Source organism: Sesamum indicum, linkage group LG10, assembly GCF_026168435.1.
Source record: "Sesamum indicum cultivar Baizhima isolate 11 linkage group LG10, ASM2616843v1, whole genome shotgun sequence".
Classification (NCBI taxonomy): domain Eukaryota; kingdom Viridiplantae; phylum Streptophyta; class Magnoliopsida; order Lamiales; family Pedaliaceae; genus Sesamum; species Sesamum indicum.
In genome coordinates this window covers 18,618,861-18,905,418 of record NC_142666.1, presented here as the reverse complement: position 1 = coordinate 18,905,418, position 286,558 = coordinate 18,618,861, and the positions used below count along the sequence as shown (strand labels likewise).

The 286,558-nt window shown below is 32.9% G+C and overlaps 35 protein-coding genes, 1 long non-coding RNA gene, 2 other non-coding genes and 2 pseudogenes across 51 annotated transcripts; 24 read left to right on the top strand and 16 right to left on the bottom strand.

Annotated features, from left to right (window-relative positions):
• Positions 1-394: 394 nt before the first annotated feature.
• LOC148786757 (uncharacterized) lies at positions 395-3,172 on the top strand. The gene is made up of 3 exons (XM_088886261.1): positions 395-883; positions 983-2,782; positions 2,882-3,172. The coding sequence occupies exons 1-3, from the start codon at positions 395-397 to the stop codon at positions 3,170-3,172; spliced, it is 2,580 nt and encodes an 859-aa protein (XP_088742387.1).
• Positions 3,173-7,716: 4,544 nt separating this feature from the next.
• LOC105180035 (quillaic acid 3-O-glycosyltransferase CSL1-like) lies at positions 7,717-12,096 on the bottom strand. Its single transcript, XM_088885692.1, has 8 exons — positions 10,631-12,096; positions 10,256-10,345; positions 9,757-9,885; positions 9,434-9,643; positions 9,247-9,349; positions 8,949-9,130; positions 8,512-8,859; positions 7,717-8,434 (listed from the first exon to the last, which is right to left on the bottom strand). The coding sequence occupies exons 1-8, from the start codon at positions 11,246-11,248 to the stop codon at positions 7,886-7,888; spliced, it is 2,229 nt and encodes a 742-aa protein (XP_088741818.1). The 5' UTR covers positions 11,249-12,096; the 3' UTR covers positions 7,717-7,885.
• Positions 12,097-16,920: 4,824 nt separating this feature from the next.
• LOC105155238 (quillaic acid 3-O-glycosyltransferase CSL1) lies at positions 16,921-21,644 on the bottom strand. Of its 3 annotated transcripts, none has more exons than XM_088885686.1 (10): positions 21,466-21,644; positions 21,286-21,388; positions 19,835-20,225; positions 19,460-19,549; positions 18,961-19,089; positions 18,638-18,847; positions 18,451-18,553; positions 18,153-18,334; positions 17,716-18,063; positions 16,921-17,638 (listed from the first exon to the last, which is right to left on the bottom strand). In XM_088885686.1, exons 3-10 carry the CDS (start codon positions 20,093-20,095, stop codon positions 17,090-17,092), a joined length of 1,872 nt encoding a protein of 623 aa, XP_088741812.1. In that variant the 5' UTR covers positions 20,096-20,225; positions 21,286-21,388; positions 21,466-21,644; the 3' UTR covers positions 16,921-17,089. The 3 variants fall into 3 exon arrangements, with proteins under 3 accessions (XP_088741812.1, XP_088741813.1, XP_088741811.1); XM_088885687.1 differs by having other exon boundaries at positions 19,835-20,221; XM_088885685.1 differs by lacking the exons at positions 21,286-21,388; positions 21,466-21,644 and having other exon boundaries at positions 19,835-21,274.
• Positions 21,645-26,103: 4,459 nt separating this feature from the next.
• On the top strand, positions 26,104-27,520 carry LOC105180032 (serine/threonine-protein kinase BLUS1 pseudogene; annotated as a pseudogene).
• A 4,094-nt stretch (positions 27,521-31,614) lies between these two features.
• Positions 31,615-32,600, top strand: LOC110011446 (transcriptional regulator SUPERMAN-like). Its single transcript, XM_020691527.2, has one exon. It carries the CDS (start codon positions 31,646-31,648, stop codon positions 32,306-32,308), a length of 663 nt encoding a protein of 220 aa, XP_020547186.2. The 5' UTR covers positions 31,615-31,645; the 3' UTR covers positions 32,309-32,600.
• A 6,649-nt stretch (positions 32,601-39,249) lies between these two features.
• On the top strand, positions 39,250-39,876 carry LOC148786756 (serine/threonine-protein kinase BLUS1 pseudogene; annotated as a pseudogene).
• Positions 39,877-49,942: 10,066 nt separating this feature from the next.
• On the top strand, positions 49,943-50,839 carry LOC105171714 (C2H2 and C2HC zinc fingers superfamily protein). The gene has a single exon (XM_011092918.3). It carries the CDS (start codon positions 50,093-50,095, stop codon positions 50,639-50,641), a length of 549 nt encoding a protein of 182 aa, XP_011091220.1. The 5' UTR covers positions 49,943-50,092; the 3' UTR covers positions 50,642-50,839.
• Positions 50,840-66,302: 15,463 nt separating this feature from the next.
• Positions 66,303-70,379, top strand: LOC105171681 (ethylene receptor 2). The gene is made up of 3 exons (XM_011092873.3): positions 66,303-66,980; positions 67,447-69,324; positions 69,669-70,379. The coding sequence occupies exons 2-3, from the start codon at positions 67,588-67,590 to the stop codon at positions 70,212-70,214; spliced, it is 2,283 nt and encodes a 760-aa protein (XP_011091175.1). The 5' UTR covers positions 66,303-66,980; positions 67,447-67,587; the 3' UTR covers positions 70,215-70,379.
• Positions 70,380-79,101: 8,722 nt separating this feature from the next.
• TRNAG-GCC (transfer RNA glycine (anticodon GCC)) lies at positions 79,102-79,172 on the top strand. The gene has a single exon. It is a non-coding gene; the product is annotated as a tRNA-Gly (tRNA).
• A 5,721-nt stretch (positions 79,173-84,893) lies between these two features.
• LOC105171715 (AT-hook motif nuclear-localized protein 20) lies at positions 84,894-86,383 on the bottom strand. The gene has a single exon (XM_011092919.3). It carries the CDS (start codon positions 85,910-85,912, stop codon positions 85,121-85,123), a length of 792 nt encoding a protein of 263 aa, XP_011091221.2. The 5' UTR covers positions 85,913-86,383; the 3' UTR covers positions 84,894-85,120.
• Positions 86,384-90,082: 3,699 nt separating this feature from the next.
• LOC105171682 (uncharacterized) lies at positions 90,083-92,719 on the bottom strand. Its single transcript, XM_011092874.3, has one exon. It carries the CDS (start codon positions 92,175-92,177, stop codon positions 90,333-90,335), a length of 1,845 nt encoding a protein of 614 aa, XP_011091176.1. The 5' UTR covers positions 92,178-92,719; the 3' UTR covers positions 90,083-90,332.
• A 7,019-nt stretch (positions 92,720-99,738) lies between these two features.
• LOC105171684 (uncharacterized protein At4g14450, chloroplastic-like) lies at positions 99,739-100,283 on the bottom strand. Its single transcript, XM_011092875.3, has one exon. It carries the CDS (start codon positions 100,179-100,181, stop codon positions 99,861-99,863), a length of 321 nt encoding a protein of 106 aa, XP_011091177.1. The 5' UTR covers positions 100,182-100,283; the 3' UTR covers positions 99,739-99,860.
• Positions 100,284-103,818: 3,535 nt separating this feature from the next.
• On the bottom strand, positions 103,819-110,884 carry LOC105171685 (Helicase protein with RING/U-box domain-containing protein). The gene is made up of 18 exons (XM_011092876.3): positions 109,689-110,884; positions 109,094-109,227; positions 108,804-108,936; positions 108,646-108,699; positions 108,198-108,344; positions 107,958-108,109; positions 107,729-107,813; positions 107,305-107,520; positions 107,060-107,203; positions 106,729-106,881; positions 106,422-106,489; positions 106,116-106,238; positions 105,917-106,016; positions 105,611-105,723; positions 104,949-105,519; positions 104,789-104,860; positions 104,590-104,688; positions 103,819-104,124 (listed from the first exon to the last, which is right to left on the bottom strand). The coding sequence occupies exons 1-18, from the start codon at positions 110,697-110,699 to the stop codon at positions 104,002-104,004; spliced, it is 3,498 nt and encodes a 1,165-aa protein (XP_011091178.1). The 5' UTR covers positions 110,700-110,884; the 3' UTR covers positions 103,819-104,001.
• Positions 110,885-111,814: 930 nt separating this feature from the next.
• On the bottom strand, positions 111,815-120,084 carry ARP9 (actin-related protein 9). Of its 2 annotated transcripts, none has more exons than XM_088886160.1 (20): positions 119,977-120,084; positions 119,811-119,883; positions 119,581-119,690; positions 119,416-119,475; positions 119,231-119,296; positions 119,002-119,107; positions 118,044-118,249; positions 117,570-117,690; positions 116,799-116,863; positions 116,425-116,514; positions 115,412-115,462; positions 114,878-115,009; positions 114,217-114,306; positions 114,011-114,081; positions 113,729-113,922; positions 113,609-113,652; positions 113,484-113,533; positions 113,204-113,249; positions 112,507-112,557; positions 111,815-112,372 (listed from the first exon to the last, which is right to left on the bottom strand). In XM_088886160.1, the coding sequence occupies exons 1-20, from the start codon at positions 119,977-119,979 to the stop codon at positions 112,229-112,231; spliced, it is 1,773 nt and encodes a 590-aa protein (XP_088742286.1). In that variant the 5' UTR covers positions 119,980-120,084; the 3' UTR covers positions 111,815-112,228. The 2 variants fall into 2 exon arrangements, with proteins under 2 accessions (XP_088742286.1, XP_088742285.1); XM_088886159.1 differs by lacking the exon at positions 119,977-120,084 and having other exon boundaries at positions 111,815-112,022; positions 112,229-112,372; positions 119,811-119,970.
• Positions 120,085-120,837: 753 nt separating this feature from the next.
• LOC105171687 (HR-like lesion-inducing protein-like protein) lies at positions 120,838-123,690 on the bottom strand. The gene is made up of 5 exons (XM_011092879.3): positions 123,467-123,690; positions 121,588-121,702; positions 121,392-121,481; positions 121,191-121,289; positions 120,838-121,094 (listed from the first exon to the last, which is right to left on the bottom strand). Exons 1-5 carry the CDS (start codon positions 123,532-123,534, stop codon positions 120,993-120,995), a joined length of 474 nt encoding a protein of 157 aa, XP_011091181.1. The 5' UTR covers positions 123,535-123,690; the 3' UTR covers positions 120,838-120,992.
• A 6,178-nt stretch (positions 123,691-129,868) lies between these two features.
• LOC105171688 (uncharacterized) lies at positions 129,869-132,422 on the top strand. The gene is made up of 5 exons (XM_011092880.3): positions 129,869-130,081; positions 131,513-131,627; positions 131,724-131,813; positions 131,906-132,004; positions 132,119-132,422. Exons 1-5 carry the CDS (start codon positions 130,014-130,016, stop codon positions 132,215-132,217), a joined length of 471 nt encoding a protein of 156 aa, XP_011091182.1. The 5' UTR covers positions 129,869-130,013; the 3' UTR covers positions 132,218-132,422.
• Positions 132,423-133,262: 840 nt separating this feature from the next.
• LOC105171689 (1-aminocyclopropane-1-carboxylate oxidase homolog 1) lies at positions 133,263-134,839 on the top strand. The gene is made up of 3 exons (XM_011092881.3): positions 133,263-133,810; positions 133,898-134,219; positions 134,433-134,839. The coding sequence occupies exons 1-3, from the start codon at positions 133,263-133,265 to the stop codon at positions 134,682-134,684; spliced, it is 1,122 nt and encodes a 373-aa protein (XP_011091183.2). The 3' UTR covers positions 134,685-134,839.
• Positions 134,840-137,118: 2,279 nt separating this feature from the next.
• LOC105171716 (1-aminocyclopropane-1-carboxylate oxidase homolog 1) lies at positions 137,119-139,124 on the top strand. Its single transcript, XM_011092920.3, has 3 exons — positions 137,119-137,776; positions 138,171-138,492; positions 138,590-139,124. The coding sequence occupies exons 1-3, from the start codon at positions 137,253-137,255 to the stop codon at positions 138,839-138,841; spliced, it is 1,098 nt and encodes a 365-aa protein (XP_011091222.1). The 5' UTR covers positions 137,119-137,252; the 3' UTR covers positions 138,842-139,124.
• A 5,142-nt stretch (positions 139,125-144,266) lies between these two features.
• LOC105171717 (putative methyltransferase TCM_000336) lies at positions 144,267-147,591 on the top strand. Its single transcript, XM_011092921.3, has 4 exons — positions 144,267-144,375; positions 144,678-145,085; positions 145,905-146,177; positions 147,181-147,591. The coding sequence occupies exons 1-4, from the start codon at positions 144,301-144,303 to the stop codon at positions 147,502-147,504; spliced, it is 1,080 nt and encodes a 359-aa protein (XP_011091223.1). The 5' UTR covers positions 144,267-144,300; the 3' UTR covers positions 147,505-147,591.
• LOC105171690 (1-aminocyclopropane-1-carboxylate oxidase homolog 1) lies at positions 147,554-149,780 on the bottom strand. The gene is made up of 3 exons (XM_011092884.3): positions 149,087-149,780; positions 148,021-148,342; positions 147,554-147,942 (listed from the first exon to the last, which is right to left on the bottom strand). Exons 1-3 carry the CDS (start codon positions 149,623-149,625, stop codon positions 147,679-147,681), a joined length of 1,125 nt encoding a protein of 374 aa, XP_011091186.1. The 5' UTR covers positions 149,626-149,780; the 3' UTR covers positions 147,554-147,678.
• A 1,513-nt stretch (positions 149,781-151,293) lies between these two features.
• LOC105171691 (1-aminocyclopropane-1-carboxylate oxidase homolog 3) lies at positions 151,294-153,283 on the top strand. The gene is made up of 3 exons (XM_011092885.3): positions 151,294-151,977; positions 152,417-152,738; positions 152,859-153,283. Exons 1-3 carry the CDS (start codon positions 151,454-151,456, stop codon positions 153,108-153,110), a joined length of 1,098 nt encoding a protein of 365 aa, XP_011091187.1. The 5' UTR covers positions 151,294-151,453; the 3' UTR covers positions 153,111-153,283.
• A 2,735-nt stretch (positions 153,284-156,018) lies between these two features.
• On the top strand, positions 156,019-158,014 carry LOC105171694 (putative F-box protein PP2-B12). Its single transcript, XM_011092887.3, has 3 exons — positions 156,019-156,512; positions 156,791-156,909; positions 157,368-158,014. Exons 1-3 carry the CDS (start codon positions 156,234-156,236, stop codon positions 157,801-157,803), a joined length of 834 nt encoding a protein of 277 aa, XP_011091189.1. The 5' UTR covers positions 156,019-156,233; the 3' UTR covers positions 157,804-158,014.
• A 76-nt stretch (positions 158,015-158,090) lies between these two features.
• On the bottom strand, positions 158,091-160,042 carry LOC105171692 (1-aminocyclopropane-1-carboxylate oxidase homolog 1). Its single transcript, XM_011092886.3, has 3 exons — positions 159,409-160,042; positions 158,804-159,125; positions 158,091-158,657 (listed from the first exon to the last, which is right to left on the bottom strand). The coding sequence occupies exons 1-3, from the start codon at positions 159,927-159,929 to the stop codon at positions 158,394-158,396; spliced, it is 1,107 nt and encodes a 368-aa protein (XP_011091188.1). The 5' UTR covers positions 159,930-160,042; the 3' UTR covers positions 158,091-158,393.
• A 2,128-nt stretch (positions 160,043-162,170) lies between these two features.
• Positions 162,171-165,089, top strand: LOC105171695 (1-aminocyclopropane-1-carboxylate oxidase homolog 1). 2 transcript variants are annotated; one of them, XM_011092888.3, is made up of 4 exons: positions 162,171-162,468; positions 163,110-163,651; positions 164,236-164,557; positions 164,631-165,089. In XM_011092888.3, the coding sequence occupies exons 1-4, from the start codon at positions 162,460-162,462 to the stop codon at positions 164,901-164,903; spliced, it is 1,146 nt and encodes a 381-aa protein (XP_011091190.1). In that variant the 5' UTR covers positions 162,171-162,459; the 3' UTR covers positions 164,904-165,089. The 2 variants fall into 2 exon arrangements, with proteins under 2 accessions (XP_011091190.1, XP_088742114.1); XM_088885988.1 differs by lacking the exon at positions 162,171-162,468 and adding an exon at positions 162,615-162,720.
• An 8,050-nt stretch (positions 165,090-173,139) lies between these two features.
• On the top strand, positions 173,140-174,770 carry LOC105171697 (1-aminocyclopropane-1-carboxylate oxidase homolog 1). Its single transcript, XM_011092891.3, has 3 exons — positions 173,140-173,910; positions 173,984-174,305; positions 174,397-174,770. Exons 1-3 carry the CDS (start codon positions 173,384-173,386, stop codon positions 174,646-174,648), a joined length of 1,101 nt encoding a protein of 366 aa, XP_011091193.1. The 5' UTR covers positions 173,140-173,383; the 3' UTR covers positions 174,649-174,770.
• A 1,250-nt stretch (positions 174,771-176,020) lies between these two features.
• Positions 176,021-180,007, top strand: LOC105171698 (1-aminocyclopropane-1-carboxylate oxidase homolog 1). 2 transcript variants are annotated; one of them, XM_011092892.3, is made up of 4 exons: positions 176,021-176,205; positions 178,457-179,005; positions 179,127-179,448; positions 179,535-180,007. In XM_011092892.3, exons 2-4 carry the CDS (start codon positions 178,485-178,487, stop codon positions 179,784-179,786), a joined length of 1,095 nt encoding a protein of 364 aa, XP_011091194.1. In that variant the 5' UTR covers positions 176,021-176,205; positions 178,457-178,484; the 3' UTR covers positions 179,787-180,007. The 2 variants fall into 2 exon arrangements, with proteins under 2 accessions (XP_011091194.1, XP_088741787.1); XM_088885661.1 differs by having other exon boundaries at positions 178,394-179,005.
• Positions 180,008-182,050: 2,043 nt separating this feature from the next.
• Positions 182,051-183,778, top strand: LOC105171699 (1-aminocyclopropane-1-carboxylate oxidase homolog 1). The gene is made up of 3 exons (XM_011092894.3): positions 182,051-182,816; positions 182,889-183,210; positions 183,298-183,778. The coding sequence occupies exons 1-3, from the start codon at positions 182,116-182,118 to the stop codon at positions 183,547-183,549; spliced, it is 1,275 nt and encodes a 424-aa protein (XP_011091196.2). The 5' UTR covers positions 182,051-182,115; the 3' UTR covers positions 183,550-183,778.
• Positions 183,779-187,230: 3,452 nt separating this feature from the next.
• On the top strand, positions 187,231-189,157 carry LOC105171700 (1-aminocyclopropane-1-carboxylate oxidase homolog 1). The gene is made up of 3 exons (XM_011092895.3): positions 187,231-187,920; positions 188,262-188,586; positions 188,666-189,157. The coding sequence occupies exons 1-3, from the start codon at positions 187,388-187,390 to the stop codon at positions 188,912-188,914; spliced, it is 1,107 nt and encodes a 368-aa protein (XP_011091197.2). The 5' UTR covers positions 187,231-187,387; the 3' UTR covers positions 188,915-189,157.
• Positions 189,158-193,117: 3,960 nt separating this feature from the next.
• On the top strand, positions 193,118-195,607 carry LOC105171701 (1-aminocyclopropane-1-carboxylate oxidase homolog 1). The gene is made up of 3 exons (XM_011092896.3): positions 193,118-193,920; positions 194,680-195,004; positions 195,089-195,607. Exons 1-3 carry the CDS (start codon positions 193,388-193,390, stop codon positions 195,335-195,337), a joined length of 1,107 nt encoding a protein of 368 aa, XP_011091198.2. The 5' UTR covers positions 193,118-193,387; the 3' UTR covers positions 195,338-195,607.
• Positions 195,608-195,780: 173 nt separating this feature from the next.
• Positions 195,781-196,084, bottom strand: LOC148786755 (signal recognition particle RNA). The gene has a single exon (XR_016062140.1).
• Positions 196,085-201,256: 5,172 nt separating this feature from the next.
• LOC105171702 (protein NLP6) lies at positions 201,257-204,431 on the top strand. Its single transcript, XM_011092897.3, has 5 exons — positions 201,257-201,676; positions 201,779-202,284; positions 202,481-202,552; positions 202,822-203,710; positions 203,858-204,431. Exons 1-5 carry the CDS (start codon positions 201,448-201,450, stop codon positions 204,283-204,285), a joined length of 2,124 nt encoding a protein of 707 aa, XP_011091199.2. The 5' UTR covers positions 201,257-201,447; the 3' UTR covers positions 204,286-204,431.
• A 1,564-nt stretch (positions 204,432-205,995) lies between these two features.
• Positions 205,996-208,409, top strand: LOC105171703 (CASP-like protein 5B3). Of its 7 annotated transcripts, none has more exons than XM_011092902.3 (4): positions 205,996-206,398; positions 206,668-206,813; positions 207,818-207,950; positions 208,058-208,409. In XM_011092902.3, exons 2-4 carry the CDS (start codon positions 206,683-206,685, stop codon positions 208,250-208,252), a joined length of 459 nt encoding a protein of 152 aa, XP_011091204.1. In that variant the 5' UTR covers positions 205,996-206,398; positions 206,668-206,682; the 3' UTR covers positions 208,253-208,409. The 7 variants fall into 7 exon arrangements, with proteins under 7 accessions (XP_011091204.1, XP_011091200.1, XP_088742297.1 ...); XM_011092898.3 differs by having other exon boundaries at positions 206,640-206,813; XM_088886171.1 differs by having other exon boundaries at positions 206,582-206,813.
• A 4,188-nt stretch (positions 208,410-212,597) lies between these two features.
• On the bottom strand, positions 212,598-214,389 carry LOC110012704 (uncharacterized). The gene is made up of 2 exons (XR_002287912.2): positions 214,249-214,389; positions 212,598-213,881 (listed from the first exon to the last, which is right to left on the bottom strand). It is a non-coding gene; the product is annotated as an uncharacterized LOC110012704 (long non-coding RNA).
• Positions 213,066-215,216, top strand: LOC105171705 (WAT1-related protein At4g08300). Its single transcript, XM_011092906.3, has 7 exons — positions 213,066-213,265; positions 213,352-213,414; positions 213,491-213,607; positions 213,681-213,915; positions 214,270-214,428; positions 214,507-214,658; positions 214,744-215,216. The coding sequence occupies exons 1-7, from the start codon at positions 213,066-213,068 to the stop codon at positions 214,892-214,894; spliced, it is 1,077 nt and encodes a 358-aa protein (XP_011091208.1). The 3' UTR covers positions 214,895-215,216.
• A 1,425-nt stretch (positions 215,217-216,641) lies between these two features.
• LOC105171706 (transcription factor bHLH104) lies at positions 216,642-220,367 on the bottom strand. Of its 2 annotated transcripts, XM_011092908.3 has the most exons (6): positions 220,151-220,367; positions 219,899-220,041; positions 219,354-219,437; positions 218,536-218,613; positions 218,080-218,242; positions 216,642-217,293 (listed from the first exon to the last, which is right to left on the bottom strand). In XM_011092908.3, exons 2-6 carry the CDS (start codon positions 220,027-220,029, stop codon positions 217,045-217,047), a joined length of 705 nt encoding a protein of 234 aa, XP_011091210.1. In that variant the 5' UTR covers positions 220,030-220,041; positions 220,151-220,367; the 3' UTR covers positions 216,642-217,044. The 2 variants fall into 2 exon arrangements, with proteins under 2 accessions (XP_011091210.1, XP_011091209.1); XM_011092907.3 differs by having other exon boundaries at positions 219,899-220,367.
• Positions 220,368-221,294: 927 nt separating this feature from the next.
• ETFBETA (electron transfer flavoprotein beta) lies at positions 221,295-226,129 on the bottom strand. Of its 2 annotated transcripts, XM_011092909.3 has the most exons (7): positions 225,967-226,129; positions 224,737-224,887; positions 224,478-224,559; positions 224,106-224,390; positions 223,246-223,326; positions 222,643-222,737; positions 221,295-221,703 (listed from the first exon to the last, which is right to left on the bottom strand). In XM_011092909.3, exons 2-7 carry the CDS (start codon positions 224,808-224,810, stop codon positions 221,478-221,480), a joined length of 843 nt encoding a protein of 280 aa, XP_011091211.1. In that variant the 5' UTR covers positions 224,811-224,887; positions 225,967-226,129; the 3' UTR covers positions 221,295-221,477. The 2 variants fall into 2 exon arrangements, with proteins under 2 accessions (XP_011091211.1, XP_011091212.2); XM_011092910.3 differs by lacking the exon at positions 224,737-224,887.
• Positions 226,130-229,325: 3,196 nt separating this feature from the next.
• On the bottom strand, positions 229,326-231,026 carry LOC105171708 (RING-H2 finger protein ATL16). The gene has a single exon (XM_011092911.3). It carries the CDS (start codon positions 230,600-230,602, stop codon positions 229,517-229,519), a length of 1,086 nt encoding a protein of 361 aa, XP_011091213.1. The 5' UTR covers positions 230,603-231,026; the 3' UTR covers positions 229,326-229,516.
• A 14,967-nt stretch (positions 231,027-245,993) lies between these two features.
• LOC105171718 (ethylene-responsive transcription factor ERF096) lies at positions 245,994-246,730 on the top strand. Its single transcript, XM_011092922.3, has one exon. The coding sequence runs from the start codon at positions 246,053-246,055 to the stop codon at positions 246,443-246,445; it is 393 nt and encodes a 130-aa protein (XP_011091224.1). The 5' UTR covers positions 245,994-246,052; the 3' UTR covers positions 246,446-246,730.
• An 8,638-nt stretch (positions 246,731-255,368) lies between these two features.
• Positions 255,369-256,141, bottom strand: TDR1 (Integrase-type DNA-binding superfamily protein). The gene has a single exon (XM_011092923.3). It carries the CDS (start codon positions 256,085-256,087, stop codon positions 255,683-255,685), a length of 405 nt encoding a protein of 134 aa, XP_011091225.1. The 5' UTR covers positions 256,088-256,141; the 3' UTR covers positions 255,369-255,682.
• A 23,619-nt stretch (positions 256,142-279,760) lies between these two features.
• LOC105171710 (ethylene-response factor C3) lies at positions 279,761-280,772 on the top strand. Its single transcript, XM_011092912.3, has one exon. It carries the CDS (start codon positions 279,872-279,874, stop codon positions 280,580-280,582), a length of 711 nt encoding a protein of 236 aa, XP_011091214.1. The 5' UTR covers positions 279,761-279,871; the 3' UTR covers positions 280,583-280,772.
• Positions 280,773-286,558: the final 5,786 nt, after the last annotated feature.

Genomic DNA, 286,558 nt, shown 5'->3' with positions numbered 1-286,558 from the left:
TAGGAAAAACTTTTTTAAGCCTATTATAGGGGGAATGAGTTCTCGAAGCTTGGTGTAGTCTACGTGCTAGTGTCCCCCTCAAGGCGATCCCCTTGCGCTAGTATCGTTGTACAATGTATATGCAATCGTTCAATGCAATGAAATCTACTTTCTGAACCGCGTGCTCAATTTACTGCTTTCGTACTGCACCTTGCTTATTGTTGCTTACTGTTGCCTGCTATTGTTGCTATTGCTGTTGCTATTCCTGTCGGTGTGCTGTGCTAGTGCCCGTCGGGTTTTCGGTGGTGTGTTGCTATTGGCGGAAGTAGTCTGCGGACTGCTAGCCACACGGTGCCCCTTTCCCCGCATTGCGGAAGGCGCCTCGTGAGAAGTGGTATCAGAGCCTCGGTACCTCATGGGGCCGAGGCGGGTTGCTGTGACCCAAGCGAATTCTGCTGCGAGAATGTCGGGGCAAGATGCTGAGAGCCCGCGACGAGCAGCGTCGCCTAGCGAGCGAGCTGCGAACCTAGAGAATGAAAACTCCCGGTTGACTGAAATGGTGATGAATTTGGAAGAGAAGGTCTCTTCCCTCGAAACTGAAGTGTCGGTGCTGAGTGCCGAACTCGACGAGTGTCGGCAGGTTGTCCAAGAGATGGGCAGTGCTTTTGGAGGTGGCGGTATCACCGATATGCGGCGCGACATGGAGCAGATGTCGATTCAGATTGGTCTGCTCCAACGTGCAGTGAGTAACGCCCCTGTTGTTGCTCAGGATCATGGTGCTAGACTTCGGATTCCTGAACCGAAGGCCTATGGCGGTGCTCGGGATGCGAAGGAGGTCGAGAACTTCCTTTTTGATATAGAACAATACTTCTTTGCGGCAAATGTGGAAGATGAGGCAAGGAAGGTGTCAACGGCGACCATGTATCTAACGGGTGATGCCAAGCTGTGGTGGCGCACCAAATATGCGGAGATCCAAGCTAATCAGTTGCGGCTTGATACCTAGGCTCTTCTTCGGGAAGCGATTCGAGAGCAGTTCTTCCCGGAGAACGTCGAGTACAATGCCAGGCGGGCATTGCGGAAGTTGGAGCACACAGGCTTCGTGCGAGATTATGTGAAATCTTTCTCGGCACTGATGCTGGATATTCGAGACATGTCGGAGAAGGACAAGCTCTTCACATTCATGGAGGGCCTGAAACCGTGGGCGCGTCTTGAGCTGCAGCGCCAACGGGTGACTGATTTGGGGTCGGCTATGGCAGCGGCCGAACGCTTGACAGATTTCAACCCAGAGGGCCGGAGGGACAGGCAGACGACGCCTGGTCCTGTACAGAATAAGCCGGGCGGGGCGAGATCATTCAAGAGTAACTCCAATAGAGGTGGGGGAGATCGGAAACCCCACGCTCAGGGTAGTTCAATGGGGAGCTCGGGCAAGAACAAGCCCCAGGAGACAAAGCAGGGGGCGCTGCAGAAGAACAGTGGATGCTTCCTATGCGACGGCCCGCATAGATATCGGGACTGCCCGAAGAAACAACTGTTGAACGCGCTGGCGACCTTTACTGACAAGGCGTCGCCCGCAAAGACTATGGAGCCACAAGCATCTGCGAGTGGCGGGCATGATTCGGAAGAAGAGGAGGACAACTTGGGCGCCATCTCCCAATGGTGCAACACGCTGTCCCATGTGGCGGCAAAGAAATTGGTGCCAACACATGCAAGAAAAACTGCCCCGGCTCTTACTGCGAGCCAGCCGGAAGAGGAAGCACAGCCCCGGAATCCTCGAAAGAAAGGGCTGATGTTTGTGGATGTGAAGATTCATGGCAAGCCCATCCGTGCCATGATCGATACAGGAGCTACGCACAACTACCTTGCGAGCGCCGAAGTAGAGAGACTTGGGCTCGTGCTGGAGAAGGGAGTTGGGCGAGTAAAGGCGATAAACTCGGCCACACAACCCATTGCTGGTGTGGCCAAATCTGTGCTGATTAAGGTTGGTTCTTTTGAGGGCAAGACCAACCTTTCTGTCGTGGTGATGGACGAATTCAAGCTCATCCTCGGGCTTGAATTTTTGCGGGACACACGTACAGCGGTTTTGCCGCATGTTGATTCGTTGATGATGCTGGGGGCCAAACCTTGTATCATCCCCACATTGGCCGGGCGTACAGGAGAGAAAAATCTGTCGGCCATGCAGTTTGAGAAGGGGCGCAAGCGGAACAAACCATCCTACTTGTGCACCCTTCGTTTTGATGAAATTGAGGAGACGTCAGGGCCCATCCCTGGCGAAATAAAGAAGTTGCTGAAAGAGTTCGAGGACGTGATGCCGGACGAGCTGCCTCGGAAGCTTCCGTCGAAGAGGGCAGTGGATCACGAAATCGAGTTGGTGCTTGGCACGAAACCGCCCGCCAGGGCACCATACAGGATGTCGCAGCCTGAGCTGGTGGAGCTTAGGAAACAACTGAAGGACATGTTGGAGAGCGGAATAATCAAACCCGCTAAGTCGCCGTATGGGGCGCCGGTCCTATTTCAGAAAAAGGCCGACGGCTCCCTACGTATGTGTTGTGACTATCGGGCGTTGAACAAGATTACAGTGAAGAACAAGTACCCGATACCGTTGGTGGCGGATTGCTTTGACCGTCTAAGCCGGGCGAAATATTTCACCAAGATAGACTTGAGGTCGGGCTACTGGCAGGTCCGAATCAAGGAGGGCGATGAGGCGAAGACGACAGTAGTCACACGGTATGGAGCTTATGAATTCCTTGTCATGCCTTTCGGCCTGACGAACGCTCCCGCAACCTTCAGCACGCTAATGAACCAGGTACTCCATGGTTTTCTGGATGAATTTGTGGTGGTGTAACTGGACGACATCGTGATTTACAGCAGAACCTTGGCCGAGCATGTAGACCATCTGCGGCAGGTTCTGACGAGACTCCGCGAGCACGAGCTATATGCGAAGGTGTCGAAATGCTCGTTTGCTCAGGAGACAATCAGTTTCTTGGGGCACATTGTGGAGAGAGGATGCATACGAATGGATCCCAAGAAAGTTCAAGCTATTGAGGAGTGGCAGTTGCTGAAGGACGTTCATGACTTGCGCTTATTTCTTGGGCTGGCAAATTATTATCGGCGTTTTGTGAAGGGCTACTCCGAGATAGCTCGGCCCCTGACGGATTTATTGAAGAAGACGGAGACTTGGAATTGGACACCCTAATGCCAAGTCGCCTTCGAAAATTTGAAGAAAGCAATTGTGACAGACCCTTGTGCTGGCCTTACTGGACATGTCGAAGCCGTTCGTGGTGGAGACAAACGCTTCAGACTTTGCGTTAGGAGGGGTCCTAATGCAAGATGGCCACCCAGTTGCCTTTGAGAGCAGGAAGCTTAAAGATGTCGAGCGGCGCTATTCGGTGCATGAGAAGGAACTACTAGCCGTCGTTCATTGCCTAAGACTATGGCGGCATTATTTGTTGGGCTCTCACTTCGTGGTCAGGACGGACAATACTGCGGTAAGTCACTTCATGTCGCAGCCGAAGCTGACCAGTAGACAGGCACGCTGGCAGGAGTTGCTGTCGGAATTTCACTTCGTGCTGGAGTATCGGGCCGGCTCCAGCAATCATGTGGCAGATGCCCTAAGCCGTAGGGCGGATTTGGCGAGTTTGGGGTCGGTAGCAGCGCTCTCCTCTAGCGCAGTTGCCACCTCTATCAGGGATCGGGCGCGGGAGTTATTATCGAAAGATCCAGCAGCGCAGGGCCTGATCCAGCTTGTCGAGCAGGGCAAAGCTCGGCAATTTTGGTTGGAAGATGGATTGTCGATGACCAAGGAAAACCGCCTATATGTGCCGAAAGGTGGGGACCTGCGAAAATCACTTATCTCGGAGTGCCACGACACTCTTTGGGCGGGACACCAGGGAGAGGAGCGTACTTATGCCTTGGTGCAGAGGGCCTACTATTGGCCGCAGATGCGGGACGATGTGGAGACTTACGTCCGCACCTGCCTGATATGCTAGCAGGATAAGGCAGACCATCAGAAGAAGGCGGGTCTGCTGCAACCATTGCCCATCCCAAAGAGACCATGGGAAAGCGTATCCATGGATTATATTTCTGGATTGCCTAAGGTGGGAGACTTAGGCTCTATTATCGTCGTGGTGGACCGTTTATCCAAGTATGCTACTTTCATTGCAGCCCCAAAACACGTTACGGCAGAAGGGACGGCTTATCTCTTCTTCAAGCATATTGTCAAATACTGGGGACTGCCAAAGAACATCGTCAGTGACCGGGACTCTCGTTTCACTGGCGTCTTCTGGACCGAGCTATTCAAAATCCTCGGGTCCAAACTTTCTATGAGCTCGAGCTATCACCCACAATCTGACGGCCAGACGGAACGCTTTAATTCAATGTTGGAGGAATACCTTCGGCACTTTGTGCGAGGTACGCAGAAGGATTGGGTGAAGCTCTTGGATTTCGCTCAGTTGTGCTTCAATGCTCAAAAGAGCTCTTCGACCAACAAGAGCGCTTTTGAAATTGTCACTGGGCAGCAACCGCTCCTCCCTCACACTCTCGACTCCCCACAAAGTGTGAGATCCCCTCTCGCCCGAAGCTTCTCCCAGGAATGGAAGCAGAACGTTGACATCGCCAGAAGTTGCCTGGAGAAAGCTCAGAAGCGGATGAAAAAGTATGCTGATCAAAACCGCCGCTTCATCGAGTTCAATGCGGGAGACCTTGTGATGGTGAAGGTCCCAGACCCAAGATTATCGAAGTCATCAAGGGGGAGAGATCCTCGGTTGATGCAAAAATATGTTGGCCATTTATCTATCATAAAGCGTATTGGAACGGTGGCCTACAAGGTAGAGTTGCCTTCCTGGTGGAAAATCCATAACGTCTTCCATGTGAGTCAGCTAAAGAGATATTCAGCAGACAAGGAGGACGATGCCCGCAATCAGCCCAGCCGCCCGCAACTTGAATTGACGAAGACTAAGGAGAAGGTGGCTGAAACTATCCTAAATCACCGAGTTACGAGTACCGCAAAGCGCAACCATACGGAGTACTTGGTGAAATGGAGGGGATGCAGCAGCGAGGAGAACACTTGGGAGCGGGTGACGAACCTCAAGCTGTTTCTACCTCTTGTCGAAGCGTATCATGCTTCTCATGCGCCGAGGACGTCGCCATCTCAGGTGGGGGAGAATGTCAAGGGCCGCCCGCGCACTCGGCACCCTTGACGCACATTCGGCACATTCGGCCACTCAACCGCTCTACTCGGCCGACCAACAACCTTCGCCGACAGACGCTAGGCTTCCGCAGTCTTAGAGTTTTAGACGTTGGTCTTTTGTCTTGTACTTGATGTACTGTTGTAAATACTTTTGTTTGCTCAGGGGGACGTTAGGCCTCCTGAGGTGCGATGTTCAGCTTTTTCAATATTTACTGCGGTCAATAGGAAAAACTTTTTTAAGCCTATTATAGGGGGGAATGAGTTCTCGAAGCTTGGTGTAGTCTACGTTCTAGTGTCCCCCTCAAGGCGATCCCCTTGCGCTAGCATCGTTGTACAATGTATATGCAATCATTCAATGCAATGAAATCTACTTTCTGAACCGCGTGCTCAATTTACTGCTTTCGTACTGCACCTTGCTTATTGTTGCTTACTGTTGCCTACTGCTGTTGCTATTCCTGTCGGTGTGCTGTGCTAGTGCCCGTCGGGTTTTCGGTGGTGTGTTGCTATTGGCGGAAGTAGTCTGCGGACTGCTAGCCACACGGTGCCCCTTTCCCCGCATTGCGGAAGGCGCCTCGTGAGAGCGGGCACTGCCGACGGGCGCCCGCGCGCGCGCCTGCGCGGGCATTGCCGACGTGCGCCCGCGCGCGCGCCTGCGCGAGCACTGCCGACGTGCGCCCGCGCGCGCCTGCGCGGGCACTGCCGACGTGCGCGCGCGGGCCTTGGGCGACTGCTGCATGAAAAATTTTCACGTCGCCTCAAAATCACACGATTAATTCATTTTTGCTGAAATAATTTATTTTTGAGTTATTAAAATATTTATTTAATTATTAAAAAAATAATAAATAAATGGAAAAAAAGGGAAAAATATGAAGACACATTAGAATAATTTTTTAATTTTTTACGCATCGTATTTGTACCGCGAAATATTTATTTTATTATATTCGGTTATATTGTGCGTCCCAAAAGTTTTAAAAAAAATTGGGAAAAAACTGCCGACGGCGGCAGACCCCGCCTGCCCGACCACTGCCGGCGCGCGCGCGCGCAGGCAGCCACTGCCGACGTGCGCGCGCGCGCCTGTGCGGACGCTGCCGGCGCGCGTGCGGAAACAGCCCCGCCTGCGCGAGCGCGCCAGTGCGGAAACAGCCCCACGTGCGAGCCAGTGCGGAAACAGCCCCGCGTGCGCGCGCGCGCCTTTGCGGACGCTGCCGACGTGCGCGCGCGCGCCTGTGTGGACGCTGCATGAAAATTTGCACGTCACCGCAAAATCACATGACTAATTCATTTTTGTTGAAATAATTTATTTTTGAGTAATGAAAATATTTATTTAATTATTTTAATTATTAAAAAAATAATAAATAAAAGGGAAAAAAGGGAAAAATATGAAGACACATTAGAATAATTTTTTAATTTTTTACGCATCGTATTTGTATCGCGAAACATTTATTTTATTATATTAAGTTATATTATGCGTCCCAAAAGTTTGAAAAAAAATTGGGAAAAAACTGCCGACAGCGGCAGACGGGCACTGCCGACGGGCGCGCGCGCGCACAGGCAGGGTCGACGGGCGCCCGCGCGCGCGCGCCTGCGCGGGCACTGCCGACGTGCGCGCACGCGCCTTGGGTGGCTGCTGCATGAAAAATTTTCACGTCGCCTCAAAATCACACGATTAATTCATTTTTGCTGAAATAATTTATTTTTGAGTTATTAAAATATTTATTTAATTATTAAAAAAAATAATAAATAAATGGAAAAAAAGGAAAAAATATGAAGACACATTAGAATAATTTTTTAATTTTTTACGCATCGTATTTGTATCGCGAAATATTTATTTTATTATATTCAGTTATATTGTGCGTCCCAAAAGTTTGAAAAAAAATTGGGAAAAAACTGCCGACGGCGGCAGACGCCGCCTGCCCGACCACTGCCGACGTGCGCGCGCGCCTGTGCGGATGCTGCCGGCGCGCGTGCGGAAACAGCCCCGTCTGCGCGAGCGCGCCAGTGCGGAAACAGCCCCGCGTGCGCGCGTGCGCGCGTTCCAATAAAAGCTGTAAAGTGTTTATTAGTTGCACATCCTTAGTTTCATTTTTGTCTACCTTTACAATCTTTATAAAAAAATACAATATTAACCACAAAACATTATGCGATAATATTAAAATTAATTGTTACTAAATATATGTGTAAATGACAAAATTATTTATTTTTTACTATATTAATAATTTTTATTGTTTTGATAGTAATATATTTGCATAAATTTTTTTCACTAAAAATAATTAGTGACAAAAAATTATTCATCAAATATTTATTACTAATAATTAGTTACAAGTATTAACGAATTTATAGGTGGACAACAAATGTAGCTATTTCTATAGATAGTAATATCTTCATTAAAAATAATTAGTGACAAAAAATACATTTAGTCCACTATATATAAGCAAAGAGAACATTTTTTTATCTTCTCATAGGATAAAAAAAAAATATAGATATATATATATATTGTGTCATATAAAATAGATGTAAATAAAAGTTTGAGAAGCTTTAATTGAAACACCAAATGGTAACAATACATATCATTTCTTTTTATTTAATGAAAAGCGGTAAACATCATTAATATCTAAAACAAACCAAAGACACAATACAGACCCAGCAGCAATTGTCTGCTAGCCAACTATAAAAGAAGCCACCGACGACTCACACATACATAACCAATACCTGTCATTCCATTTAATAGTAATTGAAAAGCGATGCAAAGGACACGAAAATTATGGAAATTATAGCAGAGAGAAGAGAAATAGAAGGTGAAACTCGGCCCTTATCCTTCCTCACCACCATTCCTTCAAGTAAAGGAAAATGCAAAACCGTGGCGAATAACGGGATAAAAGCTTGTATAAGCATCAGGTTCCACTTCTGAGTCTGCATAATCCTTCCAAATCCAATCATAATTGAAGCAACATTCAATATATAAAGACTGCACAACGGAAGCATGAAGAGAGCTGGTGCTTGAAAATCATACACTCCCATTTGGTAACGCTTCTCTTGTTCGTCATCAACCACCTTATTCGTTGGCAAAAACCTAGCTTTCGTCAGCCCAAGTTTCTCCATTACAGCTTCTAGTGCAGCATATAAGTAGGATGTCAATGATTTCATCATCCACATTCTCTGCTCGTTCGACCACGTTCTCATTGGGTGCCTGGTCGAGAAGACCTCTTGCACGTGTTTGAGCTGGGCGGAGAGGAAAACAAATGAAAACCCAACGAAAAAGGGACTTGAAACCTGTCAACAATCGCAAATCTCTCACTTAACTCCATCTCAAAATCAACTAGTTATAAAGAATTCATTTCAGTGACTACCTCAGGGTACAGACGAACGCCGCTGATTAGGCAGAGTTGAGGAATGAGAGCTAAAATATAAAGGGACAGGAAATAAATTTGGCTATACGCTAAATCTGCATAGCACATGCTTTGAGAAATTGACATTCTCAGCGGCCCGTATATAAGGGGAGAAAACCTCGACAGAGCAACTTGGTAGAAGCCAACGCTCCATCGCGTTTGCTGAACCAAAAGTTCATTGAGACTTATAGGGGTTTCGCCCAAGAAACATGGCCGGGAAGGATTAAGATACACAGAGATCCAGTCCTTGCAGTGTAAATTGAAGCCTGTAAAGTAGTCTTCCACCACACTGATATATCTAAACCCCACCTGCAATTAAAATGTACAAGTAAAAATCACAGATCTTTACCTCTAATTCTACTTCACTTTCATAATATAATAAAATATATACAACTTGCCTCTTTCCCCCATTTTGTGTCATCGTCGTAGCTACATGAAGCTAGCAATTGGAGCTCTTCCTCAACTTTATTTTCACGGAACTTGTGTTCAATTTGATAATTCCGCTTATGATATATACTTATTGATTTGATGAACTCGTTGGATGAACCAAAACACTTCTTCAACTTGATAAAATCAACATCTGTATATATGGAGAAGCAAAGGGTAAATGAATCTCTGCACACACTCATGTGTGATCTTATATATATAGAAGAGTTGTATGGTTTCAGAGCTTGCTAACATGAGAATCAGCATTACCCTCTCGAAATTTCTGAGTTCCACAAAGTGCTTCCCTCTTTATATAAAAGCATGTTCCAGATAAGATTGGTCCCATGATCCCATCTAAGCCTTCCCATTTCGACTGAGGTTTAATCGAATAAAAATCGAATGAGTGAGAGTTAATTGATGAAATAGGACAAATAAAATTACAACTGTTAACATTTACCCAAACAGATCTTTGTTGCCCATCATTGATGTCCGTCTCGTTGATATTGTAAAATTTCTGTGGAAACTGAACAAAACCAAGTTTTGGGGATAATTCATGGTCGAAATGAAAGCACATTGCTTGGCGTGCCGACGATGGATCATTGCAGTACATGTCACAGTCCAGGACCAGAATGTACGGTGAATTGCTTATCATGGCAGACACTCGGAGCTGCAAATCATTTTAGTCGGGTGAAAAAGAATACACATTGTGGTTCAATAAATCTAAGTTCAAAGTGTTGGAGATATGCTAAATGTGAACTTTCAAAGGCCGGAAAAAATTACAAGAACGTTAAGTGCTCCGGCTTTGAAATGGTGTGGATGAGAAGGCCTTTTCTCTCTAGCAACATAAACAAGTAGAGGTATCTCTCTTTGGTTTGAATCGATTCCATCGTCATTTGCATCATCAATCACCTGTAAATCAATATCATTCGTAAAATATGTTAGAAGAAACACCAACACTTTTAATTGTATTATTTATGAGACGTCTATAACATAAAGTTATATTTTTTAAAAATCCCATAGCCTATTAACCTAAATATATAGAGACTTTGGTCCTCGAAATTGAATTTCTAGAACTTCAATGCATTCATAGATGAAGGTTTTGAGAAACAATCTACGCAAATAGATAAAAAGAAGTATATATGTAGCTCCTTTCATACCACAACCTTCTTTTTGTCCATAATCAATGATTCCAGCGTCGTCATACCTCAATAAAAACATTGTTTCGTGTTTAACTATAGCATGCTGCCAAACTCCTTTTTGTACACATTATTTTCAATACCTCAATCATGGGCGGATGATCTTTGCTCACAGAAATACTTGTATCCGCAATGATCTTCGCCACAATTTCCTTGAATTCTGCATACCTTGTCTGCATATATGTGAATGCAACCATTAATTACTTACGATCATGGGGAAATGACACTTTTCGTTCGATAACTTACGGTCTTTTTACTTTTAATTTCATTAATTACATAATTCTCACTTTTGGTCTTATAAGATCTAGTGTCTTATAAATATGAACTTATAAGTAAGATACTTTATATAAGTTCAACCAAAGAGCGCGACTTTTATACATGCACTTTGTGGTGTGAGAGAGACAAAATATATGGATTCTAGAATTATTGTTGATGCATGTTAAATAGAAATTTCAAACCTCAATTTCCTTCTTCTCAACTATGAACTCATTGCTTTGGAACTTGCCATCAGGACCACTTTCATCATCTGTCAAAAAATAGGCCTCCGGGCATGCAATCTTCACCTTATATTTTTTGCAGAATGGAACCCATAACTTGGAGAATTTCCAAGCCTGTTTAATGGCCCGGAAAGTTGCAACAGAACCCCCATCGTCTGAAAGATAAACATGAAGCTTATGAGGAGGATAATCAAGTGCCAAAGCCGATATGACAGTATTCATCACTTTCACACAGGGCTCTTTGTTGGGATCAGCGGTGCATATGAACACATCAATGGAAGGAAGCTTTTCATCTCCTGGCAATCTTTCAGGGTATGTTTTTCGAGCAACAGGCTTCCACTTTGCGGCCTGACTAAGAAGCCAAATGAAAGAGAGTATGAGCTCAGAAATGAGGATTAGAACATGGGGTAGAAGGAGAGTGTTATCCCTATTTCTGATAATATCGGCGAGTGAAGTGATTCTGTAGTAAAACAATGACAGTAAAGCAATTCCATGGAGGAAAGCGTGGAGCCTGTTTATTACTAGCTCCGTTTTCTTGACATGGCAAACGTGGAGTGGAAGTGTAGCACTACTCTCCATTGCCTGCTTCTTTTCCCTTAATGTTGCACCTCACTCCCCCAAGTCTCCCTAATTTATAGCTATAACTTCAATATTAATTGATCCATGGGTTTTGGATCCCATCCTGATAATCTTATTCCTTACTTAATCACCACATAAAATATTATTATTGTCATTATAATTTAAAGTAAAGAGATACCCAATTGCGTATTTAAAATTTGATTATAGACACGTTTCTTTCTTCAATTAAATATTCCATGGGTTTTGATACTGGAAGCAATTCTTAGTACCCAACACATATTATATATATATGCTGCAAGTTTTACCAAACGTGATTGCATGCATGGAATAGCATTTTTGAAAGATCGAAGACCAAAACCTTATCAAATTACAAAAAATATTCTTGTAATTAATTATTTGAAGTGAAGTGATTCTAATACACACGTTTTCAGACAGTCAACTGTACTTTATGCAGTTGGGTTTTGAAAATTAGGAAAATTTGGAGGCCATTGATTGTGATAAAATTACCACAAGGGAGCCTTATTCCTACTCGTCCAGAGCATCCACACAACCACAAAAACACCATGGAACTTGGTCCTTTTCTAATTTGTTCCCAGCTCCTCTCATCCAATCCTCACAAGTATTAATCAAGTGCCAGGGAAGATTCCAGACATCCACTATACTGCATTGTTGATTCCATGGAATGCACTCGAAACGGGTGCTGCTCCAACCCAACTTAATACGCCTATCTATCTATGTCACTGTAAATTTTATAACCTTCACTGAGAATATTAAAAATAAATAAATAAAAAACAAACAATTGATAAAAATAAATAAATTGAAGGAGTACTTACCACTACTGGTTCCGCCCTCTAGCCCTCCAGCTACCATCCACCTCATAAGAGTTATTTATTTTTTTATTAGTAAAAAAAAAATTATATTAATATAATTATTTTTAATACATTAATAATAATATGTCGAGTCGTGATTAGATATTAAAAGTTTTTTTTTCTAATAAATTGATGAAGTCGTGATTCTTAATCACGATTTCTTGTCGTGATTTCTGATCACGACTTCAAAATCACAACTTCATTCATGTTTTATTATTTTTTGAATTAAATTTTATATAAATTAATTATGTATAATTAATTTTTAACAACATATTAAAGTTCAAAAATTATAATATTAAAATTGTATTAATTTAAAAATTTATAATTAAGGGTACAAATATAATAGTATATTTTTTTTGTACAATTATAAAATATCACAACTTCAACCATTTTATTTTTTTTATTTAAATTTTGTATAAATTAATTATACATAATTAATTTTTAACAATATATGAAAGTTCAAAAAATTATAATGTTAAAATTGTATTAATTAAAAAATGTACAATTAATGGTACAAATGTAATAGAGTACCTTTTTTGTACAATTGTAAAAAATCACAACTTCAACCATTTTTTTTGTTTAATTTTCATTTAATTAAATTTTGCATAAATTAATTATATATAATTATTTTTTTACAATATATTAAAGTCCAAAAAATTATAATATTAAAATTGTATTAATTAAAAAATTTAAAATTAAGGGTACAAATATACTACATTATTTTTTTTGTATAATTGTAAAATATCACAACTTCAACCATATATAATTAATTTTTAACAATATATTAAAGTTCAAAAAATTATAATGTTAAAATTATATTAATTAAGAAAATTACAATTAAGGGTACAAATATAATATTCAATCTGCTATCCAACTTTGTAAAAATCCAATTTTTCATGATAGGACTAAACATATTGGTGTTAGATATCATTTTATTAGAGAAATAGTAGGAAAAGAAATCATCAACCTTGAAAAGATTAAATTTGAGCAAAATCTTGCAGATATGTGGACTAAATGTTTCCCAATAGAAAAGTTCAAAACGTGCATAATAATATTGAACTTACGATAATCCCAAAGCATTCATTGTTCATAACCTATATATATACTTGTGTCTTTTTGTTTTGCAGGAAAACCCAGGCATTATGGCAATGATAAATGCCAAATCCGGTCTTGGGCCTGGTTTCATCTTATGGGCCTTAATCTAAGGTGGAGAATGTTGGAATTTGTGGCTCATGACCTGTTACGGTAGGCCCAAGCCCAAACCCATTCTCTGACCTGGATGGCTCGATCCAAATTGCCACAACCCACTTGATGGCCCATTGGTTTTGCTCAGCCCACCCGTTTTTCTTAACCCATCTACCCGGCCCGGTAACCCTTCTACTTAAACCTAAAGGTTGAAACCTAACCTAATTATTCTTTTCCCTTCTACCGTTTCTCCCACATTGATTCCGATGCTCTAGAAATCTCTTCTCACTCGTCTCTCTCTCTCTCTCTTCATCTTTAATAGATTATCTCTATAAAGCCCCAATGGCCTCTGGTTTTCATGGAACTGATTCTGAAGTCTATCTCTTTCTCTCCTTTTTCTGTTTCGATTATAAATAGTTCATTGTGAACTGGTATCTATGATGAACCCTAGTGGTTTCTTGAGTGAGTCTTTGTGGCCGTGGGTATCTGGTTATTAGCTATTTTTCGAGCGACCATGAGAGGGTTGTCGGTCTTTTGTAGTTGTGGCGCTTCTTTCTCACCGAATATGACTCTTTGAGCCAAAATCATTCAATCTGTTATTGTTGTTATAGATCTGTAAAATCTATTTTGAAATATGTGTCATTGATTTATTCTTTTGTATATTCGATTTGTAATTTAAGGGTTTTGTAGCCACCATTATTTTATAATAGTTTGGTTAGGGCTTTTGAAATTCGGGCTCATTGCTGGTGCGATTAACTCCCAATGTCCAAGAACTGAGTTATCTTCTGATGAGGAATCTAATTTCTGGACTAAAGTAAAGCAATCCTCTTCTATGATGAATTTCCTCCATCCTTTAAAGACTGCCAGTTCCATGGTTGTTCGAGCAGCAAGTGCCTCTGCGTGATCTATTGTTGTTACTCCTGGGAAGAAAACCACTTTCCACTAAACTAATCTTCCTTCTTTATCTCGCACCAGCAAGCCTGCTCCAGCTCCTCGTGGGTTTTTCAATAAAGCCCCGTCAAAATTTATCTTGATAAAATTCGATGGAGGGAGATCACTGCATCTCGTGACCTCAGACTTTGGTTGTGGTATCTGAGGTCTCCAATAAGCTGATTGATAAGTCTGTAAGAAGCTTTGAGCTTTCTGGATCACTAGGTATGGATCATCCTTTTCATCCTCCATAAGACCCTTATTCCTACTCATCCAGAGCGTCCACACCACCATAAAAAACCATGGAACTTGGTCTTTTCTAGTTTGCTCCCAACTCCTCTCATCCAATCCTCACAAGTACTGGGCCATGTACTAATCAAGTGCCAGGGAAGATTTCAGACATCCACTATACTGAACTGTTGATTCCATGGAATGCACTCGAAACGGGTGCTGCTCCAGCCCAACTTAATACATCTATCTATTTACGTCACTGTAAATTTTATAATCTTCATTGAGAATATGAAACAAAAAATAGCAAAAAACTAATAAATAAATTTTTAATTAAAAAATAAATTGAAGGAGTATTTACCACTACTATTTCCGCCCTCTGGCCCTCCAGCTACTATCGACCTCTCTTTGTAGCAGTTGGAGAAGACTTTTATCTACATGAGCGGCCTGCTACGTTGGGACTTGGGACACCCGTGGAAAAATTAAAATTCGTTAATCTAAAAAATAATTATACATTATTTATTTGAACATAATTAAAATTTGGCTTCTAGCTTTTTTTTGTGCATCTAAGTGAAATATGACCTCCAACGGTACACAGTCACCACAACTGCTGCGTCGGGTCACCTGATTAATCTCTCTTTTTTTTTTTTTTTTTTCACGGACTCCTTGAAGTCAGGGGAGGCCCAGTACTCAAATAGCTACAACTAGATTACCTCAACTAGGGGTGGACGTCGAGTCAGGTATTTCGGGCTCGGGTTGGTTATCCAAAATTTCGGATAGCTAAAATAGCTACTTGATCTCGAATTGAAGTTTGTGGGTACCTGATAGTTGTATACATTGGATACCTAATTTTATTTTATTTTTATTTTTTGAAATCAAAACTTTTAAAAAATTATTATTAAAAACACAAAAAGTGTGTTACTATGTTCAGTTCATTCGGAGACATGCCTCAATATATATTAGGAGTTCCAACATTTATATATATTACTTTTTATAAATCAAAACGACATCTTACATTAATGTTGGCCGTTTCAAAAGAAATTCCAAATAAAAAATTAGTTTTTAAAAAAATATATAAAAATTAATAAAAATCGTAATGTACAATTTAATGTTGAAGAAAAATATCCATTGTATGCAATAATACAATTAAAGTATATAAAATATTTGAAACTGAAATTGATATATGTTCACAATATGAAATAAATTTGTATATTCATAATTGTTAGTATTACAATGATGTAACTATTATCTTACATTGTTGTACTGCACATGGCTTAATTAATCGGACTGTCAAAATTTAGATCAAACCGTTAGATATGATCAAACCGACAAAAGAATACATGTGATTAAGTTTTGGACTAATTGGGTATACGGATGCCGAGATTATATCCGGAACATAAGAGTAGTCTTTCATTCCAGTGCACCATTGAGTCAACCCATGTGATTTTCAATCATATCGACAGATGTGATCAAATATACACAGTCTTATATGTATTTAAGTTTGACATGTATCCGGTGCGTGAATTTTAAGATATCGTACTTGAAAATATAAGTTTTGAAATTTAAACACATATTGTAACGACTTTTTTCACGGCTTTTGATCTTAACAAATTGGAACGACGGCTTTTGGTGCTAACCTTGGAATGGCCAATTGAAAATTTGATTTCCCCCAATTTTTTTTTAATTTCCGTCAAATAAATATATTGGAACGGTTTCTGGAACGGCTTTATATAAGATCGTTCCAACATTTCAATTTCCCTCCACATTTTGAGCCAGCATCAAAATAGATCTGCCAAATATAGTAAATTTTGGAACCGTCATTTTAACATAATTTTAAAATTTTTGCCTGTTCCAAATATTAATTATTTTTTTAGACAATTGGAATGTCTTGTGGATCGTTCAAATGTAGTACATTGTGCACCGGCTTTATATTCAATTTCTGAAATAAAAATTCTTCTTTTTTTCAATGGCCATTACAGCGCCAACATGGCCATTTCAAAAATCATAGAAAATTTGTAACTATAAAAATTTTGTAATGGTGTTTGTAATGGCTATTGTGAATTAAATATTCGGAACGGCCGTTGGACCAGATTTTTGGAACAGTGAGCTTTCACAAAAAGAGAAATCGTTCCAAATTTTAATAACAATTTCAAAAGTCGTTTCAAATTGCAACAGTCAAATTTTTGTAACAACTTTACGAAAACGACTGATTAGAAATGTACTTTGTAACTATTTTACTGTTTCAAACATACAAAATTTTTTCGGCAAAAACGTGGCGTCAGCAATTATTTTCCATTCCAAAGTTGCTATAACAGTCGTCCAAAAAAGCAGAAAGAACATTTTTTTATCTTCTCATACGATAAAAAGAATATATAGATATATATATTGCGTCATAGAAAATAGATGTAAATAAGATTAAGGAAGAATAAAAGTTTGAGAAGCTTTAATTGAAACACCAAATGGTGACAACACATATCATTTCTTTTTATTTAATGAAAAGCGGTAAACATCATTAATATCTAAAACAAACCAAAGACGCAATACAGACCCAGCAGCAATTGTCTGCTAGCCAACTATAAAAGAAGCCACCGACGACTCACACATACATAACCAATACCTATCATTCCATTTAATAGTAATTGAAAAGCGATGCAAAGGACACGAAAATTATGGAAATTACAGCAGAGAGAAGAGAAATAGAAGGTGAAACTCGGCCCTTATCCTTCCTCACCACCATTCCTTCAAGTAAAGGAAAATGCAAAACCGTGGCGAATAACGGGATAAAAGCTTGTATAAGCATTTGGTTCCACTTCTGAGTCTGCATAATCCTTCCAAATCCAATCATAATTGAAGCAACATTCAATATATAAAGACTGCACAACGGAAGCATGAAGAGAGCTGGTGCTTGAAAATCATACACTCCCATTTGGTAACGCTTCTCTTGTTCGTCATCAACCACCTTATTCGTTGGCAAAAACCTAGCTTTAGTCAGCCCAAGTTTCTCCGTTACAGCTTCTAGTGCAGCATATAAGTAGGATGTCAATGACTTCATCATCCACATTCTCTGCTCGTTCGACCACGTTCTCATTGGGTGCCTAGTCGAGAAGACCTCTTGCACGTGTTTGAGCTGGGCGGAGAGGAAAACAAATGAAAACCCAACGAAAAAGGGACTTGAAACCTGTCAACAATCGCAAATCTGTCACTCAACTCCATCTCAAAATCAACTAGTTATAAAGAATTCATTTCAGTGACTACCTCAGGGTACAGACGAACGCCGCTGATTAGGCAGAGTTGAGGAATGAGAGCTAAAATATAAAGGGACAGGAAATAAATTTGGCTATATGCTAAATCTGCATAGCACATGCTTTGAGAAATTGACATTCTTAGCGGCCCGTATATAAGGGGAGAAAACCTCGACAGAGCAACTTGGTAGAAGCCGACGCTCCATCGCGTTTGCTGAACCAAAAGTTCATTGAGACTTATAGGGGTTTCGCCCAAGAAACATGGCCTGGAAGGATTAAGATACACAGAGATCCAGTCGTTGCAGTGTAAATTGAAGCCTGTAAAGTAGTCTTCCACCACACTGATATATCTAAACCCCACCTGCAATTAAAATGTACAAGTAAAAATCACAGATCTTTACCTCTAATTCTACTTCACTTTCATAATATAATAAAATATATACAACTTGCCTCTTTCCCCCATTTTGTGTCATCGTCGTAGCTACATGAAGCTAGCAATTGGAGCTCTTCCTCAACTTTATTTTCACGGAACTTGTGTTCAATTTGATAATTCCGCTTATGATATATACTTATTGATTTGATGAACTCGTTGGATGAACCAAAACACTTCTTCAACTTGATAAAATCAACATCTGTATATATGGAGAAGCAAAGGGTAAATGAATCTCTGCACACACTCATGTGTGATCTTATATATATAGAAGAGTTGTATGGTTTCAGAGCTTGCTAACATGAGAATCAGCATTACCCTCTCGAAATTTCTGAGTTCCACAAAGTGCTTCCCTCTTTATATAAAAGCATGTTCCAGATAAGATTGGTCCCATGATCCCATCTAAGCCTTCCCATTTCGACTGAGGTTTAATCGAATAAAAATCGAATGAGTGAGAGTTAATTGATGAAATAGGACAAATAAAATTACAACTGTTAACATTTACCCAAACAGATCTTTGTTGCCCATCATTGATGTCCGTCTCGTTGATATTGTAAAATTTCTGTGGAAACTGAACAAAACCAAGTTTTGGGGATAATTCATGGTCGAAATGAAAGCACATTGCTTGGCGTGCCGACGATGGATCATTGCAGTACATGTCACAGTCCAGGACCAGAATGTACGGTGAATTGCTTATCATGGCAGACACTCGGAGCTGCAAATCATTTTAGTCGGGTGAAAAAGAATACACATTGTGGTTCAATAAATCTAAGTTCAAAGTGTTGGAGATATGCTAAATGTGAACTTTCAAAGGCCGGAAAAAATTACAAGAACGTTAAGTGCTCCGGCTTTGAAATGGTGTGGATGAGAAGGCCTTTTCTCTCTAGCAACATAAACAAGTAGAGGTATCTCTCTTTGGTTTGAATCGATTCCATCGTCATTTGCATCATCAATCACCTGTAAATCAATATCATTCGTAAAATATGTTAGAAGAAACACCAACACTTTTAATTGTATTATTTATGAGACGTCTATAACATAAAGTTATATTTTTTAAAAATCCCATAGCCTATTAACCTAAATATATAGAGACTTTGGTCCTCGAAATTGAATTTCTAGAACTTCAATGCATTCATAGATGAAGGTTTTGAGAAACAATCTACGCAAATAGATAAAAAGAAGTATATATGTAGCTCCTTTCATACCACAACCTTCTTTTTGTCCATAATCAATGATTCCAGCGTCGTCATACCTCAATAAAAACATTGTTTCGTGTTTAACTATAGCATGCTGCCAAACTCCTTTTTGTACACATTATTTTCAATACCTCAATCATGGGCGGATGATCTTTGCTCACAGAAATACTTGTATCCGCAATGATCTTCGCCACAATTTCCTTGAATTCTGCATACCTTGTCTGCATATATGTGAATGCAACCATTAATTACTTACGATCATGGGGAAATGACACTTTTCGTTCGATAACTTACGGTCTTTTTACTTTTAATTTCATTAATTACATAATTCTCACTTTTGGTCTTATAAGATCTAGTGTCTTATAAATATGAACTTATAAGTAAGATACTTTATATAAGTTCAACCAAAGAGCGCGACTTTTATACATGCACTTTGTGGTGTGAGAGAGACAAAATATATGGATTCTAGAATTATTGTTGATGCATGTTAAATAGAAATTTCAAACCTCAATTTCCTTCTTCTCAACTATGAACTCATTGCTTTGGAACTTGCCATCAGGACCACTTTCATCATCTGTCAAAAAATAGGCCTCCGGGCATGCAATCTTCACCTTATATTTTTTGCAGAATGGAACCCATAACTTGGAGAATTTCCAAGCCTGTTTAATGGCCCGGAAAGTTGCAACAGAACCCCCATCGTCTGAAAGATAAACATGAAGCTTATGAGGAGGATAATCAAGTGCCAAAGCCGATATGACAGTATTCATCACTTTCACACAGGGCTCTTTGTTGGGATCAGCGGTGCATATGAACACATCAATGGAAGGAAGCTTTTCATCTCCTGGCAATCTTTCAGGGTATGTTTTTCGAGCAACAGGCTTCCACTTTGCGGCCTGACTAAGAAGCCAAATGAAAGAGAGTATGAGCTCAGAAATGAGGATTAGAACATGGGGTAGAAGGAGAGTGTTATCCCTATTTCTGATAATATCGGCGAGTGAAGTGATTCTGTAGTAAAACAATGACAGTAAAGCAATTCCATGGAGGAAAGCGTGGAGCCTGTTTATTACTAGCTCCGTTTTCTTGACATGGCAAACGTGGAGTGGAAGTGTAGCACTACTCTCCATTGCCTGCTTCTTTTCCCTTAATGTTGCACCTCACTCCCCCAAGTCTCCCTAATTTATAGCTATAACTTCAATATTAATTGATCCATGGGTTTTGGATCCCATCCTGATAATCTTATTCCTTACTTAATCACCACATAAAATATTATTATTGTCATTATAATTTAAAGTAAAGAGATACCCAATTGCGTATTTAAAATTTGATTATAGACACGTTTCTTTCTTCAATTAAATATTCCATGGGTTTTGATACTGGAAGCAATTCTTAGTACCCAACACATATTATATATATATGCTGCAAGTTTTACCAAACGTGATTGCATGCATGGAATAGCATTTTTGAAAGATCGAAGACCAAAACCTTATCAAATTACAAAAAATATTCTTGTAATTAATTATTTGAAGTGAAGTGATTCTAATACACACGTTTTCAGACAGTCAACTGTACTTTATGCAGTTGGGTTTTGAAAATTAGGAAAATTTGGAGGCCATTGATTGTGATAAAATTACCACAAGGGAGCCTTATTCCTACTCGTCCAGAGCATCCACACAACCACAAAAACACCATGGAACTTGGTCCTTTTCTAATTTGTTCCCAGCTCCTCTCATCCAATCCTCACAAGTATTAATCAAGTGCCAGGGAAGATTCCAGACATCCACTATACTGCATTGTTGATTCCATGGAATGCACTCGAAACGGGTGCTGCTCCAACCCAACTTAATACGCCTATCTATCTATGTCACTGTAAATTTTATAACCTTCACTGAGAATATTAAAAATAAATAAATAAACAACAAACAATTGATAAAAATAAATAAATTGAAGGAGTATTTACCACTACTGGTTCCACCCTCTTGCCCTGCAGCTACCATCCACCTTTTCTTTTAGCAGTTGGAGAAGACTTTCATCTACTTGAGCGGCCTACTGAGTTGGGACACCTGTGAAAAATAAAAATTTGTTAAACTCGAAAATAATTATACATTATTTATTTTATCATAATTAAAATTTGACTTACAATTTTTTTTTGTGCATCCAAGTGAAAGATGACCTCCAGCAGTACACAGTCGCCACCACTGCTGCGTTAGTCATTGAATTAACCTTTTCTTTTTTTTCACGGACTCCTTGAAGTCAGGGGAGGCCCAGAATCGCTGCAACCAAATCTCCTCAACTAGGGGTGAGCGCGGAGTCAGGTAATTCGAGTTCGGGTCGGGTATCCAAAATTTTGAGTAGCTAAAATAGCTACCTGATCTCGACTCCAAATTTGTGGGTACTCGACCGACAGTTGAGTACATTGGATACTCAATTTTATTTTTTTTATTTTATAAAATCAAAACTTTTAAAAATTAATTAATTAAAAACACAAAAATTGTGTTACTATGTTCATTTCATTTGGAGACATGCCTCAATATAGAGGTTGTTCGAAGCCTCTCAATGCAACGAACTTCATTTCATTCAGAGGCTGTTCAAAGCCTCTCTTCAGTTCATCATTCTTTATTATTTATTAAATTTTAATTTAATATGCTTTAACATATTTTCTTAATCATTTAGTATATTAAAAAGAAGTAAAAAATAAAAATTTTCTTATAAGATAATTGAACACTAATATTTGGGTTTATTTAATTTCTTTCACTTTCTTTTTGTAACATTTTAGAATTTGTAAAAGTATAAATTATAGAAACAAGAGAAAAATAAAATAATATTTGAAAAGGATAATTTGTTAAAGAAGAAAGATTTGAAGGGAGGAGAAAAAAAAATTATTTTTTTTAAATATTGGGTAACCGATCGAGTAATTTGGATAGGAGTACTTCCCTACCTAAAATCCGACTCGATTTTAAAAAAAAAAATCAAAGAAAATTACTTGAAACCGATTGGATCAAATTGGAATCCGAGCTATCTGATTTGAATGCCCACCACGATCCTCAACTAGCTAATACTCACCTAGAATGGTATAAGAGTCTAGGTTTATTAAAAAAATATTTGTTTATATTACATTTAAAACTTTAGGATAGCCCATTAGTCTTTATTATCAAAAGGTTAAAAGAGTCATAAATTAGGCTAAAGTATTAAATCTACACAAAATTGATGAATAAAGAACTAAATCTAATATTGTTAAAGATAAAAATCAAAACAAATTCAGACCAAAGTTAGAAGATGAAAAAGAAAATTTCCCATATTTTAATATTGTAGCAGCTTATATGAAGAAAGTTATTTAGTTTACTTTTAAAGAGAATTTTGTTATGGGGAAATTTAATTGCATTTTACGTCCTATAAATTAATTAGCCTCTAATTTATCATTTTGATCCAGTTATTTTTAAACTCATCACATTGCATTCTATAACTCCAAAAATTTATAATTGAAGTTTCAAATCTTAATTTCCCTCAAGATTTAAAGAAGTTGTGCGCATGTCGTTTCCTTAAAACATTTAATGGAGTCTTTGGACTAAAATTGCAAATTGCTTTGCTTCATACGATGTAATATTGTGAGTTCAAAAATAATGGGATCAAAATATATGTCGCAAATTAATGACTATTTTGCAATACATAAAATGAAATACTTCTCCCTTATGTTTTGCACTACAAAATAAGTGGAATTTGGAGTGGATAAATTGGAACAGTTATTGGAACTTTTGACTAACGAAATCAAGTTGTTGACGTCAAAATCATCTTATATTCCTTTCTTTATTTTTGGAATGGTGTGTTACAGGTTGTGTTCCTATTACATGCCAAAAGCAGAATGATAAAATATTGTAACACAATTTGAAAGTTTTTATAACCATTGGAACGGCCCGCCAATGATAAATAGGTACCGTTCCCAAATGCGGTTCAAACGCCGTTGAAATAGAACTTTTTAAGGGTACAAATTAATGTCTTTTGACAATAGGACCAAGGAGTACTAATGAGATTCACATTTTAATATATATAGTATACGGATTAAATGCAATTCCCATCCTGCATCTTTTGTATTCTTGCATTTTGATGTTTTATATCTTTGTCTTTCTAGTGTAGCAAATTAGATCTAGTAACTTTTAATTTTTCACCATAAAATTGACCAATGAAAAACAAAATCCCAAGTTAATAAAAGCACGTGCTCAAGACATATAGATCTGAATTGAAACCTGGTTCGATAAAATTTGAGAAAACTCACTTGACAAAATAAAAGGTCAGTTTTGTTTTTGATCCCATTATTTTTGAACTCATATATTTTGGTTATAAATACACAATTTGAGCTAATTGAAACCTGGTTCGATAAAATTTGAGAAAACTCACTTGACAAAATATATGCATTGTAATGCACAATTTTCGCTAATTGAAACCTACCAAAAGACTTGAACCTATATATTTAGTAGGGCAAAAGACAATTTTCATCCCACAGCTATAGGCCATTTTCGTTTTAGTCCCGTAAGTATTTAGGGTTTCAATTTGGTCCCGTAAAACTGAAAAATTCGCAATTTCAGTCCAAATTTCGCCGGAAAATTTTGTGGGTCGCCGGAAAAAGTCACATGCGATGCATGTGACTTTTAAAATTGGGGGCTCGATCTTGATTGGCTGGAGAAGCTGATGTGGCGCATACGTGGAATCTTTGCACAGAGGTGACCAAAATCGATGGGACTGGTCTCAAAAGATTCGCCAGAACGAGAGGCGTTCAACGATGGTATTTCGAGCAGGTGGTTCGTTCAAACGAAGGAGAATACGCTGGCGGAAGGTGCAGTCGCGGCGGACGACGACCGAGATCTTCAAAACGATGGATCTTTGCACCTAGTTGATGAAAATGGATGAGACTAGTCCCATTAAAACCGCAGTGAGGAGACGAATCCAATGGTACCAATCCGCGATCGTGGGTCGTTCTGTCGCCGGCGAATTGACAGAAATTGTCCGCGGCGGTCAATTTCAAAGCCCAGTCGCTGTCGTGGTGGGATCTCAAAATTGGTTGAGGGGTTTTGTTCTCCTTGATATGGGGAATCGAATGCTATATGTGGTGGCCAGAAATTCCAAGTAACGACGGCGGAATTGAAGAGAGAAGGTGGCGGCGACTGGCGGGCGATTTTTAATCCACGTTAGTCGTTTTTTTTTTTTTTTAATTTCCACATGTGCGCCACATCAGCTTCTCTAGCCAATCAGGATCGAGCCCCCAATTTTAAAAGTCACATGCATCGCATGTGACTTTTTCCGGCGACCCACAAAATTTTCCGGTGAAATTTGGACTGAAATTGCGAATTTTTCAGTTTTACGGGATCAAATTGAAACCCTAGATACTTACGGGACTAAAACGAAAATTGCCTATAGTTGTGGGACGAAAATTGTCTTTTGCCCTATTTAGTATATGGCTTTGAAAATTTTAAATAAAGTGATAAAGGTATTGATTAACATATATAAATATGTATCAGATAAAATTTAGTTGAACAAATAGGTGTAAAAGTTCGCAAAATCGAGATGAAAAATAACTACAATACAGACTCATAGTTTACTTGGATGGATTTTTAAAATTCGGTCATCCATACAAAAATCTTATAAATTTTATATGTTACTCAAGACTCATTAGTTAATACAGAAAATAATAAATCGTTATAGAACTATTTACAATTATTATATAAAATTTCAAAAAGAGTACGGTTCTGCAGGGAAGGGCACTACCGTATAGCATAATTCAAGGAACTTTATAAATTTACTTAAATTTCCAAAATTCTGAAAATTAATAAGTATTATATATATCATATAATAAAACTTTATAAAAAGTTTCATAACGAAAAAATATCTAGAAATAGGTTAAATACTTGTATAGATTGAAGTTTTTTGGCAAGTTTCAATTAGCAAAAAACTATGCATTGCAATGCATATATTTTGTCAAGTGGGTTTTATCAAAGTTTTGTCAAATCAGGTTTCAATTAGCTCATAACCAATATATTTTGCTTAATGTTTATGCATTTTATCTTTTATTTTGAAATGTGTTGTATTACTTATTTTGTGCCTCACATGACTTTATGGGACAAAAAATGCTTACTTTTAAGTTTAATGGTACCAAAACACTATGAAATGTTGGAATACCAATTTTTCCTCCTTTTTCTCAGATTCACGTGACTTTTCCCGCCAAAATTATGGAGTTGATGGCCATTAAGGCCCACATGGGCTCTGCCGTTAAGTTGGTACCAAAAATGCTTATTTTTTGGTTTAATGGTACCAAAATCCCAATTTATAAAATTTGTGGTACCAAAAACAAAATTGACTTTTTTTAACGGTACCAAAACATGATTTTGCCCTCTGAATTATGTAGTATTTAAAAGGACAAACACTTGTACGTTATCCACCTTATAAGAATTGTGCAATAGATGTGATGTATGATTTTGGGCTTGAGATTCAGCTAAATTAACAAGCTCAACCTTTTTTCAAAATAAGCTTGAGCCTAAAATAATCTTGAGCTGGATTACTTTTTCAAAAACTTAATTTCGACTATTAGGAGCGGGAAACTGAAGAAAGAAGTTGAATTACCGTTGCATATTATAACCGCTAGAGAAATTTCCCTTCAACTGTTTTTATATACCCGCCGCCTTTTCTCTCTAACTGATTCTTCACAACTGCACTCAGAAATCCCATTTTTCTCCGTCATTCTTCTTATCAAGAACTATAAACCCTTATCAAGAAAGTCAGTGAATCCCTCATGGATCAATCAGAGATACAAGATGATAATCCTATACAGGCTAGCAGCATCGCTAGTGGTCACTTCCCTCTCAAGCAAAGCTACTACCAAATTCTTTATCAAATTGGCGGAGGATCCAGTGTCATTGTGTACAAAGCAATCTGCGTTCCTATCTCTTGCCTGGTGGCGATCAAAATCATTAATCTTGAGAAGTTGAGTGGAGATTTTGATCATGTTCGGAACGAAGCCAAGATCAAGCTTCTCAGCTAGCCTATTATCCTGAAGCCCCACTACTGCTTCACCGTGCAAGGCCGTCTTTGGGTGGTGATGCCCTTCATGTCCAGCAGTTCAATACAGTCCATGTTTGCTTCTGCATTCCCTGGAAGCCTACCAGAATCGAGCATTGCCACTATCCTCAGAGGAGTACTCATTGCTTTGTCGTATCTTCACGGTGAAGGGAATTCTCATGGAGATATCAAGGCTGGTAATATCTTTATAGACTCGGATGGCATGGTTAGGTTGGGGGATTTGGGATTTTCGGCATCATCGTATGAGCCTGATTTGTCGTGTGTTTCATGTGGACCTGTTGTTGGGATACCGTACTGGATGGCGCCTAAAGTGATAAACTCATAAAGGGGGAATAGCTTGATGGCTGATATCTGGTCATTTGGGGTTACTGCATTGGAATTAGCGCATGCGAGGCCTCCAGCCGTTGATCTTCCCAAACCAAAACCCTTGATCAAGAGACTTAGCAAGGTTTATCAGTTTTCCAAGTCTTTTAAAAAGATGGTTGGTTTGTGCCTTGATAAAGATCCCTCCAAGAGGCCAACTCCCGAGTAGTTGTTTAATCATCCCTTTTTCAAGAACTGTGAGAGCCCTGATCTTCCAGTCAAGAATGTGTTGCAGGGATTACAGAGTTTTGAAGAAAGGTTCTGGTCAAGATTCTGGTTAGTTAAGATTTTACGGAGTGATAGCTGCTGATCCGACATTGTACCAGAATGTGAATCAGAGAAGGATTACAGGGTGGAGTCTCAATGGGGATACCTATGAATTAGACCCTGTTTTCCAAGAAAAGGAATGTGTTACATCTGATGATGACGCTATTGTCCCGGTCTTACATCTGAATGATGATGCCGTCGTGGACTCAGATAGACCTGAAACAAGTACTTCAACGCAGGCCCAGCGTATGATAGTGCTTATGGCGAGTTTGGGGGCTATGAAACTGATTTTGGATCTGAAAGAGTCACTTCTGAGTGAATCGACGGCATTTACCACGGAAAACGAAAATGCAATGGCGATCAGCGAAGAAGAGCTGCGGCTGCAGATTGATGAGCTCATAGAAGAGCTGAGGACTGAAAGGCAGAGGAGGTATGATTTGGAAGTGGAAGTGGAAAATCTCACCTTGCAGCTCTGGAGTAGTAGAATCCTCTCAGGTTAGCTTTAATCCGTTAGTATCCAGTTAACTCATCAATTTGTATAATACATGCGTCTATGATTCTTAGATCACAATGTCGGTATAAACAAATTCTTACATGGCCGAAATCTATGCGGTGTCGGTTCTGCTCAGAAAACCGAATATCAAATAATAAACTCATCCAAGTGATAATTTTGGTTGAAATTTTAATATAAAAGAACCAGAATTCTCTTCATGTTTCTTTTTCTCTTGTAAGAAAGATTGTCATGAGGCACATGTATGCATGAAATTGTACGTTGAGTATCTTTTACATAGATGTTTCTGTCATTTCATCATGAGGAAATATGGTATTATGTAACTGATGATGCAGTGAATTACAGCAAAGCAAATTTTGTTCGCATTGATCAGGCCAAATTAAATTTCTAGTTTCAAACTCTTCCCTTGAGTAGAAATGGAAATCCCAATAGCCCAATCACAAGATTACTAGAACTTCACTTGTTTAGGGCTTTAAGCCCAATAACGTCGACAATGGTTGTTGGGCTTATTACCTATATCAAACTTGAAATAGTTTATTTCTTGATGCCTTCAATTTTTGGATCTTGTCTTCTTGAAAAATTGGGAGACGTTGCCAAGTTGTGTGCTTCGACCAACTGATGGCTATACTTCATGAGAATATATATATTCCAAATAATGTTCTAATAGGGGTAATTTTCACCACAAAGCGGTTGAAAGATCGAAATAAATTCCTTAGTGTTCAAGATGCACAGTATGTCAGCAACTCAGGATCGAATTGGCTCAATTGTAATTGAGTTAGTCCTAAGTTGATCTTGAGCCAGCTTTAAATATCAATACTTTGGTCCAATGCAGTCCAGCGTCCCAAGATTGTCTAATTCTGGACCGAGCCTATTTTCGGGCTATTGGGTCAGCCCAACTAAGCTATATTTTTTTTTGTTAATAATGAATAACATGTAACTTTTATATGATTTGACTATAATAGGTTTGATAAACTTTTAAAACTCTAAAATTTTATCTTTATTTTTTTAGTCTAGAGTTTTAGTACAGTAATCCGTTAATAATTTTTTCGTAGTTTTTTCAAAATTTATTTTAAGTATCTTTTTGCACTTGTAATTATCTAAATTGATCATTGTAAAATTTTTAGTCAAATTATTATTTAAGATTTAACTATTTTTTTCTAGTTATAATTTTTTTTTGTTTTTAACTTTATTTTGATTTAATTTATTATTTATCTATTTTATAAAATAATTATAAATTTAAGTAATTGTTCAACTAAATACTTCAATTTCGTAAATTTAAAAAAAAAAAGAGAGGGGGGGGAGACCTCAACTAGGTGAGGTCTGAGCATGAGATGGGCCTCAATCGGGCAAATTCTGAGATTAAAAAAAATATCAATTGGAAGGCCCATAGAAAAATTTAGAACTGATCATGAACAATATTAAACCATTCTATACACGCTTTTTGGATTAGTTCGTGCCGGTTTTAGGCCAGCCCAGCCCTTTGTAGACCTCGTCTTTTCATCAATATTAGATAGATTACCCACTGGAAAGTTAATTATAGGGACCTGAAGTTAACATATTGACGAGTTCATGGGCTGTTTATCGTATATCCCACAATTGATGGGGTCAAAGTGTATTTACCCTAAGATATAAAAAAGCATGGATTGATCTGCATCCAGAGCTTGTGATCCCCACCAATCACAAACTAAAACGTGAATGGAGAAACAACTTCTCTTAGTGGATGATTCTTCTGCCACTTCTCAAACAAATTATTACACACATATAAATGACAAACCTTTGATAGTTCCAATGTAGTTTACTGTTTCCTTAACCTCTTCCGTTCAATCTTGACAGGGATGAGAGAAAAAGACTGATGGGATTATGTAATATGCTATGAAACTTAAGTGCTGTGCAGAAAAGACAGCAACCAAAGAGCAAAAGCCAAAGCCAAGACTTTTTCAGTATCTGCTAATTAGAAGGGGAGCAAAGCAAAGCATATCATCATCATCCCTTTAGCAAATAAAACCTTTGAGCAAAGTTATAATTATGCCTTTATATTTGCTTCTTTTTGTCATATACAGAAATAGTAACCTTTTGCATGCTACCACTAGCCAACTTCTTCTAGCCCTAATGCTGGGATGGAATCATTATATACATATATATATAAAGATTAGTGTATATATATGTATAGCTCGAGTGTGTGTGCATTCAGTGTGTGAGAACTGTGGGAAATGTCTGCAATTTCGGCAGTGTAACCAATAAAAAAGTGGAACTAGAAATAGAATAGGGAAGGAATCATCCCATTGGCCACCAGTCATTCACTAAATCTCAGCTAAATAGAGCACAATCTTTTGCATGTTTGTGGGCTCTGATGAAAACTTGCCATCTTATTACAGGGGGAAAAGGGCAAGAAAATCTTGCTTCACTGAGATATCCCTTTCTTTGAAATCTAAGCTCTTTGTACTCTTCTCCAAAATGTCAAAGATTTCTGAATGAATTTTAGCTGTAAGGGAAGTATGTGAATGCACTAGCTACATATCAGTAATCATTGCGGTGCACGGATATAATTGTATTAATTAATAATTCATACTGTTCAGTTCAAGAACTAATTACTCTTATTAATTATTCATAATGTAGAGAATATTAAGGAATTATAGTATATGTTTTCACCATGCTTGTCATTATTATTACAAGAAAGAGCTTATCATTTTTGGAGATAATGCAGTTCTCTCTAGCAAACCAAGAATATATACTTTAACCTGCTAATAATAAGAAAATCTGGCAAAAGATTTTTGAATTTTTCGTGTTAAACACTTTATTAAATATTGTAAGGAATTTTACTGATTTTACCTTAAATTCTTGGTTTCACTGTGATCCGTGATGTATCATCCAGTGCTTTCATTTTCTGTATGCTAAGAGAGAAAACCTAGCTACAAAATTTGGAAATTTAGTTGAAAAATTAAAATTCGACGAACATTATTCATTCAAAGCTTGTAAGTATATACGACACAGTAAGGGGCTTATATCTACTATAAATCAAGTGAAAATCCTGAGAGAAAACGGATCAATTGGAGAACATGGCAATTATATTTCCACCCCGTACGTTGCTATGTGCAAATTTAAACCCCATTTTAGATGTAGTTGGCTTTATTAGTTCTTATCCAGAGAACTTTTTCCGATCTGATTCATTTCAGAAGATAGCATATCTTACCTTAAACATAAAGCTAGCTATTACGCTATATATTAAGTACTTTAAGCCTCAGACGAGGATCGATGTCCATTATCTTTCTCCAGCTTCATGTCGGAAGCAAATAGGTAATAACATATGTACGTGGTCATACATATACACAAGAACTCGGTTGCAGTGGATGTTTAAATTTTTCTCTTCATACATGGAGGTGCTGGTACTATAACTTACACATTAGTATATTCTTTTCAAGAATTATTACAATCTAAGACCAAAATTACTTTCTTGTACTATGCATGTATTTTGAAAAATGACAATCATGATAACACATTTTTTAACAGGCAAACGGAGTCCTGAACTGCTACCTGTGATTATACATAGAAAAGCAAAATATGGGGTTTCAATTGAATCATCATTCAAGTTGGACCGTTCCATTTAATTGGGCTACCCGAAGACCTAGCTAGCAACCTGATGGATGCATATTGTAATAACTCTTGGGTGTTCAAATTAAGACATGGGGTACGCACATTCAACAAAAACCAGACATTAATTTCTCTTTTTCAATGCAAAATGACATAAAGATTGACACGAAAATGTCGAGAGGAATAAAGAACATCCACTACATGTGTTTCCCAGAATGGCAAGTCTTGGCAGGACGAGGTTCTACAATTAGTAAGTAGTGGCCAAACATAGGGAACATGCAAATGCTTAATTCCATCCAATGGGATCCGCTGTTTTTCGGGTTAGAATTTGATGGCATCTGCCAACCCCTCTTCTCATCACCATCACTCCCACTCTCTCTCACACAGTACACACACTGACCCCTGTTCAGTATCCCCCCCCCCCCCCTCTCTCTCTATATCATGATCATCAGCACATACTCCTCGTCAGCCACACATCCTCACCCCCCCCCCCTGTGTATGTATATACCTGTGTACGCTTGAAGCAATGGATCAGAGAAGCAGTATGTCCAGCAAAATGAAGCAAGAAAACATGAGCAACAGTAGTAGAAATATGAAGCAAATGTATGACTTTAAGGTGAAGGGTTCATCATGGGATTTTGGAAATTATGACAGCAATAACAACTGGGGATCAGATCAAGGAGATTTAGTTGCAGCAGGGTTTTCATGGCCTCCAAGATCTTACACATGCAGCTTTTGCAAAAGGGAGTTCAGATCTGCTCAAGCTCTTGGTGGGCACATGAATGTCCACAGGAGGGATAGAGCAAGATTGAGACAGTCCCCACAAAGGGACATTGTTGTTGGTGGTAATAACCACAATCATGGTCAGTTTTCTCTGCTAAACCTAAATCTTGATCCTAACCCTAGTTTTAACTCAAACCCTAGTTTTCCCCCATCCAATTCTCCCCCACCTTTATCATCTCTTCTGACTAAATTTCCTCAGTTCAACTCCACATTGCCTCCACTTTGCCCTATACCTCCAGTCCAGAACAATGATAGACCCATGACTAAAGATCCTGGGGGGGGCGAAAAATTGGATTCAACTGTGCATAAGAAAGCTGAAATTGTTAGATTGGACTTGGAGATTGGGCTGATTACCAGTCAGTCTAAGGAGGAACTGGATTTGGAACTTCGGCTCGGGTACACTTAGGACATACATTCTTTCCTAGTGTCAAAATGGTTCTTGTTTCTTCTGCAACTAGCTAGGAATAGGTTGTGGAAAGCTGAGAATTGGAGAAGGAAAATTCTCAACAATGTTGAGTGGCTATCAAGGTGGCTTTCACGTTAGGATAACTAGTTAGTTTCAGCTTATTGATAATAATATCTTTGTCTATTTCATATCTTATGTGATTCATATGGTTGATCTGATTACTTTCAGATTGATGATCATGTAATATGTGGATATATATTATTAGTACTAATTAAGGTGTTTTTGCCTAGTATATAGGCACTATTATTTATAGTACCTTCCACTCTGTATAATGATGTCAAATATTGATATTAATTGCAGGTTAAAATCTGAATTTTTTGACAGGGTTATTTACTTTCTTTGTTGCATTGATCATCACTGTGTAGATTAAAATTTATGCATTGAACTTGAAGCATGATTGTTATTTCTACTATAGAAGCATTTTTATAAACCTCCATCATATATCTTGGCAGTACCTTCAGAGAAGAAAACAAAGAGAGACTTGAATCACCCTTTTCTTAAACTAATTATCAAAATTTCAACAACGAAAATGAACATGTCCAAACAGTGTGTGAATTGTTTGTAATAAATTAGCGAGCACAATTGTCACAGGTCTTCTAAATAACGTCAATCTGTCAACGTTCTAATTTTAAAATATTAGGAAAATTTTTTATTTGAATCAACTCCGATAACACGCTAAACATAAACAATATATATATATATCATGTAGCAAGTTATATCTGCGCGCAATGCAATTGTTGTATAATTTAGTAATATTTACTAATCAAACGATAAGTGTTTTACTTTTTATGTGATTAGTTGAGCATAGTCAAACTTGATTGGGTTAAATTGGCCGAGCAAATTTAGTTGAGTAGTGAATGATGATTTAAATATATGATTAATTGGATGCAGGAAATGTAATTGTTTGGGTTAAATACAGTTTTGGTTTCGTAACTTAGGTTAGTTGATGTTTTCATTCTTTAATTTTTTAGGATAATTTATTTTTTGGGCAAAATATATTTTTAGTCCCATGAAATAAGGGCAGATTTTTTTCTAATACTACAACAATGGCAGATATAACGTTTTTAATCTCATAAAATTTTAAATCACGTCTTTTTGGTATCAAAATTGCAACGCCCTTTTAGTCTCAAATAATATTTTTTTAGTCACAAAACCACAATACACATGATTTTATGGGAGTAAAAATATGTAACTATGAGTTTTATGGGACTAAAAGCGATACCTTTCATAGTTGTGGTGCCAAAACAAATTCTATCCTCATTTTATGGGACTAAAAAAGTATTTTGCCCCACATCTTTTATTTTTGCAATTTCACCTCCAACAATGATAAGGGTGAACTCCAGCTAATAAAAACACAAAAATTAAAAAAAATACAGAATTAAAATTCTACCTTAAAAATTAAAGGACCAAAATGCTAGTAAAAATGAATGAATAAGAACAATAACTCCAATTTCAAAAAATTATGTCAAATGCAACCTATTTTTTCAACTAGAAGAGCGAATTCCAAATAAAAAAACAAAGACCAAAATCACGAAAATTAAGAAAATAAAGGACCAAATGCTACTCTAGAAAATTAAAGAGCAAAAATATCAAATAATCAAAATTACGGGACTAAAAATACATTTAAATCTAACTATTTTGTATATAATTGTTCTAGAGTATTTACTATAATTTATCATGAATTGGATAATCATAGGATATATTGTTTGATAAAATAAACGGGATGAAAATGTATGTTTTTCACAAATACCCTCAATCCTAAATATGGGAAGCTTTTTATTTGAGGGAGTGATAGAGACATTTTAATTGACATATTCTTTTGTCATGATGTTGGGCATTGGATGTGATTCCGAATAGTGTGAAAAATCAAAGTTGTGCGCAGGCTGGACACACAATGAGCTTTCTTCAAATAATATAAATTTTTTATCAATTTTCATTTAAATGTAAATCTAATCTAAATAGAGCAAGCCAGGTCAGAATACATCATTATAATGATTAGAAACACATATAAATGGAGGTTTAAATGTAAGCTCACCCCTTGTGAAGGTGGAAATAGACATCAAACCCTTTTAAATTGAAAAAAAAAATATGTATATCTAGAAAATACTTAAATATTTTGAAAAAGAAGCATCGACTAGCCCCTTCTCATATATCGTTGTACTCTTTAATTGAGCAATTTACAATTAGTTACAAATATATTTTCATTTCACATAAAAATTTGAATAAAATTAAAAACACATATTTGTCGCACCCGAGTGGGATAACCATAAGGCAGTTTTTCACCAACTCCGCACCAAGAAAATTAGCTGAAATTTGAAAATGAAATTACAAAGAAACAAATTCAATTTTCACATTAGGTTAATTTGAATTTAACCCTTTAAAGGGGTTAGAATATACACATAGTAGTGGTAATTCAAACCCTTAGCTTTGTTGTCTCTATGTACACACACACAAAATACACACTAATACATTTAAAGAAATTTTTTATACGAATCATATTTAGTTAAATTAAATTAATCACAAAATAAATATACCATACTTGTTATGTGATTGATTATTTTCATTAAATTGTACATCAATTACACAATAAATATATTATATTTATCCATATAATTAGTTGAAATTTAATTAAGTTAAATTCAAATTAGAATTTGTCCACACCTAGCTACTAGCATTCATACTATAGTGTCTAATGATTCAAAGTGGGGTTAAATTTGGTGGGCCATTGTTTGGTTTTCCCAAACCTTGATAGTTTGCATGTTCCCGACAATGTCCAGATGTCAAATGGCATGATGACATTTCCCGAAATGGAAAGAGGTGTTTGGGTCAGTTTCAAAAGCATTACATAGAACTGAAAGATGACCCTCTTTTCTTTCCCAAATTAAAGTGGCTACTTCCAAACATGCCCTTACCATCTTCTACTCTATATCAGACTCGTGAGTTCATCATTAAGATGGGCATAACTACGGACATTCTTCATTCACCCATCCATTCCTATATTCATCAATCCATCCAGAAATAAAAGTTCCAGAACATCTGACAATTTTTTATATTCATATATTAAATTTAATTTGCTAATTTCGACTCATATTATTGGGAGCTATTAGAATATCAGAGCATCTAATATATAAATTGAAACATACACATCTATACCATTATTAAAAAAATATTTTATCATACTAATTTTAAAATATTCAAATTTAGCCTTAACACATTCATTCTATTCAAAAAAGTTTGAACATAATAGTAATATTTGTATTTTTAATACGTTTATAATTATAATTTATGTTCTTCTATCATCATTTTACTCCGCGTTTATTTTTTTTCATAAACTTATTTCTTTCTCCTTTCATCACACCACGTTCGCTCTTTTCATAGTCGTTTCTTCTCTTCATCCCATACCACAATTCTCATTTATATGCTCGCAACGATTACGTCAGTAATGACTAGTTATTTTTTCCCTCTCCCCTCCTAGATGTTTTTTATATATGTTAATAAATTATTATATTAGATTGTATCTTATTGGTGTGATTTAATTAAAATTTTAAATTAAATTATATTCTTTTATATTCTCTCATAATCTTTTATTTTGTAACGAGTCAGATTAATATTAATCTCAAAAGTTTATGCACCACCAGCTAGCTATAGATATTGTACTGTCACTACAAAAAAATTAACATTTAATCATAGCTAACTACTATAATTAAAAATAAATAGTTGTAGTAAATAATCATTAACCACTGTCACGCAACGGTTGTTGAGAGTAATTTTTGCAAATGTGGTTATAATATTTATCACAACTAAAAGTCATGGCAAAAATAGTTTTCAGAGTGATATCTAAATTCTCGTATAGGTTTTTATTTAATCATGACTGATAATAATTATTTTTCATGATTTTATTTATAACTAACATATTACACTTTGGCCACTAACAAATTTTCTTCCGGTGTATATTTTACACATGTATAATGTGTATTTTTATTTTTTTGTACAAATAAAATAAAGTTTATACACATTATAGTTAATGTAAAACCAGAATATAAATTGCAAAATTGAATCTTTTGGTGTCAATCATAAATGTCAAATTGAATGACTTAAACATGACATACATGGAAATTTCTTATTAAAATAATAATGATAAATACATATCATTAGCATCTAATTCTAAATTTTGTAAAGACTGGGCCCAAATTAGTATATTAAGTTATTGGGCTTGTGGCAAAAGCCCATAGATTCTGGTCTAAATTTAAATATGCCTGCAGCTTCATATTAAGAAGAACATTCAAGCGGCCCACGGATACATAGAAGGATTTTAAGAGAGGATACAACGGTAATTTTGGTTTCCTTATTTTCATCGACTCCTGGAAATCCAAATCATTAACAAAAAATGAATTATTTTTTATAGGGTAAAATACACTTTGCCATTCTAATTATTCGTCATATAACAAATATTTTCTAAATTAATGAATGTAACACTTACCTCCATAATTATATTTTTAAATAATATCGCCCTTATATATATATATATTATATATATATTTAGTTTAAAGATTTTTTTTAGTAATTTTTTATTTTAAATTTAATTAAAAAATTAATTGAAAAAATATCTTTTATTTCTAATAGTAAAATATAATTAGTGCATTAAATAATTTATATTTTTTACAAACTCAAATTTAACTAATAAATGAGTATAATAAATACACAAAAAATTTCATGAGAAGATTTTATTAATTTGGAGATAAAATCAAGTTATTAACTATTTATTTTTTAGATAAAATAAATAACTAAATATTGGTTTTTTTTACATATTTTCTTTAAAAAAATATGACAAAATATATTTATTTATTTTTTACAAAAATATTTAATTTTTGGTTAAGCATATATATATATATATATATATATATATATTTGTCAATTTCTTTTAAGAAGCATATACGAATTGTTGATTATATTATATTTATTATGTATCTACTATATATATTATTTTATACTCCACTATATATATCACGAAGCCATCTTCCCTTTTTGTTATTTGAAATTTGAATGTTGAAAAAGTGGTTTGGCCTATTCTAAACAAGCACAATTAAGAGAATTGAGAGTTTCTGAAGAAAACCTATGACGATGGTTGTGGATGGAGGTCAAGAAGACAACCTTCTCCGGTGGATTTCAATATTGATGAGTTTTTGAGACTGGCAAATATAGTTGTAGATGGAGATATCTGCTGGAATTTTCCGACGAACATGGTGGACCAAACGCGACAGAGACGAGGGGGAAATGGGCGGAAGATGGTTTTGAAGGTTTTTCGATCATTCTGCCGGCGAACAGAGATGCTGACGTGGCCCTAGTTGGTGAAGAAGGTGATGACGTCACTGATGATGTCACTACTGCTGACATCACTAAAAATGCTGACAATGACAATTACATATGGAACGGAATTGCAATTGCAATTCACAAATTGTATTACTTTTTGTTATAAATTAATTATATTTAATTAATTTTTTAAAATTGTATTAATTTTAAAAACACAATAAAGTATACAAATGTAATAGTGTATATTTTTCTATTTCTAAAAAAGTACAATGAACTATACTGATAAGTTTACGACAGTGTTGGAACCCTTCGATTGAAACCCGAGGCCAAATTCAGAATTTAGAAAAAAAATGCAAGTAATTCTTGTGATACTATAAATGTATAAATTATTATCTTATAAAAAAAATTAGCAATTTACTTTCATTTATTTTTTAAAATACAACAATTCATGAAGCAATTTATTTTATATTTAAAATAAATTATTTTATTTTAAAAGATATAAAGAGATAAGTATTTTTAAAAATAGCAATTTATCTCTTTGTATTTTTTAAAATAAAATAATTTATTTTTAGAGGATAATATGAAAAGCACTAAATGCAATATAAAATTAAAAATGTTAAAAAAATTTGAGATTATTTAATATAATAGAGAAGTTTGTAGATGTAAGTTTTTAGACAAATACAAAAGTTGAGAGAAGTTTAGGAAAATTTTACATACAAGTTTAGAAACTTTTATAATATTTAAAAATATTTTTGAGAGAGTCCTTGAAAACTTCTTAGCATTTCATTAAGATTAATCTTCACCGTCCATTCAAGAAGGCAAATGTATAAATATCATGGTTGTTGTTATTTTTTATAATCAAGTTTCAGTATCTATATTTTCATCAAAATTTTCTTAATAACATATTTTTCTTATTTTCATATTATCTACGGATGAAATAAAAAGAGAAAATTAGATATTAAAAAATAAAAGACATTATAAGTTAGAAATTCTATAATATTTAGCTCCATAAAAAATAAAAATTTAGAAGCATATATTTTCCGACGAACCTGGTGGACCAAACGCGACGGAGACGAGGGGGAAATGTGCGGAAGATGGTTCTGAAGGTTTTTCGATCATTCTGCCGGCGAACAGAGATGCTGACATGGCCCTAGTTGGTGAAGAAGGTGATGACGTCACTGATGATGTCATTACTATGACATCACTGAAAATGCTGATATCACTGCTGACATCACTAAAAATGCTGACATCACTGATGACATCACTGAATATGCTGACATCATTGATGACATCACTGAATATGATGACATCACTGATGATGCCACTGCTCACCCAGATGCTGATTTCATCAATCCGAATTTGCAAAAAAACCCTCTTGCTTCACATGTGAATGTTATTCCTACGGGATTGTTTGTGGGGAAAATCCCACTACATGATTATTCGAACACGACAGATGATCATAAAATTGCTCAAGCGTTTAACAAATCGACCCGTAAGACACTTTCATATGTTGCCCCCACCATGCAAAAAGGGGAAGTGATTTGTGAGGCCAACAATGGATATTATTCGCAATGGGTCAAAAAGATGGAGGACTACCGCATGTACACTCGGATGGCATGGTTAGGTTGGGGGATTTGGGATTTTCGGCATCGTCGTATGAACCTGATTTGTTGTGTGTTTCATGTAGACCTACTGTTGGGATACCGTACTGGATGGCGCCTGAAGTGATAAACTCACAAAGGGAGAATAGTTTGATGGCTGATATCTGGTCATTTGGGGTTACTGCATTGGAATTAGCGCATGCGAGGCCTCCAGCCGTTGATCTTCCCAAACCAAAACCCTTGATCAAGAGACTTAGCAAGGTTTATCAGTTTTCCAAGTCTTTTAAGAAGATGGTTGGTTTGTGCCTTGATAAAGATCCCTCCAAGAGGCCAACTCCCGAGCAGTTGTTTAATCATCCCTTTTTCAAAAACTGTGAGAGCCCTGATCTTCTAGTCAAGAATGTGTTGCAGGGATTACAGAGTCTTGAAGAAAGGTTCTCAATGGGGATACCTATGAATGAGACCCTATTTTCCAAGAAAATGAACGTGTTACATCTGATGATGACGCCATTGTCCCGGTCTTACATCTTAATGATGATGCCGTCGTGGACTCAGATAGACCCGAAACAAGTACTTCAATGCAGGCCCAGCGTATGATAGTGCTTATGGCGAGTTTGGGGGCTATGAAACTGATTTTGGATCTGAAAGAGTCACTTTTGAGTGAATTGACGACATTTATCACGGAAAACGAAACTGCAATGGCGATCAGCGAAGAAGAGCTGCGGCTGCAGATTGATGAGCTCACGGAAGAGCTGAGGACTGAAAGGCAGAGGAGGTATGATCTGGAAGTGGAAGTGGAAAATCTCACCTTGCAGCTCTGGAGTAGTAGAATCCTCTCAGGTTAGCTTTAATCCGTTAGTATCCAGTTAACTCATCAATTTGTATAATACATGCATCTATGATTCTTAGATCACAATGTCGGTATAAACAAATTCTTACATGGCCGAAATCTATGCGGTGTCGGTTCTGCTCAGAAAACTGAATATCAAATAATAAACTCATCCAAGTGATAATTCTGGTTGAAATTTGATATAAAAGAACCAGAATTCTTTTCATGTTTCTTTTTCTCTTGTAAGAAAGATTGTCATGAGGCACATGCATGTATGAAATTGTACGTTGAGTATTTTTTACATAGATGTTTCTGTCATTTCATCATGAGCAAATATGGTATTATGTAACTGATGATGCAGTGAATTACAGCAAAGCAAATTTTGTTCGCATTGATCATGCCAAATTGAATTTCTAGTTTCAAACTCTACCTTTGAGTAGAAATGGAAATCCCAATAGCCCAATCACAAGATTACTAGAACTTCACTTGTTTAGGGCTTTAAGCCCAATAATGTTGACAAGGGTTGTTGGGCCTATTACCTATATCAAACTTGAAATAGTTTATTTCTTGATGCATTCAATTTTTGGATCTTGTCTTCTTGAAGAATTGGGAGACATTGCCAAGTTGTGTTCTTCGACCAACTGAAGGCTATACTTCATGAGAATATATATATTCCAAATAATGTTCTAATAGGGGTAATTTTCACCACAAAGCGGTTGAAAGATCGAAATAAATTCCTTGATGTTCAAGATGCACAGTATGTCGGCAACTCAGGATCGAATTGGCTCAATTGTAATTGAGTTAGTCCTAAGTTGATCTTGAGCCAGCTTCAAATATCAATACTTTGGTCCAATGCTGTCCAGCGTCCCAAGATTGTCTAATTCTGGACCGAGCCTATTTTCAGGCTATTGGGTCAGCCCAACTAAGCTATATTTTTTTTGTTAATAATGCATAACATGTAACTTTTATATGATTTGACTATAATAGGTTTGATAAACTTTTATATGATTTGACTGAATATGCTGACATCATTGATGACATCACTGAATATGCTGACATCACTGATGATGTCACTGCTCACCCAGATGCTGATGTCATCAATCTGAATTTGCAAACAAACCCTCTTGCTTCACATATGAATGCTATTCCTACGGGATTGTTTGTGGGGAAAATCCCACTACATGATTATTCCAACACGACAGATGATGATAAAATTGCTCAAGCGTTTAACAAATCGACTCGTAAGACACTTTCATATGTTGCCCCCACCATGCAAAACGGGGAAGTAATTGTGAGGCCAACAATGGATATTATTCGCAATGGGTTAAAAAGATGGAGGACTACCGCAGTGGGTTACTTCCTTGGGAAAAAATCGTATTTCCATCATGTGAAGGAATTTGAGATGTCAATATGGCCGGATCTTAACGAGGTCACTGCCACTACTCACGAATTTTTCTTTTTCCGATTCAAATCAATTATTGCTATGGAGGATGTTATAGAAGGAGGACCGTAGCTGTTCCAGGGGCAACTGATCGTTCTTCAAAGATGGGAACCGGGTATGACAATGAGAAAACTAAAACACACTCAAGTTCTGGATAAAATTGCTCCACTTACCGATGGAACTATGGACGGAGGAGGGTCTGCGCCCAGTGGCCAGCGGTGTGGGCAAGCCCTTATACCTGGACGCAATCTCGAGAGCATGCACGAGGTTGGACTTTGCTCGTGTATGCGTTATGCTGGACGTGAATTCCAACTGCCAAAGCATATAGTTATTATGACACCAAAGGAGGATGGTGGGGAGAAACCTTACAAAGTTGAGGTCGAGTATGAATGGCTACCCTCAAAATACACCTGTTGTATGATATTGGGGCATTCAGCTAAGGAGTGTGCCATAAATAAAGTTCCTAAGCTGACAAAAACACCGATTGCAGTATACGTACCAAAAGTTGGTGCACCAAGTTATACGGAACCTAACTGAGATATAGAGGCATCTTCGGCCCAGAGGAGAGAGGAGCAGAAAACAGTTTGAGATACCCCTAAGGTAGAAGTGGGACCGAAAAAAGGATTAGAGGGGTAAAGCTCTTGTTATATATAACTCATTTGATGGTTTACAATTAATTGATAATACAGAAGGTTTTTCGCGAGATCCTAAACAATGCAGCCCCACTAAAGGGGATCCATGATGAATATGGCATTATGGAATATTCGTGGTTTGAACAAGAGAGACCACCAGATCACAGTCAAAGATATTGTTGCTGAGTTCAGGCTATACTTTATTGGTCTCCTTGAGACACGTGTACGTTTATCCAACTCTTCTGGTATTCAGTCTTTTTTGCTACCTAACTAGAAATGGTATATGGACTCTGTGTTGATTGATAATCGCATCTGGATTGCATGGGACACTAATGTTATTGATGTGGATATTATTGAGGTGGGACCCCAATTTATTCATTGTCATACTATTACTCGAGCACAACATGAACTTGTTGCTATAACCGTTGTGTATGGTGCTAATGAGATAGCAGACATGAGGGAATTATAGGGATCTCTAGAAAACCTGGCTTTGCAATATGTTGATATACCTTGGCTGGTAGGAGGTGACTTCAACGCAATTAGAGACATGAGTTAGGTCTGTGGCACCTCCGGAGACATAAGGATGGCTATGAATCAATTCATTACATGTATTCAGAATACAACTCTATTACCACTACCCATGCAGGGGGAATAGTGTACTTGGCACAACAGAAGTATCGGAGACCGCAACCTGTGGAAAAGGCTAGATCGAATGCTTACTAATGATACCTGGACAGCTCAATTCCCGATGGCTTACTACTCTTGCCTCACTCCTCGTACATTTCACTAAACAGTTCGGAGGTATGTTCCGCTTTGATAACTACCTTACTCACTTACCGAACTTTATCCCTGCAGTGCAAAACATTTAGTAGCATGCAATTGTTGGTAACTCTATGTTCGCTGTTATTCGGAAACTTAAAGCGCTCAAGCCTATTTTTCGGAAACAACGGAGAAAAAAAGAGGATTTATCACATAATGTTGAATTGGCTAAGGGGTTCCAAGAGAAGGCACAAATGCTGGTTAGTGCCAACAGATAAGATGAGCTCTTCCTATTGGTGGAACATTGGCGCCGAGTGATTCTTGCCAAATTGGCAAAACTTGAACAAATCATGCTACAACAGCAGGCAAAAATCCAATGGATGAAGGGAGGTGACTAGTGCTCCCAAGTATTTTTTCGAAAAATTACACAGAGGCGGCGAATAGAAGAATTTTGCAAGTTAATGATGCCCAGGGATCCCTCACATGGCACCGGAGGAGGTAATACATGAGTTTGTCTCCTACTATCATTCTTTACTTGGAGGAGAAAGGCGACAACAGGTGATGGATCTCTGATATCTTAGACTGTGGGCAAGGCATATTTTGACGGAGGAGGAAGTTGTTTTTATTATTGCCCCTTTCTCGGAAGAGGATACAAAAAATACCACATTTAATATTGCCGAGGATAAAGCACCGGGATCGAATGGGTATTCTTCGGGATTTTATAAAGCCGCTTGACCTGTGATTGGCAAGGAAATTACAAAAGAAGTTCTGGATTTCTTTGCTACGGGGAGAATTCTTAAACAAATCAATAACACAATACTGGTGCTTATCCCCAAGGTACACTCTCCCATGTCTGTAGTTGTCTATCGACCAATTTCTTGCTGCAATGTACATTATAAGATTATTGCAAAACTCATTGTCCAAAGGTTGAGTGCGGTTTTGGACAAGATTATTAACCCATGTCAGGCTGCATTTGTCCCTGGGCGGAGCATAGGGGCACAGGAGCTATTCAGTATATACAAACAATCCCGACATCCACCTAGGTGTGCATTAAAGGTTGATATTCAGAAGGCGTACGACACTGTGGAGTGGGACTTCCTATTATCTGTTCTACAGTTATTTGAATTTTCGGATATATTCAATAGATCGATTGATGAGTGTTTCACAACACCTTTCTCGGTAGGGATGAATGGCAAGCCACATGGATTCTTCTCTGGGCGAGGACTGAGACAAGGTGTTCCCCTCTCCCCTTATCTCTTTGTGCTAGTAATGGAGGTGCTGCATATGGGGCTCCTGCAACTTATAGAGCAGGATATGAAATTCACATTCCATTGGAAATGTGAAGCACTCAGAGTATTCTAGCTAGGGTTTGCTGATAATCTGTTGTTATTTTGTCGGGCTAACATATAATCAGTTAGAGTCCTGAAAGATGAACTAAATCGATTCGCTTTGTGATCCGGACTTAGACTCAATGTAGAGAAGAGCCACCTCATTATATCGAAATTCGCCCAGAATGTGAAAGATCAGCTATTGGCAGTGTTGGGATTCCAGAAGGGTCATCTACCAATAAGGTACATGGGGCTACCTTTGCTTTCATCCAGACTATCTATTGTTGACTGCCAACCATTATTGACTAAAATTGATGCACGCATTAATGGTTGGGAGGGTCTGGCATTACCGTATGTGGGTAGACTACAAATTATCAAATCTGTTCTTATATCTCTGAGTGTTTATTGGGGGTCGGCGTTCTTATTATCGAAAAGGGGTTATTAGAGATATTGAAAAGCGGCTGTGAAATTTCTTATGGAAAGGTACCGGAAATAACAGATACCCGAAGGTAGCACGGAAGGAGATTTGTAAGCCAAAGGAGGAGGGGGTCTCGGAATTCGAGACATTAGCGTTGTGTTTGGATTTGTGTTTTAGTTGTTTTGTTTTGTGTTTTGAAAATAGAGAGAGAAAAATAGAGATAAGTTAGTGTGTGTTGAAAATAGATGATATGTTTGGATTTGTATTTTGGGGTAATTTAAAATATTTTAAAATAAGTGTTGTAGGTTTGATGTTGGGATTTGGGAGACAAAAATCACTGTTCATTGTCAAATTATATATTTTTATATATAAATATGTATATATATAAATATTTTATGTTTAATGTTGTATTTTTGGGAGACAAAAATTACTGTTTATTGTCAAATCATGTCTGTTTTATATTATATATATATAAATATATATATATTATATATGTAAAGTTGAAAACCAGAAAAACACGCAGATAAGGTGTAAAAACATAAAAACAAACATTCGGTGTGTTTTATCTTATCTCGGAAAACGCGAAGAGTGGAATCCAAACAAAGCCTAGTATTCTCAGTCAAGCACTTATGTGCAAAAGACTATGCGAAATCATTCGATGTGACCGGACTTCTATTTGGGTGGAATTGTTATTCCATGGGCGATTACGAGACACATCCATTTGGACTGTCCTGGAACACTAAGGGCCATGGGGGTGGAAAAAGTTATTGCTGTTGCGGACTTGGATAAGATCAGTGGTGGATTACCAAGTTGGAGATAGGACGAGTTTCTACCTATGGAAGGACCCGTGGCACCACCTACGCTCTCTTATCCATAGATTCCCGGGAGAACTTGCTTGCTTGGACCTTCATGAATCTACCATGTTGAGTGCAGTTGTACATGAGGGACAGTGGAACTGGCCTTAGATTACATATAAGGAGTGCTCAGAGATTACAATAGAGCTACCACAGAACTATGGGGGTGACGATCGTATTCGGTGGAAGTGTTCAACTAGAAGCCCCACCACTCACGAGCTTTATCATATTTTTATTCCACCTGGACCGAAAGTAGAATGAAATTCACTACTTTCGGGATCTTTGAAGATTCCTAGACATATGTTCATCTTATGGCTTGCTATTTTGGGCAAACTTGCCACCACGGATAAACCTTGGTTATTTTACCTAGGAAACTACGTACTTTGTAATGATGATATGGTAGAGTCATACGACCACCTTTTCTTCCGGTGCAGATTTAGTAGATGATGCCTTTACTCTGTTCGGCGCATTATTTGATTCCAGTGGCCCAATAGGGATTAGGTAAGAGATATTGAGTGGGCAGCAAGGAAATGGTGAGGGAAGCACATCATCAATATTGCATACCGTGCCTTACTTAGTGCGATAGTGTACCACATATGGAGGGAGCGGAATCTGAGACGATTCCATCATGAGGAGAAGACGCCCAGTACTGTAGCTAACTTAATTGTAAATGATGTTAGACAGCGTATTCTTAGCGTTGAGTTAGCTAGTTCGATTAGTACATATGCATTACTCCACTTTTAATATAAATTCTTTATTATTAAAATAAATAATTAAAAAATAATTTGGTGATGATTTAATGTGCAAAATGTAAAATATATTGCAAATAATATAATTTTTCAAGGCATGAGGGGCATTTTTGTTCAATCAAATGGATAAGTGTTATATTTGTTAGTTTATGGGGTAACTGTTACAGGACGAATATTTCATACTATTATAAATTACTATGACTTAGAAAATCATGATAAATTCATACTATTTACTACAATCAAACATAATTAATACGAAAACTTAAGTTCGAACCATGATTAGTTAGCATACGCTATGGCTTTTATCTATATATAAAATAATTTCCATAAATTTTAGCTTTAATTAATATTTTAATTTTTACTTACAAAACAACGGCTAATACCCGTTGCATAATTATAATTAATTAAAATTTGCCACCATTTTAACTTCTAACCACAATAAAAAATTATTTCTCTTCTGATGAAGGGATACGGCATCCACGAAATTGGAAAAGAAAATTTAAATTTGAAATATATTCAGCTTATTACACCATTTGCTTATTTAAATATTAAATGTTAATTATTACATGAATTAAATCACAAGAAATATATCAGAAGGAAATAAACAAACAAGAAACTATTATTAATGTGCAACGCACATTCATATTCATAATACTTGAAGTCAAAACCTCACAACCTCAGTTACGAGGTTTCAATTTTACTACTTACATAAAATCACAATATCAGGAAAATTCGTGTTGATCGACCACTCAAAACGCTAATATATAACGACTGAGTGTGTAAGAACTTTAGATGTCATGTTACAAAAAAGTAAAAAAGGAAAAAACACGCAACATATTTTTATAATGCCTTCATCCAAAAAACTATATTTATAAATAATTATGAACTTATCCAACCACACCATCGTTTCTAGCACATATACTTTGTTTTCCCATTATGTAATTAATTAAGCCGAATTAGTACCGTAGGAACACCTGCATCGGTACAAACGACATGGTGTAATTATGTCTATCCAACGAAGTTAATAACACTGAACTGGGATGAACTGGCATCGGAAGCAGTAAGACGAAGGCACTTATGTTGTTTTCATTGATGTACATATATGCAATTACAGATTACTTCAGTTTGTCCGAAATGCATCTAAAAAAATCTGAGGAATTAATAATTAATAATAGGCCGTCTTCAAGTAGCTGGGGTTGTTTGATGAGTAGGAGACAGAGTCAAACTCAAGAGTCCAGTGCTCACTTAACTGGCTGTCATTAACGCGTAATTTAGCCGTCTGTTTTTGTTTGTCAGAGAGGGAAAACCAGCTACATCATGCATTTACCACATAATTAATGACACATGTTTCTTTAATGATATATTGGTATGATCACTTATATATATATATATATATATATGAAAAAATATGATAAGTTGGGACCTAATAAATAGCAAATATTGCTATTAGTTAATTGTTGAATGATCACTTTATATAAAAATTAAAATTTCTCGCACGTATTATTCATCATGTGCAAACGATTTATTTTATTTTTTTGCGAGATTCTAACACATGAATCTCTTAATTATAAATGTGTAGGCTGGGAAGTATTTTTCGCACTATAACTTAGGGGATCGATGTACGCTTTTGATCCCATTAATTATATAATTTTTATTTTTGACCCCAGAAATTTAAAAAAAAAAATTCACTTTTGGTACTCTAGTAGATTTGGGTCGGAGTGTAATCACACGTGCATAGCACGTGGCCTTTTCCGATCAAATATCTAATGAATGGCTACCAAATGATTAAAAGTAAGAGTTATAAGTAATAAGACCAAAAGTGTACAGACCCTAATTAGTTACTGCGGGCAAAAAATATTCTTGTGTAGATGTAATATTCGGATTTTCATAACCATTTATTTACCCAAATTCCTAGACCATAATATTAAATAATCACCATATTTAAAAATTACACAATTAAAAAGAATTCATATAACATGTTAGTATATTTAGATAAGAAAAAAAAAAGTATATCTAAATGGAGATTAAATGCGGTAAGTTGGAAATAAGTAGCAAGGAAACAAGAAGGTCAATTCTTGTTTGCAAAGGCATTGTAGTGATGATGAAATGACGAGGTCAAACCTTGGGTGAGGTTAAAGGGGAAAACCTTCGGAGGTAGGAAGAAATGGACCAAGGCCGATTTATTACCATTCTTTGCCAACCTTGTACCTAGAAATAATACTTATTCAATCTCGCCACAAGACTCATTAACGTGTTATAATGGATTTTCTAGCTATTGTAAATTAGTGCAATATTTCGTGTTACACTTTATCTATAATGCTATATATATATATATATATATATATATTAATATTATGTAATTAAATAAATTATATTCAAAAGACTATATTAATATTTAAAAAAAAAAGGTCTTTTTCACTTACAAAAGACGTTTGTGACACCGCGATAACAATTTTTTGATACCATAATATTAATTTTTTCACTCACAAGCATCAGGGCTGTATGTTGGATATGAACACGTTGTAAAGTTCCAACAAATTAAGGTGCCATAAGTGAGCACAAGAAAAGAAAAGGGTACTTATTTCTAGTCATTTCTCAATATTGCTTCCTCGTATGGCTATTGAATTATAAGGATGCTTTCACGTAGTTTTCATTGCATTATTTAATGAGCATATATATGTGGTTTCCTTAACTCATATTTGCTACTTTTTTGTTAATTGAGTGAGGAAAGAATCAGACAGTAGTTAATGATAAATTAAATAGCATGATCTCTTTGTCACAGTTGAAAGAAATTCCCAATTGGAGTTGATAGAAGACTCGCTTTTCGTCCTAGGAACTTGACTTAAAAAGGAATGAATTTAATGATCTCTTCCCTTGTCACAATCATCTTCTTCTAATTAACATATCTTATTACATGATGTCCATACTATGTATATGCTTTTATTTTTTTTAATAAATTAATTATAATAATATCATAATCTTAATTACTGACAGCTATTACACTATTGATTAATATAAGATACTTATAATTAATTAATGTAAATTATTAATATACAACAACAACCCACATATATATGGAGTTTCAAATACTCATAATTTTAAAATTATGGGACGTCAGCTTCGCTAATAACTAAATAATGTCTCACTGGCTATATTACAGTTCACGTGGATTGTAAAATCATGTATTTGATAAAAATATATATACATATATATGAGTATTTATTTTCTGTATGTCATATTCATACTTTCATTCAATGATATTTTACAAAACAGACTAATTAAATATCTGGTCCAAATCTTTTATTAAAAATTCATGTTCATCTCGTATTTATTTACTATACACGCTTCATGTATATAAAATCAGCACCATTAATATATTTAAAAAAAGATTTTATACGCGCGCCGCGCATGTGCACTTCTATGTATTACATTAATTAAGTATCAAAATAAATTCAATAGATAAATCTTGAGTAATATGAAATCATCTAAACCAACTTCTATTAAAGATTTTACATTCTAATTGCATCCTGAAGCAAGAACAGTTCGTGTGGGAGGCCGGCCATATGAATAAAAAATTACAGAAAACAAATTCCTGTCTCAAGATACATACAAAAAAAGAGACCAAGAAAAGGGCCCTGCTGTGATCTGTTTCCTTACATCCCTTTCTCTATCTCAATTCTCAGCCCTAGTAAAACCGTTTCTTTCCCCCTAAACACACACACACACACACATTTCTTTCCCCAACCTTGCTCTCGTAATCTCCAACGTCCTAAGAAGAAACTTTCCTTAATACTTTGTCCGAGATGGAGCCCGGAAAACACTCCAATTCAGACACTAATTCTTCAGATCAAAACGATCATCATCAGCCGGAGAAATCAGCCGACGATGGCACCGGCGTAGGCCGATCCTACGAGTGCACTTTCTGCAAGCGCGGCTTCACTAACGCGCAAGCTTTGGGAGGCCACATGAACATCCACAGGAAAGACAAGGCAAAAGCGAAGCAGAAAAACATAGAGGAGCCCTCCAATTTTCAGAGCATTAAACACAACGAAAACTTCGCGAATTTGAGGTATTTTCCTCAAACAGACCATCAGCAGCAGCGAACAGGCTATTACAGGGACGTAAGATCCGGGCAGGTGAACTATCAAGTCTACTTGCCATCATCAAACCCTAGTTTTCAGACAGGGAACTATTTCCCTTTTTGGAGGGCCGAAGGTTTTGATGAGAGTCGTGGGGATGCAGACCTGAGCCTGAGGATTGGAGCTCCGGAACCCGTTGAAGGCGGGAACGGAGAGGGGAATATGAAGGAAAATGAAGTGGATTTGGAGCTCCGTCTTGGGCATGACCCGTGATGTGATGATCAGGAGAAGCTGTAAGCTGTGCATGTACAGAAAGTGAGTTTATGTATACGGTATATCTTGATTGTTTCTTTGAATTAATTTGGAATTTACACCAAAATGTTGTTAATTTAGACTATAAGAAATTTGATTGTTATTAATTGATTCGTTTAATATTTATTAACGGAGAGGAAAATTATATAGGATAAAGGGAGAATGAAGTAGTAATTATACATTATAATTATTACTCTTGATCATCCCCATTTTCATTAAAGAACTTCAAGCTATTGTCCATGAATTATGGTGTTACTGTTTATTGATTTTTCATTCAAATTTCCTCTTTCTTTGTCTATTATAAGGTTCCTCGGTTCGAACATTTCAAATTAGCTTATATACATCTTGTATTCGATCTGTTTCTTATATATATATATATATATATATATTACGGCCCCGTTTGGTTTGTACGTTTGAGTATTCAGTTATAACCTTAATGATTAGCAATGTTATCCAGTCATATGGATGAATTTCTCACAATAGTAATGTGGACTAGAGGCTAATATAGAAATGTTCAGTAATTTGTTGTTCAATTTATGCATACAATCTTAAACCTTTTTTTGTTCAATGTCCAGTCATATGAATGCTAAGTTATAAAGATCGATTTGCAATAAAAGAATCGAGTCAATATTGAACATGTTGTTTAAGGTAAAGTCTTTCAGAAAGTACTAGACTATGAGTAATCCGTATGCAGTTTGTTCATGTTTTCTTTGCACGTTGCTGTAAACCAATTTAGGGCCTTAAGTTCAACAGCTTTTGTAGGCGAGACTACACTTTTAGTTCCATAAAATAGGAGGTTCAATACATTTTCATAAGTGAAAAAATGGGACCATTTTGATAATTTCATAAAGCAAAGGACTAAAAGTATTGAACTCCCCGTTCTGTGAAACTAAAAATGCAATTTTACTGGCATTTATGTGTGAAATATTATGATCATGCAAATTAGTAATTTCACCTGAATTTGGTTAGCTTCACGCATGCCAATGATTTAAATGCAATTTAATCTTTAAACCAACTGAATTATGAATCTCGATCAATCGGGCCAGGATTAAATTGCAAATATATGTACAATTGCAATATAACCTTGTTTTCTGTTAATTGTCTGATCGATGTAAGAAAAATTCTTGGCTGAAAGACTGATATAAGAACATATTCCATAGAGTTCAGAGTTCATATTATGCAGGATAACATAATGCCAGTTAAGTTGATACTTGTTCGAGCAGATGGTAAATATTTAGATTATTTAGAGTGATATTAACATATTACTTTATGTATTATCATTGTTGAATTAAATAATTCAAAATACATTGGAATGCCTAGTTAAATGTTTGGTATGCAAATTTCTCCCATGTAATAATTTTGGTTGCATCCTATGAAGATATAATTATGATCATCACTGTCTTTATTACATATATATATGTTCAAAACTTTTGTGTTACTGTCATTTCGTCTTCATTAATGCTATTTCTACATATGCACCAACGAATTTCATATCAAAACTTTTACCACTTATCATAGTGATAGATTTTACCGTCATAAGATTTAATTGTATTTTTAGTTCAATAATTATATTTTTTTTAGTATTTTAGTTCTGTAACTTTTTTGGGTCGTAAATTAGTCATTCACATTGTTAATTTCAAGAATTGGGACCAATTATGATTACGTAGCAAGTGGTGGTTGATGTCCAAAAAAAAAAAACAAATAAGAAGAATGCGATGTGACATAAGTTGCCACATCAGCAAAAAGCAACCAATAATACGCTTATGTTTTCCTAAATTTTATCCAGCTTATGACTGACACATACCATTACTTTAAAATTTTCAATTAATTTTTTTTCTAAAATCGTGAAATTAGAAAAGGCAAATGATAATTTTACAACTCAAATATATCACGAACCTAAACCAAAGTGTCATATAACTACAATTACAACATTAAAAATGCAATTAACCCTATTGTATATATACACACATATATATATGTGTGCGTGTATCAGTAATCGACAACTTAAAATTAACACTAGTTTTTGTTGCTATATTAAACCATGTGTTGTTATTGATATATATTGTTAATGATAAATTAAAAAAATTAATTACCACTTGATACATATTATAATTAGTAATAGATAATTTCATTTTGTTACTTATTTTTTTGTTACTATATATAAATGTTTGTCTATTTTAAAAGTACACTCATTGTCAATATATCATACATAATTAAAACCTATTATATCAATAGAGCGCCTTTATGTTACCACTTGGAGAAATTCTTCATAATCCTTAGCTACAGCTAGTATACATATATAAAATCACAACAAATACAAATTAAATTTTGTGCATAGGATGAATGGGTAAATATTATTTTTGGTCCCTCAACTATACCACTTTTCTCAAATTTGATCCCTCGTATTTTCTCCTCATCAGACTTAAGTCCCTCAAGTTTATAAATTCCATCAATTTTGATCCTTCCATTATCTATCTGTATGGAATTTATAAACTTGAGGGACTAAGTCTAGTGAGGGGGGGACATGAGCTGATCAAATCTGAAAAAGTGGCACAATTGAGAGACCAAAAATGATATTTACCCTAGGATGAATATATATTGCAATTAAGTTCTTTTATTTGTGATGACAAAAATTTTAGGGATAATTACACTATTCTTTCCTGATATTTAGTGTAATTACACATAAATTTTTTTTTAAAAAAATTACATCCAGTACCCCGGGCGTTTGTTTTTGCACATAATATATAGATCTCTTCATTAGTCAAATTTTACCGAACTTGCTGATATTAGTAAAAAAAAAGTCTAACAAAAATCATATATATTTACCTTTAGTTAACTTACTATTAATGTATTACAGGTGAAATAAAATATTTATAATATAGTGAACCATTTGTAGTGTATATATGATTTTCTTTGTTTGTAATCCTCAATATATATGTATCGTTCTTTAATATAATATGTAGTGTATATAAAATCTTTAATATTGCTGATATGGATCGTTCTTATACTTGGACAGACCCTACACTCTGATCGGACAAATATGTATCGATATTTAGGGTGTAAGAAAAGAGTGAGCTGAAAATTGAGTCCATTATTTATGTTATATTGAGATTAAACTAAGCTGGCTAAATGAAGCCCAAGATTGAACTTTTATTAATGGACAATCCTCATACTTGCCCACCTAATTAAAGAACAACACTTTAACTTGCATGTAATCCCTCCACAGACCACAATAATAGGTCCATTTACATTCTTGATAATTCATAATTTTCACTAACATCAAAAGTATTGAAAACAAAAAGATATGATACATTAATTTAAATACTTTATTATGATACAAAGTGCTTTTTTTTTGTAATTTGAGTGGGTCCATTGTTTACCCCAACTTTGTTATTAAAAATTTTGTATGTGGAAATTGTGTGCGGTAACAACTATTATAAAGAAAAGAAAAATAATAGTGCCCATTTTCCAGTGGCTACAACAATTGCAATTTTAGGGTTATGAGGTTGTAATAGTTCTATTACAAAGGGGAACTTGCAAGAACATATATTGTCTTTATATATATATATATATATATATGGATGGATAGATTGGAGAACAAAATTAAGGGTAAAAAACACAAAAGAAACACACTCTTTTCGTTTTTGTTTTTGGTACCATAATTGTGGCAATGTTGCTTTTAGTACCATAAAACACAAAAACACACTCTTTTCGTTCCAAGTTAATGGCAGAGGCCATGTTCCTCGCACGTGGTTGTTAACGGCCGTCAACTCCTATTGGCTCATGTAACTTTGACTAATTTTGATTTGAAAGGCCCTATTTAACGGTACCAAAGAAACACGAAAATGTATTTTTTGTTACCATTAGAAAAATATTATTTTGGACCAACTTTAGCCACAAACTATAAGATTTTTTTTTAATTTTTCACAAAAGTGAAAATATTGGAATATTTTTATTTTAATTTATATAATAAATAGTTCTAAAGTTATAATTATTTTTATTTCAGATAATTAATTCTAGGATCTATTTGACTGTCTTTTAAATTAAATTATTCTTTGATCTAAAAATATACTAATATTTGAGCACAAACTATAAAAAATAAAATTTAATTTTTGAATAAAAGTATTAGACAAATTTTACTTTATTAAATAATTTAAATTATAATTATTTACATTTGAGATAAATTATAGAAATAAAATTAAATCTAATTTCTTACTTTTCTCTGTCAAAGTTTATTAAAATATTTTTTTTAAAAGTAACAATTTAATTTTAAAAATAATTAAAATATGCTAGAATTTATCTAAAATAAATATAATTATAAATTATAAATTTAGGATAAATAAAGCATATTTTTATATTTTATGGTATTAAAAGCGGCATTCTCTATAATTGCGCTGCCTAAAATGAAAATAACTTTTTTTAAGGGGACCAAAAAAAAATTTGCCCAAAACTTAATGATACTTACCTAACAATTTATAGGCGGTCCTAATCCATGTAAAATTGTATATCTCGAAAGAGATGTTTGAACCATAACACTTCCAATACACATGCGCATGAATTATTATGTCTTATAACGCCATTCCCATAACTCCAATATAATTATAAAGTGTGCTTATTTAGCTGTACATAAATTTGTATTTACGTCTCATAACTTAATCATTTTACGATTTTGGTTTTATTATTTTTAAACTTACAATATTACGTCCTACAACTTCAAAAAAAATTATAATTCTAATCCCAAATCAAGATGCATAATAGATCGGCTCGATCCTTTATAGTTGGTCCAGGGTGATCTTGAACTTTAAACGGGCTCCAATTGAATCAATGTTAAACCAAGTTCAGCCCATATATCGGCCCTATTGAGGCCCTTATCAAGCCTCAAGTCCTTGTTTTATTTATTTATTTTTAATGAAATTGAAGTGTTTTCTTGATCAATTACTTAAATTTATTGTTGCCTTATAAAATAAATAAATAATAAATTAAATTAAACAAAAAATTATTACTAGAAAAAAATAGTTAAGACTATATATTAAACTTAAATAATATTTTACTAACAAATTTAGATAATAACACGTCCAAAAAAGACTTGAAATAAAATTTTAGATTAATAAATAAAAAGTATTAATGAATTAATATACTATAATTTAAAAGTAGAACAATAAAGATTAAAAAAAAATTATAGTTTTAAAAGTATACAAAACCTATTAGAATAGTCAACTTAAAAGAATAAACTAAAAATTATATATCATGCATGGCTCGATTCAAAATTAGGTGGTCTTGGGTCATTGGGTTAGGTCAGTTCTAGATATCGATTCCAGGGATCGGGCCAGTGCAAAGTAGGCTTGGGCCAGACCAATCCTCTCTTTTATGGGCCAATTCGATCTTGGCTCGAATTGGGGCCCAACTCAGTCCATTTTGCATTTTGCTTCCCAAACATTAATTTCGTTAAGTTTCTTATGGAAACATCAGCTACGCCCCTCAAAACATAACGATGCTCATGCCATGCACGTTATATTCTTGACAAAAATTTAACAAAATTAAGATTTGAGACTATAGTTGCAATTTTTTTAAAATTAGGAGATGCTATACAGTGAATTCAAAGATAATGATATCAAAATCACAAAAATACTAACTCGTAAGACGTAAAATGCAATTTATCCTATATAAATTACCGAAAAACACTTCCTTATTTTCCAAATTAATGTGTATCATGTCTTAGCGTTATTTGAAGTAGTTAGTATCATCCTGTACCTAAATACAATGATAATAACGTTATTAATTATTCAATTATTATCGATGTCTTGAATCTGATAAAAAAAAAAATAATGAAAGAACTTTACTTGCATGATATTTATATTTAAAAAGTTTCTTCATTGCGTCAAAGATTTAAATACCATAACGTGTTGTTAAATGTAAATCATGTTGTGATGTTTTATAATAAAAAAAAAAAAGGTTAATCTAAATAGAATTAATTAGAAATTGGTCCAAATATTTGTTGGTGGTGGGGGCTAATTGTGTGTGGGCGGAACAAATGTAGACCCGAAATCCTAATCTTTACCCTACCACAGCTTTAGGCCTAAATTTGTTTGGTAGTTCAGACCATGGTTTTCTGCAATCCATTTACAGCCCACATAGTTGTATTATCTGCTCACCATTGACTCATGAAATTCCCAATTTGTCCTTGATTTCTTTTTTATTAAAAAAAATAGAGAGTAAATTATAACTAGCTCTTCTGAAATTTGATATAATTATAAATATATTTTATTATTTAAAAAATTAAAAATATTCCCCTCAAATAGAAAATAATGATATCGTCCCTAAATGGTGAAGCGAACAATAATAAAAGTATTTAAAAATATGTAAACAAAAGGAGAATGGGAACGTTAAATAATTTATATAGAATATTGTTTTATAAAAATATTTAAAAAATATAATATATATATATATGATATTTAATTTATAATCCAAAAGAATATTTTGCTATGTTTATCCAAAAAATTGGATGAAAACCTATCGGAGGCTAACATAAAGGTGCTACTAGACTGATATAGGGGGTATTTATAATTTTTTAAATAAAAAAGAAGTATTGTAATTATGTCAAACCTGAAGGAAAGTAGTTATAATTTACTCAGAAAATAAAAAAAGAAGAAATAAAACTACTACGAAAGCATAAAAAATATCTAAGTCTCTCGAGTTTACGTCAATCATTCATTGTTGTGGCCTAATGGTTAAAATTGAAAATTGTTACATATGCATACGCCCTATATGAATTTAAATTCTTACCAAAATATTTAATGGGGTTAAACGATTGTCCTAACATCTGTGTTGAATATTCACTTGATTAGACCTTAATTTTTTGCTCAGTTATAGGAATGTTTGGTGATATATATGGTGCAGGGGCAGTTCTATTTTACATATATGTGGAGGCGACCACCCTACTTTCTCATTTGTGTTACGAGAAAAAGAGAATTAGTGTCATGTGTGAAGAATTTGACTAGTAATTAATCAAACTTGGACGTAAGTGCTAATTCCAGGAAAAAGAAAAGGAATTGAAATACGTATCTATGGAATGGTTCATGAATTCCTCTTTAAGTCGAAGATAAAAATCGACATACAGAAAATCTTTGATTCAAAAAGGTCTGCATATGTCCAACTTCATGTCGTTCGTATGTGGTCAGGATGGATATTTGCTTTTATGAAATTTCCTCGAAATTATGTAATAGTGTCAAGTTGTTAACTAGGATGATTGAAAACTTCTCCTAATCCAAGGATAGTTAATTAGTCAGCATCTCAGACTCAATCAAAGAGATTAAAAATAAAACTAAAATTTTCAAGTATTAGAGAGTGATATGTATATATATATATATATGGAGGTTACTCGAATGAGATTTTGAACTTAATTGCTGTCGGATAATGATAATGCATACTAACCATTAGGGGTTGAGGACGCATACATGTATAATAGCTTCGTTCTTGCTGATGACACGAAATAATGTTACACAAAATATTTTTAAGGGTGTGCATTTGTCTGTTTTATTTTCTTTAAGTTGATCTGCAGTATGAACAAATATTAGAAATGCAGACCCACCGATAATTCTCTTATGCTCAAATTAATTAGTTTAAATTCATTCGAAGCAACGGAATTACAACAGTTACAATTCATTATCATCGATAAATAAGAGAATTTATAAAAAATAAAAGAAAATAATGAAGAATTAATTAGGGAAACACGAGTAGATGATATCATCACATGTGGTAAGGTTGATTGTGTGGGAAGGCCTACAAAAACAATTCTTGTACGTTATTTACAACAATAGGTGTGGTGAATTTAAAGGAAAATTATGCTCCACATAAACTATATATCTTAGTGTTATTGATGATGTGTGATTAAGACAGTGTTTGACAAAAGTCAGAAACCATGAAAGAGTTTTGGTCCCATCAATGTTTATGAAGCCCACAGATCTTGAGACATATTACATATATATACCAGGGAAATTAGCAATAGCAAACCAACAAACTTCTCTACATATGCTTTATGTGAGCCATTTTTTATGCATGAGTAGAAGTCATGAAAAGTACTTTTATTAAGTAGATAAGATGAACATTAATTAACGTGGTATTAAGGTTTGTTTAAAGTGATCTGTTTTGACTCATATTTTTTCGATTGTTTCATATTGAAGTTGTGTTGTTGGGAAAAGTCCGTAATTTTACATGATAGTATTCAGAACCATTTGTAATGTTTGATTCAGTGGATATTGAGCTTAATTTTGTATGTATATGTAAAATTTTAATTGCATTTACTATCCCGTATTTTACGAAATGGCAAAATAAAGACTTTACATAAAAGAGTGGCAAATTGTACCTTAATTTTTTATTTTTTATTTTTTGACGATTATAAGATTCCCACCACTAAATTTTTAAAAATGGCCAAATTTACTAATGTGTATGTAGAAACAAATTCAAGAAACCAATAAAATACAGAGTCTTGATGACTAATTAATAACAAAAGATTTTTATACATGTTTTAAAGCAATAAGAAGTTTCGTAAAATATTGTTAAATGGAAGCCATGTTAATTTTTCTTAGCAAAAAAGATAGTCTAAAACCAATGAATCTGAAATATTCAAATGAAAATATCTACTTTGGGTTTGGGATAATTAAGCATGACTTTAACTTGTAGATATTCCAGACAACATTCAAGAAAGATGTAAACTACATTGTATTTACCTGTCAGCACAGGAATTGAACAAATATTTAATTAATATTCATACAAGAAATACTCCCTTCTAAATAATGAGTTTCAGTTCCGAGAAAGATATATATATATATATGTAGTATTGGTGAACGACAAGAAAATTTAATATTATATGCTACCAATTTTATTCGCTATGAATTAAAATTGTTGTAAATAATTATTATTAATTATGATTAAATAAAAATTAATGGAAAATTTTGAACTATTCATCATGAAAATTATTTTTGCTGTGGTTATAAGCCTTAGCAAATATTTTTGACATGACTAAATGTTTTAATCACACTCGCAGAAACCACGACCAACAATGATTGCTTGATTGTGATTAATAACTATTTACTATGACGATTTATTTTTAACCATGACGGTAATTAATCGTAGTTGAACGCAAAATATCTTCTAGTGGTATATGATATATTGATACTATAAATGATGAAATTATCATACTTAATGCACTGCAAATATACCAATGATTCCTTGCTTCGATGGTGAGATTGAGGTCTCACAACCAAGAGATCGTGAGTTTCAATCCTACGTATGTAGGTGTTAAATCTACTTTTATAGTAGACTAATAGTTAGCATATGTTGTTTCTCTGATCTCCCTGAAGTCATTGACTAATTTAGAAATATTATTGGTACTGCGTATCAGATATCGTAATAGTATAATGTTTGTTTTAGAGATGTCATTGTATTTTTAAAAAAAATGAAATACGCTGTTAATATTAGATTGGTCTTTATTAATATATGTCCGACCAAATTTAAGAAAAAGGAGCAAAATTTATGCTGCCCTCTGTGAAAATTAAAACAAGTAAAAAATTTCTCTAAATAAAAAAAAAAAAAAGACAAAGTAAAATAGAGGTTTCAATTCTCTTTATTCTATATTAAAGAAGAGCATCTTTTTAGTATTTTATTAATCTATTTTTTGATTATTCGATTTTAATCTTTTTATTTGTTCATCTAATTTTCGACTTCCCATCTATCTTTAGGTAGTTTTTTTTTTTTTTTTTTTTGCTAATTTTCATGCATCTCTTTCTGTCATCATTTTTCTTTATAAATTTATATTAACTTATTATTTTGTATATATTTTATTAAATAATAAATATTTTATAAATATTCTGTTTAAAATAATATTATCAAATCTGCACACACACGTAAAATGCGCCACAAATTACTAATTTTACATCAATAATACGGTTTGTCCTTTTTCTCTCCCTAGAAAAATCAAGAATTATTGACGATGACATTTTCGTACAATGTATTTATCTGAAAAATCCTTGATTCCAACATGATCGTACATATTTATCCACAACTATTTCCCTGCAAGAAATTATATCTTTCCCCCAAAAATTAAAGTAGTACTCTTAAGTCCTTCGTGCCCAATTAGAGGTGCCGTATTCATCTTTCTAACAAATATCATGAGGTCTGGATTTATTTCATTAACTCATAATTAAAGATGGCTGCATCCTTAATTAATTACTTTTCACATGTAATATTGACTTTTGTTAATGTTAATATAATAATTTTCTTTGTTATAATTAATTAGGAGTAATATAATGCATATGGCCGAAAGAAGAACCGAAGGGCCCGAGCACCTCCCCCCCCCCCCCCCCGCAAGAACATCTAATAGCCCATGAAGGGGGTGATCACTCAAGACATTCAAGAACCTAGCTCAAGAATGTGGCCCAACCAACGACAATTAGCCCAAGACCCATATTTAAATGCCCCTACGGGGCACAGATGGCATACATTTGGACCGCTAAATATACCTGCTAGCTAATATAGAAGACTATGTCAAGAGAAGTTCCTTCAAAGACTCAAACTCTTAGATAAGAGGGACTCTTGAGGATTGGGAGTCCTCATCGGTGAACGTGAAGACCGATTTGCCTTGACCAAATTTACAAGAGATGGGAATACATTCTGGCTTATCCTAATAACTTCTATCCATTTCACCCTAAAATAGGGAGCACGTGCAAACTCCCACTGAAGGGGAACACCCTCCTACAAATACAGGTTTGATCCCCAGGCGGAGATGCTTTCGAGAGAAACTCTAATTCTTAATTCTTATTTTGCATTCTCTTTGCATTTTGAACACGATTTTCTCCTACGAATTCTTTAATCATACTTCAATTCTTAATTACGATTTATTTTTTTACGCTTATTATCTTCAATCCTATACTAACTTGAGCATCGGAGTGCTAACGTGTTGTTTTACAGGTTTCGTCCCTCAAATTTTTTTATTCATTGGTCCAAATTCAGTACCGAAGTTCAAGTTTATTGGACTCGTGCTATCAAGTCAGACCTTTCCCAACTGATTTTGTAGCAGGGCGGGTCTCAAGTTTGCCCTATTAGCCCTCTAATCAAGATGAATTTTAGCTATCACACATTTTCATTTAAATAGACATTGTTCTGAACTTTCGATACAACAACATTGATGGTGATTATATAGATTAGATTTGAAAAATGAAAACAGAAATAAAGTGAAATGATAAAAAAAGAAGAAGAAGAAGAATCACGACAAACTCATCACCACAGGATTTTGAGTCCTAAATTAACATGCGTGATAATTGGGAGACATGGATTTAGTCTAGAACAGGTCAAAAAGGTGAGGCAACTTCAACTTTCAACTCTTGTTTTTTGCCATTTTCGTATAATAACATTCAAAACTTTAGCCTACAATCTTGGAAGAGTTTGCTAATATGCTTCACATTTGAACTTATCAACCAGTCAAATTTGTGATTCAAAATTTTAGGTTTTTCAAAAATACTAAATTAATTTTCAGGGGTATCATAAACTTAATTTTAGGTTTTTAAAAAATATTAAATTAATTTTCTTTAATTTTACTTGTCAAAAATTACTTCGGGAGGGCGGAGGGTTTTTGGCTACCTGGCCGCCTCAAATTCGCCATAATCCAACTTCTAAATACATCCAAAACTTCTATAAATACATGTACTTGTTAATACTTTTACAATGATAATATAAAGAAAATAATAATAATATTACAAGTCCAAAAATATTATGAGGAGTTTTTTCTTCAAAAAAAAAAAAAAAGAAAATTAGTAAAAATATGTAACCTTGGAACCAAAGCGATGGGTGTCTCTAAAAAAGATAGTTGAATTGGTGGAGATGGGCATGGGATGAAGAATATTATTTGAGAGTAGAATATAGAGATCCCATCCAGAATAGGGAATTCAGAGCTGCCAAACAGAGCCATACTCGATATATGTATAAGCATGTGTGGTGGGAGTTATTGAGGTCGGTGGCCATGTGCATCACATTCTACAATCCCCTCCCTTCTACTTGTCCCCTACAAACTTTATTTCTCCATTCTATCAATTCTTTTGTTATATCTATATATATTAATCCTTATGGCAAGTGGATTGCGTATTTTCATAATAAATAATTTTTTATTTTTTAAAAGTATATTATAAGTACGATTTATAACATATTTAATTAGACAATAAATTAACGAAAAATTTGAAAAATTAAATAAATTAGTCATTTTATCAATTGAAATTTGAAAGGCGTTTTTAAAATCATAAGAAATGAGTGCAATTGGGACAAAAACACCACTTTGTATCTTATCACATTTTTCTTTATTATAGTACAGATAAATAAACATTATTCATTTTTTATCTTATAATTTATTTTCTTTTGGGATATCATAAAATGGATTTATTTGTTCAAATAGATACGGTGTTAGTTAAGACAAAAACACACGTCGCTATCCCCTGATTGCTATTTTTTCGACTGTACTAAAATATAAATTTACATAACGAGATATTTGTAACATCTACTTTACACTGGAAATAAGTTACGGAGAAAATTGTAACTTAAAGAATAGGGAAGGTAGAGGGTATTTAAAAATAAAAGTGAAAAAAGTGAAAAAAAGAAAAAATGAAGTTCGAGCGTTTAAGAAAATAATTTAATATTTACAATTTTACTAAATGACCTGCATGAGTCAGTACAAAATTGTATATAATTTTTTACTTAAATTAGCTTAATTTAAATAATTTAAAAACAGAAGTAGTGCATCAAAAACACTCTTTTCAATATATTTTTAAATAAGCATTCATTTTAAACGATTCAAACACTCCTAATGTTTCACATTATAACATTTATTGTAAATTTGTTTCTTCGATAAAATAGAATATGATGGGATTTGGAATTTATAACTTGAAATAATTAAATAAAATGTTTATTTATAGGGCGTCATGAAAAGTGAAGATAAGTTAGTACATGAACAAACCCTAATTTGAATAATTATTATATACTCCGCCCACACCCATTTTCTTGATTTCTTCATATATACATGAACCAAATGATGAATGCATGTACCAAATTATAAAATGAAATCTAAGTTTTGAAAATAACAAAATGATATATTTGTACGTTGATTTGTAGTTTTCTTTCATTCCAAACCTCAAAATTTGGACAATGTTGCTTCGGTTGCTATCGCCCCATTTCCTTTTAGGATCAAATGATTGTTCTTGCCCCCACTCCCTCATCACCATCCACGCCTGCCCCATTCTTCCTTCGCCTTTTCCGCCTCCCTTTTTTTTTTTTTTTTTTAATTTCTTAGAAATAAATAAATATTTAAATTATAAGGATTTACGTATAATTATACTAAATTATATAGAAGAACAATGTAATTATTCCTAAAAACAACAGTTATATCATTATATCCGTGTTTCACAAAACAGCCCATAAATTAATACATCATACAATCACAAAAAAACTATTAAAAATAATCAAATAATAAATTACAATAAAGTCAAAATAAATACCCAAACCAGGACGTCTTGTTCACCAATTAATACATCATAGTTCATACTTTTCAAACACCAAAGATCTCAGCACCTCCAATTGAACAGCTAGCCACCGACATATTGCAGATTTATGAATCTGAACAAACACCTGTGATCTTCTATTCTCTGCTATAATAGAACAGTAAGTACATTTAATTATGCGACAAATATTAGTTTGGGGTTCGAAAATGAGAAATCATACTTTTTCCAAACGAAGTTTTAAAAAAAAAAATTTGTTTACACTTGATCCTCTTTCACAGGAGTTTGGACGAAAAATGCTGATATTAGCAAAAATATTACATAAATTTTTTATTTTGCCCCTCATTAACATTCTATGTCAAAATTATAAAATGATAAATGTAATATATATCCATATATAGAGTGGAGTTAACATCATTATATTTTTTTCTTATAAGTGCAAAATTATTATGTGAAAATGTTAAATGAGGGCTAAAATTAAAAATTTATGTAATTCTTTTGCTAAGTCAATATTTTTTAGCCAAACCCTAATGAAAGGCGGTTAATAAATTTTCAATGGGGGTGCAAGTGTAATGGAAGGAGGTTAAGTGTAATTTCACATTTTTAGAATGGTATAACGGTAATTAACCCTTCTTTTTATTTATTGAATAAATCAATTACGATCATTAATATTAAATTATATATACTATTAAAATAGAACAATACCCATACACGTTGATGAGTTTAAATTCATAATCTCAACTTTATCGATTAAAGTAAATCTAAATAACTAAAATTTAACTTCATCAACGTTGGCTTCTTACAACAAATTAATTCGTGTGAATTGGAGTTGATCAAGTGGAAGGCCAGGTGTTTTGGCACTTGGTGTATATTGTCTGGCTTTTACTAAGATTAGTAAGTGACATTTTGAGAAATTAAAGTTAATTCTATGAAGTGATGACAACTACTTAAATATTTAAATTAGGGCAGTAATTTGAAAAACACGACTAATGATGTCACCGATGATGCATGAACGTATAACCTTTTCAGGGGAAAAAACAACAAGAAAATTGTCATTTATGATGCACGAGATCTCTTAAAATATTATGAATTCGAATTTTATGAATATGTAATTTTTTTTGGTTTTTTTTAATTTTTTTTATAAGTAATCATTTTGGATTTATTAATAATTACTTCATTTGTTAAACAGGATTCGAAATATAAAATCAACACAATTGATTTACTTAAATAGAATCTTGTTGATATAAAACTGTTATTTTCCCCACCATCGTAATTAAATTGTGATTAATAATCTATTTACATAAATCTCTCGTGTCTTTTAAAAAATTAAATAATATACACACATTAAAAATGTCAATATTATTTATACAAACTATTCTTATTTTTAAAAAAAATAAAAATACTACCTCAAAACGTCAACAACATTAGACAAACTACATCTGCTTATGGTTGTTAAAAGGTGGTTTCTTGCAAATATTTCCTTAATGATAAACTATAAAACTTGTGCCCTATTTAAATTGGTACCACTGTAACCAAAAAAATTATTATTCCCTACATTATAAATCCATCGCGCCTTAATAATTATAGTCAATCGGTACTATCCACTACATTTAGGTAAAACCAATATGAAAGTTTTGTGCATCGTTAATTGACGTTTGCTATGATTTTACTTATGGTCAAATATTGTTCGTACTTTTTAACTTAATAAATGTTTTCGCATCATTGGCAGAAACAACTATTTTTAGTCGTTGTGGTTAACTAGTCTCCGCCACGATTTTTTACTTTTAATCATGATAATATCCATAATAAAAAATTATATTTTTATAAATATAAATAAAAAATTATATTTTTATAAATATAAATAAAAAATTAAATTAGAAAATATTAATGTTTTAATAAACTAAAATTACTGCATGTATCTCAAATTTGGAGGTAAAATATGGTTAATACATAGGACATATAATATTTAAAAAAAGAAAACAATATAAATAAATCTTGATAAAAGCGAAAGAGTTATTTCGACTTTATTGGGGCAGACGTTTTTTCTTTAATTAATTCGAACAAAAGTGCGTCCAAGTTCTCTTCATGTAAACCCCCCCACCCCCTATAGATTTTCTCCACTCTCTTTCTCTCTCTAGAATACACTACGATTTATTCTCTCTTTCTTCGGTTCCAATTTCTTCCACCTGTTTTCTTTTCTCCCTTGGCATTGCAAACAACGGCGCTCACAACTCACTTTACGAGTTCCGAAATAGTCAAGTCTTTCTCTAGACCTTCGTATCTTCGGTCTGAGAAACTTTTCTTTTGAAATCTGAACATGGAGATATACAAGACAGGAAAAGAGAGCAGCAGACATGGCTAAAATTTTTTTGGTAGGATCTTGATGAATTATTTGCTGTGAAGACTGCGGAGAGATGCAAATGCACTTGTAGGAGCTTGCGCGTGGAATTTGTAGTTTCATGTGGTGGAGTGTGATAGATAGCTCGGATATTTATGCTATGAAGTGGCTTTTGGTTGGGGGAACAACGAGAGTTGGGGGTTAAGATTTTGAATTTTCTTGGCTTATTTATTTTGCAAGATAGTTTGTTTGGGGTTCCTCTTTTATGGATTTATTACTGGGTTTTGGCTTTCTCCCGCAGTGGTTTAGATTTTTGCATTGGTCGATGATATCAATGCAGTTCTGGGTACGCAGATGATTGGACCGGATTTTCCTGCATGAAATGCAGTGATACGATCTGAAGATTAGTGTATCTGCATTTTGCCAGGTACAGATTCTTCCTCTTTCTCTGTTAATTTTTATTGTTTTTGGTTTTTCCTGATTTTCGTTGGTTATTACTCGTTTTTGGATTTCCTGGTTAATGGGCTTCTATTATTTTAATTATTTCTTTTTTAATCTGGGTAGGATTTATCAGCGTCGTAGTTTCTAAGCCTCTGTACTGGAAATTGTTTATGTGATTAGTTCAATTACAGACGTAAATGCGAGAACTTGAATATTGTAATCGAATGCTTTTGAAGTTATTGGCTAGTTGGTTGGTCAGATCTTTTTGGGTCTGTGATTGATTATTTATTCATAAATTCTTAGTGTGATTCATGGGTGTTTAGCCAAATATTATATATGATCTTGATTTATGATAATTTTGACATTCGTGTGTCTGTATATATGGAATAGAGAAGCAGATTCTGCATTTTTTGCTATTATGGGTTTTGATTTGATCAAAAATCTCCAAGCAGGAAATGAATTCCAGCAGCCCCCTTGTGAGTTTGTGATGCGAGTGGTCAATTTTACATCTCTATGTAGAGCTGCATCGGGAAGCTAAATAAGATAAATTGTCAACCAAAACAAATGGATTGAAGATTAATGCATTGGATGCAATGTTAAAGGCATTGGCATCAGGGTTGTTGTTTTTATCACTCTTTCTTTCGGTTTCAGCTGCTGATAATGGGTTTCGCTGTAATTGTGATGAGGAGGGGTTTTGGAGCATTGAGAGTATACTAGAGTGCCAAAAAGTTAGTGACTTCTTGATTGCTGTGGCGTACTTCTCCATCCCCATTGAGCTACTTTACTTTGTTAGCTGTTCCAATGTTCCATTTAAATGGGTGCTTTTCGAGTTCATTGCGTTCATTGTCCTCTGTGGAATGACTCATTTGCTAAATGGCTGGACTTATGGACCTCACCCTTTTCAGCTCATGCTTGCTCTCACCATTTTCAAATTCCTCACGGCACTAGTTTCTTTTGCTACGGCCATAACACTTATTACCCTCATCCCATTGTTGCTTAAAGTCAAGGTGAGAGAATTTTTGCTGAAGAAAAAGACTTGGGATCTTGATCGGGAGGTTGGAATGATAAAGAAGCAGAAAGAGGCTGGCTTGCATGTTCGGATGCTAACACAAGAGATCCGCAAATCCCTTGATCGGCATACTATTTTGTACACAACTCTGGTTGAGCTATCAAAGACATTGGATTTGAAAAATTGTGCAGTTTGGATGCCAAATGCTAGTAGAACAGAAGTGAACTTAACTCATGAATTGAAAGAAAGGAACTTCCCAAACACTTACAATTCAAGCATTCCAACTAGTGACCCTGATGTGAGAGATATTAAGGGAAATGATGGAGTGAAGATACTTGATTCCGAGTCAGCCCTTGCTGTTGCAAGCAGTGGGGGAATTGGCGAGCCAGGATCTGTAGCTGCAATTAGGATGCCGATGTTGAAGGTTTCTAATTTCAAAGGAGGTACCCCTGAGATGGTTCCAGCATGCTATGCTATTCTTGTTTTGGTTCTTCCAGACGGACAGGGTAGAACTTGGAGCGATGACGAACTTGAGATAGTAGAGGTGGTTGCTGACCAAGTTGCTGTGGCACTTTCCCATGCTTCTGTGCTTGAAGAATCTCAACTTATGAGAGAGAAACTTGTGGAACAAAATCGAGCACTGCAACAAGCAAAACAGGATGCACTAATGGCGAGTGAAGCCCGGAATGCATTTCAAATGGTAATGAGTAATGGTTTAAGAAGGCCCATGCACTCTATTCTCGGTTTACTATCTCTCTTGCAGGATGAAAAGTTAAGTAATGAACAGCGGCTTGTTGTTGACACTATGGTCAAGACTAGTAATGTTCTTTCAACTTTAGTAACTGATGTAATGGATACTTCGGCAAAGGATAATGGAAGGTTCCCTTTGGAGATGAGTTCTTTTCAATTGCATTCTTTGATAAAAGAAGCCGCTTGCCTCTCCAAGTGCCTCTGTGCTTATAGGGGTTATGATTTTGTAATTGAAGCTGATAAGTCCTTGCCGAATCACGTAATGGGTGATGAAAGAAGAGTATTTCAGGTTATTTTACATATGGTTGGTAATTTGCTAAATGGAAGCAAAGGGGGAGGGTTTCTAATGTTACGAGTATATTCAGCCACCGGAAGTCAGAATGAGCAAAGATGGGGCAACTGGAGATCCAACTCGTCTGACGGGTATGCTTATATTAGGGTTGAAGTTGGCATTTGCCATACTGGTTCTCAGACGGAGGACATATTTCCCGTATTCCCATATGGTGGGCAGAGATGCTATGCTGGAGCTGAGGAATGCAGAAGCTTTAGTGCATGCAAAAAACTAGTTCAGGTTTGATTGCTACCATTATGATTGAACTTGTTACTGCTTATTGACATCATGAAGCTGGTCACTTGATGAATATGGTTGCATTACATAATTTACGATCCACCAGCCGCTTTATTTTGTTAAACAAAAAATGTTTCAACTGCTGCATGATTCTTACACCATCTGTTTGATAACCATTTTAATACTATGAATGCTGCCGCCAATGGATCTTTTCATCTTGGTTTAAGTTTCCCTAAGTTAAAATGTCACATGGCTCTTGCTTATGTTGTTTATCTGGGTGACTGCAACCATTTTAGAGTAATACCGCATCCTCACTGGAATTGTTGTCTTTCATAATCTATGGGCAGTTAATGCAAGGAGACATCTGGGAGATACCAAATCCAGAGGGTTTTGATCAAAGCATGGCTCTCGTTTTGCGGTTTCAAGTCCGGCCATCCATTGTATCGGGCATATCTGAACATGGGGAATCTTCAGATCATGTGCATTCATACTCACTTTTCAGAGGCCTGAAAGTTCTCTTAGTTGATGCTGATGATGTGAATAGAGCTGTAACACGGAAGCTGCTCGAGAAGCTGGGATGCATTGTGTATGTCGTCTCATCCGGCTACGAATGCCTTAGTGCTCTTGGCCCTTCTGTCTCTTCATGTCAAATTGTGCTTCTGGATCTTCAGTTGCCTGATCTAGATGGCTTTGAAGTTACCATGAGAATTCGCAAGTTTCGAAGCCGTAACTGGCCGTTGATCATTGCCTTGACCGCAAGCGATGATGGAGATACGAGGGACAAATGTATGCAAATCGGAATGAATGGCGTTATTCAAAAACCAGGTTCGTTTCAAGAAATCGCCTACGAGCTGAAGGGAATCCTGCTGCAGGCTAACAGGCTACTGTCATGATGGGGGCAAGTGAACTGAAAGGATCAAAGCTCTACCTTGTTAGTCACAATAAAGAAAAGGGAAATTTATTGCTATAAATAGCTCGTGGGACCATTTATTCAGCATAGAGATGTTACATACACAAGAATGATAGTGAAAATGGTATAGAAAATTCATTCTCGTTCATATTTGATTTTCTTCAGTGATGCTTCCTTCCTGTCAGGAGCTCTTTCATATTTTTTTTTCTCAAAGATCACTAGACATGCTAACAGGTGTGTTTGTTCAGATCAACTACGAAATACATCTTGCAAGAACAAATCATTGCTCATGCTGCTCGAAAACTTACATTATTTTCCTAAATCAATGCTGTTTTCATCACTGAACGCATTCATCGTTTTCTTGATGGATCGACTATTCTGCTATATACACTTACTATGAGCATATGAATTACCAATTCAGTCACATAATACTTAAAATTTGATTTGGATAAGAAATATTTGGTATTCTTTAAGGCAGAAGAAACATGTCAGTGTGCGGAATTTACTAATTTAGGTGAAGGAATAATAGTCAAAACAAGTAGTACGTAGTGGGAAGAGAAAGAAAAATATAGTGTTCCTGCAGGTATATATTATCAAGAGAGTTAAAAAGGTTGTATCCTTGTCTGAAGTTCAATTGCTTCCAATTTATCACTTTCACATTAGATGTTTCTCCCTCTCTCTCTCTCTTCCCTTCTCTATCTCTCTCTCTCTCTCGCTCTCTCTCTCTCTCTCTCTCTCTCTCTATATATATATATATATATATATATATACACACACACACACATTAATCATGCTTTCACACACACACACACATATCTGAGTGTTATATATGTATGTGATCAGGAGCATGTGGGTTGGGGGGGAGGTCGAAAAGAGTGGAAGCATGTGTTCTATATATTATGAATTGCGATTCCACTGCATGAAGTGAAGTACGTATTTGGACACTTTTGCTCCCTCTTTCCTGTGTTTCTTGGCTGTAGCCCACTTGACCACCCCCACCCCCACCCCCTTGCTGCTTATCTCCTCAAACCCCACTCCTCCACACTTTTTCTTCATAATTTAACACCCAATGTTTCAGATCAACAATTCTTTATTCACACGTACTCTGTGTGCACGGTTGTCAACAGGTAGGATTGGTATGGAATTGTGTTGATCGATCAGATCCAAATCCAATTCACATCACTTGATCCAATCACATCCCTATAATATTTTTAATTATCTAGCTAGTTTGTCCGAGAATTTAGGATGCAAATCCATAAACTATATTAAAAGAAAGATTATTCAATTTTATATAAAGAAAAACAAATGTCATTATAATAGCGAGGGAAAAATTACAGCAATTCTCCTATGAGATTTGACATAATTATAAATACTCTCTAATTATTTTAGAAATTACAATTACTCTAATGGGATAAATTACAATTATATCTCCTTATGTTTAATGCGATTACAAATACATACGACGAAAAAGTTTTTCATTACTATAGTCAACAGTAGTTTACTAACAGTTCTTTTTAAATACGTGTACAATTGTTTTATAGTAATTCATTAAAAAAAATTAAGATAATTAAATTTTCCTTATAAGTAGTTGGAAAAAATAATTTTGGGTTTGAAAATTCAATTGTAGTGGTAAATTAAATAGGTATTCAAAGTTGATATAATTAGCATTCCACGATGAAGATCGAGCTTAGATCTTGTTGGGATATTGGGCATTCTTCTTCTACTTCTTAGGTTCTTCCTCTTCCTTCAATTTTCCACCAATCACCTGCACCCAATTAATCCCCACTCTTGTCTGAAATCTGAGCTGCTGGCTGCATGGGATTGGTCGGTGGCTTGTCTTCTTGTCTCAAAATTAGGTTAAATTAATCAAACAGCTTCCCTAAAATTTATTATGATTATAAATATTCTTTTATTATTTAAAAAGTTACAAATTCCTTCTAAAATTAATAATTATTTAATAAATACCTCATCATAACAGCCCATTTGAATATTTATTAGATGATCATCAAATTTATTCCCCAACATAAAGTAAATGTGATGAATTTTCTTTTAAGTTACATGAACATGTTTTACTAATTAAATGGTTTTTTTTTTTAAAAAAAAAAAGAAGTATAATTCTCATTGAGAATTAAGGACATAAGAGTTTTGCATCATTTTTGTCATTATTAAAATGTCGAAAGCTTTTAATTATGTCAAAAAAAAAAAAAAAATAGTCCACCATCATGGTAATGATCCCATAATTAAATTACCACATTTTTATCTGAATATCATAAATTTAAATTTCATTGAAAACGTAAAACTAATTACTTAACGCAATCTGACTTATGATATTGAGTAAGGGCTGGACTTACAGTGCATGTTTGACGGGACTGCAACCGTAAAACTGGATAGTGTCATAACCATTTTAGCAATACATATATTTTATTATGATTGGATTGTTTTATGAGGATAGTTGCACTGCATTTAATTCGACTTAGCTTTTCATTATTAAAAAAGAAAAAAGAAAAAAAGGGGTTTCAAATTTCAATGTTATTTTTCTTCTTGTAGTGCTTGTACTTGTTTACAATATTATATATAAGGTGATGACGAGCATCAAGTTGCTGTTGGTTTTGTTCCAAGGGAGCTGTATCCTGTAAATAAAACTACAATTTGCAGTCTTTTCATGGAATATATATATATATATATATAACATTAACTTCTCAAAGTTTTACACTTTAAATTAATCCAACATGAGAGGGATAGGGACAGGGACAGGGACAGGGCCATCTCCACCATACATTGAATCTGACCCAAAATTCATGTAATTTACTTTTTACTTTTGCTTCCTTGCTGGAGATATGTGAGAATTATTGTTTCCCACACCTCTGAATTTGACTTTATAATTCAATTATGAGTAAATTAGATTGATAATTCTCTGTCTTTTATAAAATTATAACTATACGTACTCGTGAAAAGTTTAGTGTAATGTTTTTCAATAATATTTGTGTAAGCTTTGCCTGTGAAGGAGTGTAATTTTAATTACAACTATATATTTATATTTTTTAAAAATAGAAGATGTTTGTGTATTTTTTGTCTAATCTTAAAGCGTGTCAATATAATTTAACCTTAGATTTATATACCAATTAGAAAGGAAAAGGGAAGATGCTATGTGAAAATCGGGAAGATTTGTATGCAAGTTGGTACAAAAGTATTGGTAATTTGCACTGTAAAATTGAAGTGTGGCTTAATGATGCAAGAGGATAACCTGGCGCCTAAAGTTATGCTATATAATCTTTTATGAGGCTAAATTGTAAATATCATCTATTTTTTTTTATCAGCAATTATATTAATATTTTAATAAATTAATAAATATATCAATTTGATTGATACAATAATATGTGAATAATATATCAATATAATTTAGAATAATAAAATAAATAACAATAAGTTCACATAAATGCATGTTTTGTAATTTATAATTATTCCATTCAGCCCTTCTACTAGGAGTGTCAATGGGTAAGACCATATCCAAATTCATATTCATAAAAGACTCATTATATCAAATAATACTCAGACCTTACCAACCCCCTCAAGACCCCCGCACAGGGCGACATTTTGTCATCACGGCGGCCGTTGCCCTCTTTTTTGTTGCTGGGCGACGTGGCTAGATTGGAGACGGTAGGGGCAGGGCGTGGGAATGGGGGGGTAGGCAGCGGGAGTTGGGGGTGGGGGTGGGAGTAGAGTTTTCTTTTATTTAAAAAAAAATATTATATATATAATAATAATTTATTTTTTTTATAATTTTGAATTATTTATATATAATTAAAAATTATGTAGGGGCATAACGATCAGACGATGTAAAAATTTAACGCCGTTACACTTTAGAATAAAAAAGGGAGCATGTATTGAATTAAAAAAACACAGAAAGATATTTTACTTATTTTTAATTAGTGGAGAATTTTTTGCTAATTTTTGAAAACACGGGAGCTTGTTGGTAATTTAGCCCAACATATACCCGCATAAATCCAAGGGTGGTCTACACCCTTAGTTGGTGATAGTTGGAGTGTGGTGTCATTATAGTATTTTACGAAAATAATTGTATTAAGTGGTACATATTAGGTGACACATCGCGCATATAATCAAGTTCAAAGCATAAAGTCGTGCACAAATCAATCCAAACCATTACTAACGAAGAACAAACACCACTTTCCTCTTACTTTACTACAATTCATCTCTTTGCTTTGCATCATCACCTACACCTACCTCCTATTATTTTTCATTAAAATATGGGTAAATTACATGACAGCCACCGAAATTATTAAAATACATAAATATTTTCTATATTTCACAAAATTATAATTACACCTTCTGATATTATAATTGTAACTATATATATACTTTTTATTTAAAGGCAAAATTACACAAACACTCTCCAAAAAAATATTACAGTAACACCCCTTAAGGGGAATAACTGTTATTTTATAAAAAATATGAAGTAAAAAGTATTACACTAACACTACTCAGAATGTGCAGCTGTAATTTTATAAAATATATGTAGGGTATTTGTGTAATTTAACCTAATGTCGGAAAATGTCGTTATAATTTATTATTAAAATGAATAAAAGTAGGTCAATTAAATCAGAGGGAATTTTCTTTTTTAGTTAATTAATAATGTAGATATACACACAATAACACACACTCCGTGGTGGTTATTACAATGTAAGTCCAGTATTAGTTTATTGGTCCTGGAAAGTAATGTTGTTGTTTTTTTGGTTTAAGTAATAAGAGGTGGTGTGGTCCAAAGAAAGAACTTCCAAAGTGAGCACAATCCTAACTTTCATTTTAATACATTGGATTTGTAAAGTTTGTGGGAGAATAGATTCTTGAATTTGGACACAGTTTCAACCATTTACACTTTCTACTTTCATAATTATACTTATCTTAATTATGTCCCATATGATTTAATTAGTCCTTTGATTTGTACTACACGAAAATTACTTTTGTTGTGACTAACAGTCATATCAAATGTTTTAGCCACACTCGCAAAAATCATGACCAACAACCGTTGAATTGTCGTAGTCAACGACTATTTACTTGATTATTTATTATTTTACCATGAAAATTAAATATAGTTAAATACTAAATTTCTTCCAGTGTGTGTTTGTAATTATTAACTTAAACGCACCGAGGGTAAAATATGCGTATCTAGAGAGCGTTTGGCTAAATGAATTTAAGAAAAAATTATAAATTCATATGTCTCATATTATGTTTCTAAAGCTCGTATTTAAGATGTCAAATTTTATTTTTAAAATAAGTGACTGAATCGCTCAAATAGAATAAAATAATAGAACTTATAAGATATTAATAATTACGAATTTGTAATTAATTCGTAGGACTTCTAAAATTTAAAAATAAATTGAAAATTCTTTATATTTTTTTAAAACAAAAAACTTATAAATTCTTGATATTTTATTTTAATATTTATAAAATATTTTTATTCAAAATTATATATATCATAAATAATTTATAACATCTTATAAGATGTTCAAATATTGGGATGACCAATTTATTGAGATCTAAATTTAGAACCTATCCCAAGAAAATTATTTTCACAGTTTTAAAAACTAGATCCAGCCCAATGGTCTAGCCCTTGACTGCAAGGGAACCCGGATCCGGGGATCCCAATTATTACTTGCTTCTGCAAGCGGATTTTCATGCACACTGGATCCACAGGATTATCCATTAGTGACTTTGACCCAAACCCGATTATCCATGCATGGATCCATAATACTCTATATTGGGCCATTTGCGGACTAGGGTACTTACAAATTCATTATTTTATTCTTAATTTCGAACCCTTAATAATATGTCTTTTCTACATTTTGAATATAAATAAATAAAAATAAACAATTGAAAAAGGATGGAATAATTAGGAAACTATAAGATGTTTTCCCTTCAGTGGGCCAGCCTGTCTTCTTAATTATTTCATTTGTGGGCCGGCCCACTAATCATACTACTTGCAAGGTAATGATCTTGGATCCACATACACAACGTGACGTGTATATATTTAATCGGATATCAGATTGAATTTTTTATTGCAGATTCTGTTACATTTTCTATTCTGTTTTACATATACACATTTCGTCCATAATGATTGCATTTACTTTTATGTGAGGAAGATTGTATACACATACGACGTGTGTATGTGAAACGAAATAGTAGATACAACGGGAATTACAGTAAAAAAATTTAATCTGCACGTACACACGTGTAATGTACAGAAAAATTTTACAGGACTATTAAGTCAACTCTTCCTCCAAGCCAGCCTTCAATATAGTGAAATTGCAGCCGAGTACGATTTAAGGGTACGTCTAGACAGAAGAATTTGGATTTGGAATAAAGATTTAGAGAAAGATTTCAAACATTAGAAAAATTTAAAATTTATCAATATTCCACATATATATATATATATGGTTATTGTGTATGTATTCCTGTTTTTTAATTTAAAATTTTTTGCCCCTGGTTTTGTTTTGTTTTTGGAAAAAATCCAAATATAAGGGTAGGGGAAAAGGACAGAAATAGACAATGCAACATAATAATTGAAAGCTGGTCCATAACATTTGGTGGTATTCATGATGTTCATCTCCATTTCTGCCTTACTCTTTTCTCCACAAATTGATTTTGTCTTCTCAGTATTAAAATTACCATCAATTTAATTTCTTTTATGCCACCAGACAGCAAAAGCAATAGTTGACAAGCTTCGATTTTGAGCATGTTCAATGTACAAATGTTGTTGTGTTCTTGTCTATTTTTGGTAATTAAAATATGGTGGGGGAGTTTTCTTTGAGCATGATCTTCAATTATTTGCTTAAAATCGGGCTATAGTTTATGAAATTAAGACGTGATTTTTTTTTTCAAGCGGTGATTATGTGATTACAACAAATATCTTAATTAATTGAGCAATATATTAATATAACTAAGATAATGAAATAAATCACAGCAAACTCATATAAAGTGAGACAAATACTCTCATAAAATAAGACAGGAGCCCTTACACGTTCGATTGGACTCGAATTCATAACCTTGAATTTGTTCATGAACCTCAGTTCTGACCACGAATAAAATCATAATTATGGAAAGACGATTTAAGAATGACAAATAATTAATCTCCTAAATGTTCTATTATAATTACACGATATGACATCTATTTATTTATTTATTTTTTGTGAGTTACATCAATATTATTTTTTTCTATTTTTTGTATATTTATCTGCTTTATAATTGAGAAATATTATATATATATATATATAGCTAAGAATTATTTTTTAAAATCTTTAATCAATTGACGTAAATATTTGAGTGTTCTGAGTAATACTAATCTCTAAATAACTAAAAAGCCTTGAAGAAAGACAAGATTTGAGTCTCAATCGCACTACCAAAACTAACTAAATGCAATGTACTTTAAATTTCTTAATAAGAAAATGAAGTGAATTAAAATAAAATTTATATCTTCTTTAATAAAATGACAACGTCAACATCCAAAACATAGTTTAATCGTCTTCAATTAAATTAAAATTTAAAAGAAAAAAAACATGAATTTGGAGTCAAGGGAAGAAAATTACAACAATAAAACATCTTTCAACAACTCTCAATAATTTAACGAGTGAATTACACAAAGACCCCTCTAAAGGTATAAAATTATATTTTTTTCTATAAAAAATTTAAAATTATATTTACACTTCTTTCATTAAGGTTTGGATAAAAAATGCTACCGAACAAAAAAAATTACATGAGTTTTCAATTTGCCAATTATTTAATATTTTCATATATATTCTTGTACTTATAAAGGGGTAAATATAATATATGTATATATACATAGAGTAAAGTTAACATCATTATATTTGTTCCCTTATAAGTAGAAAATTATTACATTAGAAGGTTAAAAGCGGTGTAAAATTGAATTTCTTTTTCACGAACGTTGGCATTTTTTGTCAAAACTCTAATGAGATGGGAGTCAGGTATGAATAATGAAATTTCTAAGGGGATATAAGTATAATTTTAGAATTTCTTTAGAGCGAAGTATAATTTTATAATTTTAGGGGGTCTAAGTATAATTAATTTTAGTTTAAATTATTAATCCAGCTTGATCCAAGTGAGTAAATTAAAAATGAGTGATTATGCGCTTTATCTTCAAACTTGCAATCAATCGTTAAAAGTGGTTGTGAAGATGAAGTAATTGATGGTGAATATGTGCCGAAATCCGACGTATGAGAGTTGTTGTGACAATGGTCAAACTTATGAAATGTGTGGTTTATGACATTCTTAACAAAAATTCCAGCTCCCCAGCCACAAGTTGGCAAGTAGCTGCAGCCGACTCTTTGACCCGACTCATTCATGCCTTTTAAACTACCCAAAATCAAAGCCAGCACACAATTCATATATCTATACTTACAAATATATTTCAATTATTTTTTAAAATAAATTACGACGAGTTCTCCTTATTTTTTTATAAATATTTTTTTATTATTTGAGAAATTATCAAGATTTCTGAATTTTAATATTCGTTAGTTTCTATTAGGTTTTTATTTAATTTCTGTAGTAAATTGAACAAAATTTATGGACTATGAATTATATTTTTTCGAAATTTTTTACAGACTAAGTGAATAATCTTTTTATAAATTTTAAAATTTTTTCATCCATCTCATTTGATTTTTTAATTTTTCTTCAACAGATAATTTCAAACCCCCATCCAATTATTATATACTTTCATCAGATATTATGTAATATTTATAATTTTTCAAGTAACAAGAGGGGGTTTATGATTATGCTAAACTTTAGTGTAGCTTGTCGCATTAAATGTTCTTAGTTATGCATCTAAGAAAATGCAAGAAGCACCAGTGGTCTAGTGGTAGAATAGTACCCTGCCACGGTACAGACCCGGGTTCGATTCCCGGCTGGTGCAATGCATGTTGTTTTTTATATTTTTTTCGAATTCAGAATCATGTTTTGACTTCCAGGGTACAACCATGTAAAGCGCAGCATTCAAAGTACAATGACCTTTTGGCCACATGCCACAGTGTGATTCAGACGTATCTCTTTGGAAATTGATCCCCAATCCTCCACTTCACTTTGCTCCTTTCCCATTTTATTGGGTTTTCATTACCAATGAATTATTAATCAAATTATGGCTATTTGTTTTTAGTTAAGGAATAAAAAAAGAAACAAAGTGTTATATATATATATATTATTAGGCATATTTCAGTTTAAATTCTAAGTCACATATAATTGGAGTGAGAGTGGGAATCAAGAATGGGACTCTCATGTCATTTAGAGTATATATAAAAATTAATTAATTAATTACTACTATAGTATCTCTTAAACAAATACAAATTAAAATGATCAAATATTTTTCTTGCAGTAGTCTTCCAAATTGTTCAATAGAATGATTGTTTTTCTAGTTATCGTTAAATTCTTTTAATTTTTTTTTTTAGGACTAAATATGTTGACTTTTTTAAACAGTAAATTAAAAATATTGATCCCTCATCCTATAAGACTAAAACTATAATTTCACCAAAAAAATCTTAATAGTCACGTGATTTAAAAATTTTAATGAAAAAGGGGCTCTATTAATTTTAATAACTAAGCATCTACCTATAAACTATATATTATATTGTAGAACTACTGTATAGTTTGATTAAGCTATGTATATAAATGCTATACTTCAATAACTCCTAGCATTAAATTCTATACAACCTATACGAAATTCGCCATGCTACATTCATGAATGGTTGTCAATAATGTTAATTTGACTTATATACCTATATTTATTTATTTTTTATATATTTTTTTTATAAATGAAAAATTACAGTCATTTTAATCATATCCTTTCTGCAATTGTCAAATTAACCCTACTTGACTTTGGTTCGAACTTCTAGGGTTAAACTGATGACTGATCATTTTAATCATATCCATTCACTCACTCTTTATTCTACGTCAACGCTTCTATTTAATTTGTTAACGGCGTGGATGACCAAGCATCCCATCAAAAATTCAATTTGTCAAGGGTTTTTAGATCTTTGATCATTAATTATCGACACTTTATATATAAAAATTAAGTGTGAAAATATCAAATAATGTAAATTGTACAGTACTGAAATTTACATTGTGTTGATGCTAATATGATCGATACGCACGATTTGATATTGTCTTGAATTTCAGTCTACATATGTGTCTTTTTATGGTGAAATTATACTTTTAGTCGTATAGGATATGGAGTTCAATGCTTTTATTCCTATGTTTTACTAGATTTCTCAAAATTAAGAAAATTCGACACATTTAGTCCTCTACTTTACACGAAATTTTAAAAATAGTCCAAAAAATTAAGAGAACTCAACATATTAAGTCCCATAAATGCCCTAAAGTACAAGACTAAACCTGTCAATTTTTCTCAATTTTGAGATCATTTTGAAAATCTCACAAGGCAGAGGATTAAAGTCTAAATGTGTTGAGTGTAATATTACGGTCTTGGTTATCCTCATAAGGGGTTTACGGACATTGGTTGTGGTCGAGAGAGAAACAAAGGATAGAAATTGATTAGGTTAAGGTTGTAACATTGATTGGATTAAGCAAAATGAGATGTACTCCACGATAAAGACATGGTACCGTTCCATCATCAGCGTCAACATGGACTTGAAAGAAAAAGCCGAAATATTTGTGGGTTATTATTTCTAAACTAGTCCACACAAGTATGTATTATTATAAATTCTAAAGTAGTCCCCACATTATTAAAATATTATAATCCATGGCCCCATAATTATTTGTTTCGGCGTGAATGGGTGGTCTACATTTCATTAATTATACGTCTAGTGGATTCTCTTTCAAGGTGATGTACACTTTTAGTTGGCTATTTATTGCCCCTATTAACTTCGTATAATATTTTAACTAATCTTTTTTGAGTAATCAAATCTAATTAATTTAATTTATTTTTAAGTCAAAGATTTTTTATAACTACGATGTGTAATTTGATTTATCAATATAATTATTTGGGTCCGACCGAGATTTAGGCTAATATTTGTTGTATTAAATATTAAAATAAGGTGCTTATATAATTATAATATATATATATATATATTTATTGTTCATTACATTATTCAATACCTCCAAATTAAAGTAGGATTGCTATAATACATAATCAAAAATTCAAACCAACAAATACGTTCAATCGAGATAAAGAAACAAGAAACTATTGTAGAAGCAAATTTATATACCTACATTCGTAGAATTAAACGTCGTAACTTTTTTATTGTGAGGTCCCGATCTCGCCAATGGAGTAGGACCTGATCATTAACATAAACAATGTGTATATTAATTAAAGGTAAGGTAATGATGGAATATGAAATTGTGCAAGTGGTGGTGTGGCAACACTTGGAAAGGCAAATGGGAACAAAAGTTAGAATCATTTTTTTTTAATTAATGGGTTAATTTAATAGGGAAAACATGAAATAATTGAGGGTTAAGGGCCCATCTCAGTGGAATTTAGCGTTGGAATTTTGTGCCCAAGTTGATTACAATTTTATTTTTATTTTATTAAGATAAATAATTAACCATTACACGTGAATTCATGTGAAGAGGGCCCTCCATGTCCTCTTTAATACGAATCCTTTTTCATTTCTTTACATATATTTTATATCTATATATATATATATATATATGTAGATTATATAAAGTTTTATTTGATCTTTTACTTAAAGAAAACATAAAATAAATGTTCGAGGACTTTTCCAAACACACCAATCTTTTTTAAGACAAAATTCAAAATTTTAAATCCAATTTGAGTATACGCCATGATATAATAACATATTAAAAATTATTAACTAAAATTATATTATCAAGTAATAATAATTCTCAGTTGTTTTTCATGTAGAATATAATATTTAGAGACTTATTTATGACATAAATTTTATATAAGCTAGCTATTAATATTGGTTATTAGTGATACATATACGACAACAATGACATTATTATCACTACATATATATGTGTTATAATTATTTATAGTGATAAGCTAGTGACAATTCTGGCATAATTAAATAGTTATTGCTATCAAAACTATAAAGAAATACATATATATCATGGGCAGAACATTTTTTTTTCCGCTTAATACATACAATAAATGACAATATTACTAATGTCGACATTTGAGGAAATTAATATAATTTTCTAAGTTTAATGATATCTCCTTGTTACACTAATTAATTATCACACGTGGGGATTATTATAGAATAAGTTGTGTCTGTATGATGGAAGTACTGAAATGATTATTAGGTCGATGAACCATAAATATATAAATATATATTTATATATAAGTCGATAATAGTAGTTAATAAGCTATATGCATATTATTGTGTGCAATCTGTGAAACATTAATTTATATAAATATATGAGAGCGGAATTTGGAACTCATTTTTGTTTCTAATCCTGTCAAGGATTGCACAAGCAATTAATTCTTTTTTGTCTTTATTTATTTAGTTTTTTGAGTAAATTTCATGATCTCAATCACTAATAATTATAATAATAAATATACTTTAATTAATATTTTAAATATTTAATAACTAAGTAACAATTAGAAAGATGACTATTAAAGTAGAATACATTGATATTATTATATTAATCATATAAAGCATCAATTTAATTCACTAATTAAATTACGTATACAGGGCAACAAATATATATGTTCTGATATTCCATTATTTTAAAATTCTTAATTAAAAATTATGAAAATTTGAATATTTTGTGTTTAATGGGAAAATAAAATACTATACATATATAGACTTTGTATATGTTGAGATAAGTCATGGATGATGATTGTGTCAATATTTTGTATTCTACTCATTGATCTATATGTTAAATTATAATTAATTAGATTAAATATTTCTTTTTAATTAAAATATAAGTGTTGGTATACGATTATAGAAAACCAACAAAAAGCATTTTGTAATCATAATTCAAAATTGATAGTTAATATTACAAAATTAAGTGTGGACGGCCTGGTCTAGAATTATTTCAATTATATTATTGTATATATACTCCAAATAAATTCCTTAATTCTTGTATAGCTCTACCTCATTATGTTATATGTATATTAACATGAATGAATTTTCTATTTTTCACATCAAAATTAACAACATATATTTAATTAATTGCGAGATGTTAAAAATAGAATAAAGTAAAACTATAATCACAAATAAGGTAAAAATTATACTTTTAGTTCCATAAGATAGGGGTCCAACACTTTTAGTCATCTACTTTACAGAAATTTCGAGACATCTAATTCTCTATTTTAATTTATGGGATTTCCAAAATGGTTCGAAAATTGCAAAAACTCGACATATTTAGTCAAATATCTTATATTTTACATAAACTTGGACATAGGACAAAATATGTCGAATTTTCTCAATTTTGAGATCATTTAAATATTTTATAAAATAGAGAATTAAATGTATCAAAAATTTCAATTTTAGATTATTTTAAAGATCTCGTAAAACTAATAACATAAAATGTGAAGCCCTTTTGTATGAAACTAAAATTGTAATTTTGGGTCAGAAAAAAATATTACTTGAATTGAGGTTGGTTCCTGTAACAAGTTAATTTTAGAACAAATAATTAGAAGTAGTGATCAGATCAACTCCAAGGTCAAAGTGCCTCATTATTATGATCAATGAACACCCAAACAAAATATAAAATAAAGACACGCCCGGTGTTTTATTATAATTATATTAGCTATATTTTAATGATTCCTATGACAACCAGAAACAATCCTTTCTTTTCTTTATTTGATTTAATTACTCCATTTGTTCATTACTTATTAATTAATTGATATTGATAAAAGAATTAGCAAAGTTTATGAATAACAATTTTGCATGTAATGAATATTATAACAATATTGGACAAAATTGATTTTTTCTGGCCTTGAACCCTTAGCTTTCACTTGGTCTCCAATCACTATATACCAAAGTAATTTTGGATCATACACACACACACACACATATATGCATTTTCAAATGAATCAATTTTTATAAATTTAGCCCTGTAATCTTGACGATTTTAATCATTTTTTGCTCAAAAATTACATGTGCCGGGCATATAAGCTTCATAATAGGAGTTTTCTGTAAAATGGGACTAAAAATGCCAAATATTGAAAGTTAATTATAAGATTAAATTACGAAAATTAATCCGTATAGAACAAAAATTATCACATTTAGGTTAGGTGGGCCTGTAAAATCTGAGTTTGAAATCATCAGAACCGCTCTCTCTGTGGTCAAAATACTATACATGTTAAACAAACAGAGAGTGTGCAAATTGATGAGAAGCTGACTTATGAGCCATGTTAATTGCTATAACTCATCACACAGAATTAATCATCAAGAAATTAATTATTATAAGAGATATTGATTCGATCGTTCTGAAATAACAAAGTGGAAATACAACTATGGCAGCACTACTGCAAATAACATTCTACTTCTGCAGCTACCATATATATATTAATCTATATATATGTGTCAGAACTAATACAAAATTTCATATTACATGCTATAAAACAATTGATATAAAACACACACACACACACAGAAATTAAAACTCTTGTATGTATTTGTTGCAAAGACAGTAGAATTAACAAGGAGAATTCCAAGCAAACCATTTCTATTATTGCAAATTGAACTGCTGCAGGAAGGAAAAGCATACAAGTTAAATATATATATATATATATATATACATATACATAAAACTCTCTCTGTCTCTCTCTCTCTCTCTATATATATATATATATGGCTACACATAATCCTATGTCTAAATTAATACAACATAGAAACTGATAATTTTTTCTTCTGGAAATTTTACCTTATCTCTGAGTCAGTATGGCGGGCGAGGTGGATGTCCCCAACCGTATGCATCATGATTCATCTGCCCTCCATTTGGCATTAAATTTGGTGTCAAATTGTAAATTGGCAAAGATGAGGGGTCACCCATCCCATGCTGATGCTGCTGTTGTCCTCCCATTCCCGGTGGAGAACCGGCTGCACCACCACTCCCCCCTCCCCCCTGCTGGCCTGAGCTCCCACCCTCCTCCTCCTCTTCAAGAGGCAATCTCTCGTAGGTTGCATTAGCAAAAGTTGCCGCAATCACCATTACGGGCCCTGCTGCCACCAGTGGCCCCACCACACTTCCCCCCACCACCTGCCCCTGTCCACCGGCCAAGTAAACCGTTAAACCGGTGGCTCCTGGCGGCGCTGGACCTGGCAGAAAAGCCCCGGTTAAAGAAAGTATCTCGAACCGGCCATGGAGAGCAACCGCCGCACCCGGCGCAGCAGGCTGCCGTATAGTGACGTTGGCGACTGAACCGTTGCCGCTGAGCACACAGACGCCGCGCTGGCGGCGGCGGGCGAACTGGGCTATGCTCTCTGCCACGTCGGTTCCGCCGGCAATTTCCATGACGTGGCTGCGTAAGGCGTTGGGGCTGTCCCGGGTTACGAAAATCGGAGGTTTCGGTTTGTTCTTCGAACCAGGAGGTCGGCCGCGGGGGCGGCGGTTGCCCACTTCCACGGCACCTTCTCTCGGCTCGTCCCCGCCTCCATCTTTGTCGTCATCGTCCTCGCCACGGCTACTGCTTCCGCCGCCGCTCTTTTCATTGATGGAGAGCTCCATTTCTCGCTTGCTACTCACCAGGGATGCCGGTTCAATCCCCGGCAAGCCCACCTGAACTCCAGTCCACCACCGATTTGCCAGGCTTGCAAATTTTGATCGATCGATCGGATTATGAGCTGGAAACGAAGAAGAAAGATCTATAATTACTTTGTGGGTTGATCTTCGTTTTTCGTTCAACTCTTTTGACAATTGACTATGACCCCAAACAGAAAATTCAAAACCCTAGTACCACTTGTTCTTAATATATATGATCTAATACAAAGTAAAAATTACAAGAATTGGAGCTTGGAATATTGCTCATATTATAGTCTATGAACTGAAAAGAAATCAAATGAGTGATCTAAGTGGAGAAAAGAAACCCTAATCGGATTGCAGTATCAAGAACAAAGGAGAAGAGAGAATAAAGAAGGCAGAAATATATATAATTTATTGGAAGGCTAATGCTATAGTACTATATACTATGCTCTATCTTTTCCTATGTTTTCATATGCCCGTTTAGTGATTTGGAGACCTAAAGTTATTCTTTATTATAATATATAGGATTTAAAAAAGTATATATTTTTAGTCTAATTACTTATTCGATAATTTAATTATTTCTTTTTTGATAAATTTATTTTTATATGTGAATTCTCACACGTTAATGTATGTGATAAGATATATATTTATTTTTCTAAAGATAAATTGGTCAAAAAAAAATATTTAACTTGAAATAAATAGATTATAAATCAATATAGGATAAATAAAAATTTTTGTTTAACTTTTCTGCTAATATCAACTACTTTCATAAATTTTGACTAATGGAGAAATATATTTATTATAATAATCAAGAATACTACTAAATATAATTTTTCAAATTACATATGATTATATGTAATTGTACGAAACCTCAAAGGAGGCGGTGTATTTATCCCTTGTATGTTTTTTTAATTAATAGTTCCATAAATACCTTTTAACTAATGCACTTTTAAGATTCATTCATTTTATCAATTTTGATTATTTAATTAGTCGTTGTTGCACGCAATCCCCGTATGAATTATGAAAAAGATATAAAAAAATTATGAGATTAAGATATAAAAAAATTCAAAGTATGAGATTAAGACAAAAAATTATGAAAAGATATAAACGCAGTTTAAGATGAGAAAGAAAAAAATATGTGATAAGAAATAAATGTACGGTATGATGAGAGACAAAAAAAAATAATTTGAACTTATAAATTTATTAAAAATGAGGAAATTTGTGAGTGAAAAGAAAAATATGAAAAAGGTGAGAAAAAATATGGGGTAGTGGGTTGAGAGATATGGAATAGTGGTCGAAAGGGAAGAAAAGTTTAATTATAAAATAGTTAAAAAAATATTTAAATTAATATTTATGGATCATTTTTTTTAAAAAAAATAGAATGAATTAAAATATAAATTAGGACAATAAAAAATTGATAAGATCAGATTTTATTTTATATAATATAGATGATAAAAAAAATCAAATTATACATATGCATCTAATGGATTATGCTCACTCCCCGGTGGAGCTATTGATTTGTGTGTAAAATTTAGGGGTGAGCTTGCACATAAATTAGGGTTTAAGAATGGGTGGGGTCCTGTTAGAGTGGGCAGGTGGAGAGCACGTCGCTGTCTCGTGCCCCGACATATCAGACGGAGGCCGGACCTCCATTGCGCAGACGCACGAACATGTAATACACACCCACACACTAGTAGTATTAATTTTTTTTTAAAAAAAAATAAAGACACATTTTGAGGATTAAAATTAGTTATTTTAAAACCCTCACACTTAATTTTTTTTTCTTTTTGTATAGAAATAATAGCGTTTGAATGAAAAAATGAAAATTTTGTATATCAATAACAGAAACAACAATAGCCATAATAATAAAAAATGAAAATTTTGTTGGAGAGATTTTGATCAGATAAAGAATAACCTATAAAATAAATATTAGCACCTCGATATATATTTAAATTAGTAGTAATTTCATGAGATGAATATATAAACCAAAGAAATAAGAGAAACTCTTAAGTGAAAATATCGGGCAACATTCTTATTTCGTAAAAAAAGTTACGGTCCCAAAATAAATTCTTGATGGTGCTAAATTAATAGTTCGAATTCGCCAATAAAAGCCTTACTTGAATGGTGATATTTTGAGTTCGAATCCCATATATTAACGTATGTTTGTTAATTTAAAAATATTAATGTATTAAATAAAATATTTAAATTTAAATGTATTAAATAATTGTGTAATGAATCTAATGTTTATCGAAAAAATTAACAATTATAATCGAAGATGAAATGAGTTGGAATAAGGGCGACAGAACAGAAGGCGCATTCCGACATCATTGAGAATCACAATCACTCAAAAATTCGAGTTCCACTATACTAAACAAAACCAAACCACAATTAATTAATTAATTACCTTTTGCTTTCTTCGATGTCTACTCTTTCTCCAATGTTGTCACAAAAATAATGAAAAATACTTAGCTAAATAAATTTTTGGTCTAATTAAATTAATTATGAGGTAATTGTGATGTAATTGATATTTTTTTTTTGTTATATACAAATTATACTGTAAATATATTGTATTTTCTCTATATTTTAGGAAAATAGCTTGAAATCTCCCTGTATTATATTTATAGGCAAAAAACTCTCCATGTTATTCTAAAAATATAGTAAGATACTCCCTCTCCATCAAAAACTAACAGAGAGTGAGCCACACGCATAGTTTGTACGAGTTATTTTTATTTTTTATTACCTTTTTCTCCATTGGTGATGGACGATGAAGATCACGACCTTCATCGCCCAAAACCTAAGCATTAGGGGCGACATCACCCTGAATTTGGGTGACAGCCATCACCTAGATCCATGGTGATGTCGTCCCCCATGGTCGCGTCACTCTCTTTGTGCGTGGGAGACGTTGCCGTCGTCTAGTCTGGGTGGCAATGGCTTTGCCGCCCATGTAATGGTGGTCGTCGCCGCTACGGATACATATTATGTTATAATATATATATATAGTGTTATATAAATATATAAATAAAAAATATATTTAAATTACTTAAGATCTGGATTATTTATTTTTTATATTCAAAAATTAATAGTTGTTATAAGAAAGATATAATGGTCAATTCAAAAAAACTTTAATGTCGTGAGGACTTACCTAACGGAAGGGGAGAGAGTATGCAACACTTTGTAAAGCTCAAAGTTTTTTGTCTATTTTTTTAATACAGAAAATTTTTAACTAAATTTTAAAAATACATGAAAGTATTATATAATTTATCCTATAATTTATTTAAATTTGACCAATACAATTTGAATTAAATTTTTCCCAAAAAAAACCCACTGATCTCCACATCTCCCGAGTTACGCGCACGCCTTTTATAAGCGTTGGACGAAAAAAAGTACACAGATTCACAACTTCACTAGTACCCCAGCTCATGAATACGTACCGTATATGATGTACACGGTTGAAGATGTATAATTCCCGTAATAGCCTTAATGACTGATAACAAGACATGTATAATTGATATATGTGTTGGGCAAATTGCCATTGTACAAGCTAATCGGGGTATCCAAATTTTTTTCCAGATAACGGATCAGGCCCCAGAGCGGTGGTCCATAATCAAGTTGGTATCGGCCTATCGGGCCATTTGCAGATAACAGGTCATGCAATATCGGTGACCAACCCAACACGCATTTTACCTAATTCCACATCAGTTCATGCAATATCGGGCCGATCAAACGCAGATTGAGCCATTCATGGGAAATTCCTTAATACTAAGTTTAGAGGTGAAAGATGAGCCGAATTATTGAAGATTTAATTGAAATGGATGGGGAAAAGGCCAATTATTTGAGCTAGATTCATTAAACTAGAACAAGATGTTTCATATGATAATTTTAAAGTTTGGTTTGATTGGATTTATAAGAATAATAACAAAGATCAAAACTATTGAGCGCAGCTTGTTTAAATCCGGACTTGGATTAATATCATTTTGACAATTCCAGTTCGGATGTCGCAAGCAAGACAACTGAATTCTGACAGAGAGATGGAAACTGTTGTATCTCATTCTCAGACAAAAGAAAAAGAACTGAAACTCAGCACAAAGAAGCCAGCATTTCAAACAGTAAAAAACTATCTAAGAATTTTACATAGTTATACAAAGGCAATGAGCATTTGAAGAAAGGGATTCAATATCATAACTTGCAAGTATTTACTCTCAGAGCCAAACATATCAATGTCTTACAATCAAATACAGAAATCAAGTCTATTTTACAATAGACATCTTTGATATACAAAGCTCTGATATTCACAACGTGTAGAAGAACTATCATCGATCTACGTTATCATACAGCACGAGCGTGGAAAGTTAAGAAAATGACGACCAATGACTAAAAGCAGTGTAATCAAAACCTGAGCAAAGAATCAAGGATGAAATGAAGCACCGACTTGCAATTGCCACTCCATGCAGTCTTCTAAATCGAAACTACTAGCACAATCCAACAATGCATTTTGTTGTTGCTCGTATCGACATATGTAATTTAAACCAACAAGTAACTCGCATATGGATGCCTCCGTCTTTTCTCGATCAGCGAAATATATTGTCTGAAGCAAAAGAACGTTCGTCCTCGTGACAATTTGCTGTTGCTCGAAGTTACGCTCGCTTTGCCACCTGATCATGTTGTGTGCTAATGGGGCGAGCCACTTAAGCATTACATCGAGCCGTTCCCTCCAGTCATGGGCTAGAGGAGCATCATAAATAGCCAAATCTTTTATGTAAGACTTCAAACTAGTCTTCAATGTCTTTCTCAGGCTCGTTGGGAGCATCTGATAGAGATCATCTCTAGCCTCATCACCAACCAGATGTGGGTAGCGGAGCAGTTTCTCTAAGACAATGATTACGTTGGCATAGTGCAAGGCTAAAGCAGAGCCTCCTACAGTAGTAGGAGGCGCGTAAACCAGCAGACTACTCTTCGGACTGAACTTTGAGCCATCTATCAGACTGCCATTCGACTGCCTCTGGCCTCCATTGAAAGGATTGGAATTGATGGCATGAATAAAACAACCGGATAGATTCGGATGCTCTCTCTTAGCAACACTTGGCACACTAAAATGGCCCGAAACTTGACTACTTTGATCATCATAACTCACATGATCGTCGTCATCATCCACCTTGGAAGCAGAACTACTGAGACTTAAACATTCCATAAACATCCTCCCCGGTCCTGTACCACAAGCAAAATTGAAATCTTCTGGACGAAACAAGCGTCCATCATTCTTCTGGATTCCCACTTTGGGTCTTAAGCTTAGGGTTCTCTTCTCCAATCCTTCTTTTACAATTGGCCCTGAATGACAATAATCATCATGCTTGGACGAAATGGACTTTGTCAAACTACCATCCTTTTGGATCACTCTCCCTACATCCAACTGACCTGATTTCTGCCCAGGGTTCTGCTTCACACGCCTCAAACTCCCGCTAAGACCAACTTGTGATCCCAAAATTGAAGCACTAGAAACATCCCCTCTTGAATAGGCATCTCCAAACACAACATACATACGTGCACAAATTGTACACACAGTTCTTGCCAACAGCTCAACAATCTTATCATACGTCTGGTTCCAGAGCGAAACATCCTTTAAATGACTCACATCTTGCTTCTGCCATGTCAACTTCTGCTCAAAAGCTTTCCTACTCTCCTCATGCTGGTTCTGCTGAAACTTTTTGGTGGCAACCTCAAGTTCATTCATGACCTCCATTTCGGTGTACAAACTGGCTGTGGAACTCACATATCGCTCCATTTTCCTAACCATACTCTCCATATCCTTCACCAGAAACCCCAGCTCCTTAATATCAATCATCCCAGAAACAATATCCCCATAAACATGCTCAAACCCCTGCAGTGCTGGGATTGTACATTTCTTCCCTAACCTAGACACCACGCCAGCAACCCTATTCAAATCATCAAATTTCTCCACAAGGGCCAGCTCTAAGAGCTGCTTTTCATCACTAGATACAAGGGTTCTTATCCCCTCGGATTTTAAGATCTCATTCTTGAGCTTAAGGATCTCACTATCAGTCAAAGATTTGTGCAAATGAATAATCTTGGACATTACATTAGCTACTTCAAAAGACAGTATCCCAATAGTTTGTCTCTCTTGAACTCCCTGTTTTTTGTTTGAGGATTTTGTCGAATTCTCAAGATATAAAGCATGCTTTAAATTGCTACTCACCTGATTACCCATTTTCAATATCCAAAGCTCCGCAACCATCTCTGCCTCCTTCCGCCAACAGGATCTGAAATACAGGTTGCCCACTTCAGATCTGGCCAGCACTTCTCCACTAGTATTCGACCATCAAATGCTGCTAGCTAAGTCTCACACGCGTACTCGAAATTTTTTGCCAAGATTGTATCTTTAGCTTGAAAAAGCAAAAGGGCATTGAAGGGTCATGAATTTATGTCAAGAAAAGTGCAAACAAGAAGCCCAGAAGAAGAAAATGCGCGTGAGTGTGTGAAATCGGAGGTTTCAGCAGGCGTGGGAGAAAAGAATGAGAGTTGTGTGAAGGAGTGTAGTGTAATTGATTGATGAACAGAGGAGTGGAAAGAAAGAAGATTGGAGGGAAAAGAAAAGGAGGAGGAGATTTGATTGAGATTAAGGGCAACTTTTCCAATGCACTGTGTTGTGTGTGTGTGTGTGTGTGTGTGTGTTTGGGAGAGATTTGTAATGATTTATTTCAAAAAGGTAAGGAGGGCAGTTTGAAGAAGATGGCCCTCATCACTGTCTGAGAAATTCAAGTCTGCAACTTTCAGTTTGTTTTCTTGGTTTTTCCCTTTTTCCTCTTGTGTTTTTTGGCCATGCTTAATTTTTTACTATTTTCATTTTTATTTATAAAAATCAGTATGTGAATCTTTTAAATTTGTAGCCAAAATTGAAGTCCATGACTATAACGTCATGGGTTCAAATTCAAAATTCACCAACACGTTTGGATATTATTTTAATTTCATAACAGGTGTAAATTTTATATAAAAATAGTAATTTGATAGTAATGACTAATTTATCATTATTATAGTTATCGATTTTGTTAGATATAAATATTTGATATTAATAAATTTAATTTTATTTACTCAAAATAAAATAATAATCCATCCCCCCGGAAGAATCTTTTAAAATTGTTTGTGGAGATATCCTTTTGACCTTTTTTTTTTTTTTTTTCTACTTTTATTTTCAAGATTTAGCCACATAAGGAAATTTGAAAATAATGGTCAAAATCTTACAAGAAAATGTGTAAGAATTAAGATGAGACACTTTTACAGGTTTGCATTTATGAAGATGATTCAAATGGAATGGGCAGAGAGCTGGTAATCTTCAACTCCAAATCAATATACATTTTCAATTTATGTCTTCCATTAAAAATAGGGGTTGGATATTTACCTACCTACAGTAAAATGGTTGGACTGTCTTTAGTAAGCCATATGCATATATGTGTGCGAGTTAGATACTCAAAATTAAATTCATCCAACATGTTTGAGGCCTCTCCTAACCCAAAATTCTAATCATGTTTGGTAAAAAAAAAAAATTCAAAAAATTTTGAAAAAAATAAGTAAAATTATATTTCACAATTTAAAAGAGTATTTTGGTCAGTTCACCATAAAAATAAATGAAAACTTAATGTAGACTAATGATTGGGCTAACAGTTAGACGACTGTTAAAAGTTAGGAGTATTGATAATTTTTCAAACAATAAAAAATATTTAAAATTATGACAAATTTTAAAGAAGCTCGTTATAATTTACTCATTATATGATAAGTGTAATAATTGAAAATGGGTCAAAATTTATTACAGCATTTTACTTGTTGATGTAAATTGAAAACAAGTTCTTTATATCTTTAATTTTTTTCAAGTTGCAATATAAAAAAAAAAAAAAAAACACACAAAGTTACCTCCATACAAGAAAAGACAAAAATTAGGTTGAATCACATCTGCCCCAATTCTTGTGAAGAATTACGTTGAGCCCCACAGCTTGTCTGAAATAACATCCAAAGTGCATGTACTTGGGGGCTGCCTGCAAATAATACTTTTATCTGGTCAGAAAAGTGAAAACACCATTTTAGGGGAACAAAGTCTGAACAAATTCTAGCAAACAAAATCGGAAAGTGAATGGCAGTTAAAAGTGCTGCACCACATAAAATCCATCATGAAGCTGTTGAGGTCAATGGCATAAAGAGAAACTATTAATTTTATATTTTTCAACTTTTTATTAATATTAATCTTAGGTAATATTTTCAATTTAACTTGTAACTACTACCACTATCTATTTCTTTTTTCTTTATATTTCAAGAAAGACGTTAAAGTACCGGTATAACATTTTGTAACGATCAGATTCTTTTAATTGAGTCTATAAATTTAACTCAATTTAATTTTTTATTTATTTAAAAAAAATAGAGGGAGAGAGATTAAGTATGAAACGTAACACGGGATCTTAGAATATCATATTCGGACTGGATTTTTGACAAACCTACGAATACTAAAATTGAAAAAATAAAGAAAAAAAAAAAGGAATATGGGAAAGGGGAAAGAAATTAAAATTTTTCTTTGGGTTGTGAACTAAAATGGAATGTGAAAGGAGGAAAAGATTATGGAATCTTGAATTCTAACATCCCTTTTCACAATTCTGACTAACTTGGAAGGGTGAGTGGATGAGATTGGGAGTGAATGGGTTTATTACAAGAAAAGGCCAAATTAGCAGATGGAAACTTGTCTAAGTTATGGGGTTGTAATGTCAAAAAGTAAGTAATAGTTGGAGTTGGTGACTTTGCTCTCACAAAAGACAAACCCTACTTACAACACTTGATAGGGATATATATATATATATATCCCATGACAACAACAAATGACAAAGGTAAGAAACCTGTAACACCTATTTATACTAGTTTTGATATTTAATACAATTGTGGATTTGGCAAAACTAATGCCATTATACTTGAGCATCTTATCATGTGAAAATATAATTATTTGGTGATTCAAATATCATGTGATGTGCACTCTCTGTGCTTGGGGGTAAATTATAGCTGCTTCATGTAAGGTTTGTATAAATTTCTTTTTTTTTTAGATAAAAGGGATGAACTATTATTAATTGAAATAAGTAGATTATAAGTACCATTATTTCTGACGACATTAATATCTAACAAAGACTATTACAATAGTCATATCATGTTCAATATCACCTACCGTTATAGTAGATAACAACTGTTGTTATACAGCAGACAACATCCCATGCACCTGGTGAGATTTGAACTTATAACCTCTAAAATCATGAGACATCAATTTCTCCAACTGAGTTAAGCCTCATTGGCTTAAAGTTTGCATAGTATTGTTGTTCGAAAAATTACAAATACTTTCCACAAATGAAAAAATAATTCATTGGCCCCTAACGTTGAGGGGGAAACTGCTTTACCCTTGTTGATTTTCTTTTTTTTTTTATTATTATTATTAAAAAAAAGAGAATGTTTGAAAAACTGTAAAAAAAAAATATATATTAGGGTGTATAAAGTAAATATCCATAGAGCATATTGATTCATAAATTTTTTGTAAAAAAATTTAAAATATATATAAAAATTATAATTTATAATTCAAAAAAAAATATTTTGGTCAGTTCATCATAAAAATTAGTTAGAAACCTAATAGAGACTAACGGAGTGGACTTTGCTAAAACAAATGTTAAAATCCAAAAGTATTTGTAATTTCTCAAATAACGAGAAGTTATTTATAATTATGTCAAATATCATAAGAAGTGGTTGTAATTTAGCCTTGTTTACAAAATAAGATGTAATATAATATATTGATTATGTCCGAATTAATGAAGTATAACATTATCCGAATACTTGTGCTGTTGAGTAATAAATATACATGGAATAGTTAGTAATAGGGTGAATTTTACGCAATAATTCAGATGTATAAATATTAAGACTGTGTGTTTAATATTTAAATTTTAGCTAAATTTCGAATTATTTTTGGGTATCAGGTCTCCAAGATCAGTTAAATGGAGTTGGGCGACATTAAAATAAAACGTAATTATTCTCTTTAATTAGGTTAATTACAGGACTAGTCATCAGCTCCATATATAAATTAATTGACTGGAGTCAACATGGGCGTCAATCATGTGTTGGTGTTGAGAAAGTTGGATAAATAACCCTCCCAAAAGTCTTCAATTTGTTAACAACTACTATATACTGCCAAACATGAATTTAAATAGCTACCATCCACAAATATCCAAACTAAATTGTACATTTATGTCTTCTTTTTGTACTTTGAGGAATAATATGAATATTTGACAAGTCCATGTGCCCACGGAATTATTAATACTACAAAATAATAAGTTATAATATGAAAATTGTCACTAATATAGTTATCATGATAATAAATCTGTTACAATTGTCGATAGCGATAATTTATATAAATTCTTTTTACTAATAAGTAATGAGTTATATATTGGTAAATAATATATGTAGATATATATCTTTATTTTTTTAATAAATGATAATTAAATTATAATCTCAATATATATATCAATCAGTATTTCAATGTATCCATCAATAACATTCAAACTACAAAACTAACAATAAGATAATAAACTCACGTAAGATAAAAAAAACACTCACATGTTAAATGAAACTTGAATCACAACGGCGTACGTGTTCGTCGTGTCTCAATTTTAATCATCATGTCATGACCTCATCTGTAGTATATCTTTAGTGCCAATTTTAAAAGGGTAAATTACAACGGTCTATCTTAAAATTTATCAGAATTATAAATGTCCTAACAAATACCTCCTTGTGACAGATCATTGTAGAGGGTATTTATAATTTCAAATGGATATTTACAATTTTTCAAACAACGAGAAGATATTTATAATTATAACGAACTTACGAGAGCCCATTATAATTTACGTGCCCATTTTAAAATTAATAATTGATATTTTTGTCACTAATATTAAACTTTTGTTGGTTGTATGATTCAAATGATAAAGATCCTTATGATAATTGAATGTACACATATAAATATATATATTACAATTTTTATATATAACTATTTTCTTCAACAATTATTAAAAAAAAAAAACCGTGATCCTATAGATAGAAGAAGATATAAAGCAACATGTTTGTATTATTTTTTTGGTTTTGGATTTAGCCCTCTTTGTGTTGTAGATGGCAAGAGGAAAAGTAAAAGTCGTCCTACTGAAAATGAAATAAAGCAATTACAACAAATAAAATTGTATAACACGCTATATACATAAAAACGTTATAGACGCTTTTCAAATTGGACCATTTGACACTTTCTCAAGAATAAACTTAAGATAAAAATAAATAACTACTTAAAATACTTTTTTCTATGGGCAGCTGAACAAATAATTGTTGTTTCTCTTTGATGTTGGTCTCCATGAAGAATATGGTGAGCTTTGGAAAGTTGCAACTCTTTTAGTAGTTGTGGGAGTTGCCTATTAAAACAAGTGCAATTACATATTTCATTTTCACTTGCCAAATTTCAATAGTCACAATCTTGAATTTTTTTTTTTACACGGTTGTCTGAAGATTAGTTCTTGGTTGACCTACTCATCGAGGTATAATCAAATACATGTGTAATAACTATTTGATTGATTGGTAAAGTGTGAGCCGATTTTGAATTTTTAGTATTTCGGTTGTGTTTGTGTTTTTAATCGATAATTTGCATTTATAATTTTATAGATAGGAATGTACTGTAATTGGTTTTGAAGAAAATCATGTGATGTTCAGGTTTGTGAATTTGTAACTACGAAAAATATACGATAAACAACAATAAAATTTTATATATATAGGGATTTAATGTTAATTGAAACTACTGTATCGATCCATTCGAAAAAATCTAGAACCCCTTTGCCCTACTAGGGTATTTTGTGGTGGACCCCACATCAGTAGAAATCGACAATGAATATGTATATACTTGTCAGAATATCATTTTATAATAATATAATATTTTAGAAGAAAAATCGTCTAAAAAATTAAATTTGTGGCAATTGGACTTTGTTGAGTGATGTTTATATATATAACAAAAAATTATATATACTAAGTTGATGATTGCAATTATTAGCTCTTTCTACATAATCTTTTGGCCCCAAATCATTAGCTCAACTTTTAACATCTTTCATCTGAAGGAATGTTGAACTTTTCCTTATTAAAGTAAGAAAAGAAGAAGGCTATGATTTTTCTTTTAAATAATCAAAAGGATTTACCATTATCTATAACACATAGCACATTCTTTTAGGAAACAACCCACACACACACACACACAAAATGATAATGAGGGAAAGGAAAAGGTAAAAGGGCAAAAGAGAGGAGAAGGGGATAAGGGGTGGAGAACAGGAAAAACCAAGGAAATGAAGGGGAAAAAGGCAAACAAGGCATGTTTGGATCCATGCATATTCAACTTCCAATCCTCCAAGTTTTTTGTTTTTCGTCGATGCAGCCTAACTTAGTTGGCTAAAACAAGACTCTATGACTGTAACGTAATTTGTTTGAATCCTATTATTATATGGGTTGGTATTTTACTTTAATAATTAGTGAATCGATTATTATAATTATCAGTAATTGACGTCACGATATGATTGTAATAAACGAAATTTGAACACGTGAAAAAGCATCCTTGTTGGATTTGCATTAAAACAACCCTATTATGTGGGCTTTCTGTGGCCCCCAAATTGGGACAAAATCTGAAATGTCATGCAAACCTCCGGACAAGCCCATTGCTCCAATTTATGTATGATAACCTTAACTAAGCCCACGGAGTAGAATTCCCTTTTCCATTTTTCTTTTCTTTTTTGGTAATAAAAAGTATACACGGGACTCAAAAATTTTAATTGGATAAAGAAAAATCATCAATTAATGACAAGGTCCACAACCTTAGTACTCCACATCAATTATTTGAACTAGTCGTCAGTGCACACTCAATACGTTTGCAAAGACTGATGGAGACAGTCAATACATGAGCATACACATATTTGCAAATTCAAATTCCAACCTAATTGGACGATGATGGAAATAAAATAAACTTTACACATCACACAACCAATTCATTGAACTGCTTCTCACTTCCAATTCTAATTTCTTCCGTTTCCCAATGTTGTATATGCAGATTTTTTTTTTTCTTTTTTTATTAATATAAATAAAAAAATTATAATAAAGCAATTTGTCAATTCAATTAGTATATCAATATGACTAATAATACTGTAATAACTCACATAAAATGAGACAAATTATCATACAAAAGTATGACAAATATTCACATGTTTAATGAGGCTGATACTCATAATATTGAATTTGTGCGTAGGTCCTCAATCTTAATTTTAACTAGTAACTTGAGTCATTATTTGTATTGTATACGTAGATTCAAAAAGTAACATTGGTTATTATGGTGAAGAAAAATGTCATTAAAAATTTTCTCCATGGCTAAACAAGTCATTTTGTCCCTTTTCTCGTCCTATCTCAACAAATATGGAAATGTTTAATGGTTGAGTCAGTTGTTCAATTTTCTATTATAAATCCTGTTCCACATACTACTTTATTTAATATTCACACGTTATTTTTTTTTTTATATAAATATGACATTGTGTGTTTTATTTTAGAAAAAAATTATATATTTACAGGGTCTATATTGAATAAAATAAAAGATAAAATAAATAAAAAATTCGATCATTGAGATGAGATTTTATGTTGGGAGTGGTTGAATATTTTGTGTCATTTTATGTGAATTTATTATAAGTTATTGTTAGAAGGTAAAGAAATAGAGATGAGAAGAAGGATTAGGGTTAAAAAAATTAAAAGTCTATTAAATCCTGAATTCATGTGGAGTAGTACAGTAAAAAATAGTTACCCCGAGCAAAAAAGATAAAGAGTTAAAACGAGTAACGGAAAAAAGCAACTGTCATCTCTCTAAACTTCCTGTGCAAACAAAAGGCACAAACGGCGCCGGCTCGTAATAGAACGGCGCCGCCGGGTGCTGCCACTCCTTCGTAACCACCACCGCTTTGTCGGCCACGGCAGCCGATTCCTTATTACTATTGCCACAAGATTTGATCTCGGCCAAGGGATGATCGGATGTGGGCGACTGAACCAACGGCGACAAAAGCGGTATCGCCACGTTCCATTCCGTCACCGGACTGATCTGTATCGACGCCGGCGCCCTCCTCTGCAACCTTGTCGACTGGCGCCGGGACCCCGGCCTCCGATTGCCAACATCCGCCATATATATATCAGCAACCAAAAGTCTTGAAAATTTGTTGTGGAGCAGTATAGAGATAGGGAGAGAGTAGAAGGAATTGGTGATGGGAGAGAGGGAAGATGGGGGTGAGGGGTATATAAATGAGGGGCACGTGGGGTGCACGCTTCGGAGGAGGAATTGAAAATGAGGAAGATTTTTCAGTCAAAGGTTGTTAAGAAGTAAAATCAAATAAAAATGTTTGATTTTGATGGAATCGGCTTCGGCTCAAAATGAATGTTGTTGAGCTGCTCATTTTCACCACTTTTTATTTCTTGATTTATTCATAAATAAGTTAATTGGTACCTTAGTTGCATCCTTAACATCATTTTGATATCTAACTAATATTTTTAATTTATTTATATTATTTTTTAAATAATAACTATTTTATGTTTAAATTTTCATATAAAAAGTATATAGATACTTAAAAAATTTGCATAAATATCAATCAATATATTTCATCATTTATTTTTTAGTCATTCTACTTTTATATTCGTATTTGATTATTAAGATTATTATATTTTTCCTACTTTGGTATTTTTTACTATGTTGATTTTTAATACATATAAAAATATATTGTTAAATAATTTATATAATAGTCAAGTAAGTCCAGTCAAGGACTATATTTTGTTCTAATAAATATAATAAAGATATGGGACATAAGTACTTTCATTCATCGTCAAAGGTATTTATTTGCATTCATATTGGAGATATTAAAATTTATCACCGCAAAAATTTAAATTTAGATTCAAGAGTTTAAATTTTATATTATAAATTTTCAAAAGTTAAACAATCTTGGATTTAAGTTTAATATAATTAAATACTAAATAATAAGTTACTTACAAATATTTATGATAAAATTAGTAAAAAGTAATATAATTATCAAGTATAATAATCAAATATAAAATTGAAAGTATGGTTCAAATAAAGGGATAATATATTGATCAATTGAAGTTTATGCAATTTTTTCTTTGGTATTTGCCCCCTCCCCCCTCCCCCTCCCAAACAAATTTATTTTCTAAAACCCAAGATAAAGAAGTGGATTCCCATTCTGAATGAACAACATATAGTAAGAGGCTCAACGCTTTTTCCTTATTTAAGACTAATACAACGGGATCTAAAAATAAGATCAATCAACAAGTCTAAACGCCAGATAGCAGGGTGGCCATATCATCTAGATTCTCTATGGACGAGACACATGTCCTAAAGAATCTCCAAATGATGCTCTCTATATTAACAAAATCAACTGGATAAAATTCTCTACTTTTAGGTTGATTAGACAAGACTCGTTCAGACAATTATAATTACCAAAAGATAACTTCAGATCAGGTATGGATGTTTGTTACCTTTATAAAGCTAACATTCAAGGGTTTTCGTTGATACGCCAAATTGCTTATATCCAACTCTCTCTATAAATAGAGGTCTTATTGCAGTCAAAAAATAAGTCACTTTCACGTTATCTTATCACACTTTCACTCTCGGACAACAAGGCTACACTTTCCCTGCTTATTTTTTGCACTCCCCTAGCTTATTTTAACTTCCATTTCTATATCTAAGCACTCCTCATTATTATTTCAGTATTATCTCGAGTTATTTTGAGTTTTATTTTATTTTAGCAATTTAGTTACTAACTTAAATATCAAAGTGTTAATCTCTATTTTGCATATTAGTCCTCAAATGATTTTAAAATTTCACAATAGCCTTTCGACCCATATGGTGCTACTGGACCCCTGTGCACATCAGGTATATTAATTATTTTATTTTAGTATCTAAGGTAAAATGGTCATTGACAATAGAAAAAATAAGTAAAAGATATGAATTTTATGTATCAAAGTGATATTAATGACAAAACTTGAATACATAACGAGTCGTTCTTAATTACTCAATTACCCGTATGGTGTTAATACAAAAATCAAGTATCAAAATAAATTTTACTCATTAAGAAATTTAAGATTGAATTACTTTAATATAACAATAGTAAGTAAACATGTATTTATTATTTTGAACTCCTAGTACTATAATTGTCGTTTTCTTTTTATTATATTTCTTGAACAAGTGTATAATGAAATAAATAAATATTTTTTACTATGTAACAATTATTAGATGGAACGCCTATATATCACAGTGGAGTGCGATTGGGTTGTCTCACCCCCACAGGTATGCTAAATTATTCAACTCAAATCCTTCATTAACGTCAATTCCCAAATTATTATATTTTTTTATATAAAATAAGAGGTTAGATCAAATAAACTCACAAAATCACTCTAATCCCAACAAGTAAATTAGGAAGTTCAAGAAAATAGAATTGTCTTTTCTTTTATAGGGACAAATTAGGAAGTTCAAGAAAATAGAATTGATAGAATTTATCCAAAATAAAAAAAAATTAGAAATAAGAATAATTATGTGGTGGTGGAGCTGAGAAAGCCGCTGAGCCATACTGAAAGGCGTCAGCACGGCGCCAACGAATCCAGCTAAGCGCAACTACTTTCCAACCTAACGGCTAAAATTGGTTTGACCAGAACAAATCTGTAATCCTTTATTGTAACGGAATCTCGGGCGGGGGCACTCACGGGCGTCAAGTTTTGCCGTTAACTAACTGGGCATCCGTGATTCATATAATCCTCTGTTGCAGTGCATGAGATGAGAACGGTTCAGATGGTGCTACGTGGCTATTTGTGGTCCTTCAACTAACAAAGGGCGCATGTTAAGTGCACGTGAGGTGGAGATTTGGTGGGTTATCATCATTGTCTGCTTATGACACACCTTTTTATCTCTCCTTTTCTCTTTTTTATTTTTTCAGTAACCATTATTTTAATATCTCAATGAATTAAGAAATGTACCCACTTGATTCATACATTAATTTACATAAATAAAGTAGATTTATACGAATTCAATCACATAATTTTAAATTTCTTTATATTTTAATTTTAAGCACTAATTTAAGATATCATTGGCATATCATCTGTAATGTATTGGTTGCATCATTTCATGATATTGAAATTGACAATAATATAATTATTATAAAATAATTATAGTGATATTGCTTTATATAATTTTATAATTTATATTCAAATTGGATTGCTACTCATGTGAGCTGCATCCAACTTCTATTATTAGTTGTATGATTTCTTTATTTTAAATTTTCAATCCAACGATGGAAAAAGAAATAAAATGATAAATTTTGGACAGATAGATGATTGCTGCAAAGAAATTGGAATACTTTCTGACCTTTCTGGCCCAGATTTTTGTTGTTATTGATCATTGATCAATTCAACAAGTTAAAATTTTGATTGAAATTAATGGATTTTATTCAAACGTACCATAACCCGTCAATGATGTCTTAAATAATAGCTAAGCCTGAAAATCCATAAACATATTCAAAATTAAGTGTCCTAATTCCAACACACATGCAGATATTCATACTTTGTCAAAATTATTATAATTTATTTTTATTATTCTTAATTATACTGATATTTTAAATAAAAAATAAAATATTAATATAATCATATACCGCTGAAAAATACCATCACTCAATCTATAATAGTAAGATTTCGTGACATATCATTTTATTATAATCAGGAACATTCCTCATCAGTCTAAAACTAAGCTGTTTGTACCAAGAAAATTTTGGACAAAATCAATGAAATGAGGCACATAAAGAAAGAGACGAGTTTGCCTGTACAGATCATTAGCGCTATATAAACAAAGTAGTTAAATTTATACAAAAATTGCCCTCCACCCTTAACCATGATTTTTCAACCCAATGATAAATTAACAAAACTAAATAATTGTGATCAAGGGAATATATTTAACGGAAAAGCATTTTAAGTTCCTCAATTCTCGCCGACCGGACTTCCTCATCGGTTAGGGCTCCGGCTATCATCCTTTGCTTCCTCGCTTGGACTTGTTGCATACGCTCTTCTACTGTATCCTATAACATTTTAGAATTTACATAAAAATCGAGGCAATAACTCAGTAGTAACTTGATAATATATACACATCACATATACAAAATTAAAATTACTTATAAATTTCAAGAGATATTTTATACATACGACCTGTATATATTAAATGAAATGCATAACAAAATAGAAGATTCAGATTGACATATCCATCTCATTTTCTTTCTTTCCTTTTTTTTGGCGTGTGCATTTGTGTGACCTACTATGCATAGGTCCAAAGCGCACAAGTTTCTTTCCAAGAATGCTATTTTGCACAAACTAATAAAATTTAAAGAAGAAAATCTAATCAGAATTAAGTATAGAGGACGTAGATACAATCAATCAATGTGCTGGACTTGAAAGTGTACAGTTCTTGATTCTTTTTTGGTCCACTAGGAGACTAGTCACTGTAGATGTTGAATCCAAGAAAGTAACATGTGAAGGGAAACTGTTACCTTGACGATGAATCTCCGGACACGAACAATCCGCTTTTGGCCAATCCGATGAATTCTCATGATGGCTTGCTCCTCTACTGCAGGATTCCACCATGGATCCTGCATGCATACAATGTATCAAATTTAGCCATCAAAACATGAGAAAAAGAAGGAAAAAAGTGGGGTGTAAATTTGACCGAGAAAATGAAGCTGTAGATACCATTAGAAAGACATTGGAAGCAGCAGTCAAGTTCAAGCCCACACCACCTGCTTTAAGTGACATCAATAGTATCTAAAAATGTGAAAAAGAAAATGTTATTTGTCATGGATGAGTGAATAGGAAGCATTGGTTCTGTTACACAGGAATTTGTAGTGTTTACCCTTTTGTGTTTAGTCTCAGCAAACTCATGCAAGACCTTCTCCCTTTGTTTCTGCGCCAACTTCCCATCAAACCTCAAGAATCCAAAATTTCTCCTCTTGAGTGGAATTTCTAAAAGATCCAAGAATGAAGTCCACTGGCTAAAAATGATGCTCTTTTCACCAGAACCCGAGTTGCGCATGTGTTCCAAGCAATCCAAGAGCTTGGATATCTTGGATGACTCCTTCCAGTTCTTTTCAACATCAATTCTAAACCTGCTTGCAGTGGGACATGTGATGAGTTCGGTTTTGCTGAGCACCTGCCGACAGATGGGACAGAGCCCAACAACTGTACTTCGCCAGCTTGATAGAAGGCACTCTCTGCACATCCTATGTGCGCATGGTGTCAAAACAGGGTCATCAGCAGACTCGAGGCAAATGGGGCATTCTGCATTTTCACCATTCCGAAGACCCTCCACGACTTCTTCAACATATGCTCGAGACGGGCCAGTCTGGCTCGTTGAATCAGGGTGGGATTGAAGGAACCTTCTTGCTAGCTTGTTCAGGTCTGCATATTCTTGTGTATCACCTCGGCTGCAGACAAGTCAGGGATGATTCTTATTAGGAGAGAGAGTAAGCAGGGCATTTTCATTCATTCAAGGAGAATGTTGACTTATGTTCTTACCTCATAACAAGGAATGGATGGTTGCAACATTGCCTCAGTCGTAGTAACAGCTCAAGAATATTTGCATAGTTATGGAGAACTTTGCCTTGAGCAACAAATTGGTCGAATTGAACCTGTTTGTTTCACAAAAAAATTTCAACATCATTCTCTATGCATAAGAATTGCTATGGATTGCCAAAGAGTTGCATACAATCTGATCACCCAAATAGTCCACTATACTCAGGATCGCATTCAGGATAGATAACCATAATCTGATATTTGCTCTGCATATTGCCAAGAATCACGAGTTTCCAGCAAGGAACTTACTTTTGATCTCTTAAAGAGAGCACCATAAAAGTCATGCTCGGCTTCTGATTGCTCACATTCGACAACTTGGATATCAGTCGGTGGGAGAACAAGAATGGGCCTGTGTACAGGCAAAGAGTATCAGTATGCTAGCAATCAGCAGCCTTTCTCAAAGTCGATAAAACAAAGAAAAGAAACTGTCAAGAAAATGTGATCTCACCTTCCTTCTTTATCCTTGGACTCCTTTGTTCTCCTCAGCATTAGTGGCCTCAGAATCGCCTTAACCAATTTCAGACCTCTCTTATCACCATTCTCATAAGGCCTCTGAATCAACTTGTTCCACCTAACAGTGTAAAAATTAAAGAAATGGAACAGTGCAGTAAATCCATCTTGGCCTTAAAACGCTGAATAATTTGCAGAAATTTTGGCATATTCACTATTTTTAAGGATTAGAAGTACATTCTGGTGTCAGCTAATTTATATAAAGAAAAATGCAAATTAAACTCCAGTAATATTGATTTCATACCATGCCCAGTTGCACCATGGTTCGACATGCAAGAAGCACAAGAGGCTGTACAGGTCTTCCAAATTATTCTGCATCAATAATGATAAATCCATAAATGTCATAGAAAATAAAAGGATGTAGTGTTAGCAAAAAGAAAATAGATCACCAGAGAATCATACAAAGCTACATGTAATACAATCAGAATTCATCAAAATGAAAATTAATAGTATCAAACAAATGTTAAAATGAGATTCGCTCATCTAATCAAAAGGCAATCATGAAGCATGTAAACAGTGAAATACATAAAGCTGTATAGAAAAGAGCATACCTGAAGAGGAGTGCCAGTAAGACACCAGCGGCAATATGAGGACAGTCCAAATGCAGCCTGAGCACCTTGAGTCTTTGATGATTTAATTGTGTGGGCTTCGTCTAACACCACACGATACCATTCAACTTGGTGGAATATGCTGTTAATGGAATCCTGTATCACATGCATCAATCAAAATCACTCATCAAAGGATGGAAATAAGCGTCAAAAGCAGTATTGAGTGACATAAGTTTGTTATAAAGCCTTAATAGATAATAAAGTCTGCTTTCGTAAAAGTTTGTTCTTGGCCCTTTTTTTTACCCTGTTCATTGGCCTCTTTCAGAATGCTTACATTTTTATATGCTGAGGTCAGCACACCATATGTGGTCAAGACCACATCAGGTTCTGCTATCACCTTAGGGTCGTTGGCTCTTTCCCCACCATAATGAACAAAAACAGAAATGCTGTCTGGCTTTGAATGGGTTTCAAGCTCATCCTGGGGAACAATAAAGAGGGACATCAAAATTGCTTTAGGGGCTTATATGATACAACACCCATCCAAAGGAACTCTCTTTAGGGCTCGTTTTGATGGTTCACCTTCCATTGGCCGAGTAAAGCCATTGGACAAACAATGAGGGTGCCACCATTTGCTTTCTTTGAAGCTTCAGTGGTCTGGCTAATCTTAATATGTTCAATCTTGGTTTCCCCTTCAGTGATTACTTGTTGATCTACTCGGGTACCACGACCTCTTCTTGCCAGTATCAAAGCAATTGTCATCACGGTTTTCCCAAGACCCATTGCATCTGCCAGAATCTGCATATACCCTCATCCAGTTAGAAAATAAGAGATAGAATCCTCTCATGTGCAAGAAATTAATTGGAAAACTAAGATTAGCAGAAAATGATGGATAATAAACGACCAGTCCAGAAATAGACCGCACACATCTTTATTGAGTATATAGGCAACAAGTTTGGAACTACTGCACTCTTTGATTTTTCAAGAATGAAAATGCCAAACTTACCCCTCCTCTTGCCATCTGTGTGGCAGAAGGAAATTGTGTGGTTGCTTCCCCAGAAAACATATTCACGTAAATTGCTGGAGCTCTCCTGTCAAGAAGAAAGATCAATCTACATGGAAATAGACGTGGTTCTAATCTAACTTGAAAGAAAATGTGTTTAACTCTAAATTGGAATAGGCTAATTCTGCTTTATGTCACTTAGTGCTTTAAAGAGAAGTGGTGAAGTTCATACTCATCGCACACACGATAAGCTGCCCAGCATGGATGAAGAGTCTTCTCTGTTTCTTCTGCACTTGCACCTGTCTCCAATTCAGACATCCAGTAAAGTGCCTGCTTCTGGTATGGCCTTAAATCACAAGTAAGAGTTTCTGGAGGCTCCATTTCCTATGGTGTTCAGGAAACATGAGGAGAGATGAATGCAAGATTAAATAGTATGAAATCCAAAAGGCATGGGACTAGTTATTTATTATACCTCTAAGTTATACATATCTACAGCACCAACAAGCTTATTCAAGGATGTTTCAGTAATAGCTTGCTCATCTTTGTTCTGATCTTGAAGTTGACAACCCTTTCTCTTCTTCACCAAGGGCAAAACTGCTGCAGTGTCATCTGAATCATCCTGAAGAATTTATACAAAATCAACAAAATTGCTTTGCTTTGAGATGCTGTACGACTATAACATTTCATTTCCACATAGCCTATAAAGTAGTGCCACATCTGAATTAGCCAGGATTTGGCAATCAATTCTGAAGAACAACATGATGCAGATTAATTACAGGTTATAAAATCCATAAAGCACTTTTAGAGAACCTTTTGATATAGTCAAAAGGCAGACAAGACAAGCCCAATGCAGTATATATACCATCTGCTGCTAAAAGAGAAAAGGTCCAAGAAATAGAATAATAACTTAGTATACATACATCTAATTTTAGTGAGCGCTTCCGAGAATCAAGGTCATCTGGTGTGAATTCTGCCTGTTGAAAATGGGCACACAATAATGATAAATTCCAAAACAGGGAGAGGAAATTGGTCGATACTGATACTTTTGAGTCATTAACTATTTAGAGGCAGCTGGTACCTTTTGAGATGGCTTGACTTTCAGCAGTTTAAACAATGTTAAGAGAGGATATGTGGTGGCATCAATATTTGTAGGCTCCAACTTCCAAGATGATTTATCTCCTTCCAGAAAGACAGAATGATGAATGTAGAAGCTGCAAGGCCAAATCACAAGACCAGATGTAAACATTACTGAATATCTAGTTAGACTTTGGTGGTCAAGTAGACCTGAGATAGGCACTAATGAGAAAGGTAAGAAGCCACATGCATGCATGAAGGACCAGTGCTAAAGTAATTTCCAGAAACTTTTACCTGACATATAACATAATCTCTTGCATAAGATGAAGATCAACTGGAGCAGCTATACAACGACCAAGAACTTTCACCTTTGATGAATTTACAAGTGGAACAAGGCATTTTGCCCATTCCATCGGTAAACGGCCAATCTGACAATACAAGCTCAAAGAAGAATGTCAGAGCTCTATTAGATAAAACCTCAAACATCATACACTAGATTAGATAAACTAAGCACTGACATGTAAAAAATCCAAATCAACCAGCAGGCTAGCCCCAGTTGATGAGCAAGATAATATTGAATCAAATCACCAGGTAACTTATCTGAACAGGAATTAAAAGCCCTTCAAATTCCTTAGCAAAGACCACATAGTCATATAGCATGCAAAGATTTTGTCAAAAATAATAATAATAATAATAATAAAAGAAAGAACAAAAACTAGTGGTAGTATATAAGAAATTATGTAAAACAATGTCACAAAGAAAGTTTATGAAGGCATAAAAGCCATGAATTAATTTCATCACATAGAGTGATACCTCTATCAAGAGTTCAAACTTCAAATAATAACTGAAACTTAAAGTCAAATGATCAGACATAATGTTCAGAGAGTACCTCTCCGAATCTTTTTGTTGAGAAACGAACAATAGCAGAGGCAGCATTAGAAGCCTTTGCACTCATAAAATGAGAACTACTCTTACTCCTCACATCAGCATTTGGAAAAGCAAAATGTACGATCTCATTGTTCTCCAATTTTCTCCCTTTTGTGGTTGAGAGCCCTGTAATCACCGTCCTCCCCACCAACAACCAATCAGGCTCCTCCGGAAAATCCCCGTCCTCAATCACCAGAGAACTTAAACTCATTTCTTCTACCCTCGCCCTTTTAGGCTTAGTGTTAATATGCCCAGATTGGATCCTTCTATACTCATCATCAGATAATTTTCTTGCACTCAATGGCTGTACACTGATCACCTCCTTCGCTTCTTCCTTTACTAGAATCAAAGTTTTACTCTCTGTATCTACATTAGGCTCCTCTTTAACTCTAACCTCAGCATTGGCACCACCAGTTATACCCTGTTTTTCCTCTTGTTTCTTTCCAGGATGATGCAAACTTAACCACTCCTCAAAACTCAGCCTACGACTTCCCACCGTTGCAGATGATTTTTCACCACTTAAAACCTGGTTTTCTTCTCCATAAACCTCACCTTTCACAAAACCCACATCACATTCTTCATTCACACGCGCACTCCCCTTCAACCCAACACCCGTTCCGCACTTCTTCATAACACCCTTCTCTCTTTCGCCTTCTGAACCATTTTCCACACTCAACGGCTCTTGCTTTACTGTACTCAACTCATCACACGGTTTCTTTTCGGACTCCTCAACGTCCTTCGATAAATTCATCTGGACAGTTGAGATCCTCACACCCACAGAAGTGAGAGTTTTCTGCGCAGTGAAATGGGGCGTTAGCGAAAGCGTTGAAGGTGAATGCACAATGAGATCGGTGGCTGCACGATGGTTGTTGCCGCATTGAGACAGAACGCTCCGGATGTCGGTTTCTGAGGTTCCAGAACCAACGATCGCTTTCACCTCACTTTCTTTTTCCTCCGCTGATTCCGCTTCCATGGCTTCTCTCCAACCGAAAAAAAACTAGAGAAGAAAGAAGTAAAAAGCGTAAAATTCTGATAGAGTAGAATAGGAAAAGGTGAGCAGCAACCCAGAGAAATTCTGGAAATGGAAGAATGAGAGGGAAGGAGAGAGGTGGGGGGATTAGAGTGGGGATGTCGATGAACATTGGCGCCAAGGATTTTGAGATGGTAAATTTTCGCAGTTAACTCTTTTTCTTTTGGCGCGAAGGGACAGTAAAAAGTTTTGGTAATTTGGCGGGGAAATGATCATTTTACCGTATACAAATTAATTAACTTGTTGGAGTTGACGAGGTTTTGGAAATTGGATTGGGCCCAGTGTCCTTGTTGTACAAGGCCATCAAATTGGGCTGAGTTCTTCGTAGGCCCAACTCATGCTGGGTCTTTGAAGGGGGATATCTCTGATCCAACCCAAACCTAACTGGGCTTAATGATTTCATATTTGGATCCCTAGTCGCCAATGAAGCCTTACATCATACAAGAGATCCTAAATTTGCATTAATTTAATGAATGCCAGTGTATATATGTTTGAATATAATTTTGGGTTTATTGCATTTAGACTTCACTAAAAAAGATAAAATTATTTTTTTCTAAAAAAAACTTTAAATTACACTTACACATCATATGAAAATTAATCATTTACATCTAACCCTGCTTTTATTAGAATTTAGATGAAAATTGTTAACGGCAACAAAAAAATTACATAAATTTCTAATTTATCCATCATTTAACATTCCTATTTAATAATTTTGTACTTATAAGAAAAAAAAATAATAATATTAACCTCACTCTCTTTCTATATATGTATATCATATTTATTCTTTTAATAAGTACAAAAATATACATAAAAATATTAAATGAATTGACAAGATTAAAAATCCATGTGTATATATATATATATAATTTTTTTTGACGTCAATATTTTTATTTCAAATCCTAATAAAAGAGGGTCAAGTGCGGATACTTTTCAAATAGAGTATAAACATAATTTTTATAAAAGTTTTGGGTTAAAGTATAATTTTGAGGTGGGTAACCCTATAAGTTTTAATTTGAAATTATAATATATTCATTCACCTAAAATCCTGATACGGCGAATAATGTAATAAATCATATCTATGTAAAGCAAAAAAGATTGTTACATCGAACTCGAAGAAAAATTATTGTTAGCATGTACAAGACATAAAGGTCCAAAGGGTATTTTCATGAGCAAGGATGTAAGAGGGACAAGTTCAGAAACGTTAATCCAAATTGTGAAAGCCGCTGAAAGCTCCTTAAGAGGGTCAGGTATGTTGGTCAGTTCAACCTGCGAGGACAGTAGGAAAGACAAGCAGCAAAGTAAATTAACCACTTATTAAATGGGAAATATACAAATGCAACCATCTGCAGCAGCCGGCTCTGATTTCCGATATAACGTTGACACATCAATTTCATCATTCGATGTCTGAAGCGCCTATAGGATACCTCAAACACATCATGTCACCCAAATAGCGAAGTATGACAACGTTGTACCTAGTTATTTAGGTAACACATGGTTTGGGCTTGAAGAAAATACGAATCCTTGTACTTTCTACCACTACCGATGTGAATCCCGTTCCTGATCCAGTCCTCACGATGTATCCATGCATCACGTGTAAAATCGAGGATACCAAGTATCTGCACCAAACATTTTGTGGAAATTGAATAGTGTTCTATTCTCTACAGGTCAGATGATTATATATAGTATAGAACAGTTTGTACACGCTCAATGCCACAAAACCAACCAAAGTCAGTTCATAGAAGATACTTACAGCTCCACCTTTCCATGAAACAGAGGCGGGATTTGTTCTAGATTGCAAAACCTGTCAATGTTACATATATCAAATTACGACGGTGTAGAACTGCCATTAGAGAGCAAAGGGAAGTGCAACATCAAAGGATAATAACCAGAGTGGAGGAAAAATTATTAAAACGAAATTCAGCAAAAGGACTATATTGCATCTCCTCTTCGGCTGATTTACACACAAATTCTCAAGACACTTTGCATGTTCAAGGGAACCAGCGAAATACATTGACTATTAACAAAAAAACATCATCCAGCAAAATTACAGAGAAAGTATAGGATTAACCATAAACTAATTTTGGATAAGCAAGCAAAGAACAATATAGCATTGAGAAAAATAATGTGATTGAAGATAGAAGCCTTTCAGTTTATCTTGGCTTTCAAGAGGAAATTTTTGAGTTCCTTTGGGGCACCATATATCATGTATCATTGACTTGGAAGAGAACATATATGAAATACATGATAAGCATATAGCATCAAAGATATATCTTTTAAGGATAAATCAACCATCAGGATGGAAATTATCGAGGGCCATCCTGAATTGAGTTGATAATGTCTTTGCTGACACAAAGAACTTCGGCTGATACCTTAAGCAAGCAAAAACAATCTCGTTTGACATAAATAGAGAAGTCACTGTAAGATAATATGAAGCATAAAAATCTGACCTCAACTGTATCAATGGCTTCATGAGAAGGAATTGCATGCAATACTCTGCAAGAGGAAACATGGGTAAGGTCATGTAATTAACACGATATATATGACAATATCCCTTATGCTGCTTAAACAAGCACTTATTTTAGCTTTGGAAAGATGAGTGGGGAAATGACGGTGCAGGGAAAACTGAAAGCGTATGGATGATGGCTGCAACATTTTTCTTCCATGTGCATTCCTACAACTAATGCATTTCAAGTGAAACTACCATTTTCAAACTAGAATATAGCAAACCTCTCTTCAACTGCAGAAATGAGACCCTCGGTTAAAGCCACTCCACCTATCTGAAAAACTGAACCGTGTCATACATTCCAACTTAATCATAACTCTGAAAAGCTTACGTGGATGGTAGAACTCACCAGCTGCATGCTACAGAACAACTTTCTTTGCAGGTCTATACGACCTGACATTTTTAAAGTCAAAGAAAGTCAGCAGAAGAAAACCTGTGTACTCTTGGCAGAAATGAAAGTAAAATATACCTGTTGAAAGAATACTTTTTGTAATAGCATCAGCAAGACCAATACTATCCTGTTTTTTTGGCTTAGCTTGAAATATAGGGTAGTTTTCCCACATGGGGAAAAATCCACTAGTACCAGGATAGTAACCATCAGACATGTCGGATCTTCTGGGAAAATCCCAAGTTTCTTCCAGCATATCCTCATTATCACTGAACCTGGGAATGCACACTGGATCTATCAAGAGATGGACAAGGGAATTAGGAAATCGATCCCATAAAATAAAACCGGTAACTTATAACTCACCATGTCCGTGGTGGTGGAGGGTAAACATCTGGAACCAAAAGCATTGGGTAGAACAAACCCATAGGAGGAACCTGTTTCCACATTAAGGAATTTGATAGATAAAAAGAAAAAACTCAATATGCTCAAAGGCATAAACAAAATTTCCAATTAAAGCAAGATTTTCTTTACATTTAATGTCATTGCAACAGCAAGTTTGAGTCACGTACATTAAGTGCAGTCAGTCTTGTCTTGTGAGATCCAGGTGGCACACTGTCTTCATATGAATGAACTACAGCAACAGCTTCAACTTCTCCTTCCTGAATATAGAGTAGAAAATTAAAACACATCTTTCACTGAACTATTAGAGAAACTCCAATGCTTCAAACCCCGAACTCATAGTTAGAGAAGGCCTCAACTATTTCTGTGGAGGGCATCCATGTTCAACCTCTTTCAGGTTATTTAAGTTCCCAGATGCAGCCTCAATGACAGAGGATAGTCGTCTATCCATGTCTATTAATGTCAAACAAACACCTTTAGATCAACGACTTAACAGTTTAAATATGTGCCTACAAATTTATATTTCTTAGATATCAACTAGATACCTTTCTTTCAAAAAATTATAGGATCTTAGAAATTGATATAGAGAAGATAATTCAATCCATTAAAACTTCTCAAAATCAAAACTGTTCAATGACATATGTTGAAGCAAAAGGATCATTCACACCATCAAATTCAGCAAAAGATATCTGTAGAAATTAAGAGTGCCTTTCCAAAAGTTTACGGAAACCAGAAAATACAAATCCATGTAGCATAACAAAATGTGTTTGAAATATGTGCTTATCAATATCATATAAATGATATTTGCAAGTAGAAGTGTGGTTGACTCACTCTGATCTGGCAATGAGATTCTTTAAGTCTATTCAGCATCAACAAGTCTATGGGCTTTGTCAGAGCATCCGTACGAATTGGTGGCCATGTCTGGTGATGCCGCTGAGTCCAGAGGAGACATCTTGATATATCCTGAAATAGCACAATTATTTGTTTCTTATGGATAGAGCATTGCACTATGATATGATTTACTCGAAACCATGAAGCTAAGCAAGGAGTAAACCCAAGAGCTCAGATCAAATTAGTAGGCTACAGGTATATCTCATGTAATTGTTCATCTGAACATCGAATTACCAAGAACTTTTGAGATTGACCAACAGAGACCAAGGAAAAGATTGTGGAAAAAAGGAACCAAGTAAGCTACATCCTCATGAAAGTAAGTTTTTCCTCTATTTGGAGAGAAAAATCATGCACATCAATAAAACAACAAAATCACTTATGGATCACGCACAGAAATATGTTCAAGCTTTTTGTATTTACAGTACTCTAGTGGAATAAACTAATCAAGTTGAAATTCGGGAGCCTTATCCTCACCTCTCCACCATATCGTAGAGTAATCTGAGTAGTAGGGAGAGCCACTCCATCCTAAACATCGACAGAAGATAATCAGGACCAAGTATGGAGTATCTGTTGTATCAGGTAATTTTGTCCAAGACAAGCATGCGTGATTGTCTTTGCATTTGGCATGTGCCAGAAGCAAACCTGTATATCAGAAACTATACACAAACCTTACAGGCAAAGAGGAAAAGAGAAGCACAAAGCTTATTCTCTGTCCTCGAAGCGTTATCAAAAGTAATGGAGGTGACAAAAGACTAACAGCATAATCCAACAGGAAGAATAATAACATGATGAAGGAGAAAAAGGAGGGACCAACTTGAAGTTACAACGATTGCCCCAAAAAACGAGAAGGGAAAAGACATGCACTTTTACACTGCTGGTCATGAAAAGGTAACTCTCTGCCCAATCCTTTATGAGGTGAAGGTGGAAATAAATCAACAATCCTTGCATAGTGATGATAGTCTGAGTTCGACAATGATGATGGCGATATGATATAGTGATGACAGCCGAGTTTGAACTTTGATGATGGCGATGACAGAAAATATGGTGACTAAGATGTCGAGCAAATTCAATAACTTGATTTTCTCGATTGATTTTTTAGGAGCATGGAACTGCGAATATAACATATACGGTAAATTACATTGAAACCCCCTCAGGATAGGTATAATTACACAAACATCCCTGGCTCGTTGTAAGATTACAAGTACATCCCCTAAGGGGGTGATTGTGTAAACTTTCGCCTTTGAATAGGGGGGTGTACTTGTAATTTTGTAAATGGCATGAGGTGTTTTTGTAATTACATCTAACCTTAAAACATGTTAACGTAATTTACCCTTATATATATAAAACATATAAATGAATACATATACTGATACATATATACAAACACAGTAATGCAATTAGCCTCAAGTACTCTAGCATCTATATGAGGATCAAAGTTCTCAGAATAGATAGAGAAGAACTGCACAACTGATGTAATAAGAAGATACCTCGATGCAGATAACTGATGTCACTTGAGCACCGATATTCACAACACATGCCGTCGATAAGCCATTGCCAAAAACAGCAGCAAGCCCTTCCTGCATTATATGTCAAAGAAATAGCTAGATGAATGTAAGGTAGAATATTAACTAAGGAAGGAAAGGGAAGAAAAAGCAAAGTAACTCAGCAGAATGACCATAAAGAGCTTGTGTGATATGTACTATGCATGAAAAAGATATGAAGAATCCAAGTCAAGAGTCAATCCTGAACATTTTCAAGTGTCCCTGACAAGATCTAGCAGCTTATTGCTGAAATCAGTTAAGTGCAGCAAAATTGTAAAATATTATAGAGGAGTGATGGAAGATTTGATGGAACGTATTACCTGATGGACTACTGCTGTGCTGAAACACAAGTCTCGAAGTACAATTGATAGGAGTTCCTTTATTTCTGCGAAGAAAAGAACAATATGCAGAAAACATGTCAAGTTCACATTAAAACTGGATAAGAGGTTAGAGATCAGCAACTACATGAAAAATGGACTACAATATTGAATATTAATAGCAAGGTCAACCATAGTACCCCCTGCTTTTACTTCAACGTCTTTATTCAGATTTGATATACAAAATGTTGTTTCTACACCGTCAGTATATCCATAATCATTTGAAAATGTAAAAAGATAATGATATGATGATTATAACATGACTATGGAGTTACTTATTGAAAATTGATACATAGTTAATTCTTTCCAGACACCCTTTCACCCCATAGCTATATTCCATTCCTTGAAAAATGGATCTTCTTCTTATAACTTATCTCCCCACCATAAGATAAATGAAGGAAGATCTTAAGAAACACCTTGCAGTAAAATCAGCCTGGTATTTATGATGTAAATCATAATAGACAGAAGTTGCCCACTTCTTAGCCTAATCAAGAGTGTGCCAACTTGGGCCAAAATAAGCCATAACTAAAGAGGAGGGTGAATTATGTCTGTGTATCCACATAAGCATGTGAGGACGTCCCATGCTAACCAATCCACCTAAGGCCTCGCATCATATGATTTGCAAAATTTAGGACAAATAAAACAACAAACATAGAGTGATTTGGCCAATGGTGATCAACTTGAGTAAACATGAGAGCAATATATTACAATTACCGCGGTTATCAAAAGTCTCCGGAACAACAAGAATGGCAGAATACATATGCCTTTCACTATGAGGGATGTGTAGTTTTTCAACCAAAATCCAATCCCAGATAGCATGCATGTCTTCAATTACCTGAAAAGCAAATAAATTGCATTGGGGATGCTCAGAGCTTAATACCAAATTATAAAGCAACTATCATAAATTGTTGTAATGATTTAAAACAGTTACAGCTAATCTTTAGCAGGGATTTGGCAACTCATTTCAAGAACAAATGCATGAATGAGTTGAAATTGTTCAAAATTGCAGGATAAATGTAAGTGAGCCTGGTGATCTGGAAGCCTTCCAGGAAAGTAGACAAGCTAATCATTCCTCAATAAATCAATCACTTGGAGAAATGACATTTTTAATAAGAAGTTCAGACGCACAGAGTAGCAAAAGGATCTTAGTATCATCCAAAAGCAGGGGAGGGAATTGGTAAACAGCACCTGCTGCATAGGATAATGCAGAGAAATGTTGAGGTGCCCTCTGCGAATAGGCCGACGCAAGCAATATGGTTGAATCGGTGATATTCTGAGAGCTTCCTCACCACAAATATACTCCTTGTATTTAGGTCCAGTTGAATCGGGATCCTCTTCCTCATTGACATTACCTTCCTTCTGGACTAAAGACTCTCCAGAGCTCAGTGAACTTCCTGTAACAACACTGTTATTGACACCACAAAAAATAACAAACAAATTTACAAATCAAAGAAGTTGATATCTGGGATAAGTATCAAATTGCACCCCTTATTATTCCTGAGCAATGCCAAAGGCGATCAAAGTGTTCCCAAACAAGCAGATCATATTTAGTGCACAACTTCCTCAGAGAAACAAACATATTAATTGGAGTTCTAGTGTCACAACTATTTCTGAGCAAAAACAGTAAGAAAGAATTATCGAACAACAAAAATGTACTGGCTTAACTATTGCATCCTAGGACAAGTATTAAGTTTATTTTAGCAAAGAAGATAAGTAGAACAAAGAATTAGATAACAGTTTTCTAAAACATTGGACGAATTATGTTTCTTTTTAAGCAATGAAGATTACAGAAAAAAGAATGACACTGTCATGTCAAATGTGAAAATAATAATGGAAACTGAGAAAAATTTTACCCTCAGAGAGCAACAACTGATTATTGCTTTAATTTCCTTGAGATGTGTAGAAACAAATTGAAACATATTTAAAATCTTCAATAAAACCTAGGAAGATGAAGTAAATAACCAAAAACAACTAGTGAAAGTACCCTATGCTCATACTAACACTACGCGTGCCGCTATACTGAAGAACTTCACAGCCTATATAATCAGATATATTTGTTACTAGTATTTGCCATGACTAGAAGTTTTAACTACTAGGAGTCATATATCTTGTTATGCAAGTGAAACAACCTTAAAATCCTACAAACCTTCAGCTGAGGATGAGGATGTGCGTTTCTCAAACACATCAGTCCATGGAATAACTGTCTCTTTTTTGTTATTACTTTGAGGAGGCAATGAATCCACACGGCCCATCTACAAAAAGGGACCCCAATGATTACCAGGAACAACTATTTGAAGAATCTCAAAATATATGTTAAACTAAAGACAATATCCCAGTGCATTACAGTCATCTCCACTCATAATCCAAAACATTACCTTTTGTGGGTATTGACTGTTAGTCACCTCCTCATCTAAAAACCGAATTTTCAACAGCGATGCAATCTGATGATTGAACACATAAACAAAACAAACACTTAATGGTTACATGAACAATTTGAAAGCACCATAGACATACAGTCAATTCACTCTATGAATTCATGTAATCAAGTTTTTTAACTAACAATGTCATAAGCCCTTTCTCGCTCCATGTGCTGCGCTGTGGTAACCTGAGAATTAAGCAACTGCACAAACAAATTTTAGAAAAACTTAAAAAATAATGAGTTATACATAAAGAAAAGCAAAAGTTTACAAGTGAAAGTTGTGGGAAATCTGGAAAACGCAGTCACCTGGTCCTGAACATTCTTTTTGGGGACTTGAGATGTGCGTCTAGCAATGCAATGTGGGACACTAATCGGAGCATCCTGCTGTGCTAGTCCTATTCTCACATTCGCTGAACCTACAATAACCCACAAAAACAAAACCAAATACGGAAATTTAAAACAACTCCATAACTTTATTAGACTCGAAATTTCAAAATTAAGAACATGTAAATTATTTGAAGGTGTATTCCAGAAACCTGGGTTGATGACGACAAGGTTGGAGCCGCGTTCGGCTAGGAGTTGAGAGGGGACGACTGTTTTAAGGTAATCCTGAGTGCATCCAAGCATAACCCAGAAAACGAATCGTTAGATGATTTCTTTAGAGAATTTCTAGTGTGTGGAGTGAGTGTGATTTTTGCTCACCATGGCAGAGAGAGTTTGGAAGCATAGAGCAGCTGTGTTTACAGTGCAGCACCCGGCAGTTTTGTTGCTTCTAATATTTTTATTTTTATTTATTTATTTATTTATTTTGCTTCTAATATTTGACTCGTGCTCGTTGATCTATATCTCGTGTTCGTCCCTGCAGCGACTTTATTTCATTTTGTTTTATTTTTTGTGTTTATTAGAACGACGAAACGTCACTTGAATTTTAGAGAAATGAAACAGTACTTGGATGAAATTACACAGATGTTCGTGACGGCAAACTCCAATATATTTAGAAAAAAAAATCCATAAACAGATTATAGTATCTAATTTTAGTTATTTCTTATATTTAAAGAATTTATAACAAGAAATTGTATTTTCATTTTTTTCATTTTTAGCGGATCGCAGCAATATGCGTACAAGATACTTTCACTTTTAAATTTTGAATGACTTTCATGTGAAACGAAAATATAATCTTTTAAATTTTGAATGACTTTCATGTGAAACGAAAATATATTTGGATTAGTTATCAAGAATACGAGTGTGTATTTTATATCAAATCAATATTTCTTCAATGACAAATGAGTATAAACAAACCTGCTTTTATTTTAATTATTGTTTTAAATATTAAAAATTGAAAATGAAAACATAAACATTCCAAACATCCCCTACAATGCAAGGCTTACAAGTTACAGCCTTAACACAGCGATTGAAGAAGAGCTTGAGGAGCAGGTTCTGCAAGAGGGATAAACTCTGGATAACCAAGAAATATTTGAATTTAAGAAACCAAGTGCTCAACGACATCAAAACATCCGATCACTTCCAAACAAGGTCTTAATCAATAGCTTTGTTGGGCGAAAATTTGAATAGAAGGGGACAGAATACACCACCAACAAATGGAAGCTGATATAGAATAGTACAGTTCTAAATAACCGACTGCGTCTAATTCAAATCCTAAGTTTCTGATCAAACTTCATTCACTAAACAATCTACCGGAGCCTCATGCTTTCATGCATTTAAGCTGCCTTAGCTTTTTGGGTCTTTTTCTTGGGTTGCCTCCTTGTAATAGAGCTCTTCATGCCGAGGAAAAATAGCAGTGCTCCAACGAATGCCACACACTGCCAAGAAATTTGTAACGAGTTCATGAAGAAGAATTTGACGTGCAACTCACAAGAAATATTGGGGTGCTACAAGTTTTTATGCATAGGTTGTACCTGGAGGAACTCCTGTAAGAGTCCAAAGAATTTTGGCTGTCCAACTTTATAGTTGTAGAAGTCATACAACAATGGAGTGGTCAATATCAAGTAATATATCTGCAGAATTGAGCCAATATGCGTGTGAGTGTTCTGTAAATTTCCTTCAAAGATTGAGTAAAAGGCAAATATTGCATAGTGAGGCAGGATAAGAGTTCTAACCAGAAGATAAGCACCAAAGCTGCTGCCTAGCACAAACAAAAGACCTCCCAATCCCTTCAGAAAAATACAGGCAGCAACAAAAGTCCTAACCTGTAAAACACATATCAAAGTCAATAACATTAGTTCAAACACTAGTTTCTTAATCCTATTATTAGAGGAAGAAAAGGAATATGAATCAAGTTCATTGAAGCTTTACATCAATGTGCAAATTATTCTTTCCAATTAGTCCATCGATGTGCTTCTTGACTAGATCCAATTTGGGAGCCCACTCTTTTGCTGCAGGTCCACCATCCTCTCCGAATTCATTGAACCTAAGAGGAGCAAGCCATATCACTACAAGGAAACAGTACTAGTTCTTGGATTGGGTGTCCAAACGATTCATGATAGTCGAGCTTTTACATCAAACTAGTATTTTTAATATAACTTCGACCAACAATTTTGAACTTAACAAATACATCAAGTAAACAAGTGCTATTTCATCAGTTTCATATCAATTTCAAGATGCATAATGTTACAATGAGATTAGTAACGTTGGCAGTGCTGAAGATGCTATACTGAAGAGCCGGCTAGTCTATGAAATTTCACCACCAAAACTACTATTTTGGGGTGATAGATCAATGAAACGAAGAACCCATTTAGTTTTAAAACTGAAGAATGTTTTCATTTGATATATGACTATTATAATATGTCCCTGCAAGGAGAATCTATATAAGGGAACTCAGTACGCTTTGTAACTCATTCATCTATCATTTTTCTCCTCAATATAGTAATGGCAAAAATTTACGGACTAAATCAAATCCTGCATATAGCATCCAACAAAAAAACCAGAGAAAAAATCTCATAGTGTAATTTTGTATCTAAACATAGTATAAACAGAATGTATTGAACATTAATTTACTTCATGCACTTGTTTAAGCTAGAGATTCTTGATTGTAATAATATCATAACTACTGTTTGTATGTCATGACTAGTGATTCAGCACTATCACGATCATCTCATCCTCAATTTATATTGGGGTAGAGTCGCTGGGCTGCACACAGCCATTGTGGTGGGTAGTTAAAGGTTTAGTTTTTAGTTCCTTTTTTATTGATTATAAGATGTTTGAATTCAATTTCAATAACTGTGAAATGAAGCAATCCCTGCCAAGTGTTTCCTTACAAGTTGTCTTGACAACCGTGAGCTACTTGATAACTATTGCTGTCAAATTAGCTATTTACATTCTTACTATTTGAACACCAATTCACCTAAGAACAACTCAAAGATTACATACTTCCACTGTGTTTTAGAAAAGTCGATCCAACATCCAAAATGTTACATTGATCCACTCATCCAGAGCTCACATTGATGATTCACTGAAGCTACGACAAAAAGGAAAAAATAACTATTGCTGAATCGTTTCATTTCAGCAAAGTTGGGAATTAGTCACCAATTCATACGACTACAGATCAAGCCCTTCCTAAAACATACCTCTCTACGCTTCTCAAAAAGAAAAAACCACAAGAATACTCATTGCATGGAGATAAAAGAAACAGAAGCTGCATTCAGCAGAGACTCAAGCTCAGACAAACAAGAGGATACCTTTACAAAACAAACCAGTGGGAAACTACAAATTTAACGTATTCGCATTCTTCCTACTAAAATTTGGAAAAAAGCAATTCCTTCACAAGATAATCCCAGATTTTCATATGGGCAACAAAAAACCGAATTCCAGAAACAGAGTGCCAATCAAGAAGCGTGAAAACAAACCAATGAAAAAATCCCAAGAACAAATTGCATATTGCTGTGACCCAAAACCCCAAACACACTGAACACCATGTCCTCGTAGGAACAACAGTTCCCCACTACTGCAACATCCCGATACCAAATAATCAACCACACACAGAAATAATACCAAATAACATGTAATTCAAAAAAGAGAAAATCAAAAGCCTCCGCCTCGCAGAAAAAGCTAGATCTGAAACACGCAACAGCCCTCCACGAAAAACGTTGACCCACCAACACTTTCACAAACAGATCTAATTACAAAGAAAACGAAAAAAATGGATCAAAACAACAAAGAGCGTTCGCGAGTTTACATCTGCCATGCAGAGAGGATGAAGATAGACGCGAAGAGCACCCTTCCAAGAAAAGAAAAGAAACCCATTGTTATTTCGGGCTTTGCCTTTCACTGCGTGATGTGCGTGCGTTGGGCAGAGGAATGGGTGTGCGAAGAAGAAGAGGTGGAGAAGGGATGAAGGAAGGAAGGAAATTGAATTTGGGTAGGATTGAGATGTGTGTACTGTTCGTAGTAGTAGGTGTGGTGTATCTCTGTTGGTTTGTTGGTTGGTTGCTGTTATTTATTTACTTACTGGCTTTCTAATTATGTTTTAATTAATTAATTATAATTACGTTGGGATAATTTGGTTTGATTAATGTTAATGAGTTTGAATAGGAATAGGATTATTTGAGTCCGGTGCTTCTTCCTACAATTACGTGCAGTTGGTATTGTTCAGATCCTGCAATCTATGTCTAACTTTGTTAGTATCTATGCTAATTTTTTGGAGAATTATGTATTTATAAATAAAACATTTAAATCATTCAAATTTTATAACACAAAAATGAGTAATTAATAAATCATTGAAATAATACACCTACTATTAAATAAAAATAATACTCATCGCATAAGGCGGGATTCGAACTCTAATAAAAAATGAGAGTTATATATTTATCTAAATTTAAACTTAAAAAAAAATACATGAATCCTTATGTAGCAAATAGAACACAAAGAAGTACTGATCATGACACTTGCTTAGATGATTTCAATGTATTTCTGTTTTATTATATACGTAGATCGTATCATTGTATATGATTAGAATATTTTTTTTACTATAATTAGATTAGTTTGACTCAGTACTAATTCTTAGTATTGAATCATTATATTTTAAATAAATAGATAATTTATCCTTTGATAATGGTTGTAGTTTTATTTATTGACTTTTAACACAACTAAAAGATTGTGAGTCCGATCCTATGTATGTAGGTGTTAATCTACTTTTATATTAATATGTGTATGTTGTTTTTTGTTCAACCTAAATTCATTGTCTGATTTAAAAATATTATTATATTGTGTATCAAATATTATAATTGAAATATTACATTTGCAACTATTCCTTGCTTTTCAATAGAAACGGTCAATTAGACAATCTAGTATAGCCATAATTTCGTATGGAAACATCAGACCTACATCAGAACACACATTTTGTTTTTTATTTTTTAAGAAAAAGCAATCAACTATTATTTCTTTAATAATTCGATTACAATCATCAATATCAAATATATATGTTTAGTAACCGATAATTATAATTTTTATATGCAAATGATCAATATTAGATGGAGGTTGACAAACGGTCTTGAGGCAGTGAGCAAGCGATGGTGAGTCGCGTTGACGGCGGTTGTGTATGGTGGTGAGTTGCAGGGAAAATCTGGATGAGGGTTTTAGTAGTGTAATCAGGTTGAATTTTAAGGGAATTAGATATAAATTTCTTAGTCTAGTCGTAGTAATCAAATTGGTGACCCTGAGGTTTCATAACTTTAAGGTCATGTGTTTGAATCCCACCAACGTGTGAGGTGGATATTGAGATGACATTCTGCTTTAATAATAGTTTGTAATTAGATATAGATATATGACATTGATGATTAATATATGACTATAATTGCCAGGTGATGCTAAATATAGATCAAACAACTGATATAGTTAAACCTAGATCAAACAGTTGATATAGTTACAAAAAGCATATAATTAATTTGTTTGCTACTCGCACCAATCATTCATGACAATTACAGGTCATTGAGTTCATGAATAGTAATAGAAAAATGAACATTGAATCGAATTGTCAGATCTATCAATAATAACTATTCCATACAATAAATCAAGATAAAAAATACTTGGCAAAATCAGATAAATTCAAGACCTCAAAACATAACAATTGGATTCAACGTTTTTTTTTAATCGAAAAGGGGAATTATGTAGACATATTGTGTACGAGAAAACCTAAAATCCTATAGAGAAACATAAAACTAAAGAGAAAAGGAAAAGGTGGAAGATGATCCATTCTAATGACATATATATTTGGATCCATGATTCTCAATCTTAAGACCATTAAATAACGTCATCTCTCTTATCTTCCAACTTGCAGTTTGAAAAAAAATAAAAAGCTCAATAAAAAATCTTTCCAAATAGCTAACTTTTGTGCAGACGGACTCAAGTACTCAATAAAGCGTGTGGGTGATCAAGTTTGTTTTTATCATCCCTTCTCTTGATCACTCTTCAAATTATCCATTTTTATTCCATTTTCACCAAAAAAAATATCATAACTTCTACCTTTAAAAGATGGTCATTCAAAGATCTATGCAATAAAATCCTTCCAAAATACTCAAAATAACCATGCAAATGGAACGTTAAAGTATTTCTTATCAAGGGTAGACAGTTGTTACTGGCCTAATAAGGAGAAAATATGATAAAAAGAATGAGACAGAAATAATAGAAAGAAAAAGAACGTGAGTAACCAATCGGTACATGCAACAAGCGGGAGAAAATAAGAAATATATCAGTAAAAGCAAATAAGAAATCGAAGAACATTTGAGTTACCCATGGAAAGCTAGTTTCAATTAGTACTCGATGTCAACAAAATGACTACGTATGAGATCAAATTAGAAAGATACAACGTTGTTTTATCAAAAATTTCATTGATAAAAAATAAATAAATAAATAAAACAATGACTTGTTAAAAGTACACTGTAGATGAAAAGTATTGTTATAATTAGCAATAACCAAATGCCATGGAATAGTAAAAATGACAATGACACGGTATCATTTTATATCTAGACCTTTCCAAAAAAAAAAATTTAAATTCATTAGGAGAAAAACGTGCTGCCTCTTATTAGATTGAAGTAACACCTAAGGAGTTTGACTTTGTGTGAAGTGAGTTAACTTGAAAGAATTTGAGGGGAAAGCATCGGAGAAGTGATATGGTTCCCAGTTGACTCACGCACATCCATTAGATTCAAAATTAGCCGCTGACTTTGGTCAATTTACTCAAACGACCGGATGCGGGTTCAAACAGTAAGAATAGATCATTTTTCATAAAACAAATTATGTATTTATTTCTTTTTTTATTTTTATTTTTTGAGAAAAAATCAAACTATCATTAAGTAGCTAAATCACTAAAGCTAACATTGTCCAACCTTCGGGGGAGGAAGAATCCCCTTCCAGGTTAATTATTGCTACCTTGGCAGCCCATGGCCAACGACGTGTTATTCGAATGGTAAGATTGAAATCTTATAATTAATAAAGTTATGGTCTTGAATCCCATAAATATAGACATGTAGTATCTTCTATGGTGATTCTTTTTTCTTTATTTTTAATATACTTTTAACTTAAAAATATTAATATATTAATTTAATTGATAAATTTAAATATATTAAATGATACAACGATTGGAATATATTGAATGCAAATGTATGGGCTACTTTAGAAAGAAGGCAACCTATAATTTAAAATAATAGGGTTTGCACAAAGATGATGCTTTGAACCATTATTGAATTTGAATCATGATGTGAATAAACATATGTAGATTTTAAGGGAAAGGGAAGCCAATGAGAAGGTGCCCTCAGAGAACATAAAAACCTCATCATAGCACAATTAATATTCCTATCACCTAAATAAATGTTGTACCCCAAGATCTGTGATCTGTGATCTGTTTCATAGCTTCAAACGTGCCCTCACATGCTAATTTTTTTATATTCTTTTTGCTTTTAGCCATTTAATGAATTACATCTTATTTAATATTTCAATATTTTTTTTTACACGTAAAATTATTTTATATAAATTAGTGACAATTAAATCCGAGTTCAAAATTTCATACTATACTTTTTCTAGTTAAAATATTTTACTATAAGTTGATATTTCACTTTATATCACACCTTAAGATCTTATATATATATATGTATATATATGTCATATCTACAAAATAATTTTCAAATATACAGATATAATATATATATATATATATGAATATTTGGACTTATATATATTTTTGGTAAAAGACTTGTCTATGATTAGCTTTTCTAAGATGCAGAAATTACATAGAAATTTCCTGTCGGCCAACTTGGAATTTCATCTTTCTTTTTCTTTTTTCCTTTTTTTTTTTAAATTATGTGTTGACTTAATATTCTTTCCAACTACTCAACCATATTTTCTTAGTTTATTATTATTATTATTATTTATATTTTTTGTTTGGTATTGTGATATAAAGTGATGAAGACCCTTCTTAACTTACATAGTATAAAGTATATTATTATCAAAAAAATTAATTTTAAATTCATGGGTTTGATCAAATTCACTGAACGTGGGGTATTTGTCTGATCATGATTTCATATGAATTATTATAATTTTTTTTATCACTGTTAGTTATATTGATATATTGATTGAATCGAGATATTGTTTAACATATGGAGATGAATTTTTGTAGTTTATTTACTATTATTAGTTAAAAAAATATATATACAAAATTTGAATCAAATGAAAAATATTCGCAACAAAAACATATAATTGGTAAGAACTTGTATTAAAATATATTTTTTTCCCCTTAATACAAAAATAAGGTTAAATTCATATTATATTTAAGGGATAATTACACTCTCCTTCCTTAAAGTTGATGTAAATATACGTAAACCCTCTATAGTTTGAGAAATTATATCTAGCACCCTTGAGGTTTGCTTCGTCTAACAAATAAGTCTGTTCGTTAGTCAAAATTCACTGAATTTGCTGATATTAACAGAAAAATGGAATGAAAATTGATAGTTATCCTCGGTTGTTTTATTATTACTGACTTATGAGGATAATGTAATTATAAAAAAATATATTTGGCATGCAATAAGTCATTAATAAGTTAATTTGGGATAAATATATATTTCTTTGAAAAAAATATATTAATATTAGTAAATTCGGTGAATTTTGATTAAGGAGTAACTTATTTATTAGGTATAAACAAATTTTAAGAATGTTAAATATAATTTTTTAAATTATAAAAAATTTATATATAATTACACTAAATCTTATGACAAAAAAGTGTAATTACACTTATATTCAATGCATATGAATTAGTATCCCGCATCCCTTATTTTTTAAAAATTTAATATATAGTTGGTTAGTATATTCATAAACATTTAAAACGTACCAGTTACAAAGACAACGAGCTGGAGTGCTATATGCCACGTGGCAAAAATTACATGGTGGGCAAATTGTGATTGGTTCGTTAGACGTGTCCCCTGTGCCTCTAGAAGGACACTCCCTTCAAAGCAGCATATATTTCAAATTTCTGTACTCGCGCTACTCACGTGGATACATCACCCCGTATTAACCCAAGGGGATATTACACGCCCATTCTATTAGGTTTAATATAGGGATAATTACATTATTTGCGCTTTTTTTTTTAAATTTAGTATAATTATATTTAAATTTTCTATAGTTTGGTATCTTTAAAATTTACTTTTATTTAATAATTAAGTTTTTTTATTAATTAAAATTTATTAAATTTATTAATATTAACAAAAATATTGAATGAAAATATATATTCATTCTCAATTGACTTATTACTGACTTACTGTAGGTGAAACAATTTTTTTTCATCTAAACTATAGTTATAACGGTGAAAATGTACTTTATCATATGTATTAATACATGAAGACATATGAAGATAATTTGACCATAAAAAAATTTATCTAACCTACAATAAATAAATAATAAATTAATTAGGATAAATATAAAATTCATCAAAAATAAATTATTTTGTTTGTATTACAATACTTTGGAAATGAAGAAATGATTTCAGATTGATTTTCACGTGCGCCAAATATTTTGTAACGAAAAGTTCTGCATGCATATAATATAAATAATACATTATGTAGATTTTATGAATATAATTTTATATATTGGACCCAAATTACTCTTATAAAAGTTAAAATTTATAAAAATAATCTGATTAAAAAAAATTTATTTGATCTATAATAAAATGGTAATAAGTTAATTAAAATGAGGAGAGGGTGACTACGAATCTATAAAAAGAACGGTGTGATGACCCCCTTAATTTATTTTTCAACTTGTTTTTAAACATTAGCTTCGTTCAGATAAATAATTAGTTATTATTCTTACAAAGCAGTGAATTCGGGTCATATGAATGTTTATGTAGTCTAATTTATTATTAATATTTATCTATTTTAAATTTATTAATTAATTTAAAAATATTAATCTATTGCGTATTGAATTTTATAATAATATATTGGTTGAGTTTGAAATATTGATGTATTTAAAAAAAAAAAAAAAACAAATCCCTTTTTTTCTGTATTCTGAGTGTTCTTTTTTAAGGTGAAAAAAAAAGGAAAAAAGAAAAGGAAGTGCAGAGCAGCAGTTTTGAAGGACTGAAAAGAAGTACAAGGGCCCTTGATTATCTCTTCCGACCCACTTTTTTGAATCTCTGTCTTTTCATTACCCCCAATTCTAGATAGAGAAACCATACTCAACTTTGAGAGAGAGAGAGAGAGAGAGAGAGCAGAGATTCTCACTTTTGAGTTTTCCGTACTGCAATGGCGTTCCTCTCTTTCCTTGGTAGACTGCTCTTCGTCTCTGTCTTCATTCTCTCCGCCTATCAAGAGTAAGGACCTGCTCCTTCTTTCTCTCGCTCAGATCAGATCAGATCTGCGATTTCCTTTTCGTGCTCCTTCTGTTGCCATTGTTTCTTCTTTGAGTTTTTAGTAGCTTATGTGGGTTCTTTGTGAAGTACGGAGAACAAGGAATGATGGTTTTTGCTGGTTTTTACCTTTTAGGTTGCAATTTTTAGTGGTTTTGTTTGATTGGATCTGCTGGCTTCTTGAAACTTGAAATTTAAATACCTCTGCTGCTTGATTTTGTTTGATTGACTGGAGTGAATACTAACCATTCAATTCAAATTAAGCTCGTAACATTGATATTTTTTACTATGCGGCTGCTTGTTCTGACTTCATCTCTGGGTTTTACTAATTTCATTCCTTTTTGTTTTTTCTTGTATGTGAGGGATCTAATTGCTGACTAGTTTATAATGTCAGAATTATGTCAGATATATGGAGATTTTATAATTGATACTCACTTAAATTCTGGAGCTTTTGCTTCAGCAATGCAATCTTGCTTTGCAGGATAAGAGTTTCTCTTGTTTGTGATGATACGTTAGGTGTTTTGAATCTTATGTTGTAATAATCTTTTGAGCTAACTTCCTGTAGACTTTATTGATTTACCTGAATACATCCAGTCTTAGGACTGTAAGAATGGATAAAATATTTTCTGGAAACTTGTATGGATGTTTTTGTTTATCTTTTTGGTCTCCTTAATATTACATCTTTCCTTGTTTGGAATGATGTTTTCCATCTCTATTTTCAGTTATTCTATGTCTGTGAAAGAGGATAGGTTTGATAAGACTCATGTCCAACTATGTTTGTCGGTAATTTGCTACTCTAGTTGTTACTTTTTGTAGATCTTGATCAGCATTTTGCTGCAATAGATTCTGGATTTGGAATCGTTAGAACTCAACTTTTCGTTCTACTTGGTTTTGTTTATAGTAAATTGTGTACCAGTAAAAGAATTGTGCTGCTCTTTATCTTCATGTTTTTGCTTACAATTGTTCTTCAGATTGAGTTTCCTATCCCTAAACAAGGGAACTGAGAGTTCAAAAAAATGTTGGCTGTTGTCACTGAACTGCAGGCTATGATGAAAGAAATCTTTAACTGTTAATATGATCTGCTAATATTTTTCACGTATTAACATGGTGATGGTTAGACTTTATCATGCAAAATATTCATATATTCCTAATACACAGTCGTATTAAGTTGATTAATGTCAAGTCAACTCTCTTTCTACATAATAGAAGCTTTGGTGAGTCGCTAAATCTGGTGATTGCACCATATCAATTCACTTTATTTATATTTGAGAATTGTACCAATAAGAGGGTCGACATCTGACCTTGTACCCTCTCTTTGCCCCATTGATGGATAATAGCTATTTATGTGTGAAGAACTTTCTTATGCACCCTAAAGTTCAATGTTTCTGTTTGCAGGTTCAATGAATTCGGAGTTGATGGTGGGCCAGCGGCAAAGAATTTAAAGCCAAAATTTGATGTTTTCTCCAAGCATATTACAACCCAGACTGGATTTCAAGTGCCACATGTAGATGTAAGGAGCTATCTGTATTTTGCTTAATCTAATATAGCAAATCTCACACAATTTTCATTATATCACTTTGAATAACTCGACAAATTATGGTTTTAGGTGAAACATTTGATATTAGGCGCCATCATTATGAAAGCTCTCGGAAGCCTCCTGTTTGTGTTTGGCAGCTCATTTGGAGCTTTAATCCTGGTATGTATATTAATCCAATCATTGTTTATTTACCAATCTTGTGAATTTTATTGTGTTACTAATTCATTCTCTTCCTTCCACCCTCAAAACAGCTTTTGCATCAAGCAATTTCAGCAGCCATCTTGTATGACTTCTACAACTACGATGCTGACAAGAAAGAGTTCAGTGAGCTCTTTCTCAAGTTCACTCAGGTGGTTAGCGACTCTGAAAACTGTTTCCCAATAAGTTGGTAGAAATAAGTTTGACTATGTCATTGGTTACTTCTCCCTATGAGTTGATCACGCTCGTTTAAATCTTTTGACTAGGGCTTGGCCTTGCTTGGGGCGCTGCTCTTCTTCATCGGCATGAAGAACTCAATGCCAAGGAGATCAAAGAGGGCGGCTCCTAAAGCGAAAACAAATTAAGAATACATCCAAGATCGGTTTTAGTTTGGTTTGTTACAATGGATAAGTTTCTGTAAGGTTATATCCCAACGAGCATTCCAAGATTTTTCTTTCCATGCCTTCTTTTCCACTATGTTAGATTGGGCATGGGACAACATTTTGATATTTGTATAACTTACACTTCCAACTCACAAATTAATTTTAAGCAACAATTGCAGAGCAGTAATCATGGCTCATCTGTTTCATTATTGAATCAGTACATTATTTTGCTTTTAATGTATTGATTTAATCTTAGGTCCATTCTGGATGGTATTTCTTCTGACTATCTGTTCTGCAGGTGAAGACCAAACTGTAAAGGTAATTATGGGAATTGTTATTTTTTTTGTTTTCATTTTTCCACTGTACGAAAGACAACAAAAAGAAAATTTCCAAAATGTTTATCTATGATTTTGAAGAACACAGGTTCAGTGAGTTTTGATTTATCTTTATGTATCGTATATCTATACAGAATATAAATTAATTAAATCAAAATACGTAAAGATATGTATATATATATATTTATATATTTATTTCTCTCCCTCTCCCTCTTTTGGAAAAGTCTAATTTAGACCTTGTTTGTTGGATATACTTATAATGCAATCGGTATATGATTTAAAAAAAGTGATCATATAAATACATTACATTTACTTGTGGTTGATTTCATTCAACTAAATTTGTTTTGAATAAAAATTTTAGCTCTCTCTCTCTCTATCTTCCAATAAAAGAAATAATTTTAAGAGTAGATCCAGAAAAAGTCAATATATATATTTTTTCGAAATAATTCTTTTTCTTTTAAAATAATTAAATATCAAAACATGGAGGTTGCCGGTGTAATTATTGTCCTATATATCAAATCAATGAAGGGACCACAAATTGCAAAGTGAATGGTTTGTCTTTACTATCTTGATCATCATCCCAACAGTCCAAGAGTTGCCTAATTTGAATGCAGCTTGAAATATCTACTTCCACATCAGTATTAATTACATTAACTATAAACTTCAACAACAGCAAACAGAGCAGCAAGAAAATGAAAATCATGGAGGCCATGACAGGAGCCGTGGATTCTGCTGCATCCAAGCTTGATCGCGCCAGGGAACTACGAGCTTTCGACGATACCAAAGCCGGAGTCAAGGGATTGGTGGATGCAGGCGTCGAGAACGTCCCTCAAATTTTCCTTCTTCCCCGCAACAACACGAAGAGCGGAACAGGCGATACAGCCAAGGTGAATTTCACCATTCCTGTGATCGACCTTCAAGGTGTTGAAATCGATTCAACACTTCGCCAGGAGATCGTCCATAGAATTAGGCATGCATCGGAGACATGGGGCTTCTTTCAGGTGGTGAACCATGGGATTCCTGTTGGTGTACTGGAGGAAATGCTTCGTGGTGTACGTAGATTTAACGAACAAGACGTAGGGGTGAAGAAGCAATTCTACACGCGCGATGTTTCAAGAAAATTCGTGTTCAACAGCAACTTTGATCTGTACGCTTCACCAGCTGCTAATTGGAGGGACACTTTCTTCTGCTTCATGGCTCCTACTCCACCCCAGCCCCAAGAATTGCCAGCTTCATGCAGGTATACACGATGAAGTTCAGCTGGAAAGTTCATTTTTCAAAGAAATTTAGGCTGATATAGATTACATGGTCACCATTTTCGTTGCAGAGACATACAAATTGAGTATTCAAGACATGTAATGACCTTGGGGGTTCGGCTATTTGGCTTGCTGTCCGAGGCTCTTGGTCTTGAAACTAGTCGCCTGACAAACATGGATTGTGCCAATGGGCTCGCTTTCGTGGGACATTACTATCCATCGTGCCCTCAGCCGGAACTGACTTTAGGAGCAAGCAAGCATACGGATGACGGCTTCCTTACCGTGGTCCTACAAGACCACATTGGAGGCCTGCAAATTTTTGCAGAGAATCAGTGGATTGACGTTCCTCCAGTGCCTGGCGCTCTAGTAATTAACATTGGAGATCTACTACAGGCATGTACATCCAATTCTCTCTTTTACATTAGAAGGGGTGATGACTCATGATATCAAAGATATGCCAGTACTATGTTCCCCGTAAAAAGATACAGATTCTTTGTCATGTTTGGACATTTTTGTTAGATAACGACTGTGCTTTGGTCTTTTTGGTTTTACCCATATCAATTTCTGTGATTATGATTATAGTATCATGTGTGATATTCCGTTCAGCTTATATCAAATGACAAGTTCAAAAGTGTGGAGCACAGAGTTCTGGCAAATCGGGAAGGTCCAAGAGTATCAGTGGCGTGCTTCTTCAGCACTGCACTCATGCCATCCTCCAAGCTGTATGGGCCAATCCAGGACTTGCTGTCGGAAGATAACCCAGCAAAGTACCGGGAAACAACTGTAGAGGAGTTTTTTTCCTACTCCTACGCTAAAGGTCTTGATGGGGTTTCCCCCTTGCTGCATTTCAAGATCTAAATATATATCATGGCCTGTAATGGGATAGGTGAAAAATTGCTTTTCTACCGCTTCAAAATGTGTAATTTTTAATTTCTGATTATCCTATATATATGATGGAGCTGGAGCAATTGAAACTAAATAATAACGACAACACATCTCCGATGCTCTAGCAACTTGCGCTGGAAAGTAAAAATAGTAGAGGAAAAGAATCATAATCCTAGTACAGGAGAAACAGGACTCTTGGAATTGGCAAAAGTTTGGACTGTTCAAAACCCTAGCATAATGTTTGGATTCATTTTCTGAGTGTTTTGTTGTGTTTTGTGGAAATAGAGAGAGAAAAACAAAGATAAACAAGTGTGTATTAGAGATAGTATGTATGTTTGGATTTGTTTTTGGAGATAATTTAAAATACATATTATATATTTAATGTTGTGTTTTGGGAGACAAAAATTACTATTCATTGTCAAATCATGTCTTTGGAGATAATTTAAAATAAGTATTATATGTTTAATATTGTATTTTGGGAGACAAAAATTACTATTCATTGTCAAATCATGCCTTTTTTATATATATTTATGTATATATGTGCGTATATAGATGTATGTTTTTATGCTAAAACAGTTAAAAACACCTAAATAAGGTGTTTTTGAATGATGGCGAACATTGAGTATGTTTTGACTTGTTTCGGAAATAAGTTGGAAATGAAAACAAACATAGTGTAGGAGACTTGGTCCAAAAATATCTTTACCAAAGTAGTAATGCTCCATTAAAATATTAGGTCCAAATGATAATTAGAAAAAATAAAAAAAATATACAAAGTTCACTAGAAAATAGTAAAATATAAAGGAATGTTCGAATGATGGTCGAAATAATGAAATTTCACAATAATCAACGACCCCTCATGAAGAAAGTGGTTAGGGGTTGGATTTTTCTTTCAAAGATGATCGAAATAGCCTATAAATCTTTTTAACATATTTTAATGATACGAAAATCACGTAGAATTACTTCATTCTTTTTAAGAAATTTTATTGTTTGATCTAATCTAAAATTTGAAATTATTTTATTTTTTCAAATTTAATATGAAAAAAATAACTAAAAATTTAATGGATAAAACTCAACTCGAATCCAATTATTTTATGCGTAAAATCCAAAAAGTATGTGCATTCTATAGTAGAATCCGAGTAGGATATAAATAAAACAATTATTTTTTTGAGAAAAAAAAGAATTATTATGGATATTTATTAGATGGAAATTAGAATAAAGGGATAATTACACTTTCTTTGGTGTAATTATATGTAAATTTTTTGTGGTTTGAGAAATTACATCTAGCACTCATGAGGTTTGCTTCCGTCTAAAAAATAAGTCCATCCGTTAGTCAAAATTCATTGAATTTGTTGATATTAAAAAAAATTATATTTACATCTGATTGACTTATTGCATGTCAAATAATTTTTTTATTATCAAATTACCCGATACATCTTCACGTGTTAATGCATGTGAGGAGGTATATCTTCACTGTTATCAGGGTAGTTTAGTTCAAAAAAAATTATTTTTAACCTGTAATAAGTCAATCGAGGATAAATATCAATTTTCATTCAGTTTTTTTTTTGTTAATATTAACAAATTCAATGAATTTTGACCAACGAGAGGATTTATTTGTTATATGAAAGCAAAAATCAGGAGTGTTAGATGTAATTTCTTAAACTTAAATATATTACGTGTAATTATATCAAATCTCAAGAAGAAATAATGTAATCATCCCTAAAATAAAATAACATCCTTCCATTTAACAAACCTAGTTCATAATTACAAAACTAAAATACATGTATGTTAGTTTGTTTGATTTGTGGTGTAGTTATTTTATGCTGTTCTTACACCGAATATACAGACACCACTACTCGCCGATTATAGTTGCGACAAGACATCATTTTTTATAGAATATCCTTTCCATATATGTTCACTTTGGTTGATGAACTAAAGTCCAAAAACGATCGAGATCGTCTAATGCACCCCAAATCAGGTAATTATGTACTAGTCTTGAAGAATATTTTTGTCAATTCACAAAAAAAAATTAGTATAAATCTAATAGATATTAACGGGTTGGATTAGTTGTTAGATGACTGTTATTTTTTTTTTCTTTTTGAAGAGGGTGTTAGATGACTGTCAAAATTAGGAATATTGGTAATCTACCTTAAAATTTATAAGGTGTTAGATCTTATTTTAAATTTTAGGAGAAATTCAACAGACTCCCATGAGGTTTGCCATAATTACAAATACTCCTTGTTGTTTGAAAAAATACAATTCTTTAAAGAGAGTCCTTATAATTGATCCTAAATTTTATGAAACTTATAAGATGATAGTAGTATTAATTTTGTATTAGTAGGATTAAAATTAAATAAGTTTGTTAAAATATTAAAACTAATTAGTTCAAAGCTCCTTAAAAGGAACACCCTATTAGCTGCAATTCGTTGGAAAAGTTTTTCTTGATTCCACAGCATAACTTAAAAAAGCCAACGAATATTGCATTTGCAAGAACTGAAGTCTTCCTCATCTCTATCCATCTCCTCTTCACTTAATCCAAGAAAAATGGGAACTGGAGAACCGGCTGCGACGAAAGAGCAAGATTTTGACAGATTGAGTGAGCTGAAAGCCTTCGATGAAATGAAAGCTGGTGTCAAGGGGCTGGTCGACGCTGGGATCACTAAGGTCCCTCGTATATTCTATTCGCAGACAGATGGGTTCGACAGGGCCCCTGCCGATGATTTTGCTATCCCGCTGATAGACATTGATGCTGTCGAGAAAAACCCGAGCCTGCGCACAAGTGTGGTCGACAGGGTGAGGGATGCGTCGGGGAAATGGGGGTTCTTCCAGGTGGTTAATCATGGGATTCCAGGCAGCGTTTTGGAGGAAATGCTGGAAGGTGTCAGGAGATTCTACGAGCAAGATGCTGAGGTCAAGAAACAATGGTACACCAGGGATGGCTTGAAAACGGTGGTCTACAACAGTAATTATAATCTTTACGCGGCCGAATCAGTTGACTGGAGAGACACCACTTACATCTGCATGGCTCCTACGCCTCCTGATCCGGAGGATTTGCCCCTGGAATGCAGGTAATTTGCTGTGGCTGAATATGTTTTTACTTCATGCGTTATGATATATTCTTGGAGATTTAATTTGTTTACCCAAAGTTTTTATATGTATAAATGGTGAGAATTAAGTCCGCAACAATACTTACACTGTGCTGTTGTCGGGGGGGGGGGGGGAATGCAATTTTCGTAGTGTAAATATGTGTTGAGTGGTATTTTTGGTCAATTGGAAATTTATTTTGACAATGATGAAGAACAATAATAGCACATTAAGGACATTTTTGGTCAGAAATTAGTACATGTAGTTGTAGGATGAAAATTGTAATTTTCCACTTATGTAGAGCTGTGTTGGTGTTTTTATACACAGTAGTACAAATGAGTACTGACATGTAGTTGGCTATGGCTTCGCCCCTTGCAGAGACATCATTGTTGAATACTCCAAGCAAGTAACAAAATTAGGTCGATATTTATTCGAGTTACTATCTGAGGCTCTTAATCTCAACCCAAACCATCTGAAAAACATTGGCTGTGCTGATGGGCTCGGCGTTTTGTACCACTACTATCCACCGTGCCCGGAGCCAGAACTCACCTTAGGTGCAAGCGCTCATACCGACATCGACTTCCTGACCGTTCTACTCCAAGACCACATTGGAGGGCTCCAAGTTCTTTACAACAACCAATGGTTTGACATTCCTCCTGTGCCTGGAGCGCTGGTGGTCAACATTGGAGACCTTTTACAGGCTAGTGAAACTACTGTTGCTCAAATAAATAGATGCAAGAAAATTGTTTCACTTATTGTACTGAAATTACTTCTTTTTTTTTTTTTTAAATATTCAGCTGGTATCAAACGACAATTTCAAGAGCGGACTACATAGAGTGCTGGCAAGCCCGGCTGGTCCAAGGTTATCGGTCGCGTGTTTCTTTACTACCGGTTTGATCCCATCACCAAAAGTGTATGGACCTATTAAAGAGTTGTTGTCCGATGATAATCCTCCCAAGTACAGGGAAACCACAGTCAGAGAATACTCGCTGCACTACAACACGAAAAAGGATCACGAAGCTTCAGCTTTGTTAGACTTTTTAGTCTAAGAAATTGGAATATTCCTAGAAATGACAGCCCGACCCTACGGACTAAGCAATCACAAGCATTCATGTGATGAGAATCTAACCAAATGTGGTTCAACAAATACATGGATGATTATAATTGTGTCTGGTTGAGGTTGTAATAATTCCTATGTTTACTGATGCTTTTTCATAGTTATTATGCTTTGCTGTGAATTAATAAAGGGATGAAACCAGGCTTTGCAGTGTATTTGTACAGTCCAACTCCCAGAGTTACTATGATCGACAACTATTTCTTGGCATCCCACAATGCTGCATATCAAGAAATCTGCTTGCGACATTTATCATTTTCTCCAAATTAATCTCTCTTAAGTGTGCCATGATTAACTGCTGAAGAAAATTGAGCATACCGGCGGTTTGATCTAAATATAGTATATACGGGACGTCATCTTTCGCAACATCTTTCTCTCTTTTATTTATGGTTACATTACAGCTGGCCTTTTATAAAGTTTGATATAATTATAAATATTTCGTTCATTAATTTAGGACAATTACAAATATTCATGATTTTAATGTTTGTTTAGTTACAAGCTAATTCTGTTAGTTTATATATTAGATTTCCTTTCAATTTTTATAAATGCCCCTTTTACATTATGCATCATAATTATATGTATTAGAATTTCCGAAAGTATTTCTATGAACTAATAGCCTCTATGGATTATTTACTTTTTACTGATCTTTAAATTTTTATTTTTATATTTTTCCCAAAACAAGAAAGGTCTGTAAGGGTAAATTTGAAATTCTCTCCTCATCATCTAAGGGCTACATACTCTTTTTTTTCTATTTGATGCGTGTATGTATAATTTCTCAAATAATTAAAATATTTTTATAATTATATCAAAACTTAGAAAAAGATACTGTAATCTACCCTTTATATATTTATTTCTCTTCCAAATAAAAAATAAAGTAACAATGATGTCTTTTTTTTTATTCTAATGGGACAATGATGTCCTGATCATGAAACTAATCAGATACACCATATTTTTGTGATTTGTAACGCCAGGCCAGTAGTACTGTAGCTACGTACAACCATTATTTCTATGTAGTTGAAACGTACGATATGTCATTTTCTTATTCTGCATTTTATTAATTAGTCACAGTGCCAATAATTTTTTGGGAAGATTTAAGAAAAAATAATGTTACAACTTACCTAACTAGCAAGATTCCAGGTACCAAATCTTGTTAAAAAATAGTGTTTGTCTCATTATGCAATCTTTATATAGAGAATCTCCTTCGTTTATGCCGTCAAAGTAGCCCTACAACCATGTTAGATCTCGTTCTATATGTACTAGTTAAAGTGGCACATCGTATATGTGTGTATAATTTTTAAAATAAATTAATATAAAGTATTTATATAAATTGTAGTATTAGTTTTTATAGTTTTATAAAGTACCAAAAAATATGTATTAAGATAATAAATTAATATAAATACTTTGATTTATAAAAAATCGACAAATTAAAAATAATAAATAATGTAAAAAATTGCATGAAAGAAAATAACCATCAAAAGGTAGTTTTTAGAAGTCATTATAAATGGAGAAGTTAGAAAATTATTAATTAATTAATTTAAAATTTTAAAAATAAATGATATATTGAAATTAAATGAGATACCAAAAGGGTGCTCTCAATTTATATAGTTAGACTAGCAATTGAATCGGATCGAATTTTATACTGGAATGTCTATTTCATCTTCTACTCCATTCAATGTACACACTCTACGTATTTTCTAACTAAATACATGATGTCATAATTATACACGTGATGTCTATATATTAAATGAAATAAAATATATAATTTACAACAGAAAATTCAATCCGCAATTGAACACAGTCCATTGATGAAAAGTGGTCATTGTCCCATATAAAAGGGAAAAACAATATTTTTGTCTTTTTGCTCTTGTTTTTAGTGTTCATTTGATCTTGCAATTGAGGTAGTAAAAATTTGCATTTTGAGTGCAAAAGTAATTGTTTGTCCCCTTTTTCCACACTTTTGGGATTAAATTTTTATTTTCATAACTACATTTAATACGATCTTAACTAATATAACTACAGTTTTATTTTCGTACCAAGAATTTAGTTAATTGATTTTTAGTATTTCTCCAACTCATAGTTTTAATTTATTACTTCGTGGATTAGTTCTTGAAATAGAAATATGATTAGTTTCGAAATTTAATTAAAATTTGTATTTTTATAATTAATTATTATATTATAAATTCAATTGCCATAATTATTTTTTATAATTAATTGTTCTGAAATTTAATTATTTTATAATTAATTATGATATTACCGAACTAAACTGGATCGTAAGCTGAAATAATAAAATAATGATAGCGGATTCACAATTTAACTATCAACTACTTTAATTTTTATGGAACCAAATAGAACGGGAAAAAAAGAAAAAAAAACTGAAATTTTCTAAACATGACACATATATATAAAGGAAAATAATATTTTTGGTCTAATAAGTTAGACCAGTTTCACTCTTAATCTTATAAGTTAGGGGTTAGTATTTTTAGTCCTGTAACTTATAAATATACGCTTTTGATCCCCATCCATTTTTTTTTATCTATAATTTAACAGTGTCGCACACGTGCCTAATATGTGATCCTTAAATATTTTTGACTGGAGTGTAAATTGGTTCATTTTCCAGCTTGGGATCATTTTTGGAGAAAAAATATAACTACATTTGGGGGGGGGGGGGAATCTTGAAAGAAATTAGAGCAAAAAACATAGCGATTTCTATATTCTCTCACAAAAATTGAATCATAATATCCTTAACATATTTCTATAAGTTGAATCCAAGTAGAAGCAACAAAAAGAATCGTGAGGACCACAAGTGAATCAAATAGGCCAAATGAAGCACTCATATGCTACTATTAAAAGAAGGGGCTAATTTTTTCTCAAATCAAAAATACTTCGTTAAATTATAGATGAAAAAGTGCATAAGGATAAAAAATACTAATCTTTATAAGTTGTGGGACTAAAAGTGCTAATCTCATAACAAATGAGACTAAAATTGATGTGAGCCTAACTAATGGGACTAAAAATAAAATTTTTTCTATATAAAACAATATCGTTCTCAATTCAATATTAATTTTTTTAATATTTAAAAATTAGTGCAATATACAGGGAAAAAAATAAATTCTTTTATAATTAAGAGAATAGCATCAAAGTATAATATTGGCATTGTTTGACTGATGCATTCCATCTCATAAACAAATGTGGTAAATCGCATAAAATTCTTCTATATTTTCAAAATTTAGCTAAAAAATTTGTGTTTAAGAAAATAGGTAAATAATTCACTATATTTTTCAAAATATTGCATCTTCCCCCTTTCATTAGGTAAGCGCTAACAGCGTTAAATTTTTTCTGAATTGCCCGTTGTACCTTTCTTATATCAACCATTAACCTTCAATTGTAAACAATCAATGGTTCAAATCTTAAATAATATAAATAAATTTATTTATTTATATATATATTTATATATACTATACATACACTATATAATATATATTCAAAAAAATAATATAACTATATAATATATATAAAATATAATATATATATATATATATATATCTCTAGATAGTGACGGCCGCCACCTACGTGAGTAGCAAAGCCATCACCTACTCTCAAAGGGGCGACCTAGCCAATGAGGTCGCCCTTTAAAAACCGCCCCCTTCTGGAAGGGCGGCGACCAGATCACCCTCGTCCAGAGAAGAAGGGCGACCTCTATTGCCCAGGCTCAATCACCGGCCCCTATAATGGCCAGCGACGGAGAAGAAGGTAATTTCTTTTAAAATAAAGTAAAAATAATTTGACTTTTTCAAATTTTAAATATTAAAAATAATTAAAATATTTAATTTAACCATTATTTATAATAAATAATATAACTTAAAATAATTAATATTTATTTTTGAATATTTTGATATTCAATTAGTATTTTGAAATAAATAAAATATATTTAATTTAATAATAATTTAATTAAGTTATAATATATAATTATTATAAGTGACTTTTATATTGCATACAAACTTTTAATTTGAAATGTGAATTTTAGTATATTAACTTTGTATATTTTGTTTTTTAAATTCAAAGTTTATATACTTTTTAGGTGTTTTTATATTAAATTAATATATTTTATAAATAAATATAATTTATTATAATATATTTGGACTGAATAAATAATATAAGTTAATTAAATATATTTAAATAAAATAATAGTATTAATAAATTAATTTATAATATATTTAAATGTAAAAGAGAGGGACAAAATGAACATTATATACTTAAAGTAATAAAAAAAAAGGTCAAAAAATGAGGACCATAATAGGTGAGTGTCGCACACTCTCCATTAGTTTCTAATGTAGAGGGGTTTTTTGCTGTATTTTATAAAATACATGAGGTTATTTGTCTAATTTTTTTTAATACAGGGAGTTTTTAGTTAAATTTTAAAAATATAGGGATGTTATGCAATTTATCCAAAAAACTGAAACTAAATTGATTATGATGTTGGTTGACAGCTACAATGTAACAAACAAATTAATGCATAGTAAGCAAATTGTTGTATGTTAACATAAAATTAAGAAAGAGGATTGTTTGACTAAATTATCACTACTTGACTAATAATTGATTATGTCTGTTGTTAGACTTAATTATTTAAACCATCTTATAGATTTATTAAACATTTCTCGCTTACGACATTAATTGCAGAGCAGTTAATCGTGTTCTGAAAGTCAACTCTCAGAGATAATTTGTGATTAAGTTAAGGGATAATTTTTTAATCAAAATTTAATGTAATTACATATAAATTTTATATGATTTGAGAAATTCTATTTAATTAGTATCCAAGACATTTATTTTTATGTAACAAATAGACCCCTCAAAGATTCAAATTTCACTCGATATTAGTAAAAAGATTGGATGAAAATCTATATTTTTTCTCAATTGATTTGTTACTAACTTATTGCAGGTCAAATAATTTTTTTTCTAAACAAATTACCTTTGTATATATTCACATGATAATGAATATGAGGAGGTATATCTTCATACTTACAAAGGTATTTTGATCAGAAAAGATCTGTTTGACTTGTACTAAGTGAATAATAAGTCAATTAAGCATAAATATGAAATTTTATTTTATTTTATTTTTTTTTATTAATATTAGCAAATTATATGAATTTTGATTAAAAGACTAGAGGGACTTTTTTTTTATAATAAAAACAAATATTAGAGTACTAGACGTAATTTTTCAAATCATAAACAATTTACATGTGATTACACTAAATATCAAAAGAGGACAATGTAATATATTTATAATAGATGTTTTCATTTTTTATCTTTTTATGAATATTAAATATTAGATATGTTGAACCCTTATACAATACTATATCTAAGCCTGTCTCCAAAACTTGCATTCCGCCAGGCGCCATGGATGTAGAGAAAGTCTTCCACATGAAGGGTGGGACTGGAGAGACTAGCTATTTCAACAATTCTTCACTTCAGGTTTGCTCATTTTTTTCCGACGTGTGGGTATTGATTTACTTTTAGAGTAGCTGTTGATCTATTGTAATAGTAATTATTAGTTAGAAGTTAAATATATTTGACATTTATAATCAACGTATATTGAACGTTGATGACTGAAATTCATGATGTAGTTATGATCGATTCCTCAAATCTATTCCCAGATGTAGGAGAAAGTTATAACAAGGAGAGTTAACCTTAATTTTTTGGACTAGTGACAATGATTTTAGGAGAAATTATGTAGGAAAAATCATTAGAGTTGTTGTTTTGTCCGTCGTGGACAGAAAAGTGTGGCGGAAAAGATGAAGGACATAACCCTGGAAGCCATAAAACAAATGTACGTTACTCTAAGGCCAAAAAGCTTAGGCATAGCCGACCTCGGCTGTTCATCTGGATCGAACGCTCTGCTGTACATTAAACGACTCGTGGGTGCCGTCGAGAAGGCCACTCAGAGTGTTGAGCAAGCTGCACCGGAGTTCCGTGTGTGCCTGAACGATCTTCCAACCAATGATTTCAGCACAGTTTTCCAGGCATTGCCGGATTTGTACCAGGAGTTGAAGAAAGGAAGGAACATTGATGAGGCTCCGTCAGTTTATGTAGCTGCTTATCCAGGCAGTTTTTACGGCAGACTTTTCCCGGAGAATAGCCTTCACTTCGTGTATTCCTTCAGCAGTCTGCATTGGCTGTCCAGGGTCAGCTTTCTTTCTTCTCTCTGCCCTCTTCTTCTTCTTTTTTTTTTGTGGTTAAATTACAACCCCAACTCAATGATTTTTAGATAATTATTAATAACATCTTATTATTTAAAAAATTATCAATTACAGATTATAGTCGTCCAACTATTAGCTCAATCTATTAGTTTTTATTAAATTTTTATTCAAGTTTTTGAAAATCTTTTACGGACTAAATGTACAATTATATTTTTAATTTTTTTTTCATACAATACGTCCCATTTTTTTTCCTTATAATTTTTTATTATTTTTAAAAAAGAGAATAAAATTGACAATTTTAGATCTCTACTAAAAGATTACATAATTTCATCGTACCTCAAGAGAATATTGGTAATTTTTAAATAACAAAAAATATATTTATAATTATGTCAAACTTTAAAAAGATTTGGTTGTATATGCAGAATTAGAGATAACTGAAAATCAAGTTGGTCGAAATTAATGCAGAATTCAATTTTCTTTAATTAAAAAATCAATCTGTCTTTGCGTTCTATTAATTAAATATATCAGTTCTATTTTTGGATTAATTATATTTGCAGCCTGTGAAAATACTAAACCACATTATAACTATATGACAAAGAACAACAATTTGTTTTTCTATATTATATAAGTTAATGTTTTCTGAACACCTTACAACATTTTATAACATCCTTGGAAGAATTCATAACTCATTCAAAACCCCACATAGCAAACAACAAAGGAGTTGAAGCTTGCGTGGTCTGGCACATGCTTTTTTCCACACGTGATACACATGTTACAAAATACAATCATGTAGTTTAAATGCAGGTTCCTCCAGGAATTTACGACAAGCAAGGCGTGTCGTTAAACAGAAAAAGCATTTACATAACGAAAAACAGCCCGGCACAGGTATGCGAAGCGTACGCCCAACAGTTCCGACAGGACTTCTCACTGTTCCTCAACTGTCGGTCCCAAGAAGTTGTGAGGGGAGGAGGAATGGTGCTGTTGTTGACGGGAAGAAGCAGTCCAGACTTTTACTGCAAGGACAACATATTTCCTTGGGAACTTCTTTATCAATCTTTCAGCATCCTCGTTGCTCAGGTAATTAACTCACCTCCAACTCCAACCATATATTTTTAAATAACTATAATTACATTTATATTCTGACAGGCCCATTAAGAAGGGGCTTATTCTCCATCTCCCTTTGGTGGTAGAATGGGCCGTTTCTTAATAGGCCTATCATATTATTTGATTTATAGTCCGTTTACATAAACTATTCCGTATTTTGGATAATTACATATACATTATCAGAAATGTCAAGATCATTTATACAACTCACTGATCTTATTTTTTGAAAAATTACACATACATTCCTCCAATATCCTTACACAAAATCACAAACTATCCATATTTTTTGACTGTTAATGATGATTTTTGTAATTATGCAAAACTACATATACATCCAATTAAAAAAATTAACATTATTTACACAAATCACATACACAAATTATCTATATTTTTTAATAAATATAATTATACAAATGATGGATAATTTATGTAAACAAATAGTATGTTAGAAGTTGTAAATATAATTATCTCTAAATATATTGCATATAGATTAGGATACAATAGCTAGTTTAACAATGTAATATATAAATATGAATTTCAACAAATCTTAATCCTCTCGATCTGTCCAAGATTTTTACACTTGGATGGTAGTGATTGAGGGGTGGGTCTGGATAAAGAATAATACAGGAATGACAGTAAAAAATAGTAAAAAGCAAAAGAAAGACAAAAGAAAGAGAATAGAAAATAGTTGCAAAAATGATAGCAAATCACATATAATTTTCTGGCTAAATTGATTGAAAATAGATTAGAATTATCAAAATTTTTAAAATTATAGGATTAAATTTCAAAAATCTATTCGGGCAATGTCAAAGTTATCACTCCCTAAATTACATGGCTAAAATTATATTTTTCCAGCTTTACAAAAAGTTTGAAAACATTGAATTAAAATCATTCTTGCCTTAGGACAATGATCTTACATATATTTAAAGAAATTCATCATATGAACATAGGTAGGTAACTGTGTTTGTGGTTGCAGGGTAAAGTTGAGGAGGAAAAGGTGGATTCTTACGATGTTCACTATTACGGTCCATCCAGAGAAGAAATAGAAGATGAAGTAAGAAAGGAGGGTTCTTTCAAATTGGACCGTGGGGAGGTGCTCAAAAAGGAGACGGATTGTACCAGCTCCGGTGTGGCCGTCGCCAAAACAGTGAGAGCAGTCCAAGAATCCATGCTCTCCAACCACTTTGGAGAGGCAATATTGGACGAGTTGTTTGACGAATACGGGAGATTGCTGGATCAAGAGATGGCCAAAGAAGCTGTCACGTTCATTGACATTGCTCTTATTCTTACCAAATTATGATAATGTAGTAAGAAATCAGATGGCAGGAAAACATCCCTTCAGTATCATGTTTTAGTTCCAAAAAACTTAATAAAGGTATATCATATATATCATTGCCCATAATTATTGAAAAGATTGATAAAGGGGTCTTGATACAGTTGGAACTTCCAATAATCTCATGTATTTCTTCAGAATTCACACTTGAAGCTGTAAACTCTGCAACGCGGAAGTCCTGCCGTCAACCCCCCTAGCACGAACGTAACTAGTATATCCTTTGATTGTGGTAGGACGGTACTTTGGGGGATTTTTATCCGATAGCAGCTCTTTAATAGGGCCATATTCCCTTGAATTCACCCCACAAGTATCTCTGCCGAAGAAGGCTGCCACCGATATTCTTGGACCCGAACGGCTAACCAAGACTCTGTGTTCCACGCTTTTCAGTTTGTCATTTGATATCAGCTGAAAGTAAAAAATCAGACATGTTTCTGTCATTACACTTCTGCCTAAATGTGCAAAAATACTTTAGAAAAGACTTGCCTGCAGAAGATCTGCAATATTGACCACTAAAGCTCCTGGGAGGGGAGGAACATCAACCCACTGATTCTGATGCAGCACTTGCAAGCCTCCCAGATTGTCTTGCAGAAGAACTGTCAAGAAACCGTAGTCCGAATGTTTTGGCGTGCCTAAGGTGAGTTGGGGCTCCGGACATGGCGGGTAGTAATGCCCGAACACTGCAAGTGTTTGTGCACAGTCTATGTCAATCAGGTGGTCTGGATGGAGCCCCAGAGCCTCCGACAGTAACTTGAACAAAGTGATCCCCAGCTCCATTACTTGGTCTGAGTATTTCATCAAGATTTCCCTGCATCATTATACTATTGTCATATCAGGACACATTCATGCTATATATGGTAGATTTGATTATTTAACGGTTCTTCAAAAGTCATATTTCTACATAACAGTTCAAGAATAAAATAATCTTACTCGTAAAAATATAAAAGAAGGCAAATTTTCTTGATTATTATATCACAGAATTTGAGCTGAATTCTTTTATCTATCATTTTTGCAATTTTTCCCAACGACATCTCCACATCAACAACCTAAATATGTCAACACAAAAAGATTGTTTAATTAATACTAAATTACTATACGTTAATACAACATATCGTACCAAACAAATATGATCTTAATATAATATTCTATAAACGCTTCTGTTCTTCAATTATCCCAAAGTTTTGATGCAAGTTTTTCCCTACGAACACAGTAAAGGTTAGGTGTAATACTGAACAAGCAAGAAAAGCTTTTATGTTATTTCAGTCAAGTACTAACCCCTGCCATTACAAGAAAATAACCCAATAATTAGGGAAATAAATTAATACTAAAATTAGCGTCGAATTAATTAACAAATAAATTTTTTATTAAATTCATATTAGCAACAAAATATATGCCGTTGTTAGGTTATTTCTTGTTCAAAGTAAACCACTAATTAACACCTCATTCATTGTAAATTCCCTCCCAACATTCTAAATTTTGAGATTACAAATGAGAGGGGCAGACAACCCGGTCCAACCCCTAGCTACTCTGTCGGCCTCAGGACAAAACTTACCTGCAAGAAGAAGGCAGTTCGTCTGGCTGTGGTGGATCGGGAGCCATAATACAGTTAAATGAGTCCCTCCAGCTAGCTGCTGGTGAACTGAACAAATCGAAGTTGCTATTATAAATCATCTTTTTCGTGAAGTCCCGTGAATGATACTGCTTCTTTGTCTCTGTGTCCTCGTGGAACCGCCGAACTCCATCCACCATTTCCTCCAAAGTACTTACGTCTATCCCATGATTAATCACTTGAAAGAAGCCCCACGTCTCCGATGCATCTAGGATCCTGTCGATGATCTCTTTACGTTTCAGACAATCATGGTTAACGCCATCAAGGTCTATTACAGGAAACCTGAACTCGCTCTTCTTCGTGATGTTTTCTAAGTTTTGAGGTGGATGATGGAATATTCTCGGAACCCTGGTGATACCGGCGTCTACGAGCCCTTTGACGCCGGCCTTTGTGTCGTCGAAGGCCTTCAACTCACTTTGCCGATCGTAGTTTGGCTCAGTTGCTGCCTGGTTTCCTCCATTGATATTGTTGGGAAGCACCATTTCTGTTTTTCTTGGCTAGAAACTGAAGAAGCTTTCTGGAAGTGTCTATGGACTAGTTTGATTCATATAATTCATATGAATATCTTGTTTGCTATTCTTTTTTTCTGCCACCAATTATTGTGACCTATTAATTAAGGTTGGACGTTATTATATTTACTATGTGTGTTCAAATTTTTGTCAAGATATTTCAAAAGACTAAATATACATCATGATCTATGCTCCTAGGTTATTAAACGTTTTTTAGGACCACTTTAAATGTTGTTCAAATAGAGTCTCATATTAAATGAATGAGTAAATTAATGTCTTATGCTTGGGAGAATTAATAATAATATATAGGGGTAGGGGCCTTAACTGAAATTTGTTGAATCAGTCTCATACTGTGGATGTGAAGGTTATTAATTGCTAAGGATTAGTAGAGGAAGGTTCTGGGTCTTGGAGACGGGAATTCGTTAGCAGCCACAAGTTTGGAAATCACACACTATGTCTGGATCATGTTTTTGTATTTTTTGAAATAAGATAAAATATATCTAATATTTGTTTTTGTATTTTTTTATTTTATCTGTGTATTTTTTTTATTTTTCAACTTTCTATATAATATATATACACTTATATATAATATAAAAATAACATGATTTGATAATAAATAGTGATTTTTGTCTCCAAAAAATACAACAATAAACATATAATATATTATATATACATATTTAATATAAAAACATATATAAAACAGATATGATTTGACAATGGATAATGATTTTTGTCTCCCAAATCTCATACCACTTATTTTAAAATATTTTAAGTTACCTCAAAACACAAATTCAAACATATCATCTATTTTCAACACACACTTACTTATCTTTATTTTTCTCTCCCTATCTCCAAAACACAAGACAAAACACTCAAAATAAAAATCCAAACACTATAAAAAGGTTTTCGCGTGGAGAAAAGAGGACCATATATTGTAAGACATGGGATAGATCACGACTTCGCATTCAAGAAAAATTTAGATATTTAACTTAGCTTTTTTTTCTATTTAAAAGTTTCTTTTATTATTCTTTATTTTGTTATTCCTACAAAAATATAATATTCTTAGTTGCTCTATGTTGTGCAACTGACAAAATGACATATTTGAAAAAACTCATTTGAAATTCTCTTATATTTAAAAATAGACTAAAAACTCTCTCTAATTTTTAAATATAACTCAATATTCCATCTTCGTTAATATAATTAACAGTATTAACTTTTTTCAAAGCAACATATTATTTATTATTTTAACGACAATTGAATTTTTAAAAAATAAAAAACTTAAACTGAACAAATTTATATTCTATACATATTATTAATTATAAAAAATTAAATTTTTATTCTATTCAATAAAAAATAAAATTAATCCCTAACAACCCCCACCACCACTCCCAAAACCCCACCAAACCCTGCCCCTTTCCTTTGCCGCTTAACAATATAGGGGTATTTTAATCAATTAACAATAAAAAAAATAGTTAAAATTTGCAAAAGAATCATGTCCATCCGCACTACCCGCGAGGGCACTCCATCTTTCGTTAAAATCTAATAGAAGGGAGGTTTTGCGCAATGTTTTAGAAATTTCAAGAGTTTTCTTATTTATTTTTAAAATACCGGCAAGTTTTTAGCTATTTTTAAAAAATAATTAGCCTTTAGTATTCCACCTAGTAAATTTTGACCCATTTTGCACGAGCTCGCTTGCATTTTTGTTTAAATTCGGACAGTTTGATCGCAACCCCTCTTTCGTTTAAGTTCTAAAGCATTCTCCCTTGCCTAATCAGTTAGGTCGTGAATAGTGGCAAGACAAATGGCCTGGAGATCTCAGACAGAAGCAAACTACGACAGAGCAAGCGAACTAAAAGCTTTTGATGACACCAAAACTGGTGTCAAAGGCTTAGTTGACAGTGGTATAACCCAAGTCCCGAGAATCTTCATCACCCCACGAAATGATTCAGACAAGAACCTTAAACCTTCCGATTCACAACTCAAATTCCCAATAATTGACCTCGAAAACATCGATGAAGATCCAATCAGGCATAAGAAGGTCGTGGACGAGGTTCGAGATGCTTCAGGGACATGGGGTTTCTTCCAGGTGATCAATCATGGGATTCCGGGTTCTGTTTTGGAGGAGATGCTAGATGGGGTCCGGAAATTCTATGAACAAGATCCTGAGGAGAGGAAAAAGTGGTACACAAGGGATAGAAAAAGAAGTGTTGTTTACAATAGCAACTTTGATTTGTATAGTGCACCAGCAGCTAATTGGAGGGACACTTTCTTCTGTAAAATGGCTCCTCATCCTCCAAGCCCTGAGGAGTTGCCCGCTGTGTGCAGGTAATTTCATTTTCGGGTCGGAGTGAAAGTTACTGTAATTGTTTTCAATTTTATGGTTCTGACTAATCTAATCATGCTGTCCTGTTTCTGAAAAATGAGTGTGGGTATGTGTTGAGGATTTTTTGAACAACTTGTGACTGAATACCATGATTCCTGTAATTCATAGGAGTTCATAAACAAGTTCACAAGACAAGTTGGCTTTGCACATAAAGTATGTGTATATGGTTCATAATTTATGTGCAAGTTTGTCCTAACAAAAAAATTATCAAGCTTAAGGGGCGGAGTCCACTTTTTTTCACTTAGGCGTTCTTTTGCCTATTTTTCATTTTAAAATGCTATTAGGCCATCCATTTACGATTCAGATTCACAAGCAATGCTGATTGTGTAGAGCTTCTGTGAATCTTCATTGTGCTACATATTTATTTTTGGATGTCTGCAGAGATATAATGTTTGAGTACACAAAGCAAGTTTTGAAACTGGGAACAAGTTTGTTTAAATTGTTGTCCGAGGCCCTTGGTCTGGATGCCAACCACCTTGGGGACATGAAATGTGCTGACGGGCTTGCTCTCCTGTGCCATTACTACCCCTTCTGCCCTCAGCCGGAGTTAACTATGGGCGCCAGCCAGCACGCGGACAGTGACTTCCTGACGGTGCTCCTAAATGACAATGTAACCGGCCTGCAAGTTCTTTACCAAAACCAGTGGTTTGATGTTCCCTCAGTGCCCGGATCTCTGGTGGTAAATGTTGGAGATCTTCTACAGGCGAGCTTTTTCCTTCAGTTTACCTAGAAATAACAATGTTCAAAACATTTCATATGATTTTGTCGAGGAGTTGAAAACAAGAGGCATAAATTCATGGTCTTTGATTGTTTTTCCTCGCAGCTTATATCAAATGATAGGTTGATTAGTTCGGAGCATAGAGTACTAGCAAACAACGTTCGTTCAAGGGTATCAGTCGCATGTTTCTTTAGAAGCGACATAGATAAGTCGGACGAGCTCTACGGACCAATCCAGGAACTCTTGTCTGAAGATAATCCACCAAAATACAGGGCAACCACCATGAAAGAGTATGTGAACTACTACAACGCCAAGGGGTTGGACGGAACTTCTGCTTTGTTACATTTCCGCGTTTGAATTGAAATGATATGATGGGAAGATGTTACTTTCCATATTAATATAATCCGGGAAAACGGAACATTCGAAATGTAGTATGAAAGAAAAATGTGCGGTCTATTTCTATTTTATTAGTAAAACCATAACGAATGTTGATTAACTATGATTAAAATTAAGCTTTCACTTTGATTTTATCTGTTCGTAGTAGATAATATTAATTTATAATTTTAGTGATTTATATGGTATACGAAATAATTGATTTATTTGTAATGATAGCACTTGTGTGCATACCTACTTACTTTAATTAGTGTAGATCATGTCTAATAACAAATCCAAAAGCATTGAGCAGAGATTGCATCTGTAAACAGAGCTAGTCTAAAGATATTCATAGCAAGCTACTTCTCCACTGGAACTCGGCCATCCTCAAAGCTATACAACAAGCTATTATCGGAAGAGAATCCTTCCATGTTTCATATCGTTTTGCTATTTGATATATTCATTATGTGATTATTGTACAGTTTAAAAAAAAACTAATTACATGACAAGTATATCAAACTTTTTATATGATTAATTTGATTTGACTAAACCTAATTTGGATAAGAATTTTCGGTTGATAACTACAGTCGGATAGCCCTTTTTTCACCTTTAATTTTTCAGTTGTCTTTATTTATTTCTTATTTTTTCTGTCTCTAAGCATTATTTATGATCACCATTCTTCCACAAATATTTATTTTCTTTAAGTTTCTCTACTATTAATTTTAAATAACTTATTATTCATGTATTAATTTTTTTTATTTATTAAAAAATATATTTTATGCACACACATCGAGTATGTTACACAACCCAAGTTAGTAACTAAAATAGCTTATCTGTTCCGCAGACGTATATATATATATAATTGTTGTTATTATATTTGGTATTAATTTATGGATGTAACCAAACTTGAAAGATAATGGTATCAAAATCTCAAAAAACCTAAACTGTAGCGCGGAAAATACAATTTTTGCATGCAGCTTACATCTATGGACAAGATCATGCTTCCTCCATCGATCAATGGCCCTGGACACTTACCAATTTCTTGCGACTCTAATCCATGCTTTTTGTTTCTTGAAGAAATGTAACTTTCATGTCTCTATGGCATTGTTCTTGTTTGAGGGTAGACAGTGATTATCCTCGGATTTCTCAAATTCGTGGTCGTCATAATTCCAAATGTTTGCCCTTTTCATTATCACACAACACTGTGCCGTGCCGTAGCGACCTATCTCTTTAATTTCCTCTATTTAATGGGCTGCAAAGTTCAATAAAATAAAAGAATCAAACCATACCATATATACCTCAAGAATCAGTCAAGATTATGAAGAGAGCAGTATCCGTTATTACTGTCATACTGATAGTAATATGGAGGGTTTTGTGCAGATTTGTTGGGCCGTTGAGGAGGTGTTTGGGTCGTGTCCAACTGCAATTTATGATATGGGAAATGGAAGGCCTTGAAATTAATTATGTTCTCCCGGATAAATTGTACGACTTGTACAAATATTACTGACTTCTCAAAGTTTGGAGGTTGCTTTTTGATTTGCCTCATTATCTCATGTAATATGTATGAATTGTACAAGGTTTTATGAATAGAAATGTACGTTTATTACACGCAGAGAATTGTGTCTTTTATTTTGTTAATAAATTAATATTAAATTAGATAATCGTTTATTATAGTATCTAAGTCAGACCAAGTTAACACGCGATTTTATGCTCGAGTCTCTTTACCAATCATTTATTTGAGGGCATGTAAAATATCAACATTAAACAATTCTCATATGTATCAATTTAAACTTTTAAACTATAAAATGGTCGTTTAGCAGTTTTGTTTAAATAAAAAAAGGGCGGGAGGGGGTTATAGGTAAGAATTTATTTAATTTAAAGGGTTAAATTCAATTTATCTTTATCTTCAAGTAAATTGCTAGTGTTTAATTAAGTTTCTATGTGAATAAAGTCTAAGGTCAAATTAAATTGGTGTGTTTCCCTTCATCAATTTCCTTTCCCAGATGTTTTGTAATTAAATTTTCATATTTTAAAATATTATTCATTCACGAGTATTTCTAATAGAAATACTATATTTGTGTTAGTTTAACAGTATAAAACTAATATTTTACTTATTTTTTTAAAATTCATTGTGAATACTGATGAATCATATATAGTTATTTGTAAATTGTAAAGTATCAACCTCCAAAAGCGATCCAAGCCCAGACAATAAAATTAGGCCTATCAACTATTACAAAATTTTAAAAGAGTTCGAAAACCCCTTATACAAACATTTTATAAAATAAAAATTACATATCTATACGAGTACAAAGCAAAAAGTACAGCAAGTATTAAAACAAAAAAGAAAGGACTAGAGATCACAACATGTTTATATGAATAAAGCTCAGAGGGCCAGACAAAATCAATGTAAACCCAAAAGCCATAGAGCCTTCAAACCATACTTACGGTTACCTGAAACTACAAAGCCACAAAGACTATTATATTAAGCTAGGGTCACAAAGGCGAAGATCCACACAAGATCGGTCAACTACAAATGTTTGTTCACGAAAAACTTTAAGGAAAAAAGAAGGAGATTAAAGAGGAGAAGGATTTTAGGTTCTAATCTAAAACCAAAATGAAGCCAACAATATATATAAGGATAACCCATTTAACATCATATATGAAGATCGATGATAAATGACGATAAAGAAAGAAACAAAAAACAGTGGAGGGAAACCCAACACCAGATAAATGAAGAGAGAGAAGACAAAGAGAATCGAGGTTTCGAAAAGGGATTAAGATTTTTTACTAAAAGAGGAAGAGACGAACCATTTAAAAGGGGGGAAATGGGTTGACCTAGCGGATCGAATCAGAAAGTGGGCGAGGGCAAGAAGAAAATAGGCCAAGCAGCAAGTGGCGGTCCAATTCTAGCCATCTAGTCAGATGGATTGGGCTAAAATAAATTTGTTTAACAACTTTATTTTTGTATAGACCATTATATTTGCTATAGCTAAAATTCATAGTATCGGGAAATTCAGAAGAGCCTTTGTGAATTACCCGGCTCAACGCAAAACTCATTGTTCCTGTGAACCGAAGTAAAAAGCGGGGAGCACTTTTACTTGGGCAGCCATGGCTGATGAGAATCGGGAAATATCACCCTTTTGTTTATTGCCAGAGGACTGCATAGAGAAGATCGTTTCTTTTACGTCCCCGAGAGATGCATGCAAGGCGGTGGCCGTCTCGCCGGTATTCAAATCCGTCGTTGAATCTGACACCGTCTGGGAGCGGTTTCTGCCGCCTGATTACAAAGAAATCCTTTCAAGGTCTTGTTCTTCGGTGAAATTTTCCACCATGAAAGAGCTCTACGTTTTGCTTTCTGAGTCTCTGCTTCTTGACGAGGGCAAAATGGTATCTGCTTCTCTTCTATAACCCTTGATTTCCTTGTGTTTCTTTTTCTCGGGGCTTTCGTTCTATTCTGAAATTACGGGCCGATCCTCTTTATTGTTTGATTTATTGCAGATGAAAGTAAGATCTTTTCACGATTGCTGTTTGTTTCTGGAGCAAAATCATTTTTTCTCCGCTGCTTGTTGATGTCATTGATCTTGAATCGAATTTTTATGCTATAATAGATATCAGATTACAGAGTATATGCTTGTGTTAAAGCCAAATGTTGAATTTTTGAACAGAGTTTTAGATTGAGCAGATCAACTGGAAAGAAGTGTTATATGTTGTCCGCAAGAGAACTTGATATAGCATGGAAAGACAGTCTGACGTACAGGAAATGGAACTCTTTACCAGAGTCAAGGTACATCACTTTCTTACTCATCTTTCCCTCGAGATTCAGCAATATGCACCTGTTTATAGATGTGGTATCCTCAAACAAGGATTCAGAGAAGGAGAAATTAACTAAGCAATAAAATAAGCTACTGCTAGAGTTCATGCGCATATGCAATTTCAAATGATTGTGCATTAGTGTTTATAAAACGTAGAGATTGATCAACGTTACACTCGGCCCACCAACTAACGTTGATCTGATTTTGGTATGCATTTTAGTTTTCGGGAGCAAAACTGTATTCTGTAATGTTTCACTATAGCTGCAACTGTGCACTATAGAATTTTGTTTGTGTTGTATTTGGTCTTGCACACATGTTTTGCACCTGTCTAGAAAATGTCTAACATATGAGAGGTTCCAAAAGAACTGAACTTTGTTTGTTTGTAGAAGTGCTATAGAATGATATCCACTGCATCTACGCTGCAATGCAGATTTGGTGAGGTTGCCAACCTATACAAGGTCTACTGGCTTGAGATCTCAGGAAGATTTCAAGTGAAAATGCTATCACCTAACACCAATTATGCAGCATATTTTGTGTTTAAATTCTCTAAGCTGCATCACGAGCTTGATTGTTCCTCAAAGGCATCCGTTAAATTTCTAGATGATTGTACCAATGAGATTGGAGGAGACGTGGGCCACACTGTTTACATAGACCCACTAGCAGATGAGCTTGAAATGGAAAGAAATATCAATGCCCGGGTTCCATGCAGCAGAATAGATGGTTGGCTTGAGCTGGAGTTGGGAGAATTTTTGGTTGCTGAAGGAGATAATCGGGAAGTTGAAGCTAAACTTTCTGAAACTGAAATTCTCTATCGGAAAGGTGGCCTTATAGTCGAAGGGATTGAGGTAAGGCCCAAGGAAAGTTAAGAGCATGATGATCAGTACAGTGAAAGACACTACGTTTTCTTAAATTCAAAGGGAATCAATCAGTGCAAAATTTATTATTTCTTTCTATGTTTGCAGGAGATTTTATGTATTGCTTGAAGTTAACTCAATATGGTGTATGGTTTTGCTATAGAACTGTGATTCTATGTATCTTTTTGAATATATCTCGGACCTAGGAACTCTGTTTTCATTCTCTTGGATGTTGAGTTTGATTAGTAAACCTCATGCAATCAACTTTTTGTAAATTTTTATTGAAATTAAACTTAATGTAACTGAAATAGAGATCATGCATTTATTATTCGAAAAAATATAACCTTATGTATATGAAGATTATTCCATAGTTCATCAATATTATCTTCCATCTTCCTCCACTTAAACCATCCAAACAGACTCCTAACATTTATTCTTCTGTCTGTCTGTATTTATCACACATGCCACAAGGACAGTATAATGCATAGTTTTGTAGTAAAAACTTTTAAATTGGTAGACTTTCAGATGCACTTGGAGAGTGGTGAAGAAGGTCAGTTCACAACTATCCAGTACTTGACAAGCTGCCACTGCAGGACCATTGATCAGGTGCCCAGCCTGAAATACGGCAGCTTGGTGGTTCCGTCATCACAATTGGCGAAGTAGAATCTTTCATAGTCTTTATAAGTTGTTTCCCTGTAGATAGCCGGCTCTTCTTCAGTTAACAGCTCCTTGATAGGTCCGTACACCCGCAAATTATCTCCATCAGCGTAGTAGGGTTTAATGAAAACACCAACTGAAATTCTTGGCCCTACCCTTTTTGATAGTGCTCTGTGTTTCACGCTTTTGAATTTGTCGTTACTGATCAGCTGCAGCAACGGATATTCATTCAATAACGCATTCTTCGTAGGCTACAATGTTTAACAGCTAGAATATATATATATATATATATATATATATAGAGAGAGAGAGAGAGAGAGAGAGCAGAATGAGCTGCAATGCTGCAAAAACCTGCCTGTATAAAGTCCCCAACATTTATTATTAGACTTCCAGGCAAGGGAGAAACGTCGACCCACTGATTCTGGTGAAGCACCTGGAGACCGCCAATCTGGTCCTGCAAGAGTATTGTGAGCAAGCCGAAGTCGACGTGGCTTCTGATGCCAAAGGTCAGTTCTGGTTCTGGGCAAGCCGGAGAATAATGGCCCACGATGAAATTCGACTCAATACAGCCAATGTCTCTCAGGTAGCTGGGATTGAGGCCCAAAGCCTCCGACAGCAATTCATACACGGTATGCCCCACTCTCATGACATGCTTAGAGTATTCAAACATGATGTCTCTGTAGGATAAAGCAAACCATTTTATAGCAGTAAGTTGTTAGGAAATTGCAAGACAGATCGTAAAACGTGTTTAAAAGCAAAAACCAAAATCAAACGTAAAACGTTACGTGATTACCCTTCAACTATTAATTCTGGATTAAAAATTTATCCTAAATAAAGTTGGATCAACAATAACTGATCAAGAAAACAAAAAACAGACATACAGATCATACTTCTTTGTTTGTATGTCTATATGCAAATATTTCGTCCAAGTTTAATCAACTAAATGATCTTTACTCGTACCTGCATACATCTGGCAATTCCTGCGGGTCAGGTGGATGAGGGGCCATTACACAAGTGATAGTATCCCTCCACATGGCCGCCCGTGTTTTGTAAAGATCGAAATTGCTATTGTACTGAAACTTTTTCGTGACATCACGACCGTAGTATTTCTTCTTAACCTCAGCATCTTGCTCGTGAAATCTTCGAACCCCTGCAATCATTTCATCCATCACTCGCAGCGGCATCTCATGATTGATTATCTGAAAGAATCCCCACTTCTCACATGCCTCTTTCACTCTGCTGACAATTCCAGCACGGTTTGCAGCATGGTGCATGCCTGATAAATCTATGACTGGAAAGATGGCTTCTGAGTTGAAGTTGCACGGTTCGGATCCAGGCATATCATTATCATTAATGAAGAAGCGTGGGATCTTCGTAACACCAGCATCAACAAGTCCCTTCACGCCTGATTTTGAATCATCGAATGCTTTTAGTTCACTTAGTCGATCGTATGCATGAACTTTCATTGTCTGAACTTCCATCTTGCTGTCCTGTAATGAGTTGCAGACAGGAAGATGACTCGGGTAAGCTCATGTTCAGATAATTTGGATGTTTTTATAGTGTTCTGGACGTGATGATGCTTTGATCTGTAAAGTTAGTTTGCTGATTTTTGAATTATTTGTTTATCTCTTTTTCTGGAAATTGAGTTGGTGAATGATGATTCACAAAGTCGCTGCACACTGGTTGATTTTTAACAAAGTTATCCGAATTCAGGAAAAGGACACCTACATTTACCATAAAAGAATTGAGGAAAATGACATGATTTTCATAATTGATTTTGACGTCTTTCCAAGGAAGAACAAGCCCAGTGGACGCAATCACAGCTTCACACCAACAAAAGGTGTTTTTGTAAGAATTATTGAAAAAAGAAAAATGAAATCAATATATAATATAAAGTGTTTTGCAATAAATACTGAAAAAATATTTTAAGTTAAAATGTTTGGTTAAAAAGTGTATATTAATTTTGAATCTCATAAGCATAAGTCTGGAAAAATGTGAATTTTAATTGTGTAAGTACGGGGTAATAATTTTAATTTTGTATGAATTTATTTTGATAATTTAAATGATAAAATTATTAAAATAAATTTATACAAAATTAAAATTAATATTTTTATACTTACAAAATTAAAATTACGATTTTCATACAGAAATCGATAATGCAAATGCTCATTGTTAACATTTTTGTAGTAAATGTTAAGAAAAAAAATGAATAAAGAGTAAAAACACTTGATTAATTATCTAGAAGAGTTTATATTTTTCTTTATATGTTTTAATTCTAGAAGCACTTAATTCATAAAGTGAAATTCCAACTTATTGATTGGTCAAGAGTAAAATGGAGTCCTTTAATTTGAAACTTTACTAGAAATAATTCTTGCTGAAAAAATAAAAAAATAAGAAGAAATGGAAAAATGAGTAGCTCAGCCAATCAAAATGCTTTTCCTGGGGTATTAATCTTGATGACAGGTCAAATTCAAGTTCACGTTATCTTGTATTTTAGACAAATTCTAGTTGGATTTTGTGCAACCTTTGACAAAGCTACTTGAGTTATTTCATTCAGTGTCAAGATTTTCTAGTGGTTGGTAGTAATGTTGAAATCCGGTCCAATTTGAATTGGCTGCCCATCCGAACCATCGATCAGTCTTTAAAGTGGACCAAGTAAAAGAAAAAACATCGAAAAGTCCAAAAATTATTTTTTATTTTTTTAAAAAATTGGTCGACCCAGTGATTGAACCGGTGTTCCGATGACAAGAACTAGTGTTGGATCAATAAAATCGGACAGTCTACAAGGATAAACTAGTAATATTTATCTCACCGTCTAAGAGTTATATATTATTTTTCATTTGATGGGAGTATTGATATTTTCTCAAACAAGAATGGAATATTCGTAATTATATGCATATTTCATAGGATGTAGCTATAATCTACTTTATTTAAAATATACAATCCTATGCATGTGCATATTTTGTAAATGAATAATATAAATATCGAATTACTTATTCTCTATAATAAAACTTTGATACTTTACTGTTTTATCTTAATTATCATAAGAGATATAAGAAAAAAGACATTGCATCGAAAAGAAGACAACATAAATAAATAAAAATAAAAAAGTGGAAATAATAGAATACAGATACTTTTGTCTATTACGGTGGAGGGTGGTTAATTGGCGGACCAAATTATGAGTCCATGTCAATTAATCAATTTTTAATTATAAAAGAAAGTATAGATTTGTATATGCATCCATAAATTAGGATTTAATTCATAATAATAAATTAGTTGAATTTATTCGAAAATTTCATATCAAGACCTGTTTCAAATTCTCAAATTAATTTATTATATCATGATAAACTTTTAATATTTTTTTAAATTAAGTTTTTTTTAGCCAAATCAGGTTTTATCATACCAAACTCACATTTTCTGGACTATACGCTAATCATAAAACAATCGTATTGCACTTACTATATAGTTATATCAGACCAAACTCAATCTGAATTAAATTTCTCATCGAATTATTATCGAGAAAATGCTAACAATTCCATTGTAATATTACAAAATGAGCAAATGAGCTCAACATGGAGGAAAAAAATTAGCAATTTACCTTAAAATAGTAATTTGATTTTTTGTAGTTTTTGAAATAAAATATCTTAGATAGGGAACTAAATTACTTTATTTTAAAAAATATAAAGATAAATTACCACTATTTTTTGATAGAGTACAAGGAGTATGCATTCAACCCCAATTATTATCCCCACCGTGTTACGGATAATATTATATTCTTCAATCAGCTTCTCACCGGAACTTGCTCCTCCCCATTACACCTGCGACGGTGGCCCCCCGCAGCAGTGTCCATCTCCCATCTGCGCTTTAGTAAGATTAGATTATTCAGGGTGTCCTATAAGCTCCGCGTAGCGCGAGTCCTGTCGACGGACGCCGGTTTGGGGGGCCTGCGGAGGGGAATTCCCACCTCTGGGCCGCGGCCGCGGTGGGCGTTTAAGTTTTGTCGCGGCCAATATGAATCAGGTAAGGTGCTATCATTCTGTTCTTGACCTATTTTATTGCCGTTAGTTGATCCAAGAACAGCAGTGGACCTCTTCTCCTAAAATTCTGTGATTAGTATATCAATAGAGGTGCTCTGCTTTATTGATAACTCTGAACATCTTTGTATTTAACAGTTTGTCCACAAATTCGTGTTAAATTTATATGAATTGCTGGGGTAGTACTAAATAGATGAAGGTTAACGAGGCATTGCTTTTAAGGCTTCACAGCCACGAGGTTGGTTTGTGTTTTATAAGTATGAATTTGTGCCTACTGGATAGTAATTTATGAATTCCTTTCAACATACTATTGATTTGAAATTTGATGTAAATTTATTATATATTTAAACAAATTTTGTATTTGAATAAGGGATGTAATTTGAACTTCGTAAATAGTAAAATGATAATAAATAATGTACTTTTTGGAATGCCGAAACTAGCCTGAAAACATAATGAAAACAATTTTTCAATATCCTCATAATTTTCTTTTATTTTTTGACAATTTTTTTTATCATATAAATATATATTTTAATTAATTTTATGCATGCGCAAGCGTGCCACGTATACTTAGAAATGAAATTAAAGCATAACATTACTAATACTCCTCACCTTCTTGTCGTACTGTAGAGCAAGAAAATGGATATGTCTAGCCTGAAAGAGTCCTTACCAGAAGACTATGATCGCCTGAAAGCGCTGAAGGCGTTTGAGGAGACGAAAGCCGGCGTCAAAGGCATAGTCGATTCCGGGATCCAGAAAGTTCCCAGAATATTCATCAGGCCGCCTGATGAGCTCGTTGAGGAATTGAATTATCAGCAGTCCAGTCTCCAGGTCCCTGTGATAGATCTTAGTGGAATTGGAGCCGATGATCAGCGCAAGAAGATCATCAGTGAAGTGAAAAAAGCATCCAAGGAGTGGGGATTTTTCCTGGTGACGAATCATGGAATCCCCATGAATGTTTTGGATGGCATGCTGGATGGAATAAGGAAATTCCACGAACAGGACGCCCAGGTGAAGAAAGAGTTCCATTCTCATGATAGGATGCAGAAGGTGAAATATGGTAGCAACGTTGATCTGTATCGTTCTCGTGCTGCTAATTGGAGGGACTCGTTGACCATTTCTCTGATGACATCTGATCGTATTGAACCTGATGAGTTGCCGGAGATTTGCAGGTAAGCGTTCGTCTTTTCCATCTTGTGATTGTAATCTTGCTTTATGGGCTTCCCTGTTTTATCCAAACTTGAGAAGAATAGAATTCAGGAGATTTGTGAAGCGTCCTAAAGCAGTCAGAATATAGGTTTGAGAGATTGATTATGAAACGTGTGCAAAACTAAGAAAGAAAATGAGAAAAAACATATGATCCTTTTGTGGTTTGCAGATGAATTGTTTGTACATAAATTTAAGGGAGCTCAAGTTTTTTTTGTTAGGACATAAATTTCCGAATAACTATAATAGACGATCATCTATCAACTTTACGAAATTGGGGCAATTCTAAAATACTATAAGACTATTATAAATTTGTCTCGAGAAGTAAAATGTATTCCTAGTTGTTTTGGAAGCAAAGGAAAATATACCTCTGGCAATGAAGTTGGATCAGCAAACGTTGGGCGAAAGTGTAGCTTCTACACTCCAATATATTAAGCTGAATAGGTGAAATTAATTAAGAGTTGTTGCTCTATGTTGTTCAAAACTTGTGAATGTTTGTGCTTGTCGGATAGTTGAACAGACAGATTCACGTATACTTGTTACTTGGCAGAGATTCAACAATTGAGTATCTGAATCAAGTCACGAAGCTGGCAGAAACTCTGTATGAGCTGTTATCGGAAGCTCTAGGCCTCAAACCGGACCACCTGGGAGCCATGGAATGTGGCAGGTCACGCACTTTCATCGGCCAGTACTACCCGCCCTGCCCGGAGCCAGAGCTGACACTGGGCACGAGCAAGCACACTGATCCTTCTTTCTTAACAATTCTCCTACAGGACCTAGTTGGTGGCCTCCAGGTCCTGCATGAAAATCAGTACATAAATGTAGCACCCCTGCCTGGAAGTTTGGTAGTCAACATTGGAGACATGTTGCAGGTTTATGTCAACAGAAATCTTCCAATTTAACTTAACTTACATACTACTCTAAGTGATTTTTGGTTTTACACAGATCATTTCAAACGACGAGTTTATAAGCGCAGATCATAGAGTTCTTGCCAACCGAGCAGGACCAAGAACTTCAGTTGCAGGCTTCTTCTCTGGTCCTGTTCTGCCCGGAAAGGTGTATGGCCCAATCAAAGAGCTGATATCAGAAAAACATCCCCCTCGTTACAAGGAGTTTACAGCAGGGGAGTATATTTCCAAGTTTTTCGCGCGGCCAATTGATAAATCCGGACTTGATGAGTTCAGGTTGCGAGAGTCCGGACTAGTGACAACCGAATGATAATTATAAATTCATATGTATTTTGTATCACCCTGTTGTAATATTCTGTCATGCCCCAGCATGGATCGGCCAATACGTATTTGGATCGGCCAGTGCCGATTTGATATGATTGTCCGATTCTATACATTACCCGAAATTGTTTGGTATATTCAATAATATGATGTTATTAAATATTATCGTTTGAAATCGATTATATCGCCGATAATATGAGATTTTCATGACTGTTATGTGATGGTTGAGAGATTATGTAAAATAATACATAAGTTTTCATATTGTTTCACACAATTAATTGAGTAATTTCAAACCTCTTGTAGATAGAATAACTGAGCAAATTATAGCTGAAGTTGGAATAGTTCTAGTGCCTATCGCGACAATAATTAATTGCTTAGCCTATTACAGAAGTCATTGAATGGTTTAACCATTAGTTTGTGGCTTAATTCTACCTAATCGGGTGCCATCAATATTAATGTCATATGAAATAATCTCGCTGTAGCATTTTTGTGTATATATTTATTCTTGTGTATTAATTGTTGAGGTTTTTCAAAAGTTGTTTTGAAATTCAAAGATTTGAATGAGTTTCATTTCATTACTGATGCAGCTGTTTCAAATTTTTTTTTAATTAGGTTTGATTGCAATTCTGCCGTTAGTGGAGGTTTAATATGTTGTAACCTTCAAAATTGATTTGAAGGTCATTAAGGCCATGAATTTCAGCATTCATTTTTGGAGGAATCAGCCTCTATATAAAGCTGAATTTTCTGCATTTGAAAATACAACAAACAATCCTCAATTTCCCCTCTATTCACTCTCGTGTGCCCTCTTTTTGCTTAGGCATTCATATACTCAAATTTTGGTATTTGAGTCTCTTGTTTCGATAAGTTTCTGAGTGTTGTTCGAGGTGTTCTTCGGTATAGTGCTAAAACCGAACAACTGTAACCATCTTATCCTGGGAGAAATTACGTTGCACCCGGTGCACTGCTGATACGGGGCGTATATTTTCTTCAAGGCAAGCAGCTATTCTGCGATTTGGTTAAGTTAATGACTTTAATTGGATTGAGAATTGTTACGATACAATTCTCGTTGTAAGTTTTCTATTTAAATTTCTTGTCGTAAATAGCGTTTCTGATTGCTTTATATTATCTGTTCCAACGTGGCTTTACTGCTTTTGATTTCTTAAATCCGATTGTACTATTTCAAAACGTCGTTTCGATTACTTGAAACCAAATAATTTTCCAACAATCTTGAAGAAAATATACAGGTTTTGAAAAATCGGATTTTGTCGTTGGAACTATTTTTGGAAAACGCTATTTTGAAAATCTTTTATTTGAAACATCACTTTTAGTTTCCTAAAATACTAAAAGATGGCCGAGCCGATTTCTGTTGCAATTCCGATCACACAAAAGGTCGACTTGACCGGTTTACCGGACAAGTTTTCGGGCCAATTTTTCAAACGCTGGCAACAGCGAATGAAAATTTGGTTGACGATGAAAGGACTTTTGTCAGTGATTCAGGTGATCAGACCTGAACCTACTGATACCGATCCCAAAACTGTTGAGATAGCGCAGTGGACAGAAAGGGATCAAATAGGCAGAGGAGCGATTTTGTCAGCCCTGTCAAATACGCTCTTCGATGTCTATTGTTCTGATTCTTACACTGCTAAGTCTCTGTGGGATGAGTTGGACCGGAAATATAATACTGAAGAGCAAGGGCTCGAAAAGTATTCTGTTTCTAAGTTCATGAGGTATCAAATGGTTGAGGACCGGTCTGTGGCTGAACAGACTCATGAGATTATCAACCTTGAGCATGCTCTGGCTGATGCTGAGATGAAGCTTCCCGAGAAGTTTCTGGTCATGTCTATAGTGGACAAATTTCCCAAATCTTGGGAAAATTTTGGCATGACACTCAAGCATCAAAAAGGGAGATTGTCTCTGGATGATCTTATGATTGCTATCAGCATTGAGGAAGAACATAGAAATCAAACGCACAAGATGCCTGTTGAACATCAACCAAGGGCCAATTTCATAGTGGGGAAACCAAAAGTGAATAAGATTAACACGAACTCGAAAGCCATCACTAAAAGCAAGGCCTCCAAAAATAAGAAACCAAAAGCAAACAAACCATGCTGGAACTGTGGGCAGGTTGGACACTGGGCTAAGCTTTGTCCTAATAAAAAGGCCAAGACTGGGCAGGCAGTTGTCAACATGGTTGTGGGAGGTCCTAGCGGAGCTAGCACCTCAGGAGCAACTGATGGGTATGTATCTATACAACCTGAACTCTTGACTATTTACGAACCATATGATTGGTTGATTGACACTGGAGCGAATGTGCACGTTTGTGCTGATAAATCTCTCTTTGTGTCTTATCAGGCCATCAGTGGAAGGACAGTAAGCATGGGGAACTCCAGTACAGCTGAAGTACTTGGGATAGGAAGCGTGGACTTGAAGTTTCCTTCAGGGCGCATTCTGTCGCTGAAAAGAGTTCATCATGTACCCACTGTCAGAAGAAACATTATTAGTGGTTCTGTAATAGTTAGGGAAGGGTATGAATTGGTTTTCAAGTTTAATAAAGTTGTTATTCAGCAATTTGGTATTTTTGTTGGTAAAGGCTACTTAGATGATGGCTTGTTCAAAGTTCGAGTTGATAATAATAAAATTGATGTTTCTGATTCTATTATATTGAATGTTGAATCTTCTACTCTGTGGCATAGTAGGTTAGGTCATTTAAATTTCAATTCGATCAAACGAATGATGAATTTGAATTTAATTCCTAGTCAAAATATTGAACGAAATCACAAATGCCAAGTTTGTGTAGAAGCTAAACAAGTTAGGAAACCCTATCAGTCAATTGAAAGGGATTCGGAAATACTTGATTTAGTTCACACTGATATTTGTGAGTTCAATGGAGTTTTGACCAGGGACCACAAACGATATTTTATCACTTTTATAGATGATTGCAGTAGATACTGTTATGTGTTTCTCATGAAAAATAAGGATGAAGCCTTAGACAAATTTATTTTGTTTAAAAATGAAGCAGAAACCCAAACTGGTAAGAAACTTAAAAGACTAAGGTCCGATAGAGGAGGAGAATATGAGTCGAGTAAGTTCAATGAATATTGTCAAACATTTGGCATTATTCATGAAGAGACTCCTCCTTATTCCCCTTCGTCTAATGGGATGGCTGAACGAAAGAATAGAACATTCAAAGACATGATTAACAGTCTCCTACTAACCTCTGGGTTACCAAAGTATTTGTGGGGAGAGGCTTTGAATACGGCTTGTCATATTCTGAATAGAGTCCCTCTGAAACACAATACGAGTACTCCTTTCGAGTTGTGGAAAGGTAGGAAACCAAGCCTGAAATACTTTCGAGTGTGGGGGTGCCTAGCAAAAGTGCTAGTCCCAGAACACAAACGAAAGAAATTGGGTCCTAAGACTGTCGATGCTGTGTTCTTGGGCTATGTGGAGACAAGTTATGCCTTAAGATTTCTGGTTATTAAATCAGAAATTCCAGGCATTGAGGTCAACACAATAGTCGAATTTCGTGATGCTGTATTCCTAGAAGATGTATTTCCTTTAAAAACAGGAATACCTTCTAATGTTTCGCTTGATGATTCACTTACCTCCACATCTATTCCTGAACATGTGGAAAAGATGTCAAATGTGGGGGTTGGTCCTAGTAGTTCTAATCAGACTCATGAGGAGTCAGATGAACCTAGACGGAGTAAGAGAGCTAGGATCGTCAAGGATTTTGGAAGTGACTTTGTCACTTACAACATCGAGGATGATCCGATAACTTTCAAAGATGCTATGGCCTCTTCAGAAGCCAAGCAGTGGAAAGAAGCTGTCAAAAGTGAGATGGACTCCATTGTTTCCAATGGAACATGGGTACTAGTCGATCTCCCTCCGGGGTGTACTACTATTGGATGTAAGTGGATTTTTAAAAGGAAACTGAAACCTGATGGGACCATAGATAAGTTTAAAGCCAGATTGGTGGCCAAAGGGTTTAAACAAAAGGAGGGAATAGACTATTTCGATACCTATTCCCCGGTAGCTCGATTGACTACAATCCGGGTGCTTATAGCACTTGCTTCGGTGTATAATCTCCCGATTCACCAGATGGATGTGAAAACAGCCTTCTTGTATGGTGAACTCGAGGAAGAAATTTACATGGATCAGCCTGAGGGGTTTGTAGCTCATGGTAACGAGCATAAAGTCTGTAAACTTGTTAAGTCTCTATATGGACTTAAACAAGCACCCAAACAGTGGCATGAAAAGTTTGATAAAACTATTCTTGCATTTGGCTTCACTGTAAATGAGAATGATAAATGTATATACTGCAAGGTTGAAGGAGATAAAATGATAATTTTATGCCTGTATGTGGATGATATTCTGTTAATAGGATCATGTCTAGATATTATTACCGAAACCAAGTCATTTTTGAAACACAAGTTTGAAATGAAGGATATGGGTGAGGCAAATGTGATTCTTGGTATCAAGTTGACTCGGTCAACTGATGGGATAACCATTTCTCAATCTCATTATGTTGAGAAGATAATTGAGAAATTTGGTTATCAAAACAGTAGAATTGCTAAAACACCATATGATCCTTCTGTAGCTTTATTCAAAAATGAAAGTGGTGTTCCGGTTGCACAGCTAAGGTATTCCCAAATTATTGGGAGCTTACAGTATCTGGCAAATGGCACGAGACCAGATATATCATTTTCTGTCTCTAAGTTGGCTAGATACACTAGTTGTCCTGACAAAACTCATTGGGGTGCTTTGGATAGAGTACTAAGGTACTTAAAGGGCTCGGTATCACTGGCCATACATTATGGCAGATTCCCTGCTGTTCTTGAGGGATATAGTGATGCTAGCTGGATAGCCAAAAACTCCGGGAGTAATGGGTGCTCAGGATATGTTTTTACCTTAGGTGGGGGAGCAGTCTCCTGGAAGTCTGCAAAACAGACTTTGATAACCCGGTCTACGTTTGAAGCCGAGTTATGTGCGTTAGATACGACTGGTACCGAGGCAGAATGGCTATTTGGGTTGTTATCACAACTTCCCATTGTAAGTCAGCCTCTTTCACCGATTGCTGTACATTGTGATAGTCAAACCACAATAGCAAAGGTGAGGAGTCGTAAATACAATCAAAAGACTAAACGACACATCCAAGTTAGACTGAAGTCTATAAGGGCATTAGTGTCAGACAGAGTAATAGGCATTGACTTTGTGGGAACAAAGGACAATGTGGCTGATCCTTTGACGAAAGGATTGAATCTGTCACAAGTTCATAAGTCCAGATTGGGGATGGGACTGAAAACCCATGAGTGACATATCTACGACGGCAACCCAACCTTTTGAGTGGAGATCCCACAAAGAAGGTTCAATGTGGTATCAACAAGTCGTAAGGGTATGTCGGAGCACCAAATAGACTGATACTTTGTATCTGGAGTCTGTCCCCTGAAATTCTGGAAGGTGCTGCTACTGCTAGTATAGTAAGAGTCTAACTCTGAATGGGGTCAAGTCTTATGAGACGAGATGCTAGCAGTGCATCCCTGGAGACGCCCAACTAAATGAATGTCGTTGTTTGGCCGCAACTAAGGAATTGGGTTATTCCTGAAAGCATTCATGAACAGGATCAGGACACATGGCCTAAGTGTCAACCCTAAAGATCAACACAAAGCTGGTGGCTTGTTGTTACTGACATACGTTGTCACACTTACAGGCTTAAATTCAAGGCTTAGTTCCATTTGACCTGGTGATAACTGATGTCAGATAACTTAGACAGTGGTTCAAACCGGAAGGTACCATTGTTGAAAGCAAGTCATGGAAACTTGAGATCAAATCCATGAATTTGTGGGGGATTGTTGAGGTTTTTCAAAAGTTGTTTTGAAATTCAAAGATTTGAATGAGTTTCATTTCATTACTGATGCAGCTGTTTCAAATTTTTTTTTAATTAGGTTTGATTGCAATTCTGCCGTTAGTGGAGGTTTAATATGTTGTAACCTTCAAAATTGATTTGAAGGTCATTAAGGCCATGAATTTCAGCATTCATTTTTGGAGGAATCAGCCTCTATATAAAGCTGAATTTTCTGCATTTGAAAATACAACAAACAATCCTCAATTTCCCCTCTATTCACTCTCGTGTGCCCTCTTTTTGCTTAGGCATTCATATACTCAAATTTTGGTATTTGAGTCTCTTGTTTCGATAAGTTTCTGAGTGTTGTTCGAGGTGTTCTTCGGTATAGTGCTAAAACCGAACAACTGTAACCATCTTATCCTGGGAGAAATTACGTTGCACCCGGTGCACTGCTGATACGGGGCGTATATTTTCTTCAAGGCAAGCAGCTATTCTGCGATTTGGTTAAGTTAATGACTTTAATTGGATTGAGAATTGTTACGATACAATTCTCGTTGTAAGTTTTCTATTTAAATTTCTTGTCGTAAATAGCGTTTCTGATTGCTTTATATTATCTGTTCCAACGTGGCTTTACTGCTTTTGATTTCTTAAATCCGATTGTACTATTTCAAAACGTCGTTTCGATTACTTGAAACCAAATAATTTTCCAACATTAATTTCTTAAGCACTTCTATAATTAAATTTATGGATGCTTGATGTGATATAATTTTTGGTTTGTAATATTATACAGTAATTTGTGATACTTATACATTTTTCTTTTTTATAATTTTACTATTTTCTGTAAATTTAAGCATTGTATAATATTTTGTTTCGTATCGTCCAATAATATTTCGATACACCGTAATTGATGTGGAGCAATAACCAGTGATATTTGTCGCAGATACTGCGACTTTGAACCTAGCATCACAAATAATTGCTTGGGTAAGAATGTTGTAAGAGAAGTTTGGATGAGAAGATGATGATGCTATGTGATGACGTTTTCCTGAAATCATTGTGCTTAAGCAAAATATCGTGAACCCCAACCCCAAGAACCTTGCTGCCTCAAACTGTACATAGACATATACAAGAAGGAGACGTGAAAAAATCACATCTCTGTCAATCTTTTCATTCTACAGAAACTGCTCAATCCGTAGTTTTAGAGTAGTGTTAAAACCTGAAAATATCATGTCCAAATTCCAATTATAGATAGAAAACAGAAGTGCCTGTTTCCCCCTGTTTCTTCAGTTTTTCCTGTTTTCCAGGATAAAAGAGGCCTGCCCATTTCCTGCTGTGTTTGCGGGCTTTTGCTGTAGGACGCAGATCAGAATAATAGGTCAAATTCGTGGTATCGATGATAATATCGATGGGTATTTTCTACATCGATTATGATATATCGGAATATTATTGGACGATATAAAATAAAATATTATACAATGCTAATAAAATTCTCAAAAAATAGTAAAATTATAAAAAAAAAGTATAAATATCACAAATTACTACATAATATTATAAACCAAAATTTATAGCATATCAAGCATCGATAAAATTAATTATAGAAGCACTTAAAAATTTAATATATTAGAATAAAATAGATGCACAAAAATGCTACTATGTAATTGTTTATAGTTTAAACAAGCTTATTTGGTATGATATTAATATTGAGGCAACATGACACTAAACTAGCTAGAATTAGGACACAAACTAATGGTTAAACCATTTAGTGGCTTTTGCAACAGGCTGAGCCATTAATTATTATCGCGATGCGTACTACAACTATTCCAACTTCAGCTATAAGTTGCTAAATTAAATTCTCAATTATTCCAACTACAAGAGGTTGGAAGTTGCTCAATTAATTGTGTAAACCAATATGAAAAATGAACTATTGTTTTATGTAATCGTCTAAACCATCACATCATGGTCACTGATAAAATCCGATATAATCGGATTTAGACGATAATATCATTGTATTGGCGATAATATCAAATAACATCGGATATTATCGGCGATACCAAATAATTTTTGATAATATATAGGATTCGATGATTATATAACGACCGACACGAATACATATCAACCAATATTTTGATCCATGATCGGAAATTTGCGTTTTCTTTTGTGATTTGGATTGTCTCTACAAAATAGATATAGATTTAGATAGGAAAATTGCAATTTGCCCTCTTGTATTAGTTAAAAATAGCAAAACGCCCCATATAGATATATTTTTTACATGAGGTGTTTTGTTATTTTTTCTAACACAGGAAGATCAATTTGCCCGATATAGATATGGACATCGATAAGTTTCGTTGGATCTGATAAATTTTCACTTGATAAAATGCTGCTGATAGAAGAAATATTTTGACAGCACGACCAATAGATCTCCACAGTTGATAATAACAACCAGAGACAATGAATGGTAGAGATTTGCTCCCAGGAATGACTTCATCTCTTGTCTTCAGTTTATAAGTACAAGCCACCTACAAGCAATATATATCTGCCCACAATATCCAGTTTCAAGATCAAAATCTTCTTAGTGGAGCTACCTCTCAACTCACAGCATTCTACGTGTTCTACCACATCTTCATCTGATGGCTGGAGCAATCGATGTTTCAGCAGGTGATCAACAATACGACAGAATGGAAATGCTCAAGGCTTTTGATCAAACAGAAGCCGGTGTTAAAGGCCTGATAGATTCAGGACTGACCAAAATTCCCAAGATTTTCGTGAGACCATCTGAAGATCTGGCTCAAGAGTTAACTTACGAGAACATACAAGTTCAAGTTCCTGTGATTGATCTCAGCGGCATCCTGGACGCTAACGGGCGGAAAAAGATGGTTGAACAAGTGAGAATCGCCTCAGAAAGCTGGGGGTTTTTCCAGGTGGTGAATCATGGGATTCCTCCAACTGTTCTTGATGGAATGATTGATGGGATAAGGAAGTTCAACGAGATGGATGTTGAGGAGAAAAGGAGGTATTATTCACGGGATCCCACAAGAAGGGTAAGCTATAGCAGCAATTTTGATTTGTTCGCTTCAAAAACTGCTAACTGGAGGGATACTTTGGCCATTTCATATTCAGACCTAATTAATAGCGAAGAATTGCCAACTTCTTGCAGGTATCTATTTTGAACATATTACATACAAAACAATTCTCAAGTAGCTATTTTCACTTCTTGTCCTCAATTACAGAAACAGCACAGTGGAATACTCAGACCATGTCAAAATTCTGGGGAAAACTTTGTTCGAGCTACTCTCTGAGGCTCTTGGACTCAGCCCTGATCACCTAAACAACATGGAATGCTCAAAGGGGCATCGATTCAGCTGCCACTATTATCCAGCCTGCCCTGAGCCACAACTGACCCTGGGAGCCACCAAGCACTCTGATCCTGGATTCCTCACTGTTCTTCTACAAAGCCAAATCAGTGGCCTCCAGGTATTGTATCAAGATCAATGGGTTAACATCGAACCCATTCCAGGAGGTTTAGTTGTAAACATCGGGGATCTTCTCCAGGTACTCGTTTTTCAGTCTCTCTTGGACCTTCTCGTCATGTTTTTGCTCATGATTGATCGTGGTTCTGATTTCCGTGTTGATTTTGGTTTAGTTGGTGTCAAATGGGAGGTTCATCAGCAACAAGCATAGAGTGACAGCTAACTCCATTGGACCACGGATTTCTGTGGCCTGCTTTTTCTCTGGACCTTTCGGCGAGGTTAAGACCTATGGCCCGATTAAAGAGCTGATATCAGAAGAGGATGCAGCCAAATACAGAGATCTTCTCTTGACTGAGTATCTGGGGAAGTTTCTAAAGACTGGACTTGATGATGAGAATTGGGGTATTGATTACTACAAGGTTTGAAGATGCATGGTTGTGGCTGGAAAATCATGTTATCGAGATTTGTCATAATTAAGGATATTTCTTTGTTGTTTCGAAAATTAAAAATACCTATTCAAATAAAAAATAATTATGTAACCTCTAAATGTTGAAGTGGACATTACAATTTTACCCTTTACTGAATTTTTTTAAAAGATAAAAATAATATTTGAAAAGAAATGACCCCTAAGGAATATTAGTTCATAAAAGTATCTTAAAAAATTCTAAAAAATAAATAAAATTATAATTTATAATTCAAAATGATATTTTGATTAGTTTACTATAAAAATTGGATGAAAACATAATGTATTGAATTCGTTGTTAAACTAATATTAATATTTTAAATAATAAGGAAGTATTTAATCGCCCCTTCTGAGAAATATAATTTGTGCATCAACATTTTGTGAGAGTTATTTTTGAAAAAAAAAAACAAAACACATTACAAAATGTTTTTTGGTAACATGATTAGTGCTAGCTAAATAAAATATTTTTCTATTTTATTAAGTTAAAGGTAATCTTGCAAAAACATGCTAGAAAAAAAAAATTAACATGTTAAAAAATAGAATTATTTTTGTAAATAAATATGTTACAAAAACTAAATATGTATTTTAATTAAAAAAAAACTATCAGGTTCTTTTGTCAACAATGATAATATCTTTTGTCAAAATTACTTTTCCCTGCAAAGATATATTGTTTTCATGGCCTGGGAAAAATATATGGGCAAAAATGTTAAGTTTTTGGTATGCAAATTTATGAGAAAAGGGACTAAATTGCTTTTGAAAATTAAATGTGAGGGACCAAATAATTTATGTCAATAAAGGAAAATTCTTAGAAGGGGTAAATTAGCAAAATCACATATTCGTTCAGAAAAAATATGACGTAAATTCATCAAAAGAACTAATTAAAGAGTTAATTAAAAAGATAGATAATTTCAGAGTTGATAAAAACAATTACAATAATTATAGTCTGATCAATAATATCATATAAATTAAATCTAAAACAACACCTAATATACAGTAAAACAACATCCAACATATATGAGAGGTTTCGAATCCATGAACTTTAAATCTCAACTTACCCACAATAAATAGGTATGCTTATGGAATGAGATTGGGAGTAGAGGTGTTTAAAGTTCGATTAAAGCGACAAAATCGAATTTTCGGTTCGAACAGAAAATCGAACCAAAAAATTCTCGGTTTTCTTCTTTTAATTTGATTCTCGATTCGATTTTTGTGGTCATCGTTCGATGACCGAACCAAATAAAAAATTAATTTTTTTTAATGAATTATATTATATTAAAATATATTATTCAATATTATATATTATATTATATTTATATATTAATATTATAATGTAAAATAAGGACTAAAAGGAGAAAGAAAAGAATGAAAAGTGAAAATAGCAAGCTAGAGTAGTTAAGTTCAGAGTTCTCTTCTCTTCTCCTTCTCCACTTCTCCACTCTCCAGCGGCAGCCACACCCACCTGCGACTCTCACTCCCGCGAGGCTGCAACTTCGTTCTTCTTCTTTTTCTTCATTCTCAGGTAGTTTTCTTTCTTCGTAAGTAGAAGAAATTCAATAAATTTGACTTACAAGTCTTGCTTTGAAGGTGTTTGATGAAATGCCTGATAGAAAAATTTTGTTTTGATTTGAAATTTTGAATTGTATTCATAAATATTCTTTTCATGATACATTTTATTTTTAGATTTTGATATTTTGATACATGTATTTTTGAATAAAATTAAAAAATACCAAAATTATTTATATATATATATTTAAAAAATGATTTTTTTTTTATTTTTTAGGACAAAATGCATAAAACCCCCCTGTGTTTTAAAAAGTCTGCAAAAAGCACCTTCCTGTTTTCAGAATAGGCTAAAAGCTCCCATGTGTTTTGTAAACTCAGCTCAATCGCTCCCTCTCCGTTAAATCCAACTAACGGTGTTAATTTTTTAGAAAATGACCGTTATACCCTTACTTAATATATATTATTTCTTATTCTAATGACCGTTGGATTTTTTTGATCAAATATTGATCGTTAGATCTAATCAATTAATCTCAACCGTTAGATTTTAAAAAATAAAAGGTCTAGATTCAACATATTATTTAATTTATATTATAAATAATTTAAAATTTTAAAAATATATTATTATTATGTATTAAAAAAAATAACTAACTACCCCACCCACCCCCTTCCCCCCTGCCCCCCCACCCCCACCCCTACCCCTACCCCCTTTACCCCGGCTTCCCCCCACCGCATCTCGTCGCCGGCGACGAGATTTCGATTTTTAAAATCGATTAATCGAAAAATCGATTAATCGAAAATTCGATTAATCGAACTAAACATCCCTAATTAGGAGCACCATATTCTTCTTCAAATTTATACTAAATCTTTTCTTTCACCATAATTTATTAACTTATTTTTGTAACACAAAGTAGCACGTTTTTTGTGTCATGATATTCAAAGGTCTAAACAATTACTAATTCTTGTCCAAGTTATAAATGACTAAAACAATATTTCAAGTACAAATCATATCAATTGAGAACTACGTTTCAACAACCATGTGAAATATATAGCACCAACTTGTCGGGCAGATTTTAGGAGTTTCCTTTCTGTCTCCATCAAAACTTGAACTTTGCCCCCCAACAGGGCCGGAGAATATGTTGTCTGTCAATGGCTCTAGAGGGACGAGGATTTGGGATGAATTTCATATTACTCTTATGTGATATTCAAAATTTTTGAATAAGTCACTATCGCGAAAAAAAATTGTTTTTTTTAATCAACGACTTATATTTAATTTGATATAAATTTATGATTCAAATTTAATCATACTTGTAGAAAATTAAAAATATATTATTCAATATAAGAGAATTATATATTTTTTTAATATATAGATATCTATATATTTATTTGTATCTATATGTATATATCTAAATCTAATTTTCTTCTCCCTCCTTATTTTCAGTGTCCTACCAACTCTTAACACGAGTTTACCACTGTTGGAAAGCCCGTCCAACTTCGATCATTTTGACATCCCACCCACAGCCAATCCCCCATCCATTGGCAAATTATCTACATTTTTCCCTTCTGAAAACCTAACTAGCGCCCCCGTCTTCAACCGCTTTTTTCTCCGCCATCCAACCACCTGTTGGCACTAGTCTACTACCGTTGAGAAGCCCATCACCAATCTTCCAATGAGTTATCTCCATTTCTTTGTTTTACATTTTTCTGAATTTGTTTATATATATATATGCATATAACTTGGATTATTTTTTTATATTATATTTAAAAACTATGTATGATTTAAAAATGGGTAGTTTGGTCATTGAGGACGAAAAATACTTACCCAGCCGCATTTTCCGCGCGAGTTACAATTTTGGAGGAGAAGGGGTAATTTTTTCACTTTTTTAAAACATACAGGGAGTTATGTGACTTTTCTTTTTTTTTGGTTTCGTAAGTACTTATTTTGAATATTTTTAATATTATAGAAGGTAATATGAAATATACCTCGAGAGTTTGAGCTATTTTAACAATTTGTTGGTCGTTGTGGCAGAGTCGGAACCGTGATAAATCCAAATAGATATTGTTGGATAATTTGATTTAATTTTACGTAGAATCAAAATATATAAAATAAAACCACTTGTCCTAAATTGAGACATGTGAGAAATGTTAGTACTTAATCTCGAGTTTAAAAACATATTGTGAAGTTTCCCTATCTATCTTCTTTTCAGTTTGTAAATATCGAGTTTAAAGATCTAGAGTTTCTTAGTAGAGCTACCACTTTGTGTTCACAGCACTCTTCGTGTTCTACCACATCATCTGATGGCTGGAGCAGTCGATGGTGACCAACAATATGACAGAATGAAAATGCTCAAAGCTTTTGATCAAACAGAAGCTGGTGTTAAAGGCCTGATAGATTCAGGACTCACCAAAATTCCTAAGATTTTCGTGAGACCATCTGAAGAACTGGCTCAAGATCAGTTAACTTACACGAACATTCAAGTTCAAGTTCCTGTGATTGATCTCAGCGGCATCCTGGGCGCTAACGGGCGGAAAAAGATCGTTGACCAAGTGAGAATCGCCTCAGAAACCTGGGGTTTTTTCCAGGTGGTGAATCATGGGATTCCTCCAACTGTTCTTGATGGAATGATTGATGGGATAAGGAAGTTCAATGAGATGGATGTTGAGGAGAAAAGGAGATATTATACACGGGATAACACAAAAAGGGTAAGATATAGCAGCAATTATGATTTGTTCACTTCAAAGACCGCTAACTGGAGGGATACCATCAACTTTTCATTTCCAGACCAAATTGATAGTGAAGAATTGCCAGCTTCTTGTAGGTATCTTCCTATTTTGTCCAGTATTTTTTTATGAGAATATACTTTAATTTATTCTAGAAGTGGTTATTTCCGTGCATAAATATTCTCAAGTAGCTATTTGAAATACATGTGCTCAATACAGGGATAGCACAATGGAATACTCAAACCATGTAAAAATTCTGGGAAAAACACTGCTCGAGCTACTCTCTGAGGCTCTTGAACTCAGTCCTGATCACCTATACAACATGGAATGCTCCAAGGGGCATCGAATCACCTGCCACTATTATCCAGCCTGCCCTGAGCCACAACTAACCCTGGGAATCACCAAGCACTCTGATCTTGGATTCCTCACTATTCTTCTACAAAATCAAATCAGTGGCCTCCAGGTTTTGTATCAAAATCAATGGGTTAACATCGAACCCATTCCAGGAGGTTTAGTTGTAAACATCGGGGATCTTCTCCAGGTACGCGTTTTTCAGTTTCTCTTGGATCTTCTTGTCATGTTTTTGCTCATGATCGTGGTTCTGAATTGGTGTTGATTTTGGCTTAGTTGGTGTCAAATGGGAGGTTCATCAGCAACAAACATAGAGTAATAGCTAACTCTATTGGACCACGGATTTCTGTGGCCTGCTTTTTCAATGGACCTGGCGGCAAGGATAAGACCTATGGCCCGATTAAAGAGCTGATATCAGAAGAGAATCCAGCCAAATACAGAGATGTCCCCTTGATTGAGTATCTGATGGGGTTCCTGAAGACTGGACTTGATGACGAGAATCGGCGTATTGATTTCTACAAGTTGTGAAGATGGTTGTGACCAAGAAATCATTTTCTTGAGATGAATTTATGAACACTCGTTGCTACATGATTTTTGGTCACATATAGTAATGCTAATAAAGTCCGGTGTCTGTATATTGGATTTCTTATCTTGTAGTATGGCAATGTAAGTCATTGTGGGTGTGTTTTATTTTGGTTCATTGGGTTGTATATACTCTGTCCAATCTAATGCAATAAGACCTTTGAGCATTTGAAGTTCATTATTTTCTATTTTTTGTAGTGTGAGTTGAGTACTTAATATATCTTATTTATATCTATAATATATAGGTTTAGTTGTGATGATGTCCCTCAAATATCTTTTTCCAGAGCTAAAATATAAGGTGGTGACCTCCACCAAACAAGGCAACAGGTCACGTCTTGCTAGTTTATAAGCAAGGTATTAAGTTCATAATTTAATTCATTGATCTTATTAATTTGACAGGCCTAAAAAATGAGTTCAATCCAACAAGATGAGTAAGTATATATACATGATAGGCTCTATAATTACATTGAAGTTGAGAAAAGAAGTGTAAACACAAATATAACAAAAATTAGGGGATGAAAGTTTAGCAGAGATAAAGAGATTGGGTTAATTGTTAGATCATTCTTAAAATTAATGGGGGTATTATAGATTTTTTAAATAATAAAAAATATTTATAATTATGTCAAAATCTTATGAGAATTTCTAGTAATTTATTCTATTATATTTATATAAAATATCGTATGTACTGAAAATACAAAATAAATATTATTTGCACTTCCCTTGTTATTGACATTAAGGCCATAATTGATATGTAGGAATGAGTTTGGGGGAATAGAATAAACTTAAGAATAGATAGGAATAAAATTAGGAATTGAATGATTTTGGTATAGGGAAATTATTTTTTTCGTCTATTAATTTTACCTTGTATTACTTTTAGTCCTGTAAATGTGTCATTTATTTAATTAGTCCTGTAAATTTAAAAATGATAAAATTAAGTTCGATTTAAGATTTTGTATTGAAGTTTTCGGCACCATTTTGAATTTAAGTTGGAAATTGCACATGTGGCAAATACTTGCTAAGATGTCAGGCAAGTCGTCAACCTGTACGTCAACGTGTTATGCCACATGTATTTACAAAATATATTTTAATAAATCATACTATTTACTATAAATAATAATAAATAGTTTTTAATATTATTTTTTAAAAAATTAATTATTTTAATTACTTTCAATTAAATTAATTAAAATACAATTATTTTTTTATTTTTTTAAATGGGGTGAAGGCGACGGTACCACTATGGTTAAGTGTTGTTGCAGAGGAGGCGACGGTGCCGAGCCTTCCTCACCCAATGCGATGGCAACTGAGGGCGACCACTTCTGGGCAATATTGGGGGCGACGGTTTGTCCGGGACACCAAAGAGGTGGGAAGGAGGGTTGGCGACAGCGGGTTGGGGGGGGGGGTGGGAAGTGAAGTGGGCAAAAGGGTCGGCGGCGCCGACAACAAGCTGGGAGGGGGTGGAAGCGAAGACGCTCTGGGGATGGGAATGAGGGTCGGCCGTGGTGGCGGCAGCAGACTCGGTAGGGGGCTAAATTCTCTTCTTCTTCTTTTTTTTTTTTTTTAATTTATAATTGTACATTATTTAGTTCCAAATTTACTAAATTTTTATTCCGTTCAAAACAAGTTCAACATATCTTTCAACTCATGTCCATAGCCACTTAGGATTGAAAACTCCTAAAAAATTGTCCAATTCGGTTGCTATGTCATTTTTCTAGCCAAAAACTAAAATTCCGACAATCCAAGGACTATTTATCATCATTTTTTGTAACTTACAGAACTAAATAAATGAATGACATACTTATAGAATTAAAACTAATAGGTAAAGGACACAAAAAATAATTTTTCCTTTAGATATATCATTCCTGTTTTTGGTATACCAATAAAATAAAAAATGGAATTGAATCAAAACTTTTCAAATTACTCATTTATATATTTTGTAAATAATAAAACTTAAAAATTAAAAACCAAGCAACGGCTTGTTACTTCAAAAATATTTTTGAAATCTTAAATTCATAAATTTATAATATATCTTTTAAATATTTTCATATATTTAAATTATTTTAATAAATACTTATTATTTACATACTTTAGCATACATTAGCCTAATCAACCAACTTGATCTTTTTATATATACTTTAATATGCATGTTTTCCAAATGGCCGATTAGCCTGAGATATTCCAACCAAGAAATATTTATATTGTTGGATAACTTAATTTAATTTTACTAATCAAAATATAAAAAATAAAACCAATCGACCTAAATTGAGACACGAGAAAAATGGTATCTATCCCGAATACAAAAACATATTGTGAATTTCCCTATCTATCTTCTCTTCAGTTTATTAGTACAAGAATACACAATATCGAGTTTCAAGATCAAGAGTTTCTTGTAGAGCTACCTCTTTGTATTCACAGCAATCTTCGTGTTCTACCACATCTTCATCTGATGGCTGGAGGAATCGATGCCTCAGCAGCAGGTGACCAACAATACGACAGAATGGAAATGCTCAAAGCTTTTGATCAAACAGAAGCCGGTGTTAAAGGTCTGATAGATTCAGGACTAACCAAAATTCCAAAAATTTTCGTGAGACCATCTGAAGATCTGGCTCAAGATCAGTTAACTTACAAGAATATTCAAGTTCAAGTTCCTGTGATTGATCTCAGCGGCATCCTGGACGCTGACAGGCGGAAACAGATCGTTGAACAAGTGAGGATGGCCTCGGAAACTTGGGGCTTTTTCCAGGTGGTGAATCATGGGATTCCTCCAACTGTTCTTGATGGAATGATTGATGGGATAATGAAGTTCAACGAAATGGATGTTGAAGAGAAAAGGAGGTATTATTCACGGGATTTAACAAGAAGGGTAAGGTTTATCAGCAATTTTGATTTGTTCGCTTCAAAGACAGCTAACTGGAGGGATACCATGAACATTTCATTTCCAAACCAAATTGATAGCGAAAAATTGCCAGCTTCTTGCAGGTATCTATTTGAACATATTATATACAAAACATTTCTCAAGTAGCTGTTTTAAATTCATGTCCTCAATTGCAGGGACAACACAGTGGAATACATAAACCACGTGAAAATTCTAGGAAAAACTCTGCTTGAGCTACTCGCGGAGGCTCTTGGACTCTGCCCTGATCACCTAAACAACATGGAATGCTCAAAGGGGCACCAAGTCAGTTGCCACTATTATCCAGCCTGCCCTGAGCCAGAACTGACTCTAGGAGCCACCAAGCACTCTGATCCTGGATTCCTCACTATTCTTCTACAAAACCAAATCAGTGGCCTCCAGGTTTTATATCAAGATCAATGGGTAAACGTTGAACCCACTCCAGGAGGGTTAGTTGTAAACATCGGGGATCTTCTCCAGGTACTCATTTTTCAGTCTGTCTTGCATCTTCTCATCATGTTTTTGCTCATGATCATGATTCTAATTTCCATGTTGAATTTGGTTTAGTTGGTGTCAAATGGGAGGTTCATCAGTAATAAGCATAGAGTGATAGCTAACTCCACCGGACCACGAATTTCTGTGGCCTACTTTTTCTCTGGACCTATCAGCGAGGTTAAGACTTATGGCCCGATTAAAGAGCTGATATCAGAAGAGAATCCAGCCAAATACAGAGATCTCCTCCTGACTGAGTATATGGGTAGGTTTATGAAGACTGGACTTGATGACGAGAATTGGGGTATTGATTACTACAAGTTGTGAGGATGTATTGTTGTGGCCAAGAAATCATTTCTTGAGATGAATTTATGAACACTCGTCGCCACATGATTTTCTGTCGCATATAGTAATGAAAATAAAGTCGTGGCGGTGTCTGTATACTGGATTTCTTATCTTGTAGTATGGCAATGTGGGTGTGTTGTATTTTAGTTCATTGGGCTGTATATATACTCTTTCCAATTTAACGCAATCTGAACTTTGAGCATTTGAAGTCCATGATTTTCTATTGCAGTATTTGTTATAGTCTCAGTTGAGCACTTAATATATCTTATCCATGTCTTAACTAGAAAAATGAAATGAAAATCGATATTTATCATCAATTAACTTATTACTAACTTATTGTAAGTTGAAAAAAATTTTCTCTGACTAAAACTACGGTAAAGATATACTTCCTGATATTTATTAATGCGTGAAGATGTATATGGGTAATTTGATCATAAAAAAAAATTATTTGACATGCAATAAATTAGTAATAAATCAATCAGAAAAAATATTTTATTTTTCTAATTTTTTTGTTAATATCAGCAAATTCGATGTTTTTTTTACTAATAAGGAATTTATTTGTTAGGTAGAAACAAATCTCAGGGTGTTAGATGTAATTTTTCAAATTAAAGGGAGTCTATATGTAATTATATCGAATTTCAAAGGAGTAGAGTGTAATTATCCCTTAATTATATTATAGCATATTTAGAATCCTAATATTGTAGAATCTTAAATATTCTAAACCAGCTTCACATAAAATAATTAAGTAGCTTGAACGTGAATGAGAATCCTATCACACAAGAAATATTATTTTATAATACTAAATTAATTATAAATTCAACAATATGTAAGTTTTTGCATGATTTTATATATTTAGATATCTAATAAATATTTATTAATTATGAAAAATATAATCGAACTATATTATTAAGAGAGAGCACTTCTTTGGTGTCTCTTTTTTTTATTTGCTATTTTTTTTAATTATTATTTCAGCAATTTTTTCTTCTTTTTTCTCAATCTCAATTTTTTTCTCTCTCTCAACTTTCATGTTTTTCTTCTCCCAATTTCTTCTAAATAACTACTCACAACTTTTATTTTTTTAATAATATTTTGTTTATTTAACTAAAGTATATAATTTGAAAATATAATAATTATATCTTAATATTTTAAATTAATTGCACACACACTTATACATATTGAAAATACAAAACAAATAGGGATAATTACACTCCCCAACCATGAGGCTTGGAGTAATTAGTCATAAAAATCTTTATGATTTAAAAAACTATATCTAGTATTCATATTAAAAAAAAAAAACTTAATAAAAATTAATATTTACCTACAATTAACTTATTACAGACCTATTGCAGGTCAACACATTTTTCTAACCAAACTTCCTTTATAACAGTGAAAATATACATCCCCACATGCACTAATGAAGATGTATAAGTAATTTGGTCATAAAATATTTATTTTACCTGTAATAAATTAGTAAATAAGTCAAATGGGGGTTAAATATAAGTTTTTTTTTTGTTAATACCAGTAAAATGGATAAATTTTGGCTGATGAAAAAACTTATTTGTCAAATAAAAATAAATTTTAAAAATACTAAATAATTTTTTTAATTATAAAATATATATATTTAAGTATATCAAATCTGAAAGTATGATTATCCCAAATAAATATTATTTGCACGATATTGACATTAATAACAATAATTATCAAATTTTTTTAGTCTCCATCACCTGGGAAAGGTGGTGGCGGCATCGTTTTCTTGGCAATGTATTTTTAAGAGTGGGGACAGGGCTGGAAACATTTAAATCTTGGTCTATAAAACGTGGGAGAATATTGAACGGGAAACATTTTCTTTTGCGTCATGACGTAAGAGCACAGGTCACTGTGTTTGCCCTACTTTCTGTATTCTTGCAGGCCCCACATGATCCTTATCTCCATCTGTGCATTCGACGTCATACTGTTTGGACTTTTGACTTGATAAATTTCAGGTCACAAAAATCAACATCACCATAGATATATATATATAAAGATGCGGATGATTATATTCTAAAAAAAGAATAATACAGCATTTATATAAAGCTTGATCAGGATTATTTCTTGAAGTCAGCTTTAAATAGGGGGCACCTTTCTTTCTTAATTTTCTTGCTCTATCTCTCCACCCTTTTTGTGCCGAGTTGTTGTTTTGTCCGTAGCGGAAAAATATAAAGCATGCTTATCATGTGTGATAAAATTAATATATGTGTGGATATGATATGATTATCAATTGCTTATGTAGCATGACAAAATTAAATATTAGTTTTTGATTAAATTAATTCGATGTTTATTTTGTTGGATAAAAATTCTGATAAGATTATATTTGTACCATATTGCCTACAAGAAGTAAGATAAAATTGCAAGAACATGGATTGAACAAGTGGGATAACAACCAGATTGAATAGGATATCCAATTCAATCCAATTGTGTAAACACGACTTAGTGTGATTTGAAACTCAACGCCTTATTAAGGAGAGGAGGTTTTGGGGCTTATAAGCGACGCAAACTCTTCGTTTATAATTAATATGGGACGTTTTGTCTATATCACGCCCTAAGTGGTAAGTTACAGCTAGCTTTTCCAAATTATACTAAATCTTTTCTAGTATCATAATTTATAATCTTTTTCTGTACAAATTTCTGATTCCCAACTTTCCCCACTCTGTGTTTTCTGGCATCAGTCCCCTCGACCATGACTTAATTTAGAAATTCATAACATTCATGAATATGGTGAAAATCGTGTAACACAAAGCAGCATGTTTTTTGTGTCATGAATTCCAAAGTCTAAACAATTACGTCAATGTCCAAATTTGAAATGACTAAAACAATACTCCAAATACAAATCATATCAATTGAGAACTATGTTTCAACAACCAAGTGAAATCTTGATTATGTATATGTGTTTTGAACAAAAATTTGATTGACACTGCATTACCTGCAATCTTAATTAATTGATTGACAACTTGCTGGGCAGATTTTAGCAGTTTCCCATTTTTCTCCTTAAGCAAGATTAAAGAAACAAAATTTGTCCCCACGAAAGCTCTCTAGTGGTGCCCACCATAACAAACTTGAACTTATGCCCGAAGATGATGCTGTCTGTCTGACAACGGCTGATAATCCTGCTACTTTGTTGGATTATATTGTTTTCTTGTTCGAAAAATCTGCAAATTAATTTCTAGGTGAGTCAGAGAATTCCTAATTGCTCCATTCATTTGGAGTAACTTATGTGAATCTCGAAAATTGATTGGTCAAGTAGAATATATTTGTATTTATCTATTGGATTTTATTGATTTGTTAAAAAATATTATATTTTTTGCGTGATTTAACTGTTAGAAAATCTAATTCTAATAGAATTAAATACTAGCCAAATTAAGTAACTTGACCTTTTTTACATATATTTTGATATGTTTTACTAAAGGATTAGTTTGAGCTGAGCTCGAATCAAGAAATATATATTTATCAATCTTTTTGAGTTGTATAATGAATATGGCTTTAATTTAAATTAAATATTGGATAATTTAATGTCTAAGACATGTGATAAATATTACCTAATTTCGAGTACCAAATCCTATTGCTGAAGTAGATTAGAAAAGTCAATAGTTGGGAGTCATGGCCACGCAAAGTCAAGAAGCGCCCACTGACTCTGTTTTTTAAATTGACAGGGCCCTCTGACAGGAATTACTGAACTCTATTCAGACAGGTCCAAATCGCATCTGCTGCTTAATTCCAGTTTCAAGATAGTTTCGATCAAAAACACAAGATTAGCACAAATCTTCTGGCATCCCTACACCTACAGATGGCTGGAGGAATTGATGTTTCATCAAACGACCAAGGCTATGACAGAATGGAAATGCTAAGGGCGTTCGATGAAACAAAAGCTGGTGTAAAGGGCCTGACTGATTCAGGATTGCTGAAAATTCCTAGGATTTTCGTGAGGCCATCTGAGGAGCTGGCTCAAGAGTTGACATGCAAAAAGACTCAGGTTCAAGTTCCTCTGATTGATCTGAGTGGAATCCTGGACGCTGACAGGCGGAAGCGGATTGTTGAAGAAGTAAGGATTGCCTCAGAAACCTGGGGGTTTTTCCAGGTGGTGAATCATGGGATTCCTCTAACTGTGCTTGATGGGATGATTGATGGTGTCCGGAAATTCAACGAGCAGGACGTTGAGGAGAAAAAGAAGTATTATTCAAGGGATCGGATGAGAAGAGCAAGATTTACCAGCAGTCATGATCTGTTCCATTCAAGAACTGCTAGCTGGAGGGATACCTTGAGCATTTCGTTTTCGGACCCTGATGAAATCGATCATGACGAATTGCCTGTTTGTTGCAGGTATAATCACTTTCTTATGGAACATATTCCCTGTTCTCTACTCTATCTGAATTCTGAAAGCTCATGCTGATGGCCAGTTCGCTGCATCTTTTGGGATATAAATATTTTTCATTTTGTGCATGTCCGCCTTCAAACTAAACTATGAGAAACCACCTAGCAAATACAGATGAAAAATGAAACGCATAATTTAATTACTTCCTGATGAGCTACTGACAAATTCTGATTACTCGCAACAATCTGTTTATGCCTGTGAAATTGCGACCACTTTGACTAGATTAGCTCACAAGAAATTGCATACTTGAATATCATCCTGTTCATACTCCGCGTAACTTGGTTAACAGGGATTCAGCTCTGGAATACTCAAAACATGTCGAAATCCTGGGAAATATACTGTTCGGGCTATTGTCGGAGGCTCTTGGTCTCAAAACTGATCACCTGAAAAACATGGAATGCTCTCAGGGGCACCGCCTCCACGGCCACTATTATCCAGCGTGTCCTGAGCCTGAACTGGCTATCGGGATAACCAAGCATTCTGATGCTGGATTCCTCACAATTCTTCTGCAAAGCCAAGTTGTCAGTGCCCTCCAGGTTTTGTATCAGGACCAGTGGGTTGACATTGAACCCATTCCAGGAGGTTTAGTGATAAACATCGGCGATCTTCTCCAGGTATATATACATTCTTGATTTCTGTTTTATCTTCAATTCTACTCATTTTTGTTGCTGATTTCTCTATTAAATTGGGCAGTTGGTATCAAACGGGAAATTCAAGAGCAATGAGCACAGAGCCAGAGCAACCAGCATCGGACCACGAATCTCCGTGGCATGTTTTTTTTCTGGCCCTGTGAATGGAGATAAGGTTTATGGCCCAATTGAGGAGCTGATATCAGAACAAAATCCGGCCATGTACAAAAAGGTTGCAATAAGTGATTATGTAGCAAAGTTCTTCAAGACTGGACTGGATAGTTTTCGCGCTCTTGATCATTTCAAGGTGTGAAGATGGAATGGATCAAGTCATCGTTGCCTCTGCTGAATTTATGGAGTCTAAAGTGATTTTCCTGTCGCATGATACATGTAAGATTGGGTATATGCAAAATTTGTATGTGAACGTGGGTGTATTTAAACTTTAAGCTGCCAGCGTTTTTCTTTACTAATAATTGTGATGTCAAGGTGGTCTTGCAATTATGGGAGTCAGTACATCTTTTTTATGAATTATCATAAGTTATATTTTTGGATGTAATTTTTACAAGTCCATCAAGAATTCTAAGTATCTTCATCATAGAAAATTAGCAATACAAGAATTACATATAAGTTCTTATAATTGATAATTAATGACAAATGTCGTAACAATAAAATTACTTTAATGCTGTGGCTATACTTTATATAACACTATAGCAGTCACATACACGCAATACATGATCAAATAAAAACAATTACGATAAAAATGATATGGTAAATAATATAAACACTCTTCGATATTACGCCAAAGTACAAAGAAAATACTCTCTTTTTTTTTTTTTACAAAAGTACAGCTATGCCAGCAGAGATTATAGTTGTAATTACAATTATACTTCCTATTTAAATGCAAAACTTACACAAATACCCCCTGAAAAATATTACACTAACATACTAATTAACGCCCCCAAGGGGTGTAGCTGTAATTTTGCAAAAGCTAGGGGTGTTTGTTTAAACTAGCCTAACATTAATTAAGGGGTGTCAATGTAATTTACTCAAAATATTAATACATATTAATCAATATATTTAAATTATATATGTATTTTGATAAATTTTAATACATATACAGCATTAAGTGAAACGACAAAATTGTAGTGTGAGTTGAGAAAAAAGAAAGAAGTTGGTGCAAAAGAAAAAATAGAGGTAAGGTGAGAGAAAAAATAATCGTAATTGTGGCTTTATTAAATATATGAGAGTTTGTGTGGAAAAAAAATATGGAGAATGGATGAGAAAATTACGGAGCAGTGAGTTGAAAGAAAAATATGAATTAAGAAGTAATTTACTATTCTAACCCAAGTTTATTTTTAAAAAAAAAATAAGAGGTAAATTTAAATATTAAAAAATTGATAAGACAATAAAATTTTCATGACTATTAGTTAACTTTGATAATATAAAATTCTTATCCTTATTAAGTTTGTGTACAATCTTGTTACGGCTGATAAAAATTAGTAGTCTTCTAATACATATATATTTTTTATTTAATTAAATGCTTTACAAAATAATAAGTTTTAATAATTAAATTTATAAAAAAGTGGTGATGAAAAAGATAATAATATAATATTATATATATATATATGAAATTAAAAAATAAGAAGAAGAAAAAAATAATTTTTTTCGTCCTTTTAACCTTATTTATTATTTATTTTAGTTCTTTAAGTATGACCTTTATTAAATAAGTTCTTCAATTTACGGATTTAGAGTTTTTAATCAATTTATTGCCCAGGGATTTGAAAACTAGTCACCTACGACTACAAATGCTACTTGAGCTTTAACCACTGTATGTCTTTTGTGCTCAACCATCTTCTATGATCTATATATCTACAAGTATTTTACTATAAAATTGATATTAATATTACTAAAAATTATAGAAAAAGTAAACCTGAAAATATTGAGATTTAATAATATATTTTTCTTTTACTATTAAGAAGAATATTATTAATATTGATATTTATCTTAATAATAAAATCCTAACAGAAAAAATATATATTTTGAAAAATTATATATGCTAAATTTTATGTATTTACATAATGATTTTTTATTTTTTTAAATTTATTATTGTATATTATATCTCTATCTATCAAATTAATTAACATGTTATAATTTTATACACTTAAAACAACTTATATATATTGATTTTTATCATACTAATATATTAAATATTTCATAGTTTATACACAATTATTTATTTAGAACTTTTAATATAAATTAATTTAGATACTTATTATATATATATATATTAACTCTTTTATGATGTTTGGATACAGTAAATCCATAAATACTTGGTAGATATAAGAATTTATATTTTATATTTTAAATTCTATAGTATATGTAACGATTAATAGCAATTTGTATTGATAGTTCAATTGGTAGTAGTTGGTAAGTTTTTGTAGGGTGGACTAAGGTACAAATGCTTTCTATAACAAATATTTGAATTAAACTTAATCTAATTGGCCATATGTCATCTTCTCACCTCACAAAAACACCCAATATATTTGGCTGTCAAGTCATCTTTTGTCTGAAAATTGCAATTTTCATCCTCTAACATAAGGGACAATAATTTTGGTCCTACACGAATTAATTTTTATAATTTAATTTTGTAACTTTAATAATTTGACAATTTTGATCTCCCATGATTGGAAAGCCTCAATTTTAAAGATCACGTTCCAGACACATGTATTTTTTACAGCAAAAATTGACCAAAATGATCAATTTTTAAAATTGCAGAACGAAATTATAAAAATTCATCCGTTCAAGATAAAAATTGCCACCTCCTGAGTTACAGAATGAAAATTAATTTTTCCATTTCTTTTAGTTTATTTGGTCAGGATTGCCCTCAGCACAGGAAGAATTCGGAAGAACTTCTAGAGGATAAGCAGACGATTTACAGTTTAGAAATTCTTTTTACTGCTATAGAAGTTGGTTGGACTTTTTACTGCATGCACATGAGCGCCATGTGATGATTTCTCCTTTAAAAGTTCACTAGTTAACGGTCTCACGACAATCACTTGGGTTGGGACATTAGTTTAATGCCGGAGCAAGAAAAGACTTACTACAAGAAAATATAATATTAGTAATAAAATATCAAGTGATAATTTTTAAGTTATCACAAATATATAGTAAGCGACAATAACTTTTATCTTGTCACTTTATAATTATTAGTGAAAAATATTTTGTATAAAATTGTCACTAAATATATAGTGACAATTTGGTGACAACATAATATAGTGACAACTATTATTTATTGTCACTAGGTCATCACAATACATCACTAATTGTCTTTAGTGACAACTTTGAATACATTTTTTGTCACTAATTTTGCTACCAACACTTTGTGCAAAACAATAGTAATAATAAAATCATGAAATTTATTATTGTGACAAAATGAATATTTTTGCCACTAAATATATATAATTGATGACAATATTAAAATTGTCACCTAGTCTTTTTGCCACTTATCTTTTTTTTTTTTTTTTTTTTGGTAGTGACTACATTTGCTATAATTTTTGGACTAATATTTCCAAATTAATTATACTAATATTTTTCTTTCACCATAATTTATGAAGGTCCTTGTACAAATTCCTCATTCCCTTCCCCACTCTTTGTTTTCTGGCAACAATACCCCTCGACCATGACACCGATTACAAATTAATTCACAACATCCATGACATTGTTGTGCAACACAAAGCACCACGTTTTTTGTGTTACCATATTCAAAAGTCTAAACAATCACATCACTTTCCAACATTCCAACCACAAATCACATCAATTCTCAAACCATGCATGATTCATCAACCATATCAAATATTGACAACATAATATATATATATTTATATGTGGGTGTCTTTGAACAACAATTTGATTGAGACTGCATGCATTACCTTAATTAATTCATAACTTGTGGAATATTTTAGCACCAACTTCAGGGGCAGGTCTTAGCAATTTCCCGTTTTTCTCGTCAAGAAATAATAACGAAACAAATTTTGTCTCCATGAAAGCTCTTTAGTGGTCTGCTACTTTCAACTTTGTTGGATTACATTGTTTCCATGTTCGAAAAATCTGCAAATTAATTTTTAGGTGAGTCAGTGAATTTCTAATTGGTCCATTCATTTGGAGTAACTTATTATGTGAATCTTGAAAATATATCAAGTCGAATATATAGAATATATTATAATTTTTAATTATTGGATTTTATTGATTTGTTAAAAAATATTTATTTTTCATCTCATTTAACTGTTAGAAATCGAATTTTAATAGAATTAAACACTGGCCGAATCAAGTCACTTGATCTTTTTACATGTATTTTAAAGTGTACCAAGAAATATGTTTATTGATCTTCCAAACGAGTGTCTATCGATCTTCATGAATATTTCTTTAATTCAAATTGAACATTGGATAATTTAATCTAGTTTTGGAATAAATCAAAATATAAAAAAATCAAAATCACTTGACCTAAATTGAGACATGTGATAAATATGACCTAATTTCAAGTACAAAATAATACTGTGATTCTGTGAAGTAGATTAAACGCACAAAAAGTCAATAGTTTGGAATCATGGCCGAGTAAAGTCAAGAAGTGCCCACTGATTCTCTGTTTTTTAATACACGCAACAGGGCCCTCTGACAGGTGCTACTCTATTCATACAGATCCAAATCGCCTTCAGATGCTTAAGTCCAGTTTCAATATAGTGAGAGTGATCAGATTAGCACAAAATTTCTGGTATCACTACACCTACAGATGGCTGGAAGAATTGATGTTCCATCAGAGGAACAAGGCTATGACAGAATGCAAATGCTAAGGTCGTTTGATGAAACAAAAGCTGGTGTAAAAGGCCTGACAGATTCCGGATTGCTGAAAATTCCCAGGATCTTCGTGAGGCCATCTGAGGAGCTGGCTCAAGAGTTGACAGGCAAAAAGACTCAGGTTCAAGTTCCTGTGATTGATCTGAGTGGAATCCAGGACACTGATAGGCGGAAGCGGGTTCTTGAAGAAGTAAGGATTGCCTCAGAAAGCTGGGGGTTTTTCCAGGTGGTGAATCATGGGATTCCTCTAACTGTGCTTGATGGGATGATTGATGGCATCCGGAAATTCAATGAGCAGGATGTTGAGGAGAAAAAGAAATATTATTCCAGGGATCAGACAAGAGGAGCAAGATTTTACAGCAGTTATGATCTGTTTATGTCAAGAACTGCTAGCTGGAGGGATACCTTGACCATCTCGTTTTCGGACCCTGATCAGATTAATCACGACGAATTGCCTGCTTGTTGCAGGTATAATCACTTTCCTATGGAACTTATTCCTATTCTATACCCTCTCTCTCTTTTTTCCTTTCTTCGTTTTGCTTGAGCTGAGTAAGTTAACATTAAACTTTAATTTACACGATCTTATTATATTTCAATCTAGTTTGAATACTAAACAAGCCAAGATGGAATAATAGGCTTACCTACCGTGCACTAGTTCAGTTGAAGTAACTCAATATGTTTACGCACGGTTCATCATTTTTAATTATGTGACTCAAACTCGTGTCGAATTCTAAATTGTATCAGATAAAAAGAAATTTAAACTTGATGTGACCAAGATCGAATAAGTTTTTTTAACCAAAGGTCTCAAATTTAGCATGGACTAGCTCCCTACCTCCAACTATATGTTCATCCTTGGTGCGCCGTCTCAATTATTCTGATTGTAAAGCTAGTTCTTATCTGAAAGCTTATATACATCCCAAAGGCTGATGGGACTTATTAGGATAGTTAAGAATTTGGTTTGCAAACTAAACAAGGAGGGTGTGGTTGAGAACACTTATTTTAAGTTTTTTGTCAATTTATTGAGGAAAATAGGTGAAAAGAAGGTTTTTGTTTTATAGTTTTTACTTAAATAGCTTAAATTAAGTTAATTTTAACTAAAAGTTATAAGCTATTTTCTACCAACTTTTACATTTTATTAGTAAATATTAAGTTAATTTTTCAAGCGGTTCACACAAAATCCCATAGTTGAACGTTATCATGTTCATACTCCGGTAACTTGATCCTCAGGGACTCAGCTCTTGAATACTCAAAACATGTCGCAATCCTGGGAAATATACTGCTCGGGCTACTGTCGGAGGTTCTTGGTCTCGGAACTGATCACCTGAAAAATATGGAATGCTCTCGGGGACACCGCCTCCACTGCCACTATTATCCGGCGTGCCCTGAGCCAGAACTGACCATGGGGACAAGCAAGCATTCTGATGCTGGATTCCTCACAATTCTTCTGCAAAAACAAATAGTCAGTGGCCTCCAGGTTTTGTATCAGGACCAGTGGCTTGACATTCAACCCGTTCCAGGAGGTTTAGTGATAAACATCGGCGATCTTCTCCAGGTATGTACATATACATTCTTGATTTCTGTTTTGGCTTCAATTCTTCTCAGTTTTGTTGCTGATTTCTCTACTAAATTGGCGCAGTTGGTATCAAACGGGAAATTCAGGAGCAATGAGCACAGAGCCATAGCCACCAGCATCGGACCACGAATCTCTGTGGCGTGTTTTTTCTCAGGACCTGTGAATGGTGATAAGGTTTATGGCCCAATTGAGGAGCTGATATCAGAAGAAAATCCGGCCATGTACAAAAAGGTTGCAATTAGTGATTATGTAGCGAAGTTCTTCACCAGTAGTCTGGAGGATTATAGGGCTCTTGATTATTACAAGGTGTGAGATGGGAATGGATATCAAGTCACCGTCACCTGAGCTGAATTCATGGAGTCCGCTAAATTAAGTTATTTCCCTGTCACATTGTACGCGTAAGAATGGGAAACGTGCAAATTTGTATGTGAATGTGGGTGTCATTTAAAGTGTGAGTGTTTCTGGACTAATAATTGTGATGGGAAGGGGTTTTGCAATAATGGGAGTCTCTATTCTTGTAAAGACAAGGATGTAAGAATCGACGAAAATTAGATTGTCTAATCTCAAGTTAACATGTGGTTATGCAGACAGAGAAAAAGAATCACCTTTTGTTTATAAAAGTAGTCCAATCAAATTATTAAGCCTTATAAAATGATCAACATGTTTATGGCATATACATGCAATTGATGAATTTATAAGAATACATAAACCTCATCTGTTTTATTAACAAAATCATCATTAAAATAAAAACAAAAAAAGGTGATTGTTCAATTAGGGCCAGCCCAACTAGTTTATGTGGACCAAGGGAGCACCAACCTGTTATCCTTCCACTGCAAAGAGCGGAAGGTTTCGCTGCTCTGTGAAGCCAACCTGACGCATTACCCTCCACTTTAAGAGTCATGAAATCCAAATCTTCACTTGAACCACATAGCCTAACTCACTGCTTGGAACGGGCAAGCCAGTAATTAGCCACCTATGACCCAACTAATTAGACTACCTCAATGTCCAACCACCTTGTTGCCCCCACTTGGGTTACAAGCCCAAGCAACTGAGCTCAGCGAACAACATTTGCAGTCTGCTTGCTTATCAATACATCTGATACTTGATTATCGGGTTAAATCCATTTTGCCCCCCTGTGATATAACAAAATATCAAAAACCCCCTTATGAAATTTTTAATATCAAAAATCACCCCTAGATTACCAATAAATAATCACACAGCCCGCTGGTCAATTTGAATCTATTTTTTTAGAAACAATGACTAAAATACCCTTCTAGTCAAACTGGTCAACTAGGCTTATTAATATATAATTATTTTAATTTATAATTTTTAACATATATTTATAATACATATAATTATAATTTATAAAAAAAATTAAAAAATAACAATTATACCCCATATCCCCCCACCCCCACCCCCACCTCCATCTTCTTCCCCCCTCCCCCACCCCTTCCACCTCCAAACCCCCCCTTCCCTCCCCCCTCCCCTATCCTCCCCCTCCCCTTCCCTCCCCCGGCGCCCATTTGGGCGACGCCGGCCGCCCAGATCTGGGCGGCCGGCGTCGCCCAGAAATGGAGACGCGGTCGCCCTCGCTGGATGGGCGACCGCGTCGCCCAGATGATGGGCGACGGCCGTTGCCCTTGCTGCATTGGGCGACGGCCGTCGCCCATGGTGAGGAGGGCGCCGGCCCTCCTCTTCAGCAGCGGCGGCGACGACGCCGCCGCTGCTTTTTTTTTTTTAAAAAAAATTATATATAAAATTAATTTTAATTTAATTAAAATAATATTTTATTATATAAATAATTATGTAATTATTATATGAAAAAATATTTTATTATTAATCGAAATATATCATATTTTAATTAAATAATTATTATATAAAATAATATTTAATTCTTAAATACATATATATAATATAATATGTTAAATGTGAGAGAAGGGCAAAAATGTCAAAAAAAAATGTATTTTTATAGAAAAATCGTAGTCAAAGCGCGTGTGGCCCAATTTTTGTACGGAGGGGGTTTTTTGAACTTTATTTTATATCATAGGGGGTGTATTTGATACTTTAATTTTCATAGGGGGGTTTTTGAACATTCCTATTATCACAGGGGGGGTCTCTGGATTTTTCCCCTTGATTATCTAACAATGTGGGATGGATTATTATATATTCCCTAAAGTTAGTTATCTAATTATAAGAAATGGTTTTGATCTACATTACATCTCGACCGGACTGTGGATTCATCGTTTGGGTAATGACTATAACTCATCAAAAGGGATATTCCTTCTGTGATCAATGTCAACGAGAATCATTGTGCTGGTCGCTCGTTTTGCTTTCTTTTACCCATTAAAAAGAAAAGTAGAAACAGATAACCTCGACCCATATGGCCCCAATCCTGGCAAGTGAACTGTGTGTATTAATGACTACTGGATTTGAGGTTTGCAAAAGCAGCCATAATTAGTATCTAGGCTGAAACAGCATTGATGGTCAGAGGATATGCCTTAAAGCTCTATCGTTCCATATTAAAATCCAGTAGCTGAGTTCAATTCTTGGGCATTTGCTGCTGCATGAGCAGATTCAAGGTGCTCCCTTAAACATATAGCCTTTGTTTCTTGTTCGTTGTTTCCTTTTTTCGGTAAGTACAAGTGAATTCTTTCTCTTGATACATTGTGATGGGGATAATTCCCTGAAATGTATCTTTCAATGGTAAAATAGTCACTTCATATTATTGTTTTTTATTGACTGATTCAATTATATTTTTACTTTTAGGTTATTTGTTTCCTTAATAAAAAGTTGAAAACTAATATATTTTAATAATAAGGAGTAAAATTTTATAATGATTCTAAATATATATTATGTGAAACGTTAGTATAACACAAAATTGATGCAGTTATGTGATCACTAATATATATATGATGGAAGTATCAAAATCCAAAGGAATACCCCATTAAAGGTACGATAATTTTCTCACAATAAGAATAATCGCCCAAGAGATTCTTACTATTATATATTTAACGATAATTTTTACACTTATTAGTATTGTTTTACCTCTAGTATATTATGATAAAAATCAAAAGTACGTAAATTAAAGCACATATTACCCTCCAATATTTTCAAAAGTCAGCTAAAAACCCCCCTGTATTTTAGAAAAAGGTAAAGAAAAAACCCTTTTGCTTTCTTAAGTATAGTGCACTTGCCCCTCACTGTTAATTAAAACTAATGTTCGTTAATTTTTTTATCAAAGAACGTTATGCCCTTAACAATTATATATTATTTCTTATTTTCATGATCGTTATATTTTTTTGATTGTATAACAACCATTGGATTTAACTAATACATCTCAACCGTTATATCTAAATTCTTAAGGGTTAAAATTTAACTAATTTTGATATATATTATATATAATTATAAAATATAAATTATAATTTATAAAAATAAAATAATAAAATTAATCCCCTCCCCACACCCCGCCGTCCAACGCAGACACCCAACCTGGGCTATTGTCGCATCACGGTCGCCCAGGGGATTCTGGGCGATGGCTGGCTAACTGTCGCCATGGCCCAACTTTTCTTTTCATTTTTTTTATAAATTTAAAAATATATTTAGAAAAAAAGAAAAAATGATTTTAAATTTAAATTTCACACACTAATAATTTAAATTTTAATTATTTATAGTAAATAATTTATTAAAATATATTTAAATTAATTATTAATTTAAATTTTCTAGTTTTAGTTTAACTTTTAATTCAAATTATAAATTTATAAAATAAATATATCTAAAAATAAAATTATTTACTTTTTAGGAGGGATGAAATTGTCAAAAGAATCAATTTAAAAATACAGTTAAAATAAATACATTTAATTATGGTAATTTTAAACACAATAGACGCCCTAAATGTCAAAATTTGCAAAAAAAATTATGCCCATTCATACCACCTGTGAGTGCACCTCACCTTCCGTGGACTTAGCTTGTTCTTTTTCGGCTACCAAGGGAGTCGCTCCCAGAAATTCTTAATGGAATGTGATCAATGTCAAATAAATAACCCATTTTATGAACAGGGGCATCTATTTGTTTGTCCCAAGATTTTGTCACTAGCCCTAGTTTTCACTTTAAAATTCTTATGTCTGAAATTTGGAGTTCTCTGAAAGAGGACAAATTTGCTTCATTTGCTTTGTGGTAACGGTGAATCCTCTCAAGATACAAAGAGGAGAGAGTATCTTCAATTTCAATTGTCCAAATGCAGTTTTTACAGATTGCTCATTGTTCATAGTTTTGTTTATATATTTGGTTGCAATATAGTCTTTTATATATTTTTTGGTTTTCTTTTTTATAGGAATGGGAGACGAGGTGTATGATATGCAGATACATTTTAGAGGCAAAAAAATAACGAGCTAGAACAAGAATGATGATATAGAACAAAAGTATGAAGTATTGTGTTTTCTATCTTAACTTTTGTAACAAACAATGTATTTTGGACAGTTTAGGAAAAGTTATGATGATGCTTTTGAAACTAACGAATTAATCTACTGTAATGTTCAAATAAAATCAATAGATTTCATACAATTTACAATCACCATTCATTTCATCTTAATAAGAAAATATTACAATTTCACCCAATTATAGTCAATATCAAACCAACAATGAACTCTAACTAATAATTACAATAATTACATTAAGGCTCGTAGGGCATTTAAGTAAAAAAAAAAAAATTGGGAAATTTTAAAAATAAAATAAAAAAATAATTTAGTTTGCATAAGGGCACTTTGGTTATTTTACCTATAAAAATGGATGGAAATGAATTATTTGTTAGATGATTACAAATTTAAGGGGGATATTTGTTTTTTTTTTTTTTAAAAAAAAAAAGAGAATGTTCATAATTATATCAAACTTTAGACAAAGTCAAAATGTAATTCACCCTATATATTAATATAATAGCATCACACGTCTATGGTGTTTATTTGCACAGCAAATTGGGCACCAACTGATAAGCATAGTTTAGAGTTGTGGTGTTATACACACACGAAACGAAAGACGTTTCGTCGAATATTTTTAAATTGGCCCTTTCCATATATATGATATTAACCAATAATTTGAACTATGTTGATAAACTGGAAAATTAATGTTCGTTAGAAAAAGATAAAAGACGTGGAATGTATATATGAATTAGACAACACGGATAAATATAATTTTAGATCTTAAATATAGTTATTTATGTAGTTTTGGTCCTTAAATAAATTGAGGATGCAATATTGGTCCTTAAACTGTTTTTCTTTTTGGTATTTTTAGACTTACCGTTAATAAAATATGGGAAGTTAACAGAAGTTTTATTTAAAGGGAGAAAAATAGTCATCTTCAACCCATTTTGTATTTTTCAAGCTATACTCCAATGCCCCAATTTTTTTAATTTTTCTTCAAGCTTCCAGAGAGGAAATAATTAAACAATAAATTTTATATATAATCTTAACAAATATTGTCAATAACATGTTTTATGTATAATGCAATACCTAAATGATATATATAACACAAGATATCGGCTTTATCATATATATATTATTGTTTTTATAATATTGGCTTTATCATATTTATTCTATCCATAAATTAGAATTTTTTTTTAAAAAAAAAGACAAAATAAATAAAGAAAAGTTAAAGTTAAGATTATATAGAACATTTGTTGTTTACATTCAATTTTTTGATTTTTTTTGTCTCTCTTGAAACTTGAAGAAACTTAGGGAAAATGGACTCATTGTATCAAAACTTAAAAAATACAACAAAATAAAAGAAAATGACTATTTTTTCTCCTTCATGCGAATCTTTCAATAACTTAAACGGTTTGACGGAAGAACTAAAAATATTAAAAAATTATAGTTTGTCAAAACTATAATCTCGAATGCTTTGAAAATCAAAACTGCAGAAGGAGCTTTATTCGAGGATAAAAATCACAATTATCCAATGAAACATTAGTTGAACTTTTGAAGTGTCAATTTGAAATAGACGATTGAAGAATCAAACTTTACATTCTTACATCAAGCCCTGGCTGGAAATTCTGCAATACAAATCAAACCACAGCTCTTCAGTGGCAGAAAATTGTTAGTGACAGTACACACTTTTAAGGGCAGTTAATTGACTTCAGCATGCACTTACCGACAAAACTGCCCTGATGCACTCCAATACAATGAACTCAGACGGCGATAATTGTTGCCACAATTTGAATATAACGACAGTACATAAGAGGTCACTCTCAGTTACTGTGTGTTGATCACCACTCAAGAAATATATGAAAAGCTACCTCATAGTCACCAATGCATAATAATGAAGAACAGCTCTTGGAGTCCTTGAGCTCTAAGATCCGCCAGGATCTCTGTTTTCTTTTTGCAATCAGGAAATTTCAGGTTTGTTGCTGATTAAAAAAACTCCGGAGGCAGTTGATGATCACAGAGTTTCTTTCAGCAATGATGGCAGCTGAAGAGATTTACTCTATAGTTCCAGGGGAATTGGAGAACTGTCAGGAAAAATATTCAATTTCTGCTTTTGCTGAACACCTGGAGACTAAGCTATGTTGGTCAATGTGGGGACGGAAGCATCATATGTTTCGATGGATCTTTTGGAGCCCGGAGCAGGAAGAATTGGAAGGCCCTCAAACGATTTCATCCACTTGTAAGCCATCTGTGTTGTCTTCATCTCCCAGCTTGTTTTTCTGACTCATACAACATATAAACATAGGCTCATCGGTTTGTATTTCATGATTGATCAATCAAGGTTATCCAAAGAGTATCCCTTCTACTCTGACTAATCATGGGACATTTATCAAAGAGAAGATCAAATGTTCGCTTCAACGAATAATTGAATGCTACATCGACTATTGTCTCGTGCAATTTTGGGCGCCTAAAACTGCTGGTGGCCGATGTTTCCTAACAACTTCAGGCCAACCTTTTGCTGTTGATTGGCTTTGTAAAGGGTTCTGTTGGTATAGGAAGCATTGCTCGAGCCATGATTATTTAGTGGACGGTGAAGCTAATGAAGCAGAGCTTGGTCCCCCTGGACGAGTCTTCCAAAGTGGGCTGCCTGAATCTAGCCCTGATTTGAGGTTGTACTCTACGAAAGAGTATCCGTTGAGGAATCAAGCTTTGAGCTGTGGCATCAAGGGATACATGGCTTTGCCCGTGTTTGACCTGCTCGGACAGGACTGTGTTGGGGTCCTGGAATTTGTGGTTTTTTCTGCGGAATACATCAACATTGTCAATGAAGTTGAGGAAGGGCTAAAGGTTTTTCTTACCAACTCCGTACAGCTTTGTTTTTTAACCTTCTTATGAGTTTCTCCCCATTCAGACTCCTTAGAGGCTTCTTTTACCATTTCTCATTCGCATATTTTACTTTTGTTGTCTATATGTATATGAAAGTTGATGTTTCCTCGTGCTAACCCTGCTGTTTTTGCTATCAAATTCTTTTGTTTTCTTGCAGACTGCAGATATAAGATGGACTCTTAACATCAACCAGCCATGTTTGGAGGCCAGTCTCCTGCAGAATGAAAAGGTATGCACAATGGCATCCGTCGAACAATCTCAAGAAGACATTAAGTAGCTTTCCGATATTTTTCACTTGCTTGTGAATAATAATCCATCTCATCTGAGCTAAATGTCACTGAAACAACTTTATCACCTACCAGGAATTAGGTTGTATGAACCAGGAAAAAAATGTCTCCTCCGTATTGTGTTTCTGAATCATTCGAGTCCGATAGTTAGTTTTCTGCTTAAAGTTGCACGAAATTGCTTAAGCTCTTCTATATTGTTTCCAACTTACAGGATCGCGGAGGTCAGCAACTCGTACTGAATGAAATCAAGCAAATGTTTGAAGTGTTGAAAAGATCAGCACAACTACATCTGGCACAAGCCTGGATCACTAGCATGAATTCTCTTGAAGTCGACAATACTCCCAACTCGGGAACAATCTTGATGGAACGAGCTATATTCAAAGTGTTTGTGGACTATGAAGACGACTATAATTCCCCCACGACACACTTCTTGAAGGCCTGTAAGCTCCATAGCCTAATTGTAGGAAAGGGAATTGTTGGGAGAATTTTAGCAACCTGTGAATCATTCTTTTGCCCGAGTGTTTCCAATTTCAGCATAACTGAGTATCCCCTGGTTCATTATGCTCGATCAGCAAGGTTAACAGTTTCTTTCGCAATATGTCTGCAAAGTAGTTTAACTGGAGATGATATTTATGTACTTGAGTTCTTTCTCCTTCCTGGAAGTAGTGATGGAGGGTATTCTTGGTCTTTTCTACCCTTCCTTCTGACAATAATGGAGCGGCAACTTAACAGTTTTAAGGTTGCAACAGGACAATTACTTGGCGAGGAATTATCTGTTAAGGCCATAGAATTTTGTAAAGATAATGGATTTGACTCTTTTAAACTAGGCCACTCCGTTCCATATCCGCTGAAATTTGAAACCTTGCATTATGGAGAGGATATGTCGAAGTTACGTTCAGTATTTGATCATCTCAACTTCGGATGTGATGTTATGGATTGCAGTGTGGAGCAGAACAGTATGGCTGCAGAAAAATCGAAAAGAGCTACTACATTAAGGCCATCCAAGAGAGAACGGGAAAGAACAAATTTTTGTATCTGTTATGAGGATCTGCGACCGTATTTTGGGAAATCTCTCAAAGATGCTGAAAAAGGACTTGGTGGTCAGTAGTGAGATTTCTTGCAATGTGTAAATTTCCAAGAAAATGCTTATAACTTGCATGGTTTCATCACATTAAACGTTTTGATCTCTTGATGGTTGTTTGTCGTTCTTATTGACGAGAATATGTTGTTTATGTTGTTTACTGCAGTCAGCAGATCGACGTTGAAGCGTGCATGCAGAGACCATAATATTACAAGGTGGCCATCTAATGAGAAAAACAAGGTTAATCCCTCACTCTTTCTGACAAGGGTGGCAAACAAAAGTTCCCCTGGTCGTAAAGGACAGTTTTCCATGTCCGATTCTCATCCACCTTCAGACTCCGGTTTTGTTATCGTAGAGGCAGATTTTGAAGGCGATACCATGAAGTTTAAGTTGCCATTTTCATCAGGGATGGAAAAGCTTGAGGAAGAAGTGGCTAGGAGGTTGAAGTTGAATGTGACAAGTTTCAGAATGAAGTATTTGGATGGAGAAGGGAAGTGGATTTTATTAGCATGCGACGATGATTTGCAGTTCTGTATGGAGACATTGGCGTCGTCAGGCAGTAATGCAGTCAAGATGTTGGTTCAATCAATATAGTTCCTAGTTGTTTATCACTTGTATTACAATCTTGGCTGTTCTAAGGTTGAGTCATGTGTTTCTTTAACACAGTTGTTGTTCAATGCTATACTGTGTTTGTGCACATGAATTCTGCTTTGATAAATACATGGTGCATTGAATTGGTAGTCGTGGTGGTTGGATGGGTGGGTTGGTAGCATTCTTGATTTCTATTTTAAATATTATTGTATTTTTTTATTACATTGAATATATACATGTTGTCAATAAAATTTAATTTAATTAATGAAAATAATGCTCCATAACTTTAAAGTTATAGATTCGAACCCTACGAACGTGTGGGAGATTATTCTACTTTAATGGTAGGTATTGTTTTACTTTAATAATAGTTGTTAATTAGATATAGTTATCTTATACTGATTATTAGTTTATAATTGTCATAGTTGGTGGCTGTTGTTAGATATAAATATCTGATATTAATAATTGTAGTCGATCTATTTAAAAAATAATAGTTCATTGCTTTTATTATATATATATATACATATATACATATTATGCATACAAAAATGATGTCAATATTAATAGAAATTGAAACAGAAAATTTAATTGGAACTCGGCATTCAACTGCAGAGAAGAAGTTGAAAAGGGAAAAAAGAAAGAAAGTGGTAAGAAAAAGAAAATACAAAAGAAAAAAACAAAAAGAAAATTAGAAGTTTTATAAATGGAGTGTTTGCAAAAACTTCTACATATAAAAGAGTGATTCTAATAGAGAAAATTAAAAATTATAACATAATTAAAAGTGAATAGTATTTGCAAAAAAAAAATAGATAAAAGTTAAATTAGCTATTATTTGCAAAAAAATCACTTCTAAAATAAATTTAATTAGTTAAAGACCATTTTGTCCATATGCATTAAAAAAAACAACTATATTTGTTTAATATTTACACTTGTCTTTTGATAATTAATAATAATATTCTTTCCCAAAAAATAATACATTTTATTGTAATTAGTATATCTCATATTTAAATTTTTTAAATATTTGTGATTTATATTATTAAATATTGAATACTAATGCAAAATTAAATGTTTCATTCAATGATGTTTTCATTGTATAATATAGTTGTTCATTAATTTATGCACAATAAATAACCTTGCATGATTGCCAAAAAATATACTTTTTAATTAATCATAGCAATTTAATTATATTTTTCTATGATATAGGAACATTATCCATTAATATAAAAAATAATATATAAAATTTTAAATTATTAAATATGTGAACTTATAAATTCTGTTAGTAACAATTTATTCAAATTATTTGAAAATTTTGATATCAATTTTAGATGAACAATTTTAAAAATAAATTAAAAGGATAAAATCATAATTAGACTTTTATATTAAGGGTATAGTAAAGAAAGTTGAATTTAATTACAAAAAAAAATCAAAATAATTTTTGATTTAAAAATGCTTTTTATAGTAATTTAGAAAGTAAAAACTGACATTTTAAACACTTCAAACATATTTTTCAAAAACTCAAAAATTGAAAAGCGCTTTTAAAAAAGTCCCACAAACACTTCCAAAATGCATAAAGAGAAGAGGTAATATGGTCTTTTTATTATTATTAATCATACGACTAACTGAAATTTCATGTTTCTTTTTAATCTGTCTCTTATTTAATGAATTTCTTTTCCATATTTGTCAGAAGTAAATTCAATTACTAACAATTTTTCTTAGCGATGATCCCCAAACAAAAAAAAAGAGTTCCACTGAGAGAAATTTCTTCACAAAAAGTGGCGGACAGCGCCACGGCGATCCCGGCAATGCTTGTATACTAAATTCTTGACGTTTCAGCTTCTGCCATTCTGCTGAGGCTGTTTGTTTGACAATTAATGTTAGGTTGAAGGAAGTAATAATTGTAAAATCAGGTTGCTGGGCTGGTGTCATCTTCAACAACATTAAACAATAAAAATCAAGAATTATGTACCAGTTAATTGTTTAGACATTCTTAATCTTCTACACGTGTCCTTCGCTGCCCTACCCTTCATCATTTTCTTGCAACTTGGAAGCAATCTTTCATCAATGCTTCGGCTATCAACTTCTGGGCTTTTCTCTTCTTCAGAAAAATGGCTTCTACTATGTAAGGAAAAGGTTGCATTTTGATGATAAAGTTGTGGACTTTTTTCGTTTTTCTTGATTTTTGATGCGTGGTAACCTATCAAAACCATCACGAATCTGAATGTAGCTGCTTTTTCCTTCTTTTTTTCCGGTCAAGAATTTTCTTGTTCTGTTTTATGCTAAATGTTTCTTTTTCTGGTTCAAGAATGATGGAATGCAATGTGTGTGTGAGTGAAACTGAGGAAATGTTTGACTGATGACAGACAGATGGATGATTCTGAATTTTTCCAGTTTTAAAGAGATATAATGAAGAATTTTGCTGGGGCTCCTGGTACTTGGACTGGACTGGTTCTAAGGATGGCTCAGTGCTTGTTTGCAGCTGGTTCAATTGCTTCAATGGCCACTACCAAAACCTTCTTCAGTTATACAGCTTTCTGGTATTTCATACAATTATTGGTATTTCAAAATCTTTTAGAGAATTGGTTGCTACTGTGTGTGTGAAAGAATTGGTCAGTAGAGTAGTCTGGGTAAAATGTGATTAAGTCAGCCTTACAGATCTTTAACTTGTTGACTCTGTAGATTCACATTAATACTTTGAGGGGAACCCTCTACACTGAGTGACCGCAACTCACCTAAATGCACCGATCACCGGTGGATTACATGGGGTGGGGTTCAGGCGCCCAGTCCATCAAAAGATTTCGGTTCCTGTCAGTAATCTCCTAAAATTTAGCTTGTGAAAGTTTAAAGATGCTAATGGTATATGGATGTACACATCCCCCCTTGGTTCTACTCTCAGATATCTGTGTCTTCTGTAGAGCTTTCTTACATTGTGAAATTGAATAGAGGGTTTGAGGTACATTGATGTAATGAATTCAAGAAACATTTTTGTAAAAACTCTGACATATGTATGAGAAAGTTTAGTAGTTAAGATAACGGGAAGCCCAGTAAGCATTTTGTTAGTGAGCAAAAAAATCTGAAAATGTAACCAAGAATTGAAAGCTAGAAATCATCAATCTTATACCTGGTCTTATTGCTCGTGATTCTTTTATGCATATTTGCCATGGATGCCATTGTAAAAAGTGCTACTAAAAACATGTTGAATTGTATGCACATTGGAAATGGAGCGACTTTCAAAATGATATTCTTTCTAACGCTGCAGTTCTAGAGTAGAAAGTTGGTCGCTTTTGGTTGCAATGCCAGCTTGGAAATCTTTACTTCATTAGACAGCTCTTTGAGTCTTGCACATTCGAACTGTATCTTAGAATTTCTTCTGCATTCGTGGTAACTGTTCGTCTTCCATTTGTATAAGAAATCAACAGGGATATCGCTTAAAACCTTGCCTTATTCTTATGCTGGTCTCGTATCAAATGCAATCCATGTCATGTACCGTTCAACCTACCATGAAACATCATATTAACCTCACACCAAGTCATTTTCTCAGCTTCTTGATTGCTTCAATGGGTTTGCAAGTCATCTGGAGTTTCGGGCTGGCTTTCATGGATGCCTACGCATTATTGACAAAGAAGGTTTTGCACAATCCTGTGCTAGTCAGCCTCTTTGTGGTAGGAGATTGGGTTAGTACATAGATCTGCTTAAAATTCCAGGCTCTTAATACTCAAAAGAAAGCTATCAGAACAAATCTCTTTACTGCATTTCCTTTCTCAATCGACCACCTTGGCAGGTCACAGCAACATTATCCCTTGCAGCGGCTGCTTCTTCAGCTGGCATAACGGTGCTCTACTTTGGAGACTTGGGAGGCTGCAGTCTGGGAGAAGAATGCATAAAATACGAGATGGCCATTGCACTGGCTTTCTTAAGTTGGATAACTATAGCTATTTCGTCCCTGATCATGTTTTGGCTTCTTGCAGCAGGTTAGATTTTTCAATGATTGCTCGATTATGTATACCAAAGTTGTATTTTCTTACAATGTTTGTAACTTCTAAAATACTGAATCGAAAATTGTATAGAAAGAAGAGATAAGGAAACAAATGACACCAACAGTTGAATCACCAGAAATCTTGTTTTTGCACTAACGCGTAGTAACAATCGAACAGAAACTTATGTTTCCTATGTTTCCTACGCGACCCTTCAAAATCTTTAGGAATAGATTAAATATGAAAGTTTTCGTATCAGCATGTAAGAAGCAGTTACACCTTATTTGGATTGATCGAAAGATTTGAAGAAAAGATTTCAGATTACTGTCGCTACAAACTTAGTTGCGCTGCACCAAACTTAGCTGCGGTACACCGGTAGGCATAAAACAAGAAGGTTCCCTTGGAAAAGCATGATCATATTCGTAATTCTTAGTATTTTCTTGTCACAAAGTTTGGTTGTCTTGCACCAGTAGGCATAAACAGAAGAATGTTCCATTGGGAAAAGCTTAATTGTAGTTGTTCTTCTGGCATTTCATTGGCTGTGTTAAAACCTTCACTCCAAACTCCAAAGCAAGAATGTCTCATAGAAATCATCACTTCCTCCACTCCTTTAATAAGATCAATGCTGCATATACAAGTCAACATTTTTAACCATTATGATGAAGGAAAGTAAAACACAAGCAGAAAGGATAATAAAGAAGCCTGCAATCATTCCAACAACGCATTTTCAAGTCAATTCCACCAGGTAATGGAGGCAATGCTAGAAACCATTTTCGATACTTGTATTTTTTAATTAGTTTTTATCATATTATATTGCGGATATAATGTAAAAAGTAATTAATAAGAGTGAATAAATGTATTCAATTAATTTAGTGATTAATACTAAGGTTCTATGAACAAGTTCGATATCATGGTTTTTTAGTTCCTCCAAATATGTGGGTATTTATTTCACTTTATGTGAGTTTCAGTTACAACTTCAATTGGTGTGATTTATAGGCATGTAAATGGGTAAATAAAATCCTACCCATACCTAAAATGAAATATTTTGTACCCATAACCGCACGCTATTCAACGGGTATAAGATCATACTCTACCCCGTACCCTATTCAAATGGTCGGGTAAGGGCATGGTACAAAAATAAAAGATAATGGATTTTTTTGGGTATGAATCTGAATAGGATAATACTCGTTTATTAATAAATTTAGATGTAATCATGTAATTATAATCTTAAATATATATTTATATATACAAAAAGGAAAAATGAGGTGTGGGACTAAATTACAAAAAGTGAGGCTGTAATGGCCACTAGTTCCACTGTTATATCATTTTTGTCAATAAATCTCATTATATATGCTATAATGGAATTCTATGTAGTGGTTCTCGGAATCGGCCGAATATGGACAGCCACGATATACTTTAGTTCATATCTGAATTCCACAAAACATATAATATAAATTTAGGTTATTTTATTAGATCCTTTGAGAATATGAAATCATATTCTTTTTCCGCAAAGTCCTGAATTTGCACATCAATAAAATAAATATATGAATTTCTATTTTTATGCATCGCACTACATTTTGTTTAAGTTATTGACAAAATGACTAGTTTTTTTTTGTATATATATTGCATTTATCTCATTATAAGTACAAAAAAAGTACTAGGGTGTTTTTGTCAATATATCATATGGAATGTAAAATGGGGGACAACATTGTAAGGTTATGTAATTTTCTTGCTGAAGTCAATATTTTTCGTCCAAGTCTTAACGAAATGGATAAAATTAGAAACAGAGAGTTCTCGAATGAGATAAAACTATAATTTTAATTTTTTCTTAAAAAAAAGTATAATATCATATTTTTTTAAAAGGGGGCTTTGATGTAATTAACCCTATAATTTTTGGAACTGACTTATCAATAGAACCACACTAAGAATATGCCTTTTGTTGTGGGAAAGAAATTAAATATCTTTAAAATCAAGAAAAGAGATAGGTTCTTTTAAATCATTAAATTAAAAAAAAAAAGGTTAGGATTTATAATATTGCAAGAAATGAAAAGGGTCACCAGGAAGAACAAATTCTTAAGGGTATATAGATTACCATAACATCGTTGCTTTAGCATCTTATTCTTCACCTCATGAACATTGTGAGCTACACAATTTAACATATATTTAAAATTTGTATGAAGGGAGTACTTGCATGAGTTTCAGAAAAGTAATTTTCAGCTTCTGGTTTTAAAAAAATATTTTTGAAATGTTTGAAATGCCAACTTATGCTTTTAAATCTGTTAAAAAAAACGTTTTTAGGTGAAAAGCTAAAAGCACCTCGGGGGTGCTTCTAGCTGCTTTAGCTTTTTCTGTAATTAAATTCAACTTTAATTTTTACTACTTTACCCTTATTATAATAATCCTAATTCAATTTTACGGGTTTTTATTTATTTTAAAATTTTCATATTTAAAATTGATATTAAAATTTTTAAATAATTCAAATGATTTAACAGTAATCAAAATTACGCTTTCACATATTAAATATTTTATAATTTTTATATTTTATTCGCTATTTTGTCTAATTTATATTATTCACTTATCATAAAAATATAAATTAAATGGCTATAATTAATTAATAGAGTAATATTTTTTCATTCTTGCAAGTTTAATTATTGTGTATGAATCAACAATTATATTACTTAGTGAAAGTATTGTTAAATTAGTTATTTTAGAAGTGATTTTTCCCCAAACACTATCCAATTTAGCTTTTGTCTGTTTTTTATTTTCTTACAAACACTACCACTTTTGATTCTGTTACAACTTTCAACTTTTTCTACAAAAAATACTTTTTTAAAAGTAGAAGTTTTTGCCGGCTCTCCCAAAAAGTGGATGTATAAAAAAAATGAAAGTAAAAACAAATATACAAGAAAAAGTTTAGTGTTTAGTTATGGAGAATAATTGGGAGAAAGTAAAACTGGATGTATATGGAACTGCTCGAGTGTCCAATTTCGTTGTCATTCAAAATTTAGCGAAAAAGTGAAAATCTAAAGTTCAAAAAGACGAAAAAGTACATATTTTATTTTTATTTATTTCATATATATTATTTTTCTCTAATTCTTTTTTTCTTACCACTGATAATATCGAACATAATTTTTTAGAAAAGATAATAAAATCGTCGAGAAAACTATTACATCGCCAATCATTGATAGTAATTTTTATTTTATTTAAACTAAGTAATTTAAAATAAATGCTTGTTACTTATATAGATCAATATTTTTATCAATGAAAAATATTTTTGTTCTTGTTTGATGTATATTTTTACTAATGTGATTTTTAAGTTCTTTTATATACTAAAATTATCTTAATATAACTTGTTTCTTTTTTAATATAAAACAAAGAGAAGTAGTTATTTAGTAAAATTAAAAAAAAAAATCATCTCAATCTATTTTTTTATATCAAACAAAAGAAAGTATTTACCAAATATCTTAAATTCTTTCCCTGCCTCTGTCTTTTTCACTTTCTCTTTTTTTTTTTTTAATTTTCATTTCTTCTTACTTGAACCAAACGGACTGTAATTTCATAACCATCTCATGTATATAAATATCTCAGGAATCAATTTTCAGAAAGGGACTATTGATTGGCAAGAAAAGACGTTAAGTAATTGGAATATTCTTCCTCTAAAACACTTAAATTTATGGTTTCATTTATTTTATAGGGTTAAAAAAAAAAAAAAAACTTTGCTAAAGTAAATATTATTCTATAATTATCTTTTTATTTGAAATTATTATGATGTCAAAGCATGAATTCTTGTCGCTACTTTCAAGGGAAAATTTAATTGTATGATTTAACTTTTTATTATTTTTTTAAATTATCATCTGAAATTATTAATCCACTGTTATCCTTTTTCATTATTCTATTATCCACTATCACATGACACTAATGCTAACAAGTTGGACCCCGAATCTTATATGTCTAATAAAATAATATATATTATTTAGTTTTTCTTTTTCTTTTTCATTTTTTAGTAATTAAACCAATTTTCTCAACTATTAGTCCAAAGCGTAGAAATGTAGATATGACTACAAGAGAAAATGACAAGAAAGGAATAGCTATGAATGCTTCTATTAAAGAAAGAGAAAATTGATTATACAAATGAGAATTAAAATAATGCGCATACCATCTTTATACAGTATTGGAATTTTTCAAATACGTTCTTCGCGCACTATACCGCTTCGGACAGTCCCCAACAACCACGTTACATTTCATGCTTTTTTGCAGGAAGGTTCAGCTGACAATTTCTCGTGCAATTCTCAGATTTCCGAAAGCACAATCCTTCTGATCGAGACACAACAGTCAAACCAGAAAACATGGTAACAAACATGAAATGAAATTACCATGAATTGAAAAATTACAGAAACCCGTCTTTAAATAAATCAATTGCACCATATGTATATTCCCTACAGATATATCTGAATGGAAGAATTTGCATGTCGCGTAGTGATTTACAGAAAGATTTCAAACTGATTCCATATCAAAAAAATTTGAAATCTATCAATATCCGGTCTAAACACGTCATATTATGTCATTTACATATTTCGACTCACAAAAGTGCAAAAAGCATATCTGCTTTTTCTCCCATTCACCAATTTGGTTCTGATCTCATGCTGGGGTACTGTTATGTCTTCTGCTACTAAATGGAACTATGATGAAGAACATGATACCAATAATGTGCACCAAGAATCAAATCCTGCCACTTTTCTCCTCCTATATTATGGTGATGGGCCAGCAAGAGTACAAGTGTAGAACCTGAAGTAAGACGAGAGTTTTTCAGCAGCAATGAAGGGAGGCTCATTTACAGTCTTTTACCTGGGTTTCAAACCTCATATTCTTATGGTTCTGACTCAAATCGGCTATACTTTCATGTATATCATAACAGAGGCTTCCTTCAACCACGGGATGAATCCTTCCGTCTATGTCACCTATCGACATATTGTGGCTGGTATAACAATGCTACCTTTTGCATATTTTATGGAAAGGTAAACTAATTCAACATCTTCTTAATCATTTCTGCCAATAGTATCTCCTGCAAATATATTAAATATATCTTTCTGACAAAACGCAGAAGAATTCGTCCAAAGCTAACATGGGCACTGTTCCTGGAGATTTTTGTTCTTTCTCTTCTTGGGTAAGCTCAAAATCGTCAGTCGTATGTTTATGAGAAATAGATTGACGATGCAACTAATAACACTCAATGGTTCCAGGGTGAGTTTAACAATAAATATGTACTTCACAAGCTTGAAATTCACCTCATCAACACTAGTAGCATGCATGGTGAATACAATAGCTTCCTTGACATTTATTCTGGCTGTCATACTCAGGTAATACATGTTTTAGAGGCTAAATGCTTTATAGAGATAGTGCCAAAATGAGACAACATTCACTTACGTGCAGAATGGAGATTGTAAATGTCCGAAGCCCTCGTGGGATTGCAAAAATCCTAGGAACTGCAATCTCGTTGGCTGGTGTTATGACGATGACATTGTACAAGGGACCCGCTTTACAAAACATAGGACATGGAATCATTCATATAAAAGGAAGCACAACAGCTGTCCACAAGAACTGGTTGCAAGGCTCCATTCTTGCGGTTGCAAGCTGCATCACATGGTCAGCATGGTACATTATGCAGGTATTATCACGAAATCCTACCTACTTTGAGTACCATCTACTTCATATATATATATATAAATTGGCATAGTGGAGCATAAAAGAGTGTGTAAATATGAAGCGTGGGTTTGATTAACAATAATATAAGAGGAAACAAAATATAGAGGTCCCTAGGTTGGATTGGAGTTTATAGCTGATGGATGAATCAACTAGAACTTTAACATGATTAAATTTTCTTTTCCTGATCAAATAATGTAACGGTATACTAACGGCATAGTAGTGAATTAAAGAAATATATAATGCAAGGATTTTCATTGGAACAATTGTAAGCTTGTAGAAATGATAGTAAACTTACCAAATCAAGAAAATATTGCAGGCGTACACTTTGAAACGATATCCAGCACAGCTTTCACTGACTACATGGATGAATCTTGTTGGAGCAGCACAATCAGCTGTATACACAGTTATTGCACAACATAAAAAAGCAGCATGGACCATTGGCTTTGATATTGATCTCTGGTCCACTTTATATGGTGTAAGATTCAAGAATACACGAATATTGGCAATCAAAAATCAATAAATTTGAACTGATCTCGTCATTGTAATGAAACAGGGAGTAGTTGTCTCGGGCATAATAATCTTTGTTCAACTATGGTGCACAGAAGCAAAGGGACCAGTATTTGTGACGATGTTTAATCCCCTCTCAACAATATTAGTGGCACTTTTAGCATATTTTGTCCTTGGTGAAAAGCTATATGTTGGAAGGTAGACATTTTATACACCTCTATGTGAGTGTCTGATGGGCACTGAATTTGCATTCATACTTCTAATGACCTGTCCTCATTTGCAGCATACTAGGTGGTGTTATTGTAATAATGGGACTCTACTTGCTCTTATGGGGAAAAGAGCATGATGAACCAGAAACAAAGCTGAAAGAGCAGGAAGATCCAAAGACCATGATACTTCCCCCAGATGAAAATGCTTTGAAAGAAGAACCTTAGATGTCCCTGATGTAGCTTAGTGCACAAAATCAGCAAATCTATAGAGGATGAGCTCAAACATGCTCAGTTGAAAAGAGAAACAAGAAAAACAAAGTAATCATGCCTGGAGAAAGAAAATGACCATGAAGCTCTATCAAACAGTTGAATTCAAAGTGACGGATGTGGTTCAAAATCTGGCCAATGGTTTTTAAATCATGTATATACTTGTTTGGTTTCATGTTCAGTTTTTGAAACAGTGATGAAAGTAAAAACATGTTTTTTCATACGTGTTTTTACTGGAAATAGAAAGAGGTTAAATACACTTTACCACCCCCTTCAATTATATCACATGTGTCATTTAGGCTCATGAACTAATAATTGTATCACTTAACCTCCGTGGACTAAATATTTGGATAAAATTGCCCTTACACATATATATATAAAGAGCACAAATATGTTCTAAAATTTCATCTTAAATTCAACATAAAATATTGCTTAACTAAGCAAATATATTTTTATTTTAATAAAAAAGTAATTAACAGCTTAGGTAATTGAAACTTCAAAGACAAAAAATTAACTAATTACTCAACTAGAAAACAAGAATCTCGATTGTAAAAAGCTATTATTAATTTTTGAAATTTAAATTAGATAAAGATGAATAATTACATTTCCATTTTAAAATACATGTCTTTTACAAAAATTAGAACAAAAATGTATTTATTCATTATTTCGCAAATGTTCAACATTCTTCAATTTTTCATTTTTCTTATCTAAGTTAATCAAATACATTTATCCATTTGCCACGAAACCCAAGTCCCATTTGATTATTAAGTTAATACCTTATTTTTTAATTCAAATGAATAAAACATATTCTTCATGATTAGTATTTGTTTTGTATATTTCATACTAATTTATTGCTTTAATTTGATCTATAACGCTCAAGTTATTCATCACTCTTACTGCATTTCAATTAAGGGTAACTTTTGTTCGAAGTAAAAAATAATTTGATATTAATCAAAATATTTAAAATATATTAGGAACAAATAAATATATGTGGCATGCATAAGGGGTATTTTAGTCCCAATAATTTAATCAAGGAGAGCAAATGTTACATATACTAGTTTAGAGGGGTGCATCGACTTGGAGTTTAGTTGAGGGGTAAAGTGTATTTAACCCAATAAAAGTGTATCTAATTTGACACCACTAATACTAAAATATAAAAATATCATTTTCATTGAAGCTAAAAATATATTAATTTTAACACCCCTAACAACATAAAAGACAATCGTGTCAACTAATCCAAATATATTCTTATTTTCAAATGAAACCTATACAAAGTTAAAGACACATTTCCCACTGCAAACTGAAAATTTGTAAATGAAAAACAAAACAAAAGGGTGAATACATACCTATACAATGTTTTCCTGTATCATAACAAGGTAAAAAGAAATATAACAAGAAAGAGTTCATTGTAACTACACTATCATGTCTTAGTAAAGGGCGAATACATACCTCATCTGAAAGATACAATCTTCGAACTGTATGCATAAAAGGCACCGGTTCCTCAAAGCCTCTGAGTATCCCAGTTGAAATTCCTTAGCACTTCTGCCAGTAATCCTTGCAATGGTTTATGATGACAAAGTTGTTTTCAACATACAAAATGTTACATATGAAGTCTAGATTTTAATTTGATGTAAATGGCAGCACTAGCCCCTTTTGCACGCTGTCAATGTTTCTTAACATATAATGAAACTTCTGAAATAATTCCTTCGCAGTGCCAATATAGAAACATTTATTGGAACTTCTGACATAAAAATCTTTCAATACCAACAAATTATTAGCTCTTTTGCAGTGACATCAACAAAAGAAAACTAACAGGTGGCCCCACCATCAACACCATTAGAGTAGGAAGGAAAAAAGACGACTACAAACTTGTCATGGAATGATAAGACTGGACACAGGACAGCTAAAATGTAATCCATTGTCTTTAAAATCAAGATCATTCCATTTGTCTAAAATACTGAACTTATGCAAAGATGGCAGACAACAACGGAACAACCTGATTCAAAAATCGATCAACTGACATCTACTTGTTATTTACAAACATGTGTGGTGAAACATTTCTCAATTGCAAGATAGATCTTCTCCAAAAGCAGCAACTGGTGCACATATCAAGCAGCAGGAGGCCTGAGCTCATGATCTTGAGAAGTATCACGGGCAGACGGTGGTAAATACTGCCACATTGGAACAAATCCATAGCTGGGAAACATTGGCACCTTGTTTACCTCAGCCTGATATACTGGAGGATGTGTTGGTATGAACCCAGTAGGAGGAACACTTATGATTTTCAACTGCTGCTCCATCCTTTCCTTATCTGCCCTAAGCATCAATTTTTCTTGACGAAGTTCATTCTTCTCAGCCTGTTTTAGAATTAAAAAGGATTGGAGGAGAGACTAACTAGTTTATGTAAAATTAACATAAAGCTGAATTCATATTCCAAGTTTTTTTCTTTACACATGGATTCCGGAGTGAAATTGAGCAGGATATCAAAGTGTCAAAAAAAAAAACACTATTTCAGAGAATTCCATATTAGAACATGTTCCACAATGACCACAAAAAAAATGCAGCACATCAAAATATGTAGCATGGGTATTTTCTTTCTCTAGAGGATCACTACAGTCATGATTGAGTACTCCATATTAAAACCTGAGGCATTGGTTCTCTGTTTCACCATTCTCATGGGGGTGAAAGGTATCACAGATAAAAGTTTGAAGGCATTAAGTAAACAAACTCAGCAAGTCCCACAAGGAGTGTTCGTACTAATCACTGTGGCCTACATTCTGCCTTAATGCTGGAAAGGCAACCATTCATTTTCGCCAGATTTGTAAAGAAAATTAAAGGAAAGAAAAGTGTCCCCAAAAAAGTTGTCTCACAAAATATCAATATCTGGCCGCATCACCATAACTTCATTTGGAGAAAACTGTAAGCAATTCATAGAAAAACTCATAACAATTGTGCATGCAAAGCAAGCCTGATAAGGTCCTTCAGCAAGAATAAGGAATTTTAAACCAATAATAGAATGGTCATTTTAAACCAAAACAGGACAGTCTGGAAACCAGTCTGTTTAATATGCATTGTGTTGCCTGAGGAAATAAGTTAAGAAGGGATACAGAGTTCTGCAATGCTTCATAAATGTCCAGTCTAACCTTCAAATTTTTTATCTCTTCCAAAAGCCTTTCGTTCATTTCTGTGTACTCCTGTGATTCAGTTTTTAGCTGATTTAGAATTCTGATGGCATCACTGAGTATGGCCAATTTATCAGTTTTCACAGGTCTACCAGGTTCCAAAACAGCAGACAGTTCTGAGAATCTGCATGAAGGACGAAATATTATATCAACGAAAATATTGTTGTATGTATACTGCATCTCAGTTTATAATTGTAGTCCCTAGCATGTTTTGAATATTCATAGCACATTAGATTTCCCACTTTGTTGCAATGAAATATAATTAAGTGAAAAAGAAAACGTTAAAGAAGAACTATCTCAGAAGAGCACTGACAGGGATTACTACAATTCTTCACCGAACAAAGATGTAAGTATTTTGTACCCACACATAAAATGACAAAAGTGGAAAGTGATTAAAAGAATCAAAGAGAGACCCACTTGTCATTCAGTTTTTCTCTCCTGATTCTCTCACGGCATGCTTTCGTTCCTATTCCACCACATGGATCACTGCGACCCCTGTTGAACACAACAGACAAAGAAAAAGGAAATAATAAATTTTTGTTTTGTTGTTGAGCTTCAGATACTTAAGCACTAAAAGCTATATTTTCATCTTAATTACTCAAATTCAATGACCTCATGTTGATCTATCCTGGGAAATGGAACTCAAGTATATACATGATTTTACGCCTGAAGTATATATTACATTCTTCAGTTCAGGTAGGCTTCTGAATTTGGAATGCTACTGATAATCATTTTAACATAACAAATATGAATGCTACTGAGTTTAACATATAAAAAATACTGCAAGTATGAAGCAGGGATGTCTGCATGTAGACCCTAGTACCCAAACATTGTAGCATTTTCTGTACAAGCGGCCTGGAATTTATTATCATGATCATTTTTTTATCATGTAAAAGAAATTATTTCCACAATTATTGGTCCAAAGGAAAGTGGATGCTTCTAGCCATATTACTTGAATAGTTCAACTAATTCGATATCCTGCAGAGAGTAGAAAGTACAGAGTGGAAAATAGTGTGTAATTCGAAGTGGTGTCATATTTGCTTTTCTCTTTCTTCTCTACGACATGTCTGAGGTTTAAGACCTATTCAAGGCATTCATTCATACTAAAGGCTGCATGTTGAGATTTTCAATATCTTCAAAATGTTTTTCCCGTTCAGCTTTCAAAGGATAACCTCAGCCTTCTTAACAAATAAAACACCAAAAGATCCCATCCTCAAGAATATTTCAGTAATTACCTCTTTCTTGGACATTCCCTTTCTCCGCTTTCACTGACTTGTGACGTAGTTCCGCTATGTGAGACATCCACTGCCGCACCAATACTACAATAGCATGATCAAACATTTCAACAACATTCTTTTTAAAAGTTTTGGAAGTAATCCACATTTTTTGTCAAATTGCACCATAATTTTTTCTAAGAAAAAGTCAAACGAGATAGAAATAAAAAGTTTCCTGCGTCGTTGTAATTTGTGTTGCAGACTCACAGATCAACCTTTATCAAAATAAATGGACAAAAACAAACTCCTTCAAACTTGGAAAAATGTCGCCTTTTATAGCTGTATATGTTCAAAATTCAAGCTTTTCAGCTACAATACAAGGTGAAAACGGAGCATACCAAAGAGGAAAAAACATACTAAATTCTATTCTATTTTCCTCCTAATTTTGAAATCCAAAACAGATTAAGTAGTTGAAATCCCACCTCCTGTATAAAACAACCGCGACCAAACATGAGTAACTAGAAAAAGAACTAATTAAATCAAATAACATCATTTCCGTCACTCACTTTTGTGACGGCGGCTGAGGGTTCCAGTAAAGCTCCGCCACAGGCGCAACGTCGTCCAGTAGGCCGCTGTAATCAATTAAATCCGACCAGCAGCAGCTCTCGTCGAACGAATCCATGTGATGGTTATCCATCCTCCAATCGAACTTCAAAACCAAACAAGGAAGCAAGAAAAAGAATGAGAACGAAAACTGGTAGACTTATTTCAGATTCAAATGACGATGGACAAGACAGCGATTTGAAGGTGAAAATTACGGGGAGGGTCAGTGAGAATTGGAAACGTAGAGGAGAGAGGGTCAATTATTGGCTATCAAAAACCGCAAGTTGCAACATCACTCGCCGCATATAATATTTGTTGAAAAGATGTTAGAGAGATTGGATGCCTCCTCACTCACTCACTCACTCACTCGCTCCCCTCCTCCCTTTTGATGTGATGAGATGTTTTCGCCTCTTTGTTTATTCGCGTGTTCTACTCATTCTTGTCCTATTGAAAAATTCCCATACATGGTAATGAGTTATTAAATAACAAATTTCAAGATAATTATGCATCATAATCGGGTCGAGTACGAGATCGAGGCCATTCTAAAAATAATTAAAATTAAAATTTGAGATTGAAAAAGAACGTTAAAAGAGCATAAACCCTCCTATTCTAAAATTAATTTGAGGTCAGAATAAAATATTAAATATTAATGTGAAAATAATAAATGACATATCAATAAATAAAATAATTGGGTGTACTAATAAAACTAAATATTTCAACAATCAAGTTAAAAATTGTATAGACGTAAATCAGTTGTTCAGAGAGTAATTAATTTTGTATATCATGACTATCTATGTGTAATAAGAGAATAACCCAAGTATTTTTCTGTGGAATTATATATATATCAGTATGGTATAAGGAAAAAATTATCTTTTCATGAAACACGTCAATAATATATAAATATATATACTATATACTTCAATCAACAATAGAAAATAAGTTTGATAAGAAAATTAATTTAACTTTTTGCCCCCCAGAACTGGTCAACTTTACAATAGAAACTATCAGTACAAATCTTTTCACCATTTTCATGATTAAATTTATGCTGCACTCCGTATTTTATACAGTCAAATATCTCTTATTTTAAATAAATAAGATATATATATATATATATTATCTAATTACTCGATATATTCCACCAAGGAAGAATGTATCAGCTACAAGAACTCATTTTCACATATTTGGTTTTCTATTTGTTAGATGCCCAGAAAGTCAATTCAGCATTTAAAACAGTTAAAAGTAGTGAACGTCAGTTGTCAGACAAACTTGAGAAGGAATCTTTGATGGTCGTCTATCTGTTTTCAGGACACTAACCTTTCCAAGAACCAAGGGACGTGTTAAGGAAAGAAAGGAGAAATCTACAAGCAATGGAAATCTTGCATCATGCTCAAAATGTTACTTGTACAAACATGGCCTTCACCCCGCCCACAGGTTAATCTTCAACTGGACACTTTGATAATTACTGACAAGAAATCCATGTTATTCTTGTACATCAATTGCTGAACAATTGTTAAGGCACTGATACTTGGTGAGTTTACATAGTCAAAGAACTCGGGCTTCATTCTTTAACTTGTCGATCAGTTCGTCTACTGAAGAGAGTATCACACCTGCTTTTCTCTTTGGGGGATCTGTTACTTGAACAACCTCCAAGTCAGATCTGATTTCGATGTTCAAATCCTGGGGAGTGAGTTTCTTTATCACCTTCGATTTTGCTTTCATGATGTTTGGAAGACTCGCATATCGGGGCTGGTTCAGTCTCAAATCGGTGCTGCAAAGACGACGGAATGAACCAGGAGTTGTCAGCATAAGACATGAACATACTATGGTAGAAACGGGATGGAACCCAACAACTTCCTCAACTACATGTTTAGACACTATATTTTAAGACCAACTGTCGAGCAAAGAACCGGTTGACAATGGTTTGTCTCCAGCAGCTATTTTATAGCATATATCAGAACACACATGCATTCCTAAGCCTGTAAGTAATGGATATACCGTCAACATGTGTGAGTAAGTAATGAGTCTAAACCATAGGCATGCTTGATAATGTTGTGATCACCTAATTATTTTAGTTATTCGTCAACATCTTTATTACCTATAGCACCTACTTCAAGAATATTAGAAAATCAAGAAACCAAAGTAATTCTTTCCACTTTAAGTTTTGGCTCTTCCCATTAAATCAATTGCAGTGGAAGCCATATAAGCAATGCTATCTAAATCTTGAACTTCCTGCTCCAGTAAACCAATTTGAGCATTCATGACATATAAGGATGTCTTCTTGCCGTCCATCTTAATAAGATTCTTGTTGGGTAATGTAGTTTTCACTGGAACACAGTGATTCCATGAATATCAATCTTTGATTTTAAATTCAGCAGGTTTTCAAGTATCTGGAATGCCAAGAGTTGTGGATAACTGAGGACTGTGAAGTTGCCAACTTACGACATGTTCCAGAGTCCAACAAGGACTCCTTGCCTTAGCAAAGCAACTGCGCTTTTCTCGACACATGTTGGTAAAGCATTAACAACTAGTTTCAGAGCCTAAAGAGGGCCTAGAACAGTGGATTCTAATTAAACTCGAAACAACGAGCCCCTTCCCCGTAAAATTGAAAAAGCGAGAAATCATGAAAGTTAGACCAATCTATGGTCATGGATCATATGTCAGGTGAGAAGAAAACCATATAAAAGAAAAGAAGAATCAGAGGCTTTACGTGATTACGGCAGGCAAGTCCAAACACAATGTCTCGAGGCCACCGTCAACCTCTCTGTCCACTGTTGCTACTTTATTTTCTTCGTCAAGTACAACCTAACAGAAGCACTTATCAGAACATTCAGAAGTAAGACAATCACAGAAATATATAAAGGTCTGTGGTATTAACTCAACAGAAAGAGGGAGATACTTTCAGGAAAATTATAAAGGAGTATTCTTCAGCACATGTGATAAACACCATAAACATATGCTAGAAGTCTGATAAATGCTTCAATCAACTCTTAGAATTTAAAATTATGACATTATTGCTAAGGTAATATGTAAGATATGAATGAGCTGGAAACAATCAGACAAATAACATCTCGAGATTTCAGGAGAAAAGGAATAGTGCTACAAGACGACAATGAAAATAAAGGACAAAACAACATGCAGCATCACATCTTGTAGTTCTCTTCACTAATGAAAAAAGGGGTTGAAAAATCACAAATACCAAATTTGAATTGGTCATGTCAAATATTAAAAATGTCGCAACTACAGCTTAGCATCATTCGATCATTTTCAAGATGATCTGCCTCATTACAAACTTGTGAGGTACGAAGCTAACCTTGGAGGCAAAGGTTCCTTGCGGCCATTTAAGAAGCCCTGCAATCATTTGGCCTGTCTGGTTGCAGTCATCATCAATAGCCTGCCCAAATCCGAACATCAAATGGCATTCTGAGGCAGAAATCTTTGAGAAGCGAGGAACACTTCATAAGTACAACATATATTTGCTATCCATTTGAGTTCTCCATCATAAATATATCCAAACTACTAGACTGAAATCAAAGATATTCTCAAAGGAAAGGGTACCATGAAAATCATGCATTATCTCAAAATTCTGCGGTCTTCCGTGAAAACGAGTGTTATGGCATTGTGCAAGACATATACTAATGTATAACAAACATTCAAGCTTCAAGTCATGAATTTGGGTCAGTAGTCCATTGATTTATGCAAAATTCACCCAACAAATCAGGTAACTTCGTTTCTCTTATATATCAGACCTTCAACTGTCTCATAATCAGCCAAAATGATCAAAGTTACATTCTTTCGCAACTTTATAACATCAAATCACCTCATTAAATTCTCCTACCTTTAATTGCTAGTACAAATTTTAGCTTTCTCATCATCTCCAAAGGAACATGAAGCTAGAAAAAGAACACCATGAAGCCTCAAGTCATAGAACTACTAATCATCAATCCCAAATCTCACTGACCACAAAAGTTCCAATCTTCAATATCTTCCATAAACACAAGATAAAAACAAGAGTCATCGGAATTCAACTGAGCCCAGTTCATTAAGTCAAATAAGAATCAAACCCCAAGTGATATATCATATTTCCCACAAGACACCACATATCAATTAGAAAAGGATATATTATTCACATATAATCTATATACAAAAAGACCATCAAAAGAAAAACTTTACCTGTTTCCCAAGAAGAAGAAGGCCGGGCTTCTCAGCATCAACAAGAGCTTTAAGAATCTTGGCAATGGAAAGAGGGTAAAGGGTGCCCGGGAACTCCACGTGAATTGCCCGATCAGCACCCATAGCGAGCCCAGTTCGGAGAGTATCAACACATTGAGCAGGGCCCACACTGACAGCCACCACCTCAGAGGCCCGGCCCGACTCCTTAATCCGGAGTGCCTCTTCTAATGCTATCTCGCAAAAGGGGTTCATCGACATCTTTACATTCGAGGTCTCCACACCACTCTGAAGCAAATCAAAACCATTTTAAACTGGCATTCTTTCTTCTGAAAATAAAATCCCTTTTCTTGCGTTTCAGGCCTTGTTACCTACCTTGTCGGGCTTGACCCGGATTTTGACGGCGTAATCGATGACCCGTTTGATAGCTACCATGATCCTCATGCTTGCTGTCTCTCTGAAAGATGATTACAATAAAACTTCTATAAATTAATACCCTATAAATTTATAGAGGTTTTACTTTATATGGTTTCAGGTCAAAATGACAATTAAACAGTGATTTGTTATGACGAGAACCCGTTTGAGTGTCTGGTTAAAAAATGTTTGCAAGAATCAAGTGGAGTAGGAAGCTTACGTGCATAAACGAGAAGCCTTGTTTGGGGGTCGGATTAGGACGCACCATAAATCGGTCCAGCCCAAATGTCCCATGTAGTCATAATTCCAGTTTATTGATTATCGGTATGGGCCATATCTTCAAATCATGGGTTCAAGGCTGTTTGACAACTCTAGCAATGTTTGTATATGCGAAATTTCATTTATCAAATTAGTTGTCGCCGCGGGTGGTCTCCAAGAGTGTATAGAAAAAAAAAGAAAAATATATATATATATATGGAGAAATTCTTGCTCGAACTCGGTTCAGTCAAATTTGAATCAATCACATGATAAGTATAATACACTTGTCATATAATTAGTGTATAATTTAAAAAAAGTGTTGTGATTCGATTGGTTCAACCGAACCAGATCCAAATAAAAAAAATTCTATATATCTGTAAGAAAAATAATCATAGTGTGAACGAATAAGAAAGAAAGAAGTTCGTGAAAGAAAAAATTTGGAGTGAGATGAGATATAAAAATAAATATAATTATAAATTTATTAAAAATATGAAAATTTGTAAGGCAAGAAATATGGAGCAGTGATTTCAGAGGGGAAAAATTATAGGTGAAATTACTTAAAAAATATGAAAAAAAAAAAGAAAACTTAGAGATTTGAAGTGGATATGGAAGTGTTAAAAAAATAAGTGGCACCGCGGTTCATAATTTTTGGGAAAAAAAAATTACATTTCACTGCTGTCACTGATCCCGGTGAAATGTAAAATAATTTTTTTTTTTATGAAAATTGTGGCACCGCGTTTTTAAACTGCAGTGCCACTTATTTTTTTAACACTTCCATATTTATTTTAAATCTCTAATTTTTCTTTTTTTCATATTTTTTAAATAATTTCACCAAAATTATAATCGTGTAATTATGTATAGAACTCTATAACTTGAGAAATTATATTTGACATTCCTAAGTAGGCTTGGCAACGAGTCGAACTCGAGCTCGACACTGCATTCTTGAGCTTCGAGCTCGATTTCTCGAGCTCGAGCTCGAACTGAACAGGTACAGGAACAGAACTCATTCCATTTATTTGACACAAAGCTCGAAAAATCTATGAATTAACAAGCACTAATTGAAGAACAGAGACATATAATATATTTCCACTGTAGTACTTGCCAAAACAATTGAAAACAATATCCACCAACAGGCACAAATATGTCATCTGATGCAACTACGATGCGAGCAATTGATCAACAGAAGGATTACCTGGAAGCCGCACTCGTCGTTGTCCTCGTTGCCGACTTGCCTTTCTTGTTGCCGTGAATTTGGGGGCTAGGGTTCTAAGAGATGGGTTTGGGGAAGAAATAAGAGAGGGGAAAGAATGGAGATACAAAGAGAGAGAGAGAGAGAGAGAGAGAGAGAAAGAAAAAGAAAGAAGAAACGAGGAAAAGAAAGAGAAAGAGTTTTTGACTTTTGGTATTATTATTATTATTATTATTATTATTATTATTATATTATTATTATTATTATTATTATTATTATATTATTATTATTATTATCATTATTATTATTATTATTATTATTATTATTAAATCATGAGATCGAATCATAAAATTTTTATATATATATAATTGAAATTAATATATGTTCACAATCTACAAAATTTATGTATTTATAAATATTAGTATAACATTGATATAACTATCATCTTATATTGTTAAACAACATGGGTTAACCCCGGCCATCAAAATTCAAATTAGACCGTTTGATGTGATAAAACTTACAAATCTATATTTGGTAAAGTTTTAGACTTATTGGATATACGGATGTCAACATATCCTACTCGAAACATAAAAGGTAATCATTCAAGACGGTGTATCGTTGAATCAGACCATGTGATTTTAAATCATACCCTCTAATATGATCTAATGGAGACAGTCTTGTATATATTTAAATTTCGTATGAATCAGGTCCCCGAATTTTAAGATATCGTAATTATTGATTAAACTTTTTAATCTCATTATATATATAATAAAATAATAATTAGAATTGTTCACCATCATCACCATCATCATCATCATCATCATCATCATCATCATTATTATTATTATTATTATTATTATTATTATTATTATGATTTTTAGATTAATTCATAGAAAAATTACTAAATTTTGACATAAATTTATAAATAATAAAAAATTATAAGTGAATTACTTGTCAATTTAAAAAATATTAACGTAATACAAATATATATTAAAATATAACATAAAGTTATATATATCATATTAAATAATAATTTTAATTATAAAAATATTATAATTTACTAAGTTGTTGATTAAATTTATTTTTGTATAAAGATTAAATGTATAAATAAAAGTACCATAATTTATTATTATCCAAAATAAAATGTATGATAGTGATTAATAATTATAATATATAGTCAATTTTGATTATAAAACTGATGAAATATTAAATATAAAATTAAATATATAAAAAATTCAAAAATAAAAATATATATATAAAAAGAAAAAATCACCAGCTCGCGAGCTGGACAGCTAACACTGAGCTCGAGCTCGAATTTTTTTAATCGAGCTGGCTCAACTCGAGCCGGTTAAAGTTTGCTTTCATCTATCAAATAAGTCCTTCTATTAGTTAAAATTCATTAAATTTGCTAATATTAACAAAAGAATTGATGAAAATTGATATTTACCCTCCATTGACTGATTACTGACGTATTGTAGGTCAAACAAATTTTTTTCGGACTAAACTACCTTTATAACGATTAATTATACCTCCTCACATGCATTAATGGGTGAATACATATGAGGATAATTTGGTCGTAAAAAAATTTATTTAACTTGCAATAAGTCGGTAATAAGTCAATCAGAGGTTAATATAGATTTTTTTTTTAATTTTTCATTAATATCAACAAATTCGGTAAATTTTGACTAATAGAGGGACTTATTTGTTAGACGAAAGCAAACATCAGAGGTGTTAGATGTAATTTTTCAAACTATAGGAGGTTTATATGTAAGTACACTAAACCTCGGAGGAGGGAAGTGTAATTATCCCTATATAAAATAATATTTTTATTGTCTAGAAATCATGTCCAGATACAAAGAGGCATGTGTAATGCACCATTAGCTAAAAGGGTAGTTTGCTCCATTTTCAAAAATATAAGAAAATATTTTGCTGATTTTTTCTTTTTTACAAGGAGTTTTTGCACATTTTTCTTATCGCTGGAAAAAAATATCATCTTTTTTCCTATATAAATATATTACGTATCAACAATGAGTGACTCATAATGGTTCATCCAATTGAAACTATAATTTAATTTTTAATATATTGATGGAGCTGCAGTGATCAAAACGAGCTTTAACAAAATTAACATTTTGTTATTGTTGTTAATACGTAATTAATTTATTCCACTTTTTATTGAGACAAATGAAGGCCAAAATCAGATGTAGCGCACAAGGGCAACGTTGTAGATTTGGCCTTTTGCTTGATCAAGTAAAAGGAAGAACTACCAAAAATGAGTCAAACAGACGCATATGTTGAATAGGTAGGAGGTCAAAGTCTTTTCTCAATTATTGATGAAGACTTTTGGAAGCCTTAGCCCTTTCCTAGATAGGGCCGTGTGGTGAAGATAGAACTGGGTTTGGGGCATCCCTTGTAGGAACTTGTGTCAGAAAAACACAAAAGAAAGGAGTTTAAGGAAGTCAATGCAATAAGCTGAGCATTGAGGGTGTGGAGAAATTGACCCAAACATGAAAAGGGTGTAAAGCAATTATATAGATTACTTGGATTATTGGAGTTTGGTAGATGATCATAATGGGTTCATCATCAGTAGTTTAGGGAAGAATCATTCTCCAGGCTGGAAAACCTTGACAAAACTTCTTTCATTATTAGCACTTTCCTCAAGTTTGGTGGTTTGTCATTGTGCTAATTGGAATATAGGGTAAGAGGGAACCCCCTTTATATATCTCAAACCTACGAGTCTCAAGAGAATGAGACCTTACCACTCCTCCAGTTGTATTTTGTGGGTTTTTAGAATCTATCAATTTTGATAAATTTACACTGTACACTACATAGAGTTTGTTATAGGTCCCACTTGATGACTGACAAATCCAAATATTTCGTTGGACAAATCCCCACTGTATATTAAGTAGAACTTGATGTATATACGGCTTTATAAATGATGAAAAGTGTGGATCATAATATCCCATTTGAAAATCCCCATTATATATGAGGTGGAGTTATATACAAACTATACTAGATAATGATAAAAAAATACTATTGAAAATTCAAATATTTCGCTCGATAAATTGTTGCCATATATTATATGAAGCTCGTTGTAAATCCCACATGATGAATGATAAAAACTCCCTTACATAAGCAAGTCCATGTATTTCAACCCTTTTAAGATTCTTGGTAATGGCTCTCCCTGTATTATTAGCAGGAAAAAAGATAGAAATACTCTAAAGGAGAACATTAAAGTTGTTATAAGTTGATTCAATTGAGAATTCAACTTAAAAAAACAAAAAAAGAAAGGGGAAAAGGAAAAGGAAAGTTGCAAAAGCAATGATGGTTGCAATAATAGCTTCAAGTCAAAATTAGATATAGAGTGGTCCATCAAGCCTTCCAATTTGTCATGTAATGAATGATCCAAAATCCCAATACAACTAAATGCCACCAAACTGCAAATTCACTACTAGTATATGACAACCATTCTGTACCCTCCTCTAAACAAATCTAACACCTATACTTCTCTACCTACTAAATTAAACATCATTAAAAAAAGAAAAAATATATGAGCTCAAGGTTCTAACTCAACTGGTTGAACTGCACTTCTTGAACCCTTTCCTTGCCCAAAAGAAAAGAATGATCTTTTAACTCTGTTGTTGTTGCTGCTGCTGCTGCTGCAATCTTCATTTGGGCTAATCACTTCACTGTTTATCTCTCTGTGCCTTTGCATTATTTCTTGAACAGCTAAGTAAAGCTGAGAATCAGCAGCTGAGTCCATGGAAAAAGACCTCCTTATGGGCTGAACTACAAACTGCTCATCTTTCTGCCTACTGTCAATACATTCATCTCCCATGCTTGAAACATGGCTCAATTTTTTCGCTTTCTTTCGTGAAATTTTCGACCCTAACTTCCTCGGTGAAGGACTGATTGGTAAAAGCTCGTCTGTATTCAAATTTTCCGGGATTCTTGATAAGGGTGGATACACACTCTGCCGCTGATCTGATCCTATTTCAATAACCACATAGTCTTCATCCCTGCCTGTGAAGTTATCACTGTTGGGATTTGGATCTTGAGGAGAATGGCCTGGAGCAAGAATTTGATCCAGACAGAACCTTACATCAGGCCTGGAGGCTGAAACGCTTGTCCTGCAAAGAGGGCAATTGGCATTGTTCTGAAGCCAAACATCAATGCAATCTATGTGAAACACATGGCCGCAGTTGGGGATAACTCTGAGCTTCTCTTCTTCTAGGAATTCATTCAAACAGACGGCGCATTCGCACGGTTTTACATCGGCAGCCTCGTCGTTTGCATTGCCTTTCTTGAACTTGAACACTGGTATTGATCTAATGGCAGCCTCGTTGAGCCCCCGGCTTTCTGCCACCGGAGAGTGAACCATCAAAGGGTCCTCCGCCGGCCGCCGCCTGGAGAACGAAAACCGCCGCAAGAGATCGATTCTGTGCCAGTTCAAGCAGCACTTGATCACAAATATGTAGTAGCTAACCAGCAAGAACGCCGTCGCTAGTATGCCAATAAGGGCGACCGCTATAATCGGGAAACCCGTGTGTGAAGAATGCAAGGAAACTGAGCTCGGCGGGCTCGTCATCGGAGACAAAGCTTCTGATACATGGGAGTAGAATTTCCGGGTCACCAGATCCATTAAGAATTATGCAAGTTGACAACAATGCACGGTTTTTCTCTGAGATCTTCGATCAAGAAACACGAACATGATAATTACTTCTTAAATCAAAAAACGAGGTCGTCCCATTCCAAGATTTCAAGAATTACGACAGCCCAGATGGAGATTGAAGAGGATTACAGTGGAGAAAAGATTTGGAGAGTACAGAGAAATCCAGAGAGAGAGAGAGAGAGAGAGAAGCTTGGAGAAGAGGGAGGGACCGAAGTGAGAAAAACTTAGGCTGGGATTAAATGCTTGTACTATTGGAGAAGACAGCGGAGAGATTGGATGTGAATGTAATATTAATATAATGCTTTGTGGACCTTTTTTATGGTGAGAAAACAGATTAAAACAACTAAAAAAAAAGAAAAGAAAAGAAAAACAGAGTAAAACCTAAAGCAAGTTTGTGTGTCAGCAGTTGGTGAATGTCACGGCGTCCAATGAGGAAATATATATATATATATTTGGTTGGCAAGAACTTGAAATAATACTATTCATCGAAAGCTATTTCTTTTGCATCAGAATAAATATATTTTTTTATTATAATGACAAATTAAAAATTATGAAGAATATTAATTGATTATAATTTTGTGCAGTTATTAATAATTTTTTTATAAATAAGGGCCAAAGTATTAAACACAACTAAAAATTAAGGTGAGCGTTTTAGCCATAAACTATACTATGACGAATATTGAACAATCATGGCAAAAAACTTATATTTTCATATTAATTTTATATGATCGAGATGGATAGTATTGATTTTTTATAATAATTTTTAAGTGGGAGTGATTTATAATGTAGGGAGCAATTCATATTTTTTAATGACGATTGTGTTACTAAAATAACTTTTCATGTTTTAGTAGAAAAATAATTCTTTTTATCACGAGTTCGTTTCTTCTATTATGAACTAATATTATGATAATACAGATATATATGTCATAAGTACAAAATACGCACTTAAAAATAAATAAATAAACATGACCCGTATACATGAAAATGTAATAAGAGATACAATACTAATATTTATAACAAATTTAAATTATTTTTAATACAATCAATAGAAATATTTTAGTTACATGGATCTTAGGTTATATGGGTAACCACACACACAAATATATTGTACAAGTTTATATGTTATTTTTTTTTTAATTTCAAGCAATTTATTAAATAATAATTTGACCATCCATGTTTATTATTTATTACAAGAGGAGATAGTAATAGCATAGAGTGGACAAAGAAGTCCACAGTTGTCCACCGTCCACAGTATGGCTGATGTCAACACATATGGGCACATATGAATGTGACTTGTGTTGGTTGCAATGTCATCATAGAGTGGTCCTATATATGAAATAGGTATTAATTAATTTGTAGATCATAGTCTTCATCCACCCTAATTTTAAATATTTGCAACTCCTATTTTTACATAAATAGTATCAGAAGTTAAAGTTTAAAGATAATTGATCTAATCTATTACTATTAGTAGAAAATATTATTTATATGTTTGAATTTGTTACCCCTAACCTAGAGTTGGGGTGGGGGGGGGGGGGGTTTGGGTTTAGTAGTAGGATATAGATGTAAGTTCACACTAATTAATTGAATTAAAATTGGGTTGAATAATGTAGACAAAAATCTAGCATTCATATTGAATATTTGGTACGTCAGTAATTTGTCGCGAAATCAATACTAGTTTTAGAGATGACAATTGTTTCGAATTAGATTTAGATTTGGACTTTAAATCGGACCCCGGCTCCTATTTGGAGTAGGTTTCCAAGTTACGACTGAGTTTTAGGGTGAATTTTGATTTTTTATGTTTTTAATTTGAATTTGATCCAAACTAAATTATTTTAATATTTTTTTATGTAATTTAATTGTATGTATGATTTATGGTACATATTTACACATATACAAAAGATATATTTTATTTTATTTACACTTATATATAATATAGAAAAAGTAAGTACTTTTATCTATAAAATAATGACATAAATAGAATATATTTTGGAAATTTGAATATTTTAAAGTCCAATGTATGAACATATAAATTTATTAAACAAGTATTTATGTTTTATCGTCTTGTATTATAAAATTACGATAGCATTATTTTTGAAAATTATATATATATTTTTAATATTTTAAAATTTTTAAATCAGATCTAAAGATGTAGCTAAAGCTAACACAAGTAAAAAAAAGCATGCAGATGGGTTGTGTCGTCTATTTCGACTTCGTTACAAAACTTTAAAGTCGTTGAGAAAATTGAACTCCCTTCACGATGAGCATGTAAGCGTGCAAGAAAATGGCTTAAAAACGCCAGAAATAAATCAAAAACGTTATTATAGTACCATCATTATAACGAGACCTCACTTTCGCAACAAGGACACATAACTATTTTACCTTACTGAATTCTTTTAAAAAATTAAAAAGATATTTGAGAAAAGGTAAAAAAATAAGAAAATTTGTATTTTACAATCTAAAAAGACATTTTGGTTAGTACAGTACAAAAATTGGAAGAAAACCCAACGGATGCTGGCAGAATTGGGCTCTTTGTTAAACAGACGTTAAAATCAGTGGGATATTTGTAATTTTTCAAACAATAAAAAAGTAATTATAATTATGCTCAGTCTCAAGAGAGGTGGTTGTAATGTACCTTTATCTTGTCAAAAGAATAATATAATAAATTTAACTTTCGTCTGATGTGTGATATTTAATTTTTTATTCAGTTGTGATATATCATATACCTGAACAACCAACACAAATGCTATTTCTAGAAACGTGATAGTATACGAAACAACAAATATTTGAATTATAGAAAATATGAGTACGTGCAATATTTTAAATAAACACGCTCATTGTAAAATACATATATACAGAATATGTGGATGCGTGAACAATGGTTATATAGCACATAATTATCCAATAATTATTGGATAAATTTAGGATATGATATACCTATAAAGGGAGTAGAAAATTAGGTAGGGGGACAATTTTTGTTTAGACAATAAAGCCATGAGTGATTGCTTCCAAAATGATTTATCTTTTGATGGACTAATTCCACCTTAATCATTGGCGATGAAGGAAAATTTTTCATTGCACATGTAACCCATTATTCATTTTTTCTAGTTTATGGGACCACGGCAGACAAATATTACATTCTTATTTTAAGAAATGATACGTACGGAGTGTTTGTGAAAATTTTTGTTTTTTAAAAAATAACTTTCATAAAGATAATTAAAAGTTGTATCAAAATCAAAAATAGGTAATATTTGTAAAAAGAGTAAAAAGCAGTTAAATTGGATAGTGTTTGGAGAAAAATTACCTCTAAAATAAACTTAATTAATTAAAGATTTTTTTTGTCCTTATATGTTATAAAGTATTTTTTATTATATTTGCATTTGTTATTTCTAAATAGTAATAACTTTTTTTTTAGGCTGAACCTAAAAAGTGTTTTCCTGAGGAAAGTACTTTTCTGAAGCTCGTACAAACACTCCTGTAATATATTTGATAAGCACTTTAATTGAAGAATGTAGGAGTTTGAATGTTATTCGGCTCGATTCAGTCTCGACTTGATTCGAATTAGGTATGTAAGAATTCATGATAATCATTTAATCATCTTTGGATCAATAAGTTATATAAAATTGTATAGCTCCAAGTACTTCTAAAATACTATCGCTCCATGGCTCAAGTAAAATTTTTGTAAGTGTTCTTATGACATTTACTTTATGTCTCTTATGATTTTTATTGATTTAAGTATTAAAAAATTCTAATCAGGGCTTTCTCCGTATCATTCTCTCGTGTTCATGTTATTTGATTCGCAACTTATCTAAATATATTTTAGAGTATTTTACATTTGGTTTAGACCTTAAGTCAACTTTTTTAATTTAAACACACGTCGAATATAATTTATTATGTACTGTAAAGACACAATGTTTTTAGATCTATAATACGGATTTGGGTTCACGACCATGGATCATCTATCCTATATACATATTTTGCCCTTCTAGTGAATATTATTCCCAAATCTTCCACAAGATTTACACATTTTCAGCCCGTTCGGAATCTAAAAAATTCATCAAAAAAACTTGATTTTCAATAGATTTAGCGTGCATTTGTATGAGCAAGTGTAAAACTAGTATAAATGTACTAATACTTCACATTTACAGGAATGTGATTGTGGCATTTATTGTATCATTCACTAAAAAATAAGGGGATAATTGCATTAACATCCCTTGATTTATAGTTTGTTTACGTAAATTACTCATATATTTTAGATAATTACACATACCCACCAAAATATCATATTATCACTTATGCAAACTATTCCTTATTTTTTGAAAAATTACACGAACACCCCCTAAAAATGTTAGCATTATTACCCAAATTACCTTTATTTTTTTTACTGTCAAGGGTAATTTCTATAATTATGTAAAATACAATAGCGGTTTGTATAAATAGACTATAAGTTAGGGGTGCAAATGTAATTATCCTAAAAAATTACTATTTACTACAATATTAATGGCTATGACTAAAATCCACGGTAAAACTTATCATTAACTACACTTAAATAAACTAATGTACAAAACTAATATTTTTATCATGAAAAAATTATTTACCACAACTAAGAGACATGACTTTTTAGCCACCCTCGCAATCACCGCGTGACCGCGGTCAATAATTATTTGTTACAATTATTTATTATTAACTATGGGAACTAACCATGATTAAATATTATATTTGTTTTAGTGATTTTTACAAGTTTTTTCAATGATATAAAACACTATTAATCTTAATTATTGGAGGGTTTAAAGATGCATAAGTCTATCTTTAATTATATAAGACATTGAAAAATGATCTCAAATACTATTTTTGATTAATAGTGTTCTTCTCCTTTTCCACCGCAGGATCTGATTAAGATATGATGAAATGGAAAAAGTGGGATGACGAATTTGCCAAGAAACTGTGCACACGTTCCAATTGGGGCCAGAAAAAAGTGGACGTCATTTCAAATCCAACAGAGAAAGTCAAATTATTATGTGTAGAAAGAATCCTAAAAAGTGCACATCACATCACACACAGCTGAAATCAAAAGGACCGACAGACCCCTTCCATTCTCCACACCCTATTCACTCATTAAAGAAACAAAGAATAGCCCAATTACACCTTACTTCATCGGTAAGGTCCAAGCTTTATGATTTCAAGTTTTTATTTTTATAATACTATTTTTTTTCTTTTTATGTTTGGATAGAACGTATATTTTGATTTGAATTATTAATATATTTTTAAAATAATATTTAAATTTAAATTTAGAAAATATAATGAATCGAATATTACACCTCAAAAAAAATAAAAGAATGAATAATTATATTGTCCTTACCTAAAGCTGGTGTGATTACACATAACTCCATATGTTTACGGAATTATATTTAGTATCCCTAACATTATTTTCGTCAATAAATAGATCCATTCATTAGTCAAAATTCACCAAATCTATTGATTATTAGTAAAAAAAATTGAATAAAAATTCATACTTACCTCCAATTTACTTAGTATTGACTTATTGCAAACCAAACAAATAATTTTTTGATCAACTACTCTACAATGATCAAGATTACCTCCCGACATGCATTTGCATATGAAGATGTATAAAGGCATTTTGGTTAGAAGAATATGTGTTCGACCTACAATGAATGAGTAATAAATCAATTGGGGTAGATTTGTATTTTATTAAATTTTGTTGCTAATATTATTAAATTTGTTGAATTTTGACTAACAAAAAATTTATTTATTATACGAAAATAGTATTAGAGGTACTCAATGTAATTTTTTAAATCATAAATAATTTACGTGTGATAATACCAAACCTTATATACAATGCGTAATTTTCTTTAAAAAGAAAGAATAGAGTTTCAGGCGGGAAATTTGGTCCCATTTTATTCATAAAAGTGTTCCAACATAGTCAAAGTTGCCAAAATTAATATATAACATTTTCAAATAAATGATTATTTGATCCACAAATACGGGTGTTTAAGATCAATTAAAGTTTAAAAAATGAGAAGTGAACGAATTAATTAAAATAAGCATTGAATTCTCAAGGAAGATTGATGCTTCCAAGATATTATATTAATAAAGACCACATTGTTTGACAAGATCATCTTACTTCTCTCTTTTTTTTTTTATTTGTTTGAAGGAATCTTTTACTACTCAAGAAAAATTTCAAAGACCCCATATCTTGGTCTACAAGTTGATTGACTTTCCATAAATGATGTATTTATCTATGTATTCTCTCTCTCTCTCACTCTCTCTCTCTCTCTCTCTCTCTCTCTCTCCACATATATATATATATATTTCTATATTATTGAGAAAAATACATGGAACGTACTCTGATGATATATAGTATATGCAAAAATATCTTTTTATAAAAAAATAGTAAATTTTCTTTCTATATATTTTAAAATAAATCAATTTATCTCTTAGACAGAAAGATAAAAATTTATTCTATTTTAAAGAAGACAGGAAATGAAATTATTTCTCCCCCCCTCATTGTGCTATTTGTTTCTTGTTTTACGCTCTCTAGTTCACCTCTTAAGATTCCAATTCCAACCTTTTAAAAAAAAAATAGAGAAAGCGTTGTAAGTAAAAATTTACTATATTTGTAAGCAAAATACTAATTTGTCATGATTTCGGATTTAGCAAAAATATAAAACTCATCATTTTATCTAATGTGCATCATAAGCTAATCACGACTACCTTATAATGTTTCATTCAGTAGATATTAAAATTAATTTATAATAATATTGATAGAGGTGCGATGATAAATTGAACGACGTGTGACAATTAAACTCCGTTGTTTAATTAATTTACTATTGATTTTAACTAGGTTTATTATTTTTTATTTTTTTAATAAAATAATAATTTGTGGAAGAAATGGATGAGAAAGTGCACATGGGAGAGGTGTGGAGCAGAACAGGTACAAATATGAGGAGGGAGAAGGCTGGGAAAGGAAACATCTCCAGACTCCAGATGTGAACTATCCTTATTTTTCTCACTAGATCGTACTATTCTGTCAGTTTTATAACATTAGCTTTGCAGTTTGCACAGGAACACACACATATCTATATATACATATGTATGTATACATTTATACGTTATTTATTTCTGTAGTAGTTATAAATGATTAGCATATTTGCATGGATGTTTTATGTGTGTGTGCATGAATCTTGCAACTGTTTCTCTGACCTCCAAGTGTGTCCTGTCACCCTGTTACCCATTTGGGCACGTGATTTTCCGCATGTATTAGGGGTAGAGTCACGTGATTGTTTGCATCAAATATTGATCATTTTCACAAAAAGGGAAAAAAGGAGAAAAGAATCACAATTCCAATCATGGGTTCGTTTTTTCACCTACATTAATTAGCTTTAATAAGGAATCAAGACAATTTAATCAAGAAGAGCATCAATGTCTCGAGTCTGACTAAATTCAATCAATTATATTATAAATACTGTTATGATAGAATCGCATTTTGTGCTTATTTTATTTAATATTTTGACTTATTTTGTGATCAAAATACTCCTAATTAAATATTATTTTGCAGCATTAGGACAAATGAAATGGAAAATGAAGAAAAGCACCAAGATGGAAATTTGGTTAATACTCAAACTCAATTTTTGACAAGAATTTGGAGCTGCTTGGACTACCTTTTGATGAATGAGGAGTTTAACTATGATTATAATTTTATTTCCATGAGTCTTTTAGTTCAATTAGAATATACTTTTAATCATAGTAGAATTAGGTATCTAATTATTATGTATAAGGATGTAATTTACTTTAAGATTCAACTTTTGAACTCTTGAGATCTCTACGTTTTTATGATAATTTCTTATTTTGCTTTTCATGCGTTCTTCCATGAGCATGTCTAGCTAATTCTCTCATTCCAGTTTAAGACTTGGTGAATACTTAAATCCAACGAGTTGTGAGATCTAATTTATGCTTTCTACTTTTACTCATATTGGTATTTGTGTTATTCTTTGTGCTTTTATTACAAATAATCTGATTTATTGTCAAGAATATTTGCCTAGCCAATGAACTTGCAAATCCGTAATTATTTGTTTAGTTCAATAACTAGTGGTAACCAAACATAATTGATTATGTAGAAGTTTTCGATTATGTTGTGGGGAATGCACAATCTAACTTAAATAAATCCTCGTAGTAATTTATTGGTTAGAATTGGGCCTTTTTAGTTCTTAATGCTGTCGGTAAATTAAATTTTGAAAACGTTCCCAAGCTTGTTTACCGGTTAGAGATTCAGTCAACGGACGTTCCTTGACTATCCACATAGTAAGGAAATGTGAGGTCGTTAGGTCGTACCAATGGCCATAATCAATTTATCTATCATGAATAATTATTATCTTTGCATCTATAATCAACCGTGGAATTAAGTACGATCCTATCTTTAACTGGAAAACTCTTCTCTTATATTTATCTCTTTTAATTTTATTAGATTTTTAGTTTAATTTAATTTTAATTTTTATTCTTCTTCACAATCATAAACCCCCTCCCCCCAATTATTTTTATTTTTACTTTTTTTTATGGAATTAATTTAAAACCAATCCCTGTGTATTCGATCCTACTCACACTTTTTAAAAAGTGTTCGTAGGAATTATTTTTGGTGAATTCGACACCCATCATGTTGTATTTGTATTAATTAACTACTCGAATTATAAATTATTTGACCATGCAATTAACTTTGAATTAGTTGAGCCCAATTTCAGTTTAATTCTTTTGTTATAAGTTAATATTATATCTCATGTTGTATTACATTTTATTTAACACGTATAAAATAATTCATGTAACGTTTATAAAAATATATTATATAATGAAATGTAGTAGAAAATACAATATATGGTTACTATGTTTGGATCGAATATCTTACTCATGCTCCACATATTATAGTCACGGAATATTGGGTGGACTCCAGTTATAACCTATTACACTCAAATTAGTGAAGCTATTTCGAGTTGGAAGTACAGAGTGGGGTATTAAAGCGTAATCGCATTTTGGCTGCTTGAGTTATGCGATCAAGATCACCAGTAAGGCTGGAGGGGATTGGATATCTTATTGCTTGCGTAGGCCAATTAATAGCTCTCACATTGGTGAACAACAGACGTTAAAGAAATGTGTTGTTGGGGTCTCAATTTAATCAAATGATACGTTAAGGTATCCGTTTGATTCAGCCTTTTGTATCTTTAGTCGAGAAAATCTTAGTTTGACCAATCCTATTTGAGTTGATCTGGCAACAGGTGAAAACTTTGCACTTGAAGTATCTCAAGAAATTGAGGCCTCTCATCATTATAAATAGGCCTCGGTTTGCTTCATTTAAAAAACATTTGAGTTTTCTCTTCTATCTTTTTGTTCTCGTATTTATTTCTTCGAGTGGTACTAGTCAACTAACGTATTTATTACGAGTGCCCGTGTTAAAAACTAACTGTATTAATCCCCTCATAGTTAAATACTAGCCTTATAGAAGGTTCGGCCCGATAACTCGTGGGCTGTTGTTGGATTTAATTAAATTGGAAACGGGTCACTTCAACAAAATGGAGCGAGTATTATACTATGCAATTAATATTTCTCTTATTTTGTATGATTTTAATTTGTTGTGATATATTATTAAATTGTATCTTGATAATTATAAAAAAAAATGTATCAGATTTTCTGTAAGTCTCGGTACTATTATATAATTGTATAAAATTGACTGCGCGTGAACCAAGAGAAATAAGGGTCAATATTTTGGCTTGTTCTAATTTAATATTCTTGGTAAAAATAAAACAATAACATTTTGTGTACGGACAAAAGATCGAGACTGCAGGAGTTATATTTTTTAACTTTGAGATAATATAAATACTAAATTATTAAGGTTCCCCATAATTATATCTCATCAAAACAAAAATGACACAACTAGAAAAACAAATATATGTTTAGGAACCTCAGAGAATAATGCAAGAATGGCTAAAAATAGAGTAGAATGCTTGGGAAAATTCTAACTCGGATTTAGTTTAGTCGAATTTGAACTAATTATACGATAAATGTAATATATTTGTCGTGTGATTTGGTGTACATACAATTCAGAGAAAGTGATCAATCACATGACAAGTATATTATACTTGTTTTATAATTAGTTTAATCCTGTCAAACTTGATGTTAATAAGAATTTTTCGATACTTGAATATGCTTTTGTGTGTATATGTAATGAAATGAGGAGGAATAGGTGAGGGCAAATTGTGAAAAAAGTAAAACCCCGCTGCAACTCACTCTCTAATACATGCAATGTACAATACTCTGCCATCACGTCTATGGCAATTACCCTTGTAAGAAAAACATGAATTTCTCCGGATTCCACGACAACAAAACCCTTTTACTTCTCCTATAAATTGTTCGACAATAAATTCCACATTTGTAAAGTGAAAATAAATAAACAAATTACCAATGCATCCCAAGAACACCATTTTGCTCATCCTGCTCTACTGTTTATTTGTGACAGCACAAGGAAAGCCCACAAATTCCACCACCACCTACTCCCCATGGCTGACTGGAAGAATCAAGAACCACCGTTTCATCGGCTGCCGTCTACGGCCGTGGGTTTGCGACCAGGATGATGATTCCCCAAGAATCCGGCGGCGCTGCTGCCGGAACCGCTGTGTAGACGTGAACTCCGATGTCAACAACTGCGGTTTGTGTGGGATCAGGTGCCGCTTCAGCTGGCAATGCTGCCGGGGAATATGTATAAATACAAACAGAAACCCTTTTCATTGTGGGAGGTGTGAGAACAGATGCCGATTTCCACGGCTTTGTATCTATGGATTGTGTGGGTATGATCAGCCTTTCCCTCCTTTTCCTTTCCCTCCGCGGCCACGGCCATGGCCGAGGCCGTGTCCTCCGAAACCCTTCCGTCCACCGTGGGGTGGCCGGCCGCGTCCGCCTCCTGCAGGCTGAAGATTTTGCTTGCATGTATGCCAATGGAAGATGATTTTAATTAGTTTCAGCTTCGATTAAACTTTGGTCCGTTTCAGATATGTGTAATGCATGTGTTTGCTCAAAACTTGTACTGCTTTATCTAATTTGTGTCACTAATTTTGCGAATGTTATTTTTGTGGCTTTTTGTAATAAAATTGAAAACGTGAAATACTCCGAATTCTGTTCTATTTGGACATACCAAATAGTATGTTGAAATTATTACTGTAATGTCTAATTTACAATTGCAATTTTTTTAATTTAAATGGGATTTGATGGTACCTAAACTAGTTATATAATAATTAACAAGTACAATATACTTGTCTATAATTAAAAGAAAAAAACTTTTGTTACTGATTTGATTAGACCACATCTGATTTAAATAAAAACATATATTACAAAATTGATATCACATTTGGTGTAGTTTTACATTATATATATGCTAATGTCATGTGTATATATATATATATAATTCTTCCTTAAATATATAAAAAAAAAATATTTTTTTACAATTAATGTCTATATGTGAAGTACAACATTAATTTATAATTATGCGGGATGAGCTACAGAAATTTTGAGAATTCAACAGAAACTAGAATTATTTGAGAATATTTATATATCTTTAATTTTTTTTTAATTTTTGGAAAGTGGAATTAGGTCACCATTAGAAAGATAAATTAGCCATCAAGAGTGGTCTGATACAGCCCAACTTTCTCTGCTTACAATATGCAGCCCACTCAATGTCCGCATAACATTTGCTTTGCAAAGGATAATAAATACCATTTTTGAGAGTGATTGCTTATACCAGATTGGATCTTTTAATCGAAATTATAATATTGAATTAACTATTCTAATTAACACATATATATATTATGTGTATAAAAATTATATTATTTATTTTATTAAAATAATTATACAGGTCACGTGTGTATATATATATAATCAAATGGAACAAAATATGCAAAAAGATTTAAAAAAAAAATTCAATTCGCTATAGACGTAATAAATAGTCGTAATAAACAGTTATTGATTACGATCACTCCATCATTGGTTGGCCATGATGTTTATGAGTGAGGCTAAAATGATTTAGCCATGACTAATACATCCGTTATGGCCCATAATCATGGCAAAAATAATTTTCATGATAGATAATTTAAGTTTTTTGCATCGATTTTATTTAATTATTATTAATGATGACTACATAATTTTAGTTCATAGCCAATAGTAAATTATCTTTTAGTGCCGGTAGGATATAGTACTTTCTAATAATGAATTAAGCTTGAAAACTAGAAATATACACAAAAATTAGTTCATGTGAAATAAAAAAATAGGAAGAAAAATACAAACAATCAAATTTGGTTTTATTTTCGGGGATCAATCTCCAGGATTGTTCTAAATACACTCAATATTTACTTGTGTTTTTTTTACACCTTATTTGTATGAATTTTTTTATTTTGGATTTCCCATGTATAATATATATAAAACACACACACATATATAAATATAATATAAAAAAAAGATATAATTTAACAATAAACAGTAATTTTTGTCTTAAAAAATACAACATTAAATATATAACACACATATATATAAATATATATAAAAGAGACATGAATTGATAATGATTTAACAACGAACAATAATTTTTATCTCCCAAAACACACATTAAATATACAACACCTATTTTAAATCATCTCTAAATAAAAACAAATTCAAACGTAAATAATATTTCCAATAAATATTTATTTATTTGTATTTTTCTCTCTTATTTCACAAAATAAAATAAGACAAAAAAAAAAAATCAAAACAGTGTGAAGTAGTTTGGTTATGTGATAAGTTATATGGCATTATAATATTCTTGGTTACGTGCATTTCAATCTTGTTCCCGTTGAACGTTGAATTCCATGAAATAGTCAAAGTATAATTAATTAGTCTTCGGACAGGACACTCCCACTTGGGGTCCCTTTCTTTTCAGTGTCAGAAGGTAGACCAAGGGCGTTTTGGCTACGCTCTCGCGAATTATGTGTTCTATCTCACAAGTAGTTGCAAAAAACCCCCTGTTTTGTCAGTCAAATTGTCTGCATTCGATAATGCTATCACCAACCTAGGCTTAGATGGACAAGAATTGAGGACAAACAGGTGATGAAAAAACCAACAGTTGCGCCCCTATAATTCTGTGACCAGCAACGGCAACTGTATTTTGTTCTCATTTTTATTTCTAGTTTTCAACATTATTAATGGGGTGAAAATGTTTTAATTGATTTTTGTGTGAAAAGTGAAAATATATTTGGGTTATATGTTTGCAAATTTAGATTTATGAGTGAGAATTTATTTGGATTTAATTGTCATATAGGTATTTTGTAGATATTTATTTGTTAATAAAATTGTAGCCCATAATCCATTGGTAGAACCAGCCTACAGTACCCAAAAACTACTCACTTAGATGGCTGCCCAATCTATTGCCTTGCTCATTCTTGGATTGACCCACTTGACACGACCCATTTCTCGGTATTTATTTCTCCCTCTCGTACAGTTACACCACCGCCTTCTCTCTCTTCTTGCTTTCATCCTCCGCTGTTTTTTCCGCTCACCATCATTAATGGTCTCACTCTGTATAAATCTCCTCTGCTGTTTCTGGTGACTAGAACAATACGTATAGAAATTACCTTCCTCCTTCTCTTCTCTTGCTCCCTATAAAAAGTTCTCTATGAATTTAGTTCCTTAGTGGAAACCTAAGTGCGTTTGTGTGACTAACCCTTTGTGGCAAATTTTGGACACTTGCAATTGGTACAGTGGTTGCCGGCCTCAGTGGCTATGGACTTCCCTCTGCCGAATGACCCTTTGAGCCAATTGTTTCTCTTGATCTTTTTATATCAATCACTGCTTCTGTAGACTTGTAAATATTATGATATATATATATATATTATGTTATTTCTATAATATTGGATTGTAATATAAGAGTGTTCACAAACTTACTATTATCTGTAATAGTTGATTAAGACTTTTGTATTTGGGGCTCGCTACTGTGGATTTATCCAACAATATTGTATTTTGAATTTATAGTATAATATCACTTTTATTTTTAAAAAAGCCAGGATGACGTGAACAATATATTTTGTACATTATGTCCTCCTCATAGCTAGAATAAAGAAATGATGAGGCCTAAAAGCAAATACCGGAAAGTGAACCCAAATTTCACATTTTCATTAAAATTGAGCTAAATAAACAAATTTTCAAAACACTGAAATAGGGTAAATTTGAAATGGGATTGTGAAAATATATAGAACCAAGCGCAAAGACTTTAATTTTATGACACTGCTCACATCTCAAGCAGATTTGAATGTCTATTTTAAATTTTGTTACACTTTTTATTTTAATTTAATATATACATACGACGTGTTTACTTTTTTTTCTTTAAATAAATTAAATAACATAATTCTTATACATATGACAAGTATATATTAATTAAATAGAAAATAGAACAAAATTTGAAATAAAAAAAACCAATTCGCATCTCAAGTGATGTTTTTAAGGAAATTCTAACTCAATGTAATGCGACTGATTATATATGGTCAAATTAATTCATTTGGTTAAATTCAATTTTAATTTTATGTGAAGGGAATCAATTTTACAATATTATCGACGTACAATTCAAGTAGAAAAAGCACGCAATAATAAAATAAATTAATGATTACCCATAATGTGATTAAGTTGATGGATATGATTATTTATAATGTGGACAGAAATTTAGATTAAATTATGTATAGTGCATGTAACTGTAACGAATAACCTTTTAATTTTGTGGAGAATCCAACATTAATATTTGAGAAGAAATCAACCTCTCCACATAATGTAATCAAGTGCTTTTTCATGAGAATATTTGAACAAATCTCGAAACCGACACCGATTCACTTAGATAGGACGTATTGCAAAGATAGCTAGGCTTCACGAATATATACCTAAAAAATAAATTAATTATAACAAAGATTCGCTAATGTAAGAACACCATTTTGATTATGTCATACGGGAGGTCAGCAGCAAGCTGACATCTGACCAATTCAGACCATTTTCTCAAACCCAATTTCTGCACGTGTGTGTCTGAAGTTTCTCGAAACAAACACCTTTCTTTTTCTGTTCATATTTGCTTGATGGCAAAGCGTATTGCATGACCAGAATTATATCCACCAACATGCAAAAGTAGTAGCAAAAGAGTTCCAAAGCCACCACATTGACCAGCCCAGATTCAATGCATACTAGATTTTGGTCTACATGGAAGTTTCTATGCCCGTGGTGTTATTTCTCCACCACAGGATCATCCACGTGTAAATTGAAGGACCCTTCTTTGGCCAACCCCACATGCCTTTTGAACTTTCCTAATTCATATAAGTGCCACCTCACTTGAGAGCTTAGCCCACAACCTCAAAAATCTAAAAAATGGACAATAGAGGCAAGAATGCGGACAAGGATGCCGGAGAAATCAAGTATAGAGGTGTTCGGAAGCGGCCATGGGGGAAGTACGCAGCGGAGATACGCGACTCGGCCCGGCAAGGCGCCCGAGTGTGGCTTGGGACGTTCAACACAGCAGAGGAGGCAGCCCGAGCCTACGACAAGGCGGCGTATGCCATGAGAGGCCATTTGGCAATCCTCAACTTCCCCGAAGAGTACAATCTGCCAAGCAGCTCGTCGCATTTTGCTTCACCTTCGGGTTCGGGTTCGAGTTCGGGTTCCATGCAACCAAGGGAAGTAATTGAGTTCGAGTACTTGGATGATAAGTTGCTGGAAGAGCTTCTCGATGATAATGACCATAAAGGGAAGAAGAAGGATTAAAGTTTGAAGAGACAATTCAGTAACGACAAAAACCCTGGGATCCGAGTTTTTCATACTATAATCCTGAAAAATGCATTAATATATATTTAGTTTTCTGATTATTTTCCCTGTTTTTAGGTATCATAATTTTAGCAGTTTTTGGCAAATGCAAATGGTTCCACTAGAATTTTCCTAGGGATCATTTTCTACTGTCATGCTGATAACTGTGTGCATTGAAGGGTGTCAAACTCTCTCTTTCTCTCTATATATATAGAATTTTTTTAAATATTTAAAAATTTAGATATATATACACATGGTGAGTGTGCGTTTATATATATAAAAGGAAAAGGGTGTAGGCAGGTAGTGTAGTTAAATTTGTGAATGGCATTGGTGGAGCACATGGATCTAGGAAAGTCTCTGTCATTTTTCCATGTCGTCGTGTGCGCAAGTTGGCTGAAAACAACTTGCGTACGAGAAACCAATCCTGTGGCTCATAATTTTTCCAGATAGTTGACGTTGTACTGCTGATTCACACATATGGACCTTAACTTTGACATTGGTCATTCCCCAATCCACTTACACCTGAATCCAACCTTAAATATTCAATTAATTTTTATTGTGTTTGTTATTCCATTCCATTAAGTGTATATATATATTGAAAAAGTCAGAAACTTAACTTTGTCCTCTCAAAATTTGGCAAAATTTTAAAATTAGTTTGACAATTTAAGATTATTTCAACCTAGACTATGTTTACGAAATTCTAAATTTAATGGCATGTTTTCTTAAAACCTGCAAAAAGAGGGCAACACGTAGCAAAATAATCCCCCTCCAATTAAGAGATGTTAAAATTAATGTCTGATCATTCTTTTTACGCACACACACGTCAGTGGGTCCTCCCCTATTATTAGTTTTAATAATGCCCGTTAGTGTTGGGGCTTTTATGGCAAAATTTTGATCCTTTTTGTCAATTTTAGCAAAACATGGGATTAAATTTAAAATTACGTAAAACATCCAGTCAGGTTTGAAATGACTGCCAAACTGCAATTTTGCCTCAAAATTTAATAATAAATGTAAATTCATTAATTTATCCATTCCTTGAAAATTAAAATCTATATTTATAAAATCATAATTTCACAATTAACTTTTATATCTAAGATTGTTTATTTGTTCTTAAAGATGTAAATTTAATTATATGACGAAATTAAAATTTATTTTATTTAATAAATAAGAAAGAATTACAAAAAATAAAAGAACAAGTTGGTCGAAAATCAAAACACATAGATTTAAAATTAGTAACATAAAACATAAATGCAATAGAAATTTAAAAAAAAAATATAACCTGATGGAGGAAAGTTTTCTTCTTAATTAAGTGAAAATTATTTTCTTTTAAATAAAGTTGTTGCCTCCTTCATCTGCATTCCTTTGCTGGTTTTTTTCTCCTCAAATATCAAGTTGTTAGTCAATTAAATGTACACGTACTTATAATTAAAAAAACATGGGCATTTAAGCCCTGTCAATTTTCGATTAATGCCCAAGTTTCTAACAATTATATATACATATATATATATATTGACCATGGACTAATAATTCTTGGTCTTGAGTCAAACCCTATGGGCCGCATAAATTGAACATGACTTGAGTCTTGACATTAATACGATAAACGATGCAACATGAATTATAATAGAAAAGAAATCCAGAGTTTCTTTCCCCGTCGAACCATCACCATAAAGCAACAGTGCTTTCACTCAACCTCAAACCCTTAAACCTCATCCGCTGTTTCTTCTTACACAACGATACTTTTTCATGTTCTTTTCTGACTAGGGATATTTATAGGACTTCGCATCCGCTTTTGCAATGGAGCAAGCTCGGAGTGAAATTACGGCTTTGTCCACCCTCCTTTAATGCTCTTTTTATGTACGCTATTCTTTCCTTGTGGGTGAGTAAGTAAATCATCGCTTATCATTCGATCTCGCGGATGTCGTGAAATTCCTTTAATATACATCCTTGGGATCATTTGATTTTTTGGAATTATTTTGAAATTTAGGATTGACTCAAGTGTTAGAGAATTATCATTAACAAATTGAGTTCTATGCAATTTACCTCCATAATATTACAAAGGAGTAAATTATCTCATATAAAAAATATATAGTAATTTATCTCTTTGTTTTTTAAAATGAAACAAATTGCTTCTCTGTCTAAGGAGATAAATCGTTTTATTTTGAAAAACACATGGGGTAAATTGTTGTATTTATAAAAATACAAAAAGATAAATTAATAGTTACTTTTATTTTTATAAAAGAATAATTTGCTCATTTATAATATCACAAGAATTGCTTGCATTTTTTTCCTTGAAAAGTTTCCAAAATCATGTAAAGATAATGGTTTTGTGATACAGATTGAGCCAAAGTAGATGCCTTGTTTGGTTTCATAATAAAAATAAAAACATATCTGTTTATGTGTATATTTTTCACAAAACATATTTTACTACTGTTCTCATCTAATCATTATTTACTTTGTATATTTATATACATGTTTTTTTTTCAGTTACTAAATATAGAAACTAATAATATATATTTTTTTCATAATGCTTTGACTGACATTTACTAGCAATTTTAAATGAATAAAAAGTATACTATTAATTGATTTTATTTAAATAAAAATATACTTGATTTGATATTACTAACAATAAAAAATTAAGTTCTATATCATTTTCATCAAATAAAAAAATAAATTAATTTGACACCACTAACACACAAAACATAATTTAACCAACTAGTCCGAATATATTCACATTGTCACATGTTTCCGACCGAAAGCCTATTTTTTTGGTCCCGTCGCTAATTCAAAGTAAATATAACTTATTTATTCTTCTTTACAATATTTTGGAGTATTACTATGTTTGGACATTGATTTCTATTTATAAATATATGAAAAAGGAAAAAGACCTAAAAAAATAAAATACAAAGTACTCTTGCATCAAATATATCGTCAAATTAAGACATATATTACAAATGTTTAGTAATATGATGTCTTTATGTTTAGTGAAATATTTTCTAAAATTTTTAAAATTATAAAAAGAATTTAATGGGTCCAACACATCAGATTCCCGAGTACAGAACGGGTTGAATCATTCATCTGCCAATAAAAATCTGAATAAAATCCGATTTCAAATTTCAGGAGTTTCACTTTAAACTCAGGAAATTTTAATCGGGTTTCGTTGAACTTGAACCCAATTATATGATAGGTATAATATATTTATCATGTATTCATATACAATTCAGAAAAAATAATCAGCTACATGCATGACAAGCGTATTGCACTTATTTTATAATTAATTTTATTTAACCAAACTTAATTCAGATAAGTTTTTTTTTCCTAAACTCGAACTGTTTTCATCCCTACAAAATGCAGAAGAGCAACTGTGTGCGCGCGCGCGCTTGAAGAGAAAGTTGGGCCAAGTACGTACTGCTTCGCATTGCGGCGTATATATAATAGTTGTCTGGCGATATGGGCTTTGCTCGTAATTCTCTTGGACCGCCCTCTCCACCTTGTCTGCTTCAAACTGTATATCTCTACTAACGTTCTATTGATGTCTTTAATTCATTGATATGTTAATTTTTTATTTTATTTTTAACTTTTTCAGTCATTAAGAGCAATTAGTTTTTGGATAGTTTTATAGAGTTAAAAATTCTTTATTAAGCAATACTAGCGCACGTGCACACCCAGATGTGTGTGCAAAAATAAATAAAATTTTTAAAAATTAATTTTAAAATCATAAAAAGTTAAAATTAGTAGACGTTGAGTAGAGTGTGCAATATGAGAATTTAGAAGGGTGGGAGGTTGGAAAATTAATAAATAAATTAATTGATTAAATCAAATATTAAAAAGTGTATAAATTAACTGATAAAAAAAAGTGAGATATCAAAAGAATACTCTCACTTAATAATAAAGTATAGATAATTATTAATAGCAAACATCAGCATGTAATTAGCAATTATCCATCAATTATTAAAAACTTTCAAATTTTTTAATATCACTATTGATATAGTAGTTTAGTGATTAAATCATAGATTTTTCACTTAAATATTATGAATTTAAACTGAGATCTTCAATTTAATTCAGAATCTAATCACTTCCGTTCCATCAGATGATCATAATTACCTCCAAATTAGTTTGGACTAAATGCATCTTAAGACTGTGATGATGATTTTGAACTATATATTCATAATCCCATCAACTGCATTAACTCATTTCGTCTTAATTATTACAAATAGTTAACTAATTAGTAATTGTAGCTTTGAGAGCTTTAAATAAAATTAAGGACCAATCATCTATTGCTTGAATGGTAAGATTGAGATTTCATAATTAACAAATTTTCGGTTCGGGTTCTATAAATATAGATATTTATTTTAGTCTGCTTATCCATCCAATAAATATATATATATATATATATTACATACTATATATTATAATAATATAATGTTGGTTGATTTAAAACTGACGATTTTTTTTAAAAAAAAATTAGGGATAATCAACAAACTAGCTATAAGACTTTCAAGAGAAGGGTTTGGGCTGATGATTTGAGTCACGCCAACCTTATGATAATTAATCATTTTATGCTAATAAAAAATGAGTATTAAAAAAATTAATTTTTTAATTAAATAGTAACTAAGTATAAAATTCATGAGATCAAGGCTCATATTTCCGATATTTTAATTTAATTCTCTTCACCAATATACTCCAAATTGAGGGAATAGTATTAGAAAATAAATTACATTTTCATAATTAGAAGGGAGAGAAAGCATAATTTCGTAATTTAGAATTAGCCAAATAATTAAGTAAAAAGCCTATGAACTACGGGGACAAAGAAAGATTCACCTCAAAAGAAAAGCCAATAATGTTGATGTAATACTTTGAAAGTCCTATACTACATTTGACGTATGCATCTCTACTCCCATTTCATCTTTGTGATTGCCATCTCACTCCTTTCTGTCACTCTTTTTTCTTTCTTTCCATATCATGGATTCGTTATACCATTCAATATTTAAATTTAAAAATTAATTTTCTCCTTCGTGTTACTCTTGTTCGCTATATTTGAACATAAATGAGATGGACTTGGTTCAAATCCAAACGATTTTTTTGTTACTAATACATCCCAGACGACTATATTTGAATTTTAATAGAATTATAAGTGATTTAATGTAATTTACCTTCTATAATTTAAATCGTTTGAGCATAAACGAATATTCAAATAAAAAAAGGCAACAATATGGATGTAATACTTTACGCTACTAGAAAGGGCTATGCCATATTTGACTAATTAAAGTAGTGGATGCGCATGATTCCTACGAGCATTTTGCCATCTTCCATTGGCATCTCAACCATTTGCTTTTTCTTCATTATTTGCTACTTATCTTAACAGAAGATTCAGAATATCTAATATTCCACAAATATTTGATGATGACGCATCTGTTTATGTGGGTGTGATTGATTGTCCAACTCCAACTGTATTATTATTTTTCACAAACTTTGCAAAGCCCCTTAATTACGCTAATTTAATGCCATATATATATATATATATATATATATATATAAGATTAATGTATTTATGGATATTCTTTCAACCTTTATTCTTGCAATTTGAGTCTTGGAGAACTCATCATACTGTCCCTTTTTGAGATTGTTCTGGGCTAGGATGCTGATAGACCCTACCTGTCGGACTCGAAACTCTGCTCTGTAATTGATGTTATGTACGAATATTAGAATCATATCATGTGAATTAGACGAGTAGTACATTTGGTGCTATAAATAAGACTAATTACTAAAGGTTTGATTAGATTTAACGCTTGCTCCTTTCCTGCTACTAGAATCAGAAGTACTAGTATCTCCAATTTCAATTAAAATATTTTTCCATGAAATTATGGGTACTTCATTACTGATTGCTTCTTTACTAATACTTGTTGTCCTATCTAAGTTTTTTCTGTGTTGTTTATGTGATTGTACCTATATAAATTCCTTGAAAGTTACTCATTCATATGGTTGATGTTGTGGCCAATGTTTGTCTGGATACCTTCTGATTTTGTCACTTCTGCTATTGTCCTTTATCTTGTTGCTTGCTGTTATATCTTTTACAGATCTTATGAACCCCTTTCACAGCTTCAAAGGCTGCCAGCCATACAAACATGATATCTGGCTTGGCTTTTTTATACAGAATTATTTGCAGGTGTTGTACAATCCACTATGTGGTGGGAAACAAAACCTTTTTGACTCGCCATAATTTTTCTAGTACACCTATTCGCGTCTTTTGTTGTAAGAGAGTAATACTCCTTATTTACTGTTACTCTATTTGTAAGGGAGTAGTACTCATTGTTTATGGCTTTGCTGGAAATTCTAGATTAGCTCTCCCCACCGTAACTATTTTGTGCATTTTAATATAGAAGGACTGGGGACTCCGAAAAGCTCCCCTCACCTCTAGGTGATTTTTGTTAAAAAAAAAAAAGAAGACTAACTACTTCAAACATTAGTACATCATTTAGTACTTTCAAACCAACATTTATTATTAATTTCCTTCCGATCTCACGAACTGATTTAAATATCGGAGGGTCATGTTAGAGACGACCTTGTGAGCCTAATGATATCTTTTCTTGTTAGGTTTTAGAAACACAAAATTTGACTATCTCAGAGTGGCCTTAATCTTCGACTTGAATCAAAACAAATTGAGCCAAATAACTTCATATGCAGTTCCGTATTTCCTTTTTTTTAAGTATAATGTTAATTTAGATGCAACAGAGATATCATGTATTTCAACATAATTTATTACAAGATATACGTCACATAAAAATTACCCTTTAAATTTTCTAATTCTTCGTAATATTTTCCTCGTTCAACATATATACTGATACTAATTATACTTAAGATATTTGCTTTAGTAGGACTGAGGGTGTGCATTCTTAACAATAGAGTGATAAAACCTTGTGTTCTTTTTCCCCTCTATCATCCACTTACACACAGCGCTGGCTTGTGTAGGTTATTCCGTACAACCATTAAAGTTTTTATCAATTTACCTAAATGTAATCAAATTCGTAAATTTCATGGAATCGTCCATATATATGTTCTCGAGCATATATATATATATATATATTTTAGCGGTAAAATATTTTTTTAATTTTATAAAATAAGGATATAATTTATTTTATTATCGTAACTATGGTAGGTGTCGCTTTTAGTTTCATAAAATTCATAATTATGCATTTTTAGTCCCAAAAGGTTACGTGCGTTGTAGTTTTGGGACTTAAAAAATATTGTTGGTACTAAAAAGATGTAATTTTGAATTTTATGAAAATAAAAGTGTTATTTGCCTTAGTTGTGGTATCAAAATAAGTTCTGCTCTTATTTGATGAGACTAAAAAAATAAATTACCCTATCTTTGAGTTTTTAAAATATTCTAGCAAGAAATACATATATACATAGGCATAGTTAATTTCTCCATTTAAACAACTTGGTTTTGTGATTTTATGCTCAACTTTCATTCTTCAGCAGTGGATATTAATAGTTTACTATTAATTAATTTATAGACAAACTCTTAATTGTTTCTCCAAATTAATAAATGTGTAAAGGAAACAAATTGGTACTACACCAAAAATAATATTTAATCATAATTAATGATAAATAGTTGTAGCAAATAGTTATTTATTACGATCACGCAAATAGTTGTGGGCTGTGGTTTTTACGGGGTAGTTAAAATATTTGTCATGATTAAAAATCATGTTTAATATTTTTACAATGGCTCTTAGTTGTGGTAAATACTTTTTTCATGATAAAAAAATTAATTTTATATATCAATTTTAATAAATCATGATTGCCCATAGTTATTTACCATAACTCTTAATCATAATCATTAATATTGTAGCCAATAGTAACTTTTTTCGTAGTGTGCTTTGCACATTGGGATCTTAATTGCCATTTGTTGCAAAATACAATTATCTTTGTTGTCTTGAGATAGACATGATTTTACTATATATTATAATCAAATTCTAATTATTTACAAGTTAATTAATTAAAATATGCTAGATGGAGTTGCATATATACATCTATCTGGATCATTTTAGCAATACGTGTATACATTCAGGTACTTAAATCTTTTCTCCTTGTACCATGGCGCCTTCAAGTAGATTGTTTCTAAATCTGGCCTAATAATTTTTTTGGTGTATGTATATTTTATCAATTTAAGAATTATAAAATTCCTAATATTATTTAATAGAAACAGTACTATTACCCCATTTAACTTTTATTTACCTTATGTTTTATTAATGTTTTTCTTTAAACAATATCACAAGTCATATTTGCTTGCTTAATTAATACTATAACTGAAATTCAAAATTCTATTATTACAGTTTTATCTACATTTTTATGTGTTATTTACAAATTACATACAAATATATTATTTAATTTTGTATATAAAATATATAGAATAACTGTATCGTATCTTAAAATTTTTATAAATTACATTTCGTCGTATCCACATAATATTTGTATTACTGTATCCGTGTCCGTACATTACAGCTTAAACCCGTACTTAATATCTCCATCAGGAAGAAAGAAAAAAACCCTAATATATTTAGTACACAAAGGGAACACAATCTAGCTACCTGAGTTGGAGCTGAAATTAGCCTTAATCCATCAACATATATAGAAACAACACAATACCCAATTCTTTTTTAATCACAGATAGACAATACCAAAAAGGAAAGTGAAATATTATACATAAACTGGGAAAAGCACAACATCTTATATATATGCAATTAATGTTAAAATTAAACATGATCAATTTCAGTTTCACTCAAAATATTTAAGCTTCCAGAGAGCACATTGATAAGATCAGATGATCACTGGTATCAATTCTTTGGCAGGGCATGATGACTATATATACTTTTGCCAAGAATTCAAAGTTTCTAAACATAAATAAGAAGGAATTGTTTTAGAAAAAATTAAAGTTAACATCAATCGATTATTGTTTTTTATTAGTTTATGAATTAACCTATTTAAGATCGTCACCCACTAATTGCAAAAGAATCGATTAGCCGACGACTGTAGCAGAACTAAACATATGAAGAAAAACCATATATTATCCAAAATCCTAAAAAAAAAAAAAAAAAGAAAAACAAGACAGAATCAATATTCACCTATGGAAACACAGCTGAAACCCTAAAAGCAAAAGCCTTACAGATCAAGATTCAGCTCGGCTCAATCTTCACATGATCATTTCTTCTTCTTTTCCGACGATTCAAGCATCTCGTCCAGCAAACTGTTGTCCAGACATACCAGCTCAATCTTCTCCTGCCCACCCGATGAAGACGACGACGACGAAAATGTGGGGTTATATGGAGGAATAGCAAGCTGAGAATAATACTCATTTGGAAAATTCAAAATTGCAAGATGGCCCCTCAACTTAAACGCTGCCTTATCGTACGCCCTTGCCGCCTCCTCCGCCGTGTCGAACGTCCCCAGCCACAGCCTCGCTCCCTGCCGAGTCGGGTCGCGTATCTCGGCCGCGAACTTCCCCCAGGGCCGCTGCCTGACGCCGCGGTATCGCACTTTGTCCTTCTTCTCTTCCCTTTCTTGCATGGCTTTGCCTCTTGAACTTGAACTTGAACTTCCCTCCATTTTAAACGTAACTGGTGTGCAAGAATTAATTTGTTTTCCTTTTATGTGGAGAAGTTTGAGATTGGCGGCTAATCAAGATTTCATGTGATTATAATGGGTATATATAGGGGTTTCTTATGACGGTTGGGGTAAAAATATAATAAAAGTAAAGTAAAGGGGGTGGAATTTCTGAGGAGTCTCGTGAGAGGATGTAAGAGAATTGGATTGTCCGATGGACCAAATCCGAACGTGATATTCAGAGGGGCCCTGGGAAACTATTTTCTTCGCTAAGCAATGAGTCCGTACAGTGTGTGAAAGTGTTGTTATACAAATGTAGAAGAATAGAAACCAATTTTCCCTCCCAAGAATCACCTGATTCTAATTCCATATGTCACCCCTTCATATTTGATTGATCACTCATTTGTAATTTTTTTAATTTTTTTTTCAAGTTGCGTCTCGATTACTCTCTCTCTCTCTCTCTCTCTCTTTCTTCAAATATTTCATTGAATTTTGATTGTGTTTTGACAAGAAAATCCTTTCCAATTTGGTGCTATTTGTCACTTTATTACTATACATAGTAAAAACGATAATTACTTAATTAATTGTTTGTATTTTTCAACTAGGCATCGTTGACAAACTGTCTCTATTTATATATAATAAATAATTCTTATATTTTAAAATATATTATAATAAAAATAAAATATATAAAATAATGAAGTATATTTAAAAAAAGCGTGAGAAATAAAAGAAAACAAACTTACACTATTTTAGATACAATAAAAGAATTTGTGTAATAGTCTTGATACGGCGTGGAGTTACTTTTGTAATAAAAAATAATTATAATTATTTGTTAAAATTATCTAATTAGGGATATGATTGTCATCATCATTTAAAAATTAGTATGATGATGTCATCAATCATTCTTTGTAAGTGTAGATATTTTTTTTATATTAAATAGATGACTACATGATTATATATTATATAATAAAAATAATAAATTATAATAGATTTATATAAAATGTGACAAATAAATACGTTTACATTGAATTTTTCATTTTTGGGGAAACAATTGATCAAGTCCTGATCTAAAGACAATATAAGGGTCTTGGATCTAATAATTCCCATCTGAAGACAAACATGCACGTGTGTTTCCCACTTATAGATGTTCGATTGTTCACTATTAATTATATTTTAACATATATAATAATTATTATTTTCATAAAAAGAATTAATAAAATTTAACTGGTATCAATTAAGAACATATACTAAAATGAAGTTCGAAATAAATTCAAAGTAGATAAAATTGTTCCAGCTGTAAAAGAAAAATTTATCTGGTGGAGAACATATCTGATCCAGATGTCGCGTAGATTAGGATCCATCGTGTAATAAAGAATTAACTGGACAGGTTAAATCTTAAAATAAATTATACTTAAATCCCTTTAAAAATATAGAATTATATTTTTTTTTTAAAAAAAATTAAAATTGCACTTACACCCCTTTAGAAATTCTCTGTTTTAACCACTTTCTATTAGGATTTGGACGGAATATGCTGCCGCAGTAAAAAATTATATAAATTTTTAATATTTTTGCCCATCATTTAATATTTTCATGTATATTTTTGTACTTGTTGAGTGAGGTTAATATTATTATATTTTTTCTTATGAGTAAAAATTATTATATATGATGTTAAATGTGGGATAAAATTAAAAACTTATATAATTTTTGTCCAATGACAGTAATTTTCGTTCATATAATAACGAAAAGAGATAGGTGTAAACGGTGAATTTTCAAAGAAGGTGTAAGTATAAGATCGGGAATTTTTTGGGAAGAAATACAATTTCATATTTTTAGTGGGGTCTAATTTCTAATTAACCCAAAATATTATCTATATATGTGCTTCGATAATCTGGTATTTGTGAAATAAATTAAATATTGTTTTAATATATTACTTTATGAAGGTCAAAAGGAAAATATACCATGAATTATTGAAAAGCTGTGATCGTGACACGCCACGTGGGACATGGATTTATGTGTGGTTTGAATCCACTTTGACCTTATATATTAAAAATGGAAGAGGAATAGAATAAACAGAAGAAAAAGTTGAACAGAAATGAGCTTCAAAATTGTCCACTTAATTATATATATATATATATAATTCCGTGATGAAGAAGAAGAATAATTTGTTTTTTCTCAGTAACAGGTAATATTCATGTCATTGTACGCAAAACTAGTCTATAGATTCTCTTTCTAAGATTACAAGACTTGTACAATAGAAGAAATTTGCACTATGTTTGGTTTTATTTTTAACTTGTTTTTATGTATTTTGCGGAGATAGAGAGAAAAAAACAAAGATAAATAAGTATGTGTTAGAGATAGTGTGTATCTTTGGATTTACTTTTGGAGATTAGAGAGAAAAAAACAAAGATAAATAAGTATGTGTTAGAGATAGTGTGTATCTTTGGATTTACTTTTGGAGATAATATAAAATAAGTATGGTATGTTTCATGTTGTTTAATAGAAGACAAAAACTACTATTCATTGACAAATTATGTCTCTTTTATATATATTCATATATATGTATGAGTATATATATAATTTTTTTAGTTGTAGGGTCTATAATTAGTATAGAGTTATTTTGACAAAAACAAATAAATAACTGTTTCAAAACACAACCAAAACTTCCAAAATAAATCAAGGTATACATTGTCCATGTTTTCTAATATTTGTTATTATAGTCAAAACAAAAAACGTGAGATGAATATAAATTAATCATGATTCTGTAACAGTCATTATCTGTTGTTTCTGCAAGTAAGATCAAAATATTAGTCGTAGCTAAAACTATGGTAAATATTTTGACCATAACTAAACCATAGTAAATACTGATTAACCGTGGTAAAATTTTTAAATTTTCGTATTTGTTTTAGTTGATTGTAATTAATAGTATTGATTTACCATAATTTTTTGATAATTTATAATGCAGCAAAATATTAATTTATTTTTGGTAGAGATTGTTTTTTCCACGGAAAGTGTCATGTTATTGTTTTATATTCTAAGTGAAAAAATATTGCATTTTACCACAAAATTAGGGGCAAATTGAAACTTTTGATCTGCAGTACGTATATCCTTATTTTAGGCAGACGTATGTTGAAATATTTCAAATTTAGAAACATCAGCATTTCTTGTTTCAAGACATACATGGCATTGATTTTTGGATGAAAAATTCGTACTAATACCATACCAAATTCTAAAGCCCCAACTTTTGCAAATTATTTCCGAAATTATATATAAATTCTGTATTTTTATATATTTGCCCCCCAAATTATTTAAATTTCCCTGATAGTAATGTACAATACACTACAGGTATGAATTTCTTGAAAATAATTTGCTTATATGTGTTTAATTTTTAATTTTAGGTAAAATTATATTTTTGGCGAATATTCAAATTTAGTCATATTGTATTAATCAGGAGTCGATGACCATGCATGTCACAACCAGGTAATATTTTCGATCCAAAATTTTCCAGAATATATATAAATTTCACAAATTAATTTTAAAATTCGAACTGGATATATTCCATCAATTATAAAGTGAAGGATAAAAAATTTACACTTTTATGGAATGAAAAATACAATTTTATAAAATAAATATTTCTGAACAATTTTTCACTGCTTCTTGCTAATATATAATTAATGGCATAAATTAGCTGAAATGACTTTGCGAGCATGTTATGAAAACAAGACATACATATAAACACAAATATATATATATATACTTTTAAGATAAGATAAGAAAAATTCTTTCCAATATTTAACTTTATTTGATATATATTCCATAGCTTGTAGGGTTCAATTATAGAATCAGCAGAGAGAAATCGTAAATTACAATCTTTTGTCCACTTTATATCCAATGATGATCAGTATATATTAATTCATGACTTTCCAATTGTCCCTTTGATATGATTCTAATTAGTCAATTTCTGCTTTATATTAATATTGTACTGTGACAATGACACAAAAAATAATCTAAATTATCCAATTTGTTGCATAATTCATAATTATTTGAAAAAAGTATTAATTTTGTATATATATATATATATATCAATTGCTAAAAGTAGACGCACTTTAACTATTATATATGTTTGAGTAATTGTGTGCGCCAAAGTTTTAAAAAGTTTAGTTCTTTTTAATAGTTAAAATAATCTGTCCAAAATATTATTAATATTTCTTCTGAAAAGAATTCATATTCAATATTTTCAATATCTATATCGATATATATGGTACAGGGTAATTTTATAAATGTATCAAGAGTTATATATATATATTGTATTTGTAACCTAATTAAAATTATTATATGAGATAATAAGAAAATCGCCGCTCATCACTTCCGAGGATGTAAGTATATTGTCAAATCTCGTTAAATTCTTATGTTGTTTGATCTTTTGATTATTAGTGTTTATTCTCAACACATTAATTTTTATAACGTATTTATAATATCTTCATATTTACAATACTATTGCGTCGTTGTCATATCTGTATTCATGCAATATATAGTAAGAGTCTTGAGAACTCTTCTGCATTTTATGCAGAAAAATTATTACTCAAACCAGTTTTAGTCTAACTAAACTAAACACAGAACAAGTGTAATATACTTCTTATGTAATTGGCTATTTTTTTAAAATTATCCATAAATTACACAGCAAGTGTACTAGACTTATCATATAATTAGTTTAGATTCGACCAACGTGATCTGAATTAGAATTTTCTTTTTATGCAAAGTAAGGCGAAGCATGCAAGTCAACCGACGTCTTCGAATGACTATGCTGCATGGAGTAAAAAGAGAAAAATAGATTCAGATAAAATTGAGTACAATACACAAGTTGGAGAAGGGAAACAAAATTTGCTTGCTCAATCATGTGAAGGAAGAATAAAATGAGGGAATGGAAGCAAAAGAAATGGAGAGAATAAAGAAAGAATAGTCTCTAATATTATGAGAAGTCAAGCATTTAATTCAGAATGCTCAAAGAACCGAGAGAGCAAACGCCTCATATCCAACGAGAAGAAAGGAGGCTGTGTTGGATTATTGCTCGAGATTACAACGGACAATTGGTTGGATGAGACAGAACTTACTCTCCTGGCATCTATGAAGGCAGAAGCAACTAGAATAGCAGATCGAGGAACTTGTGAAGGTGGCAAAGAGTGATGATTGAAGGGCCGGGACTGTTTCACTGTCATTCACCAACTTTGCCTAGTATTAGCGCAATCCTGCATGATATTCGTGAGATGCTCAAGACTGTATCCTCGGTTAAGTGGAGTCATGTCCGTAGGACTGCATCACCCACCATGTAACACTCTTTCCCTCGATGTTAATAATGCCATTTTGGCTGATTTGAGTTTTGGAAGTTAATAAAATTGCATCTCTATCAAGAAAACAAAAAAGGAAACTAATAATGTGAGTAATTACAGAACAACTTGTCTTATCTATCCTCAACATTGTAACTAAAAGGTCATTAAGACTTGTGCTTAGAATTAATTATTAATTAGCAGTCCAATTTGACCAGATAGGTAGGCACCAAAAACAGTCTAATTCTATGATTCTTGAATTCTATTTTGTCTCAAATCCGTCCGTCAGGGTTGTATGTAAAAGGACACGATATTTCCTGACTCATGGCCCATCAAGAAAATGAAAATTTGGTATAAATACACCCTTTACCTTAAAACAAAACAATCTCTCTTCTATTATCAAATTTTCTTTTTCAGTTCTGCAGGTACAACACAAATTACCTAATTGGATCGTATTTAATACAGTTTGTGTCTAGATTATAAGTAATATGATTTCTTTGCCATGATTATTTATTATAATTAAAAGTGAAAATCATGATGAACTTAATTAACTACGATTACGCAACAACTACTAGTTATTGCTTTTATAAACGAGGCCAAAAATTAGTCACAACTAAAAAATCATTACAAATATTTTGACAACCGTGGTAAAAAAATCATGTATTGAATCGATTTTTTAAATTTGAATATAATAAATCACATCTATTAATATATGTATGTATATGGTGTCTAATATCTATATTTTTAAATTACATAAATAACCTCAAATGATCAAGAAATGTCTAAGTAATTCATGTATTTGTATTTGGATTGATTCGACCTATTAAGAAAGAATCATCAAAATATTGGTCGATATGCGAATAAACGGACTCTATGCATTGTTGTAAAATGGATGTGATTGATTCAAGTGTATATTAATCCAAATATCTTAATCTGTATATGGAAAATAAGGATTTTTTTTTTAAACTACTTTTCTACATTAACCTGTTTAATTTTAGAAGGATTTCATTAACTTGGCCGTTGAGTACCTTTATTTGCGCAAATCATTAGTTCAATTCGATTTATGAGATTCCAAAATATTCATTACTGAATATATCCTAGACCACCACCAACCAATATATAGCATAGTTATAATTCACTAAAACAAAATAACTTTTTGATAGTCTCGATTTTTTATATTATTTCAATACATTCAAATTCAAAATCTGATTCGTTGCTGCTGCGATGTATTCATATTCTACCAACATACTATTATTATTACATTAAGTACACCATACATTAAAATTTCCAAATCAAGTAATAAATTTAAAGTAAACAAAAAAAAAACCAATATATTACTACTAAAAGTAGATTAACTATCTACATTCGTATGACTCAAACTCACAATCTCTTGAACATATTAGTAATACGTTTAAATGAGAAGTAGAAAAAAAAAATACTATAAAATAAACAAGCATTCTTAAGACTCAAGAATGAAATCTCAATCTTAACAATTGAATAAAGCCTGACTGAGACTAAAACAAAATATCTAATTAGTGGGAATGAAAAGGGATTATGAAGTAAGCAAGATTTCAATATATTATTGCACGTTAGTTGAAAAAGAGACAAAATTGCAAGTGAAGTAGGATTCTGCTTTTGTTGTGAACTGTTGCAAACTATGAAGACAGTAACCTTTGATCCAACAATTTCAATGATATTTACCTCCATTAACAATATTATAATGGACACTTCTAGAATCCAATTTTGAATGTCTCAATGACCAACACAGGCAAATCTTGGCTCACACAAATTCATTCAAATGATTAATTGAATTTTTCATTTCCAATGTTCTATGAATTAACATTAATTTAGATTTCCTTTGTTGAATATAAGGAGCTATCATGATATTCTTCCTCATAAGTTGTTAACATCTCTGACCTAAACGAAAGTATTTTTTGTACGATAATGCAGTCAGGTATTTTATATTAATTGCAATTGTAAATAATAAATTTGAATGATTTATACATTTTATGGACTTCTCTTTTTAGTGAGGATTTTTTTCGGGCGAAATCATGAGTCTCTTACAAAATCAGAATGAACAATACCCCATGCAACGGAGTATCGATCAAATCATACCCAACATTATTTGATGTTTTATGTGGGAACAAGGTCATGTGCCTATCTCAAGCTCCTCATTTGGGGGTTGATTATGTAGGCACGCGTCCCGTATTAGTTATAGATGAAGAGCTTGAATGTCTTATAAATTTTAAGTCTCTTCTCATTAGTGAAATCCTTTTTCAAGACAATACCATGAGTGAAAAAGGACTCATTCGTCTATACTTGTTTCATTGAGATTGAATAATTTATCAAGTCAAGAATTGATTATTTTTGTCTCAAAATTACATCACACCTCTAAAAATTAACTTGTAACACTTGGACCACACAGTTTAAAATATAATTAGGTAGTTTTGAATAAACTCTTTATCACCCCAACCTAGTGCTGTAAATGCTTTGAATCAAGCCGAACCCACTGTTTTTCAAACTTGTTTAAATTATTATCGAGCTTGAAAAATTGAGTTTTAATTTAATTTTCATATCAATTTAATCGAGTTCAAATGAGTTATAATTGAATCAAACAAAAATCAAGCTCGAACAGGTTAATATTTTTAAGTATATTATTATTCTTACAATAATCAAATTGTGTTTAAGTCGAGCTCGAAAACTTATCGAACAAATTTTTTTTGTTTCGTGTCTAATTTGTTCAATTTAATAAATCAATTTTAAATAATTTTTTATCGATCGATCTCAATGGAATGTTGAGCAATTTGATTTATTTTTCAATCCTACCGTAACCTCAATGAGTTCCATATTTTATTATGGAATGGACGTACCTTCGGTATAACATATTACATTATAACTTTCGTGCTGGATTTGGCCCAACAGGTTACAAAATATGATAAGGGGGCTACTTTTGAACTGGCCCAATACTTGGTGGGCTAGTTCAATTGGACCCCTGGTACGTGTTAGTGGGCCTGGATATGGACAAATGGCTGAAACTTGGGCCTTTTATAATTAGGGAGTCTATATATATAATTGCATATTCTATAATTAGTTTCATTCAATTTAATTTCAAGAAGTTAGATACATTTTAAATTTTGGAACTGATGAAAGATTTGAATAAAATAAAATTATGAAAAATTTCCTAGTATTAATCTTATAATTAGCTCATTATTTAAAAAATTTATCAAACACTTTGTAACATTTTATAAGCTCTAAAACGTCTTCTTTTTAAACCCAATCAAACCCCCTCTTAACATTATTAATTCGTCACACACCTATGTGTATGAACTTCTGGAATGCTATTTAAAATAAAATATTTATTATTTAATATAGTATATATAAAATAATAAGTTAATATAAAATTATGCATGAAAATAAAAAAAATTAATAACTATAAAATGATAGCGGAGGAATGAAAAATTAGATGAATAAAAAATTTAAAAAATATAACAAGAAAAGAGAGGTACCAAGAAGTTATTCTCCCTTAATATATAGTATATATATTGCGTAAGTGAAGCGTGAGACTGCATTTATCTAGACGTCCTTATCAAGTGGGATGAATTTTGCATTTTAACGGTATTTTCTTTGCTTTGCTCATTAAAATCAACATTAATTCACGTCAAGAATAAATAAAAAGCATCTCTAATTTATGTAAAAGTGAATCATAATTTGTTAATTTAATAAAAAGTTGAAATTAATTCATGAGATAAACCCCAAATAAACTTTACCAAACTAATTATAAATTGACATTGAAATTAATCTTATCTTTAAAAATCTTAGCAATAAATATTATTTAATTTATATAAAAAAAAACACAGTATATATCCATTGGACTTTTAACATATACTCCACTACTATATTAATTATCATATATATATTATAAACTCCAAGCTGGTTTGAGCGGTAAGTCAATAGACATGTGACGAAAATGTATATTATCCACTTGAAAATCAATTGCAACATTGATTAGTTACATACAATGCATGTAAACCACACTCACCACGTTCCTTCCTCTTTCCTTTTCTTTTTCTTTTTTTTTTTAATTTTAAAAGATTGGTGCTATTTTTTTATGTTATGATCATGACTTGACGATGCCCTACCTTTTCTGTTATTACTTGACTAGTGGCTATTTAATTAGATAGCTTTACTATATTAACTCTCCAAAAATTTAAAGGTATGCATGTAGCATACATACATGCATGCTCTTTATTTAAAATTTTAAATTATTATAAAAGAGAAGCATAATTTAATATTAATATTGTAATATGTTCATCTCATGTAAAATTTCTGCACGTGAAACATTTCTTTTATAAATGATTAATTAATGATGAGATTCAAATCCAATACCTCGTTCAATAAAAATTATGAGCAGCAAGAATAGTTCTCTTGTAGATACAAAATTCTTGAGAAGTTTATATGTAATCCCCCACTGCAAATCAAAAGGGGACTTTTGGCACAAGAGAAAAAGAAAAAATGTTATAAGATGCAATCGAAAATGGATGATCGGTTGTGATTCTCGGGAGGTTGTAGGAAATAACTTTGACATTAATATACAGGTCAGAGGTGTCGGGATCGATCATTTAAAGGTTGTTGGAATATGTAAAGCTGACAAGGTCTAATAATAAAAGCATTTCTTAATATTTTTCTGGGACAATATTTATAAGTAATATCCAATATATGGCACATATTCAGCGCTCTAGGATGGTGCCACGTGCACCACTTGTAAAGATCTAAATTTCATATTAAAGATTGGGTCAGGTCGGATCCACTCGATCTACCTAGTATAAGAAAACACAAATCTTTTGTCCTATTAAGGTATTTGATGAATTGGGGAGTGCAACTAGAGTATTTTACTGATTTTACCCACATCAAGACGTGCTCTAAAAAGGATACGAGTTATCGGGTTTAGACAAATTAAAAAATTTCTTATAAATTTATTTTTCCACATGATATAAATATATATATATATACATATACCTTTTTACCATTGACTTTATACATTACCCATATGCATGTATTTGCAAATACATTATAAAAGAAAAAAATACCGTATAATAAGACACTAAAGTTGAGTATGACAATGATATATATTGCATAAAATGTTAGGCTGACAAACACTAAAAAACAGCATATTGTGGAAGCTCATGACTGGATTAATTTTATTACGCAACAATATTATTTTTTACATCAATTATCAATCTTTTACATGCTTTCTCATGTACATTAATATATATATATATAGATGAAACCATAATGACTTAATTTGCAAGTTGATCATAATTAAGGATGTATTTGCATCATTAATTTATAAGATTAATGATAATTATAAACAGTCAAAAGTACATGTACGGGGCCACATACTGAGTACTAAGTACTGTTTGACTGAGTCATATTCCACCGTATTATAATACCATTACATTAGAACTTTTAAAACTAACAAAAACAGAAAATTAAATTTTTACTCGTTACAAAAAAAAATAATTATTTCTCTACCTTATGAATAAATATAATTTAAAAATCATAATAAATCAATATTATTTACTATGGTCAATTTATTGTAGCTTTACTGATGTGTATCAGTTGTGCCACATGGACACGTACGTGTGAAGGTAGTTAGGCACTAGTTAGTCTGTTGTACAGTTGATTGTTTTCTTCACTCTATCTGGAACTATTTAATCGAGTTTCCAACTCCCAATATGCAATATACATAAATTCTCTACCTTTAACTTTTATTTTTAAATACTCCCAACTTTTACCGATGTGTGACTTACAAACTTTCTTTACAATCTATTCCCACTACAAAAATAGAAACTATTAAGTTTATTTAAGTCAAAAGCTATAAGTATTTCCCTACCAACTTTTATTTATTTATTTATTTTTTACTTTTAACTTTTGTTTTCAAACAGACCCAACTTTTACTATTACTCAACTTATACACTTTTAATTTTTATTTTTAAATAGATTGAACTTTTACTATTAGATAATTTATAATATTTTCTAATAATTTATTTTTAAAATAAAAATAAAAATTATTACAAACAGTGGTAACAGTAGAGTGTGATGGTGTAAGTAGTAGGAAGGCAACGGTCTGAGAATGAGCATTAAAAGAAAGCTGCTGGGAAAAGAGGAAATTAAGTAAAGCAACATATAAGATAGAAGCAGGGGGACCAGGAAACAAACGTGGAAATTTGATAAAATCGACTAAGTACTCTGTATCAGTAGGCATCCTTCCCCGCCTAACCCTATTGTTATTTTATCAATCAAACATCATTATTGTGATTATTATCAGTTGATTTCTGCACTTTCGATAACGACATGGATGTGGTCCAATCTTTTGAATTCATTCTTCCCTTCTCTTTTTATGATAAAAATAATACCCTCTCTTATCGTTATCTGGCGGCGCTGTAATTCTTTTAAAATAAGAGAATCATAGTCATCAGTGTTAAGAGTGCAAATCTTGAGGAAAATGTTATAACAATATAGCAACTAAAAAAAATTGAAAATAAACGGTAATTGCACGGGCAATGTGCATGTCTATCAGTTCTGTGAACAACTAAGCTGACAAACATGTATCTTTGCCGGTTTTTTTTTTTTTTATAAAAATTTGAATTTGGAATAAAACGTGTGGAGTTTTCTCAATTCGAGAATATTGTGAATATCCCATAAAGTAGAAAATTAAACTGGTCGAGTTTTTTCAATTTCGAAACCATTTTTGAAAAATTCAGTAAAATAGAGGATTAAAAGTATCGGATCCCTTATCATATGGGACTAAAAGTGTACTTTTGTCTGAGTGGGAGAAAATATATTTTACTTGTTTGCAAATGCTTAAATTAATCTGAAAAAAGTATTTGGTTTTACAGCTTCTACTCTGATCTGCATAAATTAAATTGACTTAAATCAAAGCAACTCTCCACTAATTTCTACAGTTTATTGATAAAATTGTAAATATTAAGCCGTTTTCCGAAACACTCCAACTTTACTTTTTTTTTCATTAAACTTTTATTTTCAAACACTCCAAACTTTTATTTCTGTTTTAACTTATAATTTTCTGAATAATTTATTTTCACCGCAAAAATAAAAGTTATTGCAACATTCCTTTAGTAGTTTTCTCTTGAAACTACAAGAATGAAACGTACGTGTTCTAGAATCGTTGGTTAGAACATGGGAGACTTCCTGGAACTTCATTAAAATTAAAAAGAATCATTAAAAAGTAGTGTAGGTTGCCCATGTGGTCATGACAATTTTCTTCTCATTGTCTCTTCCCAAAAATTAAATGTGGGACAAGGACAACATATGCGTATCTTTTTAATTTGCATTGTTCCAAAGCTTTAATTTTTTAATTTGGAGCCATATGTTTCAAGATTTTGATTCAGTTGCCCACTTCTTGTCTTCTAGATACACTTCTCTTCTACTCATATTTAATTTCTTTTGAATATTCTTAGGTGAATTATTTATTATCTATAGTTCAAATCTATGTGTGGTGTATATATATATATATATATATATATGAATCATTTATATTTTATATGGAATTGAAATAGATACATGTACACAAACATATACACACACGAACATGTGTGTATGTACATAAGGATCTTCTATTTTCATTTTCTTTTTTTTTTTGGAGTGGGGCATGATCACATTAATATAGTACAACGAGTTTAATATTTAATTATAGATAATTTTCATGGCTAAAAATAGGGATAAAAATATTTAATATGACTCATAACCATGGCAAAAATAGTTTATGGTAATAGATAATTTAAGTTTCGTAGCGATTTTTATTTAATTATAATTAATAATAATTACTTATCGTAGTTTTCATCCACAGCTAATAATTTTATAGCCAATGGCTAGTGAAACTGAGCAATAGGACTGTTCGAGATATGATTGAGAATAATAAAATAAATTATAATAAATTCACATAAAGTGAGATAAATATTCATATGTCTGATGAAACACGAAGCTATAATCTTAAATTTATTTATTCATGGGGTCCAAATCTTAACCAGTAAATAATTTGCGATGTCGGAGTAATTATTTGAAAGAATCACAAATAAATATGAAAAGACAAAAAGTAAATTTAAAACTTCGTACCTACTCTCGTTTTTTTTTTTTTTTTTGTTAGGTAGTTTTATTTACTCTTTCTAAAATATATTAAAGAATAATTCATTGAAGTTGAAGATGTTTCGGACATGCCATGAAAATATATATTAAACTGAATTATATTAAAATATATTGGATACACCATGTACTGTACCATAATTTATTTAATTAGATACACCAAAATATCTTTGTAAGTGTAGCTAGCGAAAACATTCGTTATGATTAAAAACTTAAATGACATGACAAAAATGTCGGAATTATGACAAAAATAATTTTCATGCTAGGCATTAGTTTTTACTTAATTATAATTAATGATAATTATTTATCATGATTTTATTCTATAATCAATAAAATTATAGTTAATAGTAAATTATCTTCTATTGTTCTGTGCTTATCAATTGAACCAATAATTTTGTCATCCGTAGAACAGATGTCAGAGAAGTTAATAAACGAAAATGTAGGAAAGATTAAGAGAAATTCCAATGACGTGCGGAGCTAAAGTCAAAATGAAAACGACATCCCGCCAACTCGCCCTTCACGAATCCTAACATGCAAGATCGAAAATGATATCAGCGGCCAATCCTGGCAGTAATCCTATTTGATTTTAAACTAATAAATAATTTACGATAATCTATTTAATTTTATCACTGTATTGAAAAATTCTAACATATATGTTGTCATTTTAAAGACATTGTGATGTATGACAAAAGACAAATGCGTTTTTAGAAAGTTTGAACAGGAGTAAGTTGAAAACTTAAATACTTTGCTTGCGTGGTTAGATGGTAGAATTTTAAATGACTATATCCTTTGATTTTGTTGGAGTTACGGGACGTCTTATCTACCGTTTCAATCGTCTTGGAAAGGAGAATCGAACCCTTCATGACGACAAACGAAGCAGTCGATCGTAGTAAGGGGTTAGATCAATGCTAATCTAGAGAGAGTTCTGATAATTACAAATGGATTGTGAGATGTGTCTCAAATTTTATTTTTTAGATCCTAATCCAACTTGAATCTGTTCAATTTTTTTGCATTTTTTTTTCTAAAAAGTAGATATTTTAATATTTTTAAATTTATATAATACGTTTAATGTATTTAATAGTCAATCTAGTCAGATCTCAAGGTTATTAATATCTCTTTTTAACAAATATAGATATAATTATCTTATTAATTGTTAATTATACTTCTAATATAGAACTGCATATATATGAACTCGTATAAGTAGAGTATAACATTAATTTTCTGTTCTACTATTGACAAATATAATTATTAAAAAAAATGATAATTTAACACAAATAACATATGTTATATTGATTTCATTCAAAAAAATCTCATAGTAAGGATTATACATATTTGGTGAATGATCAGAATCAAATGACATATATGGTAGGTTTTGGAAAACATTACAATAACTTAAAATAGGAACTAGGCCCCTCATAGTAGACACTTGATTTGGCATACATAAAAGTGACTTTATTGTAATTTCAGGGGTTTAGACGAAAAATGTCAATGTCAATAAAAAAAATTACGTAAATTTCTAATTTTACTCTTAATTTAACATTTTTATTTAATAATTTTGTACTTATAAGGAAAAAAATTATATTAATGTTAACCTCACTTTATATATATATTATATTTATCCCCTTATAAGTACAAAAATATACATAAAAATATTAAATGAAGGATAAATTAAAAATTTATGTAATTATTTTGGTTAACATCAGTATTTTTTCTCCAAACATATCCAAAAGGAGTCAGGTGTAAATGAAAATTTTTGGACGAGGTGTAAGTATAATTTTAAAATATTTTTGAAAAAAAATATTATTTTATATTTTTAAAATAAAGTTTAAAAATGTGATTAACCCAAAATTAATTTATAAAGAAAGGATATCTTATATAACAATTGGGAGGAAGGAGGTGGGAAATGGAGCATGTCACATTATGATTTGCCAATTTCCTAAGCGACAAGATCTGTGTTAAGAAAAGACATGCACAGTTTTGTCTCATACGATGAGATAGTAATTCCGGAAAACTTGACTGTCTGAAAATGAGCTTTCCTTGAAATTTCTGTGGAAAAAATTTTCAAGTTTCAATTCTGACAGGTAGCAAAGCAAATGGGGCACTCACACTTATTACATGAGAAGCACCTTTCCATCTGTAGCATCCGTTGTTTTGGGAGAGGGTTTTCAGACTTCAAATTAGCCTCTTACTTCTGGTGACTTTTTTGTGTCAGTTTTCAGAATTTCAAGGGGGCGTGTATTTAGACTTTGTACACTACATAAAATTCCATTCCACATCCTCGTTTATGATATCAAGTCGCTGTTGTATGCGGTCCTCATAAATATATTTAAAATATTATGATGTAAGATAAAAAAAAAAAAGTCGGTGAAAAAAAATCGTGGTGTAAGGAGAGAAAGAAAGAAGTTCATGAAAAAAGAAAGGGTAAATTGCATAAAAACTCCCTTTATTTTCTAAATTTAATTAAAAATCAGTATATTAAAAAATAGACAATTTTTTTTTTGTATTTTTAAAAAATATTACATATTTTTCCTTTCCATTAAGTCAGCCCTAACGTCATTAATTTTTGGTTGAATTTTCTATTATACCCTTATAACAACCATTGATCTTCAATTGTAAAAAGTAAACGATTTAAATTTTAAATAATTCAAAATATATTATTTATTTATATATATATCTTTATATATGTATTTAGATACACTATATATAATATATAGATATATATCCATTCTGCAGGGGCGACCTCGCTCTCGCCATCACCGCCCCCGCCCCCGCGTTGCCCAAATTTACGGAGGGAGACTGTGATCGTCTTGAGTAAAAGGGGGACCTCAATTGCCCCATCGCAGTCGTAGGTCACTACATGCCGATGATGGAGAAGAGGCTAAAATAATTGATATTAAATGATTTAAAATTTTCAATTTTTATATATTAAATAATTTTAATATTATTTATAATAAATAATATAATTTAAAATAATTGATATTATTAATTTTGATAGTTAATTATTTTATTTATAATTAAATAAATAAAATATATTTAAATTAATAATAATATAATTGAGTTAATAATATATAATTATTATAAATGACTTTTATATTGCATATATATTTTTAATTTGAAAAGTGAAATTTAGTTATTAAATTTGTATCGTGTTTTTTAAATTCAAAATTTTAATTTTTCAAAAATTTATATACTTTTTGGGTTTTTTTTATTAAATTAATATATTCGAGAAATAAATATAATTTATTATAATATATTTGGTCTCAATAAATAATTTTAATTAATTATATATTAAATAAAATATATTTAAATGTGAAAATATAGACAAAATGGACATTGTACACTTAAAGTAATCCTAAAAAAGGCGAAAAACTAAGGTCCACTGACATAATAAGTGAGTGTCCCACACTGTCTAACGGAAAGAGGACTTTTTGTTGTATTTATAAAACACAGGGGGTTTTTACCTATTTTTTTAACACATGGAGTTTTTAGCTCAATTGTGAAAACACAAAGGGGCATTATGCAATTTACCCAAAAAGAAAGGGTTAAATGTAATTTACCATCCTGTGATATGTAAAATGACAAATACCCTCTTGTGAAAAAAAATTAGCAAATTACCCTATGTATTTCAAAAAATGACTAAAATTACCTCCTATCAAAGGTTTAATAGAAGGGTAATTTACTTAGTTTTTTAAAACACAGGAGATAATATGCTATTTTATTTTTTACAAGGAATTTTCTGCTCATTTCTCATATCACTTGGGGGTAAATTGTATTTTTTCTAAAAAAAAAAAAAGCATGGAGTAAGGTGAGAATGAGATTAAAAATAAATTTAGTTATTGAAAAATCGATATGACAAAAGATTTTCTCCGATAATAGAATAGATGTCGATAACTATTTTTTGTTAAAGAGAATCTCTTTTTATAATAGTATCTTATAGTAGAAAAGGAAATTATATTTCTCAATAAATTATTAATAAATATAAAATTTCACTCAAAAAGAAAAAAGAAATTAAAGTGCATTTAAATGCAACTATTTCACTCACTGAATAAAATATGTGGCCCCCAAACTATTATCATTTTTTTTTATTTTTTTACCAAACTAAATCCAATTTACTTCCTGTAATTTTCGAAAAATTAAAAAAAAAAATCCTCAATAAAAAAAGAAGATACAAAATCTCACAACATTAAAAAAATGATGCAAAAAACCACTCTGGACATAGAGACAGTGTATTTTCTTTTTTCGTAGGGATCTTTTTAAGTTTTTTCGAATATTAGAAAGTGTAAATTGAATTTAATCCTATTTTCACCTGTTGGATTAACTTAACTTAGAACCAGCGATGATGATTGATTCGCATTTCTTTTTCAGTAAAGTCGTTATCTTTGCCCTATGCGATTTAGTGCAGCGTAAATTTAGGAGCAATACACGATTATCCATAATTAGTTCACATGAAACTGGAAACCCAGAAATGCAAAGGAAATCGAGATTAAACACGCAACTACAACTGATTGCCATATTTGTCAGTGATTATATGATTGGTTTCTCAGACGCTACACATGAGTTTTAACCTATGACAATAATAGTTTGATCCCCTTGAAAAATTCTATTCGAATTAAATTTAGTCGAATCAAATCAATCATATAATAAATATATTGAACTTATCATATAATTGGTTCAAGTACGACCAAATTGGGTTTGGGCTAGCATTTTATGATCCTCTTTATTATTATTATTTTTTTGGGATATATAATTAGAGCATATTTTTCTGAGAATTAAGTACTAATTGTTCACAATCATAGCTGTATTTCAATCATGGATTCATAAGTAATTATTGCATTTTATTGGGGTCGCAGGACAAATTTCTTCTCTACTAATTGTAATATTCAGTACATTGTGTGATAGTAATTAATATTTATATTAGGCTTATATAGTGGTTAAATCACACTCAATTTATATGCCTAATTTATTTATTTTTTGTTGTATTTATTTAATTAAAATATTGCACTAAATTTATCATTATGAATTCAAGTCCTACCAAATGTGTATAAATTTATCTCACTTGATGTGAATTTATTAATCCAATCGATGTATCTCTCAATTTCTCGTCATTAATGTAATAGAAAGAAAACTGAATATGCTGATAGAATATTTCATCCTCTTAAATTTCCCGCAATTGTTCTCTTTATTTTTAAAAATCTACCATCTAATTTCTTTCAACTTTTTTTTTTATCCAACTCTAGACTATAATCAAATTATTTAAAATAACTAATATATCCCTAGGTACTATCAAAATATTCAAACACTCCAAGAGCGTGCAAACTTTTTAGCCGATGGAGCCGGTCCGACCGTAATCCAACTCAATAACATACCATTTATCCACTTCCAAATACATAGTTCCAAAACGCCATAATATTCTTTTGACTACAGATGATGTAATCGAGTCATTTCTCGTATAAATTTTATTGACTTAAGCATCAAAAGATTGTAACTAGAACATGTCCAATATTAATTTTACCAACTTTTGTGAATACTTATGTATCTGAATTAAATAATTGACCTAATAACGAGCAATGGACCAAGATACTTCTACCTACGTACCCTCAATTCGGACCTTAGATCAAAGTCTATTATTATTATTTCCTATTTGTTAAAAAATATAATTAAAAAAAATTAATAATTAATTGAGCAGGCGTATATTTATATAGCACTTGTTATTAGAAACATGTACGTCAGGTATATGTTTACTTATCATCAACATCATCATCATCATCCCTATCTCTCCATTCCATCAGAGATTTTCGTAAACTTGTGCAGCTCAAACAAGAAACCTCTTCGTCATATGTTTGGGTTGAAGAAATGCAATAAAATAATTAAAAAAGATTGAACGATAATCATTAAGCGCTACCAGTTAAAGATATTCAAGTTGATGCGACTTTCCTAGAATCACATATCTATGACGTGTTTACCAAACTTTATCCTTTAAATTGGTCCAAAATATTCTCGCCGCAGAAAAGCGCTTCCGCATTCAAATTTAATGCCGTAAATTATTCGAGTTAAATTCATGAGAAGAAATTTAAATAGTCATATTAAATAATTATTGATCACGATCACGAAATGATTTTAATTTTTGATGTATCGTTAAAATATTTGTCATGACAAAGACATTTATTATGGTTTATAATCATGTGAAAAATAATTTTCATGGTAGATATAATAAGTTTTTGCATCAATTTTTCTTTAATAAAAAAAATTTACTACACTTTAGTCCATGGCCAATAAATTATAGTCAATAGTAAATTCTCGTCTAGTGGTCGAACTTTTTAGTATTTAAGTTTGTTTGAATTATTATCGAGTTTAAAAAATTGTGTTTGAATTTAGTTCAATTATTAATCTATTCCAGCTCAAATCAGCTTTAGTTAGATAAAACATGAATCAAACTCAAGTAATTTGACAGTATATTTTATTATTTACCACTAGTCGAATCGAGTTCAAGTTCGAGGTGCATTTGAAAGCTTATCGAGTAAAAAATTTTGTTCAAGTTTGATTTGTTAAATAGACAAATCAAATTCAAACATATTTTTATCGGTCAATTTTAATCGAATATGTCATTAGACACATGTTTTTTTCCACCCCATCCACTACTTGCAAAGATTACATATTTTGGGGTCGGAAAAAAACAAATACACATAGGGTAACAGAACGCCAATATTCTAATCATATCGACTAGAGTAACGGAATTAAAAGGGCAATTTGTCCATAAAAAAATGAAGAACAAAAATCATCAAATCATCACCTAACATAAACATAATCATTCCGAATAATCGTTTGAAAGTTCCTTGGTTTTGAAAAATCAAAAACCATTTACGATAAATTAAAAAGTAATAGTAATTGGTTGCAATTTTTTTTTTGGGCTAGTCAATGGGAAACGTGCTGCAAATGATCAAAAGAAATTGATCATAGTACTGTTGATTATGTTATGAAAGAAATAATATAATCAGTTTTTGATTTCGAATGTGTGTGTGTAGGATTCTAGTTCATCTAGACCTGACTTTTGAGGTAATAAATCCTACAGGGCCACCTTAACTAGTAGCCTTGGAATTGAATTTGGTCTTGGCTTGCTGAGTTACCCTCAATTCCTTGTCAATTTATGTCAGCTCATCAGTAGTTTGATGTTTCCTATTTTGAGGGTTATCACAATTTCTCATTCTTTGCATATAGAACCTACTCATAAGTACATACATCAATCAACATTTGATCAGCGTTTAATAAACAAAAAATTCTTATTCAAATTAAATTTATGTTTTATAGACAAGTTTCTTTTATTCAGATTAGATACGTTTGAACCTAATTAATCAATTACATGACAAGTATATATTAGTTCAAATGTATGACTAGATCCGTTCCAGACATGAATTTCCCCAATTAGGTTGTCTCCAAGTTTACAGACCAATTACTCTTTAGGCCTCGAAGACAATATTTCGACACTCAAATCAAATGGGATCATTTTTTTAAGAATAATTGCTGTGGAGGACTAGTATTAATTGAATGTATTGGCTTATTTGATTACTGAAAATTCATGCGATCTGACTTGAGCAAAAAGTATGCGGATTTCTGACCTACTTGAGTATTTTTCATATTATCTAAGGACATTTTGTTACTTCAATTTTGTTGGTACTGAACCCACATTTTCCATATCCCTTACCAACTCAAAGAGTTGTTCATTTTCAAAAGTCTATGTTTGAACATAAATCTTACAACCTCAATTGTTGTTTCCCCATCTTCAGATACTCACGTTAATCACAATTTAAAATTTTGATATACTCTAGGTGAAATTTCAAATAGATCTGATTAAAAAGTATTCAAGTGAATATATAAACCTGTCAGAGTATATAATAATTATACTGTCGATTAAAACCATAACATTATATATATAGAAAGACATACTATGATACTTTATAATCCCACGAGCAATAATTGTAACATATTCAAGCGATAAAATCACAACGTGTTACAAATTTTCTCGCATCTATAAATAATCGGACAGAAAAGATAAATATATTCTTCGATTTGAAATAATCCGATGTATGAGGTACTTGGTAGAGATGTGCAAAATGGAAGTACATGGATTAAAGAGGGTAATAACACAGGACTAGGTAGGGGAACTGAAATTGGGAGAGCATTTTAAAGGCGTAAATGTGTCCGACTATCTCGTTCAAATAATTCACTGAAACCTTGTTACTGTTGTCTCATTTATTTCGTTCTCGTCTGAAGCAGCAGCAGCAGCATCATTATCAGCTTTTGGAATAAAGTCCAATTTTTTCTCAAGTGTGGGAGCATTTGTTCAACTGATTTTGAGGACGTTTCAGGGGAAAATGCATGCATGCTATAGGTGATGGATTGAGCACTTCGTGGACGAAACACGAGTGTCGGTCCAGCTATTTAACGTTGTCACTGTCTTTTCCCAAAATGGGTGAAGACTAAAACACATGAACCACGCCAACAGGTTATATATATAGAGTTAATCGCTGAATTCACTTGTACCAACAAATTCTCAATAAAGAAACTTTTGACATATATACCAAAAATGTTTGAAGAATTTTGTGGGATGTGTTTGGAATCTTTGGATTGAGTAATTTGGGGTTTTCTTTTTAATTGTTAGGATAAGTAAATTAATTGTGAATTATAAGTTTGTTTTTTTTTTTTTTTAAAATAGTCATTTTTCTTAGTTTTGTTTAGTTTTTATTTGTAATGATGTATTTATAATTCAATTATTTACAATTTGTTGTGTCTAAAATCTTTGCATCACCGATGGGGTTTTATTCGAGTAGCTAGCAAGGTTATTTGTTCGAGTCCCAAGGGTACAAGCATATAGTCTATTATTGATATTGATGTCTTATTTCTTTATTGTCGATGATATCGATATACCAAATTAATTTATAAATTTAAATATATTGAATAATACTTTAAAAAAAAATTAAATCCCGGACATCAAACATATCATCAAATTCATATTCTCAATCTAATCATGCAATTTCTATTATACCCTCATATAAGTCTAATTGCTTGGGAGTTGGAACTTTAACTGTGATATTACCAATAATATATTAATTTAGTGATTAACGTTGAAATTCCATCAATAAATTTAAGATCATGAAGTTTAGTTCCCCACATGATTGAATATTTATCTCATTTTATATTAATTTAATGTAATTTATTTGATGATTCTTTATTATAAATATATTATTAGTGGAACCGATAAATTGCTCCATTGTTGAGTTTATTAAGACAATTATTTGATAATGTAATTATCATTTCTATTAAAATAAAATCCACTTTCAGTGTTCCTTCAATTTTAATAGTAAGTAAAATTTAAATGCACTATAAAATAATATATATATCCCTAGAGAAATCTTCTTGGAAACCTCTCAAATATGGAAATTCGCCCACGCCAATCACATTATCTGACAAGAACTTCTATATTAGCTAAATAATCTATCACTCTTGATAAAATTATATATCAATCTTATTTATAATAATTCACATGTCAAGTAACTTTTTCAAAAATGTAATTGAACCTAATTCGAATTAAAATTTACTCAATGAAACAAAATCTAAACCAAATAAAAAGAAGTCCGGACCTTTGACTTTTCCGCATGTCTTGTGCCCCCAAATTAATGTTCTTCTAAACTTGGTCCACACGACTCTTCGGAATGAAATGTCAATAATTTGGTAAATTCTCTCCATTACAGCTCAAGAATGCAAGAAATTAAGATGTCTTCGATGTCTTGCAAGTGAACCAAAAACCGATGATTAAACAAACGCAGAAACCCTAATTTCAACAATATTAAAACCAAATTAGTGAGAGTGTGAATGAAAATAATCAAGCTTATTAAATTAGTGAGAGTGTGGAAAGAGTGCAAGATAATTGGACAAAGAAGCCAAGAAAGCTGAGCTCTGATATCCTATCGAGTATGACGTCATGAGCAGGCCGCCTGGACAGCCTTTGACCCACGTGTAATATTAGTCCCACTTGTAACATGAAAACATTATGAACATCCTTGCCAAAATCCAATCTTTTTTTATTTTCCGTTTTTGCCCTTATCTTTTTAATATTCAATTTTTCACCCTCGTTTCTAAATCATGTTTAGACCCTTCCAACCCTCTTCATTAGTTGTGTATATATATATTGTACCTTTGCTCGGGCATTTGCTCCCCGCAATGGATTACTAGAAGTAGAAATACTTGTAAGAAAAAAAACATATATATACCAAAATTTCCAGCAAGAAAGATAGAAAGATAGATTGAAATGGATTCATATTCCTCTGTTTTTCACTCTACGAGCAATGAGTTCTCCTCTGATAATTCCTCTTTCAATTCATCGGAATCATCGATCCCTTTATGGGAATGGGATTCAGAAGTTTTCATAAATTCTCTTCCTTTCAATGAAAATGATTCCCAAGAAATGATGCTGTTCGGCGTTCTGTCAGAAGCACCCCAAGAACCCTCGGAATCCAACTCCTCCGATCACCACAACCATACCGAAGAAGTGAACTCCTCGTCGGCGGAGGGAGATCCAGCCGTGAAGCCCACCAAGGAAAAGTCGTTTCGGGGCGTCAGGAAGCGGCCGTGGGGGAAGTTCGCGGCGGAGATAAGGGATTCCACGAGAAACGGGGTAAGGGTCTGGCTGGGGACGTTCGACACCGCGGAAGCGGCGGCGATGGCTTATGACCAAGCCGCTTTTGCCATGCGTGGACCTGCGGCGATCCTCAACTTCCCAGCGGAGAGGGTGCGGGAATCTTTGCGGGAGATGAGGTGTTGCATAGAGGAGGAAGGGGGTTCGCCGGTGATGGCGTTGAAGAGAAAGCACTCCATGCGGCGGCGAAGAGGCGGCGGCGGCGGGAGGAAAGGGAAAGCGAGGGAAGTGAAGGTGGAGAATGTGGTGGTGTTTGAGGACTTAGGCGCTGATTACTTGGAACAGCTCTTAAGTAGTTCTAGTGCAAATCCTAGTCTTTGGTGAAATTCCTCTTTCTTCCTCTGTCATTTCTTTGGTTTCTTCATCAAGCCGTGGTGTTAATTAATTAGTGTATAGGATTTGAATTTTTCTTCAAATTCCTCCTTTTTTTTTTCACTAGTCTTGTTTTATTACAAAATATATATATTATAAACCCGTGTTATGAAAAAAAATCAAAAAATCGTTTTAGTCTGTATTTTTTATATACGTGGTATACATTTTATACAAGTAACATGTATATATGTAAACGACATGTAACACAGAATACAATATGGAGCTGATTTTGTGCGAGAATTCTTTACTATTGGATTATATTTCTCTCCTACATTGTTTATTTCGAAAAAATATTTTATTACCTAAAAAATAGGTAGTTATTTAAATTTGTGAAATAAAAAGGTCACGATTCATTACAAAAGGATGGGTGCAAGAAACAAACCGACGCAACTGTAGATTAGTTGTATGGTAATAAAAAAGTCGCACTATCAAGAGAAAAGAACAAGAATCATGATACATCATCATATTACTTCATTCTTTGTAATTAATAATATATGAAACGTACAATTATTGAGATATTGTCCCAAGGGAAGAAAAAAGTAAATGCCTATACAAACAAGACAAAAGCTGGCATGCCTAGGATTAGGTTTTAGATAAATATTCAAATTAGAGGAAAATGCAATTACAGTCCTACAATTTAGCAGTGATGGTATTTTTAATTTTGCACAAATTGTTTTTCATAATTTATTCTTGTAATTGTAAAATTTTAATTATTTTTTGGTTAATTTAATCAAAAAATTATATATAACTTGCACATGACCTAATTAATTTGTATTTTTACTTCTGTAAATAAATTCGTACAGGACCAAAAATGCCACCTCCTACTAAGTTTTTAGGACTAAAACTATAATTTAATGGAGTCATGTGTAAGTCACATGCAATGTTTTCGGTCCAATTAGTTAGAAAAAAGATTAAAATGATCAAAAAAATTTAAATTGTCAAATCAATTTTTACAGAACAAAAAATATCATTTCTTCATAATTAAGTTACATTACTAAAATTGTATTTTTTCTCCCCTTAAAACTATTGTAAGAATTGCGATATTCTTAATTACAACCGATCATTGCTTAATTATCAAAGTTAGGGTTAATCAATTATCATGGCCGATTAATCTTTTTAAAAATTATTAATTCTTCTTACATAAGATGGATGATCTGATTCGAATTACAGTTAAGTAGTTTTGGAACAGTACTTTACGTACAAATGATAAAATATTTAAATCGTTTCTATATAAAGAAATATATTTTTCGACCCTAACATCCATCTCTAAAAATATACACACACACAGCTTTCTTAAAGTAGCAACAAATACTATAATCCACTTGTATCATATATATCACTTTCGTAGAGTTAATTAAACTAATCACACAAGCTAACTATCCATATTAATTATTAATTAGGAATTTAAAAAAACCACTTGCACTACCTAATCACGTAGATATGCTCTATGTCCTATATATATATATATATATAATAACTGGGGGCCAGGCGTCCACCCTCTGCTAGATTTGTTTCGTGCACATATATTTTCAATTTGGATTCAGTTTAAATTTATTTTTATATATATGTATGCATTTAATGGGTATTAAATATTAATTGTGGAGGATTTTGGCTTTAGAATTCTTCAAGGAACTTTCCGAAAGTTCCATAGTTTGATTGCTTGACAGAAGTTGGTAAGGTGGCCAATTGAGTTACCTTATATATTCTAATATCTATATATATACATAATATATATATATAAACACACTAGCGTGAATATTATTGGGCATCAATTTTTTAAATATAATAATTATATCCCTACTTAGATATTTATATCAATATAAAAAACTAGTCATCGTGTATGGCACGCGATCTCTATGTGTATATAATAAATAGTTTTTTATATTTTAAAATATATTATAAAGAAAAAAATATATATTATTTATTCATTAATTCTTGCTAATAAAAAACAACTCTTTACAGAGTAATCAGTTAAAATCACAAAACCCACTACTATGATAAAATAAAAGTTTTGTCACTACATATATAGTTAATGAAATTATTAATCTCATCTTTATTTTGTAGTGAGACTTACATAGTAAAAGAATATTTAATTATGCACGTCTTATTTGAAATAATTAAGATAAAACGACAGTCTTATTTGAAATAATTATGCACGTCACAACAGATTAACAAATAATTGACCCGTGTTTAATTAGTTTCTAATGGCCTTAGCAAAACGCCAAGTCCTAGAAATATAATTTGGTGTACCTTCAATTCAAATCAAAGTCCCAATTCTCGTTTGTTAGATAAATGTTGCTTTATGTTGAACTTAATAATTAATTAATAATTATTCGGCCAAATCACATTTTCCTCCTAGCTACCACATAATTAAGTGAATGTAGTCACCTTTGGGGATGTAATTAGGTAGTAATTAATATTTTAAAATGAGGTTTCCCTTCTATGTTTCTCACCCATGCTTTTGGACTCCCTAAAGTGTTCATATAATTTTATGTTTTTTTTTATGATTATTTGATTTTTCATATTTGACATATTATGTACGCATATGTGATCGTGTTAAGATATTAGTATTAAATAATTTTATTTTTTAATAAATTTAAATTTTTAAATAAGGTGGTTGTTTAATATGGTATCGGAACAAAGGTCAAATAAGAGGTGTTGTGTTTGAATCTTATTATCATCCATTTATAGAAAAAAAAGATTTCAAGAGTTTGCATGTGAGCAGGACGTGTTAACATATTAGTATTAAATGATTATTCTATCTAACAATGATAATGTAGAAATCTCAAGTTCAAGGGAGAAGATAACATCTCCATTCTTAAAAATAGTATGGTGAAAGATTAATAATCATTCATCATCAAGAAAATACAATGAGAAACTTGTATAAATACTACAAGAAGGAATCTAACTAACCGATTGCTAACTTACCAAATCTATGAAATAACCGAAAATCCCAACAAATTACAAACTAGGACAAAATAGCTAAACTGTACAGAAAAGGACAAAAAACCAGATTATAAGGTCGCAAGTGATGGTCTGATGAGATGGCGATGACATGGTGAGATAGTATTGACTTGGTGAGATAGTGATGACCTGGTGAGATAGCGACCTCGAGGTCTTGCATATTCTTCACAGATAACGTGTTCGTTTAACGGATCATATGCTTAAGATAATTTTATTGAAGTATGCTGAGATCAATAGTATTTTGGGATAATTACATTTATATTTCCTTATCTATAAGTCTATTTACACAAATTATCCATGTCTTTCGTATAATTACAAAAATTACCCCTTACAGTAAAAAAGTAGGGTTAGTTTCTGCAATGATGTTGACGTCTTTTGGGGGTATCTAAAAGTAGGGATGATCTGTATAAATAATATTGATATTTTTAGTGAGTATATATGTATTGTTTTAGAAAATAGGAGTCGTTTATATAAATAGACCATAAATAAGGAAGTACTATAGATGTAATTATTCCTCATATTTTTAAGCATCTCAAGAAACAGAAAAACGACTTTTCCTTCAAATATTTATCGATCATGTTTTACTAATAATCTCATTATTACCACAAACGACAACTTTTTGCTTTTACTTTTCTTTGTAATGGAGTTGGAAGGTTAATTGAGCATATATACGATTTGATTCTAATTTTCTATAATTTTTTTTTCTTAGAAAAAGATAATTTCTTTTCTTTTTTGAGTGAAACAATTAAAAACGTCATCAACCGTTGATAAACCTGCTTTACGTGCAGGATTATTTACCTTTGACATACCATCTCAAAATTTAAGCTATCAAAAAAGAGATTTTTTTAATATTAATATCTTTATTTTAACTAACAATAAATTTAACATTGTCATCAATTAATAATTTTATAATATCAATCGTTAATAACTGATTAATTTTGAAACATGTGAAATGTTTGTATATTTGATTGGGTTCGAATCAACAATTTCAGTAAGTTTAGAATCCCGTCTATAAAGTTGAGCCGGGGTTTTAATGGCATGGGATTATTATTATTTGGTATTATAGTTATATTTTTTAAAATTCAATATAATTATAAATATTTTTTTGTTATTTGAAAAATTATAAATACTGTTATGATTTTAAAGTTCGACAAACAACAAGTCTATTCTATTAGCCTCTATTAGGTTTTCATCTAATTTTTATAATGAACCGACTAAAATGTCCTTTTGGATTATATATTATATAATCTTATATGTTTCTTATTTTTTTTAAATTTTATGGACTAATACTCCATGTGGATTATTTATTTTATCCCTCCTAAATATTTTTTTAAAGTTTTTTCAATTGTTTTTTTAAATTTTAGCTAAGGTAAAGTAATAATGCCCACATCACCATCTAGGGATTATATAATTATTTTTTATTTAAATAGGTATTTATAATTTTTTAAATAATAAAAAGATATTTATAATTATATCAAATTCTAGAAGAGTTTACCCATTTTCTTATAATAGAAATGAGCAATTAACAACCTCAAAAGTTTAGAATTAACTCTAATTACATGCTACAAACGCCTTACTTGACTTTATGCATATGTAGTACTACTGGACTTTAAGGTTACATCCATCATCATTTTCATCAAATAAAATATTATGTGTAGGATTTATTAAGACGTGAAAATATACACGGATAATTTGGTGATAAAAAAATTTATTTGATTTGCAATAAGTCAATCATAAAATCAATCGGGATAAATATAATTTTTTATTCAATTTCTTTTACTAATATCTGCAGATTCGATGAGTTTTGACTAATAAAGGATTTATTTATTAGATAAAAACAAACACCAGAAATATTAAATATAATTTTTCAAAATTTATGTTAAGTATTAATTTATTCCCAAAATAAATAAATAAAACTAAGGATAGAGGCAAAATATGATAAGAATGGTTCAACAATAGTTCCCTAAAATAGGTGATGAAATTTCTTGGAGAAATGGACAAATTGGGCCTTTTATCTTGTTGAAATGGGCCTACGCCCATTTGATAATAGTTTAAGGACTTAATGGGCTTCTAACATATAGGCTAAAGAATTAGATATCCGTTTATTTTCTGTTCTACCAAAAATATAAAATCAACAACAAATTAAAATAATCACGCTAAGTTTTTGTGCGTCAAATTTTAATATTTCAGTTACAACGTATATAAAGTATTAGGATAATTGCACTCCCCCTCGAGGTTTGGTACAAATTACACTTAGATTTCTTGTGATTTGAAAATTTTCATTTAACACCCATGAGATTTGTTTTCATTTAACAAAAAATCCATCAAAATTTATTGAATTTCTTAACATTAACAAAAAGAACTGAATGAAAATTGATATTTACTCTCAATTGACTTATTGTAGGTTAATAAATACTTTTTGGACTAAACCATCCTTGTAATAGTGAAAACATACCTCTTTATATGCATTAACGCGTGAAAACATATGAGGGTAATTGATCATAATAAGATTTATTTGACATATAACAAAAACCCGAACAAAAACCTAACTGCGCATCCTGTCCCAATACACGCCACTCTGTTATTGGGTATTGCATCTTTCTTGAAGGGTCCTTAGTGTCCTGGAAAACTAACAAATAAGTCACTGTGTCCCATTCATTTGCCCAGCCCGAATACAGAAGCACGGGGTCTACCGTCTGTAAGTTGTTGTACATTTCTTGCATTTTGGGTGATTTTTGGTGTTCCTGTTTTTTCTCCAATTCTTTTTTCTTGCAACAAGGAAGCTGCCATCCATACTACCGAGAATCATGTTTTTCACAAACGGACATTTTTCCTTCCCACATCCCCAACCAACAACAGCTTGCAGACATTATGACAAAGGCATTCCCTACTGTTCCTTTTGCTCGTTTTCTTTTCAAGTTGGGCATGATTTCCCATGCGCCAACTTGAGGAGGGGAAGTTACA

Coding starts and splice junctions, on each gene's coding strand:
- LOC105171701 (XM_011092896.3), top strand. CDS start 193,388: ATGGCTGGAAGAATTGATGTTCCATCAGAGGAACAAGGCTATGACAGA. Junction 193,921..194,679: donor GAATTGCCTGCTTGTTGCAG/GTATAATCACTT, acceptor CTTGATCCTCAG/GGACTCAGCTCTTGAATACT. Junction 195,005..195,088: donor ACATCGGCGATCTTCTCCAG/GTATGTACATAT, acceptor AAATTGGCGCAG/TTGGTATCAAACGGGAAATT.
- LOC105171706 (XM_011092907.3), bottom strand. CDS start 220,029: ATGGATAACCATCACATGGATTCGTTCGACGAGAGCTGCTGCTGGTCG. Junction 218,243..218,535: donor AGAGAAAAACTGAATGACAA/GTGGGTCTCTCT, acceptor TCCTTCATGCAG/ATTCTCAGAACTGTCTGCTG. Junction 217,294..218,079: donor AAGAGATAAAAAATTTGAAG/GTTAGACTGGAC, acceptor ATTCTAAAACAG/GCTGAGAAGAATGAACTTCG.
- LOC105171690 (XM_011092884.3), bottom strand. CDS start 149,625: ATGGTGCTTCCCAACAATATCAATGGAGGAAACCAGGCAGCAACTGAG. Junction 148,343..149,086: donor GAACTGCCTTCTTCTTGCAG/GTAAGTTTTGTC, acceptor ATAATGATGCAG/GGAAATCTTGATGAAATACT. Junction 147,943..148,020: donor ATATTGCAGATCTTCTGCAG/GCAAGTCTTTTC, acceptor TTTTACTTTCAG/CTGATATCAAATGACAAACT.
- LOC105171684 (XM_011092875.3), bottom strand. CDS start 100,181: ATGGCGGATGTTGGCAATCGGAGGCCGGGGTCCCGGCGCCAGTCGACA.
- LOC105171688 (XM_011092880.3), top strand. CDS start 130,014: ATGGCGTTCCTCTCTTTCCTTGGTAGACTGCTCTTCGTCTCTGTCTTC. Junction 131,628..131,723: donor TTCAAGTGCCACATGTAGAT/GTAAGGAGCTAT, acceptor TTATGGTTTTAG/GTGAAACATTTGATATTAGG. Junction 131,814..131,905: donor CATTTGGAGCTTTAATCCTG/GTATGTATATTA, acceptor CCCTCAAAACAG/CTTTTGCATCAAGCAATTTC.
- ETFBETA (XM_011092909.3), bottom strand. CDS start 224,810: ATGGGACATTTGGGCTGGACCGATTTATGGTGCGTCCTAATCCGACCC. Junction 222,738..223,245: donor AAGGAACCTTTGCCTCCAAG/GTTAGCTTCGTA, acceptor TGCTTCTGTTAG/GTTGTACTTGACGAAGAAAA. Junction 221,704..222,642: donor GACTTGCCTGCCGTAATCAC/GTAAAGCCTCTG, acceptor TCGTCTTTGCAG/CACCGATTTGAGACTGAACC.
- LOC105171685 (XM_011092876.3), bottom strand. CDS start 110,699: ATGGAAGCGGAATCAGCGGAGGAAAAAGAAAGTGAGGTGAAAGCGATC. Junction 106,017..106,115: donor TCCAAGGATAAAGAAGGAAG/GTGAGATCACAT, acceptor GCCTGTACACAG/GCCCATTCTTGTTCTCCCAC. Junction 104,125..104,589: donor TCCGGAGATTCATCGTCAAG/GTAACAGTTTCC, acceptor AAAATGTTATAG/GATACAGTAGAAGAGCGTAT.
- LOC105171705 (XM_011092906.3), top strand. CDS start 213,066: ATGAAGGGAGGCTCATTTACAGTCTTTTACCTGGGTTTCAAACCTCAT. Junction 213,916..214,269: donor CAGCATGGTACATTATGCAG/GTATTATCACGA, acceptor AAAATATTGCAG/GCGTACACTTTGAAACGATA. Junction 214,429..214,506: donor TCTGGTCCACTTTATATGGT/GTAAGATTCAAG, acceptor GTAATGAAACAG/GGAGTAGTTGTCTCGGGCAT.
- TDR1 (XM_011092923.3), bottom strand. CDS start 256,087: ATGGAGGGAAGTTCAAGTTCAAGTTCAAGAGGCAAAGCCATGCAAGAA.
- LOC105171691 (XM_011092885.3), top strand. CDS start 151,454: ATGGCCTGGAGATCTCAGACAGAAGCAAACTACGACAGAGCAAGCGAA. Junction 151,978..152,416: donor GAGTTGCCCGCTGTGTGCAG/GTAATTTCATTT, acceptor GGATGTCTGCAG/AGATATAATGTTTGAGTACA. Junction 152,739..152,858: donor ATGTTGGAGATCTTCTACAG/GCGAGCTTTTTC, acceptor TTTTCCTCGCAG/CTTATATCAAATGATAGGTT.
- LOC105180035 (XM_088885692.1), bottom strand. CDS start 11,248: ATGGAGAGTAGTGCTACACTTCCACTCCACGTTTGCCATGTCAAGAAA. Junction 9,131..9,246: donor AACTCAGAAATTTCGAGAGG/GTAATGCTGATT, acceptor CCATATATACAG/ATGTTGATTTTATCAAGTTG. Junction 8,435..8,511: donor GCGTTCGTCTGTACCCTGAG/GTAGTCACTGAA, acceptor GATTGTTGACAG/GTTTCAAGTCCCTTTTTCGT.
- LOC105171698 (XM_011092892.3), top strand. CDS start 178,485: ATGGCTGGAGCAGTCGATGGTGACCAACAATATGACAGAATGAAAATG. Junction 179,006..179,126: donor GAATTGCCAGCTTCTTGTAG/GTATCTTCCTAT, acceptor TGCTCAATACAG/GGATAGCACAATGGAATACT. Junction 179,449..179,534: donor ACATCGGGGATCTTCTCCAG/GTACGCGTTTTT, acceptor ATTTTGGCTTAG/TTGGTGTCAAATGGGAGGTT.
- LOC105171708 (XM_011092911.3), bottom strand. CDS start 230,602: ATGGATCTGGTGACCCGGAAATTCTACTCCCATGTATCAGAAGCTTTG.
- LOC105171702 (XM_011092897.3), top strand. CDS start 201,448: ATGATCACAGAGTTTCTTTCAGCAATGATGGCAGCTGAAGAGATTTAC. Junction 202,553..202,821: donor GTCTCCTGCAGAATGAAAAG/GTATGCACAATG, acceptor TCCAACTTACAG/GATCGCGGAGGTCAGCAACT. Junction 203,711..203,857: donor TGCTGAAAAAGGACTTGGTG/GTCAGTAGTGAG, acceptor TGTTTACTGCAG/TCAGCAGATCGACGTTGAAG.
- ARP9 (XM_088886159.1), bottom strand. CDS start 119,901: ATGCTTGGATGCACTCAGGATTACCTTAAAACAGTCGTCCCCTCTCAA. Junction 119,691..119,810: donor CCTTGTCGTCATCAACCCAG/GTTTCTGGAATA, acceptor GGGTTATTGTAG/GTTCAGCGAATGTGAGAATA. Junction 113,923..114,010: donor CCTCCACCACCACGGACATG/GTGAGTTATAAG, acceptor GTGCATTCCCAG/GTTCAGTGATAATGAGGATA.
- LOC105171697 (XM_011092891.3), top strand. CDS start 173,384: ATGGCTGGAGCAATCGATGTTTCAGCAGGTGATCAACAATACGACAGA. Junction 173,911..173,983: donor GAATTGCCAACTTCTTGCAG/GTATCTATTTTG, acceptor CCTCAATTACAG/AAACAGCACAGTGGAATACT. Junction 174,306..174,396: donor ACATCGGGGATCTTCTCCAG/GTACTCGTTTTT, acceptor ATTTTGGTTTAG/TTGGTGTCAAATGGGAGGTT.
- LOC105171681 (XM_011092873.3), top strand. CDS start 67,588: ATGTTAAAGGCATTGGCATCAGGGTTGTTGTTTTTATCACTCTTTCTT. Junction 69,325..69,668: donor CATGCAAAAAACTAGTTCAG/GTTTGATTGCTA, acceptor ATCTATGGGCAG/TTAATGCAAGGAGACATCTG.
- LOC105155238 (XM_088885685.1), bottom strand. CDS start 20,452: ATGGAGAGTAGTGCTACACTTCCACTCCACGTTTGCCATGTCAAGAAA. Junction 19,090..19,459: donor ATCATCCGCCCATGATTGAG/GTATTGAAAATA, acceptor ATTGATTTACAG/GTGATTGATGATGCAAATGA. Junction 18,848..18,960: donor CCGGAGCACTTAACGTTCTT/GTAATTTTTTCC, acceptor AATGATTTGCAG/CTCCGAGTGTCTGCCATGAT.
- LOC110011446 (XM_020691527.2), top strand. CDS start 31,646: ATGGATCAGAGAAGCAGTATGTCCAGCAAAATGAAGCAAGAAAACATG.
- LOC105171689 (XM_011092881.3), top strand. CDS start 133,263: ATGAAAATCATGGAGGCCATGACAGGAGCCGTGGATTCTGCTGCATCC. Junction 133,811..133,897: donor GAATTGCCAGCTTCATGCAG/GTATACACGATG, acceptor TTTTCGTTGCAG/AGACATACAAATTGAGTATT. Junction 134,220..134,432: donor ACATTGGAGATCTACTACAG/GCATGTACATCC, acceptor TATTCCGTTCAG/CTTATATCAAATGACAAGTT.
- LOC105171715 (XM_011092919.3), bottom strand. CDS start 85,912: ATGGAGCTCTCCATCAATGAAAAGAGCGGCGGCGGAAGCAGTAGCCGT.
- LOC105171692 (XM_011092886.3), bottom strand. CDS start 159,929: ATGGAAGTTCAGACAATGAAAGTTCATGCATACGATCGACTAAGTGAA. Junction 159,126..159,408: donor GAATTGCCAGATGTATGCAG/GTACGAGTAAAG, acceptor TTTATCCTACAG/AGACATCATGTTTGAATACT. Junction 158,658..158,803: donor ATGTTGGGGACTTTATACAG/GCAGGTTTTTGC, acceptor CCGTTGCTGCAG/CTGATCAGTAACGACAAATT.
- LOC105171682 (XM_011092874.3), bottom strand. CDS start 92,177: ATGGTTGCGGAGCTTTGGATATTGAAAATGGGTAATCAGGTGAGTAGC.
- LOC105171710 (XM_011092912.3), top strand. CDS start 279,872: ATGGATTCATATTCCTCTGTTTTTCACTCTACGAGCAATGAGTTCTCC.
- LOC105171714 (XM_011092918.3), top strand. CDS start 50,093: ATGGAGCCCGGAAAACACTCCAATTCAGACACTAATTCTTCAGATCAA.
- LOC105171700 (XM_011092895.3), top strand. CDS start 187,388: ATGGCTGGAGGAATTGATGTTTCATCAAACGACCAAGGCTATGACAGA. Junction 187,921..188,261: donor GAATTGCCTGTTTGTTGCAG/GTATAATCACTT, acceptor CTTGGTTAACAG/GGATTCAGCTCTGGAATACT. Junction 188,587..188,665: donor ACATCGGCGATCTTCTCCAG/GTATATATACAT, acceptor TAAATTGGGCAG/TTGGTATCAAACGGGAAATT.
- LOC105171695 (XM_088885988.1), top strand. CDS start 162,676: ATGAAGGTTAACGAGGCATTGCTTTTAAGGCTTCACAGCCACGAG. Junction 162,721..163,109: donor TAAGGCTTCACAGCCACGAG/GTTGGTTTGTGT, acceptor GTCGTACTGTAG/AGCAAGAAAATGGATATGTC. Junction 164,558..164,630: donor ACATTGGAGACATGTTGCAG/GTTTATGTCAAC, acceptor GGTTTTACACAG/ATCATTTCAAACGACGAGTT.
- LOC105171699 (XM_011092894.3), top strand. CDS start 182,116: ATGGTATCTATCCCGAATACAAAAACATATTGTGAATTTCCCTATCTA. Junction 182,817..182,888: donor AAATTGCCAGCTTCTTGCAG/GTATCTATTTGA, acceptor CCTCAATTGCAG/GGACAACACAGTGGAATACA. Junction 183,211..183,297: donor ACATCGGGGATCTTCTCCAG/GTACTCATTTTT, acceptor AATTTGGTTTAG/TTGGTGTCAAATGGGAGGTT.
- LOC105171687 (XM_011092879.3), bottom strand. CDS start 123,534: ATGGGTTTCTTTTCTTTTCTTGGAAGGGTGCTCTTCGCGTCTATCTTC. Junction 121,703..123,466: donor ATCCTCTCTGCATGGCAGAT/GTAAACTCGCGA, acceptor TGCTCCTCTTAG/GTTCAATGAATTCGGAGAGG. Junction 121,290..121,391: donor GCTTTGGTGCTTATCTTCTG/GTTAGAACTCTT, acceptor TCAATTCTGCAG/ATATATTACTTGATATTGAC.
- LOC105171718 (XM_011092922.3), top strand. CDS start 246,053: ATGGACAATAGAGGCAAGAATGCGGACAAGGATGCCGGAGAAATCAAG.
- LOC148786757 (XM_088886261.1), top strand. CDS start 395: ATGGGGCCGAGGCGGGTTGCTGTGACCCAAGCGAATTCTGCTGCGAGA. Junction 884..982: donor TGGAAGATGAGGCAAGGAAG/GTGTCAACGGCG, acceptor CTTGATACCTAG/GCTCTTCTTCGGGAAGCGAT. Junction 2,783..2,881: donor TCAGCACGCTAATGAACCAG/GTACTCCATGGT, acceptor CATCTGCGGCAG/GTTCTGACGAGACTCCGCGA.
- LOC105171694 (XM_011092887.3), top strand. CDS start 156,234: ATGGCTGATGAGAATCGGGAAATATCACCCTTTTGTTTATTGCCAGAG. Junction 156,513..156,790: donor TTCTTGACGAGGGCAAAATG/GTATCTGCTTCT, acceptor ATTTTTGAACAG/AGTTTTAGATTGAGCAGATC. Junction 156,910..157,367: donor AACTCTTTACCAGAGTCAAG/GTACATCACTTT, acceptor GCTGCAATGCAG/ATTTGGTGAGGTTGCCAACC.
- LOC105171717 (XM_011092921.3), top strand. CDS start 144,301: ATGGATGTAGAGAAAGTCTTCCACATGAAGGGTGGGACTGGAGAGACT. Junction 144,376..144,677: donor TCAACAATTCTTCACTTCAG/GTTTGCTCATTT, acceptor CGTCGTGGACAG/AAAAGTGTGGCGGAAAAGAT. Junction 145,086..145,904: donor GTCTGCATTGGCTGTCCAGG/GTCAGCTTTCTT, acceptor GTTTAAATGCAG/GTTCCTCCAGGAATTTACGA.
- LOC105171703 (XM_011092902.3), top strand. CDS start 206,683: ATGAAGAATTTTGCTGGGGCTCCTGGTACTTGGACTGGACTGGTTCTA. Junction 206,814..207,817: donor TTCAGTTATACAGCTTTCTG/GTATTTCATACA, acceptor TCATTTTCTCAG/CTTCTTGATTGCTTCAATGG. Junction 207,951..208,057: donor TCTTTGTGGTAGGAGATTGG/GTTAGTACATAG, acceptor CCACCTTGGCAG/GTCACAGCAACATTATCCCT.
- LOC105171716 (XM_011092920.3), top strand. CDS start 137,253: ATGGGAACTGGAGAACCGGCTGCGACGAAAGAGCAAGATTTTGACAGA. Junction 137,777..138,170: donor GATTTGCCCCTGGAATGCAG/GTAATTTGCTGT, acceptor CGCCCCTTGCAG/AGACATCATTGTTGAATACT. Junction 138,493..138,589: donor ACATTGGAGACCTTTTACAG/GCTAGTGAAACT, acceptor TTAAATATTCAG/CTGGTATCAAACGACAATTT.